Raw genomic sequence first — 266017 nt, 5'->3', positions numbered from 1 at the left:
GGAGCATTGACAGCAGATCTAGAGAAGTGATTATTCCCCTTTATTTGGCTCTGGTGAGGCCACATCTGGAGTATTGTGTCCAGTTCTGGGCCCCCTACTACAGAAAGATGTGGACGCATTGGAGAGGGTCCAGCGGAGGGCAACCAAATTAAGGGGACTGGAGCGTCTGACCTATGAGGAGAGACTGAGGTATGTGGGTTTGTTTAGTCTGCAGAAGAGAAGAGTGAAGGAGGATTTGATAGCAGCCTTCAACTTCTTAAAGGGAGGTTCCAAAGAGGATGGAGAGAGGCTGTTCTCAGAACAAGGAGCAATGGTCTCAAGTTACAGTGGGAGAGGTCTAGGTTGGATACTAGGAAAAACTATTTCACTAGGAGGGTGGTGAAGCACTGGAATGGGTTACCTAGGGAGATGGTGGAATCTCCATCCCTAAAGGTTTTTAAGTCTCTGCTTGACAAAGCCCTGGCTGTGTTGATTTAGTAGGGATTGGACCTGCCTTGGGCAGGGGGCTGGACTTGATGACCTCCTGAAGTCTCTTCTAGCTCTATGATTCTATGAATGTGGTCATTCTTATGTTCTGAGAGAGAAAGACACACACATACAGACATGGTCCCCCTCCCTTTTTATAATTAAACTAGCCAATTAGCCCGTTATAAGATGGGATTTTCAGGTCTCTCTTCCGCGTCGGTCTTCTCTCCTGAGCCTCCAGTATCTCGTTCCGTCTCATTCTCTCTCTCTCTCCTCCACCTCCTGCCTCTCACTCGGGGGCCCGCGGAGCCCAAACAGCCATTTGGGCTCCACACTCGCCGTGATGCATGGGGGCACAGAGCCCGAACGGTCGCTTGCGCCGCTTGCTCCCCCGCAGCGGCCTGGCTGAGCGGCGCAGAAGTCAGCTGAGCGCCATGGCGGGAGGCGAAGGAGGGTGGTGCGGTAACGTTCAAGGAGGGTGGTGCGGGAACGTTCACGGCCAGGGGGCGGGGCCTGGAGCCGCTGTCATGCCACATGTTACTGCCCCGCCCCCCTTCGCCTCCCACCGTGGCGCTCGGCTCACTTCTGCACCGCTCAGCTGAGTCACTGCGGGGGAGAAAGCGGCGCAAGCGACCTTTTGGGTCCCGCACTCCCCATGCAGCACGGGCTGCCCAGAGGGAACAGCCAGCATTTCAGCAACAGCGCCACCCAGAGGGAACAGCCAGCATTTCAGCAACAGCGCCACCCAGAGGAAACAGCCAGCATTTCAGACAGCAGTGCCCCCCCCGGGAGTGAACAGCCAGCATTTTGGTATTACAGACTCTCAGACACTGGGCTACTATATGTATGATAAATGTCTTAACACACTGCCTCAGGTTACTGATTAGTTCACTGTTTCCTCTTTCTGCGTCAGTTCTGGTAGTTTGAAACCTCCCCCTTCTCCTCCCCTCTCTCCCGCCCCAGTAAAGGTAATGATGTTGATATAATTAAGTCCCTTTTTGTTTTTAGTTTAAACTGATTTTCTACTGAAAAATTCCCAGGTTTTACAAAAAGTGTTGCGCAGTTTTCTGATTTCCACCCTTCTTTTGTATTATTCAAACACAAAAAACTGGTTTTATTAGGAAAATGCAATGCATTGCATGAAGTAGAAGTATTACAATACTACATGGGGGCTATGTCTATACTGCGCTGTTTTGCGCAAGAAATATGCAAAAGAGGCAAAGCGTGGAATATTGCCATGCCTCATTTGCATAATTAATGAGCAGCCACTTTTTGCTAGAGACTTTTGTGCAAAAAGGAGCCGTCTACACAGCTCCTTTTTGCACAAAAAAACCCCTATGCACAGAGCCATTCTTCCGCATTTTTTTCAGGAAGAACGGCTCTTGTGCAAGAGGGGGTTTTTGCTGTTGAAATAAGGTTCTGTATTAATCTAGAGGAGACACAAACAAATGGCATGCATGCAAGCTCTGAAGCAGGTTTGATTAATTTAACACCTACCACCTATCACATACCTTTTTCAAGCCATTAGCAGATAATGTTTTAAAGATTTGACACTAAAATAGGAAGAAAACAAAACTCTGTACCAGAATAAGTTTCAAATACTTTCTTGGGTTCTGAAAGTTTTAAAAACCAGAAATGGATGACATTGAGTGTATGTGCTGCAAAAGGTGTGGCTCAGTTATGAAATGTAAATATTTAGCCTAGAAATATTTACAAATCTATAATAGTTAAAACTTAATTTGAATAAACAGTTGGGGATTAGATAGATTATTTCCTTAAACTCAGACATTGCATTGTGTTTTGAGTTTTAGTTCTATAGCAAATTACACTGATGAATGGAATTCAGAGTATTAATCTACAGAATACTTTTCCTGGACTTTCTGTCCACTAAAATATTAACCCAGAAAAATTAATATTTTTGCATTGATTTTTCTTTGTGGTAATAAACATTCAAATTCCTTGCAAAATTAAAAAAAATAAAAACTGTAAATGAAGGGCCATAGATATAATTACTTACACTTCCCTAGGGTGTTTGACTTGGTGCTTCGTGATTGAAAAAGCTAGAGTGATACATAATCATATGGCAGAGTTCTGTGCAGCCTTGGGACCAAAAGAGCTGTCAGCTCTCACTGCAGCCCCAGTGCAGGAGGAGTTCTATGCTTGTGCTTATTATTGGGGGGAGCCCATGCCTCTGCTTGCCCCCTCTTCTGCATTGTCCTGATACATTTTGATAATGACCAAATGTAAATTTGTCCAAGAACAAATAATATACTCTCAGGATGATGTCCACTCTTTTTCATTGATTCTGAAGCTTGGGGCCATGGTGGAGACACTGTCCAAAAGAGTGTCCATGTGACACTGGCCAAAAGAGCTAATGCAGTCCATAGGTGCACAAGCCAGGGAATATTAAGTAGGAGTAGAACTGTAATTGATTCTGGTGTGATGCTGCTGGAAGGCTGTGTCTGGTTTTGGTGTCCACAATTCAAGAAGGATGTTGATATATTGGAAAGAGTTCAGAGAAGACCCACAAGAATGAGTAGAGGATTAGAAAACATGCTTATTATGATAGTTAAAGAGTTCAGTCTATTTAACTTTACAGAGAGAAATTTAAGGGGTGACTTGATGACACTCCGTAAGTACCTACATGGGGAACAAAGAAAGGCATAACACAATGGAATTTGAAGTTAGATAAATTCAAACTAGAAATAAGGTGTATATTTTTAATAGTGAGAGTAATTAACCATTGGATCAGCTTACAAAAGGTTGAGGTGGATTTTCCATCCATGACCAGTTTTAAAATCAATATGAGATTTTTTTTTTTTAATTTGCTCTAGGAATTATTTTGAGGAATTTCTCTGGCCTGTGCTATACAATTAGATTTATTAACACAATGATCCCCTCTGGCCTTGGAGTCTATCTATGACTGTATAAAAATTGATCTGAAATACTTAACTCTCAAAAGTGTTGCCTTTTACAGTCATGTGGGAGCTCTTGATTACATTGAAGCCAGTGGATTCAGACCCTGCAAGAACTTGATTATGCCCTGCCACAGCTAGTACTCACATCGTGAAACATGGATTTCATGTAACTTCCACAATCTGAACTTTATCAACAATGCTTAGTCTTTATATGGAAGTTTTCAAGCTGAATAAAATGTGGTCAATATTCCCTTGCCAAATGGAAGAGGTGAACCATAATAAACTGTAGAGTGTAAAGGTCCACCCCTGGATTCTGAATGTATGATGTTTGTGACAAAGCAGTAAGATCCAATGAAACCCTTTACTCAAGTTTGTGGGGAAGGAAGGGAGCATATTAGAGGAGAGAGGATTGAAGTGGAAGAGAAGAAAGATTTAGTCTGCTGTTGTTTTGAAATAATTTGAAAGTCCGCTTGCTGATCTCTTAACTATAAATCTGGTTGATATGCTGGTGATTTTTATCTAACTCAACTGAGAATTTCTAATCTATTAAAAAGATATTCTGTTTTGAAAGAGTTGTCCAGTGTTCCCAGTAAACTAAGTACATGGGTTGCCACCTAGGAGGGATTTAAATGCCACCCACAGGCCACAGCATATATTTTTACTCGTGGTGCATATCTTCATATACCTTGGTGAACATCAAATTTAGACTGCACATGGATGGAATAAATTAGAGAGAACATTGGTTGTCACTACAAAAATCCATGTGTCCAAAGCAGATTTTGTCCACGTATGAAGAACAGAAAGATAAGATTTTAATATATTAAATTTTACCAAAACTTGTTTGTACTAAATTTTTAAATATGAGCAAAGATGGGTTACATATCTCATTAAAATATTGTACTACAAGTATACAAGAGATTTCTTCATGGCATAGTTATCTTGGATTCTTAACCAGGGGCTGCCTCTAGCCAACCTCCTCATTCACATGCTCCCTCACCTGGTATTTGTGGTGAGAGCTGGCATAGCTAGGTATGTGCATTAGAGCCTGGGTCTGCTTTCACTGGTAACCTGCCTACTTTGCTGTGAGGATGCAGAGTAAATCACTGTGGTGCTTCCAACCTTCCAGTGTCTTGCTAGCTTTCCCTGTGTATCCAGCAGGACACAGCATTCTCTCACAATTTGGTGGGAGAGAATCACAGAGCAGCTCAGCTTTCTGCAGCACAAAGAACCATGAAGTCACCAAGAAAGCAGAAGTCCTACCAACATACTAAAACACTAACACGGCTACATTTCTATTACTACCAACATACTGAGTTGAGTGCAACACCATTACACCTGGGTCTTAACAAAAACTCTAGTTATCTTACCCATTACAAAGATAGCTTCCCCAATTATCACCTCTAATATCATTAGCTCACAGACATTTACCTTCTTCCCCCCCCCCCCGCCCCCTTCTGTTCTGAAATGTGATTTGTCCTTTTCATATGTGTTCATTTTTTTAATTGTATCCTTTGGTATATATGGTTGTGACTATTTTCTTCCACTATTTGATCTGAGGAAGTGGGTCTCGCCCACGAAAGCTCATCACCTAATAAACCATCTTGTTAGTCTTTAAAGTGCTACATAGTCCTGTATAATGACTTGGGTATGGCTTTGCAGTTTGGCTGATCTCACCTGGACTAGGCTAACCTGGGTGCTGGTTGCCTAAGCTAATTATACAGTGAAGATACTCTTAGGCTATGTCTACACAACATGCTTCTTGCGCAAGAAGCCTTTTGCACAAGAGTTTTTGCGCAAAATTTCTTGCGCAAGAGCACATCTACGCCTCAAAGCACATCGCAAAAGTGATGTGCTGTTGCACAAGAGAGCGTCCACACTACATGGACACTCTTGCGCAAGAAAGCTCTGATAGCCATTCACAGAATGGCCATCAGAGCACCTGTGCTTTTTCCAATAGGAATGTCCACACTTGCGTTTTTGCGCAATAACTGTAGCGCAAAAAGAAGTTATGCCTCGTAAAAGGAGATTTACCTACACCGGCAAAAGCCCTCTCTTCTGCCATTTAACTGTTGATTTACTTGAGCAAAAGTGCATTTGAGGTATAGACGCTCCATAGTTTTTGCACAAAAACCTTGCAGTGTAGATGTAGCTTTACAGATTCTTGTCCCAGGCATTTGCCAGGAAAAACATCCATTCCTCAACACTGGGATACATAGAAGCAGCTGAGATGTTCACATACATATAGCAAAAATGATTAAACAAATGCTTTTTTTCTGCAGTCACAATAGTGGAACATTTTTCATTTAGCTTGAAAGACCTCATCCCAAAGGAATATAAAGCATGCCACTCATCACAGAACCTATCTCTAGAGTGGAACACAGCTGTTGTGTACATAGCAATACGGTGCAACAGATAAGAAAAGGTGGGGGGGAGGGAGTAGCCAACCAAAACTGCTGGGGAATTTAACCATCTCTGCTTATAATGGATACTTCCATTGACAATGGTCAATATCTCTCTTTTATACACATGCTGAGATTAGCCTCACAGCCTGCTGTTGTCTTACACTCTGTCTACAGCATGATGTTAGAGAGCCATTCATCTACAAAGAGCCTCTAACTGTTGAGATACCCAACTGTATGTTCTTCTCATGCCTCTATGTGGATGTGAAAATTCTGCACCTACAGCAGATTTTACATCTTGCATGACAAACTTCCATTCAAGATTAGAATGCCATATGTTCCATCACTAATATCAATTACTGCTCATTCTTCCCTCCAAGTAGCAAGTGAACTCAACTTTGCTTAGCGTGAGATGCCGTGATCACACTCAGATATAGGATTAAAAGTTTTATATGGTAGGTCCACAGATAAGAACATTAGAACGGCCGTACTGGGTCAGACCAAAGGTCCATCTAGCTCAGTATCCTGTCTACCGACAGTGGCCAGCACCAGGTGCCCCAGAGAGGGTGGACTGAAGACAATGATCAAGCAATTTGTCTCCTGCTATCCCTCTCCAGCCTCTGACAGACAGAGGCCAAGGACACCATTTTATCCCCTGGCTAATAGCCTTTTATGGACCTAACCTCCATGAAATTATCTAGCTTCTCTTTAAACTCTGTTATAGTCCTAGACTTCACAGCCTCCTCTGGCAAGGAGTTCCACAGGTTGACTACACCCTATATGATATATGTAAATGTATAAGGATTTTCAAAACCTGTCAGTGTTGGCCTAATTCTATTGCCATTTGAAGATAATGCGTGATCTATTAACTTCAGTGGGAGATATTTGTGTTAGCCTATAATATTACCAGGAAAAAAAATCATTGTTAATAAAGATGTCATGTTCTTGACTGATACTTTTAATACTAGGGATGTCATTGTGTAGATGACTTCCTTTAGGAATTTGAAGGCTGCTATCAAATCCCTCCTCACTCTTTGCTTCTGCAGACTAAATAAGCCCAGATCCCTCAGCTTCTTCTCATAGGTTAAGTGCTCCAGCCCCCTAATCATTTTGGTTGCCCTCTGCTGGACCCTCTCCAATGTGTCCACATACTTTCTGTAGTGGGGGGCCCAGAATTGGACACAATATTCCAGATGTTGCCTCACTAGTTCTGAATAAAGGGGAATGATCACTTCTCTAGATCTGCTGGCAATGCTCCTCCTAATGCACCCTAATATGTCATTAGCCTTCTTGACAACAAGGGCACATTGTTGACTGTTATCCAGCTTCTCGTGCACTGTAATCCCCAGCTCCTTTTCTGCAGAACTGCTACCTAGTCAGTCTATCCTCAGACTGTAAGGGTATGTCTACACTACCAACCTAGTTCGAAGTAGGGTGGTTAATGTAGGCAACCAGAGTTGCAAATGAAGCCCGGGATTTGAATTTCCTAGGCTTCATTTGCATGTTGCCGGGTGCCGCCATTTTTAAATGTCCGCTAGTTCGGACTCCGTGCCCACGGCTACACGCGGCACAAACTAGGTAGTTCGGATCAGGCTTCTATTCCGAACTACCGTTACTCCTCGTAGGAAGGCCTCCCCGTTCCTCTCCACAATGATGTGAAGACACAACACGCTGAGATGACCTCAGGGATGTTGTGCTCCCCCACATTGAGGTGGGTCAGGAGGCAGCTGAAGGCACACTCCACCTGCATCCTCCCCTGGCTGAGGTGGGAATTAAATTGGTCCCTGCTGAGGTCCAAGTGGCTGGTGTATGACTTCATGAGCCACGGTGTGACGGGGTGCGGTCACAGACGACCCCTTGGGGGAGCCTCCTGGAGCGCTGACACGGCCACTGCCACTCACCTCTCTGGGGCTCCTCACCACCCGGTCCTGCTGGGCCAGCTCTGCTGGTTTCCCCCAGCCAAGGCCCCGAGCTGAGGTTCCTGTCCCCACCGAGAAGCAGTACAGACACTGAACCACTTCAGGTCCGAGGAGAGTGCCGTTAAGGGCCCAGCCGCCTGAGAGAGCACTCCCCAGATGGGGTCAAACCCCAAAGAATTAGGCAAGCCCCCTTTAGCAGTGAAAGGGGGAATGTGCACACTGGTTGCCCCCCCGCCCCCAGGTAACAATCACTTACACTGGGTTTGATAGAAAATAAAAATGGTTTTATTAAGTTGAAGCCGTAGGATTTAATTAGTAATAAGAGAAAGTAGGCAGAGCAAAGTAGGTTACAACTAATCAAAAGAAACAAAACCGCTTGGCTAATTCTCCACTGAAACCTCAGTACAAACTTAAACACACCCTAAAACCTCGTTTCCAGTTGACACTCTAAACCAGGGCTGTCTTCCCCACCCTGGGGTCTCAGGCTCCTTCCTTCAGGAACAGCCCAGCCAAAAGACCAAAGCCTCTCCTATCCCTTTTGTTAAGGAGTTGAGGCCCCTCCCTACCAACCACTGCTCAGACTTAAGGACAAAAGGTTGTTTAACAGTGGCTCATCTAGAAGTTTCAGGTAACACCCTTCATGTCTCCCATTCACACCTTGGAAACTCACAAAGTGTTCCCCACTCCATGTGTCTAATTTTCCACAAGCAAATGATACATACAACAGAGTAAGATAAACAGAACCAGCAGATCATTACATGAAGATCGATGGGTTACATGAAATATTTTGCTCAAACCACCTTTGAGTTATGCATATTCATGTCCATGAGTCCATTTCCAAAAGCAGGAGAGGGTCCGTCACACATGACATGAGGGAGTAGGCTGCATATCCCATGATGCAAAGTGGCATCTGCACATCCCCAACTGCAAAGTCACAGCGGGGGAAGAATGTGCCCACCTCCAGCTTCCCGTAGAGGCTGGAATTACGAAATACATGGGCGTCGTGCACCCTGCCCAAGCACCCGACAAAAATGTCAGTAAACTGTCCGTGGTGGTTGACCATGGCCTGCAACACCATTGAGAAGTAGCCCTTCCTGCTAATATACTGGGCCACTGAATGTTGTGGTGCGTGGATTGGAATACGGGTTCCATCGATGGCTCCATCGCAGTTTGGGAACCCCAGGGCAGAAAATCCTGTGACTATCAGGTCCAGGTCTCGCAGGCGGATGACCCTGCGCAGCAGGATGGAGTTGATGGCCCTCACAACCTGCAGAAGGAGACAAACACACAAAACAGAGAATGAGAGGGTGCCTGAGCCCTTGGGAGATGCCCGCCTCCCTTCCTCAAGCACCCCAGGAGCTACCCTATGAGGCTGCCCCCCCAGCAGCAGGGCTGTGTGCGGGCGGGATGGCACAACCCCCCGGGGATGGTACTTCCACCCCAGACATGGCCCCCCTGCCCCATTTTCCCTACAGACCCCCTTTTCAAGAACCCCCCCCCCCATGCAGGGACTGCAGCCCCAGAATGCCTTACCTCCATAAGGAGGGCCCCGATGGTGGACTTCCCCACGCCAAACTGGTTGCCCACCGACCGGTAGCTGTCTGGGGTGGCGAGCTTCCAGACAACAATTGTGACCCACTTCTCCAGGGGGATGGCAGGCCGCAAGTGGGTGTCACGTCATTGGAGGGCAGGGGCGAGCCAGGCACACAGCTCCAAAAAAGGCGACAAGGAGAGGATCTCAAGAATGAGCTCGGCGTCGAGCTTATGGAGGGCTGTGACAGGGCGCCTGCCCTGCACTGGGTCTTTAAGCCCAAGACTCAGGTCTTGAGCCTTAGGGTGGCTAGGCGAGCCCAGCTGTCAGCTATAAAGGGAGGAGCACAGTTTGCTATGGGGGGAGCCAGTGGAGGGCTGCTGGCAGAGGAAGCAGGAGCTCCTTGGAGGGAGACAAGCTGGGGATGACCAGCAAAGGCTGGAGAAGGGCCAGACAAGACTTCCTCTGGCTAGGGGCTGGAGACAAAGCCCCCTGGTTTGCGGGCCGAGCATGAGGCCGACTAGGTAAGCAGAGCCGGTGAGACAAATGCCTATGATGAGCAACCCATACAGACTGTAACTTGCCCTGAGAGAGGATATATGAGGACAGTCAGGGGGCACTGAGGCACAGTGGGGGCGTGCACCCCCTGACAAGGGCCATAAAGGCAGCCTGCACAAACTGCTGCAGGACGGCCATGTGGGCCCATCACATGCCCAGGAGCAGCTCTGGCTTCATGGCAAAAAGAAAAATGCTGCAGCGTCCAAAAACATTGGGCAATCAGAGCAGGCATTGCTAAAGCTTTGCTGTCCCTCCGAGAGGTAGGCAAGCATGCAGCAGAAGCAGAGAAACGGCTTTCTGGGGGAGAGGTCCCTTTAACCGTGTCTCAGCTAGGCTTAGGCAACAGTACTTGGAAGCAACTGATGACCCAATGCCCTGCCTAAACTGGTTCCGGGTGGCCTTATATGTGAGATAGCATCCAGTCAATGTGGACTCTTATCTTTTGAAAAAGCAGATCGCTTTTTCCATGCGCTTTTGCAGTGTGGACGCTCTCTTTCGGAAGACGTTTTTCCAGAAGATCTTTTCCGGAAAAGCTTCTTCTGAAAGAAGCCTGCAGTCTAGACGTAGCCTTAGTCTATTTGTGTGTCTCTTTTCTGTGTTTCTGTCTGTCCCCCAGCTGTGCCCACTGCAGCAGCCATAGAGGAGCGGCTTTTACCTGATTCCAAGTTGCTGTGGTGAAAAAGGGCTTCGCCCGCCCACCATCCCATGATTTCAAATAGACCCTGGGGCTGCCTCACACTGAACCCCTCATCCCCCAGACCAATTATTTAGATGAAGAAAAAACAATCTTATCTGAGTTAAGGAGCCAAGTAACACCAGGTAAAACTTCTAGTATTAGAAATGTTACTAATATCACATTATCTCCAGGTCCTATTGAGGTGACATTCCTTTCTATTCAAGCAGTTATCTCAATGCCTGAAAGCATGAGGAAATGGCACGCATTTCTTCAGTGGTTTGGACTGTAACTAAGCCCTGGAGCAGGTTCTGTGTACAAAGCTTATATAATGCAAAGTGTATATGTTACACCCATGTTTGGTTTCCACACAAAAACACTTGCTGTCCTTACCCTTATTCTGTGCAATGACTTGTTCATCACAGTTGAATACTCTGGCTGCTGGATTAAAAACTATTTTGTTTTGCTTCATTAAAACAAACGTCTAATGACTCATGCAACCAACTGAAATTCCTTTCTTCCTCTATTCTTTGGGAATAGGGTATGTGGAAAGGAGCTAGGGAAAGCAGGATGATGAGAATGGAGAGAAGAGGACCATCGCTTCCCAGGAAATAAACAGACATATCAATCAAATGTTCTTTCCAGTAGGCAAATCATGTGCATCTGAGGGTATGTCTACACTGCCACCCTAGTTCGAACTAGGGTGGCTAATGTAGGCATTCGAAATTGCAAATGAAGCCAGGGATTTAAATATCCCGGGCTTCATTTGCATCTTGCCGGGCGCCGCCATTTTTATATTCCCCTTAGTGCGGACTCCGTGCCCGCGGCTACACGTAGCATGGAGTAGGTAGTTCAAATTAGGCTCTCTAATTCGAACTACCATTACTCCTCATGGAACGAGGTGTACCGGTAGTACAAATTAGACAGCCTAATTCGAACTACCTACTCTGTGCCGCGTATAGCCGCGGGCACGGAGTCCGCACTAAGGGGGATTTAAAAATGGTGGCGCCCGGCAAGATGCAAATGAAGTCCGGGATATTTAAATCCCGGGCTTCATTTGCAACTTCGAATGCGTACATTAGCCACCCCAGTTCGAACTAGGATGGCAGTGTAGACATACCCTAACAGGCTAGAATACCAAACAAAACTACATCTGCAGACATGTCCTTGCAGACCTTTCAGTGTCTGTCTAACCCTTAGAGTGTGTCTACACAGAACCTTAAACATGAATCTATTTTGAAATAACTTATTTTGAAGTTTCCACATCTACACAGTGCCAAATTTCAAAATAACATGTTATTTCAAGCCACCCCTTATTCCTTGTGGAACAAGGTTTATCGGGATGGCGAAATAGCGTTCCCATTATTTTGAAAAATATTTTGAAATAATGAGTGGCTTGTGTAGCTGCGGGGTAGTGATTTCGGGATACTGGAGGTATCCCACAATAGCCGTGCAGTGTAGATGTACCTTTAAATATCTCCAGTGATGGAGATTCCACAACCTCCCTACCCAATTTATTCCAAAGTTTAACCACCCTGACAGTTAGGAAGTTTTTCCTAATGTCCAACCTTAACCTCCCTTGCTGCAGTTTAAGCCCATTGCTTCTTGTCCTATCCTCAGAGGCCAAGGAGACCAAATTTCCCCCCTCCTCCCTGTGACACCCTTTTAGATACCTAAAAACTGCTATCATGTCCCCCTCTGTCTTCTCTTTTCCAAACTAAACAAGCCCAATTCCTTCAACCTTGCCTCATAGGTCATGTTTGCTAGACCTTTAATCATTTTTGTTGCTCTTCTCTGGACCTTCTTCAATTTCTCCACATCTTTCTTGAAAGCTGGTGCCCAGAACTGGACAGAATACTCCAATTGAGGCCTAATCAGCACAGAGTAGAATGGAAGAATGACTTCTCGTGTCTTGCTCACAACACTCCTGGTAATGCATCCCAGAATCGTGTTTGCTTTTTTCTGCAACAGTGTCATACTGTTAACTCATGTTTAGCTTGTGGTCCACTATGACCCCTAGATCTGTTTCTGCAGTACTTCTTCCTAGACAGTCACTTCCCATTCTGTATGTGTGAAATGGATTGTTTCTTCCTAAGTGGAGTACTTTGCATTTGTCCTTATTAAACTTCATTCTATCTACCTTAGACTATTTCTCTAGTTTGTCCAGATCACTTTGAATTATGACCCTATCCTCCAAAGCAGTTGCAACCCCTCCCAGCTTGGTATAATCTGCAAACTTAATAAGTGTACTCTCTATGGCATGCCATCATCTAAATCGTTGATGAACAGAATCGCCCCAAAACAGACCCCTGCAGAACCCCACTTGTTATGCCCTTCCAGCATGATTGTGAACCATTAATAATGACTCTCTGAGAACCGTTATCCAGACAGTTATATACCACCTTATAGTAGCCCAATCTAAGTTGTATTTGCCTAGTTTATTGATAAGGTCATGTGAGACCTTATCAACTGCCTTACTAAAGTCTAGGTATACCACGTCCACTGCTTCTCCCTTATCCACAAATTTGTTATCCTATCAAAGAAAGCTATCAGATTGGTTTGACATGATTTGTTCTTTACAAATCCATGCTGGCTGTTACCTATCGCCTTATTTTCTTTCAGATGTTTCCAGATTAATTTCTTAATTACCTGCTCCATTATCTTTCCTGGCACAGAAGCTAAAATGACTGGTCTGTAGTTTCCTGAATTGTTTGCCATAATGAAGAATGGGTAGGGTGCAGGATCTAGGAGGGAATAGGCTGGGGATAAGGTTGCAGGGGTCAGGGCATGATGGAGGTGGGGCACTTACCTGGTACCTCACTCCCTGGGGGTACATGTGGTTCTGTGCCCCCCACTGCTCCCTGGAACTGCTACCCGCTGCTATGGGAGCAGCAGGGAAAAAGCCTCCAGACCAGTGCTTTGCTGCATTGCCAGCTGAGGAGGAGAAGGTGGAGTGGCAGTGCACAGAGCTGCTTCTTCCTCCCCCTGCCAGGGTCCAAATCACAAATGTTTCTGGATCAGGGACAGCTATGATTATGGAGGTTCAAGTGTATTGATCATTCCTGTCCCCACTGTCCTAATAAAACCTGCACACTTATATCCTGTCCTTCAGCTAGGGACTACAAAGCTCTTGATACATTCAACTATCCAAGCTTACTATAGTCCTGTAAGTTAATAGGCTCTAACCATTACACAGACAGGCAGACTTATTTGACATGCCCACGGTCACACAATGAGTGCATGGGAGAACTGGTACTAGAACTCCCAGTCCCTGTGCTAGCCATTAAACCACAGTCCTTTCTTATCTTCCACAACATAAGGCAAAAGGGCAAAGAATTCAAGCAAATAATCTTCTGCATGCTTAAACACAATTAGGTTCTAAAACTCTAGTGCTAAAACAAATTTGGGCTTTTTCTGCAAGGGGGAAAATCTCACTCAGTTATGTAGTCTTAAAATTCTGCCATCTTTTCAAAAGAAGTGATGGCCTTTTCAGGCAGTCACAGCATGAGACCAATGTTTGATAGAAAATGACAGCTGGTTTAAGACCTATATGCAAAATAGAATTATGCTAAGTCAGTCACCAAACTAATGACACTTTGAACTTTTGCTTCATAGGGGTCTCCATCCTTGGATTTGATTGTGCTTTATAGACACTGATAAAATGTTTCTCATGATAGTGAGTGTAGAAGTATATCCCAGCTTCACAGAAGTGGAAACTGAGACACATGGAAGTTGTGATTTGTCCAAAATCTTAGTCAACCAGTAACAGACATGGGAACAGAACTCAGATCTCCCTCCTCTCAGACCTGTGTTTCAATAACAAGCTCATACTCTGTCACTAGAGAAGAATAAAACGGCGGGACTGAGTTACGCTCACAAGCAACTGTAATTGATGTGATCATAATGTCTAAGACCAACATTTTTACTGACGGAAAAATGTGATGGTCTGCAAGAAGTAATCAGTCCAGACAGAAATATGCTTGATGTGAATGTCATGTAGATGAATTAAAAATGCACTGCAGTTATGCTGGACAGGGACTAGGGTAGGCAGGCAGAAGGTAGTGTTGTGAGGTCACATTTACTGTGGAGTGTAAGTGTCTAAACAAACGTCCTAAGTCATTTTATCAGCAAGGAGCAGAAACTGATCCAGACTGACAGCCTTATGGTTAGGGCCCTTACTAAATTCATGGCCATGAAAAAACATGTCACAGACTGTAGAATCTGATCTTTCCACATAAAATATGTTCTTTTGTGTGCTTTTACTGAATACTATGCAGATTTCATGGGGAAGTACTGGCAGCTGTTAGCTGGGAGTCCAGAAGGCAGCATCCCCCAGCTGCTGAACAGAAGTAAAATTGGCAATACTATACTATGTCACCTTTACTTCTATGCTGCTGCCTTCAGAACCGGGCAGCTTGACATTGGCAGCTGCTAACTGAGGATCCAGTGCTGCTGGTGGCAGTGGCGCTGCCTACTGAGCTGGGATCCTGGCCAGTAGCCACTGCTTTCTAGGGCTATGTCTACCCTACACTGTAGTTCGATATAAGATACACAATTTGGGCTATGCAATTTGAGTCTACACAGCACCAAATTTCAAAATAACCCGCTATTCCAAAACGTCCCTTACTCCTTGTGGAATGAGGTTTACAGGGATGTTGAAATAACGAGCCTGAAATAAAGGGCTGGCTGTTAAGATGCGAGATAGCTATCTTGGGATATTACTCCTGTGCAGAAGTGAGGGTAACAGTATCGGGATCCCCTCAACATTCGTTTTTGGGCCAGGACCCTTAAGATTACACCACTATGAAATTTCAGATTTAAATAGCGGAAATCATTAAATTTATGATTTGTAAAATCCTCTGACTGTGAAAATTTAGACCAGAATGGACCATGTATTTGGTAGGATCCTATTTATGGTGAACTTAAAGTGTGATGCAAAGGTGAATTCTGGCGGTAGGGGTATTTTCTCCATGACACTGAGTCTGACATTGGCTTGTTAAATATTGTAAAAGTATGCAAAGCAATGTGAATGGTCACTTATTGTACACTTCTAAATCAAAATTAGTGATCTCACTTTGTCAGAATGGTTGATTAGTGTTGCTAACGCAGTCAATGCACAAAACTGAACTTAAACCTAGGCCAAATGGGTGTCATTTTCTTTATTAAAAGTGAAGTTCCTGGATGAACCTATGAATGCATGACTGTTCCCTACAGTTGACAGTCAAGTCAACTGTTTGTTCAGTGTAGTTTTAAATAATTCAAGCAGTGAGACTTCAGTTTCCCTTGGAGGACAATTCCACAATCTAATAGATGTCACTCTTAATAAGCTTTTTCTTATACTCAGCCTATCTTTTTAAATTTTGCTTCCTCTTTTCCCTCTAAACACTTCCCCCTCCTATTTTATATACGCTGCTATAGCATAAAGCTACTTCGGGGCTGAATCTCTGAGATACAGCAGGGGGGAAAAGGTATTTCCCTATAATTTTTAAAGTGTTCCAATTAATAATTCCACATATTACAAAGTTTTTAATAGGGCTACAATTTCCATTGACAGAATCATTCTTAGATAAGAACATACACAATTAATCGCTGCTGCCCAGGTTTTTCCCCCATTTCACAAAACTGCTGCCTCTATAAAAGAGATCTTTTCTCATCTTGAAAAGATGGCAAGCTCACAAGTGATGCAAATTAATTTCAAGCTACTTTCATATGCATTCTAAACAGCACAGTATACAACAGAAATCAGAAACTGTCTGGTCTCTTTCAACACACTAACAGCTGGATGTTATCTCCAAGTAACCATGTATTAGCAAGTGTACCTTATAAGTGAAACAACTGTAAAATGGGACAAATAACTATTTATATTTTAATATCCAGATGCCCCAACTGAGATTATCTTTACTGCTATTGTTACCTCTGCTAGCTCAAGGTAGATCAGCCCTATGTATAGAACTACCATCAGTAGTATTCAACCCTACAGCTTGGTGAAACATTGCATATTTCCCTCTTTTGAGCTCTTTTTAACTCACCAGGCACCAAACTATATCAAATTTATGGCTCAGCATCGCCCTTTGATGGAAGGCTGGCCAGATGGATTTCTGCCAGAAGGTTGCTTACCATCTGAAACTGATATGCTTATTGGGAAGTTTTGAGCTCTCCTCCTGTCTCCTGCCCACTGTTCTGACTGGTATTGAATTATCAGGTGGACAGTACCCCTCCTTTCATCATGCAGCGTAGAGAATGTAATTAGAGAGAACTACAGGACAGGCTTACCCTGTAAGTCAGGGTTTGGGAATCTTTTTTTGGGCTGAGAACTGCTGATCCACAGAAAAATCAGTTGGGGGGCACACACAAGTGAGAAGCAAATAAAATAAAATAAAACCCCTCACTGACATGAAGGAGAAAGACACGCCCCACATTCCTCTCCCACACCAAAGACTAAGGGGAGGGGAGCAGACTAGTAGATTTTGTGTGCTCCAGCCCCACCTGAGGTTCCCCACCCCTGCTGTAAATGGCTCTTTTTGGCACATTTGTAACTCTCTCTCCCTATTTCAATGCTTGCAATTGATAAACAAAAATATTTGTCATTCACGGGTGCTCAAAACCCTCCCTCCATTGAACAAGAAAGTTTTGCCAGGGCAAGTGCAAGTGTGAACACAGCTTTGTTGGCAAGACTGCTCTGCTGTCAACAAAGCCAAAACCACTCCTGGGAGCTAAAAGCTGTATTGTGTAGATATACTCTGTTTTCTGCCTTGATAAGAAATGTTAGCTCAGCTAAACTGCACATCAAAGGAGTCTGATGCTAATGTGAGCAAAACTGCATTTGCCTTTAAGGCGGCACAAATTGGAAATTGCCCTCACTGTGATGTAAGAGGTAGAAAATATGTTTTGTGATTTAAAACACCAGTCTGAGATTCAGGAGATAGGCAAGCTAGTTTTGTCTCTATCACTGACCTTTGATAACTCACTTACTTGTTCAGTGCCTCAATTTCCCTATCTGTAGGGACCTGTATTGGGGCGGCTGCTCCACTCAGGCCTAGAGGGGTTAAAGCAAGCTAGAGAGGACCAGCACAAAGCCCCAGCTACTCAGGAAAAGGTTCATAGGGAGCAGAGAGGAAAGTAACTTAAATTTCTTAATGTGGAATAGTGATAGAAATGTAGCCATGTTGGTACTGTCCTATCACAACCCACCAGGGTATGGGGGGGGGGGGAGTTGTGATTCAACAGTACTTGTAAGAAATTTAAGTGTGGGGTGGACTTCAGGGGACTCAAGACAGAGGGTCTGTGTGTGTGGTGGTGCAGGAGTGAGGACATGGGGCTGGAGACATGCAGTGTGAAGGACTCAGGGTTGAGGTGTATGGAGAACTCAGGGCAGAGGGTTGTGGTTTGGGGTGTGCAGGAGTCACGGCAGATGGCTGGATGTGGGAGGGGCTGAGGGCAGGGGCTTGGGGTGGGTGGGGGTAGGGTGGAGTGTGGGACGAGAGGCTCAGGACTGAGGCAACCCCTGTTGGTGACCCTGCCCTGCACTGCTCCTGTTCCCTGTGGGAGCAGTGTTATTAGGCATGGGAAAGGAGCTCTAAGAGTGGGCAAGATACTGCAGCACTTTCTGGATCCGGCCCAGTGCCTAGGGTCCTGGATGCTGGCTCCACATGCACAGGGCTCTCCAGCCACTGGCCCTGCCCCTGCCCCCTCCCACGGGGCTCTCCAGCCACCAGTCCTGCCACCCACCCCACACTGGGGGTTCTTTGGCTGCTGGTTCTGCCTCCACCCATGCTGGGGGCTCTCCAACCTCAACTTTGGCCGGGGGGTGGGAGGGAAAGGAGGGCAGGATTACGACTCCACTCCCAGCTGGCCAGTTTCTTACTGGTGCTTACTTTCACTTCTGATAGGGAACTAATCAGAGGGCACCTTGCTTGGGCAGCCCAGTTTACAAGGAGCTGTTCAGCAAAGCAGTGGGGTGTTGGGTCCTGACCAAAGTTCCCTGTAAGCTGTGTGCTTGTGCAGCTGTTCAGGAGAGATTCAAATGCTGCCCAGCTGATTAGCAAAGCGCCCACAGCTAGATTTTTTTTGTTTCTACTGGTGGTGCACATTCACGGATGCCTTGGTGCATGTAAAAATTTATTCCGTATGTGGATGGAAAAAAAATCGGCACAAGAACAAAAACGATTACAGGAAACATTGATCCTGACCAAGGAGGGTGCAGGACCAGTTTACTGAGGCCACGTCCACAATGGCAGATGTAAAGCTCTGGGGGTATGTCTACACTACCCCGCTAGTTCGAACTACCTAGTTCGTGCCCCGTGTAGCCGCGCTGCACGGGGTTCGAACCAGCGGGGTTTTAAAAATGGTGGCTCCCCGCTTATGCAAATGAAGCCCGGGAAATTCAAATCCCGGGTTTCATTTGCAAGTGCGGTATGCCTACATTACCCCGCTAGTTCGAACTAGCGGGGTAGTGTAGACATACCCTAGTAGTTACAGCACTGCTCATGGAGTGCAGCAGCAAAAACGCTATTGGGTGTCCACACTGTCAGCTGCCCAGCACATTAGTGTGGCCACACTCACAGCGTCGTTGGGAGTGATGCATTCTGGGCAGCATCTCACAGAGCATCTCTTGTGGCATCCACAAAGGTGCTGACCACAGTGGAATGGTGCTTTTGAGCTTAGGAAATGGCACTGAGTGGTGGGATCCCATCTTCATGAAAGTCTGAAATGAAGAGCAGTGGCTGCAGAATTTTCAGATGAGGAAAGCCATTTTCACGGGCTTGTGTGCTGAGCTCTCCCCTTCTCTGCAGCGTGAGAATACACGGATGAGAGCTGCCCCACCTGTGGAGCAGCGTGTGGTGATTGCACTGTGGAAGCTGGCAGCTTCAGACAGTTTTTGGAGTGGGAAAGTTGGACTCAAGTTGATGGAAATGTGCAGGGCTATCGGTTGCATGCTGCTCCGAAAGACTGTGACTCTGGGCAATGTGCATGAAATGATGGACGGCTTTGCATGGATGGGCTTCCCAAACTGCAATGGGGCAACAGAAAGCATACACATCCTAATTCTGGCACCAGACCACCTCACCTCCGAGTACATTAACCATAAGGGGTATTTCTCCATGGTTCTGCAGACACGGCTGGATCACCGTGGGCGTTTCAGACATAAATGCAGGCTAGTCTGGAAAGGTGCATGACACATGCACCTTTCAAACACAGGACTGTTCAGGAGCAGCAAGTGGTGACTTTCTTCTCAGCCCAGAAGGTCACCTTGGGGAAAGTGGAAATGCCCATTGTGATCCTTGGAGACCCCTTAATGCCATAGTTCATGAAACCATACATGGAGAGCCTTGACAACAGCAAGGAGCAGTTCAATAGCAGGCTGACCAGGTGCAGAATGATCATGGAGTGTGCTTTTGGCCATTTGAAGGCCCATTGGTGATGTTTGTATGGGAAGCAGGACTTGGCTGATGATAACATCCCTATGAACAGGTATGGAGGGCAGTATGCCCCAGGGATTGAGTGGGACCCATCCTATGTTGGTGGGGATGAGAGAAGGTATATTGGAAAAAGTTGTGGAATAATGGCTGTGGGGAGATGGGGGAGCAGCCATGCAGCTGCTCTGTCTGCAATGCTAGCAGCGCCTTCGGTGTGTTCGCTTGCCGCTCCATAATACTTAGGAGTCATTGCATTCTCTCCTTCTTCCTGTCACTGTCCCTCTACTTCAATTCCTTTTATTCCTATCCACCACAGAGTGTGGCCTTTAAAGACTGTGACTTGCCCCTAAGGAGAGGAGCTGGACCTTGGCTGCAGCTGGTCACAGTGGCAAGTGTGGGACTGAGGACTGCAGATCTACCCCCAGAAGAGGGGAGAACAGTGGTGGGCACTGCTGGAGGGCAGTGTCCTGAAGAGAATGCCACAGTCCACAGAGCAACCCGGGTCCAGACAGTGGAGACATCAGAGCATAGAACCGTGGTCCCCAACCTGGTGCCCGCGGGCGACATGGCGCCCGCCGGGCCCTTTACATGCGCCCGCGGAGCAATCTGGGCTGGCCCCGCCCCCGGGCGTGCGGCAGGTGCCAGCCCTGGGCGCATGGCCGGCCCCAGCCCTGGGTGCGCAGTGCGTGCCGGTGCCGACCCTGACCCCCGCCCCCAGGTGCGCCGCACGTGCCCTGGCCCCGACCCCGGCCTCTGCACCCACGCGTGCCCTTGCTGGCCCTGGCGCCGGCTTTGGCCCCACCCCCACCCCTGGGGGCGCCGCACCAGCCCTGGCCCCGGCCCTAGCCCCGGGGGTGCCATGCGGAACCTGGGCAGCCCCTGCCTGGGATCATGGCACATGCCGGTGCCGACCTTGGGTGTGCGGCGCATGCTTGGCCACGCCCCCAGTCACGTGGCCTGTGAGCGGCCCCGCCCCCATACGCGCAGCGTGTGAGCGGCCCTGCCCCCAGGCGCCCGGCAGCCCCAAAACGTTGGGGACCACTGGCATAGAACAATGACAGACAAAACATCAGCCAGAAGAGGGCGCCTTGCTGAAGGACTAAGCTAATTCCTGGTGTGACCAGCAGATGGTGCTGCAGCAGTAAGTCTGACCAATTTCATGGTTATAGGATTTTACAGATAACAAATGTCATGATTTCAGCTATTTAAATCTGAAAGTTCATGGTATTGCAATTGTAGGGTCCTGACCCAAAAAGGAGTTGGGAGAGTGGGTCACAAGATTACTGGGAGAGGTTGTGGTAGTACCATTCTTACTTCTGCGCTGCTGCTGGTGGCAGCTCTACTTTCAGAGCTGGGCAGCTAGAGAAGGGAGTCTGCTTCCGCCAGAAGCAGCACAGAGGTAAGGATGGCATGGGTTGGTGGGATACTTCCTTCAGAGCTGGTCGCCCAGTTAACAGTTGCTGCTGCCCAGCTCTGAAGGCAGTGCAGAAGTAAAGGTGGCATTACTGCAGCCCGCTTAATATAACTTTTTGACTCCCTCCTCTCCACAACTCTCTTTTGGTTAAGACCCCCAATTTAAGAAACACTTAAATGTCTCCCCTGTGAAATCTATATAGTATAGTGTAAAAGCACACACGAAGACCAGATTTCACAAGAGATCAGATTTCAAGGTCTGTGATGTGTTTTTCCATGGCCGTAAATTTGGTAGGACCCTACCTATTTGTATATTTACCTTTATATTACTCTACTTTAGAGAGTCTTATGAGGCAGCCCACCTGCATACGTTGTCTCTACAATCTTTTGAGATTCTGAAAGGAATCATACTATTGATGTGTATTAGATTCAGTGACAGAAGGAAGGGAAGGCTGGGGAAGGCTATGCTTCTCCTAGCAAACCACAGTAGCTCCACCTATACTTTGCCCCCGGGCTCCCTCCTGCTTGTCCTTGGCTCTGGCTCAGGGAGGCTCTTCATGTTCCAGACAGGAAGCATGATGGGGCGAGGGTAGCTATGGCAGGACTGCAGCCAGGACTTGGGGTGGCTGGGGCTGGCAGGACTGGGACTGCCTGCTCTGTACTTGAGATGTGCATTATGAATGTTAAATTTAGATTAACATAACTAATCGAATAGTCGATGGGATTTCCATCGACGATTCGATTAGTCTGTAAGGGTGCCTGCCAGGCTCTTGCTACAGTTCAAAAGCAGAAGCCCCGCAGGGAGTGCGGGGCTAGCGGAAACTCCCCCTCTGGCCCTGTGCTCCCTGCTGTGCCTCAGCCTTTGAAATGTACAAGAGCCCCAGTCGGTTTGGTTGGGATTTAGCCTCCCTAAAATGGTGGTTCACCCGTCACACATGCTTAATGTTCATGTTATATTGCTTTAAGCCAGTTTATAGTGTGTGTTTGTTAAATTTGGTCCAATATACACCAGTGTATTTGTAGAGGGTCATGGAATTCATAGCCTCATGCTGGCATTTTAATAATAATTACAATTTAAAACCTCACAAAGTGTTACAAAAGTTAACTAAATGCTGATAGCATTTCTCTATAGTAGGCAACATTCCCTTTTTCTCAGGTGAGGAAAGTGACACAGAGGTTAAGGAGCAGCTGTAATCAATGGATTACATTGATTGTGAAAATGTCTTGCTTAAGGGCATGCAGAGATGGTGGCGAGCTGTGTGATTAGAAGGTGGAATATCTTAACTTCTTAGTGCTCCAGGTCACATTATACTATTAAAAAGGAGAGATGGTATTAAAAAAAGAGGATTACAAAAAAAATAGTAGCAAGGAAATGGTGTGTTTATGCTTTGTGCTAACAGAAGAAATTATGAAACAAAATACAGGACTATGTAGCACTTTAAAGACTAACAAGATGGTTTATTAGATGATGAGCTTTTGTGGGCCAGACCCACTTCCTCAGATCGAGGAAGTGGGTCTGGCCCACGAAAGCTCATCATCTAATAAACCATCTTGTTAGTCTTTAAAGTGCTACATAGTCCTGTATTTTGTTTCAGCTACACCAGACTAACACGGCTACATTTCTATCAGAAGAAATTATGTGTGATAAGCATAGGGGATAGTTCTCATCCACACTCCTATAGAACAGGGGAGGACAAGATCCAGATCCGGCCAACAAGCATTTGAATCTGGCCCATGGTCCACCTCCCGGGACCTCAGGGGAGCTTCAGACCCATCACATCCTCCTTCACTCAAAATCCCTCTCAGATCCTACATCCTCTCTGCACTCCAGTCCCCAAGCCACCCAAAGCAGCTGGTTGTTCCATGTGCATCTTTGTGCCCCACCAATTCTGGCCAATGGGAACTGAGAGATTATGCTGGGGGTGGAGGCAGTGCACAAAGTCTCTCCCCCTCTCTGGTGCACGGCAGAGAGAAGTGCATGGAGCAGCCAACCACTTTGAGTGACTTGAGGTTGAGGCAGGCAGGAAGTCTGCCTGAAGATCCCTCTGGTCCCCTGGCTGGGAGCTGCCTAGGTAAGCATCTCCCAGCCACAGCCTGCCTCTGGCACCCAGCCTCCTCCTATACCCCAACTCCCTGCCTCAGGTCACCACGTTCTCCTGCCCCAGTTCACCATCCAAATCTTTTGTCCCCAGGTCACAACTCTCTCCCAAACCTAGCGCCCCTTTTATCCTGCCCCCAGGCCAGAGTCCTTTCCTGCACCCATACCCCCTTAGAGACCCAATCTCCTGCCCATCACAATAACTTCTTTCACCCAAAATCCCACTCAGACCCACTCCAGGTCCCTACCCCAAGCTCCCTTCTGCACCCAACCTCCATCCCAGACACTATCCCCAACCATCCATGGATAAGTCCAGCCTTTGACCATTTACCAAAATTTTGGAGTGGCCCCCATCAAAAATTATTTCCCATCCCTGCTATAGAAGAAGAAATTCAGCAACAAAGTTATATGACAACTTCTTTAGTCATCAAATGACTTTGAAGAAAGCAGTATAACTCTTACAAGCAGATATATTTTCTGTATGAAGCCTGGTTACATTTCTTGTTCTGAGTCATGGGTTGGATAACTTTGCAGGCAAACACCATCAGAACTGCTTGAATATTTTCCATGGATATGTTTTTGACAGAATTATATTCTTTCTACAAAACTGAAATATTAATGAACTGTCCATTGTTGGGGGGGGGAGGGCGGGTTAGGTTGCCAAAACAGCTTTGTCAGGAAATGAATCTATATTAACACATATTTTATATATCTGTACATAGATGCCTCGAGTAGTACTGGGGAGTGTCAGCCGAAATGGTCAGGGCAGGGTGTGGTGTGTATGTTATACACCCGAGACTTCAACTGCTGAGACCGGGGTCCCTTGCAGCGGGCAACCTGGAGGAGGTTGACGGGCGCCCCAATAAGTTTACAGGGAGAGCTTATAACACCTCAGATTTTAGCTGCTAGGATACAGAAATCCCTTCGCAGCGGGCAGCCTGGGGAGGCTGAGAGATGCCCCAACGGATCTGTCACCTGGGAGTGACACAATCCAAAACGCCCAAGCTCTTCCTATACCTGTTCCTTATGACCGGCTGAAGTTCTTTAAATTGTGCTTGGTTCTGTTACAGCAACTGAAGGAGTCAGGTTAAAGCTTAAACAGTTACTATTTTATTGTTACAGGGTAAACTTAGTTGTTAAATGCTACTACTGTGTTACAGATAACACAGCCACTACAAAGGACAGGACAGAAATTACACTAATAAGTCACTTATAGGTACCGTGAAACCCCTTTGGTTCTCTGAGCTCTTATTAAATGCATGCAAAATAGACACCTAGCAGGTATATATTCTCACCCATGTTCCAGACTTGGTGTGGCCAACGTCTTTCTCTCAATCTCTCAGAAGTAGGGTGAGGTTGGGCATCCCACAGACCTCGGGAGACAATCAATACCTGCCAGCAGGTGTAGATGATTGGAGCTCAAATGGGGTGGGCTACTAAACCCCTCTTTATACCCCTTGGGTCATGTAGGCTTCTTTCTGGTCTCAAGTGGCCAATTAGGAAAAATGGCTTTGAACACCTAGTTTCTCACGAAGGGTGCAAAGCATAATTCACATCTGGGAAAATGCAGACAATGGGCATCTCTGGTATGTGATGGGCGAAGATTCCTCTCCTGGGACAGTGCAGGCGTGTCAATTACTGGTACTAGCCATCAGGGCAACGGGAGGCCCCGGGTCGTCAGCTAGCCCATTTACTGTCTGGTTTCTGTTTATGGTAGTCAGGGACAGGCAGCACACCTGCGTTCCCAGGGCATCAAAGGCTGACTGCCTTTCTCTTGCTCTCTGGGGGGGAGGGGGGGGACAAGATGGGGTTCATGTCTGGCTACAGGGAGGTACACCAGCTAAAATCTCAACTGTGAAATGGCGTACCCCTGCATATCCCTCTGGGTGCCTCTTCCTGCACTCTTGTCCCCCTCTGCCCCCACACCAGTCCGCATACACTAACTATCTTTATCATAACGAAGCTACCCACCCATATACCTTATGTATCAGGTGTGTTAACACTAGTCTTTCCAGACAAGAGCGTCAGTCTCATCTTAACTGGAAAGTTGAAGTAAATCATTGGGACAGCTGAAGCCTTCCTTTCTCCTGCAGGATCCCTTCACCCTGGAGTTAAATAAGAGTTTCAGTGTTTCAGTGTAAGCTGAGTGCTTGGGCTGCTGCCCAGAAGAGATTCAAATGCTGCCCAGTTAATTAGCAGAGTGCCTACACTCTGCAGCATGTCTTTCTACTGGTGGTGCACGTCTACACATGCCTACCTGAGGACAACAAAATGTATTGTGCACATGGATGGAAAAAATTAGAGGGAACATTGGTTAACTCCCCACCCCCACTCAAACTGCTTCCCTTAGCTTAAGTGACATATGACTGCCTCTCCAGCCCACAGCGCATTCTCCCAAGACTGGAATTTCTCATGTAACCCTGTGGCAAACATAGAATCATAGGGTTGAAGAGACTTCGGGAGGTCATTGAGTCCACCCCCCTGCTAAAAGCAGGACCAATTCCAATTAAATCATCCCAGCCAGGGCTTTGCCAAGCTGGGACGTAAAAACCTCTAAGGATGGAGATTCAACCATCCCCCTGGATAATCAATTCCAGTGCTTCACCACCCCCCTAGTGAAAATTTTTTTCTAATATCTAACATAGATCTTTCTCACTGCTCCTCCTCCTGTCATCTGTCACAACTGAGAACACCTCTCTCCATCCTCTTTGGAACCGCAATTCAGATGGCTGCTATCCAAGAACTGTTCTCCTCCGCCACTGCCTGCTTTGACATGGCAGTGAACCTAGAGCCAGGGCAGCCCCAGCTCTGACAGTGGCCCAAGCTGCAGGAGGCCAGCTCTTTAACTCAGAACGCACTGGCTTCTAGCATATAGAATGGAAAGCCTGGGAATGGCACGTGGCCCCCAAGGTTCAGGGCTACACCCTAGCACTAGGGAGCCTGCACTGCTGCTTCAGCCCCTCCCTCTGTCCCTCTGTGGGGCTGGAGCACACAAAATCAACTAACCTCCCCCCCCCAGGCCCTGGTGTGTGGGAATGAGAGGAGGGTCTTTCTCCTTCTGGGGGGGGGGGCATATCAGTGAGGGTTTGGTTTTTTTGGGAGGGGGTTTCTCACTTGACTGCATCTCCTACTGATTTTTCTGTGGGTCATTAGCCCCTGTCCCAAAAAAGGTTCCCCACTAGGGTTGCCAGATGGTTTCAACAACAATACCAGACACACCTGACACTGCATTAGATCTACATTACAGCTTATTTAGAAAATACCGGACATTTCTATTGTCTCAATTTGTTTCCCGAACAAATAGCTCAAATACTGGACTGTCCCGTTGAAAACTGAACACCTGGCAACCCTATTCCCCACTTGTTCTAGGGCCAGGCCCGTTCTGCCTTTAGCAGCGGGCGGGTCAGGTGCAAGGCCCCCCCCTTTTCCAGAGCAATGGTTTTCCATCCTTCCTTCCCAGTGGGGGGCGCACCCAAAGCTGCAGCAGGAGCGCGAGGCCAGGGCTCCCCAAAGCCGGCAGCTGCCTGCTGGGGGGTCGCTCCCCGGGAGCAGAGCCGCGGCCCTGCCCCGCTCCAAGCCGGCGCCTGCGTGAGGCGGGAGCGTCGGCGGCAGCCCGGGCCGGGGCCCGGCTCCAGGCCTGCAGCGCCCCCGCCAGGGGCAGCGCCGCCGGCCGCCCCAGTTCCCGCCGCGCCCCGCTAGGTGGCGCCCGGAGCTCGGTTGCGAGCCGCTGCCGCACCGGCCGCAGCTGGAGGCTGCCCGGGCAACTGGGCGCGCCGCGGCTGAGGGAAAGCCCCGTGCAGCCGCCGGGCCTGGGCGGGGACCAGCCGGGGGCTGCCATGAGCGCAGGCGGGGGCTGGGAGGAGGGAGTCGCCGCCGCTAGGCGGCAGCTGCTACGGGAGGAAGCGGAGGCGAGCGGGGCTCAGCGCTTTGCCCTCTGCCTGCCCCCCGAGCCCGGCGAGGAGGTAGGCGCGGGCCGGGGAGGGAAGCGGGGATGGGCAGGCTCATGGCGCTTCCCCCGCTGCTCCGGGGGGATGTTGGGGCGCGTCCCTGTCTTCTCGTGCCCCCCACTTCCACCGGCTGGGGGAGGGGGAGAGCTTGCTGCGGCAGGCACGGGAGGAGCAGAGAGTGACGAGGGTCGCTCCCTCTGGATTGTAGTTACCGCCCGTCCCCCTGTGTGTGTGATGGGCGAGAAACTGCCCCGCACGTCGATCCCAGCAGCCCAGCGAGATTATTAGAACTGGTCCCCTGCCAGGAGAATCCGACCCTGGATCATCATTGCGCCTGGTGTGCCAGCTGCCCAGCGCCTCGTCCCTCGGTTGGCAGGAGGGTTCCCTGCTGATACGCTGTAGGTCGGAGGTGATGGTGGGGAGCCAGGACATTCCTGACGCTGCTCTAATGGTTCAAACGCTTCCCAAGCTATAAAGTGTATTCTCTCCTTTCCCTTCCCTGCGTGCGGTTATTTCTCCCCTTGCCTTCCTCTCCCCATCTCTTGCTCATCCAAGGAAGCTCCTGATACTGTTTATATGCTTTGGTTAGTCGCTAAGGTGCTACAGGACCATAGTTGTGTTTTAAGTTTCTTAGTTCTTTAGTTCAATTATTTTGAAGGACCATTTTTTTTTATTTGGTCTCTGTTAAGTTCTCAGGGAGACCTTCAGGTACCGGCAAAGGAGTTTTAACTTTTGAGTAGGTGAGAAGAGCTTGGAGAAAAACCTGGTAGAAAAAACTGGATATTGTTTCTTAATATTCCCCATTGTAAATTAATATTAGTATTTCCTGCTCCGAATTAATATGACACTTTACAAATATTGCCAGCCCTATAATGGTTACAGGCTCTAAGATACAGCAGACCCAGGACAGCAGTGTGAAAGAGAGAGTGGTTACTAGGGTGAAGAAAAAGGAAGGCAGGGTCTTGGAAGAAGAGTGTTTTTTTGGGGGGGTGGTGGTGGTCGTGAAGCACAAGAATTAGAAAATGATTCAGGGATGTACAGGACATAATGCTGAAACTAGGAGCAAATGAGTTGTGTTAGGGCTGAGATTATAGGAGTTTGAACTTGATGTGATGGGAAACAAGAAGCCAGTGAAAAGATTCATAGGGGAGTGGCAAAAGAGTAAAGTGGCTTTAAATAGTTCGGAGAAGGACAGAGAACCAAGTTGCAGAAAATGTGTTAGGCCATGTCTTTTGATCAGTGGTTTTGCATGAAGGAAGATGCAGAAAGGAAAACTCTCAAGACTAGAACCCAAATGTATTTTTTTATCTTACATTGAGACGTGAAATAGTGATGGTTTTCATTTAACTTTTCAACAAAAGCACTGAGAAATTCAGAGGTCTTTATTTATTAAACACTTCAAGTTAAATACAACTGCATTCCTGAAAGGGAACAGAGGTGGACTAATGGGCCAATCTGGACTGATGTTCTTGTATTTAAGGGCCTGGTATTAGATAGATTTTTATTTATTTCAACTTTGAACATCTGATTTAACAAATGTAATTTTGCATGGCCCTACTAAGTAGCTGTGGATGATGGAGCACATCCAAACTGCAGGGGTTGCATTGACTCAAGGAGTGATGCACTGGATGTTATCCCACAGTCCTTGCAGCAGATTGGAATTCTGGGCTAGGGTCCCAATGCCTTATGGGATGAAAACATGGTTGCGGGTAGTTATGAGTTCATGTTGTCAGCCTCCCATGTCTGTGGCTCAGAAACAGCCTTGCCCTGTTGTGTGCTTGTTTAACCTCCTTTATTTTCATGCGGCATTGTTGCACTTCCCTGGTGTAGCCTTTATCAACTTTTCCCTGTGAAATACTGGCATAGATATCAGTGTTTCTTTTGCTGGTTAAGAGCTCTGCCTGCACAGACTTTCTTTCCCCTCCCCAGCAATCAGATCCACTATCTCTTGAATGCTTCATGTTGGAGGTGTTTGTAACCCTGGGCATGCATGCTCAGCTGTGTTGGTGAGCTTTTCATGGTGCTGCAATGGGAAATGAATATTTAAAAGTTCCCAGGGCTTGGCTCACTTGGCTGAAGAGCATTGGAGTTCAAAGCACTCGTCAGCAATGTTTCCTCTAATCTTTCTATCCATGTGTGGATTTTTTCCATGCAGCTGTGGAATATTTTTTTTGGTGTGCACCATGGCATGTGTTTATGTTCACTACCAGTAGAAACAAAAACCTAGCAGTGGTGCTCTGCTAATCAGCTGAGCAGCATTTGAGGCTGCACAAGCGCACATCTTACAGTGAACACTGCTTGCTGGGGTGTTTACAATACGGTACAGGTGACTGGTACCTCCGGGGTGAGTGAGGAGGTGCAGGGAAGGCTACCCAGAGGGACATGGAGAGGGCATGAAGGGACATCCCGGTTAGCAATTAAAATTTTGGCAGGGCATAGTTAATGCTACCAGGAGTCATCTATGCACACCTATGCAATAGAGTACTCTGGATCATCATCTGGACACCAGTAACTGAGCACTTAACTTTATACTGCTCTTAATTTGAGGTATGAATATTGCCTCAGGCTTTACTCAGGTTCAGGTGGAGTACAAGGGTAGATTTTAAAAGCTTTTAGGTCAATGGGAGGGACTGAGCAACAGGGCCATTCCTAGGGGAGAATGGGGTCTGGGGTAATCCCCCTCGCTCCCCCTCCCCAGGTACGAGGCCCTGGGCCTTTTCCAAGCTCTGCCCCTGCACTGCTGCCTTGCTTCCTCCCAGAGCAATGCAAGCTGGAGTATTATGGGGCCTGCCACAGAGTGGCAGAAGGGGTAGGATCCCCCTTCCCACATTCACCATGGCAGGAAATGGAGTTCTCAGGGGCCAGGGTGTTTTGCTTCCTGCTGTCATGGTGAAATGGAATGCAGCCGGATGAGAGAGCAGTGTGGCAGAGCAGGCTGCTCGACCACTCTGGCTCCTGCTATAACGGTGAGTGCTGGAGGAAGGACGCCAGCTGCTACCCTGCTCCAGGCCTTGTAATCCTCCTCACCCTTCCTATTGATAGGACGGTTGAGGTGACTGCAGCAGACTCCTCCTCCCCACCCCCTCCAAGCATGGGACCTGGGGTGGCCACCCTGAATCCTCTTATGGATGGGATGCCTCTGCTGGGCACTGTAGATACATTCTTTACAAATTTCACCTAATGCTGAATACATTGACCTAAGCTCATAGTGTAGACCAGACGTTTAGTTAAGGATCCAAGGCCACCCCCCTATGTTGTTGTCATAGCTCTGAAATGTGCTGAGTGGATTTTGTCTCTGACCCTTAATGCTGAGATCCTTTGGGTGTCTGTCATATGAATGTTTGTTGACTTCCATAATCACCTGAAGGGAGCTTGTTATGGTCTGCTCACCAAGTGCTTTATTACGGGTGGTTAACAATGAGTGTGATTTGTGCTGCAATTTGTTATAGTCCCCTTTGAGCCATTATAGAAAGTGCAGTAAATACATAATTAGGGGCTCAGTCTACTTTTTCCTGTTTTCACAATTGCTATGAAACAGTTGAACACATGCAGCTGAGTCCAGTGCAAAAACAGGATGTCTGAACCTACTTTGCCATCCTGCTCTGGTGTTTTAAAAAGACAGTGCCAAGAAATCTCTTAGAGTTGGTATCTCTTTACTTTTTTTTAATTATTATTATGTTTGCATATAATGCTTCCAACAGTAAAGCATTAATTAAATGTCAGTCTGACTAGAATAGGCTTACGCTATTTTTTAATGAACATAGAATATAAGCATCACTGTTGATAAATATCACTCCTGTCCTGTATCCTTTCCTATTTTAGTCCTTGTGACCAATGTTCCCTCTAATTTTTTTCCATCCATATGCAGATTACATTTTGATATGTGCATTGAGGCATGTGCGGATGTGCACCACTGGTAGAAACTAGGGGTGTGAACGTGTATCCATGTACATAATTAACTGATGAGCCTAGTATTTTGGGATATACTTTAAATGCATAGCTGCAGCAGGGATAGCTGCCAGGAACTAGCACGAGCCGGGACTGAGTCAGCGTGCCTGCCTGCCTGCCAGCTACCAAGGTCCATTCAATGCAGAGCTGCAGCAGTTAATTGTGTAACCTACAAAATTTTTGTCAGATTACCAATTTACATGCTTCCTAACATCTCTAATATCCACATGCTAAATTTGTCTTTTAGTAGTGTGCGCTCACGGGACAGTTGTAGTCTTTATTTGAAGAGAATATGTTGTTTCCTCTCCTAAGTACTGGCCTTCTCTAGTGCTGTTATGTACAGAGCCTGCTAAGGGGTGGGGGTGCAAGGAGAGTGGGAAAACATTTCTCCCTCTTTTTTGGAACAGAAAGTAGTTACTCAGGTTCCACCTTAATGTGTAAAAATTATGACTTTGCTATGGAATGGCTCTGCTTAAATCCCTACCATCTGAGGGACACGATGGACCAAATCATCAGAAAGTGTAAATTGACGTAGCTCTCCTGACATAATTATGCCAGTTTATAGTAGCTAAAAATCTGTTCCGGTGCATTTTAGAGAGATGAGATGGGCGGGTAATTTTATTTATAGGACCAACTTCTATTGGGATGAGGGACAAGCTTCTGAGCTGTTAGAGCTCTTATTCAAGGCTACACTGCACAATCATAGGAACTGATAGATTCCTTTCAACTAACATGATTCCTCAGAGTCCAGACGACTGTGACTCCTCTTGGTGTCTTTTTGTATCCAAAAGGGAAGGAGACAGAGCTGGTATAGTATATAAATATTTATAATCTTTGTCTACAGCAGGGCAGAAGATCCTTCTGATTGAGTCTACTACCATTTAGATGTTTAAGGTCAGGTTTTTAGCATTCTGTGGGCAAAACATGTATGTGCAAATAGTGTGATGGCCTATGCCATCACAGAGACTTCACAGACAGTTAAAAATATCTAGACCTTGATGTGTGACTATACTTAAAGGGCTACTTGGATGTTATGTGACTGGGTTGCAGATCTACATGTCATTACTATAACTGCAAATTCAGGGATTGCTCAAACAGACAATTTATCTATTTGCATGTGCAATTATTGTGTTCCACAACCATGCAAATCACATTAGGAAATAAAGTGTACAAACCTGCAAATGCAATTCTGAGACCTTCTGCTCGTATTTGTGTGTGCATGTAGATAGCCATGTGATGTTGATGAGTGGTGCAATTAAATCTTTCCTCTAGTGCTTTGAAAATGCAGGGGGGCTTTCTCATGAATCAAGTTATTAGCTTGTGAGGAGAGCAAGCTTGTGTAGCTGGCTATGTTGTAAAGCTGTGGAATGGTAAAGTTCCAGTCTTGTGCATCTTCCTCAAAATTCCTTGCTGAATTTGTATTCCATGATCTTTTTTACTGTTGGCACCGTCTCAAGTGGGAAAAAAACCCAGCATGGTTTCCAGAAACCAGCTTGTGCCTGCAAGTGCTGAGACTTAGAAAATTTCTTCCCTGACTTGTAAACTGAGCATATCTGAGCATTAAAGAAATTGGTGAGGACAAAGTGATTTAGAGCATTTAAGAAACTGTTATTGTATTATTTATTGTATGTTCAATTTGCAGTAATAACTAGAGGCTTTGATCAGAATCAGGATCCCTTTGTCCTTGGTTCTGTACAAGTGCCAAAGGTGACATGGTTTCAGGCCAAAGGAGTTTGCCATCTAAAAAGGCAAGCAACATAGGGTATGTCTGTACTTGCACCCTCTTTCGAGAGAGGGATGCAAATGAAGACATTTGAAATTGCAAATGAGCTGGGATTTAAATATCCTGCACTTCAGTTGCATAATCGCATTATGGCACTATTTCGAAATAGCACTATTTTGAAATAACAGACGCTGTTAAGATGCAGTTATTTCGAGAGAAAACCCTTCTCTCGAAATAACTGGTAAATCTCATTGTATGAGGAATAAGGGTTATTTCGAGAGAAGGGTTTTCTCTTGAAATAACTGTGTCTTAGCAGCTGTTATTTTGAAATAGCACTATTTCAAAATAACGCCATAACGTGATTTTAAATCCTGGCTTCATTTGCAATTTTGAATGTCTTAATTTGCATCCCTCTCTCGAAAGAGGGTGCAAGTGTAGACATACCCATATAGAGGGTAAGGAAAGGGATATAATCAAAGGTAAGGGCTTGTGTAGATTTTCTTTTTATATATATAAATATATAAATATTGTGTCTCTCCAACTGTCTGTAGATGTCATTAGTCAGCTGGCTGCTTGTATTTTTTGTACAGTCACTTTTCTTACTGCTGCTGAGGTTTTCTAAAGAGCCAGATTTCCTTTTATTCTTCCTTCTTGTTATAATGGTTGGTTTCTGAAGGAGGTGGAAGATCTGATGACACATTATAAGTTAAACATATCAAGACATATGGAATATTGGGGACATTTGTGATCAGAGTGAATCCCATTTATTATGGCCTTTAAATTTTGGTCTTCAAAGCAATAACTTCTTAAAAATAAATTAACTGTGGAACCTCCAAGATGCATCTAACGAAATGATCATATTAGAAAAAAACTTTTAGAAAAATATTAGAAAAAACTTCTAAAAACTAGTTACAGACTAACTCAGCTACCCCTCTGAAGCACTAGTTCTGGTTTCCTGCTCTTTCTCCTCCTTTCTTGCCAAATGCTTATCTTCTGTTGTCATGCAATTTTGCAGGATCTGGTCGTCTTCCTGTTGAAGTCCATGTCAGAATTTTCACTGATGCCAATGGGAGGTCAATCAGGTCCCTTAGAAAGTAAGCTAAGATAGGGATTCTGTTACTCCTTTTCCAGGTTTGTTTATGGTGTTGTATAAATAATACTCTTATATCATAGAATCATGGAAATGTAGGGCTGGAAGAGACCTTGACAAGTCATTAGGTTCAGCTGTACTGAGGCAGTACCAAATAAATCTGGATCATACCTGATGTGTGTTTCTTTAACCTGTTCCTAAAAATCGACAATGATGGGGATTCCACAGCTTCCTTTGGAAGTCTATTCTAGAACTTAACCATCCTTACAATTATAATTTTTTTTCCTAATATTTAACCTAAATCTCCCTTGCTGCAGATTAAGCCCATTACTTCTTGTCCTACCTTCAATTGTTCTCCATGGCTATGTCTACACTGGCGCGATCTTGCTCCAGAGATATGCAAATGAGGCTAAGCGTGGAATATCACCGAGCCTCATTTGCATATCTAATGAGCCACCATTTTTGCAGAAGAGGCTCTTTGCGCCAGAAGGAGCTGTCTACACTGCTCCTTCTTGCGCAAGAAAAACACTCTTGCGCAATGCCGTTATTCCTGAAAATAATCATAGTGCTCTTTATCACAGCCCTTATCATATTTAAAGATTATCTAGTTTATCTCAGTTGTCCTTTCTCAAGACTAAACAGTCTCAGTTTTTTTAACCTTTCCTTGTTGGTCAGTAAAATAAAATTTAAAAGTTTTTGGCAGAACTTCATATATATTATTTGACAAGAATCCGCACTATTCAGTAAATAGTACATATGTGTTTCCTGTTCAAACACTCACTATATCCAGTCCCTCCTTTAGTAATATGGTCATGGCTAAGTTCTTTTGCCAAAGCTTTGGTCTTACTGTCTTGGGTAGGTGTAGGAGTTTTAGATTCCTTCCATAAACTTGAGCAGGCACCTGTGATGTCTCCTGTTGGCTTAGTGCTGCTGACTGGCAAGTCACTGTGCTACTCTATGGCTCAGTTTAACCATTTGTAAAATGGAGATGGGGTTTGAAGTAAGGATGTTTAAATGGTTAACCGTTAAACATACCAGTAAGCAGGAGGCTTATCTGTAGATTTAATAGTTAACTGCCCGTTGCTGGCGACCTTTGCTGGCAGCCAGCCATGCCGGGGCAGCCCCATTAGGACTGGAGGCGGAACCCCACGGCCATGGCAGGTAGCGGTTCAGGCAGCAAGTCCAGAGTTAAAATGGTTAAACAACTGTTTTAACATCCCTAGTTTGAAGCTTAATTTCTTAATGTTTGCCAAGAGTGAGATGTCACTGAGCTGCAAAATATTAGTATTAGTAACGTGTGTTTGCAGGTTGAATTGGTCTTAGTCCAGTTGTGCAGCTTATTGTGATATTGCTGCTCCTGTGAAAGCAGATGCCAGGTTTATTTCCTGCCTCCATGTGCCTGATGTCTTGCTCTGCTCCTCCCCTCCACCCATTTTGTGATTTCATGGTTTTCCCTTACTGGCCTCTGAGTGTTGCTCTCCTGAACTTTTCCCTTCCTACTGCTCCTTAGCTGCTGCTGCACTTGCATTCCATTCAGACTGCGTTCTCTTCCCTTTGCCACTGAAACCCACTGATCTGCTCCCGCCCTCCATAATAATCTTGCTCTAACTGCGTAAATGCATCTTATTAGTTCATGGGTTCTCAGATGGAGGGGGGGATGTGATACCCTGTTATTCCCCTGTTACTAAATGGGCAGGATCCTGCTGTAGATTAGGTTGAGAATTACTGCAGTAGTATTTGCTTTATTAATTATGTCTGTTGTAATAGTGCCTAGGACCCCAGCCAGGTGATGTGAATTTATGTTTTATACTTTTAGTCCTTAGTGTGAATGGGGTCAAAATCTTTAATGCAGAGTATGTCGTTGAATGCTTCTGCTAAGATTATACTGTTATATGGAACTTTCTCCTTTGCTTATCCACATGTGTAATGAGCGAGCTGGTGCTGCCTAAATATCATCCTCACTCCATAGGAAGCAAATTTCCTAACTGTATCTGGCGATCACTCAAACTATTCATTCACAAGTATGTTAAGCAATGTGAGTCTTTGTTCACTAGGGATGAAATGCAGATACCCCCTTCCTTATACCCAACCCTGTGGGTTTAGGAGGCAATAGAATCCAGTCCCTATAACCAGCAAAAAGGAATAATCTGGAATAGTGGCTACATAATAGCCATAATCTGGAATAGTGGCTACAGTTTACAAGAAAGATTTCTTCCACTGAATGTGTGTAGTCCTGTGGTCTTTCCTTGGGCTGCTTCCAGTGGCAGCTGTCCCTCCCCCCACACCATGCCTAAGTACTGAGTATGCAGAATTACTGTTTGTGTAGCACTGGTTTTTCCTTTTCTTCTCTCATCCATGCTTCTGGCATTAGGCTTTCCCCCTTCCATCCCTTCAATCTTACCACTGTTCATGCAGGAGTGGTCTCCTTTGTATCTCATCACATCAGGAATTCTCCCTGCCTCATTTTGTTATCTTGACTGTTTCACTGTTAATCTAAGTTGCAAATAAATTGCTCTAATGGTTGTGAAGGCCTTTGATCCTTTGCTAGGATATTAAGTCAAATTATGTGAAGTATTTTGGTTGTGCAGCTTGTATAAATGACATTTTGCAAAGTGAGACTGTATGATGAATTGCACTGCATGGAACCCGTCTTCAGTCCATTCAAAATATAGCTTCCAAGATCATATTCCTTGCCTGTTTCTGAAATCACCTCATCCCCTTCCATTTAGGGTTGCCAGATGGTTTAACCAAAAATATCGAACACTCTCCCCCACCCCCAAAAAAAACCCAGGGGGAAAATTCTGTTGAGGGGGGAGTAAAGGAGGGGGGGGGAGACCAAAGTTCTTGATGGGAAAAAAAAGGACCCCGAGAGTTATTAAGCAAAAAACCCCCAAAACAATAAAATAAATAAAATAAAACAGCATTAAAACAGCATGGCCCCTTTAAGTACTAGAGTGGAGAGGTTGAGCACTAAAACCCAGGGAAGGCATTGCTTGCCCTTGCTTCAGGTCTTTTTGCTGGTGGCCATCTTGTTTTCTTGATCGAGCCCCCGCAGATAAGCAGGGGGGCAAGGGGCCGGGGCCCTGGAGGAGGGAGGCCAGGGGCCTTAGGTGTCTTAGGTTTGCAAGGTATCTGGTATTTTCACCTCCTAGCAGGGGAAAAAACCCCAGAAAATATCGGACATTTCAGGTGTCCAGTATTTTCTGAATTTTTTACTGGACAGGAGGTGAAAATACCAGACTGTCCAGGTCAATACCGGACACCTGGCAACCCTACTTCCATTGGCACTGACTCCTCCACCATATCAAGTTCAAGCTACCCTATTTTAGACTATTAACAAAAGCAAAGTTTGAACTCCAACATGCTGTGCATTAGCCCTCATTAAAAACTTCATTCTTATTACCTCATCCTTCCTCCTCCAGCTCCCTTTTTTCTTTTCCTTTCTTTTATACCTTTCTTTTAAAAAAAGTACCTTTCTTTTATTAAAAAAAAATTAAAAAACAATGGTCCTGTAACACCTTAGAGACTAACAAAACTAAATAAATAGTATCAATAGTGCAGTATTGATATCTACCCAATTTGAAACTCATGTTGGCAATTTAGATGAGTTGTCTTTTATGCAAGCAAAATAATAATACATTTAGGAGAAAAGCTGAACAAATCATTGAGAGTATAAGATGGGATGATAATGGCCCTACTTTGACACTTTTACTCTTGTTTCTCCCTTTAGTTGGTTTTCTCAATGAATATTCAAGCAAACTAACCTTAAAAATAGCATGATTTCCCTTTGTTCTGTAAACGTTTCTTCAGTTGCAGTATTTTCATGTTGTGGATTGTGTGGGGGCATAACTGAATCTGAGTTAGAAATAACCTGTTCCCTGCATGTCCCAAGACACAGGCAGAAGGTTGGTTCCTAGGTTCAAAAACTGATTAAATTTGAGGGATAAGTTATACTGTGGATACATTTTTTCTGTTTAGAGTCTCTCTATTTTTCATTCCCCAGTGATTTAATTTAATTTTGAAAATATGTCCAGAATGAATTTTTGGGCTCTGGATAGTTCTGTCTACCTTTTGGTCGCGCCACTTTACTGAATTTTTTTACAATCACACTTTTTTATTGACAAATTTCATATAAATAGCAACAATTCAGCAGGTTTCCTGTTTTTCTGCAAGCAGCGTGTACACAGAGTGTCTTGGCTCCAGACAAATACACATGCACCTTTTGTGTTGAAATCTGCATTATTTTTTAATTTTTGCTTCATCTTTGATAAATTTATGAGAAAACAAAAGTGACCTCCTGGAAAAAGGACTTGCATGAATTTTTGGTTTTTCTTCAAGTGAGTTGTTGTGTGTTACCTAGAGAACACCTTCACTATATTAAGTCAAGTAGTTCTTGCAATAGTTTTTTTAAAAATACTTTCAGTAAAAATAACATGGGCTGTTACAAGTGTTTGGGTTTTAAATCACACTTTGGTACTATTCATATCCAAGTGTTAGTGATGTCTTTAGAATGGCGATTGAGTGGTAAGATGCTATTCCTACAATAGGTCATCTCTGGGTGCACTGCCACTAAAGCGAGTAGGGTGATACAGAGAATTTATTGCAAAATCAGGACTGTAACCTGCCTGTTACATGTGCAATGGAGTCATCTTAAATAATGATGTAATCATAAGAAACCAGGCTTGGAAGATAATCTGTTTGATTGCAGTGTTGCCAGCTCTTTGCCATTATCTCAAGTCTTATGATTTTTGGAGGTTTTTTTTTTTTCATGAAGCCCGATTTCCTGGAATCTTGTGTTACGAGAGGTCTTAAATTAAAGGACCCTATTTTTTTTTTTAATATTTCATGATTTGTAAAACAATCCCATGAATTTGGGGCACCAGATTCATGTTTTTTGAACCCTTGGATTTGACTATCCTGTGATTGCTTGAAAATTCCTCAGGTTGATCTGTGTTTCTGAGAGGGAAAGAACGATGTACCATATCTTATGGCTAACCTGAAATCAAAACATTTTCTTCCACTCCCAGACTTAGCTTTTGACAAAGAAACATAATTTTGGTCAAAACAGGATTCGGCTCATACTGATGTTCATTCTGACAAGGCTGTGCTGCCTTTAATTTATAGACGCAATTAAATACACACTTACATACATATAATCTATTTGTTTTTCAGGTAAAAGAAGTCGAAGAAACTATAGACGAGATGTTAATAAGGCTGGATGAGTTCTGTGGCATGACTGATGTGGTAAGTGATCAGCTTATAACTCTGATTCTCCCCTACTGACACTGTTATCACTTTAAGAGCTCTCTCCAGTAGGTTTCTGAGGAGGCCATGTTGGTAGTGATTTAGAAACCATGCAGCTCAGACAGGGCAGCAGTCAGCAGTGGGGAAGGGAAAAAACACACAAGTATTTCCTGAGGCAGCCATCTTGACTACTCTTCCCTCCCTTGAGATGGTTTTATTACACAGAGCAGTGGCAGTTGAGCCACAAGGTGGCACTCTCGTGCACAAATATTTAAGGCCCTAGAATGGAGCACTATATTTAACTTTCACAGGCTCCATACGGTTCACTGTACAGGCATCTAGGAGATCTCCCGATCTGTTATTCATACATGAGAAAGTGCAACATGCAACATTTACTTTTTGCTGGGTTTTTTTTTTTTTTTTAGCCCTTTCCCCAACTTGGTTGGTATCATGTTATACTTTTTCCACTGAGCTTGACATACCGGTGATAGAATTGTATTTTTTTCCCTCCAGAAAATTTGTCTCTTGGCAATCTTCCCTTTATTTGAGAGAGTTTTACAGAACTTTCTTTGAAGACTCCATGCTTCACTATTTCAATATTTGGATCACTGCCAGGGGGCGGTGCCAGGCAGCTGATGTGGGGGCAGTTATATCATTTATTGAATTTTACTATTTATTTATTTATGGTAGCAGCTAGAGGAATTAGGGCCTTTTTGTGCTCGGTGCTGTACATAACCAATCCATACTCCAAAGAGCTTGCTGCTCCTGTGTGAGATGAAAGGCAATAGGGATGGGTGCAAAAGACAAATGGGGGGGAATACAAGGTAACACAGGGATGATTGACTGTGTGATGAGCAGCAGTTACACCATACAAACTCCCGGGTCATTGTCATTGCTTAATCATTTGTGATGCACTTGAGAACAACAGGAGAGTGGATGAGATACAGTTGGGCCAAAGAAGGATATCGCTTTGCTGCTCTGTGGTCTCCTGCACAGATAGCCTGCATGCAGCTGGGTCTATGTGGACATGGTGTTTATAATAAATAAACCAAATGTCACTTTTCAGACCACTTTACTTCTTCCTTCCTTTCCCATAATGTGGAAGAGTTCAAATTGACTAGGGCAATCCAGAGCTGCAGTGTGCATCCTCCTTGCCCATTAGAGAATAGGACATTTCTTGTAGGGTTTCTTTTATAGCTCGATATTCTGGACCATATCTGAATAGAAGGATTGCCTCCTTTCCTAGTCACAAATATGCAGACAGTCTCCCTGTCTGCTGGCAGCCGTACACATTCCTCCTCCCTACCCACTTCCACTGCATACATCGCTGTGGCAATTACATCAGTTGTTTACGTGGGAAAGGGATATTGGGTAAGTGTTGAGAATGTACCTTTAACAATCTTGGTAAAGATATGTCTCAGCTGGAAAGCAGGAGGAGAGCCAGTGCTATCTGACCAGCCAACAGACTCTTCAGGAACCATTGCTTCTCTGTGTGATTCTTGGGAATTATACAGCATAAATTGAAAGGGGCAGGAAGAAGTTCTCTCTGTCCAAGATCTCCTGTGATAATCAGGAGACGCTATGGGAGAGTGGGGGCATTAGAAGGTCAAGGTTGCTTGGCAGTTGCAAAGCAGGTATTCCCATTTTATATTTTTTTAAGTGCAAGTGAAGGGTCTGCTTGCCCGACCTGCAGAGTAAATCCTCTGCTATCTGCTTAGCACATGTAGAACATGCCTTGTGGTAGGTGACTAGGATTCATCACCAAATTTGGTCCATTGGTTGGATCATTAGCTTCCTTGGCCCACCTGATCACTCATGCGGAGGGCAAAGTGACCGTTGATACATGACCCTGTGAACACATACCAACAGGCAAGCATGTGAACATCCTCCTACTGCCCTGCCTATACGTCTCACTGTTGGTTTGGAGACAGAATCACTCTCCAGGACATTGGGTCCTTTGGCCTCACAGTGGGATAATCAGTCCTGGCAGATTTCTTAAGGACAAAGCCTACTTAAAAACTTCAGTACTGATAATTTTCGGAAGCTTTCCGCAAATTGGATACTGGAGCACTGTGTCCACTTACCACCTCTTTTCCTGTTCCCCCTCAACATTGAGTGTAGCTGAGTCAGAGACATCGCTGTTTGTCATGGAGAGAAAGTATCATTACTTTCAGAAGAAATGACTTAGCATGTTGATAAACAAGGGAGAGGTCTTCCAGGGTTTCTGAGGAGTTCATAGGAGAAACATCTTGGAAGTACAGTTCAGCAGTAATGGGCATTCACACAATACTGTTTCCATTCTGCTTTTGACAAACATTGCTGTAAAGGAGCATATGAACTTCCAAGATCTGAGTATCTTGGCATGCAAGATATATATATAAAAGATGTTCTAATATGGCATTTATAATCTATCCAAAGCATAGTATGTTCTGTCCGCTGAGAGAATTCACTGTTTCCAAGACCATAAAGCCAGTTTAGGTCTCTTGTAAGGACTGTTTCAATTCTGCCAGGAACTGCTGAAACCAAGTGACTAGAATAGGTGATCACTGCTGGTGATTTTGTACTGCTGGTGGTTTTATATCAGATGACACAAAGGACAAGGAAATAAATAGTCCATCTTTCATCTGGATTTGTCCTGTGAGTGATTTTCATTAATGCTTCTTTGAGCACTGAGTTCTTTTGCCCGTTGGTCAGGAGCACACCTTAAGCTGTTGGCTGTATCCTGTAGGAAATTAGAGCTAGTTCAGGTGGGGGGTCTGTGAGCTTTTAGAGCTCCCATGAGACTCTGTCTTTCCAACCTCCTCTACAGCAAACACTAACCTAGCTCTAACGTCTCAGCTTTGCTTTACTCATGAAAACATTTTTCCACAACCTGCAGGCTATGAATAATTAGCTTGTATTTAGATTATTGACCTTATCTGGGAACATCAAAGAGCTACATTTGTGTGCTGTTTTTGTGTCTTGCAACGCAGTACCTGTACATTTAAACAGTATCTGTGAGTCTGATAACTATCATGCAATCTTTGGTTTGACTCCAACTTTTGTATTTAACAATAATTTGGCATTTTGACACGTCAACAAGAGGCAAGTGGAATTTTTTGTGTTTGAATCAGTTGTTCTACAAAGCATTTACATAAGGATTCCCCCGCCTCCCCCCGCTTGTCTTCATTAGTTACTGCTCTTGAAACCCAAGTTCTAATAGTAAAGTAGTCAGAAGCTAGCCTGGATTCAACCACAGGAAGATGTAGTGTATTAGAGCTTCCATCTTAAGACCACATATGGTGTACCTTGGGGAGGTATAGTACTTTGCCTAAGAACTGAACTGTTCTACTGAATGTGGGGCTGGTAACATAAGCAGAGCAGGATTTTCACAACAACATTTTTGGTGGCCTCAGAGTGTGGCCAGTCTCTCTTGTCCTTACCTCCCTTGGACCTTCAGTGAGAGCCTGCCCCAGGAAAGGTGAGTTTGGAACTCACCAGCCACCTGTGCAGTTCCAGACTCTCCATATTCTGGCCTGGGGGAGCCAATGAGCTGCCCTGGGAGCTTCCAGTGACCAAATACTATAGCCACCTCCAGCACTGTCACTCTCGCCACATGTCTCTAGAGGTGCTGCCCGGAGCCCCCAAGGGAGCTGTGCATTGCAGGGCACCAATCCCTGCTGGCAGTGCCAGCACAAATACCAAGGCAGCACATCCTTCTGTCCTTTGTAATAGCTATTCAGAAGCAACAGATAGGTGCTGCAGGGAGAGGCTGCTGCTTTGCTTTCCCCCCTCCTTTGAAGGCTGTCATGGACACAAAAAATACCTGCTGGTGGCTGTATTTGTATTTGAGAAAAGTATACTTCATTGCACCTCAAATCTTTCTTGAACACATCAGGGTGAAGTTTAGAGTCTTTAGTAGTCTCCCTCTGACACTGCCAGTTTGGGTACTAATCGTGGAGCTTTTTTGATATGTACAACTGTTCTGTAGCATATGGACTTGGACCCAGCAAATTAATTTCACAAAAAACCACCAATTTCATGGCTAGATAAGTATAATTAACAAGTTCTGAGCAGGGTGGGACTTGAATTAGTGATCTATGTATACAGTGTTAATATACTCTCTTCTTTTCCTTCCTGGCATTGTTGGGGTCTTTAAACCCATACTGTCCTTCTTTTATCTTAAAAACAAACACCCCCCCCCCGCCTACTAGCTCGCAGATGTGAAAATTCATAACTTTGGTCTGATTTCTAATCCTTGAAGGGAATGCTTGGAAACCTGAAAATCTCTGCTGGTGCAATCTCTTCATGGGCTGTTTTCCATCAAGTAGAATAGCTAGTATGGTCATCCAGAGTTGGATAGACTTTCCTAGAAATCAGGAACAGGTGCTGATGTCACCACATAGGAGGCTCTGAAATCAGGGATATGAGATACTATAGTTGTATCTTTTCCATCTTTTATTGCAACTACTTGTCTTTTTATGCCAGTGATACCCAGACTGCATAGGAGCTGCAAGTGGCTCTTGAATGTGTCTTCTGTGGCTCTTTGCAGCACATGATAATAAAACAGCATGGTTAATAATTTAATCAAGATGTTTTTACTATGTTATCAACCAGTTGTAGAATACTTGGCCAGTCATTTTGTTGTGAGAATCGTGTGTATAAAATGGTAAATGAAACAATGAATTCACACTACAGTGGCTCTTTTGGGTAATATTGATTGCTAATTTGACCTCTGAACCACTGAGATCTGAGTATAGCTGCTGTAGCTGTCTGTGCTGTGTTTAACCTTTCATGCATGACAGTGACCACGTAAAGTGTTATATTAAAAAACAAAGTCAATAAATCATGAGTGGCATGATGCACTTTTTAGAATTTTGGATCAGGCTTAGAGGAGATTTCAGTGCTACCTTAGTTTATATGCTGCTGAGTAGTTTTATCCCTCATTGGGAGCAAATCCTGAGTTTTTCACAGGGCTCTTCGTGCAGACACCTTTGCATTTTGTTCACATATCATTTGAGTTTCCCTTTTCTCCACCAGACCCGTTTCTACAGATGCAAATAATTCCTTTGTCTTTCTAATTGTGTGTTCATCTCACTGTATCCCAGATCCATCTAGCTAATACTAAGAAGCATCTTTCAGAGTTCTGTAACATGTTTCCAGTTTAGGTAAAGTATTTTGTTTGTTGTGTGTAATCTCTAATGATCTTGACATTTGTTTTTTAATAAACACTTCCAATAAAACATCCTAACATTTTATAATTAAAGATGGATAAAACACAAATTTTATTTGGCCATTTCAGTTGTTTTCATTGTTGAATTGTCATGAATTTATTTTTAATAAGAATATTAAGCACACACAGTTTGTTGTCTAGTGTGCTCATGCCATTGCCATGAAATTACCCATAAATTTTGTGAGATCATGTGCAATTAACTAATTGTGCATAGCTGCACACAATTACCTGTTTTAGTAGCACAGCAGTGGTAGCTCTGCATGCAAATTAGGTGTGTGATTCAAAGACTCTAGGCATGAATTTGAGGTAGATTTGAATTCCACTTTTAATCTTGCTGATAGGGTGCTGGTTTCTAACCTATAAAACCCTACATGATTTGGGACCTGTTTATGTGGCCTTCTTCCTCACAGGACTTACTGCCACATTTGAAATTGGCTTATGCTAACATGCTGGAATGTCCTTGATCAAAAAGAAAAGAAATCCATTCTTTGTATGGTTTGTTTTTCCCTAGCGGTACCCATCAGGTCGGGTGTGGCACCCCCTATGGCGGTGCCTCCTGGTGTTGACTATATACCTCTGCTGACCCAACTTCCGCTTCAGTTCCTTCTTGATGATCGTTGGAGTTTCTTAACTCCCTAGCATTGTAGTCATTAGTTGTTAATATAGATTAGTTTTTTGTTTGAGTTTCCTTAGAGTAGTTAGTCTAGGAGAGTTTAAACTGCAAACTAAAAAGGAAGAGGGACCAATAGCTTAAATTGATCCTCATGGAGTTGGCACTTAGGCATCGGTGAGCAACACCAATGCCATTGGTGCACAGGCCCAGAAGATCACCATTGGCATTAGGGATGTAAAAATTATTAAACATGTAACTGATAGAATTTTTATTGTTACACAATTAACTGGGGTTCCCTGTAGGGATGCTGGGGCTGGCGTGCCTCCTGCCCCCACGGGGCCACCGGGGCTACCATAGCTCCTGATCCAGCATGGCCGCCACAGCTCTTGGGGATGCCCTAACTCCTGGCTCCACAGGGATAAAAAGTTCTGCCCCCTCTTCTTTATGGCTGCCTCAGTGGCACCCTTAACTTCGGAGTCACTTTCTGCCTCATCGGTGGCTCCAGCCTCGCCACCTGTGCAGGACCCCATGCGACAGGAGGGACATGCACCTGTGGTGGCCCCATCTGCAGTTGCTCTCCCCAACCAAGCGGATGCTGAAGGAGATAGGTGGGCCAGGATGATCCAGTTTCCCCGGTGGCCTTGTCGTCGTCTTTGTCAGATGAGGCAGTAGCGGGTACCCCGTCTCCTCCCTGGATGGTCTCTAGGGCTCACCAGGACCTACTCAAGCATGTAGTCCGGGGTCTTAATCTCCTGGCAGAAGAGGTGGTTGAAGAGTAACTCAATTATGGACGTTCTTTCACCTGAAGACCTGGCTCGGGTAGCCTTGCCCCTCATTAAGTCCATCCAGACCATCACAAAGGTGCTTTGGCAGATGCTGGCCTCTGTCATGCCCCAAAACCAAGGGAGTGGAAATGTGCTACTTTGTGCCACAGAGGGGATAAGAGCATTTGTATATCCATCCACAGCTGGGCTCATTGGTGGTGGATGCAGTAAACCACCAAGAGTGTCAAGGGTTGTCGGTTAACCATTCACATCCTTAGTCTGTGTCCCATCCTAGATCTCAGAAACCTGAACATGTTCATAAGAAAACTCAAGTTTTACATGGTGTCTCTGGCCTCAGTTATTCCCTTGCTGGATCTAGGGGACTGGTACTCCAACCTCGATCTGAAGGATGCGTGCTTCCACATTTCCAACATTCCTGCTCACTGTTGTTTCCTCCATTTTGTTGTGGTGGACTGCCATTACCAGTTCATAGTGCTGCCCTTTGGCCCAGCAATGGCACTTCAAGTGGTGGCTGCAATCCTACATAAGAACTGAATGCAGGTCTTTTGTACCTGGACAACTGGCTCATCAAGGGGAGGTCTTGGGAGCAGGTTCTCTGGCATGCTGAGCCAGTCAAGGCCATATTTACTCATTTGGGCCTAAGCCTCAATGTGCCAAAATCCACCCTTATTGCCATGCAAAGAATCAAGTTCATCAGGGCCCTTATTGAAGCTTTTCCTTACCCAAGGCCTGATTCCAGGCCAGCATCATCTCAGGATTTCAGCAAAGTCTGACCACTACCGTGTGCAATTACACGAGGCTCTTTGAGCACTTCGCCTACTACCCATGTCTTCCATCATACTTGGCTATGCCTCCATTTGTTCCAAGTGTGGCTGGCATTAGTGTTCAAGCCCTCCAGAGACCCTCTTGACTGCTTGGTTACCAGCAGCCTTGCACTCCCTCGAACGGTGGCTGCAGCACCTGGTGGTGTGTGCAGGGGTCACCGTCACTAGACTGCAAACAGAGATTACTCTTGTAACAGATGCCTAGGGCACACCTGAATTGTCTGTGGTCACACACAGAACTGATGTTGCATATCAATGTCAAGGAGCTCAGGGAGGTCTGTCTCAAATGCCAGTTGTTCCACCTGCAGGGCAAATGTGTTATGATGATGACTGACATCACAGCAATGCTTTATATCATTGGACAGGGTGGTACTCGCTCCTCTCCCCTGTGACTGGAAGCCATTGCCCTGTGGCACTTCTGCATTTGTCCCAACATTCATCTCCAAGCCTTGTAACTCCTAGGCATGCAGAACAGCCTGGTGAATCATCTCAGCTGGTCCTTCCAATCCAACAAGTGGTCCCTCAGGGCAGATGTGGCTCTTACTATTTTCTGTGAGTGGGGTCATCCATAGGTGGACTTGTTCATTACTTGCCTAAACAGGAAATACCCAAGGTTCTGTTCCTTTCTGAGCCACAGCCAGGGGTCCATGTCAGATGCTTTTCGCTTGTCATGGAGGGAGCAGGCTCTTTAAGCCTTTCCCCAAGTACCAATAATACCTAGGGTCCTCCTCAAGATACAACAGGAAAAAGTGGTGGTGATATTCATAGCACCAGTGTGGCTAAGGCAACAGTGGTTCACCAGGCTGCTGGCCCTCTTGGTGGCCAGGCCTATGGCACTCCCTCTAGTTTCTGACCTGTTGACACAGGTGTTCAGCTAGCTGCACCACCTGAAACTGGAGTCACTCTACCTCGCAGCATGGAAGCTGTGTGGCTGAGCCACCTTGAGCTCCCGTGTTCGGGCTCAGTTAGGGAAGTCTTAATGAACAATCAAAAGCCTTCCCTCTGCTCTCAAGTGAGGAGGTTGTTGCAGCCTTGGGGCCTACGTTTGGTTCTCTTTCAGCTCATGTTTCCCTTCGTCTGAGCCCCTAGCTACCTGCTTTCTAGCCTACCTCTCATACACAGTGCTCCTCATGGTAGCTGTTACTTCCACCAGATGATGTTGAAGCTGTGAGCCCTTACCTCTGAGCTTCCATATACTGTTTTTGATAACTATGGGGTGCAGCTGCACCCCTATCTTGCACCTCTGCTGAAGGTAATGTTGCCTTTTCATGTCAATGAGGACATTTTTTTCTTCCCGTTTTCTTTCTAAAACCACATGCCATGGACAGGGATTGGATGCTATGCTTCCTAGATGTAAGGCGCACCCTTGCCTTTTATATTGAGTGCGCTAAACCATTCCGTTAGTTGATACAACTTTTCATCTTTACCTTGGAACATATGAAGGGCCTCCCAATTAGAGCACCTGTCATCCTGGATCATGTGCTATGACTTGGCTAAGGTGCCAGCTCTGCCTATTACAGCACTTTCTACCAAGGCACAAGGCTCTTTGGTGGCCTTTCTGGAACAAGTTCTGATTCAGGACAACTGCAGGGCAGCTATGTGGTCATCCGTGCACTTTTTCACAACTCATTACCCTACCACCGAGCAGTTATGGGAGGATGTGGCGTTTGGCAGAGCTGTACTGTACTCGACAACAGGTTGAGGTCCGATAACACCTCTGTGCAAACTGCTGGTAAGTCACATATTGAAATGGAGATGAGCAATCACTCGAAGAAAGAACAGTTACTTACCTTTTGTAACTGTCTTATTCAAGATGTGTTGCTCTCCTCTCTCTTCTGTCGGACTGTTCCAGCAAAAAGGATGTATATAGGATGCCGGAAGGCATCAACACTGGAGACCTCACAGCCGACCCGATGGGTACAACTAGAGAAAAATCTTCTGACGATCATGCATGCAGTGCATGCCCATGTATTGGAATGGACATGAGTAACACATCTTGAAGAACAGTTACAAAAGGTGAGCAACTGTTCTTTCTGATATTGGCACAGTTCTTATTGAACTGATGCTGCTAAAACTCTGCTGCATGTTTTTGGCTTTGATCTTGATGCAGAAGACTCTTCTGTTCATGGATGCCATTTTATGTGCAGCATTAGGTTTTACTGTGTCTGGATAGCTGTCCTTCTTGGAGTTTGCATATTATTTCTGGTTTGTGTTTTCATTCTCCATTATTACTTGGTATACTCTTTATATTAAGCTTTTGCCTGGTCCCTCCCTGAAATTAGTCTTGCTGACTCAAATTGTTGTTAAAGCTCAAAATATTTTAATCTTTCAAGTTAACATAACAAAGCTCAGAAATGGGAATGTTTTTTTTTTCTCCATGGACCATTGTGATCTGGCGACTGTGCTGAGTACCCAGTTTAATTTCCCCTTCATGCAATTTATTTTACTGTACCTTACTGAAGATTAATCTTGTTTTATCATGTGGAATTTCCAAACCAGTCATGCTTTCTCTAGCTAGTAAAAGGTTACTATACCAAGAGAAATACTTCCCTTCTTTGTCATGGGCTGATTCCTCTTGAACTCGCCTGCTGCTGTGATTCTGCAGACTGTGCAGAATGACTCTTCTTAAATCATATTTGCATATCATTTCCTTTCATCACTGACTGCTTGCTGGAAAATCTGCTCTCCTGCATCTTGTATTAGTGGTTTGTTTTTGCCCTCAAAGGCAATTTAGATTTTTTTCCCCCCAGGGCTGCTTTGACCTTGCTGTGGTGATAATTTTTGCCCTCACTGTACATGGTTTGAATAACTTCTTAGCTGTTTTGGCTACATCCGCAAACTGTGTTGGTATGTACTGTATTGTAGTTATCTAGTGGCTATAAGTGGTTTCTCCCCATTCCTTTTGATCCAACCCTGGAAAACACAGTTTGCTGCCTTATCTTGGATAATATGAGGGTCAGTTTTCAGTCTTACTCTAGTTAAATGACTTACCCCAAACTTGCCACCAATCAGTTTTTGTAAATATTGGGTATCAGAGTGTTCTGTCTTCCCCTGACATAAAAGGCTCTTACTACATGATTCCCAGACTCATCTTTATTAACTGTCTCATTCTGTATTTTGGTTTAATAGAAATGCCTACCTTTTAAAAAAGGGAAATGAGAGTATCTGGTTCCTTTTGAGGGGGTCTCATTATTTGAGTTTGTTGTCTGTCAGACATAGTGTGCACACTATATTATTCTTATCCAAGTGTGTATGTATGTGGTTGTGCATGGATGCATTCCACCATGCCAAACCAAATGGCAGGACCAGCCCATGCATGTTTATCCATGCAAGGAAAAGTCTGAACTTTAATTTGCCCATGTTAGGAGGTTGTTCCAGTATAACTATTTTGTTAAATCACACCCTTCACCAAAATAGTTACACTTCAAAGTTTTTTTCCAGTATCCATCACTTCAGAAAGCACAGTCTCTGTTTCTGTACTACAGGCATTTTTAAGTCGAGTTCTCAAGAAAAAGGTGAAATCTCAAAATGCATAGCAAACCCCGCCTGGTCAGCCATCCTAGCTTCGTTCCCTTATCACCTCAGCTGAAAGACCTCAATTCCAACCCAATCAGTTCCAATAAAATCTTATTTGACTGTGGTCTGAAAGGGGCCTGTGGGAGAGAGAAATTCTCAGCTTCTGGGACAAAACCTCTGCTAGAAAATGCCTGTGAGAGAGGCTTCCCTGAGCTTCAAAAGTGAGGCAATTCTAATTCTTGGCAGAGCCACAATAACCAACAGATTATGTAAACTGCTGTCTGCTCTATCCCACTTCAGTCCAATGATGTTTCTTACACAAGTAGGCCCACCACTTCTTTTGTGCCTTTGCTGCATGTGTGCCATTTACCTAATCACATTGTTTGCTTGGGTGATTCGCTGTTTTGTTGTGTTGTTAAATTAAGACCTGAAGTTAACTGGAATCTCTTTTACACTCATATTAAGACTCCACTTCTCTGCTGGACAGAGGTTGAAGCTGCTTGGAAAGAGTCCCATTAGAATCCTCTTCCATGGCACAGTTTCCTTCGGAGCGAATAGCTTTCCAGCAGTTTGGAGTATTGCTTGTTGTGTTGTGCCCTTCATTTTGTAGTTCATTTGGTGCTGCTCTTGATGCTTCCATTGTTAATAATTTAGGAGGGGAGAAGTCAGCAAAAGCAGAGCAGCACTAATTATAGCATCTTCACTGTTACGTGTTTTCTAGAAGTGCTTGCAATCTTTTTTTATGGTAGAACCCAAGTTAACACTCAGAGATGGGCAGGTACGCTTAAATGGTCCAATCAAGCAGAACTCCCAATACTGACAGTTTGAGGTGCAGGGGCTCTGCCTCAGCAAGGACTGCAGGGTCAGGTCCCTAATTTGCATAATAATATGAGTGATTTGGCACAGTGTGCTATTTTGCAATTCATTTTATAATGTTACTCAGAAGCCATGGTACATTGGACAGTAGAATTGAAGAGCAGCAGGAATAGCTGTTTTTCAATTCCGGCCTTATCCATCACTTTATTTTGTATTCTCTGTTCTGCTTGTGGTCCCAAAATTGGAGGACAGGTATGGTATCTGCCTAGATTCCACTAGGCTAATCACTGAAGGCTGTAAATATACCAAATAGGGTAATACTCAATTTTCACTAATCTCATGCTCTGCAGAACTCTGAACAAGAATCAGACATTTATATAGGTTATGCCTCCAGAAAACTTGAAACTGCCAATACCGTCTCATTTTCTCATACTTCCCATCTCTCTGTATCCAGTTGCTGGCTTTTATCTTTTATATTTAGGCCTGGTCTACAGTACTGCGGTCCGTTGATTTAAGTTACACAACTTCAGCTACGTGAATAATGTAGCATACTTACAATAACCTACATACTTAGATCTATTTACCATGGTGGGTTGATGGCAGATGCTCTCTCGTTGACTCTGCCTATGCTTCTTGGTCTGGTGGAATACCAGAGTCAACAGGAGAGTGCTTGGCAGTCAATTTATTGTGTCTATATTACATGCAATAAATCAAGCCTCACTGGATTGATCACTGCCCATTGATCTGCCGGGTAGTGTAGATGTGTCCTTAGTCTACAAGGTGTTTGAAGCAGGATCTATCTTTTGTTCTGTGTTTGTACAGCATCTAACACAATGGGGCACTACTTGAGTCTTCTCGGCCCTACAGTAACTCAAATTCCTCTCTGATCAAATTAAAGTCGGGGATGGAAGGAAAACAAAAATACATTTTAAACCATTGTTAGCTGTATTGACAGTAGAACTGTTGAATGGAAACTGAGAAGCTTTCTTGGGGGGAGATTTGTGTGGAAGTAGTTGTTGTCTAGTGGTTAGACTGGGAAAGGGCAAGAGCTTGCACTCAAGATCACAGGTTCTATTCCTGGTTCTTCCATGGACTCCCTGAGGCTATGTCTAGACTGCAAGCCTCTTTCAAAAGAGCGCGTCTAGACTACAATACGCGGATCGGAAAATCGATCCGCTTTTTCGAAAAAGAGCGTCCTGACTGCTGGAAGCTCTTTCAAAATTCAAAGCCACCCGGAACCGCTTCTGCCAGGGCATGGGGGCAGCATTTCCTTCCGGGTGCTGCTGCCTGCCTGCCCTTTGCAGAGACGCGTGGTGAAAGGGACACTCCTGAACACCCGTTGCTCTGCTCCTGCAGCTGCCTTTGCTGTCCCTCTAGGAGGTAAGCAAGGCATTGCAGTGCTGGTTTGGAGTGCTCAGCTTCCTGGGACACCCCAGCAGCTTTTTTCTGTGGAGGTTTTTCTGTTTGAGACCCATTTTTTTGGCATGGAGCCAGAGCTGCCCCTGGGCAGGCGATGGCCCCACACCATCATACTGCAACTGTTGCTGCATCTGCATGACACAGTCATGAGGCTACTTCCCCAGCTGGACCCAGACCAGAGGTACGAAGGGCTCCCCCGTCAAGCAGCCACACTGCCCTTGCCTCCAAACTTCTTTGTGGACAGGCGTGTTTGGAGGCTTGACACCAGCTCTGACTGGTGGGACCGGCTCATGATGGAGATCTGGGATGACCAAGAGTGGCTACGCAACTTCAGGATGTGAAAGACCACTTTCCAGGAGCTGTGTACCTGGCTCGCCCCTGCTCTGCAACGGCAAGATACCCACCTGCGGCCTGCTATCCCCCTGGAAAAGAGGGTCACCATTGCCCTCTGGAAGCTGGCAACCCCCGACAGCTACCGCTCCATGGGACACCAATTTGGAGTGGGCAGGTCTACCGTTGGATCCATCCTGATGGAGGTAAGTCATTGTCTGGGGACAGTCACAGTTTGGGGTGGGGGGAAGGGAGACTGTCAGGAAGGGCAAAGTGGAGTGTGAGTGGGAGGGAGCTCCTCCACTCACCCTGAATTGTTGGGGTGGGGGTTCTGAGGAGGGAATTCCCGGGGTGTTTGAGAGGGAAGGTGGGTGGTGGGTTCTCCTCCTAAGAGATAAGGCACCCCTTCTAACATTTTGTTGTCTGTCTCGTTCTGCAGGTGGTGAGGGCCATCAATTCGGAGCTGCTCAACAGGCTCATCTGTCTACAAGATCTGGACAGCGTCATGGCCGGCTTTGCTGCCCTTGGCTTCCCGAATTGTGGAGGAGCGCTCAATGGGACACACATTGCAATCCGTGCACCGCCCCATCGAGCAGCCCAATTCATTAACAGAAAGGGCTACTTTTCTATGGTCCTCCAGGCCCTGGTCGACCATCGTGGCCAGTTTTCAGACATTTGTGTTGGGTGGTCAGGGCGGGCACATGATGCCCGCATCTTCAGGAACTCGTACCTCTACCGGAGGCTTCAGGCAGGAACATTTTTCCCGCATCACGAGTTTGCGGTTGGGGATGTGCACATGCCGGTGTGCATAGTGGTTGATGCCGCCTACCCCCTGATGCCATGGCTGATGAAGCCCTACACCGGCCACCTGGATGCGAGCAAGGAGCAGTTTAATGCTCACCTTAACCGGGCTCGCAACCAGGTGGAATGTGCATTCGGACGTTTAAAAGGCAGATTCCGGTGCTTGCTCACACGCCTAGACATGGGGGAGAGCAACATCCCTGAGGTGGTGGCCGCGTGTTGCGTTCTCCATAACCTGGTGGAGAGGAAAGGGGAGGCCTTCCTACCAGGGTGGGGTAGAGGTGCTGATGGCCAGGAGAGGCACTTTGCCCAGCCCCGGACAGCTGCCATCCGCCAGGCTCACCGGTCTGCTGTTGGCATACGGGAGGCCCTACGGGAGCAATTCTCAAGTGGAGGCCACTGACTCTACTGAGGGGCTTCTGCCTGGGGACTGGGCCCTGGCCCAATAGAAGCTTCCCTCCACAACCCATCTCCTGACCCTGTTTGGAGAAATCATTAACACCAGGGTTTGTTGCAAAATAATGTTCTGTTTAATTTTTTTACATATCTCCCAAAAAATAGTATATGTGTTGCAAACATAAAAAAGCTTTTTTTCATTTTCGATGTTGACAAAACTATGTACAATAAACATATTGTTGTACCCTTCCTTTGTGATTTAACTGGGGTGATGGGGGTGCTTGAAACCTGGAGGGGGGAAGGGGACTTGAAACCTGGAGGAGGGAAGGGGATCAGGTTGCACGGTGCTTGCCTGATTTCCCTCTCCTGCCTGGGCCTCGTGTTTGGGGTGCTCCATGGCCACGGGATCGGGTGGTGCACCCGTCGGTTGGCTGGCTGGGGTGCTCTTGGGACGTGGAGGCCTGGGGGAGAGGAGGGCCAGGGGGAGAGAGGGGCTGGGGAACTGGGGGGGCTGGGGGAGAGGGAGGTCCAAGGGGGGAAAGGGATGCTGTTGTGGAAGGGGGGTTTGGTGGGGCGGGGTCATGGGGTGCTGGAGGAGCAGGACCAGGCACAGGAGCAGGCAAGCCGCAGACCTCCCTGAGAGTGGCAGTCAGGGACGTGCGCTGCAGGACCAGCTCCTCCATCAGCCGGTCACGCCAGCGATCCTCTGCCTCTGCCCTCTCTCTCAGGATGGAGTTGAGCTCCTGCACGGCCTCCACATGCTGCCTGAGGATGTCCGCATAGACACGCCTGTGTCTGCGGCTCCCATGTCCCCGAGATGGAGATGGAGGTGGGGCTGGGGTGCTGCGGCCCTCTTGCACGGCTGGTCCGGCTGTGGAGGAAAAGAAGAAGACACAATCAGTCCTAAAAAACTGGACTCTGTAGCACTTAAAATACTAACAGGATGGTTTATTAGGGGATGAGCTTTCCTGGGCCAGACCCACTTCCTCAGATCAGACTAACACGGCTACATTTCTATCACAATCAGTCATGTGTGCAACAGCTGTCCAAAAGGGCATGCCCTCTCCTTGAGACAGGGGAATCAGACATTCTGAAGGTAACACTGTGTGTGACCTGGGCATCAGCCTGAGCATGACAGGTTTCCCTTGTGCATCACCCACTGTGCACACACCTACCTCCCCCCCGGGTGTTACACAACCTCACTGCACTCACCTGCTGCTTCCTCTCCTGCGCCAGATGACACCTGGGAGGCCTCTGGGGTCTGGGTGACTGGCTCCAGGGTGAGGGTCGCCGTCTCCTCACTGTCCTCCTCCTCTCTCACTGTCCTCCTCCTCTGGCACCATGTCCTCGTCTCCAGACTGCTCTGGGTCCTGCTCAGGAGCGTCCACCACAGGGTCTGCCAATCCTGACTGGACGAAACGCCGTGGTGTGCGGGCTTCACCACTGCCACCCAGGATCTGGTCCAGCTCGCTGTAATAAGGGCAGTAGTAGGGGGCTGCCCCAGAACGGGAGCTCTCCTCCCTGGCCTTGACGTACCCCTGGCGCAGCTCTTTTACTTTGGAGCGCACCTGGTCCTGGGTGCGGGGGTAGTGGCCCTTCTGGGCCAGGGCTTCTGCCATGCGGCCATAAATGTCGGAATTTCGCCGCCGGCTTTTGAGGGCTTGTAAGGCCTCCTCCTCTCCCCAGAGCTCCAGAAGGGTCTTGAGCTCTGGCCCAGACCAGGATGGTGCCCGGCGTTTGGAGCCCTTGGCTGGGTCCCCAGAAGGCTCTGTGGAAGGGCCAGGATGGTCTTGGGGCTGGGACATGCTGCACCAAAGTAGCTGTGTGCTCTGGCTCCTTCTCTGCAACAAGTGGCTGTGAGGGTGCCTGTCCCTTTAAGAAATGGCTGCAGACAGGAACCACAGACATGCAACCCATGCCCCAGATTGTCCACCAGGGCTTCTTCCTGGAGGCCAATATTTTCGAAAAAAAGGCCTCCCCCCGTCCACACTCACTTATTTTCGACGGATCTCCGTTGAAAAAGGCGTTCTTCCTCGTGGAATGAGGTTTACCGCCGTCGAAAGAAAAGCCGCGTTCTTTCGATTTAATTTCGAAAGAACGCGGCTGCAGTCTAGACGCAGGTGACGTTTTTTCGAAAAAAGGCTACTTTTTTCGAAAAAACCCGAGTCTGGACACAGCCTTAGTGTCTGGGGAAAGACTCATAACTTCTTTGCTTGTTTCATTTGTATCCTGGGGAGAACAATAGTTGTCTCAGTGGGGCGCTTTGTAATTTACTTAATTAATCATAGAAATGTTGGGCTGGAAGGAACATCAAGAGATCATGAAGACCTGACCCCTGCAGTGAACCAGGAAGAAATAAATCTACAGTTCTAGACTATACCTGACAGGTGTTTGTCTACCCTATTTTTTGAAAACTCCTATGATGGGGATTCCAAAATCTCCCTTCAAAGACTATTCCAGAACTTAACTTCCCTTACAATTAGAATGTTTTTCCTAATATCTAATCTTAATTTAGTTTGCTGCATTAAGGCCATTATGTCTTGTCCTACCAATGCTTCTGCTTTGAAATGTCAGGTGAAAATTGCTGTTGAGTTGCTGTGTATTTATCACGACGATGCTTTGTGTTGTAAGATACTTTCTTTTTTTTTGTGCAGATTAGAAACGATACATCCCAGCTCCTGGACGAGACCATTCCACTCATTAAAGCTAAGGTGGTAGAAATGAACAACATCTATGCCAAAGTTGATAAATTAGAGGTTTGTTACACCAAGATTTTTATTCTTCGGGGAGGAAATGTGTTTTTGGGGTTGCCCTTCCTCTGGTTTTGGGTGGAGTGCTCATGTGTGCAGTTAATTCTGTTTCCTTAGTCTGTATGTTTTTGTTTGCTTGTTTGTTTTATAACAGTGGGATTCTTGCCTGAAAAAAGAGCACATATATATGTATTTCCGGGACTGAGGCCTTAAAGAATGATTTCATTTCTGATTCACGGACTCCTAGTATTAGATTTTAAGGCAGTGGTGGGAAACCTGCAGCCAACTGGGTTTCTATGTGTGGCCAAGGAGACATTTTGTTTAGTTATGCACATGCAAGATTGCCAGATTCCGATGTTTTTTGTCCACTGAGGTGTTTTCCTACCAGTATTACTAAAGTGACACACATGTAAAGCAAGGACAAAAAGGTATCTCTGAAGAAGTGGAAGTCCAATCCTAGTGAGATAAATAGAAAGGAACATAAACATTGTCAAATCAAGTGTAAAAATGTAATAAGAAAAGCGAAAAAAGATTTTGAGGAACAGCTAGCCAAAAACTCAAAAAGAAATAACAAAATGTTTTTTAAGTACATTAGAAGCAGGAAGCCTGCTAAAAAACCTGTGGGTCCCCTAGATGATCAAGCTATAAAAGGAGCAATCAAGGACGATAAAGCCATTGCAGAGAAACTAAATGATTCCTTTGCTTCAGTCTTCACGGCTGAGGACATTGGGGAGATTCCCGAATCTGCACCGTCCTTTGTGGGTGGTGAATCTAAGGATCTGTCCCGGATTGAAGTGTCATTAGAGGAGGTTTTGGAACAAATAGAAAAACTTAATGTTAACAAATCTCCGGGACCGGATGGCATTCATCCAAGGGTTCTAAAAGAACTCAGATGGGAAATTGCTGAGCTATTATCTGTGGTTTGTAACCTATCCTTTAAATGGGCTTCCGTACCTAATGACTGGAAGGTAGCCAACGTGACAGAAATATTTAAAAAGGGCTCTAGAGGCGATCCTGGCAATTACAGACCGGTAAGTCTAACTTCAGTACCGGGCAAATTAGTCGAAACAATAGTAAAGAATAAAATTGTGAAGCAGGTAGAAGAACATAATTTGTTGGACAAAAGTCAACATGGTTTCTGTAAAGGGAAATCCTGTCTTACTAATCTATTAGAGTTCTTTGAAGGGGTTAACAAGCATGCGGATAAGGGGGATCCAGTAGATATAGTATACTTGGATTTTCAGAAAGCCTTTGACAAGGTCCCTCACCAAAGGCTCTTGTGTAAATTACATGGCCACGGGATAAGAGGAAGGTCCTTTCTTGGATTGAGAACTGGTTAAAAGACAGGAAACAAAGGGTAGAATAAATGGTAAATTTTCAGATTGGAGAGGGGTAACTAGTGGTGTCCCCCAAGGGTCAGTTCTGGGACCAATCCTTTTCAACTTATTCATAAATGATCTGGAGAAAGGGGTAAGCAGTGAGGTAGTAAAGTTTGCAGATGATACAAAACTGTTTAGGATAGTCAAGACAGAAGCAGACTGTGAGGGACTCTAAGAAGATCTCACCAAACTGAGTGATTGGGCAACAAAATGGCAAATGAAATTTAATGTGGATAAGTGTAAAGTAATGCACATTGGGAAAAATAACCCCAACTATACGTACAGTATGATGGGGGCTAATTTGGCTATGACAAATCAGGAAAGAGATCTTGGAGTTATCGTGGACAGTTCTCTGAAAACTTCCATGCAGTGTGCAGCGGCGGTCAAAAAGGCAAATAGGATGCTAGGAATTATTAGGAAAGGGATAGAAAATAAGACACAGAATATCTTACTGCCCCTGTATAAACTATGGTACGCCCACATCTGGAATACTGTGTACAGATGTGGTCTCCTCACCTCAAAAAAGATATTTTGGCCTTGGAATGGGTTCAGAAAAGGGCAACTAAAATGATTAGGGGTCTGGAATGGGTCCCATATGAAGAGAGGTTAAAGAGACTGGGACTTTCCAGTTTAGAAAAGAGGAGACTGAGGGGGGATATGATAGAGGTCTATAAAATCATGAGTGGTGTGGAGAGGGCCGATAAAGAAAAGTTATTTATTAGTTCCCTAAATAGAAGAACTAGAGGACACCAAATGAAATTAATGGGTAGCAGGTTTAAAACGAATAAAAGAAAGTTCTTCTTCACACAGCGTGTAGTCAACCTGTGGAACTCCTTGCCAGAGGAGGCTGTGAAGGCTAGGACTATAATAGAGTTTAAAGAGAAGCTAGATAATTTCATGGAGGTTAGGTCCATAAAAGGCTATTAGCCAGGGTATAAAATGGTGTCCTTGGCCTCTGTTTGTCAGAGGCTGGAGAGAGATGGCAGGAGACAAATCGCTTGATCATTGTCTTCAGTCCACCCTCTCTGGGGCACCTGGTGCTGGCCACTGTCAGTAGACAGGATACTGGGCTAGAAGGACCTTTGGTCTGACCCAGTACGGCCGTTCTTATGTTCTAAGGGCATGTGAAGTGAGGTGTGTGCTGATTGCATACAACAATGACAACTGAGAGAGACGTGCTCTCTCTGCAGCCAATTAAAGCACTGTGGGCCCACCCCACAAATTCTAGGTACACAAGTGCAGCTAGCAAAGCTGCACTATCTCAGGAGACTGTCTTGGTTACAACAGTCTTGGGGCCCTCTATCTAGCCTAGGTTGCCCATCGCTGATTTAGGTTTTATGCCTTGTATGGGTATTTATGCCATAGAGTTCATTGTTTAAAAAAAAAAAAAAAAAAAGTCCATCAGTTACAGATTGTTGATAAGTCTTGTGTAATTGTGTAAAAGATGGATCTGTACTCCACTCTTCTGAAGCATTTTAGTGCTTGCTGTATGAGGGAAGCCAGTATGACTCACTAAGATGATGTCCTCACCATATTTAGTAAGCACTATATTAAAATTACAGTGTCAGGGTAGGGTTGCCTCTGAGATGAATATAATTAAAACATGACAAGATAAATCACAAATGTTAAATTTTACTTTTAACTGATGTGGAGAAGTGAAAAAGCTAAATGTTTGTTTTATCAATTTAAAGATGGGCAGGTCTCAAGCTTCGAGCTCATCCCTTGTGCAAAGTAGCAAAACAACGTCTACCTCCCTCAATGAAGCTTATTGTTGTGGGCAGGAATAGCAATTGATTTTATTGTATTTAAGGCACTGTGTTTTCCAAAGCAAACTTTTTGTAGCTTATAACACTACACTTTGTAATTCCTTTACTAATTGTAATTGTATTTTATGTCACCATTCATCCAAGGGCCTTGAAGTGTTTTATATCTAGCTACAGCATGGTGAAGCTGGTAGATAGTGCTCCTATTTTACAGATAGAGAAACTGAGGCACTGAGCTTCAGGATAAAAATTTCAAAAGTTGGAGTCTAATGGGCTTCTAGGATAATTAGGCATCTTCCTGATTTTCAAAAGTGCTGAGTATCCCAACCTCTGAAAGAGCTATTGGTTTCCCAACTCTTTTGAAAATCAGGGAGGCACCTGAATACTGACTTAGGGTGTAATTTTGAAAAAGTGCCTTATGGACTTAGGTGCTGAAACTGACCATCTGTGGGAATCTGGTGCTGAATTCCTTTGGCGCTTTAGAAAATCTAACCCAAAGTTTACTTGGGCTCCTGTCTTAGCAAATCTTTGCTCTAGAATCTTGCATAAAAATAAGTCAAGTAAATGACAAAGCCACCGACTCCCACTCCCTCTCTCTAACAGTGAGGAACTCTTCTTTTACCTGCTGCTACTTTATTGATGTTAAACTACAGTGTTTAATTTGAACTGAAAATAATTTCAAAACCAGACTTGCATTGCCTCTTATTTTTTGCCAGGGACCACAATCTGAGATTTGTTTCTTGACTTGCTTTTGGTCCTAGAAAACACTTTTCAGGGCAAATGGGTAGTTGATGCTATTATTTTCATGATGGACAGTAATTTTACATCCAGGTGATACCTGTGCTGCCCCTTATTTTGTTTTATCTCCAGTCAGTAGAATCAGTACCGTCATTTCATCACATGAATTCAGGGTCTTTCTGGCTCAAGTGTTATAACCAGTACTAAAAGATTCTGCAGGCCAAAATTCTGCCCTCAGTGACACCTGTGCAGCAGCTTTGCCATCTGGAGTTTGCCAAGGGCTATGTCTACACTGGCGCGATCTTGTGCCAGAGCTATGCAAATGAGGCTAAGCATGGAATATCACTGAGCCTCATTTGCATATATAATGAGCCGCCATTTTTGCGGAAGAGTCTCTTGCGCAAGGAGCTGTCTACACGGTCCCTTCTTGCGCAAGAAAAACCGTCTTGCGCAATGCCGTTTTTCCTGAAAATAATCAGTGTAGCGGCATTGCGCAAGAGGGTTTTTCTTGCACAAGAAAGGGCAATGTAGACAACTCCTTCTTGCGCAAGAGCCTCTTCCACAAAAATGGCAGCTCATTAGATATGCAAATGAGGCTCGACAATATTCCATGCTTAGCCTCATTTGCATAGCTCTGGCGCAAGATCGTGCCAGTGTAGACATCGCCAAGGTGTAGCAGGAACTGAATTGATAATTCTGTGGTTATATACAAGCAGGGAGAGGACTCCATCTCTTTCTCCTGTAGCTCTGCAAGAGTAACAGGAGTAAAAAAATAGACAAAAACTTCACTTTTGCCACTAAACTGAGCAGCTCCAACTTAGAATACACATACTATTTGTTGAATAAGAAAGAAGGTGTGATTTGTGTGAGATTTATTTTCAGACTAGAGCTACTCTTCAGAGCCTTAATTCAGCAAAATATAAAATGGATTCTCAAGAGAAGGAAACTAAGTGTGCTACAGAGATCTTACAATTAAGACAGTCATTTTAACTTTACCTTATAGCATTTTATGTGTATGTGGGAGAGTATTACAGTGGAATTTGGATATTAGTGGTCAGTATGTTGTGATCATTTGGCTACATGGATCAGGGTTTTTTTCCCCCCCAAAAGCCAGTTCTAATGTGGGTCTGAAGCTTATGCTGACCAGTGGGGTCATTCAGCTGAAAGGATCATATGGGAATTGATGTATTATTTTATTTGATATTTACAAAGAGAGAAAAAAATTTCACACCTTTGAGTGTCACTCAGCTGCAGGTAAAGAGAAATGCTATATTCGGTGGGAACTATTTTTTTCTTGACTGCCCTGACTTGGCATTTTTGGATGTCTAGTACCGTGGTGTCCAACACACTTGCCACTAACCTCATGTGGCAATTTGGCTGGTTGAGTATGGCTAATTGGCTCAAACAATGTGGCTATTGGACTAGTTGAGTGTGGCTGTTTTGCTATAGCAGTTGCCATTATACTGGCTATTAGCTTCAGAACTGGTTGGACACCCTGGGTCTAGTAGGACTTATTCTGTCCTTGCTATATGGAAACTTTGTTTCTCTGCATGAGATGGATTTGGTATTTCACTGTTTTATGGATCCAGATGTAGTGATCTTTCACCTAGAACCCTTCTGTGCCCATCACTTCTTACAACAGGATTCCACAAAAAATTAGAGGATGTCATAGCCAGAAGTTCAGAGATCCTTGTCCAGTCACTAAGATTAATAATAATTATTTTGCCTCTGCAGTTTTCTATCCATAACTAATTATAAATGCAAGAGTTTAGTCTTCTAACCATCCAGTTTGCAGGTGCCAGTAGATAGTATAGTTGGATGTCTATGGTCAGATTTTCAGCCAGTATGCAAGTGACTCGTCTAGTCTGTGTGCAAATGAGGAGCAAAACTGTGCATTTGAAGCATATTGGAAAAAAATAGTGCTGAATCATTTGCCCCATGAGTAATCACTCATTTTACTGCATATAGGTGGAAAATTAGAATCCATGTTTGAAAATACATCCCTTTTTATACTCCGATTAGTAATAGTGCATTCTGTTATCTTGTTGAAGCAGTTTATTTGACTCTGGAACAGTAGCTATAATAGTATTAAAAACAAGTAAGCAGCTGCTAATAATTTTCATTGGATATTTTTGTCCCCTCCCACAGGCATTTGTTAAAATGGTTGGACGCCATGTCTCTTTCCTAGAAGAACAAGTGCTTCAAGTGGAGAGGGACCACAGCTCAGTGTCTCATGCTGTTCGCAGAATACTTCAGTCTGTGACTATACCTTCTTTTAAAAACGTGAGTGTTTGAAAGCTAGTTATAGCTTATGGGGAAAGTTATGCAAAAATACTCTTCCCTCTACCATCCCAACACCAGCATGGCCTAGACAGTAGGTTTGATATTTGTTGAAAGTGTTGTAAATACTACACTGGATAATTGATTATAACTAACCAATGCAAAATAGAAGAATTATTATTTCTTGTAGTGAAATTGAGTAGCTACAAAGTCCTGAAAGTGGGTTATATAGTTTTTGTGTTAAATCTGAGAGATGCTCGCATTTGATGAAGGCTGAATGGAACTGTTCCCTTGTGTGTGTGCATACATATATCTAGCTTGTAAAATCTATGTGTCATCTTCGGATGAAAGCACCTTGTGTTGGAATTTCATCCTGTCCATAGATTTGTCATCTTCTGTGCATCTGCACAAGAGTAGGATGAGGCATGTGCTCTTTGCCAGGGGGCAGTTTCGGTGATATTTGTTGACAATAGAAGGATGTTGAGACTCGGGAATCTGGGTTTCCTTTCCAGGCTCTGGAAGGAATTGTGCTATAGTGGGCACAGATACTCTTCCCCCTATACCTAATGCCTTCTATCCCTCTTTTCTTCTCCCTGTCTTCATCCTTCTCCCCCAGCTTATTGTCCAATTCCGGCTCTAGCTCCCAGTCTTCTTCCCCTCGCTCTGTATCAGTCTCCTTGCCCAGTTAGTTCTAATCTTCATCTCTATCCTCTCTGGCTCTTTGTTTGATCTGTCCTTCCATGCCTCACATGTGCTGTTACTCCCTGTCCTAGTTCCCTCCCTCCCAGCACCCAGTTTCCTTGTCAGGCTGTTCTGGTATTCTCTGTTTCCCACTCTTCCTTCATCAGGCTCCTTGTAATAATCTGCTCGCTCTACCTTTCCTCCTAATCCATTTTGTGACCCTAGCTGAAAGGGTGTTTCCTCCTCCTCCTCTCTGCTGCTTATCTGTCAGCCAGGGCAGCATTGAGAGCACAAGAGGGACAATCTGCCTTACGGTTTCTGTTTTCAGTGCCACAGCAGCCCACCTGAAGTTGCAGGGAAAATCCTGCTTAGTCTCTGCCACGCTGGGATGGAGCATGCCCAGTCGCATTGTAGGAATGGCATATATGCAGTCTGGTCAGTGCATAGAAGCTCTCAGGGAACAGAGCATGCTGACTATAGGTGGAATCTGCAGAAAACATAGCTGCCAAACTCTAACGACACATGCTCAGCAGAGAATCAACTGTGATTGTGCAGAGGATTATGGATCAGTTTCTTGTAGAAACAATAAAAGGCACATCTCTGACACCAGCATGATTTCAGATCTCACCTCCAAACTATGGAGCTGCAAGGGCTTCTCTACGCAATGGTTCTGAGCATTTTTTAACATGGGCAAAGCAACGTTTTTGGCCTGATTTAATTTGCTGAAATGGCTGAATTATTTCTGCTATTTAAAAATAAATAAATCAGCCTGGCACAGAGGACCAGCTTGTGGAAGATTTCAGTCCAAATGGTTAAAATTTGTTAAAGTGATAAGCAACAGTCTCTTACAATGGGGAAACACGTACATTCAGCAAAATATACATAGCTGGGATGCTTAACACAACATTGAGGTTCTCTCTTTCTACATCCAGAAGTCAAACTGGGTCACGTCATGGCAAACTTGTTCTTTTTTCTGGGCACTTATTTAAATAAGTGAAAACATACGCTAAATGAAAAGTCCCTCGTGCTTGTGGTTGCAAAGAAGACTTACACTCACTTCATGTTTTGAACCTGATGTAACGATAGCTGCTTGAGTTTGCAGTCAGCTTTGAACAACAGCTTTGAGAACTAGGCAGTTTGTTTCAATGGGTTGGTCACACTGAACCCCAACGTCAAGTATTTGCATGTCTTCATAAACTAAATCACTTTGATTGTAACATGCAGGAAAGGATAGGGATCATCTCACTATGAAGATGTTCTGCCAATGAAGTCTTGTTTTGGTGTCTCAAGTGGGAATTTCAGAGTATGCCAGTTCACTCCCTGTCGGAAACCCAAAGCTCCAACTTGCCACTTCCTTCTTCCTGCATGTTTGCTGCTCCCCATATCACTGCCATCGCTTCCTCTCTGCCATTCTAGAAGAGCCCATTGCAACAACTTGACACATTTAGCAGTTCTCTATGCTGGGGCCTGTTGCCACTGAAAGACAAATGTGCATGATCTGGGATTACCACCACTCCTTCAACTGAGTGAGACTTGAATCTTCCAGCAGCCAAGGCACAACAGTGGCTGAGCCCTGTGATAAGATTTTCAAAGATAGGAAAGGTGGAAGCCAGGCTCTATTTCTGGGTTCCTGCAGTGTGGATGAATGTTACAGGCAAGTTTAACATGTTTGACAGGTTCTGAAATAGCAGGTTGCCCAGACTTACTCTGACCCAGGAAGGAATAGAGAAGGGTTACACATGCTACATTTCTCTAAACAAAAATCAGGCTTTTCCTCTTTCTCTTTGCTGGAATAGACAGTGCATTCCATCTATTGTTTCCCTGCTTTTAAATTAAATATACACACTGTTAAGTGTAAGGAAAATCTCATTCTCTCTCTCTTTGCTGTTAGATTCCAAGGGGCAGCTGTGGTAACAGTAACATTCAAACTGTTAGTTTAGGCTCTTCCATCCAGGACTGGTACTATTCATTGCACAACAACTTGTTAAGATGATAGAAATGTAGCCGTGTTAGTCTGGTGTAGCTGAAACAAAATACAGGACTATGTAGCACTTTAAAGACTAACAAGATGGTTTATTAGGTGATGAGCTTTCGTGGGCCAGACCCACTTCCTCAGATCAAATAGTAGAAGAAAATTGTCAAGAAAAAACAGTTTCTTGCCATTTCAACTGGAAAGGACATTGTCTCAATGACTTAATTATCTGCATCCTGCTTCAAAAGCCTTTTGAGACTTCACTTGAAAGAGAATCCTCTGAACTGTTATTCATGCTTAAATTCAACACTTTACACCTGGGTCTGAATAAAGAATCTAATTATCTTACCCATTACAAAGATAGCTTCCCCAATTATCACCTCTAATATCATTAGCTCACAGACATTTACCTTCTCCCCCTCCCCATCCCCCTTCTGTTCTGGAATTTGATTTGTCCTTTTCATATGTGTTCATTTTTTTTAATTGTATCCTTTGGTATATATGGTTGTGACAATTTTCTTCCACTATTTGATCTGAGGAAGTGGGTCTGGCCCACGAAAGCTCATCACCTAATAAACCATCTTGTTAGTCTTTAAAGTGCTACATAGTCCTGTATTTTGTTTCAACTTGTTAAGATGTTTGCCTTTTGCATCATTGGATCTGCATTTGAGGCAGTGAATGGTTAGTTTCATGGCTCTGTTTTCTGGGTATTCAAGAAGTGGGGCAGATCCAGCCGGTTGGAGTTGCCTAATTGCTGGGCTGCAGTGGTCCACCTGCCGGAGGCAGGAGCTGAACTGGCTAGTCTGGAGTAGCCCTGCTTTCGGGGTGCCTGGCAGCTCCTGTCCTCAGTGGGCCCCCTGCAGGGCTGGAGCAGGCCCTTAGCCTGCAGCAGATGGGCAACTGCTCCAGCCCCCACCAGTTAATCAGTTAAACATTCATATCCCTAGCACTGATACTGTTCTCTTCTCATGTTAGGAACAGGTCAGGGCTTGTTGGAGAGGAGAGGAAAGGGCCAGGGCCAGGCAGGAAATAGATGGAGACTTACATATTCTGCTATCCCTAAAAATGTGACAGAACTACTTAATTTCGTGCATGCTATTGTTAGCACTTTGCAGTATAACTTGCTGTGCCCACAAAAGCTCGTACCTCCATCTACTTGTTTTGTTAGTCTTTAAAGTGCTACCAGCCTTTTTGTTGTTTTTTAAGTTTATGCTGTACAGACTAATTCGGCTACCCCTCTGAAGCTTTTGCACTCCAAGGGCATGCCTGGGGTGATGCTAGTAGGTGTGGTAGAACAGAGCTTCTGTTAAGGCGTGGAAGGTAGTGAATTCCTCTCCCTTTTTAGAGAGATTTTATGTTCCTCATCACCATATTATTGGAGCCCTTTATGAATATCAGTGAATTTATCGTCTCAGCACCATTGACAAACAGAGAAGTCTTCCTTTCCTTGTTTCACAAGCTGAGAACTGATGCATAGAGAGCTTAAGTGACTTTCCCAGTAATATATAGGCACAGCTATAGACAGAGCCAAGATCTTTGGAGTTTTAATCTAGTTCCTTAAGCACAACATGCTCTTTCTTTTCCAGGAACAGGGATCTGTGTTTGATTTGGATCTGGAGGATGAGAGTAACAGCTGAGAGAAAAGAATTTGTACCCAAGTTCTTTATAGGTGGGAAGAATGAGCCATCTGGGTTCTTGCCTGTATGGCATGTCAGAACTCTCCAGGTGTTATGTTCTGGCCCTGATAAACTGTTGAGCATCTCTATTGCCATAAGCTGAAGAGCTCTTCGAGGACTGAGCTCTGGTCATACAGTTAGGAACCTTAGGTGTTTGACTGCATACTAATTTTTGTTACTGGTTTACAGGGTTTATTATAACCCTTCCCTCCAAGCAGGCTGAATATAGAAGCTGCTTCTTTACTTTTGCTTTATGATCCTTCAGCAAAACAATCTGAAGCAATTTGCTTGTGATCTTAAGTACTCGTGTGGAGTATTGGAATCCCATGAAATTTTCAGAATTGCTAAAGCAGAGGTCAGTTGTTCTGTGCAGGCTTCTGTAGCTTTCAGAGAGTTTTATTACTCTAAATTTCAGTCCTATATGTGCAAGTTCTTCTGAGAAGATAACCGTATAGTATCTCCAATGTCTGTGTCAAAAAATGCAGCTAAACTCGCTTCATTTTCTTTTAATCTTCTGCCACATTCGATGGGTGTATCTGTGCAATCTCTCTCTCTCACACAGTGTAGGAAATAGTTTTACTAGTGATTTCAGAAAGTGTTAAAACGTTCCCAACATTTGCAGTACTCTTATTTGAGCAGTACTCTTTGTGTTTTCCATTCCTCCTTCCCCCCCGCCTCTTTAAACTGTCAATTACTTATAAATTCTCAATAGTTCTCCAATCTGTGGAACATATTATTCAGACAGTTGTGTACAAAAATGACAGATTCTACTATATAATATCACTCCAAAAGAGCTCTCTCGGAAATTGGAGTAAAAGAAATGCCTTCGCCTGTGCAATTCATATACCTGCAGAAGAAAAGCAGAGCTTTGGCTCTGCAAGGGAGAATCTGGTGGTTTCTGGTTCATTTTATACCTTTTAGCTAAAGACTTCACCCGTGCCTTTGGCTGAATGGGATTCTTCCACTAGCCAAGAGAGAGAGAAGAATTGTGTTATAGAAAATATTAGAATTCTGGTTGTAAAGGGTCAATACCTTTTCTTTTTCCCAGTGGATCAAAACTCAGCATTGCCAACTTTCACAACTTTGTCAAGGATCTCATGATATTTGATGTTTTCTAAAAGCCCTTGCTCCTGAATTCCTGTGATTATGGAGAATTACTTTTTTTTAAAATGAAAGCTGTACATTTCAAGACTTCATGGTTATAGAGAAAAGCACAAAATTGTTACCTTTGTGGTCCCCAAACCTCAGTAGGAAAATATAAAGAACCCAACACTTATTTTTTAAAATCTCTGGTTTTCAAGCCAGTTTTGGGGTGGGCGTGCGGTTCATATTTTTGAATGTTTGGAGTTGGCAATACTGAAAACCTTCTCTAGCATGTGATCCCAGTGTTATCTGGCCTGCCAGAGCAATACTGTGGGAATTCAAAACCACACGATAGCCACTAGAACTTCGGTACAAAATATACCCTTCTCTCACAGCCAAAACTGCATTCAATATGTGGAAACAAGGATAAAAGTAGTTTTGAAAGTACATAAGGAAGGAAAAAGCCATTCGCTGCAATATTTGCATTTGATGCTTTACCTTATCACCCACTTTTTAAAAAACCAAACCTTTTTAAAGGGAAATTTCTGTTCAGATGCAGCATGAAATTTTTGTTTTGTAAAGCAGTTAAGAACATAAGAATGTCCATAGTGCATCAGATGAGTGATCCATCTAGCCCAGTATACTGTCTTCCGGCAGAGGTTAATGCTAGATCTTTCAGGAGAAGTGAAGAAAACACAACAGTTTATTCAGTGATCTATCCTCAGGCCCAGCTTCTAGCAGCTGTAGGGTTAGGGAACCCAGAGCATGGGGTTGCATCCCTGACCACTTGCCAAATTAGCCACTGATGGAGGTATCCTTCATGAACTTATGTAATTCTTTTTTGAACCGAGTTTTATTTTTGGCCTTCACAACATCCCCTGTTTTCTGCAAGATATAAAACAAATAAAAAGGTTTCCATGACTTTTTATTAAATGCCATGGAAACAGTTGCTTTAAAAAACAACAACCAATAAATGCTCCCTTATATCCAACTATTGCAGCATTGGGAATTTGAAAGTGAAACCAACTATCCTTTTGAAAGTGAAATTAGCTTGGTCTGATCTATCTGTCTGCCAATCAATCACCGCATCTGAGAGAAATGCAGAAAAGGAAGAAAGCCTGAAATATTAAGAAGTAACTTTAAAAATTCTTTCAATATAATAGTTTGTTTTGTTAAGACCTATTAAATGCCAGTGCCTAACATTTTAGATAAATATAAGCTCTTGTTAAATAGCTGAGGCTGCCAGTCCTTCTGTTAGGGTGTAAGAGTTCTCCATGAACATCCCAGAAATCCTCCATTAAAACCTGAGATATTTCTGAAATGTATTAAAAACCCCCCCAAAAACCCTTCTTTCGGGATTTTATTGTCCATCATAAAGAAGTAAAAGAAGCACAAGCTCATTTAAAAATCCTTTACAAGTTATCTTTCATAGTATACAGTTAAGTTAATAACATTGTCAGCAAACGTGTTTGCATGACTTGAGTTAAAAGTATCCCTTAAAATATATAGAAAGAAACTTTCCTATATTTCCTTGCTTCTCACTTACTTATAACTCCATGCCTTGGCTTACAGCATCATTGCATTGGACTTTATAGCAGTGAGTGCCGGTCCCTTACAGATATGAATGTCTTCCATTTTCTTTGAAATGACAGCTTTCAAGTAATATTAAAGGTATAGTTATGCCAGTTGTCAGGAGCATGACAATTATTGATGATGCTTTCCTTCTATGAATTTTGAGACTTTCTCATTACACTTAGTAGGAATAAAATAGGCAGTTCCCTTTCCATTAAAATTGTAATGTTATCTTTAGAACAGCAGCTGATTAACTTTGGCCAAGTCTACATTGGCACTTTACAGCACTATAATGTTATATCGTTTGGAGTGCCACAGTTTAGAAAGAAATCACTGGAAACAGAAAGCTTGAGCAGTTGCAAGTGTCCATTTATTCCATAACACAGAACTAACTAGAACCAGCCCAAACAAGCTGGGCTGACCCCAAGTAGGGTTACCAGGTGTCCGGTATTGGCCCGGACAGTCCGGTATTTGCGGCCTCTGTCCGGTAAAAAAAACAGAAAATACTGGACATATAAAATGTCCAGTATTTTCTGTTTTTCTTGGACAGAAGGCCGCTTGGGACATTCCTCCCTTGCCTCATCTGGAGCAGGAAGCAGAGGGATTTAAAGGCGCAGTGACTCATTTTTTTGTGTGTGCGTTTTTTTTCTCATCCAATTTTTTTTTCCTTACCACGTTCGGTATTTTTTGTGAAAGTATCTGGCAACCCTGACCCCTAGTGACCTAACTTAGGGTACGTCTAGACTACATGCCTCTGTCACCAGAGGCATGTAGATTAGGCTACCCGACATAGTACAGTAAACTTCCGATAATCTGGCACCTTTAGGACCCAGGGGGTGCCAGATTATCAGATATGCCGGACTATCAGAAGGGGGGGCTGTGAGGGGTCTGGGGTGGTGTGGGGGGATGCTACCCCAGACCCCCTCATAGCCCTCCCTTCTGATAGTCCAGCTCTGCCCCAGGAGTCCCCGATTCAGCCGCTGCTGGTCAGTTTCAGCAGCGGCTGAATCGGGGGCGCCTGCAGCAGAGCAGCTGGGGTGCTGCTGGGTTGGTCCGGTAGCGCCGACCCTTGGCGCAGCGAGACCAACCCGTCAGCACCCCAGCTGCTCTTGGGGACGCCTGGGGCAGAGCAGCTGTGGTGCTGACGGGTTGATCCCGCAGCGCCGCTCCTCGGCACTACTGGACCAACCCAGCAGCACCCCAGCTGCTCTGCCCCAGGTGTCCCCAAGACAGCCGCTGCTGATACTGATCAGCGGCTGACTCCAGAAAGCCAGAGGCAGAGCTGCTCTGCCCCGGGCTTTCTGGAGTCAGCCCTGGTCAGAATCAGGACGCCTGGGGCAGAGCAGCTGGAAGGCTGCTGGGTTGGTCCCACAGCACCGAGGAGCGGCGCTACTGGACCAACCCAGCAGCACCCCAGCTGCTCTGCCCCAGGTGTCCCCAAGTCAGCTGCTGCTGAAACTTATCAGCAGCTGACTCCAGAAAGCCAGAGGCAAAGCTGCTCTGCCCCGGGCTTCCTGGAGTCAGCCCTGGTCAGTTTCAGCAGCGGCTGAATCGGGACGCCTGGGACAGAGCAGCTGGGGCGCTGCTGGGTTGGTCTGGTAGCGCCAAACCTCGGCGCTGCGGGGACCAACCCAGCAGCACCCCAGCTGCTCTGTCCCAGGTGTACCCAAGTCAGCTGCTGCTGAAACTGACCAGCGGCTGATTCCAGGAAGCGGGGGCAGAGCAGCTCTGTCTCGGGCTTCCTGGAGTCAGCCGCTGGTCAATTTCAGCAGCGGCTGAATCCGGGACAGCTGGGGTGCTGCTGGGTTGGTCCCGCAGCCCCGAGGGGCAGCGCTACTGGACCTACCCGGCAGCACTCCAGCTGTTCTGCCCCCTGCTTCCCGGATTCAGCGCTGGTCAGTTTTAGCAGCGGCTGAATTGGGGAAGCTGGGGGCAGAGCAGCTCCAATGGTCCGGCTGCCTGGAGCACTTCCGGGTTCCTGATGGTGCCAGACCATCAGGAGTGCCGGACCGTCAGATGCCGGACCATCGGAGTTTTACTGTAAAATGAAGCGGCGATTTAAATAATCGCCGCTTCATTTAAATTTACATGGCTGCCGCACTGAGCCAACAAACAGCCGATCAGCTGTTTGTCGGCTCAGCGCGATAGTCTGGACGCGCGGGTGGCGACATCAAAGGTATTTGTCGACCACTCAGGTAAACCTCATCCCGGTAGGTTTAACTGGGTGGTCGACAATACCTTTGAAGTCTGGACGCTCAGGTGTCGACAATCGTGCTGAGCCAACAAACAGCTGATCGGCTGTTTGTCGGCTCAGCGCAGCAGCCATGTAAATTTAAATGAAGCGTCGATTATTTAAATCGCCGCTTCATTTTCCTATGTCGGGTAGCCTAATCTACATGCCTCTGGCGACAGAGGCATGTAGTCTAGACGTACCCTTAGTTACTGTAACAACACGATCTATAGCTACAACCCCAATATACAACATATAACTTTCTGGCTCAGGATTATGAACCTCTCTCCCCTCCCCTGATCACAGCAAGTAATAGCACTATAAAGTGCCTGTGTGCACCAGGCTGCTTCTGTCGCAGAGGTGATTTACATAGAGTGCTGGGAGAACTCTCTCCCAGCACTCATACTGTGGCCACTCAGTTTAATGTTTGATGTTGCAGTGCTGCTGTGGCTGTGTTTTAAACTTTGAAGTGTAGACAAAGCTTTAGTCTTCATTCATCTACTTCGGCTGATGGGCTAACCAACTTATTTCTGATGCCTAAGAGAGAGAATGATTTTTCTAAATGCCACTGTGGGAAAAGTGGCTTGGGGAATTTATAATTAGAGCCCTGCAAATCCATGAATATCTGCATTATATCCACGGGTTAATGGATGTGGATATCTACGGATGCGAATACAAAATTATGTATTTGCACAGGTATATTTTTCATCTTGTCCAGTTGTTACGTTTGCATAATAACTCTGAATGGGTACAAAAATTTCACTTTTGAACTGAGTCTATGTCTTTAAATATGTCTAGATTGTTACTATTAATAATAATTGTATTTAATTAATACTCTATGAAAATTGGGGTCCTATTCTGCTAGACGCTCTATTTATTAACACTTAGTAAGGGATAGTCCCTGCCCCAGAGAACATACAATGTAAATAAACCAGAGAGACCAAAGGTGAGAGAAAGGAAATGTTGTTATCCATAATCTTACAGATGAGGAATTGGGATACAGAAAGATTAAGGGATTTGCCCTGTGTCACTCAAAAATCTATGCCCAGGTCAGCTAGGGGAACAGCAGCATAATGACAGGCTTTCCCCGCCAGGGGAGGGAGTGTAAGAAAGCCCCGCCGCTGCCAGACCGGCTCAAAGGAGAGAGGCAGAACAAGTGGCTCCACGCTGCGGTTTCTCACTTCCCTCCAGCCCAGCTTGCTGGGGGAACACCAGCGTAATGACGGGCTTTCCCTGCTGCTCTCGTTGGCTGGAGTTGTGACCAGTGGGAGCCCATACCTGGGACCCACCAGGGCGGGGAGCCAGGTAAGCATCCCCCCCATACCTCCTCATTCCCAGCTCCCTCTCAGACCCCATGCGCCCAGCTTGCTCCTGCACCCACTCGGTACTCAGTGAAGCTGGCTGCAGGGCCACGTGAGTGTTTCTGAATCCTGAGAGCCTCAAGGGAGGGGGGGAGGCTTCTCATGCTGCCCCCACCACCAGTCGCTTCTATTGGTCATTTCCGGCCAATAGCAGCTGCCAGTTTGCAGGACAGGCAGCATGTAAAGTGCCCCTACTTCCTCATCCCCTGGGGCTCACAGCGTTCAGTTCAGAGCAGTAAACATGGCTCCTGCAATTGCTCTGAGCATGTACAGGGGCTGGAAGGCAGGAACCCTGGATAAGGAACCTGCTGGGCTGCTGGCTGGGAGCCAGGTAAGGTCTCCCAGCCAGAGTCTGTCTGTGGCATCCCAGCCCCACCCTCCCCTAACTCTCTGCCTCCCTACCCCATGTAACCCAAACCTTCTGCATTCCTGCTCCAGCCCCCATATACCTTGCAAGACTCTGCATCTCCTCCTATGCCCCACCTCAGGTCACAACCCCCTCCCAGACCCTGCATCCCAATCCACCGTGGTTACACTTCCCTCCCAAAGACTGGACCCCCTCCTCAACCCACTCCATAGCACCAGAGCACAATCCTCTCCTTCACTCAAACTCCCTTTGTGAGCAAGTTTTGTGAGTAAGACACGAGCAGTCATTCTTCTGCTCCACACTGCGTTGATTAGGCCTCCATTGGAATATTGTGGCCAGTTCTGGGTGCCATATTTCAAGAAAGATGTGGAGAAATTGGAGAAGATCCAGAGAAGAGAAACAAGAATGATGAAAGGTCTAGAGAACATGACCTATGAAGGAACCCTGAAAGAATTGGGCTTGTTTAGTTTGGAAAGGAGAAGACTGAGAGGGGACATGATAGCAGTCTTCAGGTATCTAAAAGAGTGTCCCAAGGAGGAATGAGAAAAATCGTTTTCCTTGGCCTCTGAGGATAGGACAAGAAGCAATGGGCTTAAACTGCAGCAAGGGAGGTTTAGGTTGGACATTAGAAAAAACTTCCTAACTGTCAGGGTGATTAAACACTGGAATAAGTTGCCTAGGGAGGTTGTAGAATCTCCATCTCTGGAGATATTTAAGAGCAGGTTAGATAGATGTCTATCAGGGATGGTCTAGAGATGGTACTGGATCCTGCCGTGAGGGCAGGGGACTGGATTCGATTACCTCTCTGGGTCACTAGTTCTAGTGTTCTATGATTCTGTGATTTCCTCCCACATCCCAATTCCTTATCCCAAGGTCCCTTCTTCACCCAACCTCCATCCCAAATCCCTGCACCTCCTCCATTGATAATGGTAGAATGTGGCCCTCAGTCACTTACCAAATTCTTAGTGGCCTCCTCATCAAAAATTATTACCCATCCCTGCTCTGCACCCTCCCTCCTGGCCAGACACCCTACTCCCTGCCTGCTATTGCACCCTCTTTAGCTCCTGCACTCTCCTTTCCTCCTGCACCTTGCCCCTGGCCAAACACATACCGCCACCCTGCTCTAGCATCCACCATTGCTCTTGCACCCTCCCTACTGGCCACATGCTTCTTCCTCCTTTGCTGTTGCTCCCCTTCATTTTTGTCCCCAGCACAGAGCCTAAGGGGGTCTACAAAATCCCCTAACTCTGGAACCCCAGAAAAGTAAATAAATCTGGCCTAGGGGAAACCTTGAACCTCAGTCCTCCATGTCTCTTCACCTCACCCTATGAGGCTGGAGCACCAGAGTGAGGTGTCTCAGTTGGGGACAACATCAGTGAGGATTGGGATTTCTTGGAGGAGTTTTTTTGCTTCTCACTTGTGTGGTCTCCAACTGATTTTTCTGTGGGTCAGTGGCCCCCAACCCAAAAAAGGTTCCCCGCTCCTTCCATAAATAAAGAAAACAATGAAACCTTTGGTATTGGACATAAATTAATATTTTACTTTATTTATAATGAAGTTTGATAAACTAACATGAGAATGATAAAATACCTAATTTGTTTAATAATTTAAATTAAACCATTCTCCCTAGCAAAATGGCTCGGGTGTAATTATGTAATTAAGGGTGAGATTCCATTAGCAACTGGTGGTCCACGGAAAGGTTTGCTTTGAACCAGGTGATCCGTGGGCCAAAAAGTTTGAGACACGCTATTCTAGGTGTATGTGACAGTACCCTAAAGATATAGTTTGACTTCTGTATTTGGGGGTCAGCTCCAGTCAGGCCATTGGGTCCTCATGTGAGGTCAGGGATTGGAGCAAATTCTGTACCTGCCTGAAGTTTTCAAATTGGGTGGCCAATATTCCATGCTCCCAACCCCCAACTATAGCAATGCCTATAAAATTATACTTAAGTGATGTGCAAACAGAAGTGACTTCCTTTGTAAATCTGTTTATTTTCCATGGCCACTTGCTGGAAGTGTGTTTTCTGAAAGAAAAAATCATATGTGAAGGGAGCCTGAGAAAATAAGAGACTTTCAAATGAAATGTTAAACATTTTCAAATGAAAGTAACTTTAAGCATGTATATAGCAGGGACAGTGAAGTTAGTCATTAAGGTTTTGTTATTTGCAGGCCCTGGCCCTAAATTTGAGCTCTCACAGCAATAATTGATGTGAATATTTTTATATATAAATATTATAAATATAAGACTTAGCCTACAAGTCAGAGGGCACAATTGTAATTAAGTACTCTATAAATCACTTATAGCCTGGTCCACATAAAGAATGTAATTTAGATCCATTATTAAAGCAGTGTGATTATCGTCTTATGTTTGCTAATTATGTTACCCTCCAAAATAACTGTAATTTATAAAGCATGCCCTCTCAAAACTGGCTTACCACAAGCCAAACAATGATAGCATATAACAGAACACAAGCATCCCAGAGTTGAGCAACTTGCCAACTTTTTTATATTTTAGGTTAAGGAGGGCAGCTATGGCAATAGAAGGATAATATAATCTCACCACAAGTATGTTCTGAAGAATGTGGATTCTTTAGCTTTGATCCTAGTAAAGCTGGGCTCTTACTTTATTCCTGTGGTGTGGTCTAGTTTCTGGAGTTTTACAACCTTCCTGTATCCCCTCCTCCAGCCTCACTCATGCCCAATTAACTCTCATACTATTTCCTCTATTTTCTATTGGCTTAATACTGCCACTTACACATTCCGACTTTTCTTGGGCACGCACACTATCTTCTAGAGCAGTGGTTCTCAAACTTTTTGGCTTGTGGCCTACCTGGCTCAGTGCAAACCTTTCTGCGGACTACCAGTTGCTAATGGAAACTTGTTGTTAATTACATAATTACACTCAAGCCATTTTGCTAGTACTGTGGCTAGGGAGAACAGTTTAATTTAAATTATTAAACAGATTAGGCGTTTTAACTTTCTCATGTTAGTTTATCAAACTTCATTTTAAATGAAGTAAAATATTGATTTATGTCCAACACAAAAGGTTTCAATGTTTTATTTATTTATGGTAGGGGTGGGGAACTTCTTTTTATGCTGCGGGCCACCGACCCCCAGAAAAATCAGTTGGGGACCACACAAGTGAGAAGCAAAAAAACTCTCCCCAAAACTGCCAGCCCTCACTGATGTGGCCCCCAACTGAGACACCACTCCCCTGGCGCTCCAGCTCCACGAGGCGAGTAGGAGGAACAGGGAGTACTGAGGTTCAGGGCTTCCTATAGGCTACATTTAATCTTCTGGTGTTCTGGGATTAGTGGATTTTGTGGCCCCCTTAGGCTCTGGGGTGGAGATAAAAATGAGGGGTTCAGTGTGCGGGACAGGGTTGCCAGCAAGTGCGACAGGGATGGGGGTGCAGGATCTGGGTAGGAGGTGGGATGCAGGAGAGGGTGAGGATACAAGGTCTGGGCAGGAGGTAGGGTGCAGGAGTAGGCTGGGAGTAGGGTGTTTGGCTAGGGGGCGGGGACAAGAGCAAGGGAAGGTGCAGTGTGTGGCCAGGAGGGAGGGTGCAGGAGTGGGCTGGGGGAAGGATCTCTAGCCAGTGGGGAGGGTGCAGGAGCAAGGCAGGGTGTGTGTGTGTGGGGGGGGGGGGGAGTGCGTGAAGGTCTGCGGGTGGAAACTGGCTATGAGGAATAATAGAATCATAGAGCTGGAAGAGACCTCAGAAAGTCATCAAGTCCAGCCCCCTGCCCAAGGCAGGACCAATCCCAATTAAATCAACCCGGCCAGGGCTTGGTCAAGCCGAGACTTAAACACCTCTAGGGATGGAGACTCCACTACTTCCCTAGATAACCCATTCCAGTGCTTCACCACCCTCCTAGTGAAATAGTTTTTCCTAATATCCAACCTGGACCTCTCCCACCACAACTTGAGACCATTGCTCCTTGTTCTGCCATCTGTCACTACTGAGAACAGCCTCTCTCCATCCTCTTTGGAACCTCCCTTCAGGAAGTTGAAGGCTGCTATCAAATCCCCCCTCACTCTTCGCTTCTGCAGACTAAACAGACCCAGCTCCCTCAGCCTCTCCTCATAAGTCATATGCTCCAGCCCCCTAATCATTTTGGTTGCCCTCTGCTGGACCCTCTCTAATACATCCACATCCTTTTTGTAGTGGGGGGCCCAGAACTGGACACAATACTCCAGATGTGGCCTCACCAAAGCCGAATAAAGGGGAATAATGACATCTCTGGATTTGCTGGCAATGCTCCTCTTAATGCAACCTAATATGCCATTAGCCTTCTTGGCTACAAGGGCACACTGTTGACTCATATCCAGCTTCTTATCCACTGTAATCCCCAGCTCCTTTTCTGCAGAACTACTACTTAACTGGTTGGTCTCCAGCTTGTAACTATGCTTGGGATTCTTCCGTCTCAAGTGCATAGTCCTGCACTTGTCCTTGTTGAACCTCATCCGATTTCTTGTGGCCCAATCCTTCAATTTGTCTAAGTCACTCTGTACCCTATCTCTGCCCTCCCCCACTAGCTTAGTATCATCCGCAAACTTGCTGAGGGTGCAATCTATCCCCTCATCCAGGTTATTAATAAAGATATTGAACAAAACCGGTCCTAGAACCGAACCTTGGGGCACTCCGCTAGAAACTGACCGCCATCCTGACATTGAGCCGTTGATCACTACCCGCTGGGCCCAGCCTTCTAGCCATCTTTCTATTCATTTATCCAATCCACATTCCCTTAATTTGCTGCCAAGAATATTGTGGGAGACCGTATCAAAAGCCTTGCTAAAGTTAAGGTATATCACATCTACTGACTTTCCCACGTCCACAGAGCCAGTTACCTCATCATAGAAGCTAATCAGATTGGTCAGGCACAACTTGCCCTTTGTGAATCCATGCTGACTATTCCTAATCACTTTCCTCTCTTCCAAGTGCCTCAAAATGGATTCCTTAAGGATCCTTTCTATGATTTTTCCAGGAACCGAGGTAAGACTGACTGGCCTATAGTTCCCTGGATCGTCCATCTTCCCTTTTTTGAAGATGGGCACTACATTTGCCTTTTTCCAGTCATCCGGGATTTCTCCCGATCTCCACGACTTTTCAAAGATAATGGCCAAAGGCTCCTCAATGACATTTGCCAACTCCCTCAGTACCCTTGGATGCATTAAGTCCAGACCCATGGATTTGTGTACATTTAGCTTTTCTAAATAGTTCCTAACCTGTTCTTTACCCACCAAGCGCTGTCCATCATCATCCCATCTTGTGTCACTTAGTGCATTAGTCTGGGAGCCCACATTGTCTGTGAATACAGAGGCAAAGAAATCATTGAGTACTTCTGCTTTCCCCATATCATCTGTCACTAGGTTACCTCCTTCATCCAGTAGGGGCCGCACACCCTGTCTGATCACTTTCTTCTTGTTAACATGCCTGTAGAAACCTTTCTTGTTATCCTTCACATCCTTAGCCAGTTGCAATTCCATTTGCGCTTTCGCCTTCCTGATAACCCCCCGGCATTCCTGAGCTATACATTTATACCCCTCTCTGGTCATTTGTCCAAGTTTCCACTTTTTGTAAACTTCCTTTTTGTGCTTAAGTTCACCAAGGATTTCCCCTGTAAGCCAATCCGGTCTCCTACCATGTTTGCCTCTCTTGCTACGCGTTGGGATGGTTTCTTTCTGTGCTTTCAATAAGGCTTCTTTAAAATACTGCCAGCTGTCCTGGACTCCTTTCCCCTTTATGTGAGCATCCCAGGGGATTCTGCCCATCAGGTCTCTGAGGGAGTCAAAATCTGCTTTTTTGAAGTCCAATGTGTGTATTTTACTACTCTCTTTTCTTCCTTTGGTCAGGATCCTGAAATCTACCATTTCATGATCACTGCTTCCCAGGTTGTCACCCACCTCTACTTCCCCTATTAGTTCCTCCCTGTTTGTGAGCAGAAGGTCAAGCTGTGCACGGCCCCTGGTCGGATCCTTCAGTACTTGTTTCAAGAAGTTATCCCCAACATTCTCCAAAAACTTCCTGGATTGCCTGTGTACTGCCGTATTGGTTTCCCAACAGATGTCAGGGTGATTAAAGTCCCCCACAAGAACCAGGGCCTGCGATCCAGAAGCTTCTCTCAGTTGTCCGAAGAAAGCCTCATCTACCTCATCCACCTGATTCGGTGGCCTGTAGCAGACACCAACCACAGCATCACTGCTGCTGTTTGCTCCTTTAAACTTAACCCATAGACCAGTGGTCCCCAAACATTAGAAGTTGCTGGACGCCAGGGGGCGTGGCCGGGCGCCAGAGGGCGGGGACACTTGTGCGCCTGGGGGCGGGGGGCGGGGCCCTCCCCGTAGCCGCGTGTTCGGGGCCGGCGCCCTCCCCCCCATGCACCGCGTGCCTGGGGCCGGAGCTCCCCCCATGGGCTGCGCGCCCAGAGCGCAGGCGGCCAATCCGTGGCGCTCCCGGGGCTGGCACTCGCCATGCGCCCGGGGCCAGCTCCGACACCATGCATGCGCCACGTGCCCGGGGCCCGGCCAGCCCCGAGCACTTGGTGGGCGCACACAAATATGCCCGCGGGCACCGTGTTGGGGACCACTGCCATAGACTCTCAACAGGTTTTACTCCCTCTTTATATTGGAGTTCAGAGCAATTATAGTGCAACTCCTCCTTTTCTCCCCTTCCTGTTCTTCCTGAACAGTCTATACCCTTCCATGGCAGCGCTCCAGTCATGTGAGTCATCCCACCAAGTCTCTGTTATCCCAATTAAATCATATTACTTGGACTGGGTCAGGGCCTCCAGTTCTTCCTGTTTGTTGCCCAAGCTTCTCGCTTTAGTGTACAAACACCTCAGGTAACCAGTTGATCGCCCTATCTTCTCCATTCGAATCAGGGGTCCTCCTTTCTTGCTCGTTCCTCTCTGCATTTCTTCCCGGTCTCCGACTTTTTCCCACTCCCCTCACGGTTTTGGTCACCGTTCCTCGACGAACCTAGTTTAAAGCCCTCCTCACTAGGTTTGCTAGCCTGCCCGCGAAGATGCTCCTTCCTCTCTTTGTTAGGTGGACCCATCTCTTCCTAACAATCCTTGTGCCCGGAACAGAGTCCCATGGTCGAAGAAACCAAAGCCCTCTCTGCGACACCACCTGCGCAACCACGCATTCACATCCTCAATTCGACGATCCCTGCCCAGTCCTTTCCCTTCAACAGGGAGGATGGGTGAGAACACCAGTTGTGCTCCCAATTCTTGGATCCTTCTTCCCAGCGCTACATAATCCGCAGTAACCCGCTCAAGGTCATTCTTGGATGTATCGTTAGTTCCCACATGGAGAAGCAGGAAGGGGTCGCGATCTGAAGGTTTGATCAGTTTGGTAAGCCTCTCAGTCACATCCTGAATGCGAGCTCCCGGTAAGCAGCACACCTCTCAAGATTCCAGGTCTGGATGGCAGAGGGATGGCTCAGTCCCTCTTAGGAGGGAGTTCCCGACCGCCACCACCCATCGTTTTCTTTTGGGGGTGGTGGCCGTGGAACCCCCATCCCTAGGACTATGCATCCCATGCCTTCCAGTAGATGGTGTTCCAATCCGGTTTCTTCCTTGTGAGGTCCCTTCCAAAGCATTCAGCACTGCAGAGCCTGTGGAGAGAGCCTGAAAGCGATTACTTACCTCTATAGCATTGGGGGATTCCCAAGCTGGCCTTTTTCCCCTTCTAGAAGTTACATGTTGCCAGTTCTCTTCCTGGTCCCGTACTGCCCTCTCTGGCTCCTCCGCCTGCCGTGCTTGAAGGATTAATGCTGCCTTCTGTCGAGGAAGTCTTCATCCTCTCTGCTCGAGCGTAGGGTCGACACTTGGGCCTCCAGTCCTCTAATTTTTTCTTCCAAAATGGCGACCAGCTTGCACTTAGTGCAGATGAAATCCGTTCTTTCTTCCGGGAGGAAGACAAACATAGCACACTCCGTGCAGGTAACAACAGCAGGCCTATCACCATCCATCACTGCTGTCCTGGAGAAGGGATTTAAAAAGAAAGACAAGAGAACCTCGCCCCCTTTCCAACCCTCTCTCTAAACTCCCTGTTAGTACTCACCAGTTTGTAAGCTCCTTGGTCGCTTGCCCACTGCCTTATTATGCCCTGGAGTGCCTGAAAGTCCCTCCCCCTACCAAGGCTCAGCCAATCAGTAGAGGCTTCTAGAATTCAAACTTTAATTAGAAGCCAACAGTTTCCACCTGCCAATCACAGCACACACTCCATGAAGGGGAAGGGGAGGGCAAAGGGGAAGTGGGAAAAAAAAGCCTCACTCACAAACACGGGAAAAAAACAAACAAAACAAAAAAAGAACACACACCAACCTTCACTAACAAACACAAGCTCAGCATACAGCAAGAAAGCCCCAAACACAACACACACTTCCCTCAAGAGTCCTGTATCCGCTTCTCCTCTACCTGGAGAACTCCCTCTCTAAAGCCTCACTCAAAAACACAGGGGAAAAAAAACCCACCACCCCACACCAACCCTCACTCACAAACACAAGCTCAGCACACAGTAAGAGGAGGTGGAGGGCACTTACTTGCTTTTGTGCCATGTGCCGTTGCCAGCACCATGTCCCAGGCATAGCCTCCCGCTGCTTGCATCGGCCGGATTCTGGCCAATGGGAGCACCAGGGAAAGTGTCCAAGCAGCGTGTGCATTTGCTGCGCTTCCCTCAGCCGGAGAGAGGGAGTGCACGGAGCAATTTCTGGCTCCACTTCTTCCCCACAAGCCAGATCTGGCGGGAAGGCTCATGGCTCTCCCCCACACCCAGTGGGAAGCCTCATTGGCGCTCCAATCTTGCAGGGGGGCGCCATGTGAGGCTGGAGCGCCAGCATGGGCTCTCTGCTGCTGCAGGGAGAGGGAGGGAGGGAGGAAGGAATGGGGGTTGAGCTTGAGCCACGGACCATCTGGAAGGTGGCCACAGTCCACTAGTGGTCCGCAGACCACAGTTTGAGAACCACTGTTGAGGGAAAGTGATTCCCAACTTTTTTTATACTGCGGGTGGGCAAAACCGTTCACAAACTTTTGACAGACTGGTAACATTTTATTTGCATGTTCATTATGAAAATAATGAATATGCAGATATGCAAATAAAGTGTTACCTGTCTGTATAGCCCCAAACCAGCCCCTTGCTCTCCAGTGCCTAACACCTTTTGATCCCCACCCTTATGCCCTAGGCCCTTTAACCTCTGACCCTTATAGTCCATGCCAACACCCTCTTGCCCCATGACCCCACCACACCCTCACCCAACATCCCTTTGATCCTACCCTACCCCCACACTCCCCAGAGCGATGCTGCCCCCTCTAGGGAGTGTGGCTGTTATTGTCACACAGCCCAGGGGAGTGGCCCTTGGCGGTGCACCCCCTCCCTCCCTAAGCACGTCTCATGCCCCCATGGGTAGAGGCAGGGCCGGATTAAGACCTTTAGAGGCCCTAAGCACTGAAAAGATTATGGTGCCCCCCCATATGTAATTCAAAGTAAAAACAATACGATACAATAAAATCTCTTTTTTTTGGTGCCCCTGCTTTGCTGGTGCCCTGAGCACGTGTTTAGTCTGCCTATTGGGTAATCCAGCCCTTGGTAGAGGCAGGGAAGGGGGGAGCGCGGAGCCCCAGCTAGGCTGCCATCTTACTTAGGTGTGTGCGGGGAGGAGGGCAAAATCAGCTGCTATGCCTGCAGGAGCTGAGCCACCGCAAACAGCTGGCTTGAGCTCTGGCAGCTGCCTCAGACCGGCACCAGTCCACAGACCAGCGGTTGGGATCTGCTGTTCTAGAGGCATTTTGTCCGTTCGTTTCTAATGTCACTGGCTCTCAGTGGGAGGCTCTGATGTCATCTCCTCTGTTGCTGAATTACTTGAATAATTGCTCATGGTTTTCTGTATTTGTTCATGCCTCCATCACTTATAATTTTTGTTCAGGATACAAATTTAGAAAAAGCGTGTGTGTGTATAAGGACAAAGCTACAAATGTGTATACATAGATTATTAAATAAACAGAAAAATCTATTTAAGTGGTGCCTGCCTTCTGAAGTGGACTATCAGGGGTTGTGAATCTTTCCTGCAGAAGTTTTAAAAAAACCAAAAACAAACCAACCAACTTTCCACACACTCACTACCCCCAAATCTTGTTCTTTTCAATAATTGGTATGTGTTTGCAGTTTAGAACTAAACTGTGGCTTTCCACCTTGTGTTCCATAGAGGTTGTTCCTTTGAGTTCGTTTGCCTAGTGAAGGCCTTCTTAAGAATGAAACATGAAATGACTCTAAAAGCAAAGAAAGATTATAAGCAACTGAATGGCCTAGTTGAGTGGTTCTCAAATGCATCCACTGGGGCCTCATGTGGACACCTGGGACTTTTTTTGTGGCCACAGCAAGCTGGGGGAAGGGAACAAGCAGTGGCCCCTCCCTCAGGGCCACCAGCCGATTGTATTTCTGAAAACAAACTCTTCTCTTTATAATATAAAATATATCCTAATGTGCTAGTCTTGTTTCTTCTAGAATGATTGCTGCACAATCAATGTCCAAAATTATGAAAAGAATAATAAAATCAAAGGGACACTTTTCCCCACGAATATTAGTAAAAGGGATTTAAAAAACCTCTCTACCAATCTGAAAATTGCGAAGAGGTCAATAAGGAAATGACTGAAATAGGATGACTTCTCTCACAAGATCATAAACATCTGGAATCTATTAGCAGTGAGGGCAATTGAAATGGTGGAAACTCCAAATGAGTTCAAGAGACACTTGAATTTATTTGTGGAGAGGAAAGTTTGTTGAGTGATCTGGTGTAGAAGTAGGAAGATGTTTTTGAGGGAGCCTCTTTAACTCTCAAAAATGTCCTTGCATTCTAACAATTTTAGCATGAATAACATGTTCAAATTGAAACAAAATACAGGACTATGTAGCACTTTAAAGACTAACAAGATGGTTTATTAGATGATGAGCTTTCGTGGGCCAGACCCACTTCCTCAGATCAAATAATGGAAGAAAATAGTCGCAACCGTATATACCAAAGGATACAATTAAAAAAAAAAAATGAACACACATGAAAAGGACAAATCACATTACAGAACAGAAGGGGGATGGGGGGGGGGGAAGGAAGGTGAATGCCAGTGAGTTAATGATATTAGAGGTGGGGAAGGGGAAATGTCTGTGAGCTAATAGCATTAGAGGTGATAATTGGGGAAGCTATCTTTGTAATGGGTAAGATAGTTGGAGTCTTTGTTAATTCCCCTGCGGAGAGTGTCGAATTTTAGCATGAATGCCAGTTCAGAGGATTCCCTTTCAAGTGCAGATTTGAATGTCTTCTGAAGTAGGATGCAGGTTAGCAGGTCATTCAGACAGTGTCCTTTCTGGTTGAAATGACAAGCAACTGTTTTTTCTTTGTGATCCTGTCTAATGTCTGTTTTGTGGGCATTGATTCTTTGGCGAAGTATCTGAGACGTTTGTCGAATGTACATAGCAGACGGACACTTTCGGCACATGATAGCATAGATTATATTTTTGGAGGCGCAGGAGTATGTGTTCTTGATCTTATAACTCACTTGGTTAGGCCCAATAATGGTGTCAGCAGAGTGAATATGTGGACAAAGCTGGCAGCGGGGTTTGTTGCAAGGGAAAGTACCAGGGTTGGTATTAGTGTGGTATGTCCTGTGGTTGTTGGTAAGAATCATCTTGAGGTTAGGTGGTTGTCTATAGGAGACTATGGGTCTGTCTCCCAGAACTTCTTCGAGTTTAGTGTCCTGTTCCAGTATAGGCTGTAATCTATTGATAATGTGTTGGACAGGTATAAGTTGGGAGCTGTAGGTGATAAGTGGTGTTCTATTGTTGGTTTTCTTGGGTCTGTCTTGTAGTAGATGGTTTCTAGGTATTCGTTTGGCTCTTTCAATTTGCTTTTTTATTTCTCCAGGTGGGTAGTTGAGGTTTATAAATGCTTGGTAGAGATCCTGAAGTTTCTGGTCTCTGTCTGTGGGATTAGAACAGATGCGGTTGTATCGAAGGGCTTGGCTATAGATGATGGATCGTATGGTGTGTGCTGGATGGGAGCTGGAAGCATGTAGGTAACTGTATGAGTCAGTGGGTTTTCTGTAGAGGGTGGTGTCTAATTTTCCACGAGGTGTACCGGTAGTTCGGAATAGGAAGCCTAGTTCGAACTACCTAGTTCGCGCCCCGTGTAGCCGCGCTGCACGGGGTTCGAACCAGCGGGGTTTTAAAAATGGCGGCTCCCCGCTTATGCAAATGAAGCCCGGGAAATTCAAATCCCGGGCTTCATTTGCAAGTGCGGTATGCCTACATTACCCTGCTAGTTCGAACTAGGAGGGTAGTGTAGACATTCCCTCAGAGTTCTTTGAAGGGGTTAACAAACATGCGGACAAGGGGGATCCAGTAGATATAGTATACTTGGATTTTCAGAAAGCCTTTGACAAGGTCCCTCACCAAAGGCTCTGGTATAAATTACATGGCCATGGAATAAGAGGGAAGGTCCTTTCTTGGATTGAGAACTGGTTAAAAGACAGGAAACAAAGGGTAGGAATAAATGGTAAATTTTCAGATTGGAGAGGGGTAACTAGTGGCGTCCCCCAAAGGTCAGTCCTGGGACCAATCCTTTTCAACTTATTCATAAATGATCTGGAGAAAGGGGTAAGCAGTGAGGTAGTAAAGTTTGCAGATGATACAAAACTGTTTAGTTTAGTCAAGACAGAAGCAAACTGTGAGGGACTCCAAGAAGATCTCACCAAACTGAGTGATTGGGCAACAAAATGGCAAATGAAATTTAATGTGGATAAGTGTAAAGTAATGCATATCGGGAAAAATAACCCCAACTATACGTACAGTATGATGGGGGCTAATTTGGCTACGACAAATCAGGAAAGAGTTCTTGGAGTTATCGTGGACAGTTCTCTGGAGTTATCGTAGACAGTTCTCTGAAAACTTCCACGCAGTGTGCAGCGGTGGTCAAAAAGGCAAATAGGATGCTAGGAATTATTAGGAAAGGGATAGAAAATAGGACCCAGAATATCTTACTGCCCCTGTATAAACAATGGTACGCCCACATCTTGAATACTGTGTACAAATGTAGTCTCCTCACCTCAAAAAAGATATTTTGGCCTTGGAAAGGGTTCAGAAAAGGGCAACTAAAATGATTAGGGGTCTGGAACGGGTCCCATATGAGGAGAGGTTAAAGAGACTGGGACTTTCCAGTTTAGAAAAGAGGAGACTGAGGGGGGATATGATAGAGGTCTATAAAATCATGAGTGGTGTGGAGAGGGCCAATAAAGAAAAGTTATTTATTAGTTCCCTAAATAGAAGAACTAGAGGACACCAAATGAAATTAATGGGGAGCAGGTTTAAAACTAATAAAAGAAAGTTCTTCTTCACAAAGCGTGTAGTCAACCTGTGGAACTCCTTGCCAGAGGAGGCTGTGAAGGCTAGGACTATAATAGAGTTTAAAGAGAAGCTAGATAATTTCATGGAGGTTAGGTCCATAAAAGGCTATTAGCCAGGGTATAAAATGGTGTCCTTGGCCTCTGTTTGTCAGAGGCTGAAGAGAGATGGCAGGAGACAAATCACTTGCTCATTGTCTTCGGTCCACCCTCTCTGGGGCACCTGGTGCTGGCCACTGTCGGTAGACAGGATACTGGGCTAGATGGACCTTTGGTCTGACCCAGTATGGCCGTTCTTATGTTCTCTGATTTCTCCACATGTTTCTTGAAAGGTGGTGCCCAGAACTAGACACACTACTCCAACTGAACCCTAATCAGCGCAGAGTAGAGTGGAAGAATGACTTTTTGTATCTTGCTCACAACATTCCTGTTAATGCATCCCAGAATTATATTTGCTTTTTTTGCAACAGTGTTACACTGTTGACTCATATTAAGCTTGTGGTCCACTATGACCCCTAGACACGTTTCTGCAGTACTCCTTCCTTAGACAATCACTTCCCATTCTGTATGTATGAAATGGAGTGTTCCTTCCTAAGTGGATTACTTTGCATTTGTCTTTATTAAACTTATTAAGTTTGTAGATGATACCAAGCTGGGAGGGGTTGCAACTGCTTTGGAGGATAGGGTCACAATTTAAAATGATCTGGACAAACTAGAGAAATGGTCTAAGGTAAATTACCTTAGACCATTTCTCTAGTTTGTCCAGATCATTTTAAATTGTGACCCTATCCTCCAAAGCAGTTGCAACCCCTCCCAGCTTGGTATCATCTGCAAACTTAATAAGTGTATTCTCTATGGCAGTGATGCGCTACCTTTTTTCATTCGCAAATCCATGCTGGCTGTTACCTATCACTTTATTTTCTTCCAGATGTTTGCAGATGAATACCGTATTTACCTGCTCCATTATCTTTCCTGGCACAGAAGTTAAACTGACGGGTTTGTAGTTTCCTGGGTTGTTTGTTGTTTCCCTTTTTATAGATGGGCACTATATTTGCCCTTTTCCAGTCTTCTGGAATCTCTCCAGAATATTGGTATTTAGATAGAAAAATGACTATCAACAGGTTGTAGTATTTCCGTGATACCTCACATGGTATGCTTTATATGCAGTTGTATACAGATGAGGAATATGGGGTTACGGGGTACTCCTCCAAGATACAGACTGTCACATCTGCATGCATGTTAAAAAGCTTTCCAATGGTTTACATCAACTCCCACATAAAGCTCTGGTGGGTGTCAGTTCTTCAACCCCACAGTTGGGTTTTCCCTGTGGTTACAAGTCTATATCAGTTTTTTAGAGAAGAAACCAGAGTAAAGGCCCTGAGTCAGTTTAAGATTGGGCTCATTATCCAAAAATCTTTTATCGACCCGTCTGGTCTCTGGAGAATCTGTTTAGAATCAGAACATACGTGTCTCCCCAGGAAGTGTTACATCTCTGGAACCACTGTAACCTGACTGATTTGCCTTAAAGATTCTCCTTCTGTTTTCAGAATGCATATAAGCCAGGGGTGGGCAAAAGAGCCTCCGGCTCGCGGAGGCCCTGCGGCTCCCCACCCCAGGCCAATTAGAGCCTGGGGGCGGGGGAGTGCCCAAAGCCTTCTCCGCTCTGCCCCTGCTCTGCGAGCAGCATGTGGCACTTCAAAGCACTGCACACTGCTCGCAGAGCAGGGGCAGAGGGGAGAAGGCTTCGCGCACCTTCCCCCCACCCCCGGCCTTAATTGGAGCCAAAGGAGCACGTGGCACCTTGAAGTGCCGCGCTCTGCTCGCAGGGAGAGGGGAGAGCAGAGGAGGCTTCACATGCTCCCCCATCCCCAGGCCAATCAGGGCCTGGGGGTGGGAGAGCTGCGTGAAGTTACCTGCACCCTGCCCTGGCCCTTCGAGGAGCCCTCAGCACTTCAAAGTGCCACATGCTCCTTGCAGGGTGGGAGGAAGCTTCCTGCGCTCCCCCGTCCCCTGGCCCTCCCAGGTGAGGGAACGTATCAAGCCTCTTCCGGGGCATGGGTGTCTGGTGGGAAGGGGGGGCAATGGGGCTCCCCTACACCCAGAGCAATCATGGTCTGGGGGTGGGGTAGCCCCGCCCCTTCCTGTTTAGGCCCTTTCCCTTCCGAGGTGGCCTCGGGCTATTTCAAAAATTTTTGAAGTGGCCCCTGGGCAAAAATTATTGCCCACCCCGATATAATCCCTGCCTACAACGATACATGAACTGTTCATGCTCTAATATAATATGGCCTCCCCTAGATTTTGTGGGAAGCTGCCCTTTGTCACAATTACCAATCGGGAGTATGTGGGAACCAGCTCATCCAGTGGCCATTCAGTGACCTGCATAAATGGAGCTTGGTGGGTGTAATCCAGTTTCCAGTGGATGAGCATCCACATCACGCAAACCATCACAGCATAGTGTGCTAGTTATCCTCCTTGTTGGCAGCCATAGCAGAGAGGCATGTTTTCGGGCATGTCCTCACGTCAGGGTTATGGCCGTTGATAAGGGGAAGTTTACCCTGCTGCTGCCTATAATGAACCTGACCTACTTGATGGAGAACTTCAGACTACAGAACTGTCATGAGAACCCTCTTTAGTAGACACAGATTTTAGAAGGAGTCAGAGTATTTTGAAGGATTTTGTTGCTGGTTACATATGATGAGAATCTTTTTTGTTGTGGCAGTTAATTTTAGGAATGTTTACTTCTTGATGAGCTCTGCATCTGAGCTATCGTTATTTCTGTAGCTCCTATCACTGTAGTACCTAACTGCCAAAGGGTTTTATAAGGAGATCAGCTTTGCAGAGTATTAAAGATATTACACTCCATTCAGGTGTAGAAGTCTGCATAAAATACACTAAGCGCCAAATGATGTTTTTTTTGTTAGTCAAGATTAAAAAAAAATTCACTGTTGCCCTAAATACCTTTCATGTCCTTGCCTAGGCTCCAGAGAGGAAGGTGCCCAAGCCTCTCAATGTGTTAAGGATAATAAGATCGATTGATATATATATTTTTTAAGTTTCCATTGTAGGAGCTGAAAAGTTATTTTAAGTCTCCAGGCACCCAGAGAGGAGGAATGTTGTGTCTGCTGGAATCCGCTCTGGGCCATTTTCTGTGGTCTGCAAGCAGTTCTGCCTATGATGTAATGTTGTTGCAGGAAAGGTGCTTGCTCTGCTTCAGCCTGTAGGAGTTGTAATGCCTAACAATTCTCTCCCCTGCACACATACACACTTTCTCTCTCCCAGAAAGTTGCCCTTCCCCCACCCCTTTTCATAGTGCTTTTCCCTGAGGCAAATTTCTTGCAGTCTGGAGTATCAAGCATGCACGGGTGCTTTCCTTTTTCTTTCTTCTTTTTTGAATTTTCCTGTGTAGTAGTTATAAAGCAGCAAAAGCGAAAAAGACAGTTTCATTCTGATTCAGTTCTCCAGTAGTGTGTGTGTGTAAAAATAAATAAACGTCACAGCTCATATATGAGGCCAAGTTTGGGGGTTTTTAAGTGCTTTTCCTCAACGTTCATGATTTTTTTTCCTTGGGGTAAACATACAATATGAGCAGATGGCAAATATTAACATGCAATACAGTACACAGTGCTTGATAGGTTGATTTAACAATGCTCTAAGTTTCTGTCACTGCATTTCAGTTAAGTTGTGTTTACAAGTTAATGAATTTGTTCCACTTGAAATATTTAATGGTATGTGCTGAGGTTCAGTAGTAAAGGGATCCTTTCGGAGTAATCGAGGAATGTGGTGTGTTTCTAGGCACTGTGGTTATAGGTGACTTTTTTCTTTGACGAATTTTAAGCATTTTTGCTGTTAATATGGTGCTGAAAAAAGGATTAGGATGAGCAATATTAGGTACCAATAAAAAACTTTTATTTTATCTCAGTGATGTTGCTGTGAATCTGGAAATGATACTGTGCATAATATCAACCTCTTTCTACGCTACAGAGTTTTTGCTTGTATTTGTGTTGCATGTCCATAAGCTTTGGTGAGGATTTGCAGAGCAAGTGCAGTTTTGGGTAGCAAATTGTGCAGCATACTGTGTTTCTGAGTAGTCTGTTTTCCTGTTTGGGAAATAAGGATTAAATAGGATGCTTTGTATAAATTAGCTTGCATTTGGCTGCAGAGATGCTTTGAAGGGTGTGATACAATTAAATACATTCCAGACCCAGTCTAAGGTTTCTAGCTGATCTACTCTTTGCTAGTTCTTAGCACAAAAATCTAAGCCTTCTTCTGCAGTTGTCGTCATGTCGAGAAACAAATTTTTTTGTATCTGGCAGCTGAGGGACATGTAATGGAGAAAGAGGACTGGCTGTAAGCTATGGTGCAATCCGCATGCAAATGATATTTTACGTGGAATTCTCCAGTCATTCAATAACTATACAGATATGGGATATGTAGTGTAATTGTAGCTGAGTAAGTGACAGGATATTAAACAAACATGAAGAGGTGTGGCTTGAAAGCTTGTCCTCCTCATCCTCAGAAATTGGCCCAGTAAAAGGTACTACCTCACCAACCTTGCCTCTCTACTTGGAATATGCAGTCTCTCAAAACTATTGATGCTGCAGTTGCAGACAGTTCTCCTAAACAGTCCATAAGCCTCACTGCATTTAAAGAGTTAATGCCATTCACTGTTTGCTCACTTAGGATCAAAGTTTTAAAAAAGGATTTAATTGATGGTTCTGGCCCTGGTATGATTCTGAAAGTGTAGATTGGTCTTTCCTTAGGGTTTTTTGTAATGCTTAGCTCAGTTGAATAATACCGTTATTCAATAAGAAGTGAAAATAATGCATGGAATCTCAACTTCCCATTTGAAGAGGTAAAGTACCTAGCTCATGATTTACTTTAAATTCAGCTGCGCAAGATGCCATACCAGACAAAGCTAAATTGCTTAAGATGTGCCTGGGTATATCTTTCATAACTTACATTTGACAAGGATTTACCATATCCTTAAGTAGGGCATCCTTCAACAGAAACAAACAGTGAATAATTAAGCACTATGACAGGCCACTTTGAGTGCATTTTTGGGTGACAGTAGTAAACTTGCATGGCATTGAGGCCTGAGGTCAAATGATTTTAAATACCTGAGAAGTGCTATAATTAACCTACAATATGTTTCCTGGAGTGTCATGGATGCTCTTATTACATGGAATTTATACACTGAAATTAGTCTAGTTAATCTGCACATTTTACCAGGCATTATGGATGTCTGACATCATTGAGAGCCAATCAGAAAGCTCTTTTTAGGGCAGAGTTTTAAAAGCCATTTCATAATATATTTATATTCAGTGCAGATACACATTTTGCCGCAGAGTCAAAGTGTCAGTGTGGCTTGAAAATGCATGAAAAATAATTTATTCGCCCTTGGTTTTTAACTCAATTGTGTACCTGAATGCTCTAGAAAGCACAGCTGGTACACTTGAGAAGAAAGTTATTGTGTGTAGTGATTGTATTTCTGTAATATCAATATTGCTACAAGCTCATCTTTGGTAGTTGTTAATCCCTCTTCACCACATTGCTCCTGCTCAGATGCACCCTAACCTGCAAATATTTCTAAAGCTGCTTCTGAGACTGTCTGGTTTGCCAACAACAAAAATACGAAGATAGTCTCCAGAAAAAAGAGAGCAAGAGAACGTGTGTGTATGTGTCTGTGCGCGCGCACTCCCCTAGCCAATAGAAATAAAGGATTCTTCCTGGCCTGCCTGGAAAATTCTAGTCCTTTCTCTCTGGTTTAGCTGATTGCAGTTGCTGTGTTTCTGGCAGTTGCCGTTACACAGCATTTCAGTGTAGTTTACCCAGTAGATCTCAGCCTGCAGGAGTCGCCGCGATTACTGCAGCTTCTCTTTTAGCCGCCCATCCCCCAACCATACTGCAGTGCCAGTTCCATAGTGTGTATGTGTGTGTGTGTGTGTGTGTGTGTGTTTTCTTTCACATAAGTCATACAGAGACTATTTTTATCCTTCTTAGCAGGCAGAACTTTGCCATATTGAATGGGAACTTTCAGGCCCCATTCACTAATATTGAGTGTTCCAAAAAGGTCTTGTTAATGCCCCTCTCCCCCTGGTTTTGTGTAACTCTTTCATTGCCAGAGGATAACTTCTATCCAGTATGCATAGCCAGTTGGGGAGGGGGTATGGTAATTTTCAGGCCACATTAGTGACCCTTTGGTATCAGTTTTTATCAGGCAAGACATATTTCTTTTTGTAACAATGTCTCCATGGTAGGACCACCCACCTCACAGCAGCTGCGCAGGCATAAGCACCAAGCACTGCATCTGGGGTGCTGCTCCACAGTTAACAGGCTGCTTTCCCAAATGGTTGGGAATGGGGGGCCTGGCTGGAAGATGAGTGGTATGAACTGGTTGTTAGTCTGTTACTTCAGTGGCAGCTCTTCATGATAGTGTTTTCACTTTTCATCTTTGTACCAGTTGATTCCAGCAGGGCCAGAGATGGAGGTGCTCAAAACCTGCCATGTCTACCTGCCATGTTACCATGGGCCAGGCCACAACCACTGAACTGAGATTCACACTTGTGGAAAATCTCAACTTATTTTACTTGCAGCCCTTTTGCACCAGAAGCTCCTACTCCGTTTACTGTCTGTTCTTGCCTCGAGATACTCTCTCTGGGTATGTCTACACTACAAAGTTAATTCGAACTAACGAATGTTAGTTCGAATTAACTTTGATAGGCGCTACACTAGTGCTCCGCTAGTTCGAACTTAATTCGAACTAGCAGAGCGCTTAGTTCGAACTAGGTAAACCTCATTTTACGAGGACTAAGCCTAGTTCGAACTTACTAGTTCGAATTAAGAAGTGTGTCGCCCCTTAATTCGAACTAGTGGGAGGCTAGCCCTCCCCAGCTTTCCCTGGTGGCCACTCTGGCCAACACCAGGGAAACTCTATTGCCCCCCTCCCGGCCCCGGAGCCCTTAAAGGGGCACGGGCTGGCTACGGTGCCCGTGCCAGGTGCAAGCCTGCCAGCACCCAGCCAGCAGACCCTGCACCTGGCACAGCTCGAGCCAGCCACCCGATGCCCCCCAGCCCTCCCCCTCTTCCTGGGACCAGGCTGGCGGCTCCCGGGAGCTTGCCCAGGACCGCAAGAGGCGGGCACCCGCCTGGTCCAGTGCAGACATCGTGGACCTTGTCCACGATCTCCTCACTAGGCACAGGAAAGCGGCCGTCTAGGGCAGGAGAGCTGCCAGCCTGGCCACCCAAGAGCAGGTTTGCATGAAAATCAAGGTGGTCCACTGAGACCCCCGACCCTGAGCCCTGAGCTTAGAATGGCCGTACTGGGTCAGACCAAAGGTCCATCTAGCCCAGTAGCCTGTCTGCCGGCAGCGGCCAACCATAAGGACCCTGGAGGGGATGGACCAAAGACAGTGACCAAGCCATTTGTCTCATGCCATCGCTCTCCAGCCTTCCACAAACTTCGGGCAGGGATACCACTCCTACTCCCTGGCTAATACAACTCCATGGACCCAACCTCCATGAATTGATCTCACTTCTCTTTAAACTCTGTTCTAGTTGTAGCCTTCACAGCCTCCTGCAGCAAGGAGTTCCACAGGTTGACTATTTGCTTTGTGAAGAAGAACTTTCTGTTATTAGTTTGAAGCCTGCTACCCATTCCTTTCCTTTGGTGTCCTCTAGTCCTTCTGTTATGGGAACTAATGAAGAACTTTTCTGTATGCACCCTCTCCACCCCACTCGTGCTTTTATAGACCTCTATCATATCCCCCTTCTGTCTCCTCTTTTCTAAGCTGAAAAGTCCCAGTCTCTTTAGCCTCTCTTCATATGGGACCTGTTCCCAACCCCTGATCATTGTAGTTGCCCTCCCCTCTCCCAGCCTCTCTCTTCCCCTCTCCCACCTCCTTTTCCCAGTCTCCCCCAGTTTTGTTCTATAAAGAGAGATTCTATTTTTGAACACAATTGTCCTTTATTTTGTACATCAGGAAGGGGGGCTAGGGAGGGGTAAATGGAAGGAGGTGAGGGAGGAATGGGGTACGAGCCCCCGATGGGGAGGACTGGGCTGGCTCTGCGGGCTTCTGGGGGTGGAACCTCTCCTGCAGCCCCCCAATTGCCCCCTTTCCCCAGATGGCAGCCTGTGGCAAGTGCAGCCGGTCTGAGGGCCGAGTGCTGTGATGTGCCCAGTGTGGGTAGTCCGGGCAATCCAAGCCAGGACTGCTTTGCAAGCAGGGCACCCCTGATAACTGTCTGTCCGGGGTGGGGGTCGGGTCTCTTTAAGCACAGCCCTCGGCTAGCCTGAGACAGCAGCTCCACGCTCTAAGTCCTCCTCTGATGCCCTGCCGGCACTGGTTCCGGCCATCCTTAACCCCGGTTCAGGGTCCACTTAATGTGGACATGCTAGTTCGAATTAGAAAAACACTAATTCTAACTAGTTTTTTAGTCTGGATGCGTTAGTTCGAATTAACTAATTCGAACTAAGTTAGTTCGAATTAGTGCTGTAGTGTAGACATACCCTCTCTGCTGATGCTATCCCAGAACCTCCTTCCATTGACCATCAGTGTTCAGAGTGTTTTCCCAGCCTGAATCTGATTTTTTTTCTCTTTTGATTTATAGTATTAATCTGGCGGGCAGGGAGGTTTGATACTGCATGGAGTGCCCCAAACTCCCAGTGCCATTGATTGGAATTGATGGCATTGCCCTGCATGGTGCTCTATGCCCTTTTATATAATTTCTTAGCCCTTGCTGATTTTTATTTGCAATCTCTCCCAGTTTAGTATAATTATTATTATTTTAGGGAGCCTAAACATCATCAGAAATTCACATGAAAATGAAAAAAAAAATCTAAGAAATCCCAATTAAAAAAAAAAAAAAGTTCCGGCATGTCTTTGGGACTGGAATCAAATTCAGATTCAACCTATATACCATTTTTAAAAACTAATGTTTTTTATTTAGTTTGTAAGTTGTACTACACACACGTGGCCTTGTGCTGTAGCATGTCTTAATATAACATTACTAAAAATAAACTCTGTACGCTTAATTGCGTATATATAATCATGACATAATTTATTCATCTGTCTGAATACTGTTAAATGTACCAAAATATTAGTAAAAAACAACCAACGGTCTGGTAGCATTTTATAGACTAACAAAATATGTAGATGGTTTCATGAGCTTTCGTGGGCACAGCCCACTTCTTCAGATGACTACCCCCTGAAGCTTCAAAATATTAGTGTTGGGGATGTTTGCAAAGAGCACCTGTTTTACTTTTACAAACACAAATACATAAATACACATTCTGCGCAGATGACTGCTATAAAAGGTAAATAGTAAATTGACATGCAAGAAACAATCCATATCCTCCATATTCTAGTGAAATGTCACTGGAGCGCCTTCCAACTTTTAATAATAAAATCATAGCCTTTTATACCAAAGGCTTTTCCAAATAACTTTATGAAGATGGATGAGCATCACTGTCCCCATTTTACAGATAGTGAAATTGAGGCCCAGAGAGGCAAAGGTTCTTGCACAAGGCATTAAAGTGAATCACTGGCAGGGCCAGAACTAGAACCCAGGAGACTTGACTTGTATGATGCCCTGGCTATTGGGCCAACCGTACTAATTAGGAAGCAAATCCAACTCCTATTAAGACAATAAAATGCAGGACAATGTAGCACTTTAAAGACTAACAAGATGGTTTATTAGATGATGAGCTTTCGTGGGCCAGACCCACTTCCTCAGATCAAATAGTGGAAGAAAGTAGTCACAACCATATATACCAAAGGATACAATTTAAAAAAATGAACAAATATGAAAAGGACAAATCACATTGCAGAACAGAAGGGGGATGCGGGGAGGTGGGAAGGGGGAGGAAGGAAGGTAAGTGTCTGTGAATTGCTGATATTAAAGGTAGGGAGAGTGGGATGTTTGTGAGTTAATGGTATTTATATATAATATATTATATTTAATCTACGCTATCATGTGCCGAAAGTGTCCGTCTGCTATGTACATTGGACAAACATCTCAGACACTTCGCCAAAGGATTAATGCCCACAAAACAGATATCAGACAAGATCACAAAGAGAAAACAGTTTCTTGCCACTTTAACCAGAAAGGACACTCTCTAAATGACTTAGCCACCTGCATTCTGCTACAAAGACCTTTTACATCTGCACTTGAAAGGGAATCCTCTGAACTGTCATTCATGTTAAAATTCGACACTTACCAACAAGGACTTAACAAGTCTTTGAACTTTCTCACCCATTACCAAGACAGTTTCCCCAATTATCACCTGTAATACCATTAACTCACAAACATCCCACTCTCCCTACCTTTAATATCAGCAATTCACAGACACTTACCTTCCTTCCTCCCCCTTCCCACCCCCCCGCATCCCCCTTCTGTTCTGCAATGTGATTTGTCCTTTTCATATTTGTTCATTTTTTTAAATTGTATCCTTTGGTATATATGGTTGTGACTACTTTCTTCCACTATTTGATCTGAGGAAGTGGGTCTGGCCCACGAAAGCTCATCATCTAATAAACCATCTTGTTAGTCTTTAAAGTGCTACATTGTCCTGCATTTTGCTTCAACTACCCCAGACTAACACGGCTACATTTCTATCACTATTAAGACAATGTGAGTCTTTTTTGAGTAATGGTGGTTATTTCACATGGGTCTTATTATTTTAATTTTTGATTGTGAAGCTGCTCCAAAAAAAAAAAAAAAAAAAGGGGGGGGGGGGGGAGAGGCTGAGGTGGCTCCCATAGGAACTCAGCAACTGTTTTATATGAAAGAGACTCCAAATGTTTACATATAGACAGGAAAACGTTGCTGAGTGAATTGTCTTGCAAAAGAGACTATAATTGGAGCCTCTTGCTATTCTGGTATTGTGCGTGCCTGATATGATTCACTTTACTCTCTGCCATGCCCTGTAATGTAGACTAGGCTAATCATACCATCCCCATGTTCCCCCACTAGATAGCCAATAAACCCATTTGCCATGACCTTGCCTGCATGGAAAACGACAGTAAGAGAATGTCTACACTAGGAAATTATTTCAAAATAACAAAATTTGAAGAAATAACTCCCAAAATAACAAAATCGAAATAGCGTGTCCCCAGTATGGGGGAGCCTGGAAATTAGTCCAAGGCAGGCTCTGTTATTGTGGACGCACTCCCTGGTCTTGAGAGACACAGGAAACACTGGGGAGTAATTACTTTGAATCTACTCTGGGGAGTAGTTATTTTGAAATAGCGGCAGTAGAGCATCAACACTAACGCTGTTTTGAAATAACCTTTTTTGAAATAAGCATTATTCCCCGAGGAAAGGAGTACAGATTTTGAAATAACCAGGCCGTTATTTCAAAATAACAGGCTTGGTAGTGTGGACACTGCTTATTATTTTGAAATAAGGGGTGTTATTTCGAAATAATTTCTTAGTGTAGACCAGGGTTAAGAAGATTACTGCCTTGTACATACAGTGATCATAGTAACACTTCTTAATGAACCACTGACACTCACCCTTTTGAGTATGGGGTAAAGTGTTACAGAAAAGGGGAACAAGACAAATTGAAAAAATAAATTACTTATCAGTATTTGTTTTATGCAGCGCCTAGGAGCCAGGGACCAGGACTCCATTCTCGTAGGCTCTGTGGATGCACAGAATAAAAAGATGGTCACTGCTCCAAGGAGCCTACAGTCTTAACATGACAAGGGACACAAGCTGGAAACTGACAAACGGGAATACAAGGAAACAATGAGATGATATTTGGTCAATATGATATAGCAGTGGTCTCTCAACCCCAGCTGCCTAACTGTGGTCAAGTTGTTTGTAGGCAACATGGCAAAAGAGAGTTCTGAATTTGTGGTGAGGATGTTTACAGATAGCATCTCTCAAGCATGTGGGACAGCACAGGAGAAAGCACAGGGTTCCTTGTTTGAAAATTTAACAAGGAAGCAGTGGATACTGGCATCTTGGGCTGATCCAAGATGAGCCTTGACAGCTTGAGAGCAAATAACATATGATAGTTAAGGTGAAGATTGGCTGTGAAGGGCCTTGAAACTGAACAGAAGCAGCTAATGCTTGATGTGATGGAGAAGGGGGAGGTAGTGCAGATGCAGAGAGAGAAGGTGGCGTGGTCAAAGTGTCAGGATAATTGATCATTTTCACTGGTAGAGTGAAAAGTATATTTTTAATGCATTATGTGCCGTATTTTATGCAGTACTCTAGGTGGATCAAATGAGCCACTGCAGAAGTCCCTGCCCTGAAAAACAGTTGACAAGCTCAAATGGGAGCAATAGAGGATTGCTGATGACTGACTTAGCATTATAGCTGTTGATGCTGCATTAGAGAAAGTTGGAACGACAGTGTCCTTGCTCTGAAGTGCTTACAATAAACATGTAGAATAGGAAGAGGCTGCAACATAGGGATAGTTGTGGAGGAGTGTGAAGCAATGTGATCATGATATTACTGGAAAGAGTAATGCTTGTGTCTTGAGGATTACAAAGAAGGATGGTGATAGGAGGAAAACAGGTGGTTGTTTCTTAAAACTCACAGTTACAGACTAACTTGGCTGCCCTTCTGATCCTTTCTTCTGTTTATCATTTACTTCACTTTTAAATTCCTCCAGACTTGTCTAGTGTATGTGTAAAACACCTGCCACACTTTCAGGCACTTTATAAATAATGCTACAAAGCAATGTATTTGCAGTATGGAAGGGATAGTAAACCTTGTGCTTCAGAGTTTACACTAATCTCTATAAGGGTACGTCTAAACTACATGCCTCCGTCGATGGAGGCATGTAGATTAGCCAGATCGGCAGAGGGAAATGAAGCCGCGATTAAAATAATCGCGGCTTCATTTAAATTTAAATGGCTGCCCCGCTCTGCCGATCAGCTGTTTGTCGGCAGATCGGGGCAGTCTGGACGCACCGCGCCGACAAAGAAGCCTTTCTTGATCGGCACAGGTATGCCTCATGAAACCAGGTTTACCTGTGCCGATCAAGAAAGGCTTCTTTGTCGGCGCGGCGCGTCCAGACTGCCCCGATCTGCCGACAAACAGCTGATCGGCAGAGCGGGGCAGCCATTTAAATTTAAATGAAGCCGCGATTATTTTAATCACGGCTTCATTTCCCTCTGCCGATCTGGCTAATCTACATGCCTCCATCGACGGAAGCATGTAGTCTAGACACACCCTAAGGGAACAGGATAAGATCTGTATTGGGGGGCAGATTATTTCATGTTTGCCTGCTGGCTGAGGTGCTTAGACATTCCTGTGAAGCATCTTGTTCTGGCCAGTTAGAGATCAGGACGCTGGACTAGAGGGACCTTAGGTTTGGTCCAGTTTGGCAGTTCCTGTGTTCACAAAGTAAGAGTGCACATTTTACATCTTGAATACTTCAGAAGCTTGGATCATCTTATTTTTTGTGAAGGAGAGGGAAAGTACGTGGAAAACATCCCTGAGGAAGCATAATTGTAATTTGTAGCTCACTTTTTTTGTTACTTTTATGCATAGTTCTCAAAGCAATTAGCAGAAGAGCTTGTTCATTGTCTGCATTTTACAAATGGGGAAATGGGGTCTCCAGAAAGTGACTTGTCCTATTCATACAGTAATTCAGTGGGAGAGCTCTGAGTTAAACCCCTGTCATCTGCTTGAGTGTGTGTGTGGGGGAAGCAAAGGTTATGCAGTGTATGGAACAGGTGGTCTTCTGGAGATGTTCAAGGGGCAGAGTTATGCAACGCCTCGAATGTGAAGCTATACTAGAATCTATTATACTTCATCTCAAAGTCCAAATGCTCAATCATTTGGCTTCCTTGCTCACACCAGCAGAGAAATGAGGTTGCCTGTTCCTTGTCCCAGGGTATCTGTGTGGGCATGTGGCCCTAAGTGAACAAATAAACCAGGTGTTGGTTTCTGCATAACTATTCTTATAGTTGAGCCTTCTCCTTTGAAATGCAGGGCTGTTGGTCTAACTTGGACAGGATTATCAGCGGCATTGCCCTGACATAAATATTTTGCTTTTTCATCCCTCATCTCTTGTATATATGCATGAAAAAAGTGTGTGCTCTGTTGGCATGAAATGATACGGACTCCATTGGAGGTAAGGACGTGTATCTCTCGTCAATGCTCTGCAGACCCACTCGTGAAGTGTTCATTATGTGAAAATCAAAAATGCAAGCACAAGTCCATTTTATCATATAATCGAGATGGTCTGAATTGACAGGTGCTAATCTTTGAATTTCTGTGACTGCAACTAAAAGACAAAGCCACCTGTTGTGACGCCCCTTTTCAAATCTCTTGGCTGGCTACCCATTACATTCAGGCTTATCGTCCTTACCATGCACATCTGTGCTCCTGCCTATGCCTCAGCACCTAGACTTCCTTTCATGCACTTTACTCAAGACATGCTCCTGCTGAAGCATCTCTTCATGCCACATTGTGGTCTTTGTAGATTGCTCCAGAGCCGTGATAGTGTCTGTTTCCTCATTCAGAGCTTTGAACTCACTTTTCTGCTGTGCCTGTTAATCTGTAATTTTCCTGTGGAACTTGATTTCACTTCAGAAATGAAAGAAGTACCGTATATACTCGAGTATAAGCCGAGTTTTTCAGCACAGTTTTTGTGCTGAAAAATGCCCCCCTCGGCTTATACTCGAGTCAGCCTCCTGCTCGCGGGCGGGCTCAGCGCGTCTCTGCCGCCGGCCGGGTCTAGACGCGTGAGCCCGGAGCTCCGGCCCCACAGCCCCTGCCCTCCTGGCCCTTCCGGCCCCTGCCCTCCTGACCCTCTCAGCCCCCCAGCCCCTGTCTCCTCGTCCCCCCAGCCCCTGCCCTCCTGGCCCTCCCGGCCCCCCTGTCCCCCCGAGCCCCTGCCCTCCTGGCCCACCCAGTCCCTGCCCCCTCGGCCCCCCAGCCCCTGCCCTCCTGGCTCTCCTGGCCCCCCAGCCCCTGCCTGCCTGGCACCATGGGCCCTTGCCGCGTGGGAGGAAGGGCGTTTGGGGCCGTTCGCCATGATGCTCGGGTGCAGCGCTGAGCTCGGGAACAGCTGGGCCAGGAGCCGACTCGGCACCGTGGGCGTCTGTTCTGGAAGCGCCCGGGAGCCCTGATCATGAGCTTGGGCCCGATTCTGGGGCAGGTGCACAAGGACCAGCCGCTGTTCCCTGCCCCCCCTCCCCTCCCCTCCCCTCCCGTGGTAAAATCCAGCCAGCACCGGAACCCGCTCCCCCCGCTGGCTCACTGGCCCATCGACGCCCGGCCCGGGTCTCGCACAGCCTCCCCCCCCCCCCCCCGCTGGCTCATTGGCCCATCGATGCCCGGCTCTGGTCTCTCACAGCCCCCCCCCCCCCCCCCCGCTGGCTCATTTAGAGGGGGCTCGTTGGCAGGCGAGGGGGCCGGAACGTGGGGGCTGCGGGGCGGGGGGGGGGGGCTGAGCTGTGGCCGTGCCTGCAGAACCATATTGTTTTTGTTGACCCCCTTTTCCCCTTACAGAGCTAGGTTATTGTTTTTCTTTGAAATAAATATTCATGTAATTTTATTGGTATCTATCTTCATTTTTTACATTTACCAGTAGCTGCCTCATTTCCTACCCTAGGCTTATACTCGAGTCAATATTTTTTCCCAGTTCTTTGGGGTAAAATTAGGTGCCTCGGCTTATATTCGGGTCGGCCTATACTCGAGTATATACGGGTAATCTACACTGTCACCAGATATATTCTCTCTTTCTCTTTGGTATCTTCCTTTTATTTGCCTTTGTGTTATTCTTTCATTATTTCCTGTCTTAATTGTAAGTGCCTGGGGGTAGGGAATCTACTTTTGATATTTACCTGCAAAGTACTGTGCGTGGCTGCAGCACAACGTAAAAATAATTTGAAAGAGCCATGAGATCTGATTCTAATCCTGGCTCTGCCACTGACTTGCTTGGGTCTGGGACAGACCACTTACCCTCTGGTCTCAGTTTTCTCAGCTGTGAAATGGGGGTTGTAGCACTTACCTACTTTGCAGAGCTGGTGGTGAGATCAGTCTTCAGAGTTTTTAGCAGATTTTAATTCCCCCTCCTTCCCCCCCCCCCCGTCAGTCAGCTCCATGCATGGAGCCTTGGGCCTCTGACTGGGCATGGCTGATTAATCACCTGTGAAGCTGTGCTGCTGCTTAGAGGGAACACTGCTGGGGAGTACAGTTGCCTTAGTCAGAAAGCTGAGGATTCTCTCATATGCTAGAGGCATGCCAGGCTGTGTCTTCAGTAGGGTGTGACCGTGTAGTCAAGAACACAGTTAACTGATGGATTCATCGGTTAACCCTCCAGATTATATGTTGCTCCCTCCACCCTGTCCCATACTGCCTCTGATACAGGAAGAGGGAAGCCAGCACTCACAGGGAGGTGGTTTAAAAGCTGGCTCCCCCCACCCACCAAGCACTGGCTACCCATGGAGTCACTCTTCCCTGCTGCTACCTGTCATGCAGAGCTCCACAGAGCTACCAACTCTTCCTTCCCTCCCCCCGTACACACTGCCTCTGTATCCGAGGCGATGGTATGCGGGAGCTGATTTCAGCAGAGCTGCCTCTCCCCTCCCCCAGAGGTAGTACTGTGGAGTGGGGGGAGGCAGGAGCAGGTGCTCACAGGGAGCCTTGCCTCTGATTTAGTAGCAGTGGGGGGAGGAGAGGGAGGCGAGCACTGGCTCCTGTTCTCTCTCCCCTCCTCCCCCCGCAACTAAACATGCATCCACTGAACATTTCCGTACATACACGTTTACACAAATGCATGCATTTTAATATCCCTAGTCTTCAGTGGGGGGGGGGGGAGGCTGAAGCAGAAGCATTCCACCCAGAAGCTCTGTAGTGCCACTATCCTATAGGGAGAATGTACCAGGCACAGTTGAGGAGCCAGCTATATAACAGTTTGTGACAGAGCAAAGTTGAGGAACAGTGTCTCTAGACAGACCCCTTTGTGCACTTCTTAAAGGAAACTTATTAACTGAATTCCTGGGCATACACTAGCAGTCTGTCTGAAAGATGGTAGGTCTCAAAGCTTTAGAAGGATGACAGACAAGACTCTCAGGATTCTAGATGTGGTATAGATTATTTTTTAAAAGGAAGTGTGAGGCATGTCCTAGGGCGGTTGCACAATCTTGATAGTAGCGTGTTTCTGATGTTGAAAATAATGTGGTATGTGAGTGTGACAGGAGGGAAAGATGAGAGAAAAATCAAATTATTTCAGGCATGGGAGAAGATCATGAAAATTCCTGATATCCAGAACTTGTCAGAGGCGAAGAGAGAGAGAGAGTGTGTGTGAGTGTGTGTGTGTGTGTGTGTGAGAGAGAGAGAGAGAATGGAAATCTGTATCTGTGGATATCCACACCTGTGGACATGGATATCTGCAAATTTGCAGGTTTTTAAATACAAAAATTGTAACCACACCCACACATGTAGATACTTGCAGATATAAAGGAGGTATCTGTGGATTTGCAGAGCTCTAGAAATCTGGACATCAGAAATATTCCCCTAAGTTTAAAAAAAAAAAAATCTGTGCTAAAGACCTGTTTAGATGTGTTGAGGATTCATACTATAAAGTCCTTGTTGCTTGATGAAGGCAATTAGACTGAATGTCTTGAGGTTCCCTCAAATTCTGGCCTGTAGTCAGCAACAAGGACTCTGTGGTATGAATGGCCATACTTCCTGACCAGCTGAGCCAGATGAGAGACACTTCAGAAATTTGAAAGTCAGGGTATTCCTGCTAGGACTTGGGGTTTCAGGCCTAAGGAGAGGGCCATTCTCCCTGCTAGGTGAAAGCATAGGTGACATGGGGGGGCGTATGTGGAGTTATAATCCCACCCCCCCCCGATTTTTGCCAGTGTTTGCTGGCCCTCACTAAGGATGTTAAATAGAGACTAACTGACTGATTGAATAGTCGATGCATTTCATATCGACTATTCAATTAGTCATTAGGATGATTCTACCTCTGAAGTGTAGCAACAGCCCTACAGCTTCAAAGGCGAAAGCGCTGCATGGAGTCAGGGATCAGCTGTGGACTCCAGCTGATCCTGAACACTGCGTGCAGCCTGACACCGGGCTCCCCACAGCGTTTCAAAGTGGCAGCACTGCATGGAGCCCAGAGTGAGAGGGGGAGTCCCCAGTTGATCCCAGGTTTCACACGATGCTGCCACTTTGAAACTCCAGGAGCAGCCTGACGCGGGGCTCCTCGCAGCGTTTCAAAGCAGCAGCGCCGCACAGAGCCTGGGGTTGGCAGGGGAGTCTCCAGCGAATCCTAGGCTCCACGCAGCACTGCTGCTTTGAAATGCAGCGAGGAGCCTGATGCCGTGCCTCCCCCATGAGCAGGGACTGCTCTGGCTCACCAGTTAACCGTAACCATTCACATCCCTAACAGCAACCAGAACCGGCAGCTTCAGGGGAAGGTGCAGACAGCCCTAGAGTGGATAATGGCAAAATCTCTGCCCAGAAGGAAATTGTATTCTTAATCCCTGCCAGTGATTGGTTGATTTTATTCCTTAGCTTTCTAGGAACTGGAAACCTAACTCATACTGGATACCTCTGACAGTTACCGAAAATCACAATCAGTATAAACAGAAAAGAGCTCTCAGAAAGAATAGTAGCTAAACAGAACAGAGACATGGATGTTAAATGCTTCACCACTAAGCACCACTCGCCATCTCTCCCTCTCCAAAAGCTACCTCGGAAAGATGAGCCTTGCAGCATGCACCATGGTCAATACACTCAGGTTATTTCATACCAAGATGGGTAGCAGGTTCTCACAAAGAGCACTCTGTCATCACTGCCTCTTTTAAATGGAGAGCAATCATCCAGCTTGAACCCTTCTGCTGACCAGAACTGAGGCAATAAGACATGGAGACAAATACACCTTTTCAAATGAGCAGATTCTAAGTCATTTAGGGCTTTCCTAGGTCAATACCAATGCTTTCAATCCTACTCAAAACTAATAGCTAGCCAGTACAGCCCTTGCACTGGTGTCATGTATTCCCTGCAAAATACATTGCTCAAGGATTTATCACCTCTATAATTTTATCCCTTTTGCTGTAAATGTTCTCATAATAACCATATAATTTTTCCAATTGAATGTTTTCCCAAGATGGGGATGGGTAGGGGCAAGGAAAGTGAGTGAGTGTTTGCATAGGCATAGATGCACTAGGTTTAGCACTTTAAACTGGTGGGGATTATTTTTTAACTGCAGAAAACTTTGAGTTTTTAAGAAAAAAAATGACCATTTTGATTCAGAATGGCAACTTAGTGCCTTCTGGGAATTGTAGTTCCCATGATGTATCATTGTTAGGGACTCCAGGTATGATGCACACTTTCCTCTCTTTTTGTCTAGCTTTAAAATTGTATTTTATTGTGGGACAAGGACTTTTGAGTTGAGGCACAAAATACTGAGACTGGTTAGGCTCACAGAGAACCTGCTTTGCAGGAATCCACATCTGAAGTGATGATTGATTCGTTCAGAGAATTAAAAAAGTTTTGGTGACTGCCAGACTTTGGACTGAGTTTCACTTGGGTACCAAGAAAAACCATTTCCAATGGGAAGAGTTTATGTGGTTAATTTTCATTCCATCTATGAAATATGTTCTTTGTCCCTCTTTGCTTGGGGCCGACCTGTTTTTTCAGCCTTTGGGAGTAGTTCACCATCATGACACTGATAAACAGTCATACTGCAAGTTATTTACAAAAACAACTAGTTTGGAATTAGACAGAAAGTCCTTATAACAACAGTAAATTCAGATCCATGGTCTCTGTTTGGGGGATGGAGTGGGCTATTAGGTGGAAGGAAAATAACTTTTCTCCTCCATACAAATACAGTACTGCATGGCATTTTTCTATTGCACCCAACATAAATGTGATGTTGCTATGTGGTAAGTAACACAGGCTGTCTTAAGTTTGGTATATTCAGTGTGGCTTTGGAACATGCATGCACTCATCCCCACTCCTCATTTGATGAAAAGTAAAATCTCAGGGATTATGGATTAAGCTACCATGAGGGGATAGTTTCCTGAGTAGAACACATAACGTGAATGGGCCTTAACAAAGATGCTAATTACCTTCACCATTACAAAGATAGCTTCCCCACTTATCACCCTTGATTAGCCATTCATTGACTCATAAATAGTTATTCCTTTCCTTCCTCCCTCCCTCTCACCCCACCTTCAGTACTAAATCTGAATTGTCAGTTTAATAATGTTCACTTTTTTCCATTGTATTCCTTTGGTATATATGGTCATGCCAATTTTCTTCCAGAATATGATCTGAGGAAGTGGGTCTGGCCCACGAAAGCTCATCACCTATTAAACCATCTTGTTAGTCTTTAAAGTGCTACATAGTTTTCCCTTGTGACTGAGTTACACTCTTTTAGTGCTGAGTTGCAGGTTTTTTTAAAAGAGTAATCTTACTGTATTCACATCTGTGGGTCTCACGTTGCTCACACATTTTCCTTTATCAGCCGTTAGCTTTCCAAGACATATTTGGGGTACATTTCAAAGTTCTTTTTCAGTCATGGGAAGATTTTTTTTTTTTAAATCCCTGTGCACAATAAATGTTTTATGTGCACTGAGGCATGTGCAAATGTGTGCCAGTAGGAGAGACAGACTAGCTTTGAGTGTTCTGCTAATCAGGTGTGTGATATTTGAATCTCTCCTGAGCGGCCACACGAGCGCACAGTTTACAGGAAACACTGGTACATTTCTCAAGTAGAGGCCCCAGTGCTTCAAAGAGAAAGCCACAGAGCTCCTCTCCTTAGATAAGTTGGTCTCCTCATCAGGTTTAACTTACTGAAGTCTCTAAAGCTGCTTGCTACCAGAGGTTTTAATCCTTCAGGCATGATTCTACATGTCATTCCTTTGAATGCTGCACACGCTTCCCTTTTTAATAGGTCATCTAAAATTCTAATATTTTGTTTCAAAACACACATCGGCTACGTCTAGACTGGCATGATTTTCTGGAAATGCTTTTAACAGAAAAGTTTTCCATTAAAAGCATTTTCGGAAAAGAGCGTCTAGATTGGCACGGACGCTTTTCCGCAAAAGCATTTTTTGCGGAAAAGCGTCCGTGCCAATCTAGACGTGCTTTTCCGCAAAAAAGCCCCGATCGCCATTTTCGCGATCAGGACTTTTTTGCGGAAAACAAATCTGGCCCTTTTGCGCAAAAGGACTTTTGCCTGAATGGGAGCAGCATAGTATTTCCACAAGAAGCACTGATTTCTTACAATAGGAAGTCAGTGCTTTTGCGGAAATTCAAGCGGCCAGTGTAGACAGCTGGCAAGTTTTTCCAGAAAAGCAGCTGATTTTCCAGAAAAACTGGCCAGTCTAGACACAGCCATCTTGTTTTATCAGAGCCCATGTTACTGCTACAGAATGCTGAGTTCCCTTTAACTTTTTCATCCTTCACTGTTTATGGAATTTTTCATCTGAAAGGTATAAGTTAATAAATAGTTCCTTAAATTGGGAGCAAAGTGAAGCGTGGATCCCACTTCAGATGGTTCTAGTAGTTTCTCTGCTTCTCAGGAACTCCACAGCACCTCTGTCTCTTTCTGTTCTTTAAGTGTATCACACATGATGACTAGACTCAGAATGAACACTTCTGGAGTCTGCATACATATGCTGTGCCCTTAGTACTTACTGTCATGCTGAATATTGTCTGAAGGCTTTTAATGCATCTAAATAATGCTGCTAGCATTCCTAGACAAACATCACTGATCTGGTAAACCACCTGCTTGCCTTGTAGCACTTTGCATGGCCCTACATTTTCAGTTTTGAGGTTTGGTGGGGAGGATTTTGTTTTGTTTAAGTGCTCTGAGTGCTGGGGAAAGGTGTCAGAGTGGCCCTGGAGGCTGAAATCATCTCAGCACTTCTCATGCAAGTCAGGCAGAAATCGTACAGACTACTGTTCTACCCCATGCTTTGTCCAAGGAAGCACTAATAGAAGTGACAGGGAGTTATTTATACAGTGCTATATGTGTGCATAGAACTGCAGAGACCAATAACGTGACATGTCCTTGCCTTGAGGACTTTACAGTCTAGATGAAACAAACAGAGTACATTCTTCTGGCTGGCCTGGTCTTTGGCTAGTTGCTGATACAGGGCCAGTGTCACTTGGAGTATCTTTTGTGGCATGGATGGCATACTGCTGGGAACTAGACTGAAGGCACCTATTTTGAAAGATATCAAACAACCATGATATAGCAACATCCTCTGCGCCTTACTAATCTGCACCAGATGTGAACCAAATGATTTAGGGCAAAAGGCTCTGTATCCTGTTACTTGAACCGTTTCCTTTTTGATTTATCCTGTAGTTTTGGATATTCAGATTCTCCCAGATTTTTTTCTTGGCATGGAGCTGTTGCTTTTTCTTTGAGTTTTACTGTAGCTTGACCTCAGAAGAGCCATTTCATCCCTTTCATACATGACATGCATAGAATAGATTCCTCATTCTGGTATCTCAGTTAACCCCATGTCTATTTGTGCAGTTGTCCAACTATTTTTTCCTGTGAACTGCTCCTCCTTAAGTACTGGCCTCTGCTAGTTATCTTTGTCTCACCAGCTGCCCCAGAAGATTCAGAACAGACCGAAGCAAACATTTTTAGCATCATCTAAGAATTAGAGGAAGTTTTGATTAAAGTTAATTGCAGGTAGATTTAAAACAGACAGTGTCTCTTTGACAATTATTCGCAGAAGGATTACACATGTTCATTATATCAGGTCATAGGAAATACACAGTAATAGCGTTAGGAGGGGATAGGATAACTTTATGTAATTATAGCTGAGAAAGGAAAAGATAGGTATACTGATCTTACGCTTCCGGGCACCAGTTTGTCACTGCAGGAGTTAGCATTGAATTCTTCTTTCATCCTAGTGTACAGCATTGTACAGCTAACTTGCTGTATCATAGATTAATAATCTTCATTTGAAGTATTTAGTACTGGCCACCATCAGATCTTGATACTGAACTAAGCTGGCCAATGATCTGATCTGGTATGGCCAATCGCTGTTCAGGTCCATCGTCAGTTTTATTACTATGGCTTATTTTTATGGTAAATTGACTTGTCACTTGTGCTTAAGGTTCACCACTGTCATTCATGGTAGCAGTGCTGCTTTTAAGATGTTTTAAATGATTTATCAACCACAGGCAATGATTTCTCTGGAGTGAAGGGCAGATCATTTTAGGGATGTTAAATATCGGTTAACTGAATAGTCGAGTAACCTCATGACTTCTTATCTGTTAGTTGACTATTCTACAGTCCCTGGGGGTGGGGCTGGCAGCAGTGCAGGGTGCCAGGCGGGATCTAATCCGCAAGAGGAGCCAGTTTAAAAACCAGCTCCTCTCGTGGACTGCCTACTTGTCGCCCTCTGCTGTCACCTCTGATGGAGGCAACAGTGCAGGGTGGCAGCAGCTCCTGTCTGGCGGAGGGGTCTGAGTTCTGGACCCAGCGCAAACCGGAACTAAGCCAGGCTGCGTGCCTACCTGGCTCCTAATACACTTTAAATGCAGCGCCACAGTGGGTGTAAGTCCCGGACCCAGCGTGAGCCAGAACTAAGCCAGGCTGCTGGCCAACCTGCTAAAAAATGTACTGGTTGGGGGAGGAGGAGGCGGGAAAAGCATGCAGTCTGTAGCATTAACCAATAAGCTTTTGATTATAGGTTAATCAACTACACTATTACGTGCCTAGATCATTTTACTTTGAAAAGCAAGTGTGTTTTCTCCCTTTATTTCTGTCTATCTACTTTCTCTGTAAAACCACCAAAACTCTCAATTTTCCCATTAGACTGCATTTTTCTACTGTTTTCACGTGGTTCTGCATTGTTACTGCATCTTGCCACATATAACTGTTTCAAGGGCTACTTCATTTGCTGGTTTAGGATCCGCCTGGCCTTATTCAGCACCAGGGCTGTGATCACTGTCTGCTTTTTGTGGTCACCAATTATTTTTTTCTTTACTATTTTAATTTTTTGCAACTTTTTGTTGCATGTTAAAGGTCCCTACTAAGGATGTTAAGGACTAGTCAGCTATCCGATAAGCAAATGCTTATCAGATCGTCGAGTTGACTAGTCGATTCCTCCCCCCCCCCCCCCCCCCCCCCCCCCCCCCCCGCTGCTTCTCTCAGATAGAGGCAGCAAAGGGAAGGGAAGAGGGAAAGACCCCATACCGAACTCCGTGCAGCGCTGCTGCTTTGAAACACTGCCTCAGAGTTTCAAAGGGACAGCGCGGCACAGGTAAGCCTGGGATCAGTTGTGCGGTGCTGCCCCTTTGAAATGCCACCATGGTATTTCAAAGTGGCAGCACCCTGTGGAGCCCGGGGTCTGCTGGGGACTCCGCAGCTGATCACGGGTTTTGGGGAAATGCCACATGGAACCTGGGATCAGCTGGGGAGTCCCTAGCTGACCCTCGGTTCCAGCATGGCATTTCAAACTGCGCAGAGCCTTGGATCATCTGCAGAGTCCCCAGCTGACCCCGAGTTCTGGGGAAATCCCCTGTGGAACCCAGTGTCAACTGTGGAGTCCCCTGCTGGCCCTAGGCTCCGCATGGCATTTCAAAGTGGTAGTGCAGCATGGAGCTGGGAGTCAGCAGGGGACTCTGAGTCATCCTCTCCCCTCCCCCCCGACCCCAGGCTCCATGCAGGCACCTTTGCTTTGAAATGCACAAGAACCCCCACTGGGGACTCTTGTACATTTCAAAGCTTGCACACCTGTGTGCAGCCCAGAGTCAGTGAGACTTCCGGGTGGCCCCAGCAGGGGCTCTTGTACATTTCAAAGGAGGGATGCAGAAGTCCCTATTGACTAGTCGACTACTCGACTAGTAAATTACTGGATACCCTCCTTCCCTCTGAAATCCACACACATGCAGGCACTCTAATACATGATCATTAATGTGAGTGGCTTACTGTCCAGGCCTATTCCTCTAACCACCTTCCTTCAGCCAGTGTAAATTAGTGGCTGAGGGGGGCTGTTCACTGAGAGTGTGCTGTCACTTATCCCAGATTGCAAACCAACGGAGTGTCAGCAGAACTGCCCCAGCTCATCTCATCTGCTGTGATGAAGAGGGAAGAGAGGCATCTTAGGAAGCTAGTACTTGGACCACAGGGCTTTATAAATCACTAGCAACTTATTGAATTGCTCCAAGAAGTAGACCACCAAAATATCCCAAGGACTTACGTCCCATAACTTATACTTCTCTATCCCTTTCCCTCTGTTACTTGCTCTCCTACACCCTCCCTCACTTTTATTCGGTTGGGCCAGAAAGTGGGGGTGAAGTTCCCAGTGGGAGCTAGGGATGAAACAGCAAAAAGACAGTTACCTGTTCCATAACTGGTGTTCTTCGAGATGTTGTTGTTCATGACCATTCAACATAGGTGTGTGTGTGCCTGCCACATGCACCAGTGCCAGAAGTTTTTCCCTAGGCAGTGCCTGTAGGAGCTGTGGTCCCCAGGACCCCCTGGAGTGGTGCATGTGTGCCGCATGATATACGGTGCCCTCCAGTCCCTCCCTCCTCAGTTCCTTCTTGCTGGAACTCCAACAGAGGGGAGGAGGTTGAATGGACATGAGCAACATCTCAAAGAACATGTTACGGAACTGTCTTTTCTTCGAGTGCTTACTCATGTCCATTCCACATAGGTGACTGTAGGCAGTGTCTGCGGAGGAGAGTAGAAGTTCTGAGGACACAGACTGCAGTACAGCCCTGGCAAATGCAGCATCCCTGGTTTGCTGCATGATGGCATAACGAGATGTGAATGTATGCACCAATGACCACATTGCCATTTGGCAAATGTCCTGGATCAGGATATGTCACAAGGTAAGCGAGTGAGGAAGCCTGAGCCTTGGTGGAGTGGGCCCTAATTAGCTCCAGCAGCTGGTCCCCTGCCAGCTCATAACTCAGGATAGAAAACTGGTAGAAAAATGTCTGGATCATGTGGAAGGTGGAAACCCCTGAGAGGAGCGGGAGGGGGGTGGAGAGGCTGGATGTGGTCACAGCTGGGCCTTATCCTTGAGGAACCGGGTATATGGCAATTCTGTTGTCAGTGCTCCAATACTAGAATCATAGAATACTAGGACTGGAAAGGACCTCAAGAGGTCATCGAGTCCAGTCCCGTGCCCCCATGGCAGGACAAAATACTGTCTAGACTATCCGATAGACATTTATCTAACCTACTCTTAAATATCTCTAGAGATGAAGATTCCACAACCTCCCTGGGCAATTTATTCCAGTGTCTGACTACCCTGACAGTTAGGAACTTTTTCCTGATGTCCAACTTAAACCTCCCTTGCTGCAGTTTAAGCCCATTGCTTCTTGTTCTATCCTCAGAGGCCAAGATGAACAAGTTTTCTCCCTCCTCCTTATGACACCCTTTTAGATACCCGAAAACTGCTATCATGTCCCCTCTCAATCTTCTCTTTTCTAAACTAAACAAACCCAATTCCTTCAGTCTTCCCTCATAGGTCATGTTCTCTAGACCTTTAATCATTCTCGTTGCTCTTCTCTGGACCCTCTCCAGTTTCTCCACATCTTTCTTGAAATGCGGTGCCCAGAACTGGACACAATACTCCAATTGAGGCCTACTCAGTGCAGAGTAGAGCGGAAGAATGACTTCTCGTGTCTTTCTCACAACACACTGTTAATGCATCCCAGAATCATATTTACTTTCTTTGCAACAGCATCACACTGCTGACTCATATTCAACTTGTGGTCCACTATAACCCCTAGATCCCTTTCTGCCATATTCTTTCCCAGACAGTTGCTTTCCATTCTGTATGTGTGAAACTGATTGTTCCTTCCTAAGTGAAGCACTTTGCATTTGTCTTTATTAAACTTCATCCTGTTTACTTCAGACCATTTCTCCAATATGTCCAGGTCATTTTGAATTATGACCCTATCCTCCAGATTAGTTGTAACCCCTCCCAGCTTGGTATCATCTGCAAACTTGATAAGCGTACTTTCTATACCAATATCTAAAATCGTTGCTGAAGGTATTGAAGAGACCCTTGCGGAACCCCACTTGTTATGCCTTTGCAGCAGGATTGTGAACCATTAATAACTACTCTCTGAGTACAGTTATCCAGCCAGTTATGCACCCACCTTATAGTAGCCCCATCTAAGTTGTATTTACCTAGTTTATTGATAAGAATATCATGCGAGACCGTATCAAACGCCTTACTAAAGTCTAGGTATACCACATCCACCACTTCTCCCTTATCCACAAGACTCGTTATCCTATTAAAGAAAGCTATCAGATTGGTTTGACATGATTTGTTTTTTACAAATCCATGCTGGCTGTTCCCTATCACCTTGCCACCTTCCAAGTGTTTACAGATGATTTCCTTAATTACTTGCTCCATTATCTTCCCTGGCACAGAAGTTAAACTAACTGGTCTGTAGTTTCCTGAGTTGTTATTTCCCTTTTTATAAATGAGCACTATATTTGCCCTTTTCCAGTCTCCTGGAATCTCTCGTCTCCCATGATTTTCCAAAGATGATAGCTAAAGGCTCAGATACCTCCTCTATCAGCTCCTTGAGTATTCTAGGATGCATTTCATTAGGCCCTGGTGACTTGCAGGGATCTAACTTTTCTCGGTGATTTTTGTCTTTCTTTATTTTACCTTCTAAAACTACCCCCTTCCCACTAGCATTCACTATGTTAGGCATTCCTACAGACTTCTCAGTGAAGACTGAAACAAAGAAGTCATTGAACATATCTGCCGTTTTCAAGTTTCCTGTTACTGTTTCTCCCTCCTCACTGACCAGTAGGCCTACCCTCTCCTTGGTCTTCCTCTTGCTTCTAATGTATTTATAAAAAGTCGTCTTGTTTCCCTTTATTCCTGTAGCTAGTTTGAGTTCATTCTGTGCCTTTGCCTTTCTAATCTTGCCCCTGCATTCCTTTGCTGTTTGCCTATATTCATCCTTTGTAATTTGTTCTACTTTCCATTTTTTATATGACTCCTTTTTTATTTTTAGATCATGCAAGATCTCGTGGTTAAGCCAAGGCGGTCTTTTGCTGTATTTTCTATCTTTCCAACACATCGGAATAGCTTTCTTTTGGGCCCTTAACAATATCCCTTTGAAAAACTGCCAACTCTCCTCTGTTGTTTTTCCCCTCAGTCTTGATTCCCATGGGACCTTGCCTATCAGCTCTCTGAGCTTACCAAAATCCGCCTTCCCGAAATCCATTGTCTCTATTTTGCTGTTCTCCCTTCTACCCTTCCTTAGAATTGTGAACGCTATGATTTCATGATCACTTTCATCCAAGCTGCCTTCCACTTTCAAATTCTCAACCAGTTCCTCTCTATTTGTTAGGATCAAATCTAGAACAGCTCCCCCCCCTTCCTCCAGTAGCTTTTTCAACCTTCCGAAATAAAAAGTTGTCTCCAATGCAGTCCAAGAACTTATTGGATAGTCTGTGCCCTGCAGTGTTATTTTCCCAACATATATCTGGATAATTGAAGTCCCCCATCACCACCAAATCCTAGGCTTTGGATGATTTTGTTAGTTTGAAAAAAGCCTCATCCACTTCTTCCGCCTGGGTAGGTGGCCTGTAGTAGACTCCTAGCATGACATCACCTTTGTTTTTAATCCCTTTTAGCCTAACCCAGAGACTCTCAACACTTCCATCTCCTATGTCCATCTCCACCTCACTCCAAGTGTGTTAATTTTTAATGTATAAGGCAACACCTCCCTGTCTATCCTTCCTGAGCAAGCTGTACCCTTCCATACAAACATTCCAATCGTGTATTATCCCACCAAGTTTCTGTGATGTCAACAATGTCATAATTGTACTTATTTATTAGCACTTCCAGTTCTTCCTGCTTATTTCCCATACTTCTTGCATTTGTATATAGACATCTAAGATCTTGATTTGACCTTGCCTCCCAGTTTGCCCTGACACTCCTTTCTCTCTGCCATTGTAGACCATGCTTCCTCCTATTTCCAACCCATCTCCCAGGTCTCCATGTTCTCCACTTACCTGTGGGCTTTGCTCACCTGTCCCTGGCGAACCTAGTTTAAAGCCCTCCTCAATAGGTTAGCAATTCTGTATCCAACCAAATAGGGTCTTCCCCCTCCTCGAAAGGTGCTGCTTAGCAGTCCTTTCTGGAATAGCATCCCATAGTCGAGGAAGCCAAAGCCCTCCTGGTGACACCATCTTCGCAGCCAGGCATTCATCTCCAGGATGCACCTGTGTCTGCCCGGGCCCCTACCTTCGACAGGAAGGATCGAAGAGAATCTAGCCAAAGTGATGGCAATCAGGAAGGCTATCTTGAGAGAACAGTAACAAGGGACACATGGCCAATGGCTCAAACAGAGGTCCTGTGAGCCACACCAAGACCACGTTCAGGTCCCACTGTGGGAGAGGGTCTCTGGCCTGAGGATAGAGCCATTCCAGGCCTCTCAAGAATCGGCAGGTGATATTGAGACTATTGAACAGCCTTGCAAGGGTGAATGAAATGCAGAGGTGACCACCACGTGAACTCTAATGGTGGCCAGAGCAAGGCCTTGCCGCTTCAAGTGGAGCAGGTAGTCCAGGATTTCCTGAAGGGAAGCCTTGGCTGGGACAACCTGCCATTGCTGCGCCCATCCTGAGAAATGAGTCCATTTGGCAGCATAAGCAGACCATGTTGAGAGCTTTCAACTCTCGAGGAGAACCTTCTGAATATCCCCTGCACACACCAACTCCTGGGGGCTCAACCATGGATGAACTACTCGCTTGGTCCAGGGAGAGCAAGTCCAGTCTCACTGACAGCCACCTGGGTGCCCGGGACACCAGGCTCATTAGCACCTTGAACCAATGCTGGTGAGGCCAGACCAGTGCAACCAGGATCACTGTTGCATTGTCCCTCTTGATCTTTTGCAGAACTTTGCCGATAAGGGGGAATGGAGGGGAAGGCGTAGAGGAGACACCCTCTCCCCTCCCAACTCCTGGTACAGGAACCAGAAAGGAGTTCTGCTTGAGACTGAACCAGGAGCAGAACTGGGTGCATTTTTTGTTGTCTCTCATTGCAAAGAGGGATGCAGTCACCTTGGGATGGAGAGCCCACTCGTGGTGAGAGGAGAAAACTCTGCTGAGATGATCACATTCCGAACCCTTCTAGCGCAATGCTGTGAAGGATGCAAAACTCCCAGAGCTTCACAGCTTACATTCAGAGCTCTGGGAAGCAGGCCCCTCCTTGCCTGTTATGTAGTACATGGTGGCAGTCTTGTCTATGAGGCTGCGCACAACCCTGCCTGTGAGGTGAGGGAGAAACACCCCACATGCGTTCTTGATCACCCTGAGCTCTTATGTGCAGCAATCTCTCTTCAATGGATCACATGCTCTGACTTTGAAGGGCCCCATGTGGGCCACCCAACTGCAATCCAAAATGTTGGCTACTAGCTCTCTTGAGTGTAGTTGAGGATGGTATGAGATGTCTGACATGACCTGGTCCAGGCTTGTCCACGAGGCCAGAGCCAACAGCACTTGGGGCAGGACCCTTACCACCCTTTCCCAAGAGTGTCTTACTGGTACATATACTGAGGCCAGCCACAATTGGAGCGGCCTCATTCTGAGCCTGGCCAGGGGCACTATGTACATGCAAGTGGCCATAAGCCCCAAGATCTGCAGACACACTTGTGCTGTGGTCATGAGGGCGTCTGCGAGCTGCTGAATGAGGGCTGACAGGATCTCAAATCTCTCTTGAAGGAGCGATGCTCTGGCCATGGTTGAGTCGGTACCAACAGGGACTCTCTCATTTATCAGCAGGCTGAACTGGCAGCACATGTCCAGGAAGGGACGCACGTCATGCTGGACCTTCTGTCTTGACGGGCCCTTGATGAGCCAGTCATCCAGATAGAGGTACACCTGGTACACTTTGATGCCTTAGGTATGCTGCAACCACCTACATGCTGAAAACTCTGGGGGCCATAGATAGGCCAAAGGGCAGGACAGCAAATTGGCTGTGGTTTATTCCCACTACAGATTTCAGGAAGCGCTTGTGACTTTTGAACACTGCAATATGGAAGTACATATCCTTGAGGTTTGAGGGCAGCATACCAGTCCCCGGGGTCCAGGTCAGGAACAATGATAGCCAGGGAGACCATGCAGAACTTGAGGCAGACCAAATATTTATCGCGGTCCTGTAAGTCCAACATAGGCCATAAGCTCCCTTTTACCTTGGGATTTAAAAGATTGTGGGAGTAGAAACCTTTGTTCTCAGACTCCAGCAGTACCCTCCACTGCTCCCACCTGGAGCAACTGGGATAGCTCCTGCTCAAGAAGATGCTTGTGAGAAGGGTCCCTGAAGAGGGATGGGTGGGAGGGAAGTGTGGAGGAGAGCTGGAGGGTATAGCCATGCTGGTTGGTGGCTAGGCCGCAGCAGTCCAATATAATGTCCCTCCAAGCCAGGAGGAAGGGACGGAGCATGAAAGAAAACAGGCAGGCAGGATCTTGGGAGTCCGATATGTCATTCCTGGGTGCACCATCAAAATGAACGCTTGCCTTGGGGTTTTGCCTGGCTGTCTGATTGCTGGCTAGACGAAGGACGGGGGCCTGATCTCTGGTTGGGGAGCTTAGCCCATTCACACCCGATCTCCTGCAGGAATACTAGCCCTTGGTTGGGAGGATTGGGGCTTAAATGATTGCTCTCTGACCCAAGGACGTGGAGGCCCAGGGTTTTCAAGGTCATACAGGAGTCCTTTAGCCTGTGCAACTTAGTGTCTGTCTGTTCTGCGAACAGGGCACCTGTGTCAAAGGGGATGTCCTGTTTGGAGTTCTGCACCTCCCGGGAGAGGCCCGACAGGAGAAGCCAGGCCATATGTCTCCGAGATGGCAGGAAGCCATAGAGTGAGCTGCCAAGTCTGCAGCATCAGACGCCACCTGCAAGAACGCCAGCGCCATGGAGAATCCCTCTTCTATCAGGGCTTTATATTCCTTGCGGGAGGCTTTGGGCAAGGTCGTCTCAAATTTGGCCAGCGTTTGCCAGGTTCTCTCATACTTGGTGAACAAAGCCTGATGGTTTGCCACTCTTAGCTGAAAGTTGGCCAAAGAACAATTTTTTCTACCGAAGAAGTCCAAACATTTTGAGTCTTTCTTTTTGAAGGTGGGGGCTAGCTGGCCTTGGCGTCCCCTGTGGTTGACCGACTCCATCGCAAGGGAGTTGGGTGGCGGGTGGGTGTAGGGGTGCTCAAATGTTCCCCCTCCAGGACAAAGTACTTCCACTCAGCCCTCTTGGCTACAGGCAGGATGGAGGAGGGGGGTCTGCCAGAGTGTCTGGGCAATCTTGGTGACTGCCTCATGCAAGGACATGGGTACCCTGCCAGGTCTTGCTTGCCTAAGGACTCCAAATGAGTCCAAGGTATCTCACACCTTTTCAATCTGGAGGCCCAAATGGTTAGCCACTCTCCTCAGGAGGTCTGGGTGGACTCTCAGATCCTCTTTGGGCACTCCCAGGGGAGAAGCTACAATTGACTCATCTGGAGTCATGGATCGGGAGCAATGACTCCTCCAGCGCCAGGAGTCTACCACCAATGAAGACCTTAGAGACCAGGAACAATCAGAGCATCTGCAAGAGCTACAGCACCCTGAAGAACCGCTCCTGGAGTCCAGGGAATGGTGCTGGAGAGGATCCATGGTGCTGGGATATGCCTCTGCAGCCGGAATGGCTTGGTGTCAGTATCTATGGTGCGGTGAACGGTGCCAGTGCCATGGAGAGTAGTCCGCATTGTCAACATGGCAAGTAGGGAGAATCACTATCTCTTCAACACTGTTGGTGCTGGGAGACGCATGCCTGCACAGGTCTGTGTACCAACTCCGGCAACACAGGAGATCGCATGATCGCTGGTCTCTCCTACTCAGATCTATGAAGATGTCAAAGCACTCTCCTCTCCTTCAGTGTCTGAGAATATGATTGGTTTTTGCCAGGTGATTGTGGGCTGAATGGCAGTTTACCTCTGTACTGGGGCCCTGCCAGCATCAAGGGAGGTACCGGCATGGCACTTATCTCCTGCATGGCCTCCAGTGTGGAGGGGAGACGAATCACCAACACTGATGAAGGTGACCCAGACGTGGGACTTCTCCAGTTTGTCCACTGGCTGGTCATTCTTCTTCCCCTTTTCCTTATGAAGGGACTTGTCTCTGCCCAGCTTCCTAACAGGCTTAGCTGGGGCTGTGGGCAATGACTGACACTTAAATAAAAGGGTTACTTACTCTGTAACTGCTGTTCTTTGAGATGTGTTGCTCATGTCCATTCCAATTAGGTGTGTGCATGCCACATGCAGAGATTTTGGAGATTTTTTTCCCTGAGCAGTATCTGTTGGGCCCGCCAGGGAGCCCCCTGGAGTGGCACTGCTATATCGGCACATATATACCCTGCTGGCCCGCCACCCCAGTTCCTACTTGACCGAATAGTCCGACAAAGAGCAGGTGGGTGGGATTTGGAATGGACATGAGGAACACATCTCGAAGAACAAGTTATGAGGTAAGTAATGTTTTTTTCTTTGAGTGCTTGCTCATGTCCATTCCAATTAGGTGACTCCCTAGCAGTATCCTAGAAGGTGAGGTTGGAGCCTATCAGCACCTACTTTACAATGGACTCCAGAATAGCATTCCCCACAGTCATCTCACCCCTAGCCTGATCGTGTAGTGCTCAGAGAACGTGTGTATGGAGGACCATGTAGCTGCTCTACAGCTGTTAAGAATAGGCACCTGCATGACAAATGCCATGGACAGCGCCTGCGCCCTCGTAGAATGAACCGTCAGAAGTGGTGCGGGCCTACTCGCATGGTTGTAGCCCTCAATACAGGAGGTGATCCAGGAGGGTAGGCATTGGGCTGATATTGGTAAACCCTTCATCCTCTTGGGTATTGAAATAAAAAGTGGGGATTTACAGAACTCCCTTGTCCTTTCTATATAAGAAGGCTAGAGCCCTTCTAACATTCAGGGAACATAGGACTTGCTCCTGAGGTGTGGAATCAGGTTTCGGGAAGAAAACCGGTAGATACATGTCTTGAGACATGTGAAAATGTGAGACTACCTTAGGGAGGAAAGCTGGATGGGGACATGGTCTAACTTTGTCCTTAAAGAAAACCATGTATGGGGCTTCCTGAAGTGAGGGGCCCTAATTTCTGAGACCCTTCTAGCTGAGGTAATCGTAATCAGGAACGCCACCTTCCACACTAGGTGCTTCAGAGAGTAGGTGGCTAATGGTTCAAAGGAGGCCCTCATAAGGCCTGATAGGACTAGATTGAGGTTCTGGGGTGGGGGGTACCAGAGGGCACATGTAAGGGAACCTGTCCACCCCATTCAGGAAGCGTTTTACCATCGTATTGGCGAACACAGACCTCTATCCCTCCCCTCTGTGAAAGCTGCAATGCAGCTAAATTAACCTTTAGGGAAGATGTAGTAAGACCCTAGTCCTAGTGTCTGAAGTGCAGGAGATAATCCAAAATAAAAGAGATTGGGGCCCACATTGGGTCTATCCCTGTCTTTTCTGCCCACAAGGCAAAACATTTCCATTTGGCCTCATCGGTTGTCCTTGGTGAAGGTTTTCTGCTTTTCAAAAGCACCTTCCAACACTACCTCTGAGAAAAGTTGCTCCAACCCCATTCACCACACAGGTTCCATGCCACTAGATGGAGGGCCAAGAGGTTTGGGTGGCATAGCCTCCCCTCTCTCAAGTCCTGGATGATCAGGTCTGGAAGTAACAGCAGTACCACCAGGTCTTCCAGAGTGGTAAACCAGTGTTGTTGAGGCCATGCTGGTGCCACCGTAATGACCATAGCCCCAACCCACCTGCTCCTGAGTGGGACCTCATGAATGGGGAGAATGCATACAATAGCTCCCAAGGCCACTGAATGTGCAGCGCATCCCCCTGAAGCCCCTGACCCATGAATGAGCAGTAGCTCTGGCACCGGGCATTCCCTTGAGTAGCAGACAGGTCCAGATGGGGCTAACCCCACTTCTGGAAGATTTATTCTATAATATCCAGTCTGATGGATCACTCATGGGTCTGAAAGGAGCTGCTGAGCCTGTCTGCCAGGATATTGCTGGTTCCAGGGAGGTAAGTCCGCCTTGAGGGCTTTCCTGCAGAGGGGAGAGGAATGAGCTCCACCCTGTTTGTTGATAATATACATGGTCTTCATGTTGTCTGTCGACACTGACACCACTCTGTTCTCCAGTTGGGGAAGAAAGGTCTGGCCTGCCAACCTGAGCTCTTTGACATTTATGTGCAGGGAACTCTCCCTGGGGGACCACATATCTTGTGTCCTGAGGGGTCCCTAGGTGTGCACCCCCTCCCCGTATCTAATATGTCCATAAACAGCTACACTGATGGTCTTTGTCTGGCAAATGGGACCCCGGTGCAGACGGTCCTTTCCTGTCACCACCAGTCCAGCGAGTAGAGCAGAGTCTCTGGCAGTGTGACTACCGCATCTAGTGGTGCATGTGCTGGATTGTGAATGCTCAACAACCACCTTTGTAAGGGTCAGTGCTTCAGTCTGGTACGTTAGGAACAAGCTGCCATGGGGCCCAGCAGTTTCATGCATATCCTTACTGTTGTCAAAGGGGACCTCTGGAGGTCTGCAATCATGGACCGCCATCTTGACAGAGTTCAGTCATGCACCCACAAATTGTATCACCTGTGTGGAGCCCTAGGTTGGAGAACAGTCTCCTGGCCCGGGTTATGTGCTCTACAATTTATTCCCAGGGCTGATCCTTTTATAAACCAGTTGTCCAGGTATAGAAAGACCTGAACTCTGTGTCTCCTCAGGAAGGCCACTACCACAACCATGCACTTAAGTAAAAACCCTCACAGCTGTGGGAGAGGCTGAGCATCAGGTCTGCAAACTAGAAAAGATCCTGACCACTAAACTTCTGTGGGTGGGGAGCACTGATATGTGGAAATATGCGTCCTTCAAACTGAGGGCAGCATACTAGTCTCCTTTCTGTAGGGAGGGGATGATAGATGCTAGGGTGACCATTCTGAATTTTGCATTTTTTACAAACGAATTTAATACCCTAAGGTCTAAAATGGGGCATAGACCTCCTTTGGGATAAGGAAGTATCAGGCATAAAACCCCCTGCCAATGAATTCTTGTGGGACAGGTTCAACTGCCTCTAGCTGCAAAAGCACAGACACTTCCTGCCTCAGCAGGAGCTTGTGAGAGTGGTCCCTGAAGAGGGATCGGGAAAGAGGGTGGCAAGAATGGAAGGAAAGGAAAGGGATGACAACTTCCGACAAGTGGGTTCTAGACCTAGCATGGAAGGGTTATCTGGGAGCAGGCCCTGGTAAAAAAGGGAAACAACCAAAAGGGGGCAACAGTGTGGAGACTGTAACACTGTCCTTAAGTGTACCCTCAAAATGAGGACGTGGGCTGCTGGTTGGAAGGCGGTGGACCCTTTATCCGAGCTGATGTTGAACGCCTGTGCCTGCTCCTATTATAGTCATTCTGGCCCTTGTTACGGCCCCTCCTCCTGCCTGTCAGGACCAAATCCCTGCTGGAATGGCCTTGTGGATGTTCTGGGGATAAGTGACCTCCTTTGTTGGGCCAGAGCATGAATCCTCAAAGACTTTAGGGTAGCCCTGGAGTCCTTGAAGCTGTGCATCCGAAGAGAGGCCTGGCCCGTCAAAGGGAAGGTCCTGCAGGGTGTATTGGACCTTGGGAGGGATGCCAGATACTTGCAGCCACGCGTTCCTCCTCATTACTATGCCTGTGGCGATTGTCTGGGCTGCTGAGTCCACAGTGTCCAATGCTGTCTGCAGCGCCATCCGTGCCACTGTCCTGCCTTCCTCTACAATGGCTCCATACTCCTGCCCTGAATCTTGGGGGAGACGGTCCTTAAACTTATCCATGGACGTCCAGGTATTGTAGGATCACCTCTTGACTGGTGATGGGGAGCTGTAGACCCCCCCGCAGCAGGGTCTCTCCCCAGCAGGTCTAGCTTTTTGGGCTCCTTAGACTTGGGCATGGGCCCTGGGGACCCTGCCTCTCTTTCTGTCCCACAGCCTGCACCAACAAAGAGCCCAGGGAAGCATGCATAAAGAGGTCTTCATGCTACATGTGGGGAACAAAATAATGCCTCTCCACCCCTTTTTGTGTTGGGGAAATAGAGGTGGGGGTCTGTCACAAGGTCTTGGACACCTTATCCACCTTTTTGTTAAGTGACAGTGCCACCCTGCCCAGGGTGGCTACTGTGAGGCTGTCCATTATCAGGTTGGACTCCTCTTAGACCTTCTCTGCCTGGACTCCCAGGTTGGCTGCCAACCTCCTGAGCAGATCTTGATGTGCCCTGGCATCTATTGACAGGAGCGGTGGGGCAAAACCCCGGGGGACCTTATTTGGTGAGGAAGACAACTCCCTGACCCCCAGCTGCTCCCACCACCAATTCTGCCCCATGTCGGGGTTACTGCAGGAGGGGCCTCCTGACCTGACCCCACTGTTGCCGATGAAGGTCTAGGGCCCTCCCCTTCAATGGGGGGAGGGGAGTAGTTTCACTGCCACCTTGAAGTGGGGGCCCTATGGAGAGGAGTTGCCGAAGGAACACTCTCCTGGTGAGACACCAACCTCGACCCCAAAGGAGGTTGGCCCACTGTGTCCAGAATGGCCACCAAGGCTGCAGCTGCCGAGGTGGCCAAGTTTAGCTATCTGATGGACTTCGGTGCCAGGGCCTGTGACTAGAACCAGAGCGGTGCCGAGATCTGGATCTATACAATGACCTGCCCGAGCGCACTGACTCCACTTCTGAATCTGAGGAATAGTCCAACGCTGACCACAGCAGAGGCAAGGACCTATGCTCTCTTTGGTGCTAGACCATAACTGGGGGGTTTCTCCCCCACCTACCGGGCCTGATGCTGGCGGGGGCATCATCTGTGTTGGGGAAGGAAGCAGCAGTTCTGGAGGCAATAAAGTGCGGCTGAAGCTCTATAAGGTGGCACCGGTGCTCCAGACTTGGGGGGGACTCATATGCCGCCGGTGCTGGAGGAACCTGTGGTGGTGGCATCCTTGGTGCCATTGAAGAGTGCACTGGTGTCGGTCCCCTTGCAAGACCCGGTGCCGGTACCGAAACCAGTGCCGGTTCAGGTGGTGTTGGGCCCACCTGTATGGCCAGCACATCCTGCAGTGCCTCGGGCCATGCCAGGGTCGGAGCCTGGGGCACAGGCAGTACCAAGGTCTCTGCAGGTGGGCAGGTTAACTCAATGAGCTCTTTCACCACATCAAATGTCTCTGCAGTCGATGGTTGCCAAAGGTCTTCAGCTATCACCTCTGGCACCGGACTCCATCTGTGAAGGACTCCACCTTCTCCTTGGCGGTACCGGGATCTCCCGGTGCGCCTTCAATGTCAAGTGCTCCTCCTTAGGGCGCACCTTATGGCCATGCCTTTCCAGAGAACTACCCCTGAGGTTGGTCTCTCTCCTCAGTGCCAGGGACTGCAACTGGTGCCTTGAGGACTTCGAAGAGGTGGCCGTCTGTCTCTGGTGCCGGTGGCTGCAAAGTGGACTCCATGAGGATAAGTGTGTCTCACACTTTGTCCTCGGCTTGAAACTCTTGCAAATGCTGCAATTGTCTGTGGAATGGGCATCTCCCAGACACTTTAAGCGAGAGTCATGTGGGTCGCCGCAGAGCATAGGACTTCAAGCACTTCACACATGACTTGAACCCCTACGGTCCCAGCATCCCCTCCCCAGGTGGTGACAGGCTAAAAGGGAGAAACTCCCTTATCCCAATGACTATTTACAAAGCTGACTACTATCACTCAAAAAGTAATGTGCTACGGGTAAGGACTACCAGTGTAGTCAGAGCTCCAGCTACCATTACGGGTGGTAAGAAGGAACTGAGGGGGTGGAGGGCCAGCCGGGGTATATATGAGCCAATATAGCAGCGCCATTCCTGGGGGCTCCCTGGCTGGCCCAACAGATACTGCTAAAGGAAAAAGCTCCAGGATCCGTGCACAGGGCACACGCAGACCTAATTGGAATGGACATGAGCAAGCACTTGACCACCACTTCGGCGCTTTTCAAAAATTTATCCTTGTTCAATTTTGTCTTCTTGAGCTGATCAGACAGAGTAAATCTATTTAAGAAACCAGACAAAATTTTAGAAAAGTAGTGAGTAAATACCATTGCCAGGAGCTCAGATGACTATAACACCCTCTTCGACTGTGAGATATTTGGAGCAGGGGCTGCACTTTCCCCAGTACTATGGACTCAACCTACCTGTGGCCTTTAGGTGTAATTGCAGTACAAATGTTGTGCTGTCATTTACATCAGTGGTTCCCAACCTTTTTTATGCCAAGGACTGGCAAACCCATTCACAATTTTTTGGCTGACCAGTATTTTATTTGAATATTAATTATGCAAATTTTACCTGTCTGCCTAGCCCTAACCCAGCCCCTTGCTCCCTAGTGCCTAACACCCGTTGACCCCCACCCCTGTGCACCCCATGTCCTTTAACCTCTGACCCCTACAGCCCATGCCAACACCCTCTTGACCCCGTGATCCCACTACACTCACACAACACCCCTTTGCTCCCCCACCCCCCGCACTCCCTAGAGTGAGGCTGCCTCCCTAGGAAGCATGGCTGTTACGAGTGGCCATGGGCAGTGTGTGCACTCCCTCCTCCTTTGTGCCCCTTTTCTCTCCCAAGTGCATCAGAGGGAGGAGGGAGATTCTTTCTGCCTCCCCCATCCCCCGCCTCCTGCCACTGCCTCAGCCACCACGCTGCCAGAGCTGAGCTGCCGTGAACAGCTGGCTTAAGCTCTGTAGGAAACCACCCTGGCCCAACAGCCAGTTGTCCGCAGACTGACACTGGTCTGCAGGCAAGCAGTTGGGAACCACTGATTTATGTTACTCACCAAGCCTCTGTCTTGCCCCCTCCCCACTTGTTCCAGCCCCTTCCGTCACTCACTTTCCTGCCCCATCCCTCACTTATTAGGTTGGGGTGTGGGAAGTGGGTGAGGATTCTGGCTGGTGGTGGGGCCCGGGACAAGGCAAACCTGTTTGAGAAACACTGCTCTAGCTGATTTTTTCCCCACAGATTAAGTCTAAATGCATCTTGCCTCCCAGCCCTTTGCCTTTCTGGTTCTGATTACCTCACGCCTTCCCTTACCCCTAGCCTTTGATCCAGGCACCTCCCTTGACCCACACTGAATCTTCATACTACTGCATCAGCCATAACTCTGCACAGAAAAGAAAGCTGGCATTTAGAAATCTCCAAACCTGTTCAAGTCCTCACATTTCTAGTACTTAGTGCTGCAGCTTGCCATGTGACATCCACCACCCTCACTTTTCTTCTGGCCTATCCAACCTGCAGCTACTAAGGTGATATTCCCTGCCTATTCTTCTAACTCCATTCTTACCTGCCTTTTTCCTTTGTCTCCCTATATTCTACTGAATCAAATTCAGGCTTCATCATCATCACTGCCAGGGCCCCCTCCCTCATACACTTAATTTCTCCAATGTTCTTGGCCAAAAAAGAAAATTCTCACAAAGTGTCAATCCTCAGTGGTTATGCAAAACACTGTTTTACAAAGGCTCATTTTATCTACTTCATAAGCTCTAAGAGTTGAACCTGCACTGCTGGGATGCTAAATTTTGTGCGTCTGAGTTTAGACCTCACAGATAATTCCATCTGGCATCTCCTGACAGGGGGAATACACACTGGTTGGAAAACCACATTCAGAATAGTTATCAATGATCACAGTGAAGCTGGAAGAACAGATTGAGTGGGAACCTACAGGGATCTGTCCTGAGTCTAGTTCTAATTCAGTATCAAATTATTTTGATAATGGCATAGACTTAAAAGCCTGCGGATGACACCAAGCTGAAGGGAGTTGCAAACACTTTGGAGGACAGGATTAGAATTCAAAATGATCTTAAACTAGAAAAATTGTCTAAAAATTGATATGATGTAATTCAGTAAGGACGAATGCAAAGTACTACACTTAGGAAGGAACAATCAATTACAAGCGTCCCCTAAGTTGCAACACAATCAGTTCTGGGGAAGTGCCGCAAGTCGAGGGCATTGTAACTCGAACCTGCATTTACAATAGGCGCCATGCGCCATTGTAAATGCGGGACGAGGACGTAAGTTGGGGTTTTTGGGCCCTATCCACACTTACAAAAATGGTTGTCAGTGGGGAGAGGGTGCGCAACTCGGGCTGTTGTAAGGCAGGGGTTTCCTGTACACAAACAGAAAAATGGGAAATGACTTCCTAGAAAAGAGCACTGCAAAAAGTATGCAAAGGGGGGTTAGAATGGCTCATACAATAAATGTGTCAATGTAATATTGCTGGGGGGAAGAAAGCTTTTAAATCAGCTTGCTGTGTGTACCAGCTTCCACCACAAAGGCAGCAGTGTGGGGCAGCAGGAACTACTCAGAAGCCAGCTCCCCACATACCCAAGAACGTTAACCGATGAATTCAGGTTAATCAGTTTAACCATTTACCCCATTACTTGAATTAGGGATGTGAAAGTGTGTATGTAAAAGATTTGTATGAACAGGAGTCTGATAAATTGTTCTCCTTATCTCCTAAGGACTGGACAAGTAGTAATGATCTTAAATTGCAGGAAGGTAGATTTATGTTACAATTGAGTTTTTCCTAGTGTCTATGGATAGTTAAGCACTGAAACAAATGACCATCATTGGAGGTTTTGAAGAACAGGTTAGACAAACAACTCTCAGCGAAGGCCTAGAACAGTGACACTTATCTGCTGCAGTTGGTTAATAAAATAGTAAAGGCATCCTGATTGGTTAGTAACTTAAGTTTGCTAAATAATTAAATTGGTGTTTTAATATTATGTGCTGTAAACAGCTGCAGGAGACTCATTAAAGAGGCAATGAACTTTGTCTACAACTAAATGTTGCCTCAATGCAGGGGACTGGACTAGATGACTTATCAAGGTTCCTTCTGATCCTATTTCTGAGTGATTCTAAATATGCAGCATCAAAAAAATAGCAGGCTTTTAGTTGCAAGGAAAACATCTTAACATGCAAGTAATAGTTTTGGAGGTAGGGCAAAGTGTTCTAGATTGAAGTAGGATTAGAGAGTGCAACCCCCATGAATGAATACAGTTGAACCTCTCAGGTCTGGCAACAACTGTTATCCAGCAGGACCATGGGGCTACGTATACACTACACGTTTTGCAGCAGAAAATATGCTGAGGGACTCATTAGCATAAGCCATGATCTCATTAGCATATTTTCTGCCATTTCTTTTTGTGCAAAAAGAAGTAGTGTAGCCACTTCTGTTTTGTGCAAGATCCTTATGCGCCTCCCGGGGTTTTTGTACAAAACAGAAATGACTACACTGCTTCTTTTTGTGCAAAAAGAAATTGCAGAAAATATGCTAATGAGATCTCAACTTATGCTAATGAGTCCCTTATTAGCATATTTTCTGCTGCAAAAACGTGTAGTGTAGACAAAGCCTGGATGTTGCTGGACCAGAAAACCCCAGTGGTGGAGGAGCTGGCAGATGGGAGTGCAGCTGGGTGCAGGACTGAGGTGCAGACGGATTGGCAGCTGGGAGTCCAGCTGGGGCTGAGAGCAAAGCCCAGTGCCAGCGTTCAGGAGGGGAGCCCAGCTAGGTGGCTGGCAGCCCCCAGGAGAGCTTGGCTGCATTGTCCTTGGTCGGGCAAACTCCCTCATTTGGAACTGATCAGATCCTGAGGGTGCCAGACCACGAGTTCCAACTGTAGTTGCAAGACCAAACCTTTGAATAAGCCTGCTGGATGAGTGGACAGAAGGTAAGTAGGTGCGTGGAGGGGCTGGTTTAGTACTTCAGATTGGTGGTGGTGAAGGAGCATGCACTCAGATGATATGGTCTAGCTATCTATAAGTGGTCTGTTCACAACTTTTTGGAAATCAGTCTGGATTGCAGAAGATGAACCAGTAGAGAACTGTGGAAATTAACTATTGCGTCATATTAGTTTCAAATGTTTTAGACAGTCTTTGAGTGGGCTGTTTGGTAGCACACTGAAAAGGAATAATGAAGATACAAATCATTGCAAGAGAATGGCTTTAAATAAAGGAGCAAATTCACTAAAAAGCACAATTTGGGGAAGATTAGAAACCTGCATGCACCTTTTAAGACCAGGAGAGTCTATGTGAAGTTAAGTTGTATTAATGGCTCATTAGCTCCCTAACATTGAGACATGAAAGCTAGGAGATTTGACCAAAACTGCAAATGACGATATACTTAAAACGTAAGAAAGAATAGTCTTAAGAGGGAGGCATCAGTGTCCACCATGATCTGGAGTAGAATGTGAACTGAGAATTCCTAGCAATAGAGTCTAAAAGGTTTGAGAATGAAAATGTTGGCATTCTAAATTCTGGTGGAGAATTGGGGTGATAAAAATGACCTGCACCCCAACACATTTTCTGTTTTAGTACCAATAGAAATGAGAAGATTGGAATCAAATTCATAGGTGGTTTCAAGATGTAGAGCAATATTGCAATAAGAGACCCACAGTCAAAGCTGGCCAGCCTCAGCTGACTGGGGTTCACAGTGCTATGAAATTGCAGTGTAGATGTTCAGGTTTGGACTGAAGCCTAGGCTTTGAGACCCCTCCCTCTGAGTCTCACAACCCAGGCCCCAAGTCCTAGACCAAAAACCTATACTGCAATTTTATATCCCTATGGCTGTCTCTAAACTACATCCCTTTTCTTGAAAGAGGGATGTAAATTAGACACTTTGAAATTGCAAATAAAGCTGGGATTTAAGTTTCCTGCACTTCATTTGCATAATAGCAGCCGTGGTTTTTTTTAAACGGCTTTTCAAAAGAAAAACAGCCGTTTTATAGAGGGGGCTCGATTGAAAAAGGGTTTTATTTTTGCTCGATCCCTAAGTGGCGGTTTTTCTTTCAAAAAGCTGTTTAGAAAAAAAAACGTGGCCTCCATTATGTAAATGAAGCATGGGAAATTTAAATCCCGGCTTCATTTGCAATTTTGAAGTGTCTAATTTAAATCCCTCTTTCGAGAAAAGGGATGTAGTTAACAGCCTATGAGCCCAAGTCAGCTGATTCATGTTCTGAGGCGCAGTACTGAAAGTTAACGCCACACAGGTATTAACCCAAGATGTACAACTTCACTAGAAGCTGCACCAGCTCAGGCCATACCTTCTCATTCGTCCCCATTTTTCCCCTGATAGAAGGACAGACACTTCTGGAAGCCACTTCAGTTCCAGTCTTTCCTCAGGCATTGTGTGGGAAAGGGGGAAAGTTCTGCTGTTTGGTGCATAATATGCATTCTGTGTTTGTAGGATAACAACAAATTGACATCTTACTTATGCCCGACTAAACATATTACCAATGGAATTCTTTTCAACGGCAAGTTAATTTTTCTCCCATGTTCTCATTTCAGAAGCATACTCCAGTACAGCACACATATGATCTGCCTGAACTCTACAGAACAGAAGATTATTTTCCTATGAACTACATAGGTACAAAGTATAAAAGCCACTAGTATCTTACAAGCAGCTTTTTAGGGAAACGTTGACATTTTTTCATGTGATTTGTTGTGATTCATATTTTGTCCTAATAAAAACTTGAGAATTATACTACAAGCTAAATGTATAACAGTGATGGGAAAAGGGTGGCCTATAAGGTTTATTGTATATGCAGGTATCACACTCATTTTAATGAGATCCTAATCCTCTGAAACAGTGTGCCTGGGGAAGAAATGTAAATGTAGTTCAATATAGATTTGTTCATAGTGGTTTGAAATATGGAGCTGTTTTATGCTATCACTGAAAAATATATAAAAACTCATTTTGTTTACATACTCAAAGATTGTAAGGTTGCAGATTGCTGTATGTTAAAATGTTATTTTCCTCTCGTATGTGATATGTTACATTATAAATATTAACCATATAGTCTTTAGATGATATTTCATATCAGTAGCCTCCACTGCTTTGAAAATTCATGGCTGAGTAACTGAAAAATACAATCAGCTTCAAAGGCTTTTGTGTAATGTAATCGGAATGGTGTAAATAAATTTCTGCCAAGCTGCTATGGACCCTCTGATGTGAAGTTTTATAATGAAGCTCCTACACAGCCCGGGCCAAAACTTGCTGTCTTCTCAGTTTTTTCCCATTGTCCCCAACCCAAGTCTAGTGAAACAAAAGCAGCAGTTGGCTGGGAAGAGTGTTTGTGACTGGTGTTTGCTAGAATAAGTGGTCAGAAATGTAGGATAGCCAATTCCGTAGAAAGTCTCACTTGCAGAAATGGGGGAGAACAGGGAATGTATCATATCAGATTTGTCATTTCTGATCATTTGCAAGTTATGTGTCTGTAAAATGCGGTACTGTATGCGTGAAGAATGTGAAATACAGCAATCTGGCTACAGCAGCTTTATCAGCTCTAGTATCTGAACACATTTGTGAAATACTAAAGATGGCAGGTACAATACAAGTCGTATGTAAATATAGACTTAGAATATAAGTGAGGCTACCTGTATCTGATCAATCATCAACACTAGTGTTTTGGGTGGGAGTATGGATTTAAGTCACCTCATTATCCTGTTGGTTAGTGGAACTAGTGATGAGATGTTACAGTACTGCAGGCCATATCCAAAAGGACTCTGTATCATGCAAAGTTGATGATCCTGTAAGCCTGTTGTAGAAGGCGTACAAAACAGTAGAGTGCCTGTCAACTGATTAAAAAAAATTAATCACAATGAATCATGCTATTAAATAGAATACAATTTAAATATCTTTGTTTTTTACATTGTGAAACACAGGTTAGACAACTTTGGTCTGGGACTCTCTAGTCTGGCAACATGCACCAGAGAGCCCCAGACACAGAGATTGCCAATGGCTGGGAAATCAGCCGGTTTGGCTGCTGGCAGCCCGAGAGGGCTGGCAACTGGGGGCCTGAGTGGGACCAGTGGCCTGGTCTGGCAAACTCCTGGTCCCCAGAGTGCTGGACCAGGGAGGTCCAACCTGAAATTGATTTCAGTTGTAACACAAAATACATGTACAGTGCTCACTTTAATTTTAAGTATTTGCACTGTAAAAAAAAAAGTATTTTTTAATTCAATTCATACAATAATACAATCTCTACCATGGAAGATGAATTTACAAGTGCAGAGTTATGTACAAAAAACCTGCATTCAAAAATGAAACACTGTGTAAAGCTTTAGAGCCAAGGTGTCCAACACTCTAGCCTAGGGGTGGCCAACCTGTTACAGACAAAGAGCCAAAATAGTGGTGGATACGGCACAAAGAGCCAAGTGAAAAAAAGTTTTTGAGAAAAAAAAAAAAAAGTTTGTCCTTTTAAGAGCAGAGTAGCCATTGCTCTTTTAAGGCGGCCATTTTGAAGTCTGCACAGGACACAGCAACTCTAGCCATGTCTCTTTCAGAGGGGGCATGTCGGTTCTTCGCAGAACCCCTGCTTTTGCAATTGGAGCACCAGTTGGGAAACACTGGCCTAGCATAAAGTTGTTGACCAAAAAAAAAAAAAAAAAAAAAACCACCCCACCATGCTGCCCCTTTACAAGCCGCAGGTGCAGGAGCTGCAATTTTTTCTTTGAAGAGCAGCACTAAGTGGACTTATAAGCTCTAAAGCCATGATGTCCAACCTGTTCTGAAGCAGTAGCCACTAGACTACTGCTCTAGCACGTGTGGCTAGTTTAACTCATGAGGTTAATCGACTATTCAGTTAGCTGATATTTAACATCCCTATGTACTTTCATGATAACAGAGTACAAGTACTCTAGTGCTTTAACAGTGCGATTAATTTTGAGTTCATCACATGAGCTGTGGTTAATCAGCTACTCTAATTTGTAATTAATGAGACTGATGTTTAGATAAAAATCGTCAAAAGCCATGTATATTATACCCCAAAACCCATCTCTACTGGGGTTTTAAAATTGAGATTTCAGCTTTGTCTAAATCTGATCTAATAATTCTTTGAAATATTAGCATTATAAAATGCATACTGTAGCCCTCTGACATGTTGACTACTGAAACATCGATTGGTTAGGATATAAAACATCTGGACCCCCCCAAAAATAATAAAAATCCAAGGTACCCTAAACATATTGTCTATTAAATATGATTACAAAAAAGTGTTTAATGTGGTTGCTGTAAGAGGATGTTCAAATATCTATCCTCTGCTTTGAAATTAAAAGGGTCAAACAATTTAATTCATAATTAGCTATGACAATTAGTGTCTAATAATACTCTTTAAGTCCCAACATTCACAATATACAAAATTGTGTTCCAAATATCAATCATAGCTATATTTACTGCTGTAATGGAAAAAGCCTTGAAAGAAGATATCTGATCGCTGGAGTTTGGCCTATTTTACAGGCTATGGCAGGTAATACGTTTTACAGAGAGAAGACAGGAGTGCAAGTTTTCACATGCATTTTTCCCCTTTTCATTTTAGTACACATTTGTTAGCAAGATAATGTTGGTAGGTCACAAAAGACCTCTTTTCTGGAGATGGCCTGTCACTCAGCATAAGGGCTTTTCTATATGGGAACTTAATGCGCAGAACAACTAGTGTGTGCATTTAAAGTGTAATAAATATTCTGTACTAACTCCCTGTGTGGACAGACATACTTAATCCACAAATCATACAAAGGCTCTCTGAGTGGAAATAAATGCCTGTCCCCAGACGGAGTTAGTATAGACTAGTTATTGTACTTTAAAATAACACCCTAGTTTATTCTGCACTAATTTTCTATATAGACATGCCCTACATCTCAATATTTCTCACCTACTCAACCTATATTGACTGCACCTTTATGTAGTTCCCCATCAAGTAATGATTTAATTAAGGCTGTTCTAGTTCTCTTTTCATCAGGCCAAATTCTTGTCTCCAACTCTCCAAAGACATGCTTTCTACTAATTTAATAGGGCTAAGATTTAGTCCTCCTACTTTAAAAGGAAACATTCAGCTTATCAGTTAGTAGTTTCAAGTACAGCATATGCCTTTAAGTTTGCTGTGATATTTAAAAAGAAAATAACTCTCCTAGCACATTTTGTAACAAAGATTCTACCCCTGCTGTGTGCTAGGGATGTGAAGGACTAGTCGACTAGTCACTCCCCCCACTTCCCTCCCCCCCCCCCCGATTGCTGCCTCTATCAGATAGAGGAAGTGGGGGGGGGAAGTGGGGGAGAAAGGAAGGGGTACATCAAAGAGGCAGCACCGCTTAAAGCCAGGGGCCAGACCCCGGACTCCACATGGCGCTGACGCTTTGAAATGCCACATGCAGCCCAGGGCCAGCTGGGGTGTCTCCCAGGTTACACACGACGTTTCAAATTGGCAGTGCAGTGTGGAGCCCAGGATCAGCTGGAGACAACCCTGCTGACCCCAGGCACCACGCAGCGCTGCCAATTTGAAACTCTGTGAGGAGCCCACTTCAAAGGCAGAGGTGCCCTATCAACTACTTAACATCCTTACTGTGTGCAAGACCTATATGAACTTGGAAAACAGTCACAATTTATTCTGCCCAGTTAGCATTCAAACAAGAGAGATCTGTCTCTGGTTGGGTTTTACAAGTAAACTACAGTAGGCAAAATATTTAAAATAACTTTCCAGCAACTCCTATAATGTGCTGAACTACGAACAGTGAGGCTCTAAAATACTTCCAAGCCCAAAGTTCAACTGTTTCTGCAATTGCAAGTTATAGATCTGCTTCAGCCACGAGTAAGAATGCTATCCTACTATATACACCATCAGTAAGTCAACACTTTTTGCAACATGAAAAAGCAAATACTGGGGTGAATGGGTGGATGTAACAATACACCACACTGCTATTATGCATACTATAGCAATTCTTCTCCGAATATTAATCTAGGACAAATAAAATCTTAAATCTGTGAATATGTACCTTATAACCTCACTGGTTTATGATTAAGCCAAAAGTCACAATGAACGTGAGCATTAAATCTTGTGTAATCTTTCAGTACTTTTAACAGCCTGTTAAACTGCAGTGCATATACTTCTGAAACAGCACATATAAACTGTTGGGTTTGCACTTGAGCGATACTTAAAGGGTTAATACACAACACAAAGGAATAAATGTACCAAGACTGGCAAATGTATAATGAATGGCAAACCTTAAAAGTCTAGCCCAGTAGCTCACGCTTCTCTTCTGGAAAGAACAGTTCAGTTACAGCCAACAAACTTTCATCCAAACCAAACTTCAGGGAGAGGGAGTTAAAAGCTAACTTTGTATCGCACCTCTTCAATTCATTTTTAATGTAAGCTCAATATAGATCAGTGTCCTAAAAACTGACATTAAACATACATGAACACGAGTATTAAAACAGGGCCATACAAAACGCTAATGTCCCCAAATTACTGGCTTTTATTTCATTATTCATCTGCAAAAAGGACAAGTAATGGTCAAAAGTAAACTTAAGAGTTGTACCTGCTCTTACTAGATTCCGAGTTATGCAGCCTTCTATCACACATCCTCTGTCTGCAGTCAGTAGTAGCAGGCTACATCAGCACAGACATTTTTTAAATTGAAGGGAATTTAAGAATTCATCAGCACAGGGAATTGTTTTAAGGGAAAAAGCTTAGCCCATAAGTATCAAAACTAACAATGCTTAGCGGCTCTTTGGAGGAGTGTCTTAGTGATCCTTCTGAAGCCCTCTTGTGGGATAAAACTACATCATAGCTTCTAGACAGATTGAGGTATATACTGAGCTTATGTCTACACTACCACAGAGAGTTGACCTAAGGTATGCAACTCCAGCTGCATGATTAACATAGCTGGAGTTGATGTATCTTAGGTCCAGTTAAAACAGCCGGGGGGAGGGGGGGGTGTCGTCGATGGAGAAACTCTCCCATTGACTTACCCTACTCTTCTTGTCAGGCATAGAGTACAGGGGTCAACTGAAGAGTGATCTGCAGTCAACTTGGCAGGTCTTCACTAGACCTGTTAAATTGACCACCGGTGGATCAATCTCAGAGCTTCAATCTTCGCTTTAGCGTAGATGTAGCCTAAATAGTCGTTTCTCTCTTTCTTCCTGGGATCCTAGTAGGCAGAGTTCACTTTAAGCCTCACAACATGGCTGCGCTGCAAGCAAAGCTGTAATGTCAGTAACTTTCTTCCACATTGTGACAGCATTTACTTTTTTAAAAAAATGTCATCTGATAACTCAAAAAAATTAACTTAAGTCAATACTGAATACTTCTTTATTGGTCCTTTTCCCTCTGCCTCCAGAATTCCCAAAGCTGAGTAAAACCTTGTAAAGAAAAAACAAATCTTGGGATCAGCTTCAGCGAACTGTCTTCTAATGTCTTAAGAGTAGACTTCAGGTTTCCCCCCTCTTCTCAGACCAAACACAATTTTATTACAGATCATTGGAATGACAGTGATTAAGAGGTAAGTATCATATGTCTCTCTGCTAAAACAACCATTACTATTCATTTTCAAAAGTCAAGTGATATAATTTTGAATAAAGGCATTTAAAGCTCTACAAAAGGTTAGCTATACTACACAGAGCTTCCTGCAAATGTAACAATTCTAAATATTTCACATTTGTTGTCAGACTTGGATGGCTAGAAATGGCAACTCAGATGAGGAGGCTGCCTCAGGCCTTCAAGCCCTATTAGCTATACATTTTTATTTAAATGGATATCAGCTTAGAATTACACATTAAAGATGAATCAGTTAGAGAGACTGCATCACTAAATGTGTCAAACACATTCAGAAGATACCCAAATCTTGTTTGGAAAAAGTTTATACTACAAGTTTTTACATTTATTCCTGGGGAATGGCACTAATACAACAGAAACTGTTTACAATCAACTGAAAAGAATATGGAACTCAGAAGAGGCTCTCAACCTGTTTAAAACAAACCATCCAGTTCACTAATTATCTTTAAAAATATCTATCCTGCTGAAGCTGGTAGGAACAAACATACCTGGAGACCCATGTGCACAGTGTCCTTTGGAAGGGAAAGAGAAAATAAGAAAACTTATACCATCCCATTGTCCAATCAAGAGTCTTTCTTTGAAACAAGTCATCACGTCTGCTTCTATTGATCAACCCATCATCCATGTAAAAAACACTCTGAAAAGTTAAAAGGATGTCTGTACTGCATTAAAAATACAGGTGACTCAGAGTTGTGGTGCTTGGGCTTAAGTGCAGACATGGGCACAAGGTCCCAGAGCCAGGCTCCAGCCCAGCTGTCTACACTGCCATTTTATAGCCCTGCAAGTCTGAGTCAGTAGACCTTGTGTTAACACCATATGTTTTATAAAAGTGAAGAAGACACCTAAGTAGTCAGTGACACCAAAATTAGGAAAGGGGTATAATACATTTTCAATACACAGACAGTATCAATACTTTCAGCTTAGGCTTGTGTGTCTCACTTGTTCATCACATCACTGCTTTTCTACATCTATTCGTTTACTATGTAGATATATGCAGGTTTCTGCCCAAGATGCTTTAAAACTTTAGAACCAAATTCAGAATGATTATTTTAAAATATTTCCTTTATGTACACTACTGTGAAAAGCTTCCACATAGAAAAACTGGATAAGTTAAGCTATTTTTAAAGTAGTGATGACTTGTTTCCTAGGCACATCTCACAATATCGTAACCAACTTTCATCTATCTATCTATCAATCAATCAATCAATCAATCAATCAATCACTGGTTGCAGATGTCTGCCAATATATCCTGATTATGCCCTTCTTGCTAACAGCATACTGGGCAACAAAATCCTAAAAAGCAATAAGAAATTAAAAAACACATTGTATTGTATGCACTTTCAGCAAATCAAGCTTTAATTTGCCCATATGTGAACAAGTCTTGCTCTGAGCACACTGAACTTTTCTTCAAGGAAAGATCACATGAATGAAATCCCAGGACAAAAGGAAAATCCTTGTTAGTTATTGCCACTGTACTGAAAGACAGGTTTGAACTCCTTCATTCAAAATGACTAAGATTAACTGTGCTGTTTGTATATGGGATTTATTCTGTTTCTTAAAAACTAAACAACAGCTGCATTTTTCCAAGAGTTTCATATGACAGAAAAGTCTGTTTTAAGTAGTCAGCACCTTCACCACTACCCCCCACCCTTCCAAAAATATACCTGATGCCTCAGAAAAAGGCACAAAAGATTCTAGATAGAAAAGATTCTTCCAGTAAGCTTGAACTTCAACTTAATCGATGACTAAAGATAAGGAATGAAAAATCATGAATGCGGTGGTGTCTTTAGATTCTGCAGCTTTTGTAACTAGTGAAGCAATTCAAGTCTATTTCTATGCTATTGTTCCTAGTAATAAGTAACAGAGGAAGGTGAAAGCAATAAACTCACTGGTTAAGTTGATCTTAAATAGAAAATGTTTTAAATTTTCCCATAAGCAAATTAAATCAGTATATCTGGAACGACAGCACCACAACAAAAATTCCCAGAGCTTCTTTCTATAGGGGTCTATGTAACAAAGCACAATTTAACAAACAATGATATGGCACTATCAATAAAGCAAATGTTTACATTAAGCACAATACAGCAATTTATTTAGATGCTTAAATGAAGAATACAAAGGGAAATAAAGATCACAAAATTATACATACTACAACAGTGTGTCATATATTAGATGGTATAAATGAATACAACACCTTGTTGGTGTTAACTAAAGATAAAACTAAATATCCAAAATGCAGCATTTTTATTTCTGTATGCTGCTTCAACACAATACACTTTTATACATATCTAAAAGGTGTCAAAATTAGTAGCTGCAAACTTGTTTCTTGCATGTGATTTTTTTTCTTTTTAGCTTAAAAGATTTCAGAAAATGACTCTGAAATACGTTTGTCATCAGTTGTAATGTCAAGGATATTCAGAACAAGAAAATTCTATAATACAATAGAGTCCAGATATAATTTTATGTTGCTGGCCTCAGTTTTGAGATTGTACAAGGTTATGTGCAAAAACTAAGTCTGTCAAAATTCATACTATAGCAGTTTCAAGCTTTTGCTAGGTAAACTAGATACAGCATTTATTACACAGCAGGGCAACACTAAAAAAGAGAAACAAATCTATGATGGGTACACAAGAACAATTTCATAAGCTTCACTTGAATAGGTCTAAAAGACTGTACAAATATACATTTCAACTATTCAGAATGATACATGAAAAAATCAATTTCCCCATAGTCTACTATACACATTGAACTGGTAGCTCTTGTTGGCCCTATACTACCATGTGAAAAAGGGTAATGTTTAAAAAGACATACATCTGAACATATCCAAGAGTGAAATAAATGTTGAAAATGCAGATAAAGTAAACCTCTGGTTTTCTTTGTGTGCATTCGGGAGCCACCAGCTTATCTGTTTCACATTAAGTTACTGTGCTCATCACAGCAGGTATTCTCAAGCAAAATTAGCCAACAGCATACTTAGGAATAACCACTGGAATAATAGTGGCTACATCAACCACTAGCCAGATGACCTAGCACTCAAAAGGCAGTACCAGTTAGAATGAAGCTTAGCAGTCATATTGAAATAAAAGTATTTAGACAGTTATAGATTGGAGCATATTTACTGATGTGTTTGAATTGAGCAGTTTATGCTTGCTGGCTACTCAACTCTACACCAGTTAAGTTGCTATGCATTGGTTCTGCTACACCATCAGTCACATTGTCAAACTGATCTCCATCTTCGCTGTCAATTGTGCTATTCTGCCATTCCATCTGCTGATTTGACAAGCTCTCCTCAATTTCTGATGCATTTTTCCATTGTGACTGGTCCTTAGACCAAAATTCTTCTACTTTTCCATAGGAACTATTCTTCCATTTTGATTGCTCTTCATCACTTTCAGATGCAACCCTTTTTATTTCTGCAGCTGGTTTACTACTACTAGCATCTTCGCTCTGGGATGATTCATCTGTCCAAGCTTCTGGTTTCACCTCTGATGTATTGTCTTCGAAGTCAGAAACTCGCTGAGAGCCAGATCCACTTTCAGAGTGTGAAGCTCCATCTTTCCATTCAATGGCATCATCTTGATCACCTTCACTATCTGAGGCATCATCTACCAGTTTAATTGGTTCGTTGACAGAGTGAATTGCTTCATATTTTGAGCCTTCCTCCTGTTTTTGGTCTGATTTCTCCAGAGACTGTATGGTATTTTCATCAGCAGTCTCCTTGGATATGCTGTCTTCTGGATTTTCTATTATGCTATCTATAGAGATTTTACGACCAACATCTGAAATTGATTGACCAAACAGACTATTGCTTTCATTAGATTCCTCTTCTATATTTTCGTAACTGTCCGAAGAACTTTCATCATCTTTTTCTAGGTTTATTTTTTTATCAACAGTTTTACTAGCATTGACTCTGGAATTCTTTTCATCATGATTTTCAAACAGCCATTCAGCATCAAAATCCATTTCATGTTTAACTTTGTTTAATTCTTTCATGTTAAAACCAAGCAGCACACCGGGCTTGTACTTTTCACAATCTCTAACACATTTCTTTCTTTTGTTGCTAAAATGTGAAGCAATATCCGATTTCCATAGCCATAAACTAGCAGCCAGCTTTTCAATTTCTCTTCTACTGGGATATGGTTGCTTATTGAAATATTTTGTAAGAAATGTTTTTCTGGCTTCATAAGAATCATCTTCATGACCTTTAGGGTCTAGCGCTAAAATTACAGGTTCTTCAGGCTTCTCTTCAAAGGCAGATGGCGAGTCATCATCATCCATTTTTCTTTTCTTCATCAGAGAGAATTCCATGTGTTCGTAAGTACGTTTCACAGGTGCCACAGCTGGAGACTGATTAAGCCGAGATGGAGCATTAACTTTGTCTTGACCATTTTGGGTCTTCCCAACCCCTCTGCAGTGAACAAGGTGTAGCGTTATAGTTGAAGCAGTCATATTACTGGTATATACACCAAGACAATGAATGCATTTATATGTTAGCTTTTTCTCCACTGGATGAACTGTTTGAATAACCTGATGCCTCTCCCTTAAGTGATGTGCAAGTGCATCAGAGATGGGTCCTTTTAGGATTGAAAAGCAAAGAGGACAGAGTGTTTTACCCACATCTTTTTTGTAGGGAACTGCTGCTTGAGGAGAACTTTTCACAGGTATATCTGCCTTCTCCTGGGTTTTCGGCTGTGGTTTTGGAGGAACAGGAGGAGTATTCTGAGCATGATAAGCTACAGATTCAGCAGGGGCATCTCTCAGATTGTAGGTGGTTACAAGTAGATGTATATTAGTGTGACTACCCTGCTGCAAAGTCAAATCAAAGGTTAAAGTGGAATCTGTTTTAGGTCCCATTTCTTCATCAACATGAACCATTCGCATATGAGCAGCCATCTTCTCAACATCATTGAAAGTTGAACGGCAGTATGGACAAGACAGTCCATGGATTAACATATGATTAAGCAACGTATCAGTGGGTAGATAGCGATTACAGTATAAACATTTGCTAGTGAAATTGTGTATTTTCATTATATAGTTAGCTACTGCAGGCACCTTTTCAGCCTTGTGCTCCTTTTCAAAGTGAACACTGTACACGTTTTCGGGAAACAGCTCATTACAGATTGTACATATTTTCCACTTTTGTGTTGATGAAGTATTGACAGCAGAAGGACCTGTAGCAGCCACAGGAGGCTTTGAGCCAGATTGACCTAATATTCGTGATGCTGCCTGAGACTGAGATAATGATGTTTGTTTCAACTGGGCTGATGAAAGAGAAGATGAATTGGGAGACTGAAGAGAATACCTTGCTGGAGCTTGTGATCTCTGCTCCCCTCCAAGACTATAAGGCCTTCCATTTCCACTTGGTGAAAACTGTTTCATTGTTTGAGACTGTTGTGGAATAGAAACTGGTGTATTACCACTTAAGTTTAGCCTTCCCCCCGGCTGTCCAACGTAACTTGGTGGTACTGATTTGACTCCATAATTGTTCTGTTGTAGGTGAACATTTGACATCATATTCACTCCTGCAGAATTTAATGTAGGCTTTGGTATAGTGAGTCGATTCATCATCTGCTGTGATGGAAGAGACCGGACATTTCCAGGGGAAAGGGGGCCCATCCTTTGAGGAAGTCCCATAGGCTTTTTATCCTGTGGTTTTGGAGCTATTAGCATCAAAGGTTTGGATCTTGGAACCACTACATTAGTGTGCCCTATCATTGCTGTAACCTGATATCCTATACGTTCATGGTCTTCAATAACATGCTGTACTAAAGCTTCATATGACTTCGGCATAAAAAGGCATCGTTTGCAGTGAATACTACCCTCCTCTCGGGTACTGGAACTTAAGGGAACTGCACCATTGAGCGACTTTTCACCTGCCTTTGCTACATAAGGTGCAGCAACATGCTGAAAATGTTCCCTGTAAATGTGCTTTCTAACTATTTCATATAGAGGATCTCGGTAAGTGCACTTCTTACAGTAATAAACAGCTTGTTCTACACTGTCAGCCTGCTTAGGTTTAAGGCTATCATGTTTGTTTTTATCTTTAAAAGTGCTGATGCCTCCACTTGGTGTATTGGCATTTGGAGCATGAAATATTTTAATGTGCGTTTCCAAAGTCTTTTTGTCCGCATTGAAAGTACAGTAGGGACAATTAAGAAGAATCCTATTTTCAAAGTCTTCGCTATGAACATTCCGGAAGTGACTTTTATAGGCTGAAAAGAACTTCGACGAAAATGGACATGCACTGCAGCAAAAGGGTTTTGTCCGATAGTCCTTAAAACAAAGAACAAAACAAAAACTAGATATCAAAACCAGGTTTTTTTTAACAAGACATTTTGCATAAGCAACACGGATATCATGGAATTTCAGCTTGTCTCAGAGACCATCACAATGGGCAAGACCAGCTTCAACTCTGTCATTAATTTGGAATTCACATTTTTTGGCCTGTAAATCAGGTAATTAGAAGTTTAATTACCAGATTGCACATGTAAAATGAAAGGTGCCAATTTAGAGGTCACTTTGAAAACACAGCCCAGTGTCTCATGTTTATAGTTAATTCTTAAAAATATCAATCTTTCTTAGTAAGGGAATGGAAACAATGCTGTCAGGTTGCAAGCAACCGTTTACCAATATCTTTTTCCAGAAGATGTGGACATGGCTATTAGAATGGCAATGATCTATTTGTTGATAAACTCACAGAATGAGGCTTTCAGGCCAAAAAAAATCACTTCAGATCAAAGTGTTTCACTAAATATCTTTAGAAATTCCAGTGAGCTTTAATTCAGTCATTAGCAACAATTAACAATTTTCTTTTAATAATGTACTTAAACTTTCTAAAGTGGTGTAGTATTTTGAAATATATACTTTTTAACTGCCTCTTCCAATGTTATGGCCACACAAGCCTAGTGCCTCTCTTTGTGTTATATATCTTACTCACTTTTGAGACTGGAGCAGAAATGAACAGGTTAGCTCCACAGTCCTGTTGCTTCCAGAAAGATTAAAGCAACATTATTCAGGGCACAAGTAAAACAATGTAACATAGGAAGTAGGGTTGAGCATACAAATTATGATGGAGAAGTTATTTTACAAATTTGGCATGAAGCAGCAGGAATACTCATTAAAGAGAAATCAAACCCCAAATGGCTTTTTTTAATTGTAATGTTTAATTTAGATAGATAATCATGCTATCAATAATACTTGGGAAGTGGAGCTTCAAGCAACCAGCTCTTTTCTACTGACCAAAGTAAAGTTTTAAATTATTCAAAACTCACTATGGATCAGGAAAAAAGGGGTTTGAAATATTCTGCTTTTTACATAATATCATGTAGATCTTTCATAGTACTTTTCAGGGTCCCCCTGCTTCCCCTAAATTGTAGCAGCTTTGAAAGGGTTGCAGATGCAGTGTCAAGTGTTACAATTCAAACTGAAATTAAACTATTCACTATTCATGCCTATCTTTTAAGTCAGTCTGGCATTTCAAAATAATTTAACATTAAATAACTATGAAATTTAAGGAACAAATTATTCCGTCTGTGTACAAGAGAGTAGGTGACCCATGTGTATTTCTGGCCACCTTCTGAAGCCTTTGATATTGGCTATTGCTGGAAACAGGCCCCAGAATTAAGAGTTGTTTGCTTTGATATAACAGATCGTGTTGAATATATTAGAAACAGGGAGAACATACTGATGCTGTCAGGGGCATAGCAATAAAGGAACTTTGGTTTTACAAATACCTGGCCAATGAGCCATCAAATAAATTTTGATGGTGAGCAATACCTGATACTCACGCCACCTGACTTCATAAGTAGAATTTTTACCATGTCCCTGTTTCACTAATTTTATTCAACTAAAAGTGGAGGCTATCATAGAATCAAAAGTGAAGGGCTTCGTTAAATTTGTTTAGTCAGTAGAAATAGAAGTCACTGTCAGTTACATCCTTTCCTTCCATTTCTCCTAGTTCAGATCAAACCTCCTTAGCTTCAAGTCAATTCAGAAACATCTAAAAAACAATAAATGAGATTTCCAACAACACTGCCACTCTGTTCAGCAGCATTTAACTACGTGTGCCCACATTGAACAGCCTCTGACACAGATGGGTTATCACTGAGTCCTCAGAGATGCAGCAGACAGCTGAAAGCTATGGCTGTGCAGAGAGCAGCAATTGAATTAATTCTACTTAATATTTTCTGAATTCATCAAGAAAACAGATGGTGGAACTGAATTAGGAGAGGTAAAGCAAATCTTTTAGTAGTAGTAGGTACAAATAGTTATATTTTTAACTGGAGGGATGGTGAGCTTGTGTGGAGCTGGAAAAACAGGATGGCAACTTTTTTTTTAACTCAAGTTTGTCATAAACTGCAAAAATAAACAGGTACTTAAGTTTCTGAACAGTGCAATTTCTAATTCAAATAACTACTTGGCTCAGCATCCGTTTATCCCAATTGAGCCTAGGATTGTTCCTTGTATAACAAAAGCACTATTCTAATAATCTTTTAAGTAAAATACTACAAAAACCATCATTTGTGCCATACACCATTTGAAAGTTACTGCCTTCAGGATCTGTCTGAGTGAGATTATGTGGAGCCATTACTAACCTGATTTTTTGTAAGCGATGGATCCCACAATCCTACATCTTCCCATGTAGTGTTTTTCAAATAAAAGTCATTAGGTTCAAACTGTTTAAAATCCTGGAAAAGGGCGGATGGGAAGACAGAGAAACATCAAAAACAAAAACTGACTTACCTATTAATTACTTATGAAGATACCCGTACAGCCCTCTGTCCACCAAACACTAACTACAAATAGTACAAGAGATCATTAACCCAAGTAGGGATGTAATAGTATAGTTGATTAACCGATAAGCAAAAGCTTATCAGTTAATGCTATAGACTACACACATTTCCCTCCTCCTTTGCCAGTTAATTTTTTAGCAGGCTGGCCAGCAGCCCAGCTTAGTTCTGGCTCACACTGGGTCTGGGATCTACTCCTGCTGTGGCTCTGCATTTAAAGTGTATTAGGAGCCATGCGGGCAGGCAGCCCCGCTTAGTTCTGGCTCCCACCAGGTCCAGGAGCTTACCCTCCCACCCCCAACAGGGGCTGCTGCCACTCAGCACTCATTGTAGTGGCAGGGGGCTCCTCGCAAGTGTTTTTCAGAAGTGTTCACCTGATGGTTCCCACTTAGTTGAACACTGAAGATTCAACATTTTAAAGAAATCAGGTGTTTCAATATGGGCATAAGCTTCAATTTTTAAAAAATTCTAGCATGGGGACTTAAGAGAAGTTTTTAAAAGCACCTTAAAACCCATTTTTGAAAGAATCTAAGATACTCTGAAGCCCAAATTCTGACAAAGTCAACTCAGGCCCCTCAAAGCCTAAATCACTTTTAAAATGAAAATGTTACCCTGAAGTACATTATTCAACCCACACTTATTCAAAGCAATTTATCCCAAACAAAAAGACACACACTCATTTTCTTTGGAAATGAACTAGAACAATGACACAAAGAAGAGGAGCTAGTTTAGAACAAGAACAAAGCAAAGACGACTATAATCCAGGGGTGGCTATAATCTAAATGTGGCCCCAGTTTGCCTGGATCTGGCTCTGAAGCTTGGGGCTCCTGCACAGCATCAGGGAGCAGTGTTGGTGCTCCAACCCTACACCCTCCCACACACTCCCCAGCTTCCCACTGTGTGGGGGAACCACAAGCCTCATAGGCTGGATTCAGGCAAGCCTGGGGCTAGATCCAACCCATGGGCCCTGCTTGGTGGGGAGAGGAAGTGGCTCTGCACACCGCTGCTCTCCCCCTCCCCCCAAAGCTGGGAAAACAGCAGCACAGCAAAGCACTGCCTGGAAGCTTTTCCCATGGCACTTCAATTGGCCATACCAGCGGCCAATAGGAGCAGTGGGGTGGAGAGAGGGCACAGGGCAGTGCCTGGAAGTGGCAAGGGACACGGAGCCATGAATACCCAGGGAGCTGAGCCAGGTAAGTGCTCCTCCATCCCACTCCTGCACACTACCACCCTCCCAGACCCAGCAATCTGCAACCCAATTCTGCATCTTTCCTTCCCATACCCCAAGCCTGCTTCCCAGCAGACCCCTCCCACACACCAAACCCCTCATTTTTGGCTTTACCCCAGACCCTTGCCCCCCCCCCCAAATCTACTAGCCTAGCCCCCCCAGGCTGTGATGTGTGAAGTATCTTCTTGCTTCTCATTTGAGGGCCACATCAGTGAGGTGTTTTTTTTCTTCTCACTTTTGTGCGCCACTGACTGATTTTTCTGTGGGTCAGCAGCCCCAGACCCCCCAAAAAAGGTTTCCCACACCTGCTATAATCCATGGGGTGCTAAAGAGCTGCAGAGGAATGGAAAGAGGATTGTACATGGTACTGACTTGAAGAAAAGAGGGTATCTTAAAGTTTGTCAGTAACTAATAGCAGAATATGTCTTGGGGCTTTGTCTACCCTACAGAGTTTTTAGTGACAAAGCTCTGTCAAGCCAGGCACTGTAAATTTGTTGCCACTTTCCGTGACAAAATACTTCCAATCTTATACGACAATGAGTCGTTTGCACTTTTGTCTTTTGGAGAGACAAATAAAAGTTTTATCATTTTATTGGCAGTGTAGACAAAGCCGTCTTGTAACATGGTAACCTATTGTCCTGCACTGAAATACATGTACAAATCTCAGTTCATCTCTTGGCCTCCAGCGTAGCAGGCTCCTAGGCCATGTCTAGGCTAGAATTTAAAGGAGTCATTTTACTACAACAGACAGCATCTGCTAACCTTATTTAAAAGTCTAGCAAAGACAAAGCACACCCACTGTCTTCAATACATGTCAAACCAGTCAAGTTAAAACCTAACAATGCACCTTGTTTTTAAAAGATGTTGATAAGCACTCAAGCTTATGTTATACCTTTAAATCCAATACTAGATAAGGCTTAAAAGTAGGGATGTAAAATCTCATTTAATTGGTTAAATGGTTAAATGTGAAGTTTAACCAGTTAACCAATGGCAGGGGAGAGAAGGGGCATGTTCCGGCTGGGCTGCAGTGCCCACTGGCCCCTGTTGGGCTGGAGCAGCCCCCTGCCTGCATGCCTCCCCCCCCAGCCCACCGCAAACAGAGGCAGCCTCCAACACCTAAAACAGCCCCCATCTGTGGTGGGCCCGAGGGGCTGGAGCAGCCCGCTGCCCACAGCGGGAGAGAAGCAGCTCTAGCCCCACTGGTTAACTAGAACCATTTAGGGTAATGCTTACTGGTTAATCTTTCACATCCTTACATAAAAGCTGCTAACCTTAGTAACCTTTCAAGAATGACTCTTCTACATGGTATGCATTCTAACAGAATCTGGTGGTAAAATGACAGGGTAAAACTGAAGATCCTTAAAGGTTTATCAGAGAAATATAAGGATCCCTCCCCATCTGATGTCGTGGTAGCTAACACAACATTTTTATTAAATCTCAGTAAGAAATATTACATTAGCTGAAGATTGATTCAAAGTGCCTCAATTCTAACCAGAAAGCTACATCAGATACTTACTTCTATGTGTTCTTTACAGTATTCCAAACCAATGTCACTAAGTATTTTTTTCACAGTTTTCCGGGCTTTTCTTAAACTGCCAAGGTTGTTGACAGGAAGTTGGAACATAGTTTCTATTGAAAAAGAAAGTAATAAGGGGAAAAGAAATTTAAGTCAAAATATGTTTTGTCTCATCAAGCGCTGCACTTTTAATTCTCAGTAATATATTCTCACTTCACCCACATCATGGAACATAAAGCGCTGTCACCATTTCTTAAGAAAGACTAGTACATTTTCTGTCTGGTTTGTTCTGAAAATGAAGTGGGCTGTGAAAACTAAATGTTGTCAAACTTTAAAGTGAACACTCAACAGAAGAGTTGATGCAATGACTACTGAAAAGAAAACGTCTACTCAAGCAGCACCTGGGGACAACTTTAAAAATGTATTTCCATTTAGATCATTTACCTACTGTGTCAAAGCTCTTACAAATACAATACGTTATTTTGTGAATATGGATTCTAGCTCATCTGGAAGGTGATAAATCAGGGCTTGAAGGAATTTTGTTTTTTTGAGAGACTTCTCTTAAATCAATCTATAGCAGTTTTCTTACATTTACATCCAACAGCAAGGAAGTGAACTGGTTACACGTTCAATGATATTTTTCACACCAATGTCTCCTCTAATCTTTTCTATCAATGTGCAGAATAAATTTTATATGCCATGAAGCATGTGTGAATGTGCACCAACAGTAGAAACAAAACCTAGGTGTGGGTACTCTGCTAATCAGCTTGGTGGCATTTGAATCTTTCTTGAGCGACACCACACAAGCTCACAGTTTACAGGGAAGACTGGCGCGCGCGCACACACACTAAGGACATGTCTACACTGGGGAGTTATTTCAAAACTACAAGGTGGTCATCCACACTATGAAGCCTGTTTTTTCAAAATAATGGGCTTATTTCAAAATAACTCCTGCTTGTGAAGAGGAATAAGCTTATTTTGAAATAACCTGGTAGTGTAGACATAGCCTAAGCTTTTAGACCCCTCTGTTTTCACAGAGAAGTTTCAAGTGTAGAATATTGAAATGGGACTCTGAAAAGAGTTCTCTGTTCAAGAACACATTGGGGATCACTGCTACTCCATTTTCCATATTTCTGAATTTGATTTGAGTGGTTTACAAGCAACTAAAGAGGTCAATAAAGATTGTAATCAGCACGTATGTTTGCCTATTAAGATGACTTTACTTAGCCAGAGCCCATTTCAGGATTCTAGGTTTTTCTTTCAACAACTAAGAAGTCACCAAAACACCCAGAACTGTCTGAACAATACCAATTTTTGCTCTTATAAATAATCCCATTATAGGATCAGAATCTATCCCATCTCAACTTGGCTTCTGAAGTTCAGATACACCTGTAGATATAGTTTTAATGAGGGATGTGAAATCCTGTGTAATTGGCTAATGAACTGAACCGAAAATTTACTTCATGCTTAATGGTTAACCAGTTAAGGGGGGGGCGGGTCACTCCACCCCAGCTGGAGTGGTCCCTTCACCTCACTGTGGTCATGCTGGAGCAGCCCCACCTGCAACGCACCTGGGCATGCCGCAGACAAAGGGCTACCCTGGATGGCTGGAGCAGCCCCTACCCATAGTGGTCAGGGAGCTGCTCCAGCCCCAACCAGTTAATCAAACCAGTAAGTATCACCCATTAAGGGTGATGCTTACCAGTTCATTGGTTAACCTTTTACATCCCTAGTTTAAACGCTTACTAATCTTTACATGCTATCCCTGGAATCCGAAATGATTAATAAGACATCTACAAAAATACTATTTTGGTATGTGAAAATACATAAAAATAGGTCCTCTTTTAATTCTATCATAAAATCAGTACCAATTTCTATTAATTTATAACAAGACTTACAGTGGCATTTCCTAAACTACAAATGGCTATGGACTGTGATAACAGAACTATTGCTAGATATCTGACAACCCGTCCCTCCCTCCTTCCCTCCCAAGCCTCACCACATGCTCCTTACAAAGGTTGCTTCTTTTGATTATCTACATACTGGTGTTTTCAGAAAAAAATCCTGGTATTTATACCAGTGCACCAGCTGTCTGTCCAAAGTCCAGACAGCCTCTAGCATCTTGCCAACACCAGAGCTCCCACTATTAACAACACTGTTGGAGCTGAATTTGACATTAGCAATGATGGGAAGTTTTTCAGAAAATAAACCTAGAATAGACAAGGTTTCCAAACAGAATAGTGCTAGTACATGTCACTGAAATCAATCTCACAAGCTGCAAATATTACTGGGAGCAAGTGCTGCTAGCCAATAACTGCTTCATTCTTAATGAATTAAAAATGGCTATCAAGAAAAAGCTGTTGATTGTCACACCATGGAAAATTCCTATTACCACAATTTACAGATTATGAGGAAGGCCAGGCCCTTTGCAAAAACCTCTATGGTAAAATTTTAAACAGTTTCTCAACCAAGGGAAGTAGAAACATTTTCATTCAATATCTAGTATAACTCACTTGATTACTCTCAATATCCTCACGTTCTTGTGTTTTAAAGATGCTTGCCTCTCTAGAAATTTGTCTAATGTGTTTAAAACATTTCAGGGATAATAGAGTTACTGTTTACATCCAAACTATTACCGACAATAGAATGACAAGGACACAATGCAAATTTAATATTGATGGTTTGTTTTCAAATCCCAAAAAAGGAAATTCAAAGATATTTCAATAGACTTTGTATTTAATTTTCTCTAAGCAACACGTTTAAAGTAAACTCTAGTAATAGTACTACCACAAACATGACTAGTATGATGAAGATACGATGTAAATTCAAGTGTATCAACCAAATGCTATACAAATTAAGATTATTGATGTATCTTTAGAAGATTTAAATTTGAATGAGACTAAAGCACTAAACTAATTTCACTTACACCTGCAGTTACTTTTCAGAAAGAACAGTTACTTACCTCGTAACTGTGATTCTTCAAGATGTGCTGCTCATGTCCATTCCAATATAGGTGTGTGCAACGCAGCATGCACGCATAGTCGGAAGCTTTTCCCTCAGCAGTACCCTTAGGGACAGCAGAGGAGCCCCCTGGAGTGGCGCCGGTATATTGGCCCATATATACCCCTGCTGTCCCCCTCACCCACTCTGTTCCTTCTTACCAGAATACTCCGGAGAGAGGGCAGCAGGGGTGGGATTTGGAATGGACATGAGCAACACATCTAGAAGAATCACAGTTATGAAGTAATCGTTCTTTCTTCGAGTGATTGCTCATGTGCATTCCAATATAGGTGACTCCAAAGCAGAACCTTTAGAGGAGGGCTGGATGTTGAAGCCACAGAGGAGTGGAGGACGGCCCTGCCCAAGGCAGCGACTTCCCTAGCTTGATGTGTTAGCGCATAGTGATTGGCAAAGGTATGGACAGACGACCATGTAGTGGCTCTGCAGATGTCCAAGATGGGAACCTGGGCCACGAAAGTGGTGGAGGCTACCACGGCTCTCGTGGAGTGCGCTCTAAGGGGTGGAGCCGGTACCCCCGCCAGGGCATAGCCCTCCTTGATACAAGCAGTTATCCAGGAGGAGATCCGCTAGAAGGACACGGGTTGGCCCCTCACCCATTCCGCAATGGCCACAAAGAATTGTGGTGACTTCCTGAATGGTTGTGTCCTGTCTAAATAAAAGGCTAATGCTCTACACACATCCAAAGTGTGAAAAGCCTGTTTTTTCCCCAGACGCGTGCGCCTTGGGGTAAAAGACAAGCAGGAAAATATCCTGGGAGGTGTGGAAAGAGGACACTATCTTGGGCAGAAAGGCGGGGTGGGGGCGGAGTCTAACCTTGTCTTTGAAAAACACCATGTAGGGGAGATCCAAGTTAAGTGCCCTGAGTTCGGATACTCTCCTAGCTGATGCGAGTGCCACCAGAAGAGACACCTTATATGATAGGTATAGGAGAGAACACATTGCTAACGGTTCGAACGGGGGTCCCATGAGTTTGGAAAGTGGGACTGTAGCCTGCCTTGGGTGCACCCCCATCTGGGATGCCCAGATGCAGACCCGCTTCTACTTAGCAAGTGGTCCTAGTGGAGGGCTTCTGGCTACCCAGCAGGACTTCCTGAACCCGTTCTGAGCACTGAAGCTCCTCCGCTGTCAACCACAGAGCTTCCACGCTGTCAAGTGCAGCAAATGCAAGTCCGGGTGGCAGAACCTGCCCGAGTCCTGAGATATCAGGTCCGGGAGCAGCGGGAGAGTCATGGGTCTCTCGCATGACAGGTTGAGAAGGGTTGAAAAACCAGTGTTGCCTGGGCCATGCTGGGGCAATTAGAATCAGGGATGCCCTGAATTCCCGCACTCTAAGGAGAACCCTGTGAATTAGCAGGAATGGTGGGAAGGCATACAGCAGGGCCTGCGGCTAGGGGAGGAGGAGAGCATCTCCCAGGGAACACTGCCCCATGAGGGAGCAGAACCATGGCCACTTCTTGTTCTGTCCTGTGGTGAATAGGTCTAGATGAGGAGACCCCCATGCATGGAAGACAGATTGAGCTACATCCCACCTCAGGGTCCATTCGTGTCCCACAAAGGATCTGCTCAGCCTGTCTGCCAGGACGTTTTGGGAACCCGGGAGGTACAAGGCCATTGGGCAGATATCCGCCCCGAAGCAGAGGTCCCACAGGCGAATCACTTCAAAGCACAGGCGAGGAGAATGAGCCCCGCCCTGCCTGTTTAGATACGCCACCGCTGTCGTGTTGTCTGACAGAATGAGGACAGACTTGCCCCTGAGGTGGGGAAGGAAAACTGCACAAGCCAGTCGGACTGCCCGGAGCTCCCTGATGTTTATATGCAGGGAGATCTTGTTCACAGACCACATACCTTGCGTGTGTAGGTCTCCTAAGTGGGCTCCCCAGCCCATGTCCGACGCATCTGTTACCAGGCGGATGGATGGCATTGATCTGGAGAACGGGACTCCTGCACAGACCTCTGCCTGGTGGATCCACCAGTCCAGCGCAAGGAGGACGGGGCCGGAAACCGTCAGCACTCTGTCCCATGAGCGAGCGGACAGGTTGTGGACTCGCGACAACCACATCTGTAATGGGCACATGCGCAGTCTGGTGTGCTGCACTACATAACTGCAGGCTGCCATGAGGCCCAGGAGATGCATCCAGGTCCGGGCAGTGGTCACTGGAAAATTCTAGAGCGCCCTGACTGCCGTCTCTATTGTGAGGAACTGAGAGTTGTGTAGAGAAGCCCTCGCTGACAGAGTCCAGGGTGGCACCCACAAACTCTATTATTGGGGTAGGAGTTAGGTTTGATTTGTCCAGATTTAGCAGGAGGCCTAAGTCGTCGAAGAGCGTGCGGACTATGGTGATGTGGTCTTTCTTCTGAGTCTCTGAGTTCCACCTCAGGAGCCAATCGTCTAGGTAGGGGAACATCTGGACGCCCCTTTTCTTGAGCACGGCGGCCACCACCGACATGCATTTGGTGAAGACCCGAGAGGCCATGGAAATACCAAAGGAGAGAGCGGTGAATTGGTAGTGGTCCAGGCCCAGAGAAAATTGGAGGAACCTGCGATGGTGGAGGGCGATTGAAATGTGGAAGTAAGCACCTTTCAAGTCGAGGGTAGCGTACCAGTCTCCAGGGGCTAATGAGGGAATTATAAATGCCAGAATCACCATTCTGAATTTTGCTTTGGCAATAAAGGAAATGAGGGCTCTGAGGTCCAGGATGGGACAGAGGCCCCCTTTTGCCTTTGGGACCAGAAAGTAGCAGGATTAGAACCCCGTCCCAAAACTCAGGGGGAACGCGTTCCACCACCCCTACCATAAGGAGACGTTGGACTTCCTCTTGAAGCAGAGGCTCGTGAGAGGGGTACCTGAAAAAGGATGTGGTACGGGGTTAGGCAGGAGGGGGAAGAGTGAAAAGGGATTACATAACCACTTTCCACTATCTCCAGCACCCATCAGTCCAATGTAACAGACCACAAGATCTGAAGGAAGTGTGATAAACGGTCCCGGAAAATTAGAGGGGAGACTGGTAAGATGCCCTCAGGGGTGCCATCAAAAACCCTGACAGGGGCCCAGGAGTTTGTTAGAGGGCCCCTGATTGTTATCTGCAGCTGGGCGCAGCCGGCACCTGTTGTTCCTGCCACTGACACTCCTGCCCCTACGTCGGGCGAAGTCGGGGCATGGGCCCTGGGGAGGCACACTAGGAACATTCCTATTCGAGTATGAATGCTTCTGGGTGGCCAGGGTGTGCAAGCCCAAGGATTTTAGCATCGCCCTGGTATCTTTTAGGCCATGAAGCCACTGGTCAGTCTGCTCCAAAAAGTGAGGGGCCCTCAAAAGGGAGGTCCTGAATGGTGTTTTGGAGCTCCAGTGGCACCCCAGAGCCCTGGAGCCATGAGCTATGGCACAGGACCACCCCGGTGGCCATCACCTGAGCTGCGGCATCGGCCACATCGAGAGCCACTTGGAGAGCCGCTCTGGAGATTGCTTTCCCCTCTTTGTGGAGAGCCTTATACTCCGAACAGGAGTCTCTGGGGAGCAAGTTTGTAAATTTGTCCATCGGCACCCAGATGTTGAAGGCGTAACAGGATAAGAGGACTTGCTGGTTGGCAATGAGGTATTGGATGCCCCCAGATGCGTAGACCTTCCTGCCCAGTAGGTCAGTCTTTTTGGCCTCCCTATTCTTAGGGGTGGCAGCAGGCTGCCCTGGTCTCTCTCTTTGATTGACAGCTTGCACCTCCAAAGAGCCTGGGGGCGGCTGAGAAAAGAGGTGTTCGTTACCCTCTTGGGGGACAAAGTACCTCCTTTCTGCATGCTTGTCGGTTGGGGGAATGAAGGCGGGGGTTTGCCACAATGCACTGGGACATGGACTCTGGCTTGCTGTGGTGCTGAGGTGGTAGAGGAGGCATGGCTGCACTGGAGTCCCGCATGGAGGTAGGTGCCAGTGGGCCCTGGATCGGCGGCAGCGCTGGGCGATGATGCCATGTACTGGGATGGTACCAGGGGTACTGGTGCCTCAGTGGCTGGTGCCGTAGGGGTTGGGTGATGCTGCCTGCCCTCATGCACCGGGTCTTTGGGCGCCCTGGAAGGGGAGCGGTGCTGAGTGTCCCTGTGCCGCCTGGAGGCTGCCAGGGTGGGAGGAGAAGAGGAGGATGACTCTATGAGGACCCTTGCTGTCTCCAAGGCCTCTGGTGTGGATGGACCTGGGAAGTCCTCTGAAGGGCTAATGTTCCTTTGCTAGGAGGAGTGCCTGCCCGACCTAGAAGACCCGGGCTCCGGGCTTGTCGGCACTGTGTGCCCCACTATAGGGCGCCCGCCTAGGCGGGGACTGACCCCTGGTGGCCACCTCTTCTTCTGCGGTTCCGGCGATTGAGAGTGGTGCCAGACTCTCTGCGGTGCCAGAGAGGCGCAATGCACAGAGCCATCGCACACCGAGGCTGGCGCGCTGTGGAAGGCTGGTGCAGAGGCCAGTGCCAGCCGAAGTGCCACCTCCATTAGGAGGATCTTAAGGAGGAACTCCCGTTCGCGCTTAGTCCTGGGCTTAAACGCCTTGCAAATTTTACAGGCTTCTGTAAGGTGTGTTTCTCTCAGACACTTTAAGCACGAGGAATGTGGATTTCCACACGGCATAGGCCTAGTGCACTTTTTGCAGGGCTTAAAGCCTTGCAGACCAGGCATGCCTTACCACAGGGCTGCGGGGTGCAGTCAAAGAAAACACAAGGAAAAGTCTGTAACTTAATTTGCAGGTACTTAGCTGAAGATTAACTAAAAGAAAGAGAAGAACAATGAAGACAATGATCTCAGTGAGGAGCTGAGGGTTGTTCCAACAACCCGTCATGGCGGTAAGAAGGAACCAAGTGCGCGAGAGGGCCAGCAGGGGTATATATGGGCCAATATACCGGCGCCACTCCAGGGGACTCCCCTGCTGGCCCTAAGGGTACTGCTGAGGTAAAAGCTTCTTACGGTGCGTGTATGCTGCGCACACACCCCTATATTGGAATGCACATGAGCAATCACTCGAAGAAGAAGGTACATTTATTTTTAAAAAACCACTAATACTTTGCTCTTACATAGCACTTTAAGACACTTTATGAACATTTAGTGTCAGTATCCTGAAGTATATCCATTTTACAACTGAGGAAAAAAGAAAATCAGTTACAAAGTGGGGAATGGAAAATGGGCTCTAACCGATCTAGAATAAGTAAGCAATATTGTCTATTAAAATCAAAACCTCTCTCATTTTAACTATAGATTACCCTAGCCCATTCCTCAGAACAAGATGCAGACAAAAGACCAAAAACAAAAAAATCAAAAAAAAAAACCCACCCCACACAAAACCACCCCACACACCCTCTCCCCAAAACAACATACAAACAAACAACTGCATTGCTACTGGTATCTTTATAAATGGCAATCTCAGAGAAGCCAAGGACTGAGTGGACCATGAACTAACGTGATTCCTTAGTCACTCCATAAAATTGCTGAGATGCTCTGGGTGGATGAAGGAGGGAGAGAGAGAGAGCCAGGAGAGACTCTTGAGCCATTGCCTGTATAGTACTTGTTCTGAACAGGGATTTCAGTTGCCTACTCTTGTGAATCCATCATCTTTCACGAGCAATGAACATATGTGCAATTAAAAAAATTAGTAAAGTAGTGTCATTAAAAGGGAGTCTGACCATTCAAAAATTAAACTTCCCAGATAATTTGAAGTCAGCCTTTGTGAATTCTGTTAATCTATTTGCAAGTGTTTTTAATCATAGTAAAGATGAGGAAAGTAGATTTTTTTATGCCTTGGTTGGTAAACTTTCTTTACTATTTACACAAGGCTAATTCAACAGTCTACATTCAATCCCTTGATTCATTAGTACTTGTTCAAGTAAATGCCAAGTTGGTCCACAAGGCCCTTTCCTCTTTCAGGTCCCTCTAAGACACACTTCTACAAAGACACACACAAGAAATAAGTTAACCATAACATTCAAACATGGGAATAGAAAATATATTTGAGAACTCTTGCAATATATTTAATATTAAAAAGTAGCATTACATGTAGTTACTGCCACAAATGAAACAGAAGTAAAAACGTAAGTAAAAATCCTACTTGTATAAGATATACGTGACAATTTTATTTCTTATAGTTGGAGCAAAATCCTAACACGGCTTAGCTTTGAGCCAGTCCTATTAAAATTAAATATTATCCATGAGCTATTCAAATTTCAGACTTGTACACCAATGCAGGACAAAAAAAACAAGGACACTCATTTTGGTAAGAACTGTAAAGTGAGAGAATCAGGAAAGTTCCACTGTTACGGTTTTCAAAGGAGACAAAGATTGATGGCAATTTTTCCAAGTGGAAAAAAGCTATTATCCAAACAATTTCAACTAGATCAGCGTTTTTCCATCTTTTTTTACTTGTGGACTCATAAAATATTTCAAATAGAGGCGTGGACTCCTTTGGTAATCTTAGACATAATCTGCAGATTCCCAGGTTGAAAACCACTTGACTAAGTAGTTGGCTGACTAAAGTTAATGGTTAGTAGGGTTAAGTCTTATTTCTAATTTCCAATTGCCTACATTTCTCCATTATTTTAGTCTTTCATTGAGTGAATTAAGTGAACCCTAACATTCTCCCCCCCCCCAAAAAACCACCCCACCACAACTCTGATTTGCAATTCATTTCATTGGTCTATAGGCATAACCTGTTTCATAATGGGCCTTATATTTGCAATACTAATTCTAAACATTAGCTGGAATGTAAGGGGGCATTTCATTTTAATTTTTAAAAATTAAATATGGTTAGAGAGAGATCACCAACAACATTTTTAAGAAGTTCAAATTGGATGGGGCCAGAGAGGGTGTACCTTCAGGATAGGATATGCGCTAAAAACATTGGTTCTACAAAATCCAAAGTCCTTTTCCTTCCTACATCCTATCAAAGAAGTCAGACAGTGTGATTTTAAATACAAATGTTTTGCAATAGGAAAAATGAAGACCAGGCTTACTACTTCATACAAGTGCAAGAACAGACTTTGTTCTCACAAGGCATGTACAGTTACAAAGCAGAGCAATGCTACACTTTGCTTAAACTGAAGTAATTGTTTTCTTTTTATGACCAAAGTTCTCATTAACTGCACTTAAGGCAAAAAAAAGGGGGGGGGATTTTTTAAAGAATTTTATCAAGAAATTACACATGACTCCAAGAGCTTTTTCCCATAAAAAATCAGATGGAAATAAATCAATACTGCTCTTGACATAATCATTAGATATGGTGCACATATGTCCTTTCCAGTATCTCTTCATATAGTTAGTTGTCTGCATCATACACACAAAAGAAAAAGTGAAGTATATACAGTAGGACATAGGTTGGGATTTGACTGACCAAAATGGACTCTGAATTTCAAATCTAGGCAGATGAAATCTTAGTAATAACTTTAACCCATTATTCTACCAATGTCAGTGAGTATTCGAGTTATATCTGTAATATAACACCAGACACTTGGAGGCATTAAAACCCAATGAATTTACACTTCCAGCAAATTTTGTTTTGTCTAGAATCTCAGATTTCATTTAAAGAGCATCTAATGTTGACTGCAAAGAAAAATGGTAACCTACCTCTTGTAACTCTTTGTCGAGATTCGTTGTTCATGTCTGTTCCATGTAGCGTGCACAAATTGTTGAAAGGTTTTTTTCCTCAGTAGTAGCTTTTGGGCCAGCAGGGGAACCCCCTGGAGTGGCACCTGTATACGTGCACATATATACCCCTGCCAGCCCATCACCCCCTCAGTTCCTTTTTGCTGATGAACTCCAACAAAGAGGAGGTGGGTGGGATTTGGAATGGACATGAGCAACACATCTAGAAGAACAGTTAAGATAGGTAGATAACCAATTTTTCTTTAAGTGATTGCTCCTGTGCATTCCATGTAGGTGATTCCCAACCTGGAGGTGGGGTCAGAGCCTTAACTTACAATGGAATGTAGTACTCCCATACCAAAGGCCACATCATCCCTAGCCTGGTGCACTAAAGCATAATGGTTAATAAAGGTGTGAACTGAGGAACAGATGGCCGCCCTGCAAATGTCCAGATAGGCACATGGGCAATGAAAGTGGCTGAGGAAGCCTGGGCCCTTCCGGAGTGGGCCATGAGGGGCAGAGGCTGGTAGCCTGGCCAAATCATAGCAAGCCTTAATATAGGAGGTGATCCATGATGAGATACACTAGGCTGAGATAGGGAAGCCCTTCATTCTATCTAGTATTGCAATGAAGAGTTGGGGGGGATTTGCAAAAGGGTTTTGTCCTGTCTATCATAGGCAGCAAGCAGGCGGAAGAAGGAGCCAGTGCTGGAGGGAGCTATCTTAAAAGCTGGTCCCCCCCTAGCACCGGTGGTGGACAGGGGAGGCAGGAAGGATTGTGGGGACCAGGCGCAAGATGGGAATGAGCTGATTCCCAGCTCTGGCCCAGTCCCAGACACTGTCTCTCTGCTTTTTAAACGTATTAAGAGCCTGTCACCCCTGACTGACCTAGGGATAAGGGTGGGAGCGTGCCATGGGCGCGAGCACCTAGCCAGAACCGCCAGCTGTTCAGAACAGCTGGTAGTTCTCTGGGGAGAAGGGGAGAGACTTCACCAATCAGGGTCTGTGGGTGGGGAAACATGGGAGTGTCTTGCCCCACCTCTTCCATCTAAGGCCCTGCCACTTCAAAAATTTCCGAAGTGGCCCCTGGTCAAAAATTACTGCTCACTCCTGACGTAAGAGCTCAAAGTGGGGACCAGTAAACTTGGCAAGGACCAAACTGAGTTCCCATGGGGGAACCAGTTGGTGAACATCTGGGTATAGCCTAGCCAGATCCCTTAAAAAGCAGTGAACCATAGAATTTGCAAAGAGTGACTTGCCCTGGAAACCTGAGTGGAAGGTGGGGAAACACCCATCTCTGGAAGATGCGCAGGGCCATGTCTGCTCTGAGGGACCATTTGTGGCCTGAGAAGGACCTGCTGAACTGGTCTGCAAGGATATTCTGGGATCCCAGAAAGTAAGAAGTCACCAAGTGAATGCCCTGCTCTATGCAAAAATCCCAAAGGGCTTCCTGGCACAGAGGAAAAGAACCAACACTACCCTGTTTGTTGATACAAAATATCACTGCTGTGTTGTCCATCAGTACCAGGACACACCTGTTCCACAACAGGGGGAGGAACACCCAACAAGCGAGCCAAACTGCTCTCAGTTCTCTGACATTTATATGCAGCGACAGCTTTGATTGGGACCACATATTTTGTGCCCTTTGGCTCCTGATGTGGGCTCCGCAGCCTGTTTCAGAGGCATTCATCACCAGCTGAACTAATGGCAGGGGCCGGGAAAATGGACCCTGGAGCCACCAGTTGAGGGAAGCCATGATTTCCACCAGGACAGTCACCACCATGTCCAAGGGCTGGTAGACTGGGTTGTGCACTCGAGCCAGGCAAAGCTGTAGAGTCGAAGCCTGGCACGCTACACTACATAAGTGCATGCTGCCATGAAGCCAAGGAGCCTCATACAGTTCCTGGCAGTGGGTCACAGGCAAGGCACGCAGGCAAAAGGATGATTTCCTTGATGGCAAGAAACCGAGCTTTGGGCAGAGAGGCTGTGGCTACTGTGGAGTCCAGTAGGGCACCCACAAGTCTATTTTTTGAGTAGGGACCAGGGTGGACTTGGCCTCGTTCAGGAGGCAGCCCAGATCAAAACACACTTGCAAACTACGGATATATGTGCCAGCATTTGAGAGGTAGAGACCCCCTTCACCTGCCAATCGTCCAGATAAAGGTAGACCTGAACTTGCCATTTCCAGGGGAAAGTGGCCACCATTGCCATGCATTTGGTAAAAACTTTGGAGGACATAAACAGGTCAAAAGGAAGTGCCAAAACTGGTAGTGGTCCTGGCCCACTGTGACGTGAAGGAAACACCTGTGGGCAGGAGTAACCGAAACGTGGAAATACGCTTTTTTTTTTTTTAAATCAAGGGCAGGGTACCAGTCTCCCATGGCGTTGGGGACTAGGAAGTAACTGGAGTAAAAACCCTTGCCCCTGAACTCCTTGGGAACCTCTTCCACCACTCCTAAATCAAGGAGCTGCTGCACCTACTTGCTTAAGAGATGCTCGCAAGAGAGGTCCCTAAAGAGGGCAGGGGAAGGGTGGGAGGAAGGTTGGGAGAGGAATCGGATAGAATATGTTTCCACTATGTTCAGGACCCAACTGTCCGTTGTTATTGCTGACCATGCACTGTAGAAAATGACAGACGGGCTAAGGGAAAGGAAGGGTCAAATTGTTTACTGATGCTCTGTTGCCATTCGTATCTTCAAAATCCCGGTCGTAGACCCTGGAATTTGTTAAAAGGTCCCATCTCCTGGTCAGATAAGGAATGGGTACAGCATTTACCATTTCTATTGCCAGAGTTCCTACCCCTGTGTGTGGTGAAATCAGAACGGGGGCCCTGCTGGAAGGGATGTGATGGGACCCTAGGGTTAAGGGAACATCTTTGCGGGGCAGGGATAAGTATGCTGAAGGGCTTGAGGGTTGTCTGTTTGCTCAGAGAACAGGCCCACCTCCTCAAAGGTGCATACCCCTGTATTCTGGTCTGCGCTTTGAGAGGAATACTGGAGACCTGTAGCCACGGACTATAGCATAGAACAAGTCCTGTGGCCATGATACAGGCGGCTGCATCAGTTGAGTCCAGGGCCTCCTGCAGAGCAGCACAGGAAACTCTAGCCTCCTCCAACAAGGCCTTAAACTTCTGCTGTGATTCTTGAGACACCAGGTCTCTAAACTTGTCCATTGCCACGCAGGAGATATACAAATAGGGAGTCAGGAGCACCAGCTGACTGGCAGTCCTAAGTTGAAAACCCCCCAGAGGCATATGCCTTGCGGCCCAAGAGGTCCATCATTTTAGCCTCTTTGTTCTTAGGAGTCTGACCTGGTTGACCCTGGCGCTTCCTATGATTAGCCTCCTGAACTACAAGGGTTCCAGGAGGGGTGTGGGAGAACAGGTGTTCATGGCCCACCTGGGGAACAAAGTACCTGCACTTGACCCACTGATCAGTCGAAGGATCGAGGCTGGGGTTTGCCAGAGGGTTTTAGTAATCTTGCTCACCATCTTGTTAAGGGGGAGAGCCACCCTGGTTGGAATATCCCATGGGCTCGCCAAACCGCGGCGCTTGCACAGATCGCCCGAACCCGGCTCTTACAGGTTACAATCTACTCACCACGGGCGAGTAGACTGTATTATTTGTCAAGCCCTGAACATCCCCATTGAGGATGTTTACTGTGGGATCAGAATCTTCTGATACCCTCTCAGCCTGGAACCCCAGGCTCTGCGCAAGGCTTTTAAAAGGTCCTGGTGAGATCTTGAATTCATTGATGGCACAGATGATGTGAATCCACCCTCCTGTGCCTCATCTGGGGATGAGGAAGAAGATTCCCTCAGCACTTGCTTCTCCTGCTGTTGTTGCTAGTCCTAGGAGACCACCGACTGTTCCTATCCCACTTCATGATCCGATTCCGCCACCTCATCTCCCAAAGGTCTGGATAAAGCCTTGCGGGGGACATGTAACTGGCTTGATGGTGGAGAACAGGTCAATGGGGTCACAGACAGTTGAACCTGAGAACCTGAATAAGCAGAGGTGAGGTGGGAAGGCCCAGGATCCTGGACCTGCCGGTACGCTCAGAGGGTCCAGACTGGACACTGCACTGGAGAATACCTCTGGAATGGCTGTACGGAAGCACTTCTGTGGCAGGAGCAGTGCCAGGAAAAAGAACAGTGTCAGGAGAATGACCTGGAAGCCAAATGCCTAGATAAGACTGACTCGGACTCAGAGTCAGAAGAATAAACAGTCGCTGACCAGGGCGGAGCAGAGGAGGCTGGTGCCGGAGAACAGTGCCAGGGAGCATGTCTGGCCCTGGACTCATGCTTACCCAGGTGCTGAGACGGAGGAGGCAGCGTCAGCTACTCCAAACCAGCATCTGCTGACAGGATTGGCGTGGATGACAGGGCCAAAAGCCAGTGCACAGGACCGAGTGAAGTTCGACTGCAGAAGCTGTAGTTGGCACCAGTGCCTCGGTGCAGGTGGCACAGGTCTCCTGCTGGTGCGGCAGTTTAGAGGGAGAGGCTGGGGAAGAGGTCAACTCTATAAGCTCCTTCGCTGCCTCGAACAGATCTGGCATTAAACCTTAGTCCACCTCAGCCAAGTTGTCCTCCTAGGTTGTTTTCTGTGGGGGACCTGACTGGTGCCGACCAGGAGCTGGAGGCCTGGGAGCCGTGGCCAAGTGCCCCACCTGGAAGCACACTTTAGATGAATACCATGACAAAGACCTTTCCCTGCGGGGTCTCTGCTTGTTTTGAAGCACTGGTGACTGGGAGAGGTGCCAAGGTGCGTTGTGTCGTGGTACTAGGGACACCCTGAAACGTCCCGGTACCTCCTGCACCAAAGCAGGTGTGATTTGGGGGGCCGGCGGCTGGTACAAGACAGAATGCCTCCTCCATAATCAAGATTTTCAGCCATGAGTCCCTATCCCATTTAGCATGGGGTTTGAAGCTGCAGCAAATCTTGCAACTGACGGAGAAATAAGGCTCTCAGAGTCACTTCAGAGAGGCTCTCAGCAGGTCACCACAAGGCACTGGCTTAAAGCCATTGGCACAGGGCTTAAAGCCTTGAGGCCCAGGCATGCCCCGCATGAGGATGCAAAAAGCGAGCCCCTATTTACGCTATGAATGCTAACTTATTACTAAACAATTACAACTAACACTAAAAACTGGAACTGCTACTAGAACTATTTAAAATGAGAACCGTTTAAAATGAGAACTGGCAGAACAAGTGAGAAACATTCCAGTGACTGTCACGGATAGTAAGAAGGAACTGAGGGGATGGCGGGCCAGCAGGGCTACATTTGCACACATATACAGGTACCACTACAGGGGGCTCCCCTGCTGACCAAAAGATACCACCAAGGGAAAAACCTTCCAACAATCCGTGCATGCAGCATGTGCACACTTACACAGAATGGACATGAGCAATCACTTGAATTTTTTTTTTCCCACAATGGAAAACTACTGTGAAGTCTGCTGTCAGGCAGCAAGACAAACACCAAAAAAGGGTTACATTTTATTTTTTACTAGCACATGTATTTTGAAGCTTAATTACAATAGTTTAAATGCCAATGCCAAGCATTGTTAACGGTTTCATTTCTAAGGAGACTGAATTTGTCTGCCAATGACAACAGAAAGCAGGGATTTCACAGTGTAAAGTTAACCTCCATGGTTACACACAGAGCCACACTTCCCGCGCTGCGGCCTCTAAAAGCCGGCATCCCATATGTACCGACTTCCAGACAGTCAGAGGCAAAAGTGGGGAGGAGGAAGGAAGAGCAGGGGACTGGACTTGATGATCTCTTGAGCTCCCTTCCAGTTCTCTATGAAGCCGCCCCTCCCCCCGCTTGTAAACATGTAACTGCTCAAATTTTCAGCAGTTGCACATTTACCTGAATATTCACATTTAACATCCCTAAGTCAGAAAATATATTTTTCTCCAACATCACAAGAAAACTGGTACTAGCTGTAGGGAGAAAGAACAATTAAGCGATTTTCATATCTACTTAAACCCTCTTACTACTGAGACCCAATGAATTTAAAAAAAATCCTATTCCTAGATTCTAACATTCGTTTCCAAGAATACAGAGTTCCTGTGGAACTCCTTGCCAGAGGAGGCTAGAACTATAACAGAGTTTAAAGAGAAGCTAGATAAATTCATGGAGGTTAGGGCCATAAAAGGCTATTATAGCCAGGGGGTAGGAATGGTGTCCCTGGCCTCTGTTTGTCAGAGGCTGGAGATAGATGGCACGAGACAAATCGCTTGATTATTGTCTTCGGACCATCCCCTCCGGGGCATGTGGCGCTGGACACTGTTGTCAGACAGGCTATTGGGCTAGATGGACTTTTAGTCTGACCCAGTATGGCCGTTCTTATGTTCTAATACAGAAATCTCACCTGGTCTCTCAGATTTGAACTGACTTTTTTTTTTTCCCCCCAAAGAAATCCAAGTGTGTCCAAAACAGAAAAGTCCACATGTAGTACATGAAACTCCCAACATTTTAAGTCGTATTTGCTGGGAAAAAGCTTCCCTCTTGGAAAAAGAATTAAAGGGAATTAAAACCAATAGTAAAAGTTTTTATAGCCATATAAATAGGAAGAAAACAAAAAAAAAAAAAAAGGAAGTGGGACCCGGTAATCACTGAGGATGGAGTGGAGGTTAAGGATAATCTAGGCATGGCCCAATATCTAAACAAATACTTTGCTTCAGTCTTTAATGAGGCTAATGAAGAGCTTAGGGATAATGGCAACATAACAAATGGGCATAAGAATATGGAGGTAGATATTACCAAATCTAAGGTAGAAGTCAAACTCGAACATCTTAACGGGAGTAAATCAGGGGGCCCAGATAATCTTCATCCAAGAATATTAAAGGAACTGGTACATGAAATTGCAAGTCCATTAGCAAAAATTTTTAATGAATCTCTAAACTCAGGGGTTGGACCATTTGTCTGGAGACTTGCTAATATAGTTTCTATTTTTAATAAAGGTAAAAAAAGTGACCCGAGTAACTACAGGCTTGTTAGTTTGACATCTGTAGTATGCAAGGCCTTGGAAAAAATTTTGAAGGAGAAAGTAGTTAGGGACATTGAGGTTAATGGCACTTGGGACAAATTACAACATGGTTTTACAAAAGGTAGATCGTACCAAGCCAACCTGATGTCTTTCTTTGAGAAAGTAACAGGATTTTTTAGATAAAGGAAATGCAGTGGATCTAATCTGCCTCAATTTCAGTAAGGCATCTGATATAGTACCACATGGGGAATTATTGGATAAATTGGAAAAGACGGGGATCAATATGAAAATTGAGAGGTGGATAAGGAACTGGTTAAAGGGGAGACTACAGCAAGTCATACTGAAAGCTGAACTGACGGGCTGAAGAGAGGTTACTAGTGGAGTTCCTAAGGGATCACTTCTGGGACCATTATTATTTAATCTTTTTATTACTGACCTCGGCACTAAAAATGGGAGTGTGCTAATAATGTCTGCGGATGACACAAAGTTGGGAAGTATTGCCAATTCAGAAAAGGATCGGGATATCATACAGGAAGATCTGGATGATCTTGTAAATTAGAGTAATAGTAATAGGATGAAATTTAATAGTGAGAAGTATAAGGTTATGCATTTAGGGATTAATAACAAGAATTTTAGTTATAAGCTGGGGACACATCAGTTGGAAGTAACAGAAGAGGAGAAGGACCTCGGAGTCCTGGTTGATCACAGGATGACTATAAGCCGCCATTGTGACATGGCTGTGAAAAAGGCTAATATGGTCTTGGGATGCATTAGGCGAGGTATTTCCAGTAGGGATAAGGAGATGTTAGTGCCGTTATACAAGGCATTGGTGAGACTTCATCTGGAAGACTGTGTGCAGTTCTGGTCTCCCATGTTTAAAAATGATGAATTCAAACTGGAACAGGTACAAAGAAGGGCCACTAGGATGATCCGAGGAATGGAAAACCTGTCTTATGAAAGGAGACTCAAGGAACTTGCCTTGTTTACCTTAACCAAAAGAAGGCTGAAGGGAGATATGATTGCTCTCTTTAAATATATGAGGGATAAATACCAGGGAGGGAGAGGAATTATTTAAGCTCAATACCAATGTGGACACAAGAACAAATGGATATAAGCTGGCTATTAGGAAGTTTAGACTCAAAATTAGGCGGAGGTTTCTAACCATCAGAGGAGTGAAGTTCTGGAACAGCCTTTCAAGGGAAGTAGTGGGGGCAAAAGACCTATCTGGCTTCAAGTTTAAGCTAGATGGGTTTATGAAGGAGATAGTTTGATGAGGTAACATGATCTTGGCAATTAATTGACCTTTCACTATCAGTGGTAAATAGGCCAATGGTGGGAAGATAGGAGTTACTATAGATAACTTTTTCCTGGGTGTCTGGCTGGTGAGTCTTGCCCACATGCTCAGGGTTCAGCTGATCGCCATATTTGGGGTTGGGAAGGAATTTTCCTCCAGGGTAGATTGGCAGAGGCCCTAGAGGTTTTTCGCCTTCCTCTGTAGCATGGGGCACGGGTCACTTGCAGGAGGATTCTCTGCATCTTGGGGTCTTTAAACCATCGTTTGAGGACTTCAATATCTGAGATAGGTGAGAGGATTATTCTAGCAGTGGGTGGGTGAGATTCTGTGGCCTGCATTGTGCAAGGGGTCAGACTACATGATCATAATGGCCCCTTCTGACCTTAAAGTCTATGAGGATGTAGAAGCTCTTCTGCCAAAAAGTCTGCCTTGCTCAGTGAATTGTCTTAGAAAGCTGAATCTACCTGATCCTTAAAAATTTAAAGCCATTGCATTTCACTCAGTTTAATTACAGTGGTGGCTGTAGATTGGTGTAACTTGCAAATACTGAATCACTAACATTAGCAAGATCCACTGTTAAGGCCCATGATTGCTGAAAAAACGTACTCAAGCACCTTCAGTGACCATCACTACATTACTCCACGTTCTTCTTGCACAGCCTTGAGACAGAAAGGCATAAATGATGAGAATTTAGAATGAATCTCACCAAATAGCTGATTAAGCATGAAATTACTCCTGAAGCTGAATAGTCTTTGCTCAACCTAAAAGTTGCTAAGGAGGAAAGGTCCTGGAAATTGTCTATGCCTAGCATGTGGATGGTGGAAATTGTACTTATTGCTCTTGTAGATCCTAGATCTGAGGGTATGTCTACACTACCCCGCTAGTTCGAACTAGCGGGGTAATGTAGGCATACTGCACTTGCAAATGAAGCCCGGGATTTGAATTTCCCAGGCTTCATTTGCATAAACCGGGCGCCGCCATTTTTAAATCCCGGCTAGTTCGAACCCCGTGCCACGCGGCTACACGCGGCACGGAGTAGCTAGTTCGGATTAGGCTTCCTAACTCCTCATTCCACGAGGAGTTCAGCTAGTTCGGATTAGAAGCCTAATTTAAAACGAAGCCTTTTTTAAAACGAGGAAGCTCTAATATAGGCTGCATTGGCTGGTAATGGAGAAGCAACCTGGTACTTTCAATTGCCAACAGAAGCCAGCACTGTGTCTTGACATTCTGGGCTGTTATCCCAGTAAGAGCAGAAGATACCCACAATGAAGGCTCATATTGTGCCACAACAGCTGCTGCACTTTGGCAATACCCTCCCTCCCCTTGCTTATTTTAAAAGTTAGAACTGGAAGGGAAATAAAACATTAACAACTGTACTGAAAATCCAAATATGAGAGAGATTGTTGAAAAGGAAAGCAGCAAAGGAGAACTGAAGAAACAAATAAGGATTAGTGCTGACTGGATAGAGGTAGCCCAGACTTTACACATTCATTGATTTCCAATCCCTACTGGATGAGAAGGAAAAAATATGTACATGCTATTATTATTTATCATGTATTGTATTATTTTTTTAGTAAAGGGTTGTAAATGGCACTCCTCAACTATATAACTCAAAGTGATTTCCAAAGTTAATTACAATACTCTTCCTATTTTTAAGATAGGGAAATTAAATACAGGGAGGTGAAGTAACTCACCCAAAATCCCAGAACAGCTGCGAACAGAACTCCAGTCCCTATTCGATGGGCCACACTGCTTCTCCATTTTACCGTTTTAGTGGCACGCTGAGTGCAGAATAGATTTTGCCAGTCTCCTCACATTCATCCTAGTTATACATGCATAATAATTCATAATGTGGTAAGTAAATATTTAATTCAGTGATCCTCTATGTATTGAAATACCATGTATCTTTTATGCACATACAAAATCTATAGGGTCAAGGAGAGATGGTGAAAATCTGCTGAAATAATTCAACAGGAAGATTCCTTGAATGTTTCTATCATCTTTCATTATCAACCATAACAGTTAGATCTACCCATACGCAAATCTATTTTAGTTTATATTCACGATTTAACTTGCAATTTGTGCCAATTCCTCCATTTCCGTTTTCTCTGCCTATTCTAGATTTGTGTCCTACCAACAAGCACAATGAGAAACCCATGCTAATGAACTGTAGTTCCACTAAGTTTGCCTTGAAGGACCCACTTTACACTAATATCCACTTTTAAAATCTATGCACAATACTCCAGACTGAAAAAAAAGGTTGCTTAATCAGAAGTATGATTTTACTTTCCTTCTAGTAGTACCTTTCCTAAAAGCTCTTGGTAAAATCTACATTACCCTCTAAAAGACCTTAAGAATCTCTAAAAAATCCTAAGTATCAATGAAACTTGAGTAGTTTGGTAAAACTAACTGATCTACATTGTATTTCATATACATGTCATAAATGTCACCGATCTACTATACACTTATGCCAAAACAATTTCCAAGTTATTCTTCCATGGTCTATCAACATGACTGAGAAAGACAGGCTATGATAGAACTGGATGTGTCCATTAATTTGTGAACTCCATTTTGTATTGCAACCTTAATTTACTAATGTACCCTCCATTTTGAATTAGAACATCCATTTTGTATTAGGGAGAATGGTTGAGACACCATCACAGGACAATCTAGGGCCATCAACTTTAATGGTTTTGAGCTGGTAGCCGAGACACTCTACACAGAAGCCTGAACTGCTGGTCTATACTGGGAACTACCATCAGCATAGCTATGTCTCTTGGGGTTGTGGATTAGTGTTGCTTAGCGTTGTGTGCTTAGCATTGTGGATTTTTCACACCCATGAGAAACATACCTACACTGATGTTAGTTCTCTGACGTACACAGTGCTAGGCTGATGGAATAATTCATTTGTTAACCTTGCTACCGTGAACTGCCTATGCTGACAGCAAACCCCGTCCCTTTGGCATAGGTAGTATCTACATTGCAGTGCTAGAACAGTGGAATGCTGCAAATGTGCTGCTGTAGCAGTTTAAGTGTAGAAATACCCTGGAGGAAAGGACTGATATTTCCCAGCTGGAGCACAGGAGCAAAAACAGGCAATGGCTACTGGGAAGCAAGAGGGCTTTCCTCTGAGCAAGGGGGCCATCCACTGCCACATGATGGAAGACCAGACTGATAAGACTCTGGACTCTCAGGGCAAAAGTTGTGACTTTGCAACAATTGCAAACTCTCTTAAAGAATTAGTGTGTGGTTAATAAATTCTTTTGATAACCCTATATTCCTTACTTACCTGACACACTGTCCCTGAAGGAGTTAATCAAGAAGCTACAGTGAAATGGAACACTGATGGAACATGTATAAGCAAGTGAGGTTTGTGGTTTTGAAATTGATAGCAGCCAGGCTAGGGAGCCCTACATCCTAAGCAAAGGTGGCAGACAGGACCTGAACCTGGGAGCATCCCATGCCTAATGCTAAGAACAGTGACTCTGCAGGATTAGAAGCAAATGGGAGCCAGTGGCTCTTTTCACAACCAACTGGTGTCTATCCAGAGAAGGGAAAGTGTCAAATTTGCATATGAAGGTCAATTCCACATTCTCTGTAGTTGGCTTGTGAAATTCCTTTGTAGAAGAATGGCTACTTTTAAATCCATGATTGAGTGTCCAGGCAGGTTAACATGCTCCACTACAAGTTTATGTGTGTACCATTTCTGATATCTGACTTATAAGTCCATTTATCCTGTGTTGTAGAGACTGTCCAGTTTGGCCAATATACATGGCAGAAAGGCACCGCTGGTACTTGATGGCACATATCACATTAGAGGCTGTGCAGTTGTATGAGCCTCTGATGTGGCTTATGTGGTTAGGTCTTGTGATGGTGTCACTTTTATAGATGTGTGGAGAAAGTTGGCAACGGGGTTTATTGCAAGGGTAGGTTCCTGGGTGAGTGTGTCTAAGGTGTGAGATCACAAAGTTATTCCACTTTCTACAGACACATGACAAGAGCAAAAGAAAATAAGTGTTCTTATTAGGCAAATGGAATTTACCTATAAGAGGAATTTTAAACCAGTCCTGTACTCTACATGATATTGGCAGCTCAAATTCCTCATTCAAGTATTCCAATATTTAAATCTACTCACTCTTGTTCAAACAAACTCCAAGTGACCTTCAGCTTCTCTTCCTAGCTCTTAAATTCCAGATGAAGAGGCAACTGCAAACATGTAGTGGCCATTTTAAAATAATCTAAAGTACTGCAAATAGCACCCAGCCTCCTTTATTAATTTCATTTTCTTTGCCTGGTAATGCATGTGCAGATGTGTACCACAGATAGAAACACATGCTGCCAGCTGTGGGCACTCTGCTAACCTGAATTTCTCCTGGGTGGCCGCCTAAGTGCACAACTTACAGGGAAAAGTGCTCCAAACTAATGTAGCCATGTAATCCAATCCCCCTAGCAACAGTTACTACATTAAAGTCAGTACCCAGTCAATCACTTCAAAGTAATGGGAAAAAAAGGGTGTTTTGCAAGATTACTAGGAAAAATACTATGTATTAGAAAATGATAATTAACACTATGTACTTAAAACTCAGAATAGACAAGGACTGAAAAGTCAATGTTGTATACAGTATTAGAACATTTTTACAGTGTTTTCTTAATCTAGATAATTCCTTGGAAGGTAAAAGCCCTTTGATTAATACCAATTTTCCACAAATTCAAAATAAAACAAAATAACTAAGGCTGTCAAATGATTAAAATAATTAATCCTGGTTAATCACATTGTTAAATAACAGAGTACCACTTATTTAAATATTTTGGGTGTTTTCTACTCTCAAACTATACAGTGTTCACTTTGTAATCTATACTATTATAAAAGGAGAGGCGTCCGTCACGCCATCTGTCACAGAGAACAGACTTCTCACGAGACTCCCCTGCCTCTGGAGGTCGCAAGGCGCCAGAGGGGGGCGAGAGGTGCTGCACAGGCACTTTGTGTGCCTTTCACTTTCCTGCCGAGTTACCAGAGACCAACCAGCCACCCGCCAGGTAATGGCATGCGTCCTTCCCTAGCAGTGTGACCTCGGTGATACTCCCATGTCGCGGCCTAGCCCTTCTCACCTGCCCGGAGTGTGCCGGGACCCGAGCAGGGCTGCTTTGCCACACGGCCAGTGGGCTTGAGGGAGACTTGCACTCAAGTGGGGTTCGAGAGGCCCCGTCCCCCAAACAGCCCCCAGAATCCAGCTGCCCCCACTGTCCTGCCCCCCCCAGCAGCCCATTAAATACTTGAGTCAGCCCCTCAGTACTGCCCTGTGCCCAAAAACCCAACCCAGAAATGCCTTTCCCCTCCCACTGTGACCCTGAAATCCTCTCTCCTCCCCACCTCAGACTGGTTCAGCTAAGTTAGCGGAGGCTGCGCCTCGTCAGAGTGCAGGAAGTCCAGCCAGAGGGTCCAGGCAGCTGCATGACAGACTCCAGCAGCTCCACAGCACTCTCTGGCAGGTGTGAGTGCACGACGCACATGGACAGCACTAGGTGGAGGCGGAACAGCTGGGACACAGTCGTGGCAGCAGCGGGTCCTTCATGGGCAAGATAGCAGCCAGGTCTGAGTGCACTATAATTGGCAGACAGGCCAACCTGAGTGTACATCTACTGTCACAATGAGACAGTTAATGCTAGTAAAAATAAAAACAAATATTTTCATGGTAAAAAACAAAATAGTATTTTTCAATTCACCTGTGTCAGCTCAATTCCCCAACCTGACACTCCAAGTGCAGAGATGGGGAGCCACCTAGTAGAATAAACTCTATAAAACCTGTCTCTATGACTCCCAGAGACAAACTTGTTCGATCTTAGTCCCTCTGAGATCCAAAAAGACAAAGACTGATTTCTTGCTGCCACCACACAAGTGAATAATATAACTTAAGGGCACAACAATCAACCAATAGTGGTTAATCAAAACAAAAAGGAAAATATTTTTATTATCAAAACAAAACTACTGTTGCAAGCATAGTAAACGAGTAGGTGTTAAATAGCCATGAAGTGACATAGACTCAGGGAAAATCCCTGGGCTGTTATCCTTAGTTACAAAAAAGAAAAACAATGAACCAGCTCAGACATGATTTCCAAACCCCCAAACAAGGAAAACAATAAAACCTGACAGACTATCTAAAATTTTCCCTATTCACACATTTAAATAAGTCCATTCCTGGGAAAGCCCGTTTTTTGCATACCTGGAAAAAAGTGCTCTGATCTCAAAGAAGAGAGAAAGTAAAACCCCTCCCTCTCATTTTGAAATTCCTATGTGCATTTTTATTGTCTGAATGCCCAACCTCTTCCCTCAGGTGCATCTCCAGTTGCTTACCTGGAGAGTGAGGATAGGGTTAAGTCAGACTCTCCTTTGCAGTTCCTATTTATGACAATCTAATTAGTAGTGTAGTGTAATCTCTTTCCATGAAAAGTTGATCTTATAAATATAGAATTAAGTACAAAAAAACCCCTGCATTCAAAAATAAAATCATGTAAATCTTTAGAGTCTACAAGTCCACTCAGTCCTACTTCTCTACTCAGATATTCAAGTTTGTTTATATCTGCAGGAAATAATGCTACCCGCTTCTTGTTCAGAATGTCATCTGGGGTTTCACATGGCATTGTTGTAGCCAACGTCTCAAGTTATTTACATGCCAGATGCATTAATGATCCATGTAACGCCCCTTTATGCTTCAACCATCAATCCAGAGGACATACATCTACGCTGCCAACAGGCTCTGCTTGATAACAACCCCAAACAGTTGAAACTAACATAGGCTCATTTCCATCATTTGAGTCAGAAGCCACCAATAGAAGGTTCATTTTCTTTTTTGGTGGTGCAGGGTTTGTACTTTCCACCTCAGAATCTTCCTCTCTAGAGACTTCTGAAAGCACATTCCACATCTTATTCCTCAGATTCTGGAAAGCACTTCAGATTATTAAACCTGTATCAAGTGTGGTAGCCATCTTTAGAAATCTCTCATTGGCACCTTCTATGCATTTTGTCAAATCTTCAATGACAGTGTTCTTAAAACAAGCAACATGTTCTGGTTTATCAACAAGACTTCTATACCATGAAATACAGTAGTTTTAAAAAAATTTTCTCTTTAACTCAGTAGAAGAAAATTGTTGATGTCCATGACCAACATAATTGTATCTTTTGACTAGAGTTTGGGCTCGGGGTGGGGCTGGGAATGAGGAATTTGAGGTGTGGAAGAGTGCAGAGGTGTGAGCTACATCTGGGGGAATTAGGAGTTTGGGGTGCAGAAGGGAGTTCCAGGCTGGAGGATGGGGCAGAGGGATTCAGAATGTGAGAGGGGGCTCTTGGCATGGGCAGGTGGATGGGGTTCAAGGGTGGGGGGAAGTTCAGGCTCTGGGGGTGGAGGCTCTGGGATGGGACTAGGAATGAGGTATTTGGGGTGCAGAAGGGGATTCTGGATTGGGAGGAGTGCTCAGGGTAAGAGGTTGGTGCTTGGAATTTGGGCATGGGCTTATTTTTATCAGCTACCAGTCAGCAGCACAGAAGTCTAAGGCAAGCTTCCTGCCTGTCAGAGCATCCCAGACCACACTGCACCCCAGAAGCAGCCAGCTGCAGGTCCAACTCCAAGGGAGAGGCACACAAGCAGCTGTATGTGCTGCTCTCATATGCAAGGCATTGCCCCCACCCCCACCTCCCATTGGTGGGTACCCAGCCAATGAGAACATGGAGCTGGTGCCTGAGGCAGAGACAGCAGCATGGGGGCCACCCTGCCTAGGAGCCAGACATGCTGCTTCTGGGGCTCAGTGTGGTCTTAGGTGCCAGGACAGGCAGGAAGCCTGCTTTAGCACCAGTGTTCCCTCTAAGCTGCGTGGCACCCCCTTGCAGGAGCCCTGAGCCTCTGATTGGGAAGGGCTGGTTAGTCACCTGTGAAGCTGTGCTGCTGCTCAGCTTATAGGGAACACTGCTTAGCACCCCCACTGGTCACTTGCTCACCCTATAGGAAGACAACCCATTGACTCACGTTCTGTGACCCAGTAATGGGTTACGACGCATAGTTTGCAAACCACTGATGTAATATATGGCAGAATGCAGGTATAACACAATGCAGGAGACATACAATTCTCCCCTAACGAGTTGAGTCACAAATTTAATTAACACTTTTATTAACAAGCATCATCAGCATGAAAGCATGTCCTCTGGAATGGTTGCCAAAGCACACGGGGCATACAAATGTTTAACATATCTGGCATATAATACCTTGCACTGCCTGCTAGAAAAGAACCATGTGCCCATTCTCACTTTGAAAATAAGAAACAATCAACATTAGCTCCTGTAAATGCAAACAAACTTGATTCTCTTAGTGACTGGCTAAACAAAAGTAGGACTGAGTGAACATATATGTCCTAAAGTTTTACTGTTTTGTTTTTGAGCGCAGTTATATAACAATGTGCATTAATAAGGTGCACTTTCGCAATAAAGAGACTGCATTACAGTACTTGTATGAGGTGAACTGAAAAATACTGGTTTTATCATTTTTACAATTCAAATATTTGTAAAAATATAAAGTAATCATTGTATACTTTGTGTTCTGTGTTGTAATTGAAAACATAGAAAACGTCCAAATTATTGAATAAATTTCAATTGGTATTCTACAGTGTAGCAGTGCAATTAAAACTGCAATTAATCATGATTAATCTATTTTAATCATACAAGTTAACTGCAATTAATTGACAGCCCTAAAAAGAATATAAAACTAAAAATGAAAAACTCATCCTTCAGCAGCCACTCCTGAGGTTCCTATCCTGCAGGACTTTCTCCAGCTCTCCACTCCAGATATTGCAACCTGGTGCACAGGGTCACAGAACTACTCAGATTTGGCCTGCTGCCTCTTTGTCATGGCAGCAGGTAGCTAGAAAAAAATTAAGTGATTGGCATTGCAACCTGGTGCATCATTGTGACAGAGGGACAGCTGGGCCAAAGTGAGTAGAACTACGATTCATGCATCTGGTTGCAACACACAGAGCAGGGAGCTGTTGCAGTGGAACACATGTGGGTTAGGTTCACTCTGCAACAGCCCCCTGGACCTCCTAACCTTCCTGGGTGTCAGTATTTTCCCCTCCCACTCACTGAGAACAAGATCCAACACCTGGTGTGGATGAAAAAGTAACAAAATCCCCCCCCCCCCCAAAAAAAGATATAAAGAATGCCATGAAACTGTAAAAATAGCCCAATATTCAGTGAGAAAGGTAGAAATGCATGGGCCCAGGGAATGTACATCAAGTCACACAAAGGAGAAGAGGAAAGAGAAAGCTTCCCTACACACCCTCTTGCAAAGATTCTTCCCTCTTAATTTAATCTCAGAATGAACTAGTTTCTACTCCAGAATGAGATAAAACAGCACTTATCTAGTCCAGTGTTTCTCAACCTTTTTTTAATAAAGTACCCTCATTACAAAAAAAAAAAAAAAAAAAAAAAAAGTTAAGTACCTATAGTTTTCAGACACAACATTTTTTTCTACCATTGCAACATATTTGTTTAAACAACTTAATCGTAGCTGGGCAGGCGATGAAATGTTTGGGTATAAAAAGTACAAAAATAATAAAGCACTGTAAAACTTAACACAAAATTCAGTTTTCTCCAAATTTCAGATGTGTTGACGCACCCCCCCCCCCCCCCCAGAGTTGAGTACCCCTAAGGCAGTGGTCTCCAACCTTTTTAAGCACAAGATCAGTTTTTGAATTTAAGTGCAATCCAGGATCTACCCTCAGACCCAAATACCCTTGCTCCACCTCCTCTGTGCCCCTTATCCAAGATCCTACTCCTGCTCACTCTCTCCTCCCTCTCTCCTTTTCAGCTGGCAGGGGCAGAGGGTTGGGATACAGGCTCTGGTGTTGGGCTAAGGGATTTGGAGTGTGAGAGGGGCTCTGAGCTAGGGCATGGAGTTGAGGTGTAGGAGGGGGTTCAGGGTACAGGCTCTGTAAGGGAGTTTGAGTCCAAGGGGCTCAGGGCTAAGACAGAGGCTTGTGGTATAAGAGGGGGTTCATGACTGGGGCAGAGGTTTGGGATTCTAGCTCCTGGTGGACATTTCTTACTCAGGTGGCTCCTGGGTGGTGGTGCAGTGGGGCTAAAGCAGGATCACCCCAGCCCTGGCCCTGCACTGCTCTCAACAACGGCCAGAAAACTCCCTCCACCCCAAGTCCTGTCCTCCACCCTCCCCCACATTAATTCTGTGGAGATAGAATACAGGGTGGGAGGGAGCATCCTGACATCAGCACCCCCTGCTCTCCCTTCCCTGCCCTGCCCAGCAAGCAGGAGGCTCCGAGGGTGGGGGTGGGAAACACCGGCAGCTCCAAGGCAAAGGGAAGGAGATTTGCAGCAGTAAGGAAAGGGGCAGGAGAAGTGCTGTGCTTGACAGCCTCTTGGCCAAACCAGTCAAGATCACCTGTCAGAGGCTCCAAGATCTACCAGTAGATCCCGATCTACTGGTTGGTGACCACTGCTAAGGATACTCGTACCACTGGTTGAGAAACACTGATCTAGTCTACAAGAACCAGGCCCTCTACATAGAAGAATCTGAGGTCAAGTCTACACTAAAGGGGAAGCTCGAAATAAGACACACAACTCCAGCTATGTTTGTTATAAAGCTGGAGTTGATGTACCTTACTTTGAGTTTCCCTGCCACCCCCACAGCAGGAGCAGGAATACCAGCCACCAAGGGGTGGGCCTCTGAATTTGATTCGGCAGGTCTTTCTACACCCACTAAATCCAATTCCAGGACATCAATCACAGCAGTGTTGATCTTCCCCCTAGTGGAGACATGGCCTGAATCCATCATCTCTGTTACTCCCAGGTAGAAACTACAGTGAAAGCTTTGTTATCATGGGGGTTGCCAGTTAATTAAACGGACTGGATAACAAACTTATTGCTCTGCTTGTCCTTTACCAGCAGATCAGACTCCCAGCAGTTCTAGGCAAACTGAAGGGCTGATGATTATGTCAGCCAGCAGTGCTAGCTGTCAAAAGCCCAGCACCAGTCAGCTGGACAGATGGGAGTCAGGCATGTGTGCCTGAAGACACAGTGATATCATGGCTGGGGGCAATGCTGGTTAACGAAGTTTTCTGGTTAACAGAATGCTGGATAAAGATTTCACTGTACTACAGTCATTTTATAAACTCTTAATATTATCAAACTGAACAGAGTTTCTTTAATTTATAAAGAAAATTGCCCCTTTAGATTGACAAGTGTCTATTCAGGGAAAAATATTACATTTCTTACATTGAGCAAACTGTGTCATTCTTTAAATCAGGATGGTATATTCCTCTGACCTGAGAATTTCACCCAGTAACATGTCTCTGAGAAACAGAAGCATGAGACACTGACATTTTGGAAAGTTATTCAAAAGCTTAACTTAGCTGTTGATTATTCATGGCCTAATTGCACTTAAACAATGAGACAATTATATGACTACAGTTCTATAATAAACAAAAAATTATTAATGTCCATAATTCCACAATCTTTTAAGAAATGTTGTGTTAAAGCCTAAAGCCTACCAGATCGGGATACATTTACATGGAATCATTGCTTCACAAAGGAACGAAGCACTTTCTTCATGGTGAAGCTTTATCATTTAATCAAACCATTACTAATCCACAGTTTTACCGTGACATTAATAAGAGGTCTGTTTATGCCACTTGGAAGCTCTACAATTACCAGCATATTTGTAATTGCCAGATAGGCTTTTACATGTACGAACTTAAGACATTCCAGCAAGTTATCGGCACAGAACTTAATATGGAAGAAGCACTTTTTTTTTTTAAACAAAAGTGCACTTTTCCAAACCAAAGGTCTTTTAAAGAACTATATGACAACTATGATAATTTTATTTCTATTTAGAAATCTCAAACTTTGATATACTGAAGGGCTGGATACCCCAATGCTTTTTTAAAATTGACACTGAAGTATTTGCCCAGTAGGGAACCAAACATGCTTTAAGAAACAAAAATATGTAAAGTCAAAATCGCAGAGATGTTTTCACTCTTTTGTATAATTCTTGGTTTGCCTCACTTCCTTTGTGATATTTGTAGGGTTGTCAATGGACATGTGTTAATGCAGGGCAGGATTAATGCGTTAATTTTTTAAACATGTTAATCACAGGCATTAATGCTGCACTGTTTCTTTGAACTGCTGCTCCAGCGCTTCAACAGGGCAGTGCAACATGGAGCCCAGGATCAACTGGAGAGTCCCCAGCTGACCCTGGGCTCCATAGCAGCTGCCCCTTTGAAACACCAGAGGCAGCATTTTAAAGGGGCAGCTTCCGTGAAGCCCAGGGTTAGCTGGAGAGTCCTCAGCTGCCCCCAGGTTCCACTGAAATGCCGCACGGAACGCTTTGCGCTGTCCCTTAGAAAAGCCATCCTGGCTCTTCAAAAGGGCAGTGCTGTATGGAGCCTGGGGTCAGTTGGGGACTCCAGCTCATCCCAGGCTCCATGCAGCACTGCCCTGTTGAAACGCCACGGCTTTTCAAAGGGGAGGCATGTGCAATTAATCACAATTACATTTTTTAATCATTTGACAGCCCTAGATTTTTGTGCACCATCATCCTATACTTCACTACACAGCTGCCCACAGAGCACAGCAAGAAAAGGAAGATAATAAGGAAGAGTTGTTCTGGCATAAGAAACCAAAATTAGGAAAGAAGATCCAGAAAGAGAAACAAAAAGGGAGCAAAAGGAAGCAAGAGAATAGAAAGCAAAAGCATCAAAATAAATGTAAATTGAGTACATTTGTTAGTTAATAGCGGTGCTGAGTTTTCTTAGTACAGTAGACTTCTAATAATCCGGAACCTATGGGACCTAGGTGGTGCCGGATTATCAGATATGCCGGACTATCAGGAGGTACTATAAGATGGATGGGTGGGCGTGTGTGTGTGTCTGTGTGTGTGTACACACACACTGTATACGTTATATACTGTATATAAAGTGTTCTTAACCCTTTTGATTGTACATACTATATACAGTATACTGTAATGTTTTATTTATTTAAGCCTTTTTTTTTTTAACCCTTTTTGCTCAGTTCAGCTGCTGCCGCTGTTACCTTGTGACTCATTTTTTGCTGAAGCTCACTCACTAGGCTCTTGCCATTTTGATGCCGGACTATCAGGAATGCCGGACTATCGGGGTTTTACTGTAGATGGCTTGCTGAAATGTACATGTTGCGTAAGAAAGCCTTCAGGGTGGGGGTTGGTGAGGTGTCAAAGAAAAGTAAAGTATTAAGAATGTTAAATTGTAGATAATCAGCTAACCAAGTAGTTGATGGAAATTCCATTGACTATCTGATTAGTCGAAAAGTGGGCAGGAGTGCTTGCTATCCCCACTGCAGCTCTGCAGTTTAAATGTAGTAAGAGTTTGGCTCTTACTACATTTAAAAAGCAGAGCTGCAGCGCCGCTGCGTCTCTGCCTTCCCTGACCCATCCCCACCTGTGGAGACGGTACTGGAGGGAACCAGCTTTTAAGCCAGCTCCCCCAGCACCGGCTCCTGCTCCCCGCCCTCACTACCTCTGATAGAGAGATGGATTGGGAGGTGGGAAATGCAAGTACAGTAATTCCTCATTTAACACTATAGATGAGTTTCTGAAAATGTTCGTGCTAAGCGAAAATGTGCTATGCAGGGTCAATTTTCCCATTTAAAAAAATGGAAAAGGTGGGGGTTGCATTTCAGGTGGTGGTGGCGGCAAAGTCAGGTTTTTGTTGGTGCTGGGTTGTCAACATCAACATTAGATATCTAGCAACACAAGATAACTAGCAACACAAGTCACCGCGGTTTGTTAAAACACAAAGATAAACACTTGAGTGAGTGGAGGAGTGCTGTGACCACGTGTATTTATCCGCTCACGCATATTACCATTTTCACCAACTTATACCACTACGCGAAGTAGTCTGCCACTTGATTATTTTCGTGTTATTTCAAGGACGGTAATGTTATTCGAAAAACATTCCCAAAAAAATCGTGCTATTGCGAAAACGTGTTAAGCGGGCACGTGTTAAACGAGTAATTACTGTATTCACCTTGACTGCTCTTTCACATCCCTAGGAAGTATTAGTGCAGAATATTACGAATTGATTAAAGAAACAAATAGCTTTCCTTATTCTATTCCTACAGAGCTCAACAGAATCCAAGCTCTCTAACTCCTTAGCTAGTTTATGTGGAAATATGTAATGCTATAATAAAATGTTCTGGAAAGGTTAAAAACAGTGACACACCATATTTAAAGAAAAACACCACAATGCAACGTAATAGCAGTGATGCTATGGTTCTCACCTATTTATAAATTAATCTCAATCATTAAAGCACAAATAAATTAAAATAAATCACTTATTTGGATATTAGGGCTGAGGTTATCAAAGCTGCCTCGAATTGGATGCCTAGCTACCATCATTTTAATAGGAATTTGATGTCAAGACCCTTTAAGTGGCTTTGAAAATCTGAGCCTAAATGGGCTCAGATGGATTATTTGATGATTACCTGCTCTGTTCATTCCCTCTGGAGCACCTGGCCTTTTGCTACTGTAAGAAAACAGGATACTGGGCTACAGGGACTTTTTATCTGACTTATGGTGGCTGTTCTTATGTTCAGCCCCGCTCTTAAGTTCAATTACTGTGAAGACAGAAAACTGATAGATAATTAAATGGAATTTAATTGATCTCTGACCTCCTGTCTTTCCAAACATCACAGCTGTGTTACTATGTACTATCAATTCAGATGAAGCTTTGTTACATGGATGACATGTTTACACTAATGGTGTTTGCTGCTGTTAGTATCCCCTACGCAGACGTGCACCAGTCCTCCAAGAAGACAGCAACATCCCAAGCTATAAAGATGAGAGCAAACAAACTTACATACGGTACCTTCCCTTTATCAAAGTGCTCAATATTTTGAAACAGCAGAGAATGAAAACCTTCTGTGTATCGAACTGAATAGGGCCAGAATCTTCATAAGCTTAATTCCTTTGCCTGTGTCACAATTGGGATTTTATGAATGTTGCACGTCATTTTTGTAATAATGGGTAGAAAGGGGGGAAAAAAAAAAATCACATGAGATATAAAAAACAATTTTAAACAGAAGATGTGTCTTGCTTAGCTACTGTGCACTGCTATTTATTTCTATCAATTAAATGGATTTTAAACACTTCTTAGACTCACCCTTTAAAAATACAAATCTTAGACCATTTTTTTTTGTGGGCAATGGTAACTTCACACTAATTTTTATTAGGACAATCTGAAAACCAATAATTATGCTTCTGGGTGGCATTACAAATCATACACACGCTCACATGTATGTTTTTGACATTTTCCATTAACATTTATTTGATCCTTCTTTCTATGCTGTGACTATTTCAACTCTTGAAAGCATGGAAACTGAAAAGACATTTTAAGGATTTCAGTGACTTGGAATAGTGAAACGAACTACCCAAGAAAGTATCCAATCGGTGTGTACACACAACAGGTGGGCAAATTTACAAGCATTTATATGCCCTGACCGTCTTCTTTGCCCAATTGTGATTTCTGAGAATAATGAAAAGTGTAATAATCTCTATGCATTTGCACTCGAAGTGCCAATCTTGTATATCCTATTAATATAAAGACCATCAAGTTGGAGTTGGAATAAATCCTCGCTTATTTACCTTCGAAAGCATGTTTTTATAAGCAAGTTACCATGCTACACTATTCAGACACACAGGAAAAACAAATCTGACATTTAACAGGGATGAACTGACTACTTCATCAAGCTACTTCATCAAGCTATTTCTGACAAACACTACAAGTTGGACCTCCCTGGTCCAGTACCCTTGGTACCTGAGCACACCTAAACAAGGGAGTTTGCTGGGCCAGGGTAGGTCAGGCCTTGGACTCTCCTGGGACTCCCCTCCTGGCTGCTGGCCTGGGCCTGTGTGCTGCCACCAGGCCTGCTGGCAGAGCTCCACTCCCAACCACTAGCCCCACTTTGGCCAGAAGGGTTCCCTTTCCCGGCTACAGGCCCCATTCCAGCCAGAGGTGCTCCATGCTCCAGCTGGCCTTGTTCCATGCACCCGACCCCACTCCAGCCAGCAGTGCCCTGAGCCCGACAACCAGACTCACCCCGCCTTCCTGTCCTCAGCCCCACTCATGTCAATGGGACTCTCTGCCCTGGCCGCTGGCTCCATTCCAACCTACAAGGCTTTGCACTCTCCCTGCCCCTGGCCAAGAGCTCTGGTCCAACTCCCTAATCCCAGGCCAATGGCAACCTCTGCGACTGGGTCTATCTATAAGGGCAACATATATAGACCTGCCAGACTACAGATGTTGCTGGACCAGAGTGTCCTGGACCAAAGAGGTTCAACCCGTATTACAACCATACTTTTTGAACAAGTAGCTTTTTATTCAGAAGCCTGTCTCCTACCTTTATATCAAACATATTAGCAAAAATTTTAACACCTGCATTGTGAAAGGTCAAAACAGCAAAAGAAACCACAGAGAATTTATACTACTACTGCTCTACAAAAGAGACCTAAAACTTCACACATTATGAAAAAATCTGTTCTGCTCTTATTTTTAAAATTAAGCTGAAAACTAGGTACAATTTATACAGTTTAAAAATTACTCCCCGAGACCCTCACCTTTAATATGGAGGTGCAGTCCATGGACATTATTGGTCTCATGCAATGTTCCATCTTGTTTCACAACCACTCCTACAGAGAAAACTTGACAATAGTCCATTATTTCCTAACAGATCCTAATCTTGTAACAGCCTGCTTTTTCCTGGGTAAAAGTGTCTTCCCTCTACTCAAAGTCCACTTTTTACTTCCTTCACTAACTTTTTATGAACCTGTCTTTGCTAACTCACCTCTCCTAGATACCTGTATTTGATCTGGCTAAATCTGCTGCAAACTACTCAGGGCACAAGCTTCTGAGGTGTCTTTACTGTGCAGATTATACCACTGAAATGCCAACATTCCAAAGGTTATATTCCCCAAATGATCTATGTAAAAAAGGAAGACCTCCAGATTTTATAGTGAATTAAAAAAAAAAAAAACCATTATCATTCTCACATATTACATATTTCACAATATGTTGTGTTCTCCTATCATCTCCACAACAGCAGACATACTAATCCAGAGTTGGTGGGGGTTAATAGAAATGGTAATCACAAAAGCATTTTAACATATCAAAGTCAAGAATAATATAAATGGATTAGCCAACATATTATCTATCTAGAGTCTGCTGTACTTGTAGGATATCTGTCTTGATGAGCCACATGAAGTCTGATCTATATAATAGCTGATTTGTTTTTAATATCTATAACTTCCAACTTCACTCAAAACGAACTGGAGAGAGGTAATCTCTGTTTACCAAATACAGTGCATTTTTTTAAATAATTGATTAAGCTACATTTCACTTTGCAGCACCCTCTCCTTTTAGTAGTTTCTCTATTAGGTAATTATTTCGCATGAAATACTTAACAGCACAACCAGGATTCAACCACCATATACGAGAAGCATCAGTACAATTCCCAAACTCCAAATCTTTAAAACAGATTTAATTTCTAATTTCTCCAGTGGCTGTAAACTAGCACTACATTATTGTTGTTTACTAATCCAAAACTTTATTTATTCAATACAATTTTCAGTGTACATTATCTTTAGCATTTCAACAGTACTTTGTTGGAACAAAACCAATAGATGCTAAAATGTGGGTATTTAACTAATCGAGTAGTTGATAGAATTTTTACTGATTACTTGATTAGTCGTTAGGCAGCCCAGCTCAGTTCTGGCTCATGGTGGGTATGGGACCAAACCCAGCTGTGATTCTGCAATTTAAAAGGCAGTAGGAGCTGAGCAGCATGTCCCTTAGCTGCTACTGCATTTAAATTGCAGAGCTGCAGCAGGGTTTTGTCCCACATCTGTACGAGCTGGAACTAAGCCGGGCTATCTGCCTAGCTGGCAGCAGCCCCTGTGCGTGGGCAAGGAGGGGGTCCCAGCAAGAATTTGGGACTTCCCACGCACAGGGACTCTGCTGCTAAGCAGCCCCTGCCTGTGGCCATGGACAGGGGCTGCTTTGCCGTAGCAGTCCCTATGTGCGGGGGGTCCCAACTTCCCACTGGAACCCCCTGCAGACAGGACTGTTGCCACAAAGCATCCTCTGCCCCCTGACGGAGGCAGCTGCAGGTGGGAGTATGGGCTGCACCGCAGAGACGGTGTTGGAAGGGGGGGAACCAGCTTTTAAGATCCCCCCCCCCAGCACCAGCTCCTCCACTCCCTGCCCGGCTGCTTCTGATACAGAGGCAGCAAGGCGGGGGGGAGGGGGGGGAAGGGGAAGCAAATAGTCAACTACTCCTTCACATCCCTACAACAGATATTATGAAGAAAATGAACTAATCTAAATATTACAGAACACAATTACTTGATGAAAAAGACACATAAAAGGGTGTTATAAAGGTTGGCAGAGTTAAAATTTTACTTTTTTCCTTCTGTTTGGAAAGGATTTTTTTCCCCTTTTGAATAAGTGACCTGTTCTCTTCCCCTACCTTCCTCCCATTATACATAGCCCAGCTACTCAGATAACTCTGCAGGCTAATTTATATGCAAAGACTGAAAATGTTTTTAATCATTTCATGTACAAGCTTCCAATGAGTTATAAACAATTGTGTTGTGATTTAAAACTAAGAAATAACTTCACTTAAAGAGACACTATTTAACATTTTTCTCATGATTATTTCATCTAAACATTATAAAAGGCAACTAAGTGTATTATACCATTAAGATGAATATATATCTTCCAGGTTTTTTAATTTGTGCCTGAGAGTACTTTGACATAATCAGTTTCACCATTTCTCTGTATAATCAAGCTTCCTCTTCTGTGTATGTTCTTATGCACAAGAGAAAACATTTTTTAAAGAACCAGAAAATTAACTGTAAAACTAAAAAAAGTCAGTGTGACTCAAACACAAGTGTAAATTTAATTTAAAAAATATATATCTAGCTCACAAAAGCTGGTATTCCTTTATGTTTAAAATGGCCAAATACTAGACATTCAGACATGTCCCCTTCAATCTGCCCTTACTTCAATCTCTTCCCATTTCTATTCAGTACATATTATGAGGCATTTACCTCCAAAATTAATGGCGCTTGGGTGTCTCAGACTCATTGGGCAAGTTTCATGCAAAAGCCTCCAAAAATAATTCTCCTTGCAGAATGCCCACCTCGGCGATTATATTACACCTACTGTGAGAGGCCAAAGCCCGGACACAGGAGAAGGCTCATATCCTGCTGTACAAAACAAAGTGTTAAAAACAAGAAACATAAAAATGTAATAAGGGTAAATCTTGCATTTATAATCGTGAAAGACTAATACCCATTACAAATCACACATACAAGTATCTCTATTGAGCTACTGGCTAGAGTTTAACTCAGCAGCTTTTCTTCACTGACAATGTTATAAAATTTTTAGCAGGTTTTAATTTTAAGCAAAAAATTCCTTTAGTTGATATTATAGTAGAATGGTTTAATTTTCAGAACTTGATTACCCATATTAAAATTTTACCAGGATACTGAAAGTAACACTCCTATTGACATGCCCTCTTTTGATATTACAAGCAGTTTACAGCTTCCAGTTTTACATCTCATCTGAAATACAGCACCTATAGCTTGTCAGTGCCCTCTATAGTCATGATGAATTCCTAATGAAGAGGTGATGTACCATCTATTGAGTCACCAACACCATTTCCTACTGTACCTGTTTTCTCCTTGGAGGGCTTCCATCCAAAAACAGAGCCGTTCTTGCAATCTAAGATCTTACAAGATCACATAGCCCAAGGTAATATGGCTGTCTAACATAGCCATGAGGAAACACATTCAGTATGGCAAGTTTCAGATGAGAAGTCTCATTTAGGTTCATAGCTGCTGGTACTAAGATATGTAGTAGATTATGCAGAGTGATGGAATGCATTACACTATGTTCTATAATCCATTTACTGCATTTTAATTCATCTCACTCATTCATGTTAATAGAAGAATTAAGATACTTCTATTTTAGGCATGCTTTGAAGCACAATAACGTTGGTAACCTCAGTGTCGGGAACCAGAAGTGAATAAGATATAAATTAATTGGCAATTAATTTATTAGAGCTTTTCAGACAGAGGAGAAAAAGTATGCCCAATTTTCCTCTATGAATTACTTGATTCAACTGATAGTCTCATGGACTTCAAAATTTTCTGATAACATCCACAAAGTACTGGCATCACTACAGGAACTAGATTAAGTTTCTGGAAATTTGAGGACTAAGTTTATTATGGAAATAAAACTTTAATGGGCTGATACAACAATATAATGCATTAAATACTTAAGTTTAAAAAGACTACTATTGTTTTAAAAACCTCAATCTGTATTATAAAGAAGAGATTTACATTACATACTGGTAAACTGGGCTACTACTAAGATTCAGGAAACAGTTATTTCATTTGAAAAATATTTTCACTAAACAATAAATATATTTGCGGGCTATACTGGATTACTTTTCTGCCAAGGGACTTCTGATATTTCTGTCAAGTCCAGGTCATCTTATATTCCTCTCTCCCTCCTAAAGACTAATTATGGAAAACACCTGCCTGGCTGAGGACTATTTGGAGCAAATCAGTGACAATTACTACATCAATGTGAAGATGTGACCACAGAGCAAAGCAAGGCACTTGAGCCTGTACCAGGGTCAAATAAGTGAACCCACAAAGACTGAAACTAGTAACCTACATGGTACAAACCATGATCATCATGCCGCTGGCATTTTTCTGAATTTTAAACATCCTGAATAAAAGCTTTCTCCAATAACAGTTTTATTTTACTGACATTTAATTATAGAGTTAAGGGGAATTATTGGTTGTGATATAAACAATACAACACAATAGCATGTATCAGAACTGGCTGCAGCTGCATGCTTCTTAGCGCAATGCATAGAGATATTAGTTTCCTAGAAGACTTCTTTTTCCTTTGGCTTCACTTGTCCTTGTGCATTTTAAATATAGTCTATCTCAAAAGACCCACTTAGTTAATTATGCTCAGTAGCATGCTCTGAGAAGCCAGCCATGAAAGTAGAATGAATAAAATACTATGTTAATACAGTATTACAGCTGAGATTTTTGAACATTCTTTTCTGAAAATAGTAAATTATGAATCCCACAGTAAGAAAAATGCGACCTTCTTGTGCCTACAGACTATTTATCTGTGTACCCTACTGTGCTCTGCACACCATAAGGTGAATGATGGGAGATTTACCAGGAGGGGGCTGGAACACTGGCACCTGAAGGTTCCATAGCAGTTGAGCCAAGAGGATTTGAGGAGCAGGCAGTGACAGCACCAGGAGCATGGAAGACAGCTTGGAGAGAGATGAGAGAAAAGCCAAGATAAAATACGGGAAAAAACACAACATGGTCAGGGACACCACAAAGAAAAGACCAGAGTGACAGAAGCCAGAGAGAAAAGTGGCAGAGGGAGAAAAGCTGACACAGAAACTTCCCTGAAAAGGTAAGTGGGACTTCTGGATAGCCTTGTTCCTGCACTGAGGGGAATAAATGGTTCGAATCCTGACACAGCCACTATTTATTTATATTAAATACTTCATTTTTCTCTGTCAGACTACCTCTCATGGGGTACTAAGACAGCTCCAGCTGACTTTCATACACAACACTCATGCTACCTTCTTTAGGGACAACAGTTATATTTCACTCCACTCTTGTCATAAACTGTAACCATTTTTAGCTGGTAAGAGTTCAGTCATGGTAGATCTATCCTAGAATAAGGGTTTGCCTTCACAGAGACAGTTAACTTGAGTTACTCTACTCATGTTAAACTAATTCAAGAGTGGACACACTGTGAACCACACGCTGCACTCAAACTACACAGAGCAAATAGCATAATTATTTGCTATTCCCCTCAATCTGAAAATCTAACTCCAGCTTTAGCCTACAGCACTTAAGTATCAATCCCAACAGGCCAGCTAGTTCAAGTAAAGCATGACTTAATTCAAACTAGAGATTTGTGTGCATGGATGGGAGTCAGGTTAAGGGTGACTAGAATTATACCTTGAGTTAAGAAGGTAGTGAAGTGCTCAGATTAGTTCAACGGATAACTATGAATGTGAAGGTTTAACCAGTTAATCAGTAAGCCTCACTCTGAATGGGTGAGGCTTACCAGTTAAGGTTAACCGGTGGGGCCGGATCAGCTACTTGCCCCTAGCAGGCCCAAGCACCCTGCAGGCAGGCGCTACTCTGTCCAGGATGCCAGAGAAGTTCCTGTCCATGGCAAGCCATGGCACCTCTCTCACCCCCTTTTAAACAGTTAACTGATTAAACAATATGTTTAATCAGTTAGCCAATTAAAAGGGATTATACATCCCTAGTCCTAACCACATGTATATTTATGCTGCAATCAGAGATGTAATTGCAACACATTAGACATACCAGGCTACATTTAATCTAGCTAGTCCTGATGCCAATAGCAGAGAGCATGCAGCAGAGACCAGCATGGGCTAGACACTCAAGCTTGTCTTTGAGAAGTTATACCAACTTGTCATACCAAGACTTGTCTTTGGGAAGTTAGTCCACACTTGAATCCCATGTTGACATGACTTCACTGCTATCAGCACCTGTGCTAGGTAGATTAAAGCTCGCATGGTATGTCTACAGTTGCACAGCAACCACAAAATCCAAATGCAGTGTAGACATATCTTATGTGCTCATAGGCTGTGTCCACAGTAGGACTGAGATTATGCCAATAACTTTTATAAGAAAATTTGAAAAAAAAAAAAAAAAAAAAAAAAGACATACTTTCTGAAAATGTTGTTTCAAATACTAGTTTCAAATACCAAATATCACTAACCGAATAAAGCAAGCTACTATTACTCTATTTGTTCTGTTTACTTTGTACAGTTTACTTCACTATGTATAGTCCAGGAATAATAAATACTCGTGAATTCTTATCGGATACTCAACTATTCTATAGTCCCGGGGGTGAGGCCAGCAGCCAGTGTGCTCAAGCCCTACTCCTGGGGAGCTCCCTTCCACTCCGTGCTGCTGCTTCTGTATCAGAGGTGCCAGGCAGGAGTTGGTCTGCAAGGGGAAACAGTTTAAAAAACAACAGATCCCCTTGCGTACTGGCTGCCTGTCGCCCTGCACTGCTGCCTCTGACACAGGTGGGGTGGCAGCAGCCATTGACCTGAGGGGGAGGAGGGCAGGGAGAGGTCTGAGCTCCTGGACCTTGCGCGAGCTGATACTGAGCTGGGCTGCCTGCCCGCCCACCTATCTTCTAATACACTTTAAATGCAGAGCCGCAGCGGGGTAGGTCCTGGACCCAATGGAAGCCGGGACTGAGATGGGCTGCTGGCCATCCTAGTAAAACATTTACTGGTGGGAGGATTGGGGGGGGGGGGGGGGCACGAGACACACACAGTCTATAGCATTAACCAGTAAACTTTTGCTTATTGGTTAATCAAATATACTATTAGGTCCCTAACAGTCAAGTTCTACCTCCTCCCACCCAACTAATTCAGTTTCTCAACTACTGGAAAGTCCAACTCCCCAAAATAGATGTTTTTAAAATATTCAGAATATAGTACTCAAGAAACGTTTCCAACTGGATTTTTTAAATTAGCTAATTACAAAAATTCAAGTTGCCTGACCCTCTAAACAAATGACTGTTAGTACTGCTTCCCTGACCAATGTGAAGTTCTTCAGTTTCCCATTTTAACTGTTTGTTTATATAGACTTTTTTTTCCATTGGGGGTGGGGGAATGGAGAGCTCATCTACACTCAGCAGGATTTAACAGCACACCTATAAAATCCCTGTGCAGGAAATTCTTATGCATACTGCATTCCCCTACCTAAGACCACAGGAACAGCAATAATCAGTCAATGCTTGAGAAGTACCCTGTTTGCACCTCCGATTTCTTTGGGCTTACAGTCCAACTTCAGGTTGGTCGCTCTTTTGAATAAGTGTCTCCAGCTGCCTGTCATACAAGAATAATTCTCATGAAATACAGCTAAGGTTCTAATGACAGAAGTATCAACAGTGCAGCTGAATTTTTTTCCTCTCTATTCCCCTCTTTAGGTTAAAAATCTCTGTCTCTTGTGCAACCCATAAGACAGAGTTCTTCTATCTCGCACTTTTCATTCTTTCTTGATTTCTGGAATTTTCCACTGGTGCTAAAAGCGCCACCTAGTGAGTGTGTACACTAACTGCATAGTTTGAACAAGAATTAACTATTTCCTTACCAATTGCTACAAAAAATATGTAATGTTAATAATGTTCACATTTTAATTTACTGTGCAACATGGCCAAATTTTCACTGATTTTGGAACCATAACTTTGAATTTCCTGACTTGTGTTTAAAATCTGAACTAGAATGTCACATTAACTTAGTATCAGATGCATCTCACGAAGTGGGTCTTTGCCCACGAAAGCTTATGCTCCAACACTTCGGTTAGTCTATAAAGTGCCACAGGACTCCTTGCCACATTAATTTAACTGTATGGTTTTTTAATCAAAGTTGTTTCTCTATTTATTTGATCATGCAAATATTTAAATATGCAAAGCAGGACTCTTTCTTATATGCCCTACAAATTAATAGCCAAAGCTGTCCACTCTGTATGACACAATATACTTAAGTGTACAGGAAATTTGAAATTGGAGGCACCAAAAATTGAGAAGGTAGATCACCACATCTATGTAGCTCCTTGAATTGATCATTTTAAATAGCCACAGAGATATACTGCATATCCCAATCGCAGCAGAGAAATCAATATGAACTGCACATGCTTGGTATGCCATTCTCACTTGTCCATTGCTACTTCTTAAAGACTTTTACGCTGAATGTAATAAAGTGTGCGAGTCTCAAAAGGGACCATGATTTTCTTATACCATAATTAGTATATAGTTTGATGAGTGGAAAAAAAGCTAAATGAATTTTCCTAAAGCTTTTGAAAATAATTCTCCTTTGGGTTGAAACTAAATATGAAAAATCCCAGAGCAAAATATATTGTATACTCAGTCATGTGGAATCCTGAAGTGCTCTCACTTGCTGTTTGGAGCATTCTAAGAAGCATCCTGACACCTGTTAAGAATCTAAAGAGCTTACAAAAAGACATTTATTATTACAAAGTGGCACAGAAGTCTTTCTAAATTTAAAACGCAGAAACAAAACATGTACTCTGCATACATGCGATTTGATGTACAAATCCACTACACATTGCTGGGGACTGCTGGTGAATGATGAGAAGCAAAGTACTGCACAGTGTGCATATACTGACATACACACTGGAACTTTACAACCTTGTCAATACCCCAGCCAATGTGTGATATACTCCTTAGATAGTGGATATATATTAAACTGATAAACTAACCAGGTGGCTAGATCTTAGCTAACAGGCTCTCTCTACATTTTAACTAAATAAGTAACAACTCATTCAGCTTTTTCTTCCCCTATAATCCCTATATCAGTGGTTACCAAACAATAGATCAAGATCTACCAGTAGACCTCTTAGCCTCAGACAGATGATCCTGACTGGTTTGGCTGGGAAGCTATCAAGTGCTGGAGCGTCAGTTGCTCCTCAGCCCACTGTCATGCTATTCCAGCCCTCTGCCTTGGAGCTGCCCCCGGGAGCCTCCTGCTTGCTGTGCAAGGTGTCGGAAGGAGGGGGGGGGTGTTGATGTCAAGGTGTTCCTCCTCTCCCCACTTTTGTACCCTATCTCCACACAGAGAGAAGGGGATAGAGGAAATTTGGCACATCTGTCACTCTCACACATTGTGTGTGTCTGTCATTCTCACAAACACACTGTCCTTCACTCTCTTCTCCTGACCCAACACATACGCAGGGGGTGGTTGTTACTTCTTTTACTGCTTGCAAAGTGGGTTATTTTTGGTTTTGGACTGGTCTGTGCATTTCATCATTTTCATCTCTCTCTTATGGTTAAGTGTAATTCTTTGAGTAGTGAGTTCTAAAATGCCTAACCTGTCATGGCTGGAGTCATTATCTCTATGATACTAATTGCTGCTCCTGGAAGTGGCAGGTATGTCCCAGCAGTCCCTGAGAGAGGCAGTGCAGGGGTTTTCCACATGCTGTCTTTGCCTGCAGACACTGCACCCGCAGCTCCCATTGTTCAGTAACAGGGAACCATGGCCATTAGAAGCTGTGGGCACAGTGCATGTAGATACGAGGCAGCACATGGCACCATGGAACCACTGCTGTACATGCCAACTGCTTTCAAGGAGTGGTCCAGGACTAGGGCAGGAGTAAGCCTGCTTTAACCCCACTGCTTTACCACCTGTAAGTCGTCTTAATTAAACAGTGCACAGTCAGAGCCTGCTTCCTGAACCCCTACCCCAGCCCTGAACTTTCTCCTGCACCCAACCTCCTGCCCCAGATGTGAGTTCCCGGCATCCACACTCTTTCCCAGAGCTTGCACCTGGAACCCCTCCTGGACCTCAATCCCCCACTCTGGGCTAAACCTGCAGCCCCTCCCAGACTCCAAACCTGTTGGCTCAAGACCAGAGCCTGTACCGCAAGCCTCCACCCCATCCTGGTGCAAGGGAGTGAGGATGAGAGAGGAAGGGGAATGGAGCAAGCAGGGTGAGGCCTCAGAGAAGGGGTGGTGCAGGGGCAGGGCCTCAAAGGAGGAAGTGGGGCAAGAGAATTTGGGTTTGAGGTAGATCTTACATTGAGGTTAAATTGAAAAAGTGATCTTGTGGTTAAAAAGGCTGAAGACCATTGCCCTATATATATATATTCCAAACAAAAATGTAGCTAATCTACAGTATTGGCAAGACCTTTTATACAGACTTCTCTTTCCACATACTCCTATCTTCCTTCCTTCCCCTTTTTGCCCAGACAATTCCTAGGCACTCGAATTCCCTGTCAAGATTCTAGCAATAATTGACATCAGCTGCTGTCTTGGGGTTGGCTCATGGTCTGGTACCTTGAATATTCACAAGGCTTCATGGCTGGAGCAGTGGGAATATAAACCCCATACAACCCAGTCTTTAGATATCCAGAGAAAAATATTGTAAACTCTTTTTTAAGTAGCCAAAAGACTTGTTTTAAGGAGCTTTTTGTCTTTTTTCCTGTTACTGATTCACATGACTACCAAAATATGTTACTTGGTTCCTCTGCAGGAACAAAAAAAAAACCCTTGCTAGTTCTGGAATCGCTTCAAGAATCCAGTAGTAAACAGAATAGGTACAGCTGGGTAAAGGCAAGAAAACAGCTGGAAGTCAGGGAACAGAAGGACAGGAGAACAGGAGACAGTACCACAAATCCCTGGCTACAAGCACATCCCACACGCCCATATTTAAATAATTGGCTGAATCAGGCAAAACCTCCAGCTCAGAGCATTAACTTTCAATATCTATAATGGTGGAGGTTTTTTTAAAAAATTAAAGTTTTAAGAACGTAAGAACGGCCACACCAAAGATCCATCTAATCCAGTATCCGGTCTTCTGACAGTGGCCAATGCCAGATGCACCAGAGGAAGTGAACAGAATAGGGAATCATCAATCAATCCCTCTCCCATCAGCCATTCCCAGCCTCTGACAGAGGCTAGGGACACCATTTCTACCCATCCTGGCTAACAGCCATTGGTGGACCTAACCTTCATGAATTTACCTAGTTCTTTCTCGAACCCTGTTAATATCCTGGTCTTTGCAATCTCTTCTGGCAAGGAGTTCCACAGGTTGATTATGCAGTGTGTGAAGTAAAACATCCTTTTATGTATTTAAACCTGCTACCTATTAATCTCATTTGGTGATCCCTAGTTCTTATGGATTATGTTAAACATCACCGTAGTAGTATTTTATCTTTAAAATATGTATTTTGCAGCTAACCTGGTCAATCAAGAATGCACAAGTCTGATGTGTGAACAGGCACACAATTACGTAAGTTTAGAATCCAACAGCCAAAATCAGTATTCTTCCAAATGATTTTTAATGCCAAGTTTTTTAAAACTAAGGATATAAATGGTGTAACTGACAGTGACTCACTGTAGAAGAATATGGCATTTGTTCCACTCTTATTTAAAACCATAAAATATCAACAGCCAAAAAACACTAATGTATGTGAGGTTAAAGTGATGCACTCCAAACATGGGCCTCACATTTGGGCTACCATTCTCAAATGCAATTAAGGTGTAAACAGTATACTTTTTTTTTCTTAAAACATATGGCCTTTGTGCAGATACATAAACAAACTTGTTTTTTTAGTCTTATCTTAAGCATCTCTTTAGATATCTTATGTCAAGCTGATGATTCTCCTGAAAGTCTAGAATGAACAAATCCATTTATTAGCCAAAAGGGAGCATTTTTTATATCACGTTAGCCTGGTCAAGTTAGACTTTATCTAAACACAAAAGTTGTACAGGCAGCCCCGGGTTACGTACAAGATAGGGACTGTAGGTTTGTTCTTAACTGGTACATATTGTAGGGGAAACTCTAGCCAAACATTTCTCCAGAGCTCAATTTTATTCTCCCACACTTCACTTCCCTCAGTCCTTTATTCTCAAGCTGAGGTGTCTGCTGAGAAAAGCCGCTCTGCATCTCCCTGGTCTGCGGGGGGGGGCGCTAGCTTCGCGTCTCCCTGGTCTGCTGGGGGGAAGCAGCTAATGCGGGGTTGCCTCACCCTGTTTGTAAGTAGGGATCCGATGTAAGTCGGATCCATGTAACCCGGGGACTGCCTGTACTACTTTACCTAGACTGGTATAGTATAGTTAAGTGGTACAACCCCCATGCTAGTGTGGACAGGTAGGTTATGTCTATACTACAGAGTCTGTGTTGGCATAGTCCCCTAATGCACACACAACATACACAGACAGAAGAGTTTTTGAGTAGTTTAGCGATGTTAGTTATGTCAACTCTTCCATTGACACACCTATGTCCACACTGGGGATTTTATAAGTATAACTATATTTATCAGGGGCATGATTCTCTCACACCGTGACCAATGTAGCTGTGCTGACCTGTAAGTGTTGACCATGCCTTAGGCCTTGTGCATGCATAAAACTTAATGTAACAGTTATAGCTAAAGATCTAAAAGTGTAATCAGGTAAACAATAGGGATGTAATAGTGCATCCAGTTAAACAATTAACCGATAATCAGATGCTCTCCTCCTCCACGCACCCTCTACCCCCCCCCCCCCCCCAAGGTTCTGCAAATACATTTTTTAGTGGGCTGGCCAGCAGGCTGCCTCAGTCCCAGCTTACACCAGGTCACAGCAGCTATGCAAGAAAAGTAATTTAGGAGCTTGCCTGACCACCAGCTCCTAAATAACTTTTCTTGCAAAGCCACAGCCAGGGTAACTGCTGGGACCACCAGTGCAAGTCAAGACTGAACTGGCCTGCTTGACCCTAGTTCCCAAGCTACTTTCAATGCAGAGCCGTTTATTGGGTAACCATGTAGCAGACAAAATATTTGTTGGCTACATGGTTAACGGATTACATTCAATTTAACATCCCTAGTAACCAATAAGCATCAATGGCACCAGTTACACTCTTCATAGGGCTGCCGGGAGCCACCGTTAACCATGTAACTGAATTTCTATCAGTTACACGGTTTAATAATTTTTTAAAAATTGTACATCCCTAGTTATAGCCATCCATTATCCCCTGATCAATGCAGTTATGTCAATCTAACTCTCTGTAAACACGCATAAGTCAGCTAACATCACTCTGAGAAGTGGCATTCCGATAGCAGAAAAATCCCTTCTGTTACTGTAGCCCAGAGGTGGGGAACTCAATGCCGCAGGGCTGGATGCAGCCCCCGGGTTGCCTGGATCCAGCCCTGGGGCCCCTCAACCATTGGGGAACCCGCACTGGTGCTCCAATCCCCCTAGCACTCCACTACGTGGCTGAAGCACACAAAATATACTAGGCTAGGTGCCCCAGGCACTGCTGTGCAAAAGGAATGTGGGGAGTATCTTTCTCCTCAGTCAGGAGCCAGGTTAGTGAGGGTTTGTGCCTTCTTTGCTTCTCACTTGTGAGTGGCCCCTTAGTGATTTTTCTGTAGATCAGCAACTCCCGACATAAAAATGGTTACCTACCCTGCTGTAGCCTGCATCAGCTGGGTCACAGCACTATACCTATTGTACTGTGCTATGCCACTATAGCACAGACATGGCCTGCAGTGTGGCCTGTTAAATAGATATGGCGACATATCTGTATAAACGTGCTTATATTCCTATAGCTTTCAACCTTTCCTGAACAGGAGAAAGCTCTAGCAATATAAATACATATATATCTCTATAACTGCATTCACACTAAAAGTTGTATTGGTATAGCTACCTCAGTTGAAAAAAATCACAATTATACTACATACCGCTCTGGCCCAGCACCCTCGAGACCTGACCAATCCTGAAGGAGAGAATTTGCAAGACCAGACGAGGTCCATTGCCACTGGACCCAAGCCCTTGCCTGCTACTGGCTAGCTACTGCCGTAGCAGGCACACTGCCTCCCCCCACTATGTTGCTGGCCCTAGCAGGCTGCTTGCCCAGCTGCTGCTGGCTCTCCAGCCAACTGCATTGCCACAGGACTGTGGCCCTGACCCCACGCTGCTGGTAGCTGCTGTGGGATTCCAGCCCCAGGCCTACACTGCTGCAGGCTGCCGAAGGACTCCAGCCCCATGCTGTTGGGGGGCTGCCACAGGGCTGTGGCTCCAGCCCTGTCCTGCCCATCACGGGTGGCCCTCTTGACATCAGGCTCCTGGGCTCTTTGGTCCAGGAGCATACGTGGTCCAGTAGCCGGACCAGAGAGTGCCGGTTTTTGGAGGAGCAACCTGTAATACAAAATCTAAGCATAGATTATGCTTTTAGTTTAATATAACTGAAAAGCCCTCCTAATATTCAACATGCAGGCTAACATGTTTGAAAACTAAAAGGACAGCTAATATTCCATCAAACATCTTAATGAGCTTTAAGAGGACTTAACACAACTGAAATGCTAGCTCAACTGAGCTAACAGGGCACAAGTATTCTAAGGCACTAGTGAATATCAAACGAAAACTCTGGGTAGAGCATATAGGTTATGTCTATACTGCGGAGCTATTTCATGATACTGAAGGTATCTCAAAATAGCTATCCCACGTCTTAACAGCGTACTTTGAAAAAGAACGGGTTTGCTATTCCGACGACCCCGTAAACCTCGTTCCACAAGGAGTAAGGGATGTTTCAGAATAGCAGGTTATTTTGAAATTGACTAGAAATAAGCTATGCAATTTGAACTACAGGTGTGGTGGAGACGCACCCGTAACAGGTGAACAATTTAAATCAAATAGCTGTTCACTTGAGTTAAAGTCGCAAAAAGAAAAATGAAGTCCTAAAGATTTCAGATCCCGATGAGGATGATCATAATCCAATCTTGACTTGTTCTCTCTCTCTCAAACCGTATGCACATATATTAAAATGAAGATAATTTTCTATTTGTATTAATACATATAAAATGACAATCTGGCTTCTAAAGCTAATTGATTTTATATTTATTCAAATTTCTTCCTTTACACCAATCAAGCCAGATGCCACCTTCCACATTAAAAACAATAGTCATATAAAGTGTATGGTTTAGGCTGTGTACGCATTGTCTTAATTCTGACAAACCATATGTTGTTAAGATATGGTTATGCATGCAAGAAGTGCTTCTTTGTAACATTTTTAATAGCCTTTTTCAAAGGTTGCAATTGCTCTTATGTACTAAAGCTGGGGAATAGCCATCCCTTATTCATGCTGGTATATGCAGAAAGCACAACTTACCTTGCACAGAGAGGATTGAATATGTACTTAGAAATCTAGTTAGCATTTCCCCTTCAAATTTAGGAGTCAATTGTTAAACTGGAGAGTCTAGCACAATTAAAATGTTTTAAGGCACCATTGTATGTTAATGCAAAATAATATTCGAGAGCTGGAATCTTAACAATTGATACCTTCAATCCTGCATAGAGCAAAAAGCTCAGTTATTTGTCTCTCCTTAGCTATCACATTCAGTAGCTGCATGATCATGGCTTGCTGAAGTTTAATGCTGCAAAGCACGCTTTTCAAAAACAATCTAGAAATTCTTTTAAAGCAGGTCCCTTGGCCCCAAACATATTGAGTACTATCACATTCTGTTCTTAACCTACATGTCCTTTTTCTTAAGAGCAAGTACAAGCTACCTTTCCTATTTTCTCACACATTCAAAATGCTATTTACTTCCCAACATATAAAACAAATGCTCTTACTTTAAAAAAAACAAAAAACTGTAGTAGTTTTGCCCAATACATATTTAGGTATTAAAGATAAGTGTAGGCATTATTGGGGAAAAAGTGAAGTAGTTTTCTATAGTTCATTCTCATGTCAGCAGGCCTTAGGAGTTATAAATGTGAGTCAGTATTTGAAATGCTCGATATTAAACACACAACTGTTTCAGACGTGAAAGCAAGAGTGCATTAGCTTCTTAAAGCTGACTCTAAACTTTGAATGGGTAAACTATGTCGATCACTTTTAAATGCTGAAAAGCCAAGCATATAATAAATAAAAGTTACTGTGGACAGATCAAAATCACATTTAGAAAAAAGCAGTTAAAACCCGTATCAAGCGTAATAAATTCACAAGTATAAACTAGGGATGTTTTAATCAGTTAACCAGTTAAACGTCATGTTTAACCCATTAACTGCTTAAACCGAGCGGCCTGCCCACCTGCAGTGGAGTTGCAGGTTGGGGCTGCTCCAGTCAAACTGGAGCACCCCCTGCCTGCAGCATACAGGGTCTGCTCCTGCCAGGCTAGAAGACCACCTTCCGGGAGCTAGCCAGGCTATCTGTTAACCAATTAACCATTGACACCCCTAGTATAAACAAGCCTAATACTTTTGCTTTTATATCTAAGTATTTCTATGTAGGAACATGTTATCACCTGTGTGTCAAAAAGACATCTTCTCCATTCTAAGGCTTATCTTCATGTATACTAGAAGCATCTTCAGCAAAAATTTAACAACCATGCTACAATGAATCATCCTCAAGTGGCAATTTTTAGTAGTAACAGAGTATATTTCTTTTCATTTTTGTACACTATTCCAACTTCACTAAATGTTGTAAGGAAGATATTGGTTGGATTTGATTGATACTAAATTTCTACCCAATGTCTGTAAATATATATTACAAACAGTGTGAGGTATTAATATGTTTTTGTTTTATTTTAAAAACAACTGACTTTAAGGGGGTGCTCAATTTTCCTTATTGGGACAGATAGTAACTGATACTAAGCTTTAGCAAATCTTCATAGCTGTTACAGTTACAATCCTCTTCAAGTGGAAGTTCAGTTTTTCCTGATAGTCCAGCTGTGACCTAGGTTGCCTAAATAGCACTGTTGCTAACAGGGAGTCAGGCATTTCAATCTGAAAGTATTTCAGTAGGCCATATTGTGCTGCACAAGACTTCTTCATCTAAACATAATCCTCTCCTCAAAGTTCAAATATGAATAAAGTTAATGGAAAGATCACAGCGTAAACTAAGAAAATTCTATCATATTTTTCTAAAAGACTCCAGAGTCTTAAGCCTGTTGAATATTTTGATTAAAACCAAGATCATGAAACAAAATTATGGGGGAATCCCAGTTGTCCAAGCAAAGCATAGCTTACTCAGTCTACAGCAAAAGCAGGCAATGCTTTAGTAATGCACCATATCACTGAAGTTTCTACATCATCACTGCCATGCATTCCCAATGCGTGAAAAAGCCATGCAAGTTTATAAAGCAGATGGCACCAAAACCCATAATCAAGTTTTCATATAATTACTACATTCTCCATGGAAGTCCATGTATAGCCTTTCAAGAGACAGAAGTCATCCACGTGCTCTAATTCTCTTATTTTTCCATTTAATCAGTGTGATCTCTGAACACAAGTAGTCTGTCAACTTCAAAAATGATCTGAGATTATTATAGTGACAGAGTTACTCAACCCCTATGAACTGAATGAAAATACAAAGTAGTAGTATTGTGAATGGTACTGAGAATTTGATTCCAAGAACACAATTTAGTCACCGTTGTTTAAAAAAAACATACTGAAGTGATCAGATTCTTCTCTAAATCACTGCTCTGTTCACTAAATCCTTTACTATGCTGCTGTCAGCTCATAAGAGCAACTAGCACTTGTGATAGGCCCATTTTCCCAGGTCTGTAGAAGGCGCTGTGTGGCAGCTCCTCTCCATGCATCTGGGGGCCCTTCCCCCTCTCTGCAGCAACCTTACCCAGTGTAGAGAATGCGCCCCCTACTGACTCGAACACTCATCTCTCCTTTCCTCCGAATTGGCTGCGGTGCATTTTGGGTGGGGGCTGGTATTTTTCTTCCATGGCCATAAACCAGATGCAATACAGATTTAAGGCAACCCCAACACACATACAAAAAAGGAGTCACATTCATTTTGGTGCTTTAAAAAAATCACTTAGCCTGCAAACACAAACGAAAAGCAGTATGATGGGGTGGGTGAGAAGGGTGCAACCTCGAGCGGCAGAGAGCAACATTTTAGGGATTCCTCTGCCTTTGTCTGAGAAATGGGTTACAGTAGCTATGGCCCGGGACAGAAAGAGGAAGGGGAGCGTGAGTTGGTAGGTGAATGGTACTCCAGCCTGCAGTTACTGTTCTGCTCAGGGGACCAGTCATGAATCGCGCCTTTTCCAGCAGACAGATACCCCGGCTAGTGGGGGAGGCTGCTCTAGTCTCCATTCATTGCACCGAAGCCAGCACTGCTTTCCGGCCTCTCTCCAGCGCCAACTCTGCCATTAGAGACCTTCACCAGGCAGGCGGCATGCTAAAGACAGCTCTGAGATGCTAGAGGCGATGGATCCATACATTCACTGATCCAGCTCGGCTACTTCACCCCACCATCCGCCGCCGCCAGTGCAGACCGTGCAATGAAAGCCACCCTCGAGGCACATCCATGTGCAGCCTCCGCCGCCGGGGGGTGGGGAGGGACCGAGGGAGGAGGCTGGGGCTGCATCTGCCGTGCGGGCCCTGGGCAGACAGAGGGGAAGCCGGTAGCGGTCCCTGCAGCCGGTTCACGCGAGTGAGCGGGCCGGAGCAGAGAGGAAGAACTGGCCTCTTCAGTGCATACAAGTCTTTCAACATGTGTGCAGCTGCGGAGAGAGGCGGGAGCTACCCGCCAACTCCGCAGCGCCCGCCTGCAGCGGGCATCGCCTTGGACACTGCACTGTGCGGGGACGGCAGGGGCTCGTGCCCAGCGGCTGGGATCGGGCTGCATGGGGCTATGCCCCGGGGTTCACGGGGGGGGGGCAGCTGTACCGCAGCACGGATCGGGGGTGAGGGCTGCCTCCTCACGGCTCTGACCCGCGGACGCACCTACCTGCCTGGGGCTCTCCTCAGCAGAGGAGGGCGGGCGCTCCCCCGGCACCTCTGGCTGGGGGTGGGGGTGCGCGGAGCTGCCTCCCTGGCGCCGCCCGGGTCCCTGGGCGGGCGGGCGGAGCGGAGCCGGCGGCGGCGCGGGGGAGACAAAGGGGGCTGGATGGCGGGGGGGTGAGTGTGTGTGGAGGTGGCCTATGGTGAGCAGGTCCCGGGGGGAGGGGGCGGTGGCGGCTCCACTGCGCTCGGTCCCCGGAGGGGGGGGTGTCAGGCTCCGGGCCGGGGGGGGGCTCCCTGGGCGCCCTGCAGACAATACAGCCGGGTCCCTCCTGCCCAGAACCTGCCCTGGCCAAGATGGCGGCCGAGAAAGAGCGGAAGTGACGCGAGACTCTCATTAGCATACGGGACTCATTGTCCAGCGGGAGGGGAGGGGGCCGCGCCCCGGGGGGGAGGGGGCCTGAGCCCCGATGGGGTCCTGTTCGCCTAGACCCCATTTCACCTCGGGTGTGAGTCCTTTAAGGGATGGGGGGAGGGGAAGTAGGTTACATAACTCTGCCGATGGGGGGGGCTCTCGCGAGAGGGGCACCCGGCGGCGGGATCTACCCCAGGCCCGCTAGGAGGCGCCGCGCCCTGCGGCTGGGGCCTCAGCGGTGTTTGGCGCCGCCTGCTTATCCTTCCGCCACCCCTAGCCGGGACTACATCTTGCCTGGCGGGGAGGAGAGGGGCCTAGCCGCTGTGTCTGGAGCGGGGGCACGAGCATAGTGAGCACATGCCCACGTGATACATAAATGACTGCATCACGTGACCTCATCATAGTGAGCACACTACCTCGTGCCCGAGTGATGGTGCGCACACCTTGCACCAGGGAGCTCTGCCTATGTCAAGGCGTGGGAGCACCTGGCACAGGCTTTGGCACCACAAAGACAAAAGCAGGGGAGGCCAGAAAGGGCCTTTGGCTATAGAGAGATGGATCTGCTGTTTGCATCTCTGGCACCTCAGTGTTCTGTAGCATATCTGAAACAAGAATTGCTGTGAACAGCAGCAACAGAGATCAGGCTGTACAGCATGCATAGGGCATTAATGTGGAGCATACACATTGCAGTAGTTATCACACATGAGCTGTGGTAACCATACACAAAAGTAGTAATTACACCATGGACAGTGCAAGAGTGACCACACAAAGAAAAAGCATTCACACCTCACACCATGGACAGCGCAATAGTGATCACACTGTGCACAAAGCAATAGTAACTACACTCTGGCTTTAAAGGATACAAAATAGAGAAAGATGAGCAGTTAAAATCTTTTGGGACAGTTGGGTGCTTTTAATATTTCTTTTATTGTATAGCAACAGTATTTTATTTGTCTTTGGAAAATAGCACCAACATCTTGCAAACTATTCATTTACCCTAACAAAATTTGGACTTCTAGAAGTAGGTCACACTTTAGATTTGGATAATAAACCTCTCTACTTCAAACTGTACCTCATGGAAAAAGCTCAGGGTTGACACAGTGTAAGATTTAAGGTTAAGTCATAAGGTTGGCTCAAACTGGGACAACTGGAAGAAGGAAGATTTAAAATTAAATTAAGGACATTGTAAATGTCTTATTAATAAAATGTATCACAATATCTTTAATTCTAAAAGAGACACTTTAAACGTTGCTCTTTTTTACCACCACTTTCTAAAAATAATTGAGATTTGGCAGGTTTTGATCTAACATACAGACACGAAAGGGTTTTGTGAAACTACAGTGATTATATTGTTTATTACTTAGCAGCTTTTACACATAAAAAAGTAAACCAATTTTATCTTAAAAATGTTTAGGTTATATGTCAAAACCATAGTTTCCATATTAAAACAAGTGTCATCTCACAAACGAGGGTCCTAACTGGGGCTACTCATGGTCCATAAACTTAAGCTAAGCATATGCAAGATCCTTTTGCAAGATTGAGGTTTAATTCAGTAAAAGTGCACAAAGTATCTTTAAATGAGATGGTATGAGAACTTTTTATTACATAAAAAATACTGGGATAGTTTATAGATACAATGTATCTCAGTTCTCAGTGTTTCAAAACATGTTGATTTAGAATGATCACTAGAACTGTACAAACAGAAGTATAAAGTTTGAAAAACCATAGCCTGAAATTAAAAGTAAGGAAAACTTGCAGTAGATTACTTAAACTTCACAAAAGTTCAGTCCCAGATTTTCAAATTTCTCTAATCTGAAACATCCCTTTTTTTTGTAGAATTTGTGATATTTTGTAGAATTTTCTTTTTTACTCGTTTCTCAAATTTTAGAATTTATTCTTTGATTGTCATTGTGCAAACCAGTCCAAATGATCACATGCATTTTCCTGGTAAATTCACATTAGTGGTCATAAGAACTAGTAAAACATGAAAAAGTCCATCATTTACAATCTCATTGAAATACACATACCTTATTGAACCCTACAAACAAAAAATTGGTTAGTGCTATTTACTGTAAGAACTTTTAGAAAGGTGCTATCTAATTGTTCTTTAATTATGTGCCTTCTAGAAAACTTGACAATATACGTGCAACTTTAAGCAAAAAGCTATTTTAAGTTCTTATATAACTTGCATTTTCTAAGGATAGATATTTTTCATTTTATAGTGCAGTTTTGGAAAAAATGCTGGAAAGAATTTGTGAAGCATAGTTAAATGGGTACCATATTTCTGACCCTAACAAGTCAAAAGAAACCTTCTACAATGCTTGCATTCCTAAATAGCCTATGGAGAAAGACACCCTTTCCTGAGGTAATGCAAAATTGACTGTACCACAGAGTGAAATATTCTAACATGTACTCTACATCCAATTAAAACAATTTCATGGTTGCATATGAAAACAAAAACACCCCCAAACAAGCCTTATGACTTGATTTTTTCCCACTGAGTCTCTTTTTAGCTATTGCTTATTAATATTGCAGTATAACAGATGCTATTATTTTCCAAACTTGGCTCTATCTGGTCAGAATTTTGGTTTTGCTTTTTACAGACAATTATGATTTGAGCAGTGGATTGCCATTTGCAACACATTTAATAGAGTGCTGCACGTCACAACTTTCCCCCTGAAATTAAAAAACAGGACAAACTAAGATTATCCAAAGAGGGAAAAAACACTTATAATGGAGTGTGGAGGAGGGAAGCACCCGGAGGGAAGTAAAGATTACCCTCTGCTCTATTGCAGCTAATTATTCTGGGCTGAAATGCATAAGTAACTGAAATGCTTTACGTTGTGTAGACTTAACTAAGGAAAATGAATAGCAGTTACAGATAAGTGAAACTGAAATCACTAAGAATTAATTTAGATTTGTGGTGGCAAGATTCAATAATTACTCATTTAACACGTGCCCACTTAACACGTTTTCACAATAGCACGATTTTTTTGGGGGGGATGTTTTTCGAATAACATGTCTGTCCCTGAAATAACGCAAAAATAATCAAGTGGCAGACTACTTCGCATGGTGGTATAAGTTGGTGAAAACAGTGGTAATACGCATGAGCGGATGAATACATGTGGTCACAGCACTCCTCCGCTCACTCACGTGTTTATCTTTGTGTTTTAACAAATCACGGCGACTTGTGTTGCTAGATATCTAATGTGGACGTTGATGAGCCAGCACCAACAAAAGACTGACTTTGCCGCCACCACCTGAAATGCAACCCCCCACCTTTTCCATTATTTTTAATGGGAAAATTGACCCCGCATAGCATGTTTTCGCTCAGCACGAACATTTTCAGAAGTGCATCTATAGTGTTAAATGAGGATTATTGTAGTCCTAAACAGTATTTGTGGGTACTTAGAAGCTGTGCAAGGCAGGGAGAAGTATATCAGTAAAGTGAATGCATAAAAGGAAGTTACTCACCCTGTGCAGTAACGAGTGTTGTTCGAAACGTGTGTTCCCGTCGGTGCTCCACTGTTGGTGATGGGTCATCCTGGAGCTGCAGTTTGGAGTTTTTCATAGCAGTTGTCAGTTGGGCTGCACATTCGTGATTGGCATTTTGTGGCATTCGCATCTTAGCACCTCACGTTTGTGGCATTTTGTGGCATTCGCATTTTAGCACCTCCCTCAGCTATTCTGGTGTAGACGTGGAACTAGGTACTCTGAAGTAGATGGGAGGAGGGTGGGTCGTGGAGCACCCACAGGGACACAAATCTCAAACAGTCATTACTGCACAGGGAGAGTAACTTCCTTTTCTTCTTTGAGTGATGTCCCCATGGGTGTTCCACTGTTGGTGACTTCAAAGCAGTGACCAATCTGGATGGTGGGCTTTGGAGTCACCACTTGATGGCTGAGGATAGATCCGCTGTGGCCAATGCAGAATCAGACAGTAGGATGGCATCATGTTTAGCAAAAGTATGCTCGGATGACCAGGTGGCTGTCTGGTAAATGTCTTTGAGGGCAACATTATGAAGAAATGCCATGGATGAAGCAACAGCACTGGTGGAATGTGCTCTTGGTGGCACTGGCAAAGTCTTATTCCATAAAGTGTAACATCACATCATACATGATGATATCCAGTAGGAGATGCATTGGACAGAGATGGGCATACCCCTCAAGTATTCTATGATGGAAACAAACAGATGATAAGACTTGCGGAAAGCTCACATTCTGCCTATGTAAAAGTCGAGAACCCATCAGATATCCAATGTATGTAGGATGATGTCCTGACGACATACATGTGGTTTTGAATAGAAAGCAGGTAAAATAATTGGTTCGTTGATATGGAACAAAGTAAAGACTTTCAGGAGAAAAGTAGGATGTGGCTGTAAAGTAACTCTGTCTTTGGCAAAAACTGTATAAGGTGGGTCCACCATCAGATTCCCGATCTCACTGAACCTCCAGGCAGAGGTGATAATGACTAAAAATGTTACCTTTGTGAAAAGGAAAGGAAGGGAGCAAGTCACCATAGGCTCAGAAGGAGGCCGTGTCAGGGAATCTAACACTAAGTTCAAGTCTCATACATGTGATGGGGCCCTGTTTTGGAGTCCCTTAAGGAACCTTTTGGTGATAAGGCACGTGAAGACCAAGAAACCTTCAAGTGTCTCATGGAAAGCTGTAATTGCTGCCAGATGAACCCTTAGAGATGAAATGGACAAACCTCCAGTCTTTAATGCAAAAATATAATCAAGGAGGCTATGACGCAGAGATGTGCGAGGGTTGATCAGTCTGCACGAACCAGGAGAAGTGCCTCCATTTGTAGAGGTAGGTTGTGTGAGTGGAGAGCCTGCTGCTATGGAGAACATCCTTCACCTGTTCAGAGCAGCAAACTTTGGAATTGTGGAACCAGACAGCAGCCAGGTGTTTAGGGAAAGAATGTGAAGCTGGAGATGCAGAATTGTCCCGTGTTCCTGCGAGAGTAGATCGTGGCAATCTGGAAGAGGATATGGAGGTAGGGGAGACAAGCAGTGGAGGTATGGAAACCAAGTCTGCCTGGATCAAGAGGGAGCTATCAAGATGACTCAAGTGCCATCTGAACGGATCTTGTGCAGAACCCTTGGGATAAGAGGGATCGGAGGGGAAAGCATAGCAAAGTGGTGCATTCCACATCACCAGGAAGGCATCCCCCATGGATTCATTGCCCAGCCCCTTCCAGGAGTAGTACTAGGGGCACTTGAAGTTGAGATGTGATGCAAATAGGTTTATCAATGGGAATCCCCATTGTCAGAAAATTGAAGTAAGGACCCAAGGATGCAGTTCCCACTCATGATCTGTGGAGAAATAGTGGCTGAGGGCATCTGTCATAGTACTGCTCATCCCAAGTAGGTCTGATGCCCTGAGTGTGACTTAGTGATGTTTGCACCAGTTCCATAGGTAAATTGCCTCTGTTCACAGGGAGCGGGAGCATGCACTTCCCTGTCTGTTTATATAAATCATTGTGGTCATGTTGTCCGTGAGGATGCAAACTGTTTGGCTGCAGATAGTGGGGGCGAAATGGATACAGGCATTCCTTACAGCCCTGAGCTTGAGAAGGTTGGTGTGCAATCTGGCCTCTTGTGGTGCCCATCTGCCCTAAGCCAGTTGATTTTGTAGATGAACATCCTATCCCAGTAGGGAAGCATCAGTTGTGATCTGCGCTGATGGCTTGGGTTGGTGGAAAGGGATCCCAGCAAGGTAACCCCAGCAGATAACCTTATCTGGGGACATCCACCATCGGAGTGAAGTGAGAACATCACATGGTAAGGTTACCATCTTGTGCAATGGATGATGGGATAGGATATAAACCAAAGCAAGCCAATGTTGAAGTGAACGGAAATGCAGATGACTGTGTTGAAACACATATTTGTAGCAGCCATATGACCCATAAGCTGGAGACAGGTAAGGACTGTCGTGGAAGGGCTTGCAGATAGAATGCTGATCAAGTTGTGAAACAATGGTGAGGTAGGTATGCTTGAGCTGATATTGAATCTAGGAGAGCCTCTATAAACTCTAGGGACTGAGTGGGCTCAAATGTGGATTTCTGTTTTGTTTATGAGAAGGCCTAGATGTTCAAATAATTGCCTGGCCTGTGAAGCATGTTGGTGGTCTCCTTGTGGGATCATCCTTTTATGAGACAATTGTCCAAATATGGGAAAATGATGACCTTCTGCCTGCAGAGGTAGGCTGCGGCCACTGCGAGAATGTTTGAAAAAAACCTGGATGAAGGCTAGGTCACCATCCCCCCATTCTCTTCTGGGTAAGGAAGTATTTGGAATAAAATCCTTTGCTTTGATAAGGATCGGGCACCCATTCCATTGCTCTGATGTGAAGCAGTCGATCGACCTCCTGTCATAAAAGCTGCTCATGCGAGGGGTCCCTTAAGCAGGATGGTGTAGGTGGTAGGGTTGGGGGGAGGGAAGTCAGAGATATGACATAACCTGTGTGGATTATCTCCAGTGCCAACTGATCCAATGTTATAGATTCCTAATGATGGCAGAAAGGGTGCAAACAGTGGGTAAAAAGATGGTAGTGCTTTGAAGGCACTGAATCTTTGGGGAGGTTGGGCAGACCCTCAACCAAAAACTGTTTTATGTCTTGGGAACCAGAAGGGTGACCCTGTGAGGGACGTTTCTTCTGAGTTCATGACCTGGAGCAATTGTAATTGTAGCCCCTGTGTTGTGGTCGATTACATGACCCATCTCTGTGCCTGTTATAGGGTGTGTAATGTCTGTGATGAAAGGAATGTGCGCAAAGTCATGCAGGAGTACTTGCTGCTGTGCAGGACTTCATCTTTTTTGTGTCGAACTCGTGCTTATCAAAGGGCAGATCTTCCACTTTGCTCTGCAGCTCTTTGGGAACCCCCACGGCCTGCAGCCATGATACCCTTCGGATCACAATAGCTGTTGCCATGGCATGAGCGGCAGTGTAATTGACATCCCGTGAAGATTGAAGTGCTGTACAGGCAATTGTGTGGCCTTCATGGATTATAGCCCTTAGGACTGGTCATTTGCTATCTGAGAGGTGTTCCATAAGCTCTGCCAATTTGGAGTAATTGTCAAAATCATGATGGGCTAGTAAGGCTGAGTAGTTTGCGGTCCTCAGCTGGAGCATGGTGGAGGTGTAAATTTTCTGACCAAAATGGTCCAACTTCTTGTGGTTCTTGTCATTTGATGTTGCCTTAAACTGTGGAAGCTTAGCCCGGTGCTCTGCTGCCTCAACGAGGAAATTTGGCTGTGTGTGAGAGAACAGAAAGTCCATGTCTTTAGTGGGCATGAAATACTTTCCGTCAGCCCTCTTGGTGGTTGGTGGAATGGAAGCAGAGGTCTGCCATACCTCGTCCAATGCCTCCATTATTACCTCGTCAATGGGTAATGAGATCTTTCTGAGCAGCGTGGGCTGAAGTAGTTTTAGGAGCCTGTGCTGCTTTTTGTCTACTTCCTGGAGAATAGTGATAGAAATGTAGCCGTGTTAGTCTGGGGTAGCTGAAGCAAAATGCAGGACAATGTAGCACTTTAAAGACTAACAAGATGGTTTATTAGATGATGAGCTTTCAGCAGTGGCCACTCTTTTGAAGAGCTCCTGAAATTGTTTTAAATCATCTGCTAGGGATGGATCAGCAGGAATCACTGCTTTGTCCGGCAAAGAGGATGAATTGCTAGCCGGCGAAACATCTGGACATTGTGGGTCAGCGTCCTCATCCTGGATTTGCCCCTCCTCTTTCTCTGAGTCCTCAGTTGGGGGAAGACCGCGGGGTGGGTCCTTTTGCCATGGTGGATGAGGCCATGGATCAAAGATCAATGCCTATAGGACATCCAAGGATCTCAAGGTGGCCCTTACACCAAGAACCACAGTAGTGGATAAGGCCAGTGCACATACCACGGTGGGTGGCAGGCTACATGGGATCTGTTCCTGTGGGAAGAGGGACATGATCGAGTTGGAGAGGAGTTTTGGAAGTAAGGATAGTTTTAGAAGTAAGGATAGACACAAAAGGATAGATTGCAGCAATACTGTACAGGAAGCAAGAGCAGCAGCACAGGCCTGATCTTAGTCCTATTGAATTCAACAAGACTTTTGAATATTGGCTTCAATAATATAACATTGGGACATAATGGGGCAAAAATGTCCTACCCATTTTTGCTTCTTTGTGATGTCTACAAAACTGCAGGAAAATTTATTTGAAAAAAAAAATCCCGTCTGCTTTTAACATCTGGAATGCAGATTTTTTCTTACCATGAAAGCCTTTGGCATATGGAGAATTAGTGAAATTATGGCATCAGAAGAAAGACTGAAAGTTGAGCAGTTGAGAGGGAAAGCAATGTTTAGTTATGGCTTACCTATACAATACAGAAATAAGTTTAACTGAAGATATGTTGTAGTGATTTAGTCAAATATTGGACTGGGGCAAGTTAAACCAATATATGAGAGTACACATATGAAGTTACACCAGTTTAATAACATGGGTGTCATGTTTATGTTTATTTATTTATTTATAAATAAGGATGCATAACCAAAGCTCTAGGCACCCCAAAATAATTAATTACACGATAAATACAATTACATTACATCTCTGTGCATTAATAATCAATTCTGCTAGTACTCAATCAGGCAGCCACCTCCTCTATCATCTAGGAAGCTTACTGAGGCATCTCCAAAAACCTAAACATACAGTTGTCCTTTGCAGTGTGCTCAGCAAGCCATCATACTGGGGCTATTTTAAACCAAGAGAAGCAAATTCCAGAGTCTTAGAACTTCCCTCCCCCAAAATGGCCTGCCAGCAGCTTCCTCTCTTTTATAATGAGTTGGATCCAACTCAAGTGTCTCTGCTGATCACAGTTGTGATGATATGGCCCAGGAGGAAAGGTAATCCCTTGGGTAGGTTGGTCCTAGGCCCCTCATTGCTTTTATAAGTCATAACTAACACCCTAAACTCCACCCATAGAACAAGGAAAGTTTAGTGCAGACAGGTGACCACAAATGTCACATACGTCTAATATGTTGCTCCACTCAGTAAATAAGCTGCTGCACTCTGTGCTAGTTTTCATCTCTGAGTGCTCTTAAGGTGTAACCCTATGTAGACCAACAAAAGAGAGGTTATGTCTCAGCCCTCAGAAAAAATATACCTAAGTCTAAAATGGCAATCTTCAGTAGCTTTATGGCCTTTAAATGCTAACTGTGACAGGTCAAACAAGCTTGACACTATAGAACCTCGGGTAAAATGTGACATTCAGGGAGACTTAGACTCGTAAGTGCACATTTTTGAAAATTGGACATAAGCTCCTAAATCACTTAGGTGCTTTTGATAATTTTTCCCTTTGTCACTGAAAAACTGGATGAATCATGGGACTGGTAATGAAATGAGTTATTTCTAAATCATTACATCTTAAGATAGTAGTAAAATACTTTAAAGGCTGTTTGGGGATCTTAGTCTTCATCCATTTACTAGCAGATATTACATCTAACAAGTCTAAAATAAGGCCCATGGATTAAATGGGCAGAGAAATGTAAGGTATCTTTGACCTTAAGGTAAGGCAAAACGCAGCAGGGAAGCTTATGCAGTAGTTAACTGAGATAAATCACTTCTGCAGATGCAGCTGAAGTTTCCCCAGTTGTCAATCCAGCACTTTTCATAAACAACAAATTTACTTAGTGAGAAACTTGAATTTAAAAAGTATCATTTAAATCCTAACTTCAGTAATTTCATAATTTATCATTTTTATCATAAATGCATTTTCTTTCACCTGTCATCTAGATCCTGCATTGAAGCCATAATACCGAATTAGTAATGTAATTATTTTGACAGGAACAGCCATTCCAGAAGCGCAGGATTATGCTTCCCTGCAAGATCAAACAGAAGAGGAAGCTGGATTCCAAAGGAGAGTTCTCTGAACATATTTTCAATCAAGGTATGGAATACACTGACATGTATGGTGAGCTGTGCTCACTCCTTCATGACCATACCATCAAAGAGTGTTACAGTGGAAGTTGTGTACAAGGGCAGATGGCTACAGAACATTTTCAGGGAATAACAAGTAAGGGCCTACTCAAGTCCCTTCCTGTCATGTGTGTATATAAAAAGGTGCTCCCCACCCCTGATTCCTTTCACTTGGCTGAATCAGCATAGGAGCTAGATACCATTGAAGTTATATGGTTCTGTCCAAGTAAAAGAAAATGTGATAATGCAAGTGAACCATAACCAATGCCAAGCTTTGGTGAACACCGTGGAAGCAGCTGCTAAGTAGAGATGGGTGAAATATTTTGGCCAAAATTATTTTTCACCAAAAATGCAGATTCAGGTTCACTGAACATTTTTTGCAAAGTGCTTTAATCGGGGGGAGAGGAAGGAGGTAGGGAATTTTTTTAAACTTTGAAATTAACCAAAACAACATGCTTCAGTTTTTCAAGCTGGAGTCATAAGGGGAATGAGATACCATTCATAAAATGGAGGTGAAGTTCAATTGGACCAGTATTTCGCTCTTTCTAGCAGGAGCTTTCATAGATCTAAATTTGTATTGTCATTTGAAAATGTGTCCAGTCTTGCACTGGATTTTCTAGATAATTGAATGAGGCGATGTCTATATGTTTAGATGTGGTCTGAAGTTTGTGTTTTTTAGATGCAGATTAAAGTATTGTAGGTGCAAGAATATAATGCACAAAGGTCAACATCTGGCATTTGAAACAAACATATGCAAAGAAAGGGGTGTATGGGGTTGCATGGTAGTATCTCTAAGGGTATGTCTACACTACCCCGCTAGTGCGAACTAGCGGGGTAATGTATGCATACCGAACGTGCAAATGAAGCCCGGGATTTGAATTTCCCGGGCTTTATTTGCATAAGCCGGCCGGCGCCATTTTTAAATGCCGGCTTGTTCGAACCCCGTGCCGCACGGCTACACGCGGCACGGGCTAGATAGTTCGGACTAGCAAGCCATTCCGAACTATCTGTACACCGAGGTGTACAGATAGTTCGGAATGGCTTGCTAGTCCGAACTATCTAGCCCGTGCCGCGTGTAGCCGTGCGGCACGGGGTTCGAACAAGCCGGCATTTAAAAATGGCGCCGGCCGGCTTATGCAAATAAAGCCCGGGAAATTCAAATCCCGGGCTTCATTTGCACGTTCGGTATGCATACATTACCCCGCTAGTTCGCACTAGCGGGGTAGTGTAGACATACCCTAATGGGGTAGTACGTCTAAAGGAGGGTTTGTTGCACTTCTTCGGGAGTACCCATCCTTATTTCAAGAGGGATAAGGGATCTTTCAGAAAAGGCTTTATTTTTCGAAAGATCAGCATCCAGACTGGCGCTTTTCTCTGGCAAAGCTCCGTGCCGAAAAGAAGCAGCAGCCATTTTTATGCTAATGAAACGGGGGAAAATTAAATCCCCGCTTCATTAGCAATTGCGATACGTCTAATTTACATCCCTTTTCCGAAAAAGGGATGTAGTCTAGATGTAGCCGGTGAGGGTAGCCAAAAGGATTGAAACCCTGGGTGAGTTAGAGACTTGCTCATCCCAGCATGCGAAGACTGCTTCGATGGATCAGGCGGAGGAAATCTTTATGATTCAACAGCTGAGAAGGTGTTGCAGCAGCACACTATGGAGAGTGTGGGGCATGACAGAACATTTAAGGTGACATGGCCATCCAGTGCAGCCGAGGTAGTCTCCAGAAGTAACGATTTTTTTTGTGCCACTGGATTCTGACTTCTGAGGCCAAGAGAGTGGGATCGTCTCTGTGCAAAGGCTTTCCCACTATAATAATATTTTTCACACACAGGTTATGTTGTGCAAAAAAAGGAAGTTGGTAATTGGAGCATGGAACGTCCGTACGCTCATGGACAGTGAGGACACAGTAAGACCTCATCAGAGAACAGCCCTACTTGCTAAAGAGCTTTCATGCTATGGTATTGATATTGCTGCCTTGAGTGAAACCAGATTTGCTGAAGAAGGATTTCTCACTGAACTAGCTAAGGTTATACCTTCTTCTGGAAAAGGAAAGCGCAGAATGAGAATAGGATTCATGGAGTCAGCCTGGCCGTTAAGACTAGTCTGATGAAACAACTTTCGGACCTGCCTGTCGGTATTAACAAGAGGCTCATGAAGCTATGCCTACCCCTTAGTCATAAGCGGTATGCAATAATCATCAGTGAATACGCTCCCACCATGAACAGCACAGAGGAGACAATTGAACAGTTCTACACTGATCTCAGTTCCGTTCTGTGCTCAGTACCGGCCAACGGCAAGTTGATCTTGTTGGGAAACTTCAACGCCCGAGTTGGTTGTCAATGGGAGGGAGTGTTAGGCAAACATGGTGTTGGCAAGATGAACAGCAACGGCTTATTGCTGTTGAGCAAATGTGCGGAATATGACCTCCTCATCACGAACACAGTGTTCAGGATGGCAAACAAATACAAGACCACCTCGATGCACCCTAGATCGAAACAATGGCACATGATCGATTATGTCATTGTTCATCAGCATGATATTTGGGATGTCCTTATCACCAGAGCCATGCGAGGAGCAGAGTGCTGGACTGACCATAGGCTTGTCCGCACCACACGGAGGCTTCACTGCAGTCTGTGCAATATATAGCTTATTTATACAGTAGAGCTGCAGCACATGTAACCATATAACTGCTATGAATTTCAGTGGTTACACGGTTACCTTTTTAAACAGACTTTTTTACATCCTTACTAAATACCTCACCTGCAGAAAGCGTCATACTGGGCTCAATGGAACAAGATGCTGAGCAGCACCAAACCCTAATCAAGCAATATACTTAAGCACATGCATTAACTTCATACACACATATTTCTGTAACTTTATTAGAACTAAGCATGCAAGTGGTTTGGTGGATTTGCAGGATCGAGCCTTCTTTGAAAGCCCTAAAGAGAATCCACTTATTTCCACTATCCACAGTCAACACATCTCCATTCTACAGTTGCACAGATCTAGAGGCCCTGCATTAGACAGATCAGCTCCCAGTCCTCGAGGACTGACTGCAGCCTGCCTTGCTACTGAAGGCAGCCAATCAGCTCTTTGGGGGAGTATCACTGATATAAAATACAAGGCACTTCCGTTCCTTCTTCTTACCACTCAGCGTGCTGCGCCAGATTCATTCCTACTGTAACATCCCTGAGTTAAATTAATTTACATCAGGACTTAGCATGGCCTGCTGTCTTCACAGGGCACGTGGATTCCTGAGAGCAGGACAGTGGCATGTACTCATAATGTTCACAACTGTGTGGTTTATAAATACAGGCAATGTAATAAGTCTCACTAGAAAACTAAAATGTAAGAAATTAAGATAAAACAGATATCGAGGTCAAAACCAGAGTAGGTTTTACTAAATTTTACCCATCTTCTCTCTCAATTTTCAATATAAACCCTGATGAAAATCATAGCCTTTGCAGAAATGAATGTTCATAGGACTGTAAAGCAGTTGACATAAGCACCTCATATATATGCAGTTTAAAAAAATTATCCTTTATGTCTGAATGTTTCAATTACTGGTTTCTACACAAAAGACAATTATTTACTTTTAGAAAGTTCAAGGACAAACCCTTCAAGTGGATAGGTTATGTAAAGGGGAGGGAGGGGGAGAAGTATTTTCCTCATGCCTGAAGAAATTACATTTTAGTAATTTTGGACAGTCTACCTCAAAAGGAACAGAAATTTGAAACATTGTTAGTGGTATGACAGTCCCAGGCCAGCTGTTTGTCGCTCCCTGGCAGCCAAATAAGGGTTGTGGTGCCACTTTAAAAGGGCTCCCCCAGGCAAGAAGGGGGAAAGAAAAGAGTGAAGGATAGGAAGTGCTGTGTGACCATGAGCAGGTACCAAAGGAAGGTACTAGAAGGGATTGTTTGGCGAAGTGGCCCAGGGAAGAGCTGCCAGATTGAGAGAGGCAGTAGCTCTGCCTGTTGTTACTGCTTTAGGGCCCCTGAGTGGAAACCCAGACTAGTGGGTGGGCCTGGGGTCCCCTCCCCCCGACCTCACCACAACATCTCAACCTGTGTTTTGAGAAGGGAGATCAGGACTCCAGTGGAGATTTTACTCTAACTTATGAACTAGCCTGTGATGGGTATGGCTCAGTAAGCAATGGTTCCTGCCTCTAGTGAAGAGAAAGAGGCTATGTGGAGGGCTACAGTGAGCCTCCAAGGATCCCTGTTCACCAGTAGTGCGAGACCCATGGGGAATAGCTGGAGTTTGCCAGTGGCCATTAATGAAGACTGTTAATGACAGTACAGTTGAAAAATATTAGCTTTATTTTTAAAAAGAATGTCTGTTAAAGGACTGACCAGCTGGTGACAACTTAACTTATTGGCTTTAGCATATGCAGTGATGGCACTTCTGTTCCTATCCCCCAGCAGTGCAATCAATATCATTTCTCTGCACAAAGGGGTGAATTGTACATTCATGGGGACTTCCTATGCTGCACAGGACAGTGTCTGGGAGCTAAGAGTCCAGAACTGAGTCTGCAGTTGTACAAATCTTCCAGTCCGATGAACAAGGATATGCTAAAGCTGTGAGGACTACTTGAGCCACTAAACTGAAGCTGCCTGATTGGAGCAAAAGTGCTTCACTGTCCAGAGGGAAGAGAAAAGGTGAGCAGCTATTCTCCCAACTCCTCTCAGGCCAGTTCTAAATAGTGTTCCTTTTAATCTGTGTGCATGTGTGGCCGCTCAGGAGATTAAAATGCCTGCCCTGCTGATTAGCAGAGTGCACACAGCTAGACTTTTGTTTCTACTGGTGTTGTACATTTGCACGTCTTGGTGTGCATAACTTTTTATTCTGCACATGGAGGGGAAAAATCCACATGTGGTTGTCCTTGCTTTGGGGTTTTGTTTTTGATATGTATATATATATATCAAAGTGTGTGTGTGTGTGTATATATAGATATATATAATATATATACATAAATATATAATTAGAATTGTGAATGACTAGTCAACTATCTGACTAGCAAATGCTTATTGGACAGTTGACACTAGTCAACTAGTCACTTCTACCGCCTTGCTGCCTCTCCCCATTTTTATCTTAGAAATATCAACAATGGTCATTCTTGGTTTTTCTAGAGAACATATTGGATAGCTACAAAAACTGAGCTGTCACACTTGGGGGCTGTCTACACTGCACTGGTTTTGCGCAAGAAATATGCAAATGAGGCTAAGCATGGAATATTGCCATGCCTCATTTGCATACCTAATGAGCCGCCACTTTTGCATCACGGGTTTTTGCACAAGGAGCTGTCTACATTGCCCCTTCTTGCGCAAAAAAACCCCTCTTGCGCAGAGCCGTTCTTCCTGAAAATAAGCAGCGGAACAGCTTTGCGCAAGAAGGGGAGTGTAGACAGCGCCTTGTTGTAAAGCAGGCTTTTTCTGTCCGTGGCCTTTGCGTAAAGCCCATCCTGCCACACAAGGCCCCTCACAGAAAACCCAGACTGTGAGATATTCAGAGAAGCATAGGAAGCACAATGCAGCTTTCTGTAAAACGGAATTTGGCCTTGTAGGCATCATAGAACAGGGAGGTGAGCATGAAAAAATAGAACACAAGCTGCAAGAGATAAATAAGACTCTCTTGACCAGTCCTTGAAAGCAGGGAGGTAGGCATAGGGAAATAAGACGCAACTGCCATGCACACTAACCATGCCCACACCCAGCACTGTCCACGGGGCCATCAGGCGGGCATCATGAAAAATCCTATAGGGCAGTATTTCACATTACCTCATTACCAGCCTATCAGGCCCGTCCAAAGAACTAACCCTAATAAGGTACCGGATATCAGGTTATGTTATAAAAGACCCTCAACCCCTTTGTTCGACGGAGGTTCCGTGTATTGAGGGCACGTGTCTTTTTTTTTTGCCCGGCTAAAGGATTGATCACCCTGAGGCTGCCTCCCCACTCTTCGAGTCAAATATAGGGGTGCACGAGTCCTGAGCATGCTTCGAGTTCTAGTGTCTCTTTGTGTTGTTATCGATGCTGGATTTGTAAGTATTGCTTAAATGTATTAGTTATTGGTTTAATTAATAGTTAAATTGTGTTAATTTCACTGTGTAATTCTGTAAAGTGTATCTAAGTTCTGTTAACCACACTGTGTAAATCGTATAATTTTGTGTTGTGTAGTAGTGTTGTGTTTAGGTTAAGTATAACTGTTAGAAATAGAAGTCCAGGAGTTATTAAGTTGTAAAAGTAGATTTATGACTAACTCCACCAGCTGCCCTAAAATAACCATAGGGAGGCTGGCTTTAGACGGAGTTTTTATTATCATTATATTGTCTTTGTTTTTGTATTTTTTGTTAAGCAAATTAGAAACAGTGATTTAGTATAGTTGAATTGTAATAAAAAAAGTTTGTAATTAGTTAAGTACAGCTAAGTTTAAGGTTTTCTACCCTGTAAAAGCATTAGGCAATTGTTAGTTAAAAAGACCATTTTCTAATCGTTGGTTTTGATAAAAGAATCATTCCACTTAATAAAAAGCATTTGTTTTACACCATCATCCAGTAGTTTTCACTGGGTAATCGGCTTTAACCCTTCAGGCTTCCACCACATCACCGAACCAAGGTGTAACACTCCTTACGCAAAAGCCCGTGATGCAAAAATGGCAGCTCATTAGGTATGCAAATGAGGCATGGCAATATTCCACGCTTTGCCTCATTTGCATATTTCTTGCACAAAACCTATGCAGTGTAGATCTAGCCTTAGGGGAGAGGTGTCAAAACTAAACCCAGTTTCTCTTTTCACATAGTTATTCACAATTTTTATATAAATGTATTAATAAACACTACCAAGACCCAATATTTTAAAGTGACTTTTTGCCCTCAATTGCTCACTTTCACTCAAGTCTCATGTCATTTGGACAAGTTCTTCAGTTATCAGTGTTGTTTTACAGTAGCAATATCCATTTTGCTAGTATAAAACAGTATTCAGGTCTGTTATAAGCCATATAGAACTTTTTTTTGCTCCTTTGCAAAATACCTCAAAGAGGTCGTAGAAGGGCACTCGCACAAAATAGTGTTCTCTCCTCAGTTCTCAAATTTAGTAGCAAGGCACTGAAAGGATTTTTATTACTTTGTCTAACAGTAGGTATGTAAGCAACTGGTTGCTTCCCACACCCCCCTTGGTGCCTGTTCTAGTCAACAGAATAAACCGGCTTTAGACAGGGTACTCTATTGTGGTTGGGAGTGTAAAGAATTCACTTCCAAACTTGAGGACAGGGTTCATAGCTGCAGCCATTATTTTGCCCCAACTTAATGGTGACCACTCTCCTTGACCCAGGGTTCCTGGCCATTTGATCCATGTATATATGGAACTATTGGTACCTTCCAATACTCCATTTTACAGGGGCCTGTTCACATTCAATAGAGCTCATCTCTCTAGCATAGAGGTGGTGCAGAGGGAATCCATGGTATCTCCTTCATTAAGAGATATCATGGAGGACATCCCTTCACCAATGGGTGAATTTCACTCTGGTGAAGTTCTATTATCCTTTCAAAAAGATCACTTACCATACCAAATACTGATACCTGGGGGCAAGTATTTTAGTTTTTCCTTCGAAGTTTTATACTTGTTCATGATACTCAATACCACTTGGTAAAGAGAGTTTTCTATGTAGATAAATGTGGATTAGGTGCTGGTGCTAAAGAAATGTTTTGTTCCAAATTTTTAGATCTCTGCAAACAAAAGCATGCAGGGACCTGTGAGCCTAATTTGTACACGCAATTACTACACTTGTATAGACAGTTGAGTAAAATGGACAAACATGACTAGTTAAACACCTACCTTTCACAAACTGCATAAATTTGAAAATGGAGGCTATACTGGCTTGTGATTGGATCACAAATAATTAAGAATAGGGATCTTCAGGACTTAATGCATACCTGCATCACTGGGGGAGGAGAGGTACAAAACAATTTAGAGGAAAAAATGATTTTTACTGAACCTTCTTTATACATTTTATCTTATTATAAAGTTTTATGGTGAATGGAAACTAATATTTTTAGAGCCTAAAGGTAAAAAGTCCTATAATTGAATAGCAAAGTAGTTTCAAACATTGTGTGCAATTGGCCTGGATCCTGTAAATGAGATGTTCATGGATGGACCCAAGTCATTTCAGACTTCACTGGGCTTGCCCATCTTTGTGCACTGCAGAATCAGAGCTTTAGAGTGCACCAAATGAAAGAATACAAATATAGACAATTTATTAGAATTGTGTTGTAGAGACAAGACAAGCCAAGTCACATCTAACAGCAGTTATATTAAAGTTTAATTAAAAACTGATTAATATTATTTCTTCTGAACACTTTTAAACTCAGTCAAATGTTGAAATAAATACAACAGACTTCCCAGTGATAAAATGCTGCTTTGAAATTGTTTATATTGTAAATCTCAAGTATAGAGAGCTCTACTCCAGTATAATTAGCATTGCCTTCTGGTGTATTTTTTTTAAGCTATACCCCTAGATCAAATGTTTATATATGCCAAAGTAAAAGGCAGCAACAAATAAAATAAAGTGTTATTTCATTCCTTGTTTGCTTTGGCCCCCTCCCTAATTTTTCTAATGAATGTATTTTTATTGGTACCAGTTATATACTCTATTATAATTAAGTATTTTTACATATAATTTGATAATTATTGTTTATAGCCAATTCTTTTCAGAGACTGACAGTTGTCTCAATATTTAACATTCTTAGAACAGCAGCATCCTCTGGCTTTCCTCCTCCACTAGAGTTGACAGTCTCAAACCTATTGTGGAGTGTAGTCTACCACCTGTAGGTCATCAGCGAAACACAGATAATATGGAACTATACTGTCTATACTTAATTCAACAGCTTCTAGAACAAATACAGCTTTTGTATTGATAACTGTGGGTTAGAGCCTTTCCCCAATGAAGTAAACAGAAGTCTATTGATTAGTGAGACATGAACTTGGTTCTATGTTGCCATGGGTTTGTGTTGTATGGGTTTCTCTTTTTAAAATAAAAGATTAAATAGTAAGATTGATTAGATAGAAACAGGAGATGCTTTAAAACAGAAATATGGAGATACAGAAATGTGGCCTACTAGTTTGGGTTTTTCCCCCCATCCCTCATGTCTAATAACAAGTTTACCAAAAAACAAAACCCCAAACACCAATAGACACCTGTAAGCATTTGTATTAGGAAAGTCCTAAACAACCTAATGTTGTATCATTTTATACTGTCTTACTTTTCCTCAGGACCTCTGTAAGGTTTTTAGAAATAGTCTCTGAAATGTTTATACAGACTTTTGTTGGGGAGAGAGACTGCTATTGGTACAACGGTCTACAAACCACAAGGCAAAGATAAGAGAAATCCTATTTTTTTCTGTCCTTATTTTCCTCTTTTTTAAAGCCATCTGGAAATTTCGACATGAATAAGATTAATTTCTAATAAGCATGCAATTAAGCTTTATTCAAAAGATCAAATTGTGTATTAATACAGCATGTTTGACTTCAGTATTAGTCTAGCATAAAAACAAAATATTTTGCCAAAATAAACTGAAAGATTCTGCTGTACACAGAAAGATGCTAATCTGTACACTTTATAGTTTACACATTTCAACAAAAATGAATAGCACAGAACCTAAACAGGTGTGGTCTAATTTATTAACACTTTATTATTCATAGAAAAAGTAGTACTGTGTCAGTTTCATTATTATACATTGTTCTTAAATATACTCATTCATTTAATTTGAAAAGAATATCCTATAATACAGCATATCTGCTTTATTAATGTTAGTTCACTTGACCACAAATACGCAATTAATTTCCTGGTTACTAGGCAAATCAGCAAGCTTCTACAACTGTATATAATTTCACTCAGGAGAATGCGACATTTTAAATAAGAGCTTGCCCCCTAAGTTAATTCTTATCATGTAGTCGCAAATAAAGTGAACAGTCCTTTTAAGAAAGACACTATTTCATTGCCTCCCAGTTTAGATTCTCCATAGACACGGTCCACAAATGAGATAGGAACCTGTTAAAGAACAAAACAAAACAGAGAATTCTAATTATTTTAGGAATGTAACTTCATTATATAAAAAGAAAACAGCTTTAAAATCTATTACACATTTTATATTAAATTTAGCACCATGTGCATGTTTAGAACATAGCATATCATTAAAAATGTGAAACTATTACAGACTTAAATATATTGTCTGCTGACTGTATTATATGTGGAGATGAGAATGAGAGACTGGTTCCTCAGGTTGGCAGAGACTTAGCAACACCACCTATAGTCTCCAAAAATTGGTAAAATCCATATGGGTGGTTCCTAACTTGTTGTGGAAGCCTCTGCTAGCAACTGATTTGTGGATGAATGCCTTCTTCTGATGTCCCTGAAGGTGGTGCCAGGGGTAGTTATGTCTGATCTCACTGTGGGTTTTTTTTGTCTTCTATTTTTTTTGTTCCTTATTGTGTGGTTTTTTGTTTTTTTTTAAATCCCTGTCACCAGAAAACTATATACAGTAAACTTCTGATAATCCGGCACCTTTAGGACCCAGGGGGTGCCGGATTATCAGATATGCCGGACTATCAGAAGGGGGGGCTATGAGGGGTCTGGAGTGGGGTGGGAGGGGATACCACCCCAGACCCCTCATAGCCCCCCCTTACGATAGTCTGGCTCTGCCCCAGGCATCCCTGATTCAGCCGCTGCTGGTCAGTTTCAGCAGCAGCTGAATCGGGGATGCCTGCAATAGAGCCGCTGGGGTGCTGCCGGGTTGGTCCCGCAGCCCCGAGGGGCAGCGCTACGAGACCAACCCGGCAGCACCTCAGCTGCTCTGCTCCCAGCTTCTCCGATTCAGCTGCTGGTCAGTTTCAGCAGCAGCTGAATGGGGGAAGCCTGTCCGGCTGCGCCAGCACTTCCGGGTTCCTGATGGTGCCGGACCATCAGGAGTCCCGGAGCATTAGATGCCGGACTAATGGAGTTTTACTGTACTGCTCAGAATGGATGTCCATTAGCAGCCTCATACACATCCATGCTGCCTGTGCTCTCAGGTGCAAAAGGAGAAGAAGAAAAGAGCAGCTTAGGTTTGCGAGCTGCTGAGCCTAAACTTACAAGCCTGACAGTGAGTTTCCCTCATTGATAACTTCAGTAGAAGCTGCCACAGGAACAGAGAGGGGCTCAGAGGAATGCACAGCACTTTACCTATAGCTATAAGAGCATGCTTGTAAGGGACAGGGGGCAAATATCTGAGATTGTGCTGCTTTCTTTATCCTCACTGTTCCACCCCACAGTCTTAATGGTGTCTCAAGGCTCAGACACTAGAGGGTAGGGTTGACCACACTTAGAGATAGGTCTAAATATATTAATCTTATTAGCCAATGAGTGTTCTGAGCAAACTATTCTCGAAGGTAGGATTGGTGAACTTGACACCCAAAGGCTCAGAACATTCTGTGAAATCTCTATTAACCTCCTTCTCTAAATTTCTACTGGGGGAGGTAAAAGTCCATTGGGGTAGTTTAGGGAGAGACTGCCATAATCAGAAATGGCAGAGTTAAACAAGTTCTTCCATGGTGAACCAACATCAATTCCTCACCATTAGAAAGGACATCATGAAATGATCTTCTGCTCAGCTACACTGACATAGCAGAGCTGTATACAGTACTTGTATTCAATGCACATTTGGTATGCAACATCCACTTGAGTCTATGGATCTTCAAGCTGTTTGTTATTCTTAGAAAAAAGGTTGCTTTTGCCAACATATTGTCCAAATTTACTTGCAGATCATGAAAGGTTAAACAAATTGTACTTCTGTCTGTCCATTATTTTGCCAGAACATTCAAGGAAGATCAAAGACTGAGTAGGCTCAATGCTCAGTGAGGAAGGAATGACAGTAACAGGAAAAAAAATGCAGCAATGGCAGAAATCTTAACTGCCTTTGTTTCAGTTTGCTCCAAAAAGGTTAGCAGTGATGGCATGACTAATATAGTGGACATCCATGTAACTGGGATAGGATTGTGGAATCTCCATCTCTGGTGATATTTAAGAGCAGGTTAGATAGAGGTTTATCTGGGATGGTCTAGACCAGGGGTGTCCAACCCATTCTGGGCAAAGACCCAAGATAGGAGTGGATCCAGCGCGAAGAGCGGGGGCAAAGTTGTCGAGGAGAGAAAAAGCACCCCCCCCATCGTGTTTGGTTGAGCAAAAAAACACCTCCAAAAAAGGCTCTGCTCCTTTCCGCTTTAAGAAAACACACTTAAATGCGTTTTGAGGCTTTTTGGCCACAGTAGGCTCCCAGCAACTGCTGCCATCTTTATTCTGCAGCTTTCATGGCTGTGCTGGACAGCTCCCCCTGCCCAGGTCAGCACAGGGAACTGGGAGGAGAGAGCAGTTTTGGGGAGCATGGGTGTGGGGGGGGGGGCCTTCGGGAGCTGTACCCGGGGATGATGGGGGGAGGGGCAGGGAGAGGAAGGAAGGAAGAAAGAGAGAGCTGCATGCGGCTCGCAAGCCTTGGGTTGGCCACAGCTGGTCTAGACAGTACTGGGTCCTGTCATGAGGGCAGAGGTCTGGACTCAATGACCTCTTGAGGTCCCTTCCAGTGTTAGTGTTCTACGAAGCTAAATTATGTAAAGGACAAGCTACAGATTTTCAAGTCACCCAGCCCTAATGAAATATATTTTGAATACAGAAGGAACTAGCTGAAGAGATTGAGCCATTAGCAATTATCTTTAAGAACTCACGAGGGATGTGAGAAATCCCAGAGGACTGGAAAAGGGTAAATATAGTAGCTATCTATAAAAAGGGGAATAAGGACAACCCAGGGAGTGATAGACAAGACAACTTAATTTTGGCATCCATAAAGACAATGGAATAAATAAATCCGTTTGTAAGCACCTAGAAGATGATAAATTGTATCAAACCAACTTAATATCCTTCTAGGACAGTGTAACAACTACTGTGAATGGTGGAAAGCAGTACATGTCATACATCTCAACTTTAATAAAGCTTTTGATACTGACTGACAGGACCATCTCATAAGCAAACTAGGGAAATGCAGTGTTGAGGAAATTACCATAAAGTGGGTGTACACCTGGTTGGAAAACCATACTCAGAATGTAGTTATCAATGATTCACGGTCAAGTTGGAAGGGCATATTATCTGTCCTGGGTTTGGATTTATTCAGTATCTTCATAAGTAAATTTGTATAATGGCAAAGACTACCACGCTGGAAAGGGTTACAAGAACTTTAGGGCACAGGTTTACTATTCAAAATGATCTTGACAAATTGGAGAAATGATCTGAAATAAATAAATCTGATGAAATTGAGTACATATGCAAAGTACTATACTTAGGAAGAAATACTCAATGGGAAATGATAGTCAAAGAAAAAGTATGACAAACATATCTGGGATCATAGTGGATCACAAACTAAATGAGTCAAAATGTAATACTGTTTTTTAAAATGCAAACAGCTGAAGTCCTGGGTCCAGTTTTAGGAACCACCATTTGGGGAAAGATGTGGACAAATAGGAAAAAGTCCAGAGAAGAGCAACACACATAATAAAAATGTCTAGAAAACATGACCTCTGAGGAAAGATTAAAAAAAGAGGGTTTGTTTAGTTTGGAAAAGGCTGAGGGATGGACATAATCTTCAAGTAAATAAAAGTTGTGAAGAGGAATGCAAAAAAAAAAAATCTCTCTCCTCCACAGAGGACAGGACAAGAAGAAATGAGCTTAAACCGCAACATGGGAGATTTAGGTTAGACATTAGGAAAAACTTACTAGCTACAGGTGGGACATCCCTGATCTGGTACCTCTGGGACCTGAGCGGTCCCAAATGATAGAGACTGCCAGACCAGGGGAGGTCCAGGCTCCCTTCCAGCTGTTGGCCCTGATCCCCACCACAGGCCTGTTGCTGCCCCAGCCCAGCTGGGGCTGGGCTCTCGTCACAAGCCCAAGCTGTATTCCCAGGCTCCAGGCTGGGCTGCTCCACTGCCTCTGGCCAAGGTGGGGCTATGGTCCCTGCTATGCTTGCCCTGACCGGGGCTGTACTGCCCACACCTGCTGGCCAGGGCTGTGTTTTTACTCACCAGCACTGCTGCCTCCTGTTAGGTGAGGCTGCGCTCTAAGCTGTGCGGGCCCCACTGCCACCAGGGCTACACTCCTGGGCAGGGCTGTGCTCCCTGCTGCCAGTCCAGGCTGTGCTGCTCCTCACTACCTGGCCAGCCAGGACTCTTTGGCCCAGCAATATGGACCACAGAGTTGCCAGACCATGAAGTCCCAGATTTTAGAGGTTTAATCTGTATAAGAATATTAAGCACTGGAACAAATGACCTAGGGAAGTTGGGGAATCTCTATCATTTGAGATTTTTAAGGAAGAGAGAAACACCAATCCTGAGTGGTCTATATCAGTGATCTCCAATCTTTAACCACAAGATCACTTTTTCAATTTAAGTGCAATGTAAGATCTACCTCAAACCAAAATAGCCTTGCCCAGCTTCCTTCCTGCCCCTTCTTTGAGGCCCTGCCCCACCCCTTATCTGAGACCTCACCCTGCTCACTCCACCCCTCTTCTTTCCTCATCCTCACTCACTTTCACCAGGCTGGGGGTAGGGATTGGGGTACAGGCTCTGGTCTTGGGCCAATGAGTCTGGAGTGTGGGAGGGGCTCTGGGTTTAGCAAACAGTGGGGGATTGGAGTCCAGGAAGGGTGTCAGGGTTCAAGCTGTGGGAATGTCTGGGTGTAGGGGGTGGTTCAGGGCTAGGACAGGTTCAGGAAGCAGGCTCTGGCTGGGCACCATTTAACTGAGACAGCTTCTGGGCGGTGGAGCAGCAAGGTTAAGGCAGGCTTACTCCTGCCCTGGCCCTGCACCACTTCTGAAAGCAGCTGATATGCATAGCAGTGGCACCATGTGCTACCCCTCATCTAAAGGCACTGACCACAGCTTCTACTCGCCAAGGTTCCCCATTACTGATCACGGGAGCAAGGACAGCATATGGAGACCCCTCTGCTTTGCCTCTCTCAGGAGTTACAGGGACATGTCTGCCACTTTCAGGAGCAGCAATTACCATAGGGATTCCAGCAATGAAGGGTTAGACATTTTAGAACTCACCACTCAAAGAATTACACATAAGCGTCAGAGAGAAATGAAAATTATGAAATGCGAAGACCAGTCAAAAACCAAAAATAACCCACTTTGCAAGCAGTAAAAGTAGTAACAACAACCCCCACGTATGTGTTGGGTCGGGACATGAGAGTGAAGGACAGTGTGTGTTTGTGAGAATGATACGCAGAGTGTGAGAGTGACATTTGCATTGCCAAGCTCCCTCCACCTCTTCTCTCTGTGTGGGGATAGGGTATGGAAGTGGGGGGAGGAGGGACACCCTGACATTAGCACTCCCCCCCCTTCTCCTTCCCACACCCTGCATAGCAAGCAGGAGGCTCACAGGGGAGCAGCTGCAAGGCAGAGGGTAGAAGCAGCACAACAGTGGGTGATGGGGCAACTGAAGGACCAGTGCTTCATAGCTTCCTAGCCAAACCAGTTAGGATCACCTGTCAGAGACTCCAAGATCTACCAGTAGATCCTGATCAACTGGTTGGTGACCACTGGTCTAGATAATACTTAGTCCAGTCTCAGTTCAGGAAACTGGACTAGATTGCGGCTTGGATTGGCTGCCACATGGAGAGATTAAAAAGACTGGGACTTTTCATCTCAGAAAAGAGGAGACTAAGGGGGTATATGATAAAGGTCTATAAAATTGTGACTGGTGTGAAGAAAGTGAATAAGAAAAAGTTATTTACTTGTTCCCATAAGAACTAGGTATCACCAAATGAAATTAATAGGAAGCAGGTTTAAAGCAAACAAAAGGAAGTATTTTTTCACACAACACACAGTCAACCTGTGGAATTCCTTGCTGGAGGATGTTATGAAGGCCAGGACATTAAAAGGGTTCAAAAAAAGAAATACAGGCAGTCCCCGAGTTATGCGGATCCGACTTATGTCGGATCCGCAGTTACGAATGGGGCCATTCCTCTCCCTGGTCTCCAGCAGACCAGGGAGAGGAAGCAAAGCGGCGGAACACGTGGGCAGCGGACAGGGCTGTCCGCTGCCCACGCGCTCTGCGGCTTGGCTCTGCTTTGCCCCCCCCCCTCCCATCCCCCTGGTCTGCAGACCAGGGGGACGGGGGAGGGGGACGGGGAGCAGAGCCAAGCCGCGGAGCGCCTGGCCAGCTGACAGCCCAGACGCGTCTGGGCTGTCAGCTGGCAGAGCGCTCCGAGGCTTGGCTCTGCTTTGCCCCCTCCCCCCCTTTGCCCCCCCCGTCCCGCTGCCCCCGTGCTCCGTGGCTTTGCTCCGGACACCTGTGGTACAGCAGCTGGGGCGCTGCCGGTTGGTCCCGTAGTGCCGCTCTGGGCGCTACTGGACCAACTGGGCAGCACCCCAGCTGTTCTGCCCCAGGCGTCCTGATTCAGCCACTGCTGGTCAGATTCAGCAGCGGCTGAATCAGGACGCCTGGGGCAGAGCAGCTTGGGTGCTGCTGGGTTGGTCCAGTAGCGCTGAGGAGCGGCGGCGCTACTGGACCAACCCAGCAGCACCCTAGCTGCTCTGCCCCAGGCGTCCCCAAGTCAGCCGCTGCTGAAACTGACCAGTGGCTGACTACAGGAAGCCCCTGCCCCGGGCTTCCTGGAATCAGCCGCTGATCAGTTTCAGCAGCAGCTGACTTGGGGACGCCTGGGGTTCTTAAGTTGAATCTGTATGTAAGTCAGAACTGGCATCCAGATTCAGCCGCTGTTGAAACTGATCAGTTTCAGCAGCGGCTGAATCTGGATGCCAGTTCCGACTTACATACAGATTCAACTTAAGAACAAACCTACAGTCCCTATCTTGTACGTAACCCGGGGACTGCCTGTAGATAAATTCATGGAGTATAGGTTCATCAATGCTTATTAGCCAGGATGGTAGGAATGGTGTCCTTTGCCTCCATTTGTCAGAGGCTGGAAATGGGTTTCAGGGGAAGGATCACTTGATGATTACCTGTTCATTCCTTCTGGGGTACCTGGCATTGGCCACTGTTGGAGGACAGGATACTGGTCCAGCTGTAACTTTGGTCTGACCCAGTATGGCTATTCTTATGACCTACTAAGGTTTCTTCCATTCCTACAGTTCTAAAGGAACTCTTAATATTCTAATATTAAATAATATTCTAGTATGTGTTAAATAATAATAGTCCAGCATTCAAATAATAATAGTCCAGCATACGAATTCAACAAAATTATTTCTGCAGAACCATATAAAATAAAAATTTGGATCTGCACTCAACTGTCAATGTTAATCAGAATCAGCTGGCATATGTAATGCCCCTGCAGCCCCTTGTTATTGTGCCAGAACTGTGTATGTCTCATGCACAGCTGCCTATACCAAAAGAGAGGCCAAGGCAATCATCTGGCAGATACAGATCTACCTCTTACAAATAAGAACAGCTAGCCAAGGAAAAACATAAAACTAAGACATCTAACAAACCCATTCAGCATTTTCATTCGGATCCTTTTAACAACACTGACAAGCACCTTAACAGTTATATTTAGCTGGGCTAGGAAAGAAAAATAAATCAGTAACTTCATTCTGGAGAGGAAGCCAGTGCAGGATGCTTCAAGTGGCACGGTATTTCACGAATAGTCAAGAGAAAACATTTTGTATTCAGAAGCTATCCAATATCACAGAATTTTAGGGTACAACTTCCTCTACAGAATTAGAATTTCTCCCCTAAGATATTGCTGAACTAACACCTTCCTGCTTAAGAGTATCATATTTTAATGGCCACTATTTACATTGTGCAAAATTTGTAATCCTATGTACAAAGTGAATTTTACACAATACAAAATAGAGATGTAAGAGTGTAGCCATTTAAATGGGTAACCAATAAGCAGGAGCTCATTGGTTACCCACATGGCTACATGTGGCTCCTGGTCCAGCTCCCAGGGAGCCACCTGCCACTTCTATGTCACAGAAGTGAAATCCTAATATTTGTGTGCAGATTCTATAACAGTGTGAACATACACACACAAATACACCTAATTAAACCCTAACATCTTCAATTATGAAATCTGCATTCATATCTATGTGCCCACTTTTTCTGAAAAATCAGGGCCTGAAAGATCTGTTTTGGACAGGTTTTATAATAAGTATTTGTATGGTTCTTATACACGATTTAAAATGTGTCATGAGCTGTGTTCTAATTTTTTTATTTAAATTTGTAGAATGACTTGTGTTACATGCACCAAAATATGGAGGACACATCACCTCCACACTGTTGCACATAACAGAAGTCATTCTGCACATGAACAGTGTACGGTGGGGGATGGGGACAAGAGACTGGAGTATGGTAGGGGACTCAGGGCTGGGCAGAGGGTTGGGGTTCAGGGATGAGGACTTTGTGGTGGAGCTGGGGACAAAGGGCTTGAAATGCAAGTTGCCACAGGGAGAGAAGACTCTCCCAAGTTCTTTCACTGTAGCAGCTTGCAGCTAGACGAGAGCTACCTTTCTACTGCCCTGGGAACTTCAGCAGGCATGGCCCAGGGAGGGGTGTCTCTGCCCTTGCTGCAGAGCAGTGGTCTCCAACCTTTTTAAGCATGAGATCACTTTTTTAACTTAAGTGCAATCCAGGATGCATCTCAAACCCAAGCACCCTTGCCCTACCTTGTTCCCGCCCCTGCTCACTCCATTCTCCCTCCCTCCCATATCTTCATTCACTTTTATCAGGCTGGAGGCAGAGAGCTGGAGTGCAGGGGAGGGAGGTGCGGACTTTGATGTTTGGCTAAAGGATTTGGAAGGAGTTCTGAGCTGAGCCTGGGACAGGGAGTTAAGGTGCAGGAGGAGGTTCAGGGTGCAGGCTCTGGGAGGGAGTTTGGGTGCAGGGGAACTCAGGGCTAGGGCTGGAATTTGGGATACAGAAGAGGTCCAGGGCTGGGGTTCAGAATGTGGGTTCTAGCTGGGCACTGCTTACCACAGGTGGCTTCTGGGTAGTGGTGCAGGGGACTAAGGCAGGCTTACCCCTACTTTGGGCTTATATCACTCCCAAAAGCATCCAGGAAACATGCTCCATCCCTGCCCTCACCACTTTGGGGAGATGAGGTACAGGGTGGGGGAAGGAGAACCCGGATATCAACAACCCCACCTCTTCTTCCTCTGCCCTACACAGCAAGCAAGAGGCTCCTGGGGGTGGGGGACACCTCCCAGGCAGAGGGGAGGAAAGCATGACAGCGCTGAGAGGGGCAGATGAAGTGCCAGCACTTGATAGCCTCCTGCCAAACCTGTCAGGATCACCAGTCAATGGCTCCAAGATCTACTAGAAGATCCCGATCTATTGGTTGGTGACCACTATCTTAGAGGGAACATGTGTCATAAGTGCTTCAAGCTAGAGAATTTATCATAATTAATGTTTGCATTACCACAGGACCTAGGAGATTCAGCCATGGACCTAGACCCAATTGTGCAAGGCACTCCAGACATAAGACTGTCACTGACCCAATCTCTGTGTAAGACAGGAAGTGGACAGAGTACAAGAAAACAATGAGATACTGTTGGTCAGCATGATAAGCAATTATATCTGAGTACATCTACACATCAGTGCTTAACTCAAAATAAGCTATGCAAATTGAACTAAATTAATTGCGTAGCTTATTTCAAAATAGCTTATTTCAAAATTGATAGCATTTACACAGCACTTATTTCAAAATAGAGCACTCTTCCTCCAACTTCCTTTACTCCTCATACAATGAGGTTTATAGGAGTTAGACTAAGAAGTCCTCCAGGTTGACAGTATTTTGAAATAACTTCCTGCTTGTGTAGAGGCAAACTAAGTTATTTCGAAATAACATTGCTGTATAGATGTACCTTCAGTGTACCAGCAGCCTAACTGTTGTCAAACTATATTTTAGGCATCCTGGCAAAGGAGAATTTTAAGAAGCTTTTGAAGGAGGATAGCAAGATAACTTTATGGATGTGTACAAAGAGCTTCTACCAATCAAGAGAAACTACACAGAGGTTTGGAAATTTAGTAAGTGGACAATGGAAACTAGAAGCAGATGCAAGGGAGATCAAGAGTTGGGATGAGTTGCAACTCCTAGAACAAGTGAAGGGCTAAGTGGAGAAGAGCAGGTGGTAAACTTCTACATCTGACAGGAGGGAGGGAAGGAGAGAGAGTTACAGGAAGGGACGGAAAAGAAAACAAAGGTACAGAAGATCACATCATATTTTGTCAATTTTCTCTTGGAAGAAATATGCAAGATACTGAACAGAGACACAAGTGGAGGAAGGAGGGGAAGGTAAGTGGCAAAAAAAAAAAAATCTGCTACGAGTGCAAGTATAAAATTTAATTATGTTGGAGACAGAGTTGCATGCTCTTGGGCTCATTTGAAAATCTCAGCCTATAGTTGCGAATGACACTTCCTAGAAGATCTTGCTCATCAGTTTATTTGCTTCTAATAGCCTGTACCCACATTTACAGTACAAAATTATTCTTATACTTTTACTGTACCTCTCCAACAGTATATCCTAACTGTCTAGCTCGAACAATCATCTCCATCTGGAAGACATATCCTTTAGAAACACATTTTTCCATTAGTTTCTGCAAGACCTCCTTTCTGTATAACCTGTAAATTGAAATGAAACTGAAACCTGTGGCAAAACTTTGGATTTCAGATACAAAGATAACATGTACAGACATTATACTAACAGCCTACCCATGTTACTGCTGTTTAAAAGTAATTACTACAAAGTTTTAGGAGTAGGCTCTTATAACTCCAATTCATCTTTCTTGGCTAGCAACTGAGAACATTTTAATGTCATAGTTAAAAAAAATAAAAACCATCCAAAACAAATGAACCACATACCTGAAACTTCCTGTTAAGTCTGATGCACCTGGTCTCAACAAAACCTGAGTTACAAAATTGGCACCGCGACTGTCAAAGAGGATATGCGTGTCAGTAACCACTCAAAATATAAAAGTTTTGGAAGCACAAGCAGGGGTTTCACAAAAAAGTATCATTTTAACATAAAAATTAACAAATAATTTCTATTTATTCTGAGGTATTGCCTTATATGGAAAGTTACATAGCTAAATAGGTTTTCCACTACCCTAGACTGGATTAATAAATGTAGAATTTGAAGTAAAAACATTTAGATGAGTAAATATATATTTTGCTTTTCAACTGAAAGTGAAAAGCCAGATTTGCTATCCTTTTACATTTTATAGCAGAAATGCCACACAGAAACCAAACATTATGTTACAATGTATAGCAAACAGGAATTAAAACTATATTGCAAAAATATTTTGCAATAGATTAGTCTTCTTCTTGGCTAATGCTCCCTATAAAGGAGGAATGACGGCCTAGCCGACAACACATTAATCTTATCTGCATAATACCTGTGTTCAGTTCTTGGCTCAGTAATATTTCCTGTGTGACTATGGTCAAGTCATTCAAGTCTCACAAAAGTAAAATGGCATGACTTCATATATAACTCTGTATTATTCTGATATTACTTTTATTTATCAGAAATGTATTAATAAGAGACTGACTGATTTGAATTGTTTGAAGTATATGAAAAAGTATTTCTATTTATTCTGAGTATGCAGCTCTTGGTTTGAGGGTCCCATTTAGTTTTTACCTTATCCAATTAGCTAGCAAGTAGTCCCTCTCCAAGAATGAAACTCTTTTCTTCAGACTTAATAAAGCTATATTATTGTGTCCTCAATTCTACCAGTTTCCAGCCTAAGAATGATTTTTCTATCTTCATCAGTTCCTGTGGGTTCTGACTTAAATCCAAGGAGAAAAACACACCCACATTAGCGGAAATGTACGGCATTCTGTGTAAGCTAAGAACTTGTCGCTCTCACCAACAGAAGTTGGTCCAACAAGAGATATTATCTCACTTCCCACCCCTTTGTGTCTCATAAAATGATGAGTAGTTATTTCATACATTAAAAAAATCCTGAACATAGTAGATGTGATGCCAATTTCTTTTCAAAATGATGCCAGGGCTTCTGCTCCCAGTTCTTTGGAGGTCTGAGTCAGACTTGTTTTGAGCGAACAGACTTCAGACAATGTGAAAGGAGCAAAACTTCATAAGGAAAAAAAAATCTACTCCAATTATTCAGCCTTCATTGACAGCTCCAGCATGGAGTTCAAAGGCTTATCTCCATGTTCATATGTGACTTACACCATTTTTATTTATTTTTTCTTCTCTTTAAAGAAAATACATTTCAAAAGTCCATGGTTAAAGATGTATTAGACTTTCTAGCAAGATCTAAGGAATTGTTTATATAGACTGGGATTATTTTTAACATGAACATTTGTACTAGATAACATTTAATAAATGAAAGACAGTATTATAACCAAAAAGAGAACAAGTGGATTGCTGTCTGTGGGAAAGGCCTGAACAACCATTAAACAAAAAGGTACATACCTATGAACTTGGAAGAAACGGAGCAGCAGAAGCTAGTGTTCTATTTATGGCAAAGCCAAAAATTGTCCCAAATTTGTACACTGCAGATTTATCCACAGTAGTTTTTCAATTCTGAACTAAGTAGTCCAACATCCCCAAAGAGAACACATGGTTATTTTTTTTCCCTTGATGCTTCCTTAGGCAGAAAATTTCAAGGTATACAAATTTCTATTCTATTATTAAATGTGATTTTGTGATGGGAAGTACTGTCCTGTTTAATGTATTTATATGTCCTCTCACCACTGTTTTGTCAATGCCTCACAACATATTTGGGAGATAGAGAAATGCTATTATACTCATTGTACGAATGGGAAACAGAGAGGCTAAGCAACTTGCCCAAGATCACTCTCAGAAAGTCTGGTAAAGCAGGGAATTAAAGCCAGGTTTCCAAAGTCAAATGCTATAGTACCTGACTTATTGGACAGTCTTTCCTAGTCATTTAAGGTCTAGTCCAGTTCATGGGGAATCGCAAGTAGGACTCCCAGGAAGGGAGGAGTCCAAGAGATGAAAAGCATGATGATTTATTGGTTAAGGGTTCTTTTCTTTGAAAGTCTTGAAAAGAAAATTTGCTATTCAATTTTTTATCTACAAATACATAAGTAAAAATACTAACCTGATTATTTTTCTCTTCAAATCCCAGCCGTATACACCTCCATTTCCTTTATACCGAGTTCCAGACACAATATCAAAGTTACCTTCTTTTTGCTTTCTTCAGGGAATACAATTTATTTCAAATATGAAAAGACATTGTATGAGTTTAAAGCAAATTTATATTTTATAGATCTTCAAACAGGAAATTGGCACGAAGGCAACAATTATGTTGGCTATAAGCACTATACATTTATATACTTTTTTAAAAATTACTCTTCACATTTTTATAAAGCAGGATTATTTCAGATTTTTACCATCTATTTTGTAGAACATCAAAGACTGGTTCATGAATAATTTATTTAGACCTACTTATTTTAAAGTGGCAAAAGAAAAATTAGACTCCAATGGAAAATGGAGACTTTAAACAAAGTACATATTAAAATAACACCACAAACCATAGTAACAAGGAAATTAAAAGAGGAGTCTGACACTATTCTTTGCTCTTCTACACTGTACCTAGCACTATTGCAGATTTTATAAAATCCATTATATAAAATCCATTATTTGAGATCTTCTGCCTTACATATCAGAAAGGAGAAAATTAGAGACAGCATGCCAACCACAACTTCGAAGATACTTGCTCTTGATTATTTTTTATACAACTTTAAATGTTACTGGGGGCCATGCCCCCTGCTTGCTATGCTCGACAACCCCCTCTCTCTGGGTGTAGGCAGCCCTGGCTTTTCCCCCAGCTGCTCGTGAGGGTTGGGCAGAGGCATGGCAGCTCTGGCCTGTCCCTTCCCCTCCCCCTGGCTGTCAGAAAGGGCCAAGGCCCAGCCCCCCCCCAGCACTCCTGCCAGCCTCCAGCAGCTGCACCAGCCCCAGCTCTCCCTGCCCCAACTTCCGGGGAGGGCTGAGGTGTCCCCCTCTCCCCCCCCAGCCACTGGGCAGGGGAGGCCCGGGCTGCAGCTGTGGCAGCTCCCGCTTCCCCCCTCCCCAGAGCACCAGGGTGGGGGAGGAGGGAGGCAGAAAGTTGGGGAAATGCATGCTCTTGTTTCAAGGACTCTGAGGAGGTTGGGGAGTTGTGTGTGTTGAGGGAGACTGGGCTGTGTAGCTGACTGGGGGTCAGGGGAGGGAGGCTCTGAGAAAGCTGCTTGAGGGTAAGGACCGACTGAGAACTCTGCAAGAAGACTGGAGGGGGGCTGGGAAGAGGCTGAGGGTAGTATGAGGAAACGGGGGGAAGGTTGCATAAGAGCAGTGCTGGGAGGAGGCTTGGGGGGAGGCAGCCTGGGGGCAGGCTGAGGAAGCTGGGGGCTTTGAGGGCCCAAGGGCTGTGTTTAGTAGGGCAGGGCTTATGCTCAAGAGGCTGCTCTGTCCTGTCTGTGCAATCTGGTGAGGGAGGGGGGACAAGGGAAGCGCAGGGGTGTCTGTCTTCTCTGCCTGGGGCATAGCGAGGCACAGATAGTGCAGTCTGCACGCAGTGCTCTGGGGCACTGCAGCCTGCTCAGGTCCCATCCTCTCCCCGCATGTGGTCCCGCCTCAGCTGTTCACTGCCCCAGCCCTGCTCGCAGAGCCCAGGGATGCCCACCCACTGGCAGCTTAAGGGAAGGAGCCAACAGATCAGTGCGACAGCTCCCCTAGCCGACTCATGGGTGCTCTGGCAGCAGTGGTAAGTACAGCTGCTAGGAGGGGTGAGACTCCAGTAGAACATGACTCCAAGTGATCAGGCACCATGCTCTGGCTCTTCAAGAGTCTGGCAGTGAGGTAGCCCCCCAAGAACCAACTGCTGGGATATAAGCCTGGCTGGGAGCCCCATTCCTAGTGCCAGTCCCTGAGCACTGGCTACGCACGCACACAAGCCCCTGGGCTGCCACGATTTTGACGTGGGGTCTGCCAGATACTGCACCATGTTTCTTCGTGTTGAAAGCACTGTGGGGTGGGGTGGAGAAAGGAGAATAGGGGCTTGGTTGAAAATACCAATTTCATGTGGCAAGGAGAAATAGCAAGGTTGGCTTGATCTAGGGGAATTTCACCTTCTGCTGCACTGGGAAGACAGGGAGGAGGCAGGTGGGACACAGAGTGATGTCATCACATCACTCTGTCGTCCTACAAGAAAAGTTTTATTTTACATATTAGAGAGAGAGAAAGAAAATCCTCCATAATTAGTGAGAATTAAGTCTATTAAGTCTGGTTCTACTCTGAAAATTCATAATTTCATTTTGGAGTACCATGGTTACTTGTTTATCAGTGACTCTATATCAAATATATTTAGTTTGCAAATAAAAGATATTTTTTCTAACTGGAAGCCCTGCAAAAGTCAACCTTGGATCTCTCCTTCTTGTGCATCATCATTTGTAGACTACATTGTACCTCAATTACACCCATGCAACTCTATCACCTTTAACTAGTTTGCAAACATGTAACTTACTAAACACATCTACTGATGATAAACTAGCAGGAAAAGAATCCAGCTCTCTCTCCACTATCCTAGCACCTTCAGGCACAACAGAAATAATAATTAAAAAAAAAACCACAGTAAAAAACTTTATGTACTCATTTGATTCCGCTTCTGTAACGCTAACTAAATACACGAAGCAGAAATGTGGAGTAAGAAGATGCCATTTTTACTAGGGATGTTAAAAGGTGTGTATTCGGCTAATGGTGTAACCACTGAAAATTTCAGCAGTTACATTGTTGCATTCGGGGCAGCAGCCAGCCTCAGATGGCAGGTGGCTTCCCACAGTCAGACCAGGAACTGGTTATCCATTTAAATGGCTACACTCTTACATCCCTAATTTTTACTAAGTTACTTTTCCAAGTAGAACTAGTTAAAGAATGACTAAGCACTTATCTTTCTCCTTTTTTCCTTTATGGATATGTTCTTATAGTACTTAACCAAATAAAACTTCTGCTGAAGCCTCTGATATTTTTGTTGGAATTAACCATTTGTTGTCAGCAGTATTAATACTTCAGAAATATCTGGGACTCACCCAAATCCTTGCCCAGACTGTGTTTCTCATGGCAGTTCATGCTAAATCTTGAAACAGCTTTTATAATGCAATGAGGTAGCAATACAGTAATGAAAGTTTGTGAAGTTGATTTTAACTCTATCAATTTAGGACTGAATAGGATTTAGAATGATTCTCTCACTATAAAGGCAATTTTCACACCTCCTCCTCAGCAGGGCACCCAGCTCTTACTACATTTAAACTACAGAGCCGCAGCGGGGGTAGCTCCACACCTGGCATGAACCAGGACTGAGCACCTTCCCTTATCAACTAATCGTGTAGTCAATAAAAATGTTGTCGACTACCTGATTAGTGAAATACCCACTTCTTAACATTCCTAACCCTAACTGAATTGGCCTCTAACACTGGTCCTCTATTTGATAAGCAACTCCCTTCTTTTGATATACTAGTGCATTTATTTATTTATTTCTGCATCTGTAATTTCCACTCCAGTGTATCTGACATAGTGGATTTTACCCATGAAAGCTTATGCTCCAATAAATGTGTTAGTATTTAAGGTGCCACAGGACTTCTTGTTTTTACAGTAATGGAAGAAATTCAAATGTTACATGAAACTTCATCAGATGGACACACACACAATGAAACTTCCATCAGTTAAAATATATACAATAATATTTTTTTAAATATGGTACCTACCTGATGAACTCAGGAATAAACTTTGGCTGAAAACAGGCAGATGGGTGGGAAAAGAAGAAAAGTCAGTAAAAATTTAAAAAACCACTTAGGCTGTGTCTAGACTGGCCAGTTTTTCTGGAAAATCAGCCGCTTTTCCGGAAAAAACTTGCCAGCTGTCTACACTGGCCGCTTGAATTTCTGCAAAAGCACTGACTTCCTACTGTAAAAAAATCAGTGCTTTTTGCGGAAATACTATGCTGCTCCCATTTGGGCAAAAGTCCCCTTTGTGCAAAACTTTTGCGCAAAAGGGCCAGTGTAGGCAGCTGAGATTTGTTTTGCGCAAAAAAGCCCTGATTGCGAAAATGGCGATCGGGGCTTTTTTGTGCAAAAGCACATCTAGATTTGGCCACAGACGCTTTTCCGCAAAAAGTGCTTTTGTGGAAAAGCGTCCGTGCCAATCTAGACGCTCTTTTCCGCAAATGCTTTTAACGGAAAACTTTTCCGTTAAAAGCGTTTCCGGAAAATCATGCCAGTCTAGACGTAGCCTTAGAAAAGACACTGCACTAGATATAAACTTACATGGTGTGAGAGGTCTGCATCCATGATAATAATGAAATTCCCTGTGGCATGTTGCATTCCATGAATATAAGCAGTGCCTGATAAAAACATCATAGAAATAATATTAACCCATCTTAATCTGCATGCAGTTTCAAAGTTATATTACAAAAAGTGGATTAACAAATTCTCCTGATTTAAAAAAAAAATAGGATACAAACATTAAGATTTTTCTATAACAATTTCAATTCTAGATTCCAAAAGCTGATCCTGCAAAGTTCTATAATTTAATTCAAGTAGAAATAACCAGAAAAACATGACTTGGTAAACAGATAACCAATACAGCAACATTTTCCACAGTGTCTAAAATACTTGAAAATAGATTTATGCACCTGACTCACTCAGATGCTTTCAAAAATTTTAACCACTGATCCAAAGGATACTTCTTAATTTCTGCTTTGTATTGTCAATTAACATTTATGAAAATGCTCCATCTGATGTCTACACTAAAAATCTTTTCTTCCTCTAATTAATTTTTTTTTTTACTTCAACCACATTACATGAATCAGTTCATCTGTGTCTCAGTCCTGCCATGAGAGCAGGGGACTGGACTTGTTGACCTCTCAAGATCCCTTCCAGTTCTAGTATTCTATGATTCTGTGATAAGAGAGTACAAGCTAAGGCATCAATGTTTTTCCTCAAGAAGGCCACTTTCTGATCTTAGTTATGCTTTTCAAGTAGGGATGTGAAGGACTAGTTGACATGCTAGCCAACTAGTTACTTTTCTCTCCATGCTGCCTCTATTGGAGGGGATATTTCAAAGCGGCAGTGCTGCTTGAAGCCTGGGGGCAGACCCCTGGGCTCCACGCAGTGCTGCTGCTTTGAAATGCCGTGTGCAGCCCAGGGAGTCTGGCCCCAGGATCAGCCCAGCGTCAGGCTCCCTACGGCGTTACAAAGCGGCAGCGCCGCATGGACCCCAGGATCAGCTGGAGTCCCCAGCTGATCCCAGGCTCCATGTACTTTGAAGTAGGAATAAGATCCTCCGGAAAAGGGCGCTTTTTCCGGAGGATCGGGGCCAGTGTAGACACTCTTTTCCGGCTTTTCTAAAAGCCGGAAAAAAGCAGCGGACATTTTTATTTAAATGCCGCGGGGGATATTTAAATCCCCCGCACATTTCCCTATTGCGATTTCAAAAATTACCATGCCCCTTCCGGAAAAGGGGCCAGTGTAGACGTAGCCATGATGTTTGAAAAATTACAAGCCCAGAATGTTACTGATCCAGGCAGTGCATATAATTAGTAAATAAACTTATTACAGGATAAACAAGCTGCATTAAGAACCCCAAACAAAGCCAATTTGAATAAATATAAATACATAAAATGTCTTTGTTCTTTGAAACACAGAACAGAGGATCATAACCAAGGTCAAGATTAAAATTAGGTAGAAAATAAAAAGATACCTAGGCTTGTTAGTGTCTCATATCTAAATAAGAAATGCAACCAGATATAAAAGGTGAATTTAAATACAGACAATTCAATATTAGACTTAGAACTTTGTTCCCCTATTGCGTATTGGCACATACCATAGTTAAACATTTCCTGTGGGAAAAGTAGATTAACTGCATAACATTCAATAAACAGGGCATATGAAATATTTCACTAGCTTGTGGAAGTGGGAGGTGTGAAGAGATTCAGTAAAAGACTAATACTGATTTTCATTAAGTCAAGAAGGTAGATTGTATTCCATTGCTTTTTACATTTCCAATACTGGAGTTGAAAAAAAAAAAATCTGTCATGAGGCATGAGTCCAAACAGACTAATTTTTCCCCAGTATGTTTTGTGATAAATGTTTACACTTGAGTTTAAAAAACAAAGCAAAACAAAAATGCATAGTTTTTGCCGTTAAAAAAAATAACAATGAAGAAGGGATGTAAGCGACTAGTGACTCGACTAGTCGCTCCCCCTGCCCACTTGCTGACTCTATCAAGGGGTTGGGAGTAGGATCCGGTGCTGGGGAGAGCTGGCTCTTGTACATTTCAAAAGCACGGAGTGCATGGCCGGCGGGGGACTGTTTGAATCCCTCACTGGCCATGCTCCCTGTGGCGCTTCCGCCTTTGAAATGTAGCAAGAGCCCTACTGGCTCTTGCTACATTTCGAAGGGGGAAGTGCCCTTATCAACTAATCAAATAGTCGATGCAAATTACATTGACTATTTGATTAGTTGATTAATCTAAATTTAACATTCTTAACGAAAAGCAGATAAGGTCCTTCATTAGTAGTAAGAAGTCAACAGCAGAGCAACAGAAAACCTAATTTTGATAATTTAAATCCACAGAAGTCTTAGAATTTATTACAATGGTTCAAGACTGGCCCCAAAATTAGGACTGCATTCTGGTAAGCGATAGGCAACTCCTGTAACTACACGAAAAGACTTCAAATTCACACTGAACTTAATAGAGGAGGATGGTGCTCAGCACTTTGCATGACTGGACCTTTCAGGGAAATGTATTATTTGAATTATTAAGTACCAAGAGGTCTTAATAAATTGAGCCAAGACACAATGAGCACTGTACAAACACACAGTAGGAAAGAATCCCTACTCTGATGACCTTAAATTAAGGTCCCAACCCTGTAATTTGCTGCACTTGCATGACTGCTACATTTGTGCAGAGACCTAGTGATTTCACTGAGTCAATGGGGTACCATGTGAGCATAGCAGCCTGCCCATGTATAAGAGGCTTTGATTGCATACAAATAGGTGGACCAGGGAGAGAAGGATGAGCATAGTACATTAACTATGTTTTCCTGCTACTACGTAGATGGATCAAACTAAAAATTTGCAGGTTTGAGGTTGTGGGGAATTCATTTTAAGTTCACTACAATAGAACATGTGTGACATTTTTAATCATTACACATTTGTTTGCTTATAATTACTTGGTGCAAATGTTTATTTCTATCTGAAGGTCCACTCCTTCTGTGGAATGTCAAAACTAAAAAAACAAACAAAACAGAGAGCAAGAAGTTACCCTCTAAATCATCAGCTTACTGAGTACTTACCCAATCCCAACTTTTTTGCTCTTGGCCTTAGAAGCTGAAAGATATTGAGGAGAGGGGACCAAAATTAGGCCATTTATTAATAATGTTATATGAGTCAGGACTACAGTTTTTCTTACTTTCAGTTAGGGATGCTAGAGTGTATTCAAATCACTGTTGAACCAATAAGCTGATGCTTATTGGTTAATGGTATTGGTTACACTTAAACTCAGCTGGTTTTCAGGGAGGTGGCTTTGCTGAGGCAGGACAGCAAAGCCTCCTCCCTGGGAGTCAGGCCTGCAGGGGCTGGTGGCTCCACTCCTGGAGAAGCTTTGCTGCGGGATCTGCAGTTTAAAGCTAAGCTTCACACTGAAGAGCCCACAGTGTGTGTAACCACTAAGATTTTTAGCCACTACATAGTTACTGTATTAAACGCTTTTTAACATCCCTACTTTCAGTAACATCTCACTATTGCATAGCTCAAGATACTGAACCAATATTAGAAAAACATTTTTTCCTTTAAAAATCTAGATACTACAGGGAATCAAATTAATCAAAGGAAAGACAGTTTCAACAGAAATATTTATATTAACTGGATATATAAACTAGATTAAAAGCCAATCTATTTTAAATTTTAAAGAAGAACCACCACTATGTAAGGAAGTCATTCTAGTTGTTTTATGCCTCCTCTCCCCTAATACCTATGGTTTAAAATACCCTTTTACAAAACTGAACACATTTACCCCTTACCTGTTTTGTGGAGTGACAAACGTTATGGATTAGTATCTGAGCAAACTCTCAAAGTGGCCTAAGACAGTCATAACTAAATATTGATTAAATATTCAGCTGAATTTCATGTGTGTGCAAATCAGCTTACTGAAGTCACCATTAAGATTTTTTTTTTTTTAATAACATATACCCCTTGTTTCTGTGCTGACCATTCTCAGCTCCCATAGAAATCAGAGGGAGCTCTGGGAGTTGAGCACATCACAGCTCTAGGTTTTTTTTTTTTAAGTCTAACCTTGGACACTCAAGTCCATATTTATATTCCTTCTGATTGTCAAGAGTGCTGAGCACCTCAAAATTCTCACTGGCATTAGTAAGAGTTGGTGGGTGCTCACTGAAAAGGGTTAACCAAATATGGGATTTTGGAGCTTAACTTCAGACCCCTTCATTTGAAAAATCTTGGCTTCAAGTGACTTGCTCAGGATGTATGCGACTAATTGACTAGTCGACTATCCGATAAGCACATGCTTATTGGATAAGTGACACACTAATCGACTAGTCACTTTCCCCCCTTGCTGCCTCTACCAGAAAAAGGCAGCAAGGATGGGGGCAGGGAGGGGGGAGGAAAGGGGGCGCGGGGGAGAGAGGAGCAGGTGCTGGGGTGGGGGTGGGGGGAAGCTGGCTTAAAAGCTGGTTCCCCTAGCTCCAGCTCTTTGGGAGGGGGCAGGGGCACAGCAGCAGTGTTCCACCTTTGAAATGTACAAGAGCCCCCACTAAGGCTCTTGTATATTTCAAAGCAGAAGCGGTTTTTCAGTCTTTGAAATGCACAGTGCTGCACAGCACTTCCGCCTTTGAAATGTAGCAACAACTGGGCAGGCTCTTGCTACATTTCAAAGCAGAAACCCTCTTATAGACAAATTCAAGAGTCCATGGAAATTCCATCGATTATTTGATTAGTTGATTAATCTAATTTTAACATCCCTAGTGACTGTGAGATCATAATCATGTGTAAAAATCAAAGGACAGCAAGGATAGACCTTCTGTAAAAATTCAATCATTAAAGCTTGTACAGAGTGGTTATTTTATTCTCTTTACTCTACAAATCTTAGTCTAATTCTGCATAGTGGTCTCAACCCCAAAGTTTGTTGGCCAATTTTACAAAATCACAAGTAGATTATCAGCATCCATTTGCTATAAACTTCTTGACCTTTAGCGAAGGAACTTACTCAGACCACAATACAGTTCTTAGTGAATAAGATGCACAACAAAATTATTTAAATGCAGATCTTTAAGCATCAGTCACCTCTGATTTTGCTCTCCGCCTACAATTAATTTCATGAAACAAAGAAAACTGGACTACAAATAAATAATAATTGATTTGTCTTGATGCTCTTACTTTCCTGAAATTAGATCAGAGTAAGCAGATGCTTTGATCTGCAAGAAGTTTCCCAAAACCATATAGGGTTCCATGGTGATGCCAGGGTCCGCTCACATGCAGGATTGGGGACCTTAGAGACAAAGTAGTGACCTGCATTTGGTATAACTGTCTTATACAAAATAGCAATAGAAAATTCTACAAAACACTCCAAACAACATATATACAGTTCTCTTTACAAAAATCTTGAAAAAGATTATTTTAACTCTCAATCGGAAACTTCAGTTCCAGAAAAATCAAACTTACAACTGCCAATTAATAGACACAAGAGATGGGGGAGGGGGTGGAGACGGAGAGAAGACAGATTACATGATGTATAGCTCAAAACACATACTCTCTAGTTCTCAGATCATATTATGCTTATGTGCCTTTATCACTGAAATGAAGCATGGTTAAATACATAATGTCTGAATTCAAGTGATATTTATTCCACCTCATATATCTGGTATATATGTTTATTCCATGCTATTTTTCTGTAGTAGTACAGAAAACAGAAATCCTTAACAATACTGCTAGAAGGATGGGTCTTCTAAGTAAATATACTAATTAATATGAAGAAAATAATGAAGGGCAGATTAACACACATCTGTCTATATGCTCACACCTGCATCCAAAGAAAGTGAAATTCAACTTTATCTACTCCTCATCTTTTCTTTTAAATATCCACAGACCAAATACAATCGCCATCATCATCTGACTGGAATGAGGCATGTGCTCAAAGTAATAAAAACATTTTGCAAACATTAATTCATGGGCCTCACAATATTCCTTGTGAGGGTGCTGTTATTACAATAATTGACATTTATCATCATGGCCTCTTCTTGTCTCTTCCGGTCCTTTGCTTCTATCATAATGTAAATTGGGACACAAAACTTTAACAGCTTGACAAGAGATATAAAGAAAACCATGTCTTGCATCCAGAAATCCTGACTAATTCCCCCACTCTAAATCACTTCCCTCCCCTATCCAACAAAAAATAAAAGCAAAGAAAAAAACCTATTACTCACAATTTTATCTGAACCATATATCTTTTCCAGCTGTTCAGCGACTTCTTGTGTCCCATCTGGGCTTCCATCATCTATGACTATAATCTCAAAGTTGTTTCCACTGAAAGGACAAATATTTTGAAATGAACAGGTGGGAAGCCAATTTCAGTAGCTACACTGTTTCAAAAGACATTAAACAAGAGAACAAAAAAATGCAGCTTTTAGAGACATGTAATTTCACTTGCATCTTAAGTTGGAATTTGCTGTGAAGCAACTGCAACAGTAGCAGTAAGATATAAAGGCTGTTTTAATGTCCAGAGTCTCACAATCAATGGTCCCTTGGTCTCGTACTTCTTCCTTGTAGTGGTGCGGGAGTGATTACAGATGCCAGATTAGCACTCTGTTTACAGTAATTTTGTTTCCCTAAATAATTACAGTGAAAAATAGCATTCCTGTTAGAGGACAGGCACAGCTACAGCACTTTCCACTGCTAACAGATTTTACCCGTTTTCACACCATGCATGACTTAGTCATATTTCTAGACTATTGCTAATACTTAATAAATGCTTACAGGCATGGACCACCTAATTAAATGAATATATATCGTTAGGATTTTCAAAATTCTGCGTGTGATGGGTTGGGAGGTGAGAGGAGGAATGCCCACAAAACGAAGACCTCTGAAAAGCAAATCCAGAAGAGTGAAACATTTAATTGTAAGCTTCTTGGGCAGTGGTTCTCAAAGTGTGGTCCATGGGCCACTAGTAGTCTGCAATCATCTTGTAGGTGGGCTGCTTCCCTTCCATTTTGTTAAAGTGCCAGCTTCCCGCTGGGGAGTGGAGGGAAGCCTCGTGGGCGGGATCCGGCTTGCAGGGACAGGAAGCAGCTCCACGCACTGCTCCCACTACCCTCAACTGGGGTAATAGCAGTGCAGGAAACCGTGTGCCCAGTCTTTCCCCACTGGTCCTATTGGCTGGAATCTCAGCCAGTTGGAGGGGAGGGGAGGGGAGGGGACGGGAGACACAGAGCAAGGTAAGCATCTCTCCATCTCCCTCATACCTAGACCTCCATTGTGCCAAGACCCTGCACCCTCAACCTGCTCTTGCATCCTCCTTCCCATCCAGACCCCAAATCCTCAGTCAGCTCCTGCACCCATTTTGTCATTATAGAATCTTATAGAATCATCATGGGTGGTTGTTTGGTGGTCTGTGGAAGAGGTTGCGTTGAGCAGGGTAGACCGCTGGCCAAAATATTTGAGAGCCACTTTCTTGGGGCAGGCACTGTAGTTTTGTTCTACAGGTGGGAACTCTAGTAGTTCTCAAACTCTTGTACTGGTGACCACAGTTTCCTCTAATCTTTTCTATCTACGTGCAGATTTTTTTCATCCAGTGCACAATAAATTTTTATAGGCACTGAGGCATATGCACCACCAATTAAAACACAAAACCTAGCTGTGGGCACTCTGCAAATCAGCTGGGTGGTATCTGAATTTCTCCTGAGCAGTTGCACAAGCGGTTAACCCCCTTTCACACAACTAGCTTGAGTGTACCCTCTAATTTTTTCCCATTCATATGCAGTTATAAGCATCATCAAGGCATGTGTGGATGTGCACCACCAGCAGAAACACATGCTGCTGGCCCTGGGCAGCTATGTGTGCCCTGCTGATCAGCTGGGTGGCATCTGAATCTCTCCTGGGTGGCCACCCAAGCACAGCTTACAGGGATACAACTCCCCTCCCCCCTTATACATTGTAAAGCTTTATAATAGTTAACATTATTATGAATGCTGGCCGCAAAGCAGGGTGGGGGCGAAGGCTCAGAGGTGGAAGGGACCCTCCTGCAGTAACTAGGGGGGGAAGGGCTATCTGGTTAACCTGCGCCCAGGGCGGAGCAGCCCTCGCCGGCAGCGGGCCGGTTATTCGATTAACGTGACAGGTTCACATTTTCAATGGGATTTTACATCCCTAGCAGTCACCACCCTCCCGCCGCCTTTGAGAGCCCCTAGCCTAGCACGGGCGGGGCTGCTCCGGGACCAGGCGCTACCGGCGCAAACAGCCACGATAAAACCAGGCCTCCCCGCGCCCACCCCACGCTGAAGGGGGCTCACGCGGAGCGCCCGTGTCCGCCGCGGGGCTCCTCTCGCGCCACCGCCGCGGCCCGAGCTCGGCGATCCGCCACCGGCTCGGCTGGACGGGGCAGTCCCGCGGCGCCGCACCCCGCCAGCCCCTTGCGGGGGCCTCCAGAGGCGCAGGGTCCAGCAGGCTCCCCACGGGCACCGCGGCGGCGGCCCGGTGAAGAGGCGCGGAGTCGGGCGCAGGCAGCCGGGCCTCGGTACCTCTCTTGGAAGCTCCGCACCAGCAGCCAGACGATGAGCGGCAGGTTCTCGCGCTCGTTGTAGGTGGGCAGCAGCACCGAGTACTTCTCCTCAGCCCGGCGCCCGCGGGCCGCGGCCATGGCGGGCCCAGAAACCACCCGGAACCCAGGGAGCGGTTACGTCCCTCGGGGAACCAGGCAGCCAATGCGCACCTCCCCCGGCGCGTGGCACCGACGTCGCCGTGGAGACTGGGAGGGGTTGGACCGGAAGCGGAAGCGGCCTCCCCTCGTGACGCAGTGCCGGTTGCTTCCCCCCCCCTCATCCCTCTGGCGATGGCTCTGAGCGAGGCGGCCCGGCTGCGGGCGGAGATCGAGCGGAGGGAGCAGGAGCTAAGCGCCCTGCAGGGGCAGCTGGCCAGCGTCCTGGCGAAGGAGGAGCCGGGCTCGGAGCTGCCCACCTTGCAGGCCAGGGCCTCCCTCAGCCTGGCGGAGATTCTGCGCTACAGCCGGCAGCTGGTGCTTCCCGAGCTGGGAGTGCGAGGGCAGCTGCGCCTGTCCCGCTGCTCCGTGCTGGTGGTGGGCTGCGGCGGGCTGGGCTGCCCCCTGGCCCAGTATTTAGCGGCCGCCGGCATCGGCCGCTTGGGGCTGCTGGATCACGACGTGGTGGAGATGAGTAATCTGCACAGACAGGTCCTGCACGGGGAGGCCAGGGAAGGGCTGCCCAAGGCCTTGTCCGCAGCTGCCAGCCTGCGCCAGCTGAACTCTGCGGTGCAATACGTGCCCTACCACCTGGCCCTGAGTCCCAGCACTGCCCTGGAGCTGGTCAGGCAGTACGACGTGGTGGCGGATTGCTCAGACAACGTCCCCACCAGGTACCTGGTCAGTGATGCCTGTGTGCTCGCTGGGAAGCCGCTTGTATCAGCCAGTGCTCTCCGGCTGGAGGGGCAGCTTGTTGTGTACAACTACCAAGGAGGACCCTGCTATCGCTGCCTCTTCCCAAAGCCACCTCCACCAGAGACAGTGACCAACTGTGCTGATGGGGGAGTCCTCGGCGTTGTGCCAGGCATCATGGGGTGCATCCAGGCCTTGGAGGTGCTGAAGATAGCTTCAGGGATAGGTTCTGGCTTCAGCCAGTTCATGCTGATGTTTGATGCCCTTGAAGGCAGATTTCGTAACATCAAATTAAGACCCAAGAAATCAGACTGTGCCATTTGCGGTGACAGTCCAACTATGACCAGCCTACAGGATTATGAAGCATTCTGTGGTTCATCTGCAACAGACAAGTGTAGATCCTTACATCTACTGACAAGCAAAGAAAGGATATCTGTAGAGGAGTACAAAAAGCTATGGGATGAGCAAGTCCCACATATACTGGTAGATGTCCGTCCACAAGTAGAAGTGGATATCTGTTCCCTTGCACACTCTGTCCATGTTCCTTTAAGTAAACTAGAGGGACAAAATGAAGAATGTTTGAAATATTTAGGAAAGAGAATATGTAAAGAAAAGCAAAGAACTAGTAGCAAAACAGCTTTCCCAGTATATGTTATTTGCAAACTAGGAAATGACTCCCAGAAAGCTGTGCGAGTTTTACAGGAGTTGCCTGACAAAGAACTTGGCTCTATAGTAGCTAAGGACATTCAAGGGGGGCTTATGGCTTGGGCTAGGAAAATCGATCCATCATTTCCCCAGTACTAACATTCTAAATATCAGAAAAGAAATTATCCTAAATTTCTACTGCTAACTCGTCTAGGATCATGTGTGGTCTGAGTAACAAATGTTCAAAATGGGGAGGATATACCACAAAGTTATGTATTACATGCTTTCCATGTTAACTTCTAATACATTTGGTATATATTTGAAATTCATTTTTCTTGTTAACATTCTAAACATTTGTATAAAAGAAAAAATACACATTTTCTCTTTGAATTGTGTCTGTTTGATGTAGTCAATTGAACATGGTTGTGGGAGCTAACAACTACTGATTAGGAATTCTGATACTGGCAGTGGTTCACTTGTTGCACTTTGAAAATCTGTACCAACTCACCCACTACTTGTCTGGCACATTTTCAGCTCCCTTGGCTGAAAAGCTTTAAGGGTGCAAAAATTGGCACTAGCACTTCCACTATTAATAACATCGAGGGTTTGCATGAGTGTTATACTAATGGGATGACACTACGTTGGAAACATTACAGGCACTTCAGAGAACAGAATTTGAATTCAAAATAATCGTGATACATAGGAGAATTGGTCTGAAACAAGATGAAATACAATAAAGGCAAGTTGAAAGTACTACACTTAAGAAGGAAAAATCAATGGTATTCATACAAAATGGGAAATAACTGGCTAAGCAGCAGTGTGGCTGAAAAGGATCTTGGGTTATAGTGGATCACAAAGTGAAAGAATCAATAGTATGATGCTGTTACTAAAAATAAAGATGGCATTCTGGGGTATATTAACAAGAGCTTCATATATAATGTGGGAGGTAGCTATTCTGCTGTGCTCTTTAGTGGTAAGACCTCAGTTTGAGTACAATGTTCAGTTCTGGGTGCCACACTTTTAAGAACAATGGGCACATTGGAGAGAGTCTAGAGGAGAGCCACAGCAATAAGGTGTTTAGAAATCATTACATATGAAGAAAGATTGAGAGAACTGGGCACAGTTAGCCTAGGGGAGAGAAGGCTGAGGTGGAATACAGTAATTCCTCATTTAACACGGTAGATATGTTTCAGAAAATGATTGTGCTAAGTGAAAATGTGTTATGAAAATAATAGAAAGGGAGGGTTGCGTTTCAAGCCCACCTGTGCTCGCAGCTCCAGCCTGCACTTGTTAGCAGCTGGGACCGGGACGTAAGGTTGGGGGAGAAAGGAACTGGGTTATAGCAGGGAGGGGAGGTGTTTGGCTCTGGAGAAGGGAAGGACAGGGGAGGGGGCTTGCAGCCGGCGGCTGGATTTCCCCAGCTGGCTGGTTGCCAGCAGCTGTGCGGGACTTCCCCAGCCTCCTTGCATCCAGCCAGAGAGGGTTGCCGGGGAACACCGCGGCAAGCGATGAACCTCCGCTGCTTTGTAAGGAGGCAGGGGAAGACCTGAGCAGCTGCCAGTGACCGGCCAGCTGAGGAAACCCAGCTGCCGGCTCCCAGCAGGGGAGGAGAGGGAGCGAAGCATCCCCAGAAGGGGTCTCCGGAGAATGGCGTGGTGAGCAGCAAACCTCCGGATGCAGGGGGAAGCCCTGTGCAGGTGCCAGTGATCAGCCAGCTGGGGAAACCAAGCCACTAGCTGCAAGAGGGGGTGGAGGAGAGGGAGCAAAGCATCCGGCTAGAGGGGGTCGCCGGGGAACAGTGCGGCGAGCAGCAAACCTCCGCCGCTTTGCAGGGAGGCAGGGGAAGCCCCGCGCAGCTGCTGGTGACCAGCCAGCCAGTAGGGGAGATTGTGTTATTGCAGGGACGGGTCGTGTTGTTTGAAAAATGTTCCCTAAAAAAAAAAAATTGTGCTATCGTGGAAACATGTTAAGCGGGCACGTATTAAGCGAGGAATTACTGTATACGAATTCAAACATGTAAAAGATTGCTGTGAAGAGGATGGCCAACAGTTGATATCCATGTCCAGGATAAGAAGTAATACTCTTCATTTGCAACAAAGGGGATTTGTTTTGGATACTGAGAAACTTTCTATAAGGCCAGTTAAGCACTGGAACAGATTACCTAGGGAGATTCTGTTTTTCAGAATGTTTGCCAAAATACCTGTTGGATTTCTTTCGAAATAACCTCGTCTAGACTGCATTTCTTTTTTTGAAATAGGATATTTCAAAATAGCGCCTGGATGTGATAATGCAAATGAAGTGCGGGAAATTGAAATCTGTGCTTCATTTTGCAATTTCGCTCAGCTGCATTTGCATTCCTCTCTAGAAAACATACCCTCTGGGAGCAGGTGCACAGGCAGCTTGAGATTTAGGCCCAAGGTGGATAAAAATTGATGATTAAAAAAATGGACTTTTAAATTTAAATCTGATTTTTTATTTGATTTAAATCGGATTTCAATTTTTTTTAAAAAAATCATCAATAAAATGCTAAATGTCTCATTTAGAAATAAGTTGCATTTACATCTCATCACAAATATGCCACACACACACATTTACAGTCTCATAAAAATGAATTAATGGCTCTGGTCTATCCAGCCTAACTACCAGTTCTTGCTTCTTGAAAGTTCTGGGCTTTCAATTTCTATTTCTTGGCACATTAAAAAGTAACAAGCGTAAAGAAAGACACAAGCTGGATGGGATTGGTTTTGTTCTGTGCTTATGTGGTGGTGGACCATAGCCAAGCATGGCAGGGGATTTAGTTGAGACATTGCCTTAAAGAGAGAGAATGTATAGGAAAGGATGGGGGCAGCATGGAAAGGAACAGTGGAGTGGAGTGGAAAGAAAAAGAGAAAACATTATGCAACATATACACAGCTTTTTATATTCCCCTATACTTTTTTCACAGAAAAACCGTTGTGGCTTCTGAGTGTAAGAGGGACTATTTTGAAAAAAATTTGTTCCCTGTGTAAAATGTGTCAAGTGTAAGCAGTGCAAGATGATGATACAGGGCCTAGTTGCAAGAATGAAACAACATAAGAAAAATTGCTTATTGAAAGAAAATGATGTGGATATGGCTCAGTGGATCAACTGGTTAGTAACTTAAATAATTAACTCTGCAATGCATCGTTCTTCAAGACTCCGACAGGCTGTTAGTTGTGTTGGGTGTTCCTAGAAAAAAGTTAATTTTTATGGCTTGTTTAATAAGTTAACTAGATTTAGAGTCTATCACTCAAGTATACAATACAGAAAGCTGCAGTAAGAGAAATCTAAAATTGCCAGTTGCCACTGACTGACCTTTTCTTATTTTATATTACATAATACATGACCCTTATTGGAACATCACAACCACAGAGCATAATGGTGATGCCATATATTTATTTCCTATTTTACTTCAGCATATCTTAGCTTTTCCAAGGAAACCCTGTTCTATACTTGTTCTCTCAAAAAACAGAATTCAGTGAATTCAGTGGAATTTACTCCAACATTAGGTGCGCTTTAAGTGCTGTAAGTTTTAGCTTTCTTGGTTACTTGATTTAAATCAAATTTTTTTTTTGGTGATTTAAAGTGTGACTTAAGTCAATGATATAAATCATCTTGATTTAAATAATTCCACCCTGTTTAGGCCCAGATCCAAACCCAGAAAGGTACTTATATTGACTAAATCCTATTTCTAAGATCCACCAGAATCCAGAAAAATCTCCCCCCTATCCTTGTAGGTGCCTAAGTTTTCAGGATAAAAATTTCCTAGGCACTTATGTTTTCGCCCAATGGGCATGTGCATTACTACCTCACTATTGGCCTCCGGGGCTACGTCTAGACTGGCATGATTTTCCGGAAATACTTTTAATGGAAAAGTTTTCCATTAAAAGCATTTTCGGAACAGAGCATCTAGATTGGCACAGACGCTTTTCCACAAAAGCACTTTTTGCGGAAAAGCGTCCGTGGCCAATCTAGACATGCTTTTGTGCAAAAAAGCCCTGATCGCCATTTTCGTGATTGGGGCTTTTTTGCACAAAACAAATCTCAGCTGTCTACACTGGCCCTTTTGCGCAAAAGTTTTGCACAAAAGGGACTTTTGCCCGAACGGGAGCAGCATAGTATTTCCGCAAAAAGCACTGATTTCTTACAGTAGGAAGTCAGTGCTTTTGCAGAAATTCAAGCGGCCAGTGTAGACAGCTGGCAAGTTTTTCCGGAAAAGCGGCTGATTTTCCGGAAAAACTGGCCAGTGTAGACACAGCCTGGATGTTTATTTCCTGCACAAGATCCAGAGTGAGCTACAAACCAGGGGGAGATTGGTGTTTGCCCTCTCATCTCATGGATAGGGCATTATTCAATATGCATGCTCAGAGGCAGTGGTAAAAGTGCTGCCCACCTTCCAACTTTTTGCCCAGTGTTAGAGGACTCAGCTGGAATATGGGAGAACAGGTTCAATTTCCCACTCTTCCTGTTGGAGAAAGAGGTTTCTGAATAGGGATTTTCTGTCTCTCAGGATCATTTTCTAACCCTGGGCTACAGGCTATTGTGATCTGGGCCTCTGTCAGTTTCTCCTCTTGAAGTTCTTCCATTTTGGACAAATGCTGAAAGAGTCATTAATGTAAGTGTGAGAAAGTTTCTAGCTTAGCAGTTAGAGTACCTGCTTTGGCAATGGGAAACTCGGAGCCCAGTCCCTCTGCTCCCATGAATAATAAGAGCCTTGTAATAATTATTTTTGTATTATTAGTATTTGGCAGTTGCATACAAACACTCCCACCCCCACACACACCTGTGCCTCGCTCTGATGAGTGTACAATTCAAATTTTGCATCAGGCACACTGAGCTTTTTCACAGCATTTTATTGAATATTGGAATGCTGATATTTTCTAGACTGCCAAGATCTGATTTAACAAAACACTTAAATGTGTGTAACTTCAAGCACATGAATAGTCACCGGTGAATTCTATAAGACAACTCCTATGCCTAAAATTACACCCATACTTAACTGATTTTCTGAATTAAGGCCTAAGTGAATACATAGGGTAATACAAATATATTTTCAATCTCCAAAAAGTGGATGGTATTCTCTCTAGTTTAATATGTCTGTTTGAATTTTACAGTATTTTTCAGTCATCTCAGAAGGATTTGACATAAGCAAGTCAAGTAAAGTTAGTTACAGGTAAAGAGTGAGGAAACTAAGAAATATTGCCAAATAAATTGGATAAGGATTTATGGAACTTAAACTAACAAAAATAGAAGAAAATATACTGCAAAAGTCAATTTTTTCTACAGCAATTACTTAAGGTGCCCTTGCAAATTCTCCATACAGGAACAGGATTTATATGAATTATCCAGGTGACTGCATGTAGATTATGAAGTTTGCCTGTGGTATTCTCTCACCTATTGTATCTAAATATTCATCGCATCGCAATGCTGAGCTCCCCAAATTACACATGGACCTAGAAGCAACATTGTAAGCATGCAAAGAGAAAACAAGTTGATTGGGTATTCTAGTGCCATGGCAATTCAAGAGAATCTTTGATTTGTCCTCAAATAAGGTGCTAATGCTATTGTGCCCTCATATTGTAGGTTTAATTCATTAGGAAGTTCCTTGGATTGCGGGTTTATATCATAAAATTACAATAATGGGATAAATTCTGCCCTGGTTTATACCCTTACATTACAATTTCATTTATTTTAACTATGTTATGCTGCATAGAAGTCAATAGAGAATTTGGCCTAACACTTTCAAAATGTCTAGAATTTCAGAATCTCTGTAAGAGGCTTATTATTCCATTCATCAATGTAATATCTGATCAAAATCATTTTAAAATATTTTTATTCTCTCTTTTTATTTAGTATGCTGTTGCAGGCTGCCCCTTTAAAAGTACATCTGCAAAAAATGGATATTTGTTTTTGCTAGGTGGCACTGTAGGTTAATAGAGCATTCCCTTTCAGAGACTGCAATTTATCAGAGCTCAACAATGGATTAATTAGGTTTCTTGTTAAAAAAAAAAATGTTCTGGACACGTATTTTCAAAAGTGCTTTGAGAGAACTTAAAATGCAATGCTATAATTTGACATTATATGCAACATTCCAATAAAATAGAATGAAACCCACCATTTTTTAAAAAGCACTGCATTTGTTTTAGTTACATAACCTGAAACTTTGTATACTAAACTTCATGTCTTAGGAAATCTTGTAGTCAAGTTAGAAAACCTAATAAATGAGGGTTTATTGGAATTACTGGCACAAAGTTATGTTTAGAAATGGTGGGCATTAATTCTGCATAGCAGCATTACTGACTGATTCTTAGCACATGAGAAGATGGTTTTCAGTTTTAACTGTTAGACCAGTACTAATATGTGTGTGAAAAACAATCCAGAATGGGTATTGCAGTTTTTTCTTAGCATTAAGGAAACAGTTTCTTAAAAATTAGTTTTTCTACTTATGTGATAACCTGCTTCTCTGAAATAGAAAACATGAATATTTATCTAGTGAGCTACTGAGAGTTAAAAATTTTCAGCACTGGTTAAAACAGTTTCTATCCATTTGGAAATGCAAAAATATTTTCTTTGTTGGTTTTTTCCTTTGTAAACCTGAAATATTTATTGTAGCCCTCATGCCATAATTGTTTATTAAGTCCAAAGAAACTCAGAAATAGATGAGACATAACTCTCCCCCACCCTCAATAAAACAAAGAAATAATAGTAACAGCTCTGTGTCTATAAGCCACCTTACAAACCAGTGTCACACAGTCCAAAATTCATGAGCAATCATACAGTAACAGGACAGTTTGTGATCTCCCAGCACTCACATGAAACCCCAAAATAATAAACCTTTGTGTTCTGATAGATACTCAGAAATAACTCTATAGTAGCACATTCCAGAGAGGTAGCCATGTTAGTCTGTTTCAGAAAAAACAATAAGGAATATCATGGCACCTTAAAGACTTAACAATTTTATGATGGCATATACATTCATGAGCAGCAACTCACTTCATCAGATGCACAAAGTGGAAGAACAGATATTAGGGGTACAGAGATTGAATTAGCTTTGATGTAACACTCCAACCAGGATGGCTGTGGATAAGAAAGTAAGAACACTTAAAGTGGAAATTTACTTATTGTAATAGAGAGCCATTCCCAGTCCCTATTCAGACTCATTCTAATTATACAAAATTTGCATACAAATTCTTTATTTTTGAAGGTTTTTTTGCTTGAGAATGGCAACTTATAAGTCTGTAAGGGTACGTCTACACTGCATCCCTAGTTCGGACTAGGGATGCAAATGGAGATGACCGAAGTAGTTAATGAAGCAGGGATGTCAACATCCCGTGCTTCATTAACATGATCTCGCCGGCGCGCTAGTTCGAATCACAGCTGATTGAAACCAGGAAGTGCGTGCTGGGACGCATTAATTTGGACTAAAGCCCTTAGTCCTAACTAATGTTGCTCCTTATTTTTTGCATATTTTTTGCATTATTCTGTTGCATAGAGACAGTCGAGTTTGTCCAATGTACATGGCAGAAGGGCATAGCTGGCACATGATGGCATATCACATCAGTAAATGTTGAGGTGAATGAATCTTTGATAGTATGATAGTGGTTAGGCCCTATGATGGTGTCACTGGGGTAGATGTGTGGACAGAGTTGTCATTGGGGTTGATTTGGTTCCTGGATTAGTGTTCTTTTGTGGGACATATGATTGGTGGTAAGGCTATGTTTCAGGTTGGGGGCTGTCTATAAGAAAGGACTGGCCTGCCTCCCAAGGTCTATGAGAGCAAGGGATCATCATCTAGAATAGGTTGTAGATTCTTGATGATGTTTTGGAGAGGTTTTTGCTGAGGGCTTTAGGTAATGGCCAATGGAGTTATGTTGCTTTCTTTGTTGGGTCTCCCCTGTAGTAAGTGACTTGTGGATACCCACCTGGCTCTGGACTGAGAAAACCTCAATCTTGTTTCTTCACTTCACCAGGAAGGTATTGTAGTTTTAAGAATGCTTGATAGAGATCCTGTAGATATTTGTCTCCATTGGAGGAATTGGAGTAAATACGGTTGTATCTTAGGGTGTGTCTAGACTACTGAGTTTTGTCGACAAAAGTGGACTTTTGTCAACAAAACTATACCTGCGTCTACACTACCGCTGAGTTCTGTCGACATAATGTCGACAGAACTCAGCAGTTTTGTCGACGTTGGTAAACCTCATTTTACGAGGCATAACACCTTCTGTCAACAGAGTTCTGTCGACAGCTTGCTTTGTCGACAGAACTGAATGTGTCTAGACGCTCTATGTCGACAGAAGTTTTGTCGACAGATACTGTCGACAAAACTTCTGTCGACAAAACCCTGTAGTCTAGATGTACCCTTAGAGTTTGGCTGTTGACAATAGATTGTGTAATATGTTCTTGATGAAAGCTGGAGGCATGTAGGTAAGTATAGTGGCCAGTATATTTCTGGTACAGGGTACTGCTTATGTGACCATCACTTATTTGCACAGGAAGTGGATCTCTTGTGTGGACTGATCTAGGCTAACATTGATGGTGGGATGGAAATTTTTGAAATCCAGTGGAACTCTTCAAGGGCCTCCTTTCTGTGGGTCCAGATGATAAATATGTCATCAATGTAGTACAAGTAGAGGAGGGGCACTTGGAGACGAAAGCTGAGGAAACATGTTCTAAGTCAGTCATAAAAATGTTGGTGTGCAGTGGGGTCATACGGGTGGCCATAGCAGTGCTGCTGACTTGAAGGTATAAATTGTTTCCACATCTGAAATGAGGGTGAGAACAAAGTCCCAAAGCTCAGCAGCCAGATGTGCTGTGACATCAGAAGGGATACAGTTCCTAACAGCTTGTAGTCCCATCTTTGTGTTGAATGTTGGCATAGAGAGCTTTTACCTCAGGGGTTTCAAACTCCCACCAGCCTTCAATGGTTGGAGTATTTTTGCAGTCTGGCCTGGGAGTCTAAGCAGCCTGGGAGAGGGGGTGTCCACCCTCTTCCCACCTCACCCCACCCTCTTCCCCCATTTTACCTTGTCCCCTGAAGGACGCAGCCTCAGGGATTACTGGGGGGGGGGAGGAGGAGAGGAAGAGGGGCTGGCACTGGGTGGCAGCAGCAGTCAGGCCCCTTGCACTCTACACCGAGGAAAGTGCCACAGGGAAGTGGAATGAATGTGTGCACTGAGTGCATTCCTCTTCCTTGCCATTTCGCAGAGTGTGAAGGGCTCCCGACTGCTGCTGCCATCCCGCAACAGGCTCCCCGCGGCAATCCCTGGAGCCACATTCCTCAAGGGATGGAGTGCAATAGAGGGGGAGAGGGTGGAGTGGTGGTGGGAAGGGAAGGCACTTGGGGGAGGAGAATGGACATGCCCCGCCCCCCAACTGCTGAGACTCCTGGGCCAGATTGTGAAAATGCTCCATTTGTATATGGCCCAGGCTGTGGGTTTGAGGTCCCTGTACTACATCCATAGTGGCTAGGATGGTGTTTTCTGAAAGATCATCAATGGACTGTCATTTCCTCAGGAAGTTAGTGATGTCTTGAAGATAGCTGGGAGTGCTAATAACATAGAGCCTGAGGAGAGAGTCTATATAGCCAGACAATCCTGCTGTAAGAGTGTCAGTGCCTAAGTTGATGGTCAGTCTAGGATTTCCAGGTTCATGGATCTTGGGTATCAGACAGAATACCTTTGGTTGGGACTCAGGGTGTGTGTGTGTCTGTGAAGGTTTGTTCCTGAGCCTCTTCATGTAGTTTCTTGAGCAGAGGGTGTAGTTACTTTTGGGATTTCTCAGTGGGAGCAGAGGAGAGTGGCCTGTAGAATGTGGTGTTGGAGAATTGTCTAACAACCTACAGTTCGTAATCTGAACTAGTCACAAAGAATACAGCACTTCCTTTTTAAGCTTCTTTGATTATAATGTCAGAGTTGTTTCTGAGACTATATGGATGGCATTTCATTCTGCACGGCTGAGATTATAATGCAAGAGATGCTGCATGTCCACAATTTCAGCCTGTGCATGTTGGATGTAGTACTCTATGTAGAAGTCTAGGCTTTTTTTGGCCATCAGATGGAGTCCATGCAAAATCCTTCTTGCAGCCTTGGTAGAATGGTTTAGCGCACTGTTCAGTAGCATGTTGGAAATGTTCCCTGAGTTGAAGATGGCACAAGTAGACTTCAAGGTCACCGCAGAACTATATTATGTGTGTGGGAGTAGTGGGGCAGAAAGAGAGTTCCTGAGGTAGCACAGACTCTTCTGTTGGCCAAGTGTGTAGCTGGATAGATTAACAAAATTGTTGGGTGAGTCAAAGGTACCACTGGTCCATACCCTGGGCCCTTGATGCATGTAGAATGGGTCTGAATAAAGCCTGGGAATGGCACTCTCGTTACAATAAATATTTTTCCACTTAAGATATTCTCATCTTTTTCCACATCCACCCTTATTGAATGAGCTCGAATGTGACTGTTTTTGTATTTGTTTTTTTTCTTCCATTTTATGCATATGGTGAAGTAAGTTGCAACTTCCAAAAGCTTATGCTATAATAAAACGGTTAGTCTTTAAGGTGCCATTGGATTCCTTACTGTTTGTGCAGTAGCAAACAAGGATACTCAGTGCAGAATGCAAGAGTAACTTTATAACAGTACATCAGCGTGTATTGCCCAGAATGCTCAAGAAACTGCATTAAAGAAATTTGCTCCAGCCCTGAATGAAAACATGAGAGTAATAAGACACTCTGCATATGCAATGAAACAAAAGGGAAAGAACTGGAATATTGATTTCCTTTTCAAGTTTCCAAATGGTCATTAAGAGGAGAGTTAATAATAATTATTAATAATAAAACACGTTTAATTACAATCTTTTGACAATATTTTTAAAATCTTTACATCTGTTCAGACAGGTTACTGAATGGCTACCTTTCCAAGCTTTGGATACCTTATCAATGCTATGTTTAATCATTTACATTACACTGGAGTTAGAGAGTCTGACTCACTTTTCACTTCAATTGCAGTTACATCAAAGCAAAACAGTTGTAATTGGATTCTGGGTGTCATTGACTACAGAAATTAAAAAGATGTTACCTGTATGTGCTACTTCCAACACTAGACTATCAGAAAACTGCTTAAACTGCACGTATGAAACTGCTTAAATCATGTCTTAGTTGACTGACCCTTTTTGTTCCTGAACTTGAATCATTCTATCACTAAAGATGATAAGCTCACTTATCGCCCTGTATTTTATAAAAAGTCAAGTCATTACAGACCAGTTAGAACTTCACTGTGACATCTGGTTTATAAATGTCTCTAAGACTGTTTCAATAGCTTTTAAACAGGACTGAGATATAAGAGCACATCTAGAGTATCTGAGATGTGACAATGCTTCCATAAAGTTACCAGCTGGGTTCAGATAATCTGTGCAGTCTGCTTTAGAGGTTAAGGAGGGAATCTTGGCATGGACAAGTTGCTTGACTTGAAAAAATGACATAATAATTGCCTGCTTCACAGGCTATAGAATGTTTCTAAGGACTTTGAATAGCCAGTAGATCTGTGTAAAATATTATGGAGCAATAGTGGTCATTCCATAGTTAAGGTTGAAACTAGCTTCGCATTATAAGCTTGATTTTCAGAACTCCTCCTCCATAAGAAACAGTCCTGTGCAATTGAATATACCCTATCTTATGCCTGGGTCGAATTGTGTCAGTAACAGGAATTCATGAAGTCTGGAATAAGCTTGATCTAAAATGACAACTATCTTGCATAGTGGGTGTGAAAAATTCACATCCCTGAAAGACATATTTAAAACAAACTGTGCTCTGGAATAGATACTACTCTGTCAATGGAAGAATGATTCCTCCATCACCTCTTGGTGGATGTATTTACTACAGAAGTACAAAAAACCCTTCTGTTGCTATAGCTAGTCTGTAGTGGATAGCTGCAATGCTGTGGTTGTACCACTATAATACTTGTAGTGTAGACATAAAGGCTATGTCTACACTACAAGGTTTTTGAGCATCCACAACTCAAGTGCGTTTTTGGGCAAGAAAATCAACAGAACAGAAGGCTTTTGCCGGTAGAGTTATTCCTCTCCCCATGAGGAATAACTTCTTTTTGCACTACAGCTCTTGCGTAAAAAGGCAGGTGTGGACACTCCACAGAGGTTTCTTGTGCAAGAAACTCCTATCGGAAAAAGCACAGGTGCTCTGATGGTCATTCTGTGAATGGCCATCAGAGCTTTCTTGCGCAAGAGCATCCATGCAGTGTGGACGCTCTCTTACGCAAAAGCACATTGCTTTTGCGATGCGCTTTGAGGTCTGAATGCACTTTTGAGCAAGAAGTTTTTGTGCAAGAACTCTTCCGCAAAAGGCTTCTTGCACAAAAACCCTGCAGTGTAGACTAAGCCAAAGATTCTGTTTCATACTAATGTCATTAGTAAGAAAGAATGCAGTACTATATAGTATCAAAAAGGAGTTAGTTCTAAATTAAGTGTTTGAGGGTTCTTTGAGATGTCAATAAATCACATGCCAGCAACACCCCTCTGCCATGTATATTGGACACACACTCCCCTTCAAAACCAGACTACAAAGAGAAACAGCAGAGCTGCAATTCATTTGAAAATTTAATACAATCAAATTAGTACTAAGGATTTAAAGTAGTTATCTCAGTACAAAGGCAAATTTCCCTCTCTTGGTATTCACACCTCCCTATCAGCTGCTGGGAATGAACCACATCCACCCTGACTGAATTGGCCTCATTAACACTGGTCTACATTTTGATAAGTAACTCCCTTCTTTTGATATAAGTGGATGATATATATCCCTACCTCTGTAATTTCCACTCCAAAGCATCTAACAAAGCGTTTTTTATCCACGAAAGCTTATGTCCAAAAAAATCTGTTAGTCTTTAAGATGCCATAAGGCTCTTCATTGGTTTATTAAAAAAAAAAAAACTTTTGAAGATTCTATTAAAATGTGTATTTATAACAGATGACTATTTATTTATAAAAGTGTAGTTATTACAAAGCTATGACTATTCTAATTCAATTTAACAGCACAGTGCCCCCTTCATCTCAACCCCTGCACTTTCCTCCCACCTGTGTGTCCAACCCCAACCCTGCACTTCCAGCATGTCTTGCCACACTGTCCCTCTGACCAGTACTCTCCACCCCCTTTGCCCAGCAACACCCATGCCCAGTTGCCCCTCACCTTCTGGCTACACTGCCATGAGGATGGGCCCAATTTGCCGAGCCTTAAGGCCAGCCCTGGTGTTTGATATTAATAGTCAATAAGGAATTAGAAGATATTTGGATTTTGAGGTATGTAACAGTAAATATGGTGGCATAAATATGATAAAAAGGGAGATTTAATGTTAATTAGCTTATTATAATTTACTTAATTTATTAATAGAAGTACCTCCTAAATTATGAGGCACTCATCATGCACAGCTGAAAGGAAGGACCATACATCCATACTAAATCTTGGACTTGATCACTCATTGGTGGTGTTTCATTTTAGGAATGTGAGTATAAGTATAACGTTAGATTGTTATGCTGTAATTCTTATGCAGTCTTCCTTTAGTTTCACCATATAATACAATGAATTTCATCACTCATTGTGGCACTCAAGGTTCTTTGACCAATTTAAATAAATTCCCTGCATCCAAATGAGGGCCAAACCTTAGGCTTATATTATTTTTAAATTTTGCATCAAAACATATTAATGGGAATATCTACATCAAAGATTACACCCTATGAAACTGAAAGCATTTGCCTTTTGCTCCTCTGTGATCACTTGATGCTAATGAAATGTGGCAGCTGTTTGCTGTAAGAGAAAGCAAATGGTTTAACCTAAGCAGGTTACATTTATATAAGATCATCAGAAAAATGCTCTCTCTGAATGAGAAGAGTCTAACAGAGGGATAATGCAATGTCATCATCCTTTCATTCACAAATCCTAGTCAATAAATTGCAGGACAGAAAATTTTACCTGCCAAGATTGTGTTATATGGAGCGTTTTTGTAGCCATGTGAGTTCCAGGATATTAGAAAAGCAAGATGAGTTAGGAAATTTATTTTATGACATCAACTTATGTTGATTTAAGAGAGCTCTTCACATCTGGTAAACATACTCAGAAGGTCACAGCTAAATAAGAGGTGGAACAGATTGTTTAGCATAAAGAGTTAACACATATTTCAAGAGATCATTCAAGATGAAGTGGCTCAAGAAAAGGCAGGAAGGCAGCTGGGGGCATTGTTAGTGGGTTATAAATTGGAGTAATAAGCCATAACTCCAGTGTTTGTAATTAGTCCATGATTTTTGGTGCCTAGCAAAAAGTGTTGTGCAGTTTTCCTTTGAGGATAAGGACTGATCGATCAGATACAGAGTGATTGCTGTATGAAAAGCAAAAATGGAGAATGCAGATTCATCCTCTCAGTTCCACAGCTCAGTAGACTTTCAAGCAAAATCAAGTTTGCAGGGCACAATCCCACAATTATAACTCCTTTGTGTTGCAATGGGAATTTTGCCCAGATAAGGTCTGTTAGATATGTTTTGGGTGCAGTAACCATGATAAACTCAGCAGCGTCATGAACGTGGCTAAACTGCCATCTTCCTTTATGGGAGGGGAAGCCATGATAGCCTTAAAGCTGTGAACAGAGATCCTTAACAAAGCCAGATTTAGGGCCTTTTTTGTGCTGGTCAGCATCTTTCCCCTTAGCTTCTTTCATTGCCTTTCAATTGGATGATGTCAGCATAGATTTCCTTGTCCATTTCCTCTCTATTTATCACCAGGTAGGATGATCTGTCTAGTTGAGCTCATTGAAATCAGTGAGATGACTATCAGAGCAAAGTA

At 44.2% G+C, this 266017-nt stretch overlaps 4 protein-coding genes across 18 annotated transcripts; 2 read left to right on the top strand and 2 right to left on the bottom strand.

Annotated features, from left to right (window-relative positions):
* Window positions 1-27096: 27096 nt before the first annotated feature.
* On the top strand, window positions 27097-132262 carry BCAS4 (breast carcinoma amplified sequence 4). 3 transcript variants are annotated; one of them, XM_089769680.1, is made up of 6 exons: window positions 27097-27352; window positions 39271-39342; window positions 56709-56810; window positions 62833-62967; window positions 118021-118116; window positions 118997-129519. In XM_089769680.1, exons 1-5 carry the CDS (start codon window positions 27227-27229, stop codon window positions 118081-118083), a joined length of 498 nt encoding a protein of 165 aa, XP_089625806.1. In that variant the 5' UTR covers window positions 27097-27226; the 3' UTR covers window positions 118084-118116; window positions 118997-129519. The 3 variants fall into 3 exon arrangements, with proteins under 3 accessions (XP_089625806.1, XP_075757314.2, XP_089625807.1); XM_075901199.2 differs by lacking the exons at window positions 118021-118116; window positions 118997-129519 and adding an exon at window positions 131613-132262 and having other exon boundaries at window positions 27107-27352; XM_089769681.1 differs by lacking the exons at window positions 27097-27352; window positions 118021-118116 and adding an exon at window positions 30217-30303 and having other exon boundaries at window positions 118997-129523.
* Window positions 132263-139725: 7463 nt separating this feature from the next.
* ADNP (activity dependent neuroprotector homeobox) lies at window positions 139726-203842 on the bottom strand. 12 transcript variants are annotated; one of them, XM_089769677.1, is made up of 7 exons: window positions 203476-203842; window positions 191992-192117; window positions 187232-187390; window positions 184742-184825; window positions 149184-149296; window positions 146245-146337; window positions 139726-143923 (listed from the first exon to the last, which is right to left on the bottom strand). In XM_089769677.1, exons 3-7 carry the CDS (start codon window positions 187266-187268, stop codon window positions 140792-140794), a joined length of 3459 nt encoding a protein of 1152 aa, XP_089625803.1. In that variant the 5' UTR covers window positions 187269-187390; window positions 191992-192117; window positions 203476-203842; the 3' UTR covers window positions 139726-140791. The 12 variants fall into 12 exon arrangements, with proteins under 12 accessions (XP_089625803.1, XP_075757309.1, XP_075757310.1 ...); XM_075901194.2 differs by lacking the exon at window positions 191992-192117; XM_075901195.2 differs by lacking the exon at window positions 191992-192117 and having other exon boundaries at window positions 187232-187387.
* A 19449-nt stretch (window positions 203843-223291) lies between these two features.
* Window positions 223292-249793, bottom strand: DPM1 (dolichyl-phosphate mannosyltransferase subunit 1, catalytic). Of its 2 annotated transcripts, XM_006129441.5 has the most exons (9): window positions 249659-249793; window positions 247349-247448; window positions 244205-244238; window positions 241173-241249; window positions 240615-240640; window positions 236972-237067; window positions 234747-234815; window positions 234392-234506; window positions 223292-223892 (listed from the first exon to the last, which is right to left on the bottom strand). In XM_006129441.5, exons 1-9 carry the CDS (start codon window positions 249775-249777, stop codon window positions 223788-223790), a joined length of 741 nt encoding a protein of 246 aa, XP_006129503.1. In that variant the 5' UTR covers window positions 249778-249793; the 3' UTR covers window positions 223292-223787. The 2 variants fall into 2 exon arrangements, with proteins under 2 accessions (XP_006129503.1, XP_089625801.1); XM_089769675.1 differs by lacking the exons at window positions 240615-240640; window positions 244205-244238.
* Window positions 249794-249837: 44 nt separating this feature from the next.
* Window positions 249838-251562, top strand: MOCS3 (molybdenum cofactor synthesis 3). The gene has a single exon (XM_075901193.2). It carries the CDS (start codon window positions 249970-249972, stop codon window positions 251329-251331), a length of 1362 nt encoding a protein of 453 aa, XP_075757308.2. The 5' UTR covers window positions 249838-249969; the 3' UTR covers window positions 251332-251562.
* Window positions 251563-266017: the final 14455 nt, after the last annotated feature.

The sequence above is a fragment of the Pelodiscus sinensis genome, chromosome 17 (genome assembly GCF_052426305.1).
Source record: "Pelodiscus sinensis isolate ZL-2025 chromosome 17, ASM5242630v1, whole genome shotgun sequence".
NCBI classification, from domain to species: Eukaryota; Metazoa; Chordata; order Testudines; family Trionychidae; genus Pelodiscus; species Pelodiscus sinensis.
Note: the sequence above shows the minus strand (reverse complement) of the source record. Positions and strands in the feature narration are given on the sequence as shown.

Bases quoted from the DNA above. Each gene is read 5' to 3' on its own strand.
- BCAS4 (XM_075901199.2), top strand. From the start codon at position 27,227: ATGAGCGCAGGCGGGGGCTGGGAGGAGGGAGTCGCCGCCGCTAGGCGG. The intron at 27,353-39,270 runs GTAGGCGCGGGC...TTTGTTTTTCAG, and splicing joins CCCCCGAGCCCGGCGAGGAG to GTAAAAGAAGTCGAAGAAAC. The intron at 62,968-131,612 runs GTGAGTGTTTGA...TTCTCATTTCAG, and splicing joins CTATACCTTCTTTTAAAAAC to AAGCATACTCCAGTACAGCA.
- ADNP (XM_089769677.1), bottom strand. From the start codon at position 187,268: ATGAGTCTGAGACACCCAAGCGCCATTAATTTTGGAG. The intron at 149,297-184,741 runs GTGAGGGTCTCG...CTTTTTCAATAG, and splicing joins ACTGCACCTCCATATTAAAG to AAACTATGTTCCAACTTCCT. The intron at 143,924-146,244 runs GTTAGTAATGGC...CTTTGTTTTAAG, and splicing joins CATCGCTTACAAAAAATCAG to GACTATCGGACAAAACCCTT.
- DPM1 (XM_006129441.5), bottom strand. From the start codon at position 249,777: ATGGCCGCGGCCCGCGGGCGCCGGGCTGAGGAGAAGTACTCGGTGCTG. The intron at 234,816-236,971 runs GTTAGTATTTTT...CCTCTTTGACAG, and splicing joins TTGAAGAGAAAAATAATCAG to TCGCGGTGCCAATTTTGTAA. The intron at 234,507-234,746 runs GTATGTGGTTCA...TTCAATTTACAG, and splicing joins GACTTAACAGGAAGTTTCAG to GTTATACAGAAAGGAGGTCT.
- MOCS3 (XM_075901193.2), top strand. From the start codon at position 249,970: ATGGCTCTGAGCGAGGCGGCCCGGCTGCGGGCGGAGATCGAGCGGAGG.